The 258,868-nt window shown below is 39.7% G+C and overlaps 2 protein-coding genes and 1 long non-coding RNA gene across 12 annotated transcripts; 2 read left to right on the top strand and 1 right to left on the bottom strand.

Moving 5' to 3' along the window:
- The first annotated feature begins 16,163 nt into the window (after positions 1-16,163).
- MAP3K7CL (MAP3K7 C-terminal like) lies at positions 16,164-158,703 on the top strand. 3 transcript variants are annotated; one of them, XM_037013257.2, is made up of 6 exons: positions 16,164-16,370; positions 33,615-33,668; positions 35,150-35,258; positions 47,013-47,074; positions 56,981-57,096; positions 67,970-69,125. In XM_037013257.2, the coding sequence occupies exons 1-6, from the start codon at positions 16,326-16,328 to the stop codon at positions 68,148-68,150; spliced, it is 567 nt and encodes a 188-aa protein (XP_036869152.2). In that variant the 5' UTR covers positions 16,164-16,325; the 3' UTR covers positions 68,151-69,125. The 3 variants fall into 3 exon arrangements, with proteins under 3 accessions (XP_036869152.2, XP_036869150.1, XP_036869151.1); XM_037013255.2 differs by lacking the exons at positions 16,164-16,370; positions 33,615-33,668; positions 67,970-69,125 and adding exons at positions 32,840-33,083; positions 148,394-148,657; positions 158,428-158,703; XM_037013256.2 differs by lacking the exons at positions 16,164-16,370; positions 33,615-33,668; positions 67,970-69,125 and adding exons at positions 33,103-33,203; positions 148,394-148,657; positions 158,428-158,703.
- LOC140848383 (uncharacterized) lies at positions 135,689-169,429 on the bottom strand. 2 transcript variants are annotated; one of them, XR_012129161.1, is made up of 3 exons: positions 163,069-169,429; positions 140,422-140,530; positions 135,689-139,221 (listed from the first exon to the last, which is right to left on the bottom strand). It is a non-coding gene; the product is annotated as an uncharacterized lncRNA (long non-coding RNA). The 2 variants fall into 2 exon arrangements; XR_012129162.1 differs by lacking the exon at positions 163,069-169,429 and adding an exon at positions 146,496-147,946 and having other exon boundaries at positions 140,422-140,526.
- BACH1 (BTB domain and CNC homolog 1) lies at positions 162,034-207,626 on the top strand. Of its 7 annotated transcripts, XM_037013251.2 has the most exons (6): positions 162,053-162,152; positions 172,398-172,446; positions 191,703-191,996; positions 195,030-196,376; positions 198,017-198,223; positions 203,856-207,626. In XM_037013251.2, exons 3-6 carry the CDS (start codon positions 191,763-191,765, stop codon positions 204,309-204,311), a joined length of 2,244 nt encoding a protein of 747 aa, XP_036869146.2. In that variant the 5' UTR covers positions 162,053-162,152; positions 172,398-172,446; positions 191,703-191,762; the 3' UTR covers positions 204,312-207,626. The 7 variants fall into 7 exon arrangements, with proteins under 7 accessions (XP_036869145.2, XP_073087541.1, XP_036869149.2 ...); XM_037013250.2 differs by lacking the exon at positions 172,398-172,446 and having other exon boundaries at positions 162,034-162,152; XM_073231440.1 differs by lacking the exon at positions 172,398-172,446 and having other exon boundaries at positions 162,034-162,152; positions 203,700-204,013.
- Positions 207,627-258,868: the final 51,242 nt, after the last annotated feature.

The following is a 258,868-nucleotide window of genomic DNA, read 5'->3' as shown; positions in this document are numbered from 1 at the left end:
TGCCCCTCTATCCCCCTTGCCCAACCCACTCCATCCCTCTCCCATGGTAACCACTAGGCACTTCTCAGCTATTTTGTTCATTCTTTTTTGCTTTGTTTTTATATTCCACAAAATAAATGAAATCATATGGTATTTGTCTTTCTCCACCTGGCTTATTTCACTGAGGATAATACCCTCTAGATCCATCCATATTGTTGTAAATGGCAGGATTTCTTTTTTATGGCTGAATAATATTCCACTGTATAAATGCACCATATCTTCTTTATCCATTCATCTATTGATGGACACTTAGGTTGCTTCCATTTCTTGGCTATTGTAACTAATGTGGTGATAAATGTAGGGGTGCATATATGTTTTCAATTATTTTCAAAGGGATTTTGTTTTCGTCAGGTAAATTTCTAGAAGTGGAATTACTGGATTGAATGGTATTTCTATTTTTAGTTTTTTGAGGAACCTCTATGCTGCTTTCCACAATGGTTGTACCAATTTACATTCCCACCAACAGTGTAGGAGGGTTCTCATTTTGCTGCAACCTCACCAACACTTGTTATATTGTGTCTTTTGGATAGTGGCCATTCTGATTGGTATAAAGTAATATCTCATTGTAGTTTTGATTTGCATTTCCCTGATGATTAGCAATGTGGAGCATCTTTTCTTATGCCTGTTGGTCATTTGTATTTCTTTGGAGAAATGTGTATTCAGGTCCTCCACCAATTTTTAAATTAGGTTATTTTTTTTTGGTGTTGAGGCATATGAGTTATTTCTGTATTTTGGATGTTAACCCCTTATCAGATAAATCATTTGAGTATATTCTCCCATACTGTAGGTTATCTTTTAGTTTTGCTAATGCTGACATTTGCTGTACAGAAGCTTTTTAGTTTGATGTAATCCCATTTGCTAATTTTTGATTTTGTTTCCCTTGCCCAGGGAGATGTGTCCAGGAAGAAATTGCTCATGCTTATGTTCAAGAGATTTTTGCTCATGTTTTCTTCAAAGACTTTGATGGTTTCATACCTTATATTCAGGTCTTTGAAGATATCTCTATTTTATAGGAAAAGATAAAATCCAAACCTGAGGCCAATGGAGGCTGTGTGGTTTCTCCATTGAGCATGCAGGACTAGAACCCAGGCCTTCTGACTTCAAGCCCAGTGCTCTTTACTCTGATTAGAAATGTTTCCATATTTACACTCTAGTTTATAGTATCATTAATGATCCTCTCTAAAGAGGAGGCAAGAGGTTTCAAACTCTTCTCAGGGCAAAAAAGAACTGGCATCAAAAGGTATGTTTGGGGTCATTTGTCTCATCGTGACTTTGATTTGGCCTTGATCTTTATTTAGCATTTCAGTTTTATGTTCTGCAACAAGTTTGGCCATGCTGCAGGACCATCCAAAGGTCATCAAGTTGGCTGCTGGTGATTGGATGCGCAGAAGCCAAGTCTATTACTGTACCCATGGAAATCCCCAGCTCACCTCTGGATGAGTATTGCCTCCTCTCTCTGGGCATTGTGGGCTGCTGCTCATAGAAGCCTAATGCTGGCTGGGAAGCATTTTGTTCTGCAGGGACCTGGGTCAGAGCAGGACATGGCTCTGTGGTGTTCTGGGTGTCCTCTTTCTTGTTTAGGCAATGATTCTGATTCTGTTTCACTTCCTCACGAGGGTGTGGTTTAGAGGAGAGAGACTATTCCTGAATTTGTTTAATTGTGCTTGATTTTACTTCTCTGATTTTGAGTACAAATCTCCCCAACATTTCTGAATAAGGCTCATAACTATCAGAAAACTTTTATTTCCAAGTACTAGCCCATGCCTACATTTATGGATAGGCTTACCTTAGTCTTGGATATACAACACATTTTTTGAATTGAACAAGCTGCTTAAGTACCTGTACAATTACTACTTCTCAGCTAAAATTGAATTTGTTTCAAAAAGCAATATTTGTTCAAGACTAGAAATATCCGCCCCCCCCCAACCTATTTAATAAGATAGTTCTCTTTATCTATGGGAAGGAAAGATCTAGGTTTGGGTTCTAGCTCTCTTACTTAGCAGACAGTGACCTTGGTACATCCAGTAACCTGTATGAATATCAGTTTCCTTACCAGTAATATGAGAATGATGAAAACTACCTTCCTCCTAGGAGTAATGGGTGGAATAAATGCCATATATATAAAAGTGCTTTGTAAACTATAAACCTTTCAAAGCTTAGTTTATGTCAACTTGTCACATATCTATGAACATTTGAATACATATATGTTATGGACATGATTTTTTATATCATGGTTTAGGCATGGAACAGCCTAAGCCATAATTATTATTCAAGTCAGTGGTTCTCAACTAGGGGCAATTTTGTTCCTGTCTTGCCTGAGAGTTTCAGCCCTGGGCAAGTTCATTATGGATTTGGTGAGACCGAGAAATGACAATTGAATGTTCTTGGGGTAAAAAGGTTTATACCTGGCTTTGTTATCATGATAATAGGTCGAGCATTTGAATCACATCTGCATCCAGCAGTCTGCAGGTCCATAATCCACCTCTGTCTCTGCCTCTATCCACTGGGTGAATCTCTTTATGTAGTGATTCAGTCAATAATAGCTCATTGCCTATAGGTGTAGATGAATTAGCCTAGCAGTAGGCCAGTCACATCATTGAGTAATTTATTGTCAGGTGAGGACCCTGGCCGCAGGAACTTCCATTTACCCCACAATCCCCACTAAGGGATATTTAGCAAGGTTTAGGGATTTTTAGGGGTGTTACGTTTAGGGGTGTCACATTGGTGCTGGAATCTAACAGGTAGAGTCCAGAGGCTCATCTAAACACCTCACAATGCACAGGATAGCCCCCTACAACAAAGAATTATCTGTTTTAATGCTGAGTTTGAGAAACCTTCTCCAGAGCTGTGCTTCTCAAGCTTTAGCATGAGTCAGAATCAGCTGGAGCCTGTTAAAACACAAATTTCTGGGCCTCATCTCCACATTTGCTGATTCAGAATGTCAGGGTGGGTCCAAGACTTCAGTTTCTGAGAAGTTCCTAGGCAATGCTGATGTTGCTGGTCCAGAGACCACACTTTGAGAACCATCACTGTAAACATTTCCATCAATAGGCATCGGTTGATTTGACAGACTGCTTTGCTTAGACAACCAAGCAACGTAGTGTCTTTACTTGCTAAATGGGGCAAAATTTGTATCACTTGGTTAAGGAGTCTGGCTCCCAGTCCAAATGTTTTGTGAAATCTATGTGTGATTATAGGCTATTACAAGGCTTTGCCTGGCAGGCCTCCTAGAGGAAGTGCCCTCTGTACAGCAGTCAGTGCACAGCCAGAGCATTATAGTTTTCAGGAGAGAGTGACATTCAAGGACTGAGGTCTCCAGCTGCCCCCTGCTCACATGCATGACTGCTTTCCTAGCCCAGGTGCCCCTATTTATTGCCTTGGTTTAGACACTTCTCTTCCCTTTGAGTCACCTTTCCATTGCTGTCTTCCTTTCTCTCTCTCCCTAGCCTATGGGTCCATAGAAGGCAGGGGCTTTCGTCTGGGGGCACCTTTTGCTAATGGGTAGGCTCCCTTCTCTGTGCTGCAGATCCTTGCCTGTTGCTGTCCTGTGGGGTAAAATGGAATGGGACTGTGCCCTTTCTCTTTTGCCTCTTGCTTGCACTGTTGTAGTAAGTGGATAAAGGCTTGCTGGCTATTCACCTTGACTCATTGTCCTAATTACCACCTTAAAGCCTGATTGCCCAACAGCTAGTATTTTTTCCTTTATCTACAGTCTCCCCTCATTCCATCTGCTGTGAATACAAATGTTGCTGTACAAAAATATCTGGTATGACTGACTACTCCAGAGCAGTGGTTCTCAACTTTGCTGTACGTTTGAATTACCTGGATCTCGTTAAAATGAAGTTTCTAATTCAAGAGGTCTGAGGTGGGGCTTGAGGCTCTGTATTTCTGACAGGCAGGGATACTCACTACTATACTAACGAGGAAACCCACAAGCTCTGCATTTCTGAAAAGCTCTTGAGGTGATGTCAGTTTTGCTGGTCCAAGCAGCACTCTTTGAGTACCAAAACTACTAAAGTTGCAAGGAACTAACAAGTTCATCAAGAGAATTAGAATTAATACACAGAGACACATGAACCGTTAGAGTGATACTGCTTGATGGTATCAGCTGTTTCTGAGGTTAAAAAAAAAAGAGAGATGATTTTAGAAGAGTGTTGCTCAACTCTGGCTATGCCTGAAAAGATTATTATTTTTGGAATGGAAAATATTCTTGCAAGCGGGTTTTAGAGTAAGAAGTGAGCTGAATTAGGAGTCAGCCTTGTAAGTGACATTCTGAACAGTGGGATTTTAAAGAACTTAATGTCTACTGGCTACATTCTGTCTGTTAAAAGGTGGGGATGAAAACATATACCAACTATACTTCGACAACATATTGACAATACTCATATTTGTTTTCAGTTTCAAGTGAAAAACTATAAGGTAAAACACCATTCCTTTGTTTGTTCATTCAAAATATTCATTAGGTGCCTGCTCTGGACCAAGCACTATTCTAGGTGCTGGGGAATACATCAGTGAAAAGAGATACAGTTCCTGGTCTCATGGAACTTGGAGTCTAGTGGTGAAGACAAGCTTCAGAGGGGCAATAATAATAAGGTAGGATGAGTTTTATGATCAGGGAAGCCCAGGGTGTAATGGGAGCTTACAGGAGGTGAACTGCCTTCATCTTAAAGTCAGGGAGGACCTCCCTGACAAAGTGATGTTTAAGCTGACATCTAAGGGCAAGGGCTCCAGGCAGAGGGTCAATCTGCTCAAAAGCCCAGTGATGAAAGAGCACAGTGGCCAGAGTGCTGAGTATGGCTAGCACAGGGAGCGTGAAGGGGAGTGTGGTTCCCTATGAGTGTGGAGAGGTACTGTATTCAACAGGGCACATTTGGTTATAGGTGGCAGAAGCCCAACTCACAGAGGTTAGTATAAAAGTGGAACTGCTGACTAATCGAACTGGGAAGGCCATGAATGGAGTTGGCCTCAAGGGGAGTGAAATGAAATCAAGCCTGTTTCTTTGCTCTTATGCTCCTATCCCTTTATGTGCTGGTCTTTCTCTCATTTCAGAGGAACTTCCTCCATATGGGTGGAAATGACAAGGGATGATTAGAGGCATGATTAGTTCAGTGTTTATAGCATCCCAGTTTAGCTACTACAAAGAAAAGTGAAGTCTCCTTTTTTCCAGGGTGCATATAAAATCCCAGATTAAAATTCTGATTGTATCATGTACCCTTCTAGGCCAATGACTGTGGCTGGGGGGTGGGAGGAGTACTGTGATTGGCTGTCCCGCTAAAATCACAAGTTGAGGGGGATGGTTATTACCTTAGGGAAAAAGCAGTTGTGATTATCAGAAAAAAGGGGCAAAGTGATATTGGAAAGAAAAAAACAAAAAATATTCACTAAAATCATCAAGTAGGAAAATGGAGGGAATATGCAAATCATGATAAGACCTTGACTTTTCCCTAAATGCAGCTTAGCTGGTAAGTATGGTTTTGAACACATTGCTGAGGTATATATGGATTCTCTGGTAGCCAACATATATTTGGAGCTCACCTAAGGAAAATGAGAAAGGGAAAAAAGTAGAAAAGGGCTTATACAAATTGAAAATACTACTATTGCAACAAAATATGAGATAAAACAAAATTAAAACTTCTTTTCAATTTTCATAACACCACTGCAATTCCCTTAAATCTACCTTGAGATCGCTGCTAAGTACCTGTGGTGCAATGAAAACTTCAGTTCTTAGGCTCAAAGACAGTCATATATACTGCCAATTTGCTTAGGTCATAAGCCATCCTTCTGAATCATTTAGAAATTAATCATTTCTCCTACAGACACTATGGTTAAGTATCATGACATGTAGTTTCCACAGCAATTGACTTCACATAAATTAGGGAGAAGAATAATATTCCAGGTCAAAAGGATTAAAGATGGCATGAGAGGAGAGACAGAGGCTTCCTCCTAAAACTGGATACAATTAGAAAATATAGTTGGCACAACTAATCCTGAGAGAGCAACAGGAAAGAGGATGGCACCAGACTGCATACACCTGGAGAAAAGAGCAGACCTCATTGAATGGGGTAACGTACCAGAGCTGTGGCTCTGCGGGACCCAAGCCCTTCCCCCACCCCAGCTCACCCGTGGGAGGAAGACAAACGGAGCAGGGAGGGAGTGGAAGGCTTGGGACTGCTGAATACCTAGCTCTGGAGATCTGCACTGGGAGCACAAACTTACATTTTATGGTGCTTTCATCATACTCTTCTGATTATGGGGTTGGAAAGCTAGCACAGGTGGAGTTCCTGGGGAGACTGGGATTCTGGCCACTTGTGGAAAGCAGGGATCCATATCCGGCTGCTCTGGGACAAAAGCTTATACCTGTGTGCTCGGCCCACTAGTTCAGGCAGTGGAGACAGGCACAGCAGCCAGAAAGCCGGGAACAGCTCTTTCCTCCCCCCAGGCACCAATACAGAGATAGCAAAAAGGCCCACAAACACATGGAGGCTTAACAACATGCTCCTAAATAATCAATGGATCAGTGACTAAATTAAAATAGAGATCAAGCAATATATGGAAACAAATGACAACAACAACACAAAGCCCCAACTTCTGTGGGCCGCAGTGAAAGCAGTCTTAAGAGGAAAGTATATAGCAATCCAGGCATATTTAAAGAAGGAAGAAAAAACCCAAATGAATAGTCTAATGTCACAATTATTTAAATTGGAAAAAGAAGAACAAATGAGGCCTAAAGTCAGCAGAAGGAGGGACATAATAAAGATCAGAGAAGAAATAAATAAAATTGAGAAGAATAAAATAATAGAAAAAATCAATGAAACCGAGAGCTGGTTCTTCAAGAAAACAAACAAAATAGATGAACCTCTAGCCAGACTTATTAAGAGAAAAAGAGAGTCAACACATATCAAAAGAATCAGAAATGAGAATGGAAAAATCACGACAGACCCCACAGAAACACAAAGAATTATTAGAGAATACTATGAAAACCTATATGCTAACAAGCTGGAAAACCTAAAAGAAATGGACAACTTCCTAGAAAAATACAACCTTCCAAGACTGACCAAGGAAGAAACACAAAATCTAAACAGACCAATTACCAGCAACGAAATTGAAGCGGTAATCAAAAACTACCCAAGAACAAAACCCCCGGGCCAGATGGATTTACCTAAGAATTTTATCAGACATACAGAGAAGATATAATACCCATTCTCCTTAAAGTGTTCCAAAAAATAGAAGAGGATGGAATACTCGCAAACTCATTCTATGAAGCCAACATCACCCTAATACCAAAACCAGGCAAAGACCTCACCAAAAAACAAAATTACAGACCAGTATCCCTGATGAACGTAGATGTAGTAACACTCAACAAAATATTAGCAAACTGAATTAAAAAATACATCAAAAGGATCATACACCACAACCAAGTGGGATTCATCCCAGGGATGCAAGGATGGTACAACATTAAAAAATCCATCAACATCATCTATCACATCAACACAAAGAAGGATAAAAACCACATGATCATCTCCATAGATGCTGAAAAAGCATTCGACAAAATTCATCATCCATTCATGATAAAAACTCTCAACAAAATGGGTATAGAGGGCAAGTACCTCAACATAATAAAGGCCATATATGATAAACCCACAGCCAACACCATACTGAACAGTGAGAAGCTGGAAGCTTTTCCTCTGAGATTGGGAACAAGACAGGGATGCCCACTCTCCCCACTGTTATTCAACATAGTACTGGAGGTCTTAGCCATGGCAATCAGACAAAACAAAGAAATACAAGGAATCCAAATTGGTAAAGAAGAAGTTAACCTGTCACTATTTGCAGATGACATGATATTGTACATAAAAAACCCTAAAGACTCCACTCCAATACTACTAGAACTGATATCGGAATACAGCAAAGTTGCAGGATACAAAATTAACATACAGAAATCTGTGGCTTTCCTATACACTAACAATGAACTAATAGAAAGAGAAATCAGGAAAACAATTCCATTCACAATTGCATCAAAAAGAGTAAAATACTTAGAAATAAACCTAACCAAGGAAGTGAAAGACCTATACCCTGAAAACTATAAGACACTCTTTAGAGAAATTAAAGAGGACACTAACAAATGGAAACTCATCCCATGCTCTTGGCTAGGAAGAATTAATATCATCAAAATGGCCATCCTGCCCAAAGCAATATACAGATTTGATGCAATCCCTATCAAATTACCAATAGCATTCTTCAAAAAACTGGAACAAATAGTTCAAAAATTCATATGGAAACACCAAAGACCCTGAATAGCCAAAGCAATCCTGAGAAGGAAGAATCAAGTGGGGGGGATCTCACTCCCCAACTTCAAGCTCTACTACAAAGCCACAGTAATCTAGACAGTTTGGTACTGGCACAAGAACAGCCACAGACCAGTGGAACAGAACAGAGACTCCAAACATTAACCCAAACATATATGGTCAATTAATATATGATAAAGGAGCCATGGACATACAATGGGGAAATGACAGTCTCTTCAACAGATGGTGCTGGCAAAACTGGACAGCTACATGTAAGAGAATGAAACTGGATCACTGTCTAACCCCATACACAAAAGTAAATTCGAAATGGATCAAAGACCTGAATGTAAGTCATGAAACCATAAAACTCTTAGAAAAAAACATAGGCAAAAATCTCTTGGACATAAACATGAGTGACTTCTTTATGAACATATCTCCCCGGGCAAGGGAAACAAAAGCAAAAATGAACAAGCGGGACTATATCAAGCTGAAAAGCTTCTGTACAGCAAAGGACACCATTAGTAGAACAAAAAGGTACCCTACAGTATGGGAGAATATATTCATAAATGACAGATTCAATAAAGGGTTGACATCCAAAATAAATAAAGAGTTCATGCACCTCAACAAACAAAAAGCAAATAATCCAATTAAAAAATGGGCAGAGGAGCTGAACAGAGCTCTTCTCCAAAGAGGAAACTCAGATGGCCAACAGACACATGAAAAGATGCTCCACATCGCTAGTCATCAGAGAAATGCAATTTAAAACCACAATAAGATATCACCTCACACCAGTAAGGATTGCCACCACCCAAATGACAAACAACAGCAAATGTTGGCAAGGTTGTGGAGAAAGGGGAACCCTCCTACACTGCTGGTGGGAATGTAAATTAGTTCAACCATTGTGGAAAGCAGTATGGAGGTTACTCAAAAAGCTCAAAATATAAATACCATTTGACCCAGGAATTCCACTTCTAGGAATTTACCCTAAGAATGCAGCAGCCCAGTTTGAAAAAGACAGATGCACCCCTATGTTTATTGCAGCACTATTTACAATAGCCAAGAAATGGAAGCAACCTAAGTGTCCATCAGTAGATGAATAGATAAAGAAGATGTGGTACATATACAAACTGGAATATTATTCAGCCATAAGAAGAAAACAAATCCTACCATTCGCAACAACATGGATGGAGCTGGAGGGTATTATGCTCAGTGAAATTAGCCAGGCAGAGAAAGACAAGTACCAAAGGATTTCACTCATATGTGGAGTATAAGAACAAAAGAAAAACTGAAGGAGCAAAACAGCAGCAGAATCACAGAACCCAAGAATGGACTAACAGTTACCAAAGGGAAAGGGGCTGGGGAGGATAGGTGGTAAGGGAGGGATAAGGGCAGGGAAAAAGAAAGGGGGCCTTACAATTAGCATGTATAATGTGTGGGGGGGTGCATAGGGAGGGATGTGCAACACAGAGAAGACAAGTAGTGATTCTATAGCATCTTACTATGCTGATGGACAGTCACTGTAATGGGGTTTGTTGGGGGGGACTTGGTGAAGAGGGGAGTCTAGTAAACATAATGTTCTTCATGTAATTGTAGATTAATGATGACCAAATGAATTTAAAAAAATAAGAATAATATTCCAACTTATTTAAAACATGAATGGATATAATTTGTATCATGTTTACAATTGGTCAAAATGGGTTACTCATTAATGTTATAATACTGGAATTAATAGAAATAGAAGATATTTTTTCAGGATTTAGCTCAGTCAATGGAAATGCATTGAGAAGTTAAGACTGGAAAAGATCATGAATGTATGTGAAAGCAAATTGTAGGTTCTATAAATTGTGTCTATATAATTTGAAGGGATTGTAGGGGAAAATATGTACAGAGTATATTACTTAGACTTGTGCTGTTCAATATGGTGACTATATAAGTTAAAATTAATTACTATTAAATGAAACTAAACAATTTAGTGCTAATAGGCGTATATGGCAAATGTCCACCACATAGGACAACACCCGTATAGAAAACATTTCCATCCTCACTGAAGTTCTATTGGACAGCACCAATCTAGACAGGATCAATGAACCAAGTTCTCTCTCTTTGGGATGAAATGAACTAAGCAAAATATTAGCAGGGATTTTTCTCTCTCCCCATGCCCCACAATAAGTGCTGTCAACTCTACCAGTAAAACACATCCCAAATCTATACACTTTTCTCCTTTCCTGCTGCTACCCTGCGTCCAAGCCATTATTTTCCTCCATTTGTGTAATTGCAGTAGTATCCTGACTCACTTCTTTGTTTCTATTCTTTCATTTATATACATATATATAGTCCATAGAGCAGCCAGGGTATTTTGTAAAACAACGTTAAATGTAAATTTCTTTAAAAAAAAGCAATGAAAAAAAAGGAAATCAAACATTTATTGAATTCCTGCTTTTTGCACCACTGTGCACTGTTCTTTCAAATAATCTTTAATCTTCACAATAATACATGAAGGAAGTATTGTAATTCCCTCCTTTTTGCAAAGGTGGAAATGAAGTTCCAGAGAAGGCAAGCCATTGAAGAAATGATTGATCCGACAGTAAAGTCCTCAAGCTTCCAACTACACTGCCCTGCCAGACATTACTAAACCCAAAGGATATTTGTTATTGGGCTTCTTTCTTCTGAGGATGAGAGGAACTCTTTGTCTCTTTATCTACCTTATCTGTTTATTTAGCTGGACTTTGCATCTTCAGTTATGAGGATAGCAGTCTCCTTATCAGGTTAGAGTTGAAGGTCTTTATTCCTTCAACTCCCAGAGATAACTAAGTGGCAGATGGGGTTCTGACATGGCTTATACTGAAAGAGTCCCCTCCCGGATCAAGTCTGGCCATTGTCTTAGGTCTTAAGGCAGTGATTTCCCACTTTCTTGGATTTGAGGCATGGATCAAAATGCCAGAGTTTTTGAAAGTGAAGAGGTTCAAAATCCGAAGCAGAACAACAGAAAGCCAGTAAAAAGGATGACATAGCATAATAGAGTAAAACAACATCTCAGTATATGTAAATCCATCCACAGTGATCGCACTGTTGATCATTGTCCCTCTTTGGCATACTACCTCTTTCTCTGCATTGCTCCACTTGTCACCTCACTCTGCGAAGGGCTTTTACACTGAGTTACAGCAAAAGTAAGCTTTATTGCTTAAATTCGATGCAGCTGGTGTTCTCTGTGAAGAGACTGCCGCACAGCAGCCGGTCAGGATAGAAGCCTCTTTGTTTCCTCCCCCCAAATAGACCTTGTCCCCCTTTTATCCTCTGGGTGGCAGCACTGGGACAAATGGGAGGCTGTCTGCATCAGTTACATAAATAAAGGAGATTTGCAAGCCTCAGTGGTTTTTGACTTCTTGTATTTATTTAGCTAAATCAAGAGATCTTCAACTACTCAGTCCCCCAATACTCCTTACTATAAAAATTTAAATTTGTTTTTTGGTCTGTGGACAAAGCAGAAGAGGGGTATGAAATTTCATAATATTAGAGACAAATAGTTTGTTCCAGCCCCTAATTATACTGATGAGGAAACTTATTACCAAGAGGTTGATAAGACAAAGGTCATAGAGCTAGATAAGGGGATAATTTACTGTTAGTCTAAAAGAGTGAGGACTTTGGAGCCAAACTGGATCTAAAATTAGAATCTTGTCATTTACTGTGTTTTCAAGTTGAGAGTTATTTAAATACTCTGAGCCTTTGTTTCTTAAACTGTAAAATGAGGATGATGATACCTATGTTGCAGAGTTTCTGGTGGTTGAGAGTTACAGGTATCTATTACAAATCACTTAGAAAGAACGTTTTAGTTATCTATATGCTGTGTTACAAATAACCCCCAAAAGTAGTGGTGTAAAACAATACACACTTTTTATCTCACAGTTTCTTTGGGTCAGGAATCTGGGTGCAGCTTAGCTGGAGACCTCTGGCTCAGGATTTTTACAAAGCTGCATGATATGTCATGCAAAATGTCATTTAAACATTTTGTACCAATGACTTAGATCATCATATAAAGCAACAGTCTCTAATATTTCTTAATCATGAAATATTAAGAAATACTATGCTCCGAAAAATTTCAGAGCATTCATCCTGATGTATGTATATTATTTATAAATTATAAGTATCTACCAGTTTTAATTTATAAACTAATAGTAAGGCTTAATTTCTTTCTTGCTTTAGATGAAAAAAAACCACCTGGAAATAGAAGTTCTATAATTTTTTCACTGAACCCCAAAGTATCATGCTTTCTGGGTATGTACAATGCACTAACAGAGAAAGTGACAAAGGGATAGAGGATGTAGTGGATGTCAGGATCTAAACAAATATTAGCAAGCTAAGATGACAGCCAAATATACCAAGATCGGGGGTAAATCATGCAAATAACCAAAAACCCAAGGCCAACACTGGCACAAAATGGATCATCTTATATGGATCCCTGCAGAGGTGATCCCTTTGTGCAGAAGAATGACAAAAATTGTTTCCTTTAGGGAACAAGACTTGTGGAGCTGAGAGCAGGCTGGATTTGAGCCCCTGTTTTTATTCTCATCTGGGCTTTTTATGCAGTGTGCAAACTGTACAGCCATGTGTGGTAGACCTGTGACTTTCCAGTAGCATGTATAAAAAAAGAGACTTAGTAGTTTCAGGTCAATTAACTGAGGCCTAAAGAAGAGAGAAATTAAGTATGTGGTGGAAAGGAATAAGGCTAAATCCCAGTTATTAGAAATGGATCACACATTTGGCCAAGACATCAAGACTGATTTGATGTCATCACCTCCTTGTTTTTATCTTTTCACCCTTCCAAGGGTGGAGACTAATTCTCCTCCTCTTGTGTGTGGGCTGGAAAGATGCTTCAATTCTGAAGAAAAGGATTTAACAGATTATGTGTGACTAGGTCATAAAAGACATCATGGTTTCTCCCTTACTCTGTCTCTTGGGTCACACATTGTAGGGGAGTCCAGCTGCCACATTATGAGGACACTCAAGCAGCCCCTGTGAAGAGGTCCCTGTGGTGAGGAAGTGAGCCTCTTGCTAACAGCCATATGAAGGAGTCATCTTGGAAGTAGATCCTTCAGCTTTGGTCAAGCCTTCAGATGACTGCTGCCCCAGACAACAGATTGTCTGCAACCTCATTAGAGGCTTGGAGTCAGAACCACCAGCAAGCTGCTGCCAGGTTCCTGACCCACAAGAACAGTGTGAGGTACTCGATGTTACACCCATTTTAAGCCTGGGGTTGGCAAACTATAGATTGAAGGCCAAATCAGATTGTTGTCTGTTTTTGTAAATAAAGTTTTATTGAAACAGCCATGTTCACTGATTGACATATCATCTATGGGTGCTTTCCCACTACAATGGCAGAGTTGAGTGATTGTGACAGAGAATTCATGATCCACAGACCTGAAGATCATTATTTGGCCCTTTACAGAAAGAACACTTGCTAATTCCTGCCTTAACTGGTAAACCATGTTTTACACAACAATGGATATCTAATACAGAGGAATGCAACAAAGATTCCTAAGAGAGACAGACATAGACATAGACACATAGACAAGAATAGACGTTTTCTCCCTTCCCTTGATTTTTGTCCTATCTGGCTATGACCTCTGCAACTACTACTACCTTCTCGTGACCATGCAAGGAGTTAGCTTGAGAATAAAGCTGAGCACAGTAAGAACCGCAGAGCTTGAAGGAGCAAAGAACCCAGGTGTGATGGTTAATTTTATGTGTCAACTTGAGTGGGCTCAGGGATTGCTATATAACTGGCAAAAATGCTATTTCTGAGGGAGTCTGTGAGGGTGCTTCCAGGAAAAATTAGCACTTGTATCTGTAGGTCATGTTAGAACATCCTTTCACTGATGTGGGTGGGTACCATCCAATCTGTTGAGAGCCTAAATAGAACAAAAAGGTGGAGGACAGGTAAATTTGCTCTCTTGGTTGATCTGTGACAGCCTTCTTCTCCTGCTCTTTGACGTTGGTCCTCCTGGTTCTGGGCTTTCAATCTCAGTTTGGGACTTATACCATTGGCTCCCCTGGCTCCCAGGACTCTGGAACAGTACCACCAGCTTCCCTAGGCTTCTGGCTTGCAGATGCCAGATCAGCCTCCATACTAACATGAGCCAATCTCTTATAATAAATCCTTTCTATATATTTACATAGATCCTATTGTTTCTGTTTCTCTGGAGAATCCTAATACATGTGGTCTTTGATGAGGTCATCAAACCTGGAGCTAGCCTACCCCAACTCTCTCTAGCACCTGAGGTAGTACATTTTCTCATTGCTTTAGCTCTTTGAGTTGGGGTTTTGGTTACTTGCAGCTAAAATCATCCTAAATATATGAGTCTACTTGAGCGAAATAGTTCTGCAAGCAAAAGAAGCTCAGTTCCTCTATAAAACATATTAATTTGTCAAGGCTACTGAGGATTATGCCAGTGGACTTTGGTACATTATAGCATCTTTGTAGCAAAACTTCAAACCGCCTTCACCTTGAATTACTTTCCAATTTCCATTTTCTCCTCCCCTCCAAATCTGTACCTGTCTTCATGGGAAGTGAGCCAGAACACATTGTTTGGATTGTCCTGGATTCCTAGTGCCTTTCAGGACACTCATAATAAATTAGAGACCTTGGAGGACAATGAACCCAAAGAACACATTTAATTGCCTGTGGCATGTCCATTGCTTTCCTGGTGGCCTTTACACATATCCCCACCCTGATCGGTGAGGGGTCTAAGGAGTGGAGAGGGGACCTGGTCTGGGGGAGTTAGAGCTGCATTGCTGGGGCCCCTTCTCACATTTAGCCTGGCATTGTCCAAGTGGAGGATAGGCTTAGCATTTTGTACTTTATTTCTTGGGCTGGTTTTGACACAAAACAGTTTCAAGATTCTTTCTATTGCAAAGGGCATCTCTTGCTTGCTTTCTTGATAACTGACTCTGAATTCCACGGGTCATCTGACAAAATCAAGGTAAAGATATTTCTGTATGTCTGTCTTAGGAAACTTGGCCAAATTCCTCTGTATTAGGTGCTTGTTGTTGTGCATTGAATTGCTCCCAAAGGGCTATCCTACTCTCTTACTTCTGCTTCCCATCCTCCATGTTGAGGTCCCATCAACATAAGCTTCTCCCATGATGCTGCTTATGTTTTAGTTCTTGATCCACATTTTCTTGTAAATCAGTCTCAGGCCTTGTGTCCTCCAAGGCCGGCTACTCACAGGGGGGTCCTTGGACCAGTGGCATCAGCACCATCCCAGACGATCCTTTAAAAACAACAGACTCATTTTCCTTGAGGTTCTTTCTGTTTCCTTTCAGAAATATTCCCCAGGTGTCCTCTCAGCAAGAACTACAGTTTACGTTTAAATTATTGCTGTCCTTCCAGGAAAACCCCTTTCCACACTTTTAAATATGTTCACTTCTTCCCATCCCATTGTATGTGGTCAACGTTGGGATGTGCACAGTGGTCATTTTATTTCCAATTGCCCAGTGAACTGAGCAATAAGCAATCCTCCACATGGCCATAAGCTTTGTTGTTTTCAACTCTGCAGTGCCTGGCCTTAACCACATACCGTGAATTTGAGATCCTCCTCTGCTCCAAGAGAAAGCGTGTCTGGATTAGAAAAGTCCTGGGCATAGAAACTTGACACTGCCCTGAGCTGGGAGTATTTGGAGTCACACACAGGAAAGGGCGAGTATTTGTTGACCTGCCTGAATGACAGAATGTGTGTGTGGCCTCTCTAATTACAGCACTCCAGGAAGCGTCACCCCGGAAGTGCGACCGTTATGACCCACAGCACGTCCTCCTGATAATCCTCATTAACCGAGGTGGAGATTCTCTAGCTGCCTGTACCATCTTCAGGATGATATCCTTCCTGCAGTCTTTTCACGCCTTGGCAACTCACTGGTTAATCCTCTGTGGGCACACGGTCCCAGTTTTGCCCCTCACTAGATACGTTTAATAGTTATTTGCGAATAACCAGCTCTCTTCAGTTAAACATGGGTCCCTTTAAGGACCACCCACAGAGGGCTGGAGAGCCACAAGTAGGACCTAGCGCACTGAGAAACACCTGTTTTCTGGTGGGAAGGGAAGACCTTCTTGTTGGCAGCCTCCTATTGTGCCAGGAACCGTTGGGTTTCCATCCAGGTATCCAGCCTGGCTTAATGGGGGAATCCAGTTACTTATTAACCTCTGGGCCAATCCTTATCTTTTGCTCTCTGTCTCTAGGACTCCAAATTGGAAATAGAACCTGCCATGGGGGATTTTATGCTCAAAGAAGGCCTTTTTCTCTGATATCTCTCAATCTCCCCATGGTGTTCACCCCTTGTTTTTCATGTAGCTGTTGGCCATTTTATGTCTTTGGAAAAATGTCTATTCCGGTCCTCTGCCTATTTTCAAATGGATTTTTTTTTTTGCTATTGAGTTGAACAAGTTCTTTATATATTTTGGGTATTAGCTCTTATCAGATATACAATTTGAACATGTTTTCTTTCATTCAGTTGGTTGCCTTTTTATTTTGTTGATGGTTTCCTTTGATGTGCAGAAGCTTTTCAGTTTGATGTAATTCTGCTTGTTCATTTTTGCTTTTGTTGTTTTTGCATTTGGTGCTAATCTAAAAAATCATTGCCAAGACTATGTCAAGATGCTTACTGCCTGTTTTCTTCTGTAAGTTTTATGGTTTCAGGTCTTACATTCAAGTTTTTAATCAATTTTGAGTGAATTTTTATGTGTGCCTTCCTTCCTTCCTTCCTTCCTTCTTTCCTTTCTTCCTTCCTTCCTTCCTTTTCCTTCCTTCCTTCCTTCCTTCCTTCTTCTTCCTTCCTTCCTTCCTTCCTTCCTTCCTTCCTTCCTTCCTTCCTTCCTTCCTTCTTTCCTTCCTTCCTTCCTTCCTTTCTTCCTTCCTTCCTTCCTTCCTTCCTTCCTTCCTTCCTTCCTTTTTTCTTTCTTTCTTTCTTTCTTTCTCTCTCTCTCTCTCTCTCTCTCTCTCTCTCTCTCTCTCTCTCTCTCTCTCTCTCTCTCTCTCTCTTTCTTTCTTTCTTTCTTTCTTTCTTTCTTTCTTTCTTTCTTTCTTTCTTTCTTCTTCTCTTTCTTTTTCTTTTTTTTGCATGTAGCTGTCCAGTTTTCCCAATACCATTTATTGAAGGGACTGTCTTTTCCCCATTGATGTTTTTGGCTACTTTATTGCAAATTGACCATGTATGTCTGGGTTTATTTCTGCACTCTCTATTCTGTTCCACTGGTCTGTGTGTCTGTTTTTATGCTAACACCATACTGTGTTGATTACTATAACTTTGTAGTATAGTTTGAAATCAGGAAGCATGATGCTTCCAACTTTGTTCTTCTTTCTCAAGATTGCTGTGGCTATTAGGGGTCTTTTGTGATTCCATACACATTTTAGAATTATTTCTTCTACTTCTGTGGAAAACACCATTTGAATTTTAATAGGGATTGCATTAAATCTATAGATTCCTTTGGGTAGTATGGACATTCTAACTATTTAAATTTTTCCAATCTATGAGCATGGAATGTCCTTCCACTTATTTGTGTCTTTTTCAATTTCTTTCATCAATGTCTTACAGTTTCATGCACAGGTCTTTCACCTCCTTGTTCAAATCATTCCTAGCTATTGTTTTAATGTAATTAAAAATGGGATTATTTTCTTGGCCCTTCATTTTTATCCTCATTCATTCCATTGGGCTCCTCTGAGCTGAAAACCAAAATGATTAAGTATGAGGTGTTGGCCCTGAGGAGGAGTTTCCTGCTTAGTTGTTGAGTTATATCTGTAAAATAATAATCCCAGTGAAATGTCATTAATGATATAAAAGACATACCAGTTCTATTAGATTTTTGAGGAAGAAGCATGTAATTTTTTAATGGGAGAAGTGAGGTAGAGGGAGGAGATTCTAGGAATTGGGAATAAATATCACATATAGAGACATGGGGGCATGAAACTACATGGTATAATCAGGGAAGAGCTATCAGAAGTTCACTTAAAGGGACATTCCCTTCATAGATCTTATTCTAGAAGTTCAGTATGGAAGGGCCAATTGGCGAGCAGCAGTGGTAACATTCAAGGGTGCTTTAAGCCAGCTGCTGTGCTGCACAGGACTGAGGGTGAGTCCAGTCCTGAGTTAACCTTGGCTGAAATGTGCATGACCCTGTACTCTAAATCTATTGGAAGGGGGCTACATGGAGGGAGACTCCATTTGAGGATATGTCAGAAAGAAATTGTTCTTAAAATATTGTTGAAGATAGCTCTGCAAGAGTGAATCCTAGGCAATCCTTACCTGATTCCTAGCCTTTTCTTCCCACAACTGTGATCCCTTGAATCTCCTTGATTTCTCATCCATAGGCTCATCCCAGTCCCCAGTCTCCAGAATCAAGGCAGAGAAGGCTACAGGGGATCCATGAGGAGTTTCCATGTAAATTAGAAAAAAGGCACCTTCCTATGGGTAGTCTAGGGCTTGGCAAGTCTAAGGCTCCTTTGCGAATACCAAAAGGTGGCCCTCATGAAGAAAAAGGTGCTCCCTTCTCCAGGCAGATAGAGCACAGCAATGGGGTCATGGCTGGGGAAGCAGAGTTGAGCTGGATTTTGCACCCTCCCCCACTCCCCCCATCTTGGTCTTGGGCCTCTGGACTGGTCACAGTCTGCACAACCACATGAGGCAGCCCTGGAGCATGACCTCTGGCTGGAGAGTCCAGGATTGCAAGACGTGGAATTGAATCACCACAGCCACTAGCCCCTTCTAGCCTTAGGCCCAACTCTGAGTGGTAGGCTTTTGCTCTGTGTCCCAGACCAGTTCCTGTCTTGTTCTAGTTCTGAAAACCAGACCCTACCATGTGGCCAGTCTGTTGGAGCAGTCCTGCCCTGCTTTCTGCCTCCGAGTCTCATTGTGAGAACCTGTTCACTCTGCTAGTCCATAAAGCACAGTCCTACCTTACTTATTCTTCTTATTGCTTTGACCAGGCCTACCCAAGCTGCAGCTTGTTGGTGAAGAAAGATGCTAGATCTTTGTAGGTCTTTAGGGTTGAGTGCTAAAAGGAAGAAGGTGATTGACAGTCAAATTCTGGGGTGTGTTAAATTCTGACTTATGGCAATTGGTCTAATCTGGAGGGTGCAATCTCAGGAATAGGAGGAAACAGTATAGAGGCTGCTGGTAGCCTACTCAAAAGGGACTCCCTCTAATATCCCTATTTTGGTCAGATAGACAAGTGGTCTAAGTTAATCATGAAAATCTTATTTCCTTTTGCAGTGATTTATGGTAGTCATGTGACCCAATTCTGGAGAAATCTGCTGATGACTTCTGGGAGAGATTTTCCTTCCTAACCACCCCTACCTACTTAGGAAGTTGTCATGTGGAAATGTGGTGTGTAGAGCAGCCATCTTGAGACCATGAGGAAAAAAAGCCATGAAAACAACAGGAGAGCTAATAAAATGCCCTGACTGCTATTGAGCTGCTAAATTAACCAATCCTGCCTCTCAGCTCATTATGTGAGAAGTAACATCCATTGTTCAGATATTTTTGTTTAGTGTCCTGTGAATGGCTAATGAAAATATCTTAACTGATATGGAAACTGTTATTTGCCAGGCACTGTGCTAGATCTTCATAATATTCATAACAACTTTATGCAGTGTGGATTGCTATTCTGTCTCTTTTTGAATATTAGTAACTGATGTTCAGATATATAAAAAAAAAACACTGCAAGCAGCATCCTTGTACATAAATTTTGAAAAGTAGGTTTATTTTTCCAAATTAATGTCCTAGTAGAGGAATTAGTTGTTCAAAGGGTATGCATGTTGTTATGGACTGTATGTTTGTGTTCTCCCAAATTCATATGCTGAAGCCCTAACTTCCAATGTGACTGTATTTGGAGATAGGACGTTTACAGAATTAATTAAGATAAAATGAGGTCATAAAAGTGATCCTACTCTGATAGGATAGTGTTCTTATAAGAGGAGACATTCTTTATCTCTCTGAATCATTTCCCTCTGTGCATTTCTTAATTCCCCTGGCATCATTTTCCATCTCTGGACTGTTTGTTTATTTGCTGGTAGGTCCCTTAATTTTCTATTCCACCTGTTTTACTGAGTTTTTCATTTCTACTTCATGTTCTTAATTTCAAAGAACTTTTTTCCTTCTCTGAATGTTCTTTTTTAATGCTATCCTATTCTTGTTTCACAAATGAAAGATTGTCTTATAAATCTGAATATATATATATATATTTATTTATTTATAAGAAATATTTTTTTCTCTCTTAGCAGTTTGTATCCTCCAAGTTGTTTTTCTTTGGTTTTTATCTTCCATGTCAGAGATATTCTCAGGTGTCTGGTAATCCTCAGCTGTATGCACTTGTTTAAAAGTAAAGAGCTAAAATTCTGGACAGAAGTTCTGAGTGCACTGGGGGGGCTTGTGGACTGGAGGATGATCCAGTTGATGCCTTTGTTGGAAGCTCCCTCTCCTGTCAGATTCCCTTAAGGATCTGCCAGTCTTCTGTCTACCTGGAGGGTAGGGGCTTGCCAGCATTGTGGATGTTGAGGACTGGATGACTGTGTACTTTGACTTAACCCCTGATTTCCAGGCTGGTGTACCCACAAGCCTCTCTTCCTGCTTCTGCAGAGAATAAAACTCTTCTCCTTGGGAGTATGCAGTAGAAAAGGGATTTGTTTAAAGGCCTGACCATGACTCAAACAAGATTTCAACCCACCTTTCCTCCCAGCAAACAAGACCTTTGGAATTTTCCTCTAAATTCCCCAGCTGTGACTCTCAAGTTCAGTACTTTCTGGTGACATTGTTAACTGTTGATTCTGTCCTCTTGTTAGAATGTCTCCTTGCAGTATGTGTCTTTTTCAGGAGTCCCTGTTTGAGAACAGTTTGGGGATAATGTGTTTAAAAACTTGGGATCTGGAGCCAAACCACGTGTCCGGGTTTGAATCTTGGCTCTGCCCTTTCCTTGTTTTGTAGCTACCATCCAGTTACTTAATGGCTTTTTGCCTCAGTTTCCTCCTTGGTGAAATGGGGTAAACACTATTCTCATGAGGATTCTGCAAGGTTTTAAATTAGTTACTACTTAATAAGTAACTAAACCATGCCTCTTTCATAGTTTAATAAAAGTTAATTTATTAATACTTTTATACATATTCTTAGATACTATATCATTATTCATTTACATCTATATTATCTCGGGATATATATGTATGTATCTATATATACAATGTTTGAGTGTTTATATCTATCTGCATGTATGTATGTGTATCTCAAAGTTCATTTCTCATTTCCTTTTTCCTCTTTTCATTTCCCTCCGTGCCTTGGAACCTCTGTTATAGTTTATACTGGCAGGTGATTTGGATATAAGATTTTTGGATTAGGACCATTTTCTCTCAAAATTCTTTACTTCTCCATCATGATTTCCATCTATTTTATTTTTGCTTTGTGCTTTACAATATTTATTCTGTAAGATATTTACACCATTATTTTGAATCTCAGCATGGCCTCCCTTTCCTCCAATGCATATTTGAAATATTAGCTGGAACCTATAATTTTTAGCTCCAGACTCTTTTTGGGCCTGAATTCATTTTTTCCCCCTCAGCGTTTTCTTCAACTCTGTTTCTCTTGGCATGGACTCAATCGGAACAATCTGATAGTGTATCTCCTTTTCTTTGTCACTCACTGTGGCATAGCTCTGCTTATTGGGGTCTCCAAATGGTGGCAGCCACATCGCCTGGGGAGGTAGAATAGACATAGGCAGGCTTCTAAGCCATCGCTGAGACAACTGGAGAAAAAGCCACCCTTCATTTTCTCTTACACTTTTCCAACTCCATCAATGAGGGCTTAGTTCATCTCTTGAAGGTCAGTAAGACCATTTTCTGGGGGTCCATGGATCCCTTTAGGCTGAATTGGGTTCTCCAGTGCTCATTTCCAAGACGTGTCCCAACCCACTGGGAAGAAAGCCTTGCAGCAATTCTTGTCTCTGCTATTCCCACAGAGTCCAAGGCCTTCCTGTATCCAACTGCTAATTACTTGGCATTGTGTGATCAGGAGAGACTAGTAGGTTGGAGCTGGTAGTGGAGGGACTGGGAGTATTGATTACTGACTCCTGGAAAAGGGCCTCCAAACATCAATATGTTGATAAAGAAAAACAGAGTCTAAGTAGCTTCCTGGAGATGGGAGGGTAAAGGTGGGATGTTTATGGGGTCTGGATTAAGCCAGTCTTTCCACGTGGCAGGGATTGATTGAGACTAGGTAAAATTTGTTACATAATAGCTCAGAACTGGTGGACAAAATGAGAGCTATGAAACCAGTCATGAAACATAAGCAATCATTTGATGAGCCTGGTTGAGGGCTCTACCATTCTGAGAGGAGGTTATGTACTCTAACGAGAAGTAGTGAGCAGCCTGGTGTTTGGCTAAATGAGTTTTTGGGAACTTCTTGAAATACTCAAGTTATTTGCAACTTCATCTTTCAAGTTTCCTGGAATAATAAAGTGATGCTAATGTCAGCAGTGAGCTGTGTGGTTGCAGATGGCTTCTGTGTTCAGGGGTCAAGGTCACACACCGTTCCTGTTGCCAACCATGATGCAACTCCACAGGTGCATCTTCAGTTTTGCTCTTTGAGCTCTCTGGGAATCCTCACCTGGTCTCTGGTAGTTCTGAGCAGGGAGACAGAGGTTGGGGACCTCCTAAGAAAGCTAATTGACTAAATATTAAAAGGTGTAGAGGCCCTTACGAACCAATCAGAAAATCTTATTAAGTCTAAGAACTAAGGGATCCGACTGATTTTTCTTAATCCAATCAGAAAATATGCAGTTTTATCAGAGAACTCTAAGATTCTTTAAAACCATTCATTTCATATAAGACTATATGATGAACTACTGGGTCTGTTCAGTATTGCTCACCTGGTTCTGGTCTGCACTGGGCAGGGCACTTGGCAATGAGTATGCAGGCTATCAAATAGCAACTTCGAATGGCAGGTTCTTTTTGGAGACATCTTTTCTGCCCAAATCTGGGTGGGCTTTATTGGCCTGTATTTGAAAATGAGTTTTGCAATTAATAAAACAAAAGAGTTTTATTCTGGTTTTTAAAAATCAAAGGCAGAATGCAGACAGAAAACTAAACAATGGCAATAAAAATAATTATGATAACAACAATGATATTAATAATAGTGAAAACTCTCAGAGTCTGTATGGTGTGGGTCAGGCCCTAGATTAAAGAGGCATAGCCACAATCCATTTCCTTGAGCTTCATAGATTTTAATCAAAGCAAATCCACCCAAGTTCCCCTAGATAGGAGAAGGGGATGAAAATGGGTTGGGCAGGAAACTAAGAGCCAAAGGAGGCCAGATGCCTTTCTCCACTGGGGACCTGACCTTTGACTCAGAGCCCTCAGGAAATCTTGACTCTTTTCTTTAGCATTTGATCTTTAGCTGATGCAAGCCCTTTATTTATGTTTGCCCATCGGACAACAGGGCAGTTTGGCTGTTTTTACATCTATAAAAGGCGGTGCAGAGCGCTGCCTTTGATGTCCCGCCTCTGATGTCCCGCCTCTGCCGTGGCAAGGCCATCCCAGCTAACTTGGTCTTCTCCATGTAGGGCTCTGGATCCCACTCCTAAAAGCTCTAATTTGGGGACCAGAGCCTGAAATAGCCCAAAAGGTATCCTGTTTAGCTTGTCATTTAAATAGCTAAGCCCCTGCCACAACCAGTTAAAACCCTCTCACCTTTCATTTGGCTAACCAGTTCTTGTTTCAAATTTGGCTTGTTGGTGAATGCATCTCTTTTTCTTTATCCATTGCAATTCTGCATCTATAAAAAAGAGCTGCTTGAAGGAGGAAAGTGAAATCAACATTCCTTTTAGCAAAGGACTTTAGGATTGCAGAACTAGCTGGGAACTGAGCACAGTGGTTTCCAGTGTCTCCCCTGTGAGTGCAGAGGCGTGCAGGGTGGAAGTCCTAGCTCCAGTACCAACTAGCTGTTTGACCTTGGGCAAGATAATTAACCATTCTTTTTCTCAGTTTTCACTGTAAAATGAGGGTGATAATAGTTCTAATATCATAGACAGGACTGGTTACATAATTTGTGGTGCCTCTTGTTCAAATTTCAGTGAAATGGAAATGCTGGGGCCCTTGTTGCAATTTCAAGCATGGAGTCCCTTGGAGCCCTAGGCCTTGTGTCACTGTCCAGGAAGCTGGCCTCGATAGACTGAACAGGATTGTTGTGAGGATTAAATGAATTACTATATTTAAAACAGAGTAGTGTGCCTGGCACATACGCAATCTAGAGTGCTATAGCACTCTAGAATAGACCTCAAGAAGATCCATATCTATCACTGGATATGGCCATGGGATTCTTACCTTATTAAGCCATAAGAATTTAGAAAAGTTAAGTAAGTGACTTTGGAATCTTGCCATCAAAATATGAACAAAACTGATGAAGTGTAAATTATTTTAAGAAGGTAAGTGTAAATATAAATGATGGATGGGTTTCCTCAGGGGTTAAACTGAGAGATAATTTAGGTGATCTAAAAGAAATCTTCCAGTTCTAACATTAGTAATACAATAATGTGTAGCCTGCAGTTCTTTGTAGAAACTGCCTATGTAGAAAACAGTTGGAAAGACCTAGTTAAAATCATTCTATTTTTTGTTCTTAATGTATCCTTAAAGACAACTACTAAAAACATCTCAGATCAATGACAGGTAAAATTTTCTTAAAATCTTTGTTTACCTGAACAGAGGACAAAATACTGTTCTATCTATATTCTGATTAATTTTCACTTACTATTTTTCTTGTTGAAAAGGGAATGTCATTCTTATTGTAAATTTCAGAATCTAAATTTGGAAAGAGAATTCTAAAAAGCTGGCGAATTAGGCTCTATAGAGAGTCCTTTGAAAATTTGAATACATGTATGTGTGTGTGTGTATACATACATACATATATATATATATATATATATATATATATACTTTTACCATTGAACATATGATTTAACTATAGTTAGTCCAGAAATAAACTTTTCATGTTCAGGAATGTTTTCCTGAAAACTAACTGCCATTTTCATGGAACTCAGGCTATAAAAGTCTTTGTGTAATTTGAATTATTTGGATTACTTTGGCAACCTGTGAAATATCACTTTGATTCTTATCCTGGTCATGCTCACCTTGAGTAAGATTTTTTCTTGGTTAATAATGCATGCTCTCATCTCAAACACAAAAGGATCTGTGAACTCTGTCTTAACTATTGATAGGTTTCTTATATTTAATATATTCTCAAATCTCAAACAGAAATGATCTCCTGCCCTTCACTGGTATTTTTCTATTCCAGGAAAATGTCAGTTTCTATTTGTAACTCTTCTAGGAAGTCTTCTTCATTCTCATTTAGCTGGAGCAATGATGGGAAGCTGTCCCTTCTCTGATGGATTTAATAATGCTATTTCTGTATCTCATTTGAGAGGCTGGGCAGCCATTCATTTGTGGTTAATACTGTAATTCTTAAAATGTATTTTCAAGGAGTGGATGGAAATATCCAAAACTCCATTTTAGTTTGAATGCTATCACTGCTAAAGCACAAACAAACTGTCAGCAAAATGCTGTTTGCATTGGGCAACTCCTATGAATTGAAAGTAGCTAAACTAAAAAAAAGGGAAATTGACAGGTGTCTTATTAGGCCTTACCTATTAGTCAGTTTTGTATCTGCACAAGTAATTGACATTCCACTTCTAAACAAGGATCGTGCATTTGCATCCTTTCAGGAAGAAGTCGTGCTGGGTGAGTCTAATTCACTATTTTAGGATGTGATGACTTAATTTGAAGAAAGTTTTGATGAACAAAACATGATCTCTTCCTTGTCACTTTCCTCGGGTTTCACAGTATAATCAGGGACTGAATGGAATTTGCTCCAGTAGGAAGTATCTGAGGACTGAATGGGGTTGGCAGCAAAATTGGGGGTGGTGGTGTTAACTAGCTTCAACAGGAAAAAGAAGAGGGATTATTTTTATTCTGTTCTTTTCTTGATGATAGCTATAAAATGTATTTTTGGTGTATTACCAACCCGTTGACTCTTTACTGAATCAAAACTAGGGAAGGAATTCTGAGAATACTTATTTTTTCATTTTGGGGCTGCTCCACCTTCTAAAACTAAGGAATTTGGTATTGTGAAGAACTTTAGAGAGCACTGATTTTAAATCTCCCCCATTCAGATGAGAAACTGTGGCCTAGAGATGCCAAGTGACAATCTCTATGTGGCTACATGAGTTACAGACAGAACCAAAATGGAAGGTTATTAAAATAGCTGGCCATTTATGAAACTAGAGTCTCTTTCTATCTCAGTGTTAGTGACTTTTCCACAGAGGTGAATTGCTAAGCCATATTCCATTCCCCACTGTACTCTGTCATTTAGCTTTTGATTCTAACTCTGGAAACACATTGAGTATATCTAAACTGACAACCACATGGAAAAGTCTGAGTTGGTGATTTGATTAATTAAATACCACCGCCATCAACAACAAAATGTTTCCATACCTCCAGCTTCTCATTTTGATGCAACTCTCTATGTCTTTGGTGTTTGTGACATTATTCAGGAATAGTGCCGTACCCAAGAGTGACTATGCCTTTTGGGTAACCTCTGTTATCTCCCAACAACCAACTTTGAATTCAGACTTGCAACTTCTTTAAAGTCTCAAAATACGCAACTCCAAAAGCACTGGTGAATGATGCAGATTTTATTGAATGTTCCTAGGGAGATAGAAAGGATGGTTTCATCACATACCACCCAGAAAAACTGAGACCGTTTCTTGGACATCTCCTTTGGAGTTTCATGTTTTTCTTCTTGGCATCCCATTTTCTGGTGCCTTTACGTCATTTTCTTTTTCTTACACAGCTTTTATTAGTCACCTGTATTTTCTGGATCCACTCAGCTCTGGACCCAGGAGTATAGGGTGGTTCTCCCTTATCCATTATACATTCCGAGATTCCTGAAACCTCAGGTAGTATGTCTGTGATTAAATTTCATTTATAAGTTAGGTACAGTAAGACATTAACAAAAGTAACTCAATAAAATAGAACAATTATAAGTTACTTGAATGTGGTCTTTCTCCTTCTCTCTCAAAATATTTTATTGTACTGTTGTCATCCTTTCTCTTCCTGTGATGATATGGCATGCCTAGATGATGCCTATATGATGAGGTGATGTGAGGTGAATGACATAGACATGATGATGTAGCCTTAGGCTACTATTGACTTTCTGTCCATAACTCTGAAGGAGAATCATCTCTTTTGGACTGCAGTTGCCAGCACATAACTAAACCTGTGGAAAGTGAAATGGTAGATGGAGGGGCTTGCTGTTGTATGTCCCTAGATAAAACTCCAGCCTGTTGTGAACATGCACAGGTGTGTTCTTCAGACATGCCTTTTAGGGCTGGAGTACCTCACTCTGGTCCTACTGTGGCTTTTTTGGCTACTGATTCTTCACAAAAACAGATCTAAACTTAGGAGCTTAACTTGGATCCAAGTCTGGAAGTAGACAAAATTAGAGGTACTGGCGAAGTAAAGTGATATCTGTTAACTTTGTCCTTGTGTCCCTGGCCTCTATGGGAGCTTCCCCATCAGACACTTGTATCTCAGTTCAGTATAGTTCCAGAAAATTTTATTGAGCTTCTGCTATGGACCAGGCACTGTGCATGTGTCTTTGCTCTAGTAGTTTTATGGGAGAAGGGAGTTAACTTGTAAAGAGTTGCCTTTCTGCCCACTGTCTAAATCTTTTCTCATACAGGACCAATAAAGTAACCATTTCCTATCTTAAGGAGCCACTCCTATGGCCTTTGAACCTGTTTTCTGGGGACTGGAGATGGGCTGCCCTCTACTCCTGGCACATGGTCCCTCTGTAATTTCCCTTATTATCATCCTGAAGAGTTATTTTATCCTCTCTTGTGTTGGATCTTTCTGTTTCCTATATCCACAGCTTCCTTTTTCCTGGTTTATTCCAGTAGCTTTCTGAGAAAAGTGCACAGGATACAATTTTTTTTAAAGACTTTGATCCTCAGACTTGATGATGGTTTGATCAGGTGTGGAATTCTAGGTTGGAAATATTTTTTCCTTTAAAATATTCAAGGCTAGCTTTATTTCCAAGTGGCTTCCAGTGTTGTTATTGAAAATTCCAAAAACATTTCTGACTACTGATTTTGTTTTCTTTCCTCTGAGGACTGTGATCTGATTTGATTCTCAGCTTTCCATGCTTTAAGTTTGGTTCAGCTCCTTCTAGTCTATTAATCACTTCTTATCACTCTTTCCCTGCTTTCCAGATGTCAAAATTTTGTTTCTATTGTGTCTTTTCCCATTTTCCCCATCCTTGTGGATTTATGCCTCAAAGCAGAACAAAACCAATAAAAAGAAAAGACAATTACAACAGCAAAACTTTATTATCATTTTAGAAGAGTTTTAGACATTGAAAATGTTTAAGCTGCCTTCTTTACCCAGAAATCCCTTTAGGAATAGGAGTGTGGATCTTGCTTATTAGTGGTTGTGGTTCATAAAGTACTGTTAGAGAAAAAGGCTACAAAGTCATGAATGCCCTTTAGGACACATTAATACCCTGAGATGACCAACAGCTGTGCACTTTTTTGCTGTCATACCTGTAAGTTGGCATAGTGGGGGTAATATTGGAAGCCATTTCTACACTGGCTCAGCCAGCAAACTACTCTATACTGAGACAGAAAACCACATAAATATATGGATAATAAATGTATCCCCAACTCGACCTACTCTATAGCCAAATTCGCACAGCTTCTCCATTTCCACCCAACACAAGGGGAAATGTGACAGAGGGGAATTTGGAATGGTGAGAGATGGAAGTCTTAACCGATGCAGTTAAACTCTCACTTTTACAAGTTTTACAAAGACATATGTAACTACCCATTGCAAGGGCCCCACCCAGGATTTTGGAAGGATTGTGTGAGCAAGGGTCCCTGAAGGCTGCCTCTGCTCAACAGATGCCTATCTCCAGGGATGATAGTGATTCATATCACTCTTTTTAAAGGAATGGAGACAACGGTGGCTGTGTGGAGAATGGTCTAGAAGAGAATCAGGGTAGGAGGTGGTGATGAAGTCACTGCCTGGATGTTGTGAGGTATTTCTGAGGAAGAATTCACCCCATTTGGTTCCAAGTCAGCACAGGAAGGTGGTGGGGAGAAGTCCTGTTATAAGAAGGGTCACTGAGATGAGGGGTTTGCCCATCTCACTTCTACCTTCTTTCAAAACTCAGAGAAGAGCTTACCACCTCCAAGTTGTATCTTACGTTCAAAGGTAATATTTCTGTACTCCTGTATAGATTAAAGCTCATAAAGAGGATGCTGCTACTTGAAGAGGTGCAAATTTTTAGTGCTGATCTCCTTCCCTTTTATTCTCCAGGACAAAGGCATAACTCTCTCTTCCTGGGCCCCAGTTTCCTCCAAAAGGAACTGGATTAAGATCTTTTCCAACTCCTTCTGTGTTTCTCTGGTCGCTAATTATAGAGGCTTCATACTGGTTCCTCATACAATGATTTACATGTTTTTTTCATTAAATGTGGTGATTAGGTTTGTATCTACTGGTATTGGATTGTTAAAAGAAGCAAACCTCCTTGCATTTCTTGAGGCTTTGCATTTCTCCTTCATAAGGCAAGGGCTTTTAGAGTCTCCCACTCTTGACAATAGGAAAAGGCTTCTCCTTTTGTTTACAAAGGCAATTTTAGTCATAAGTTTTGAACTGGATTTTGATTGGTAGATAAAGAGCTTTCTTTTGGCAAAAAATTTGGTCTAATATTTTATTAGCTCTGGAAATTTGCTCAAATTACTAAAACTTTCTGAGTCTCAGTTTGTTCCTCTATAAAACAGGAATGACAGCAACTATCTTAAAGGGGTGTTTTGAGCATCAAGTGGTGTCAGGTACATGAAAAGAGCTTAGCTGTGTGTCTGGCACATAGTATTTGCCCCATCAAGGTCATTTCTCACCACCATCTTGAAACAAGAATGTCTCATGGGACACTGACATAGCCTACTTATGAAGCTACTATTAGCATAGGATTTTTAAGTAGACTTTTTCTTCTCTTTTCTCCCCACCTTTCCTTCCTCTCTCCTTCTTTTCTACTTTTCTTCTTCCCTCCCTCCCTCCCTTCCTTCCTTTTTCTCTTTCTTTTTGTTTTTACTTTTTTGGTGTGCTCAATGTCATTTTATCAATTTGCGGGAAAATTCCCTCTCTACTCAACTTCATGGATGGGCCCACGATGCAGGCCTCAGCCATCCAGGTACTCTGCTCCTTGTTTACGGTGACAGATACGGCACTCAAGCTTGGCCAACGACCATCCTATCCAAGTATTCTGAGGAAAAAGATATTCTCTTTCCTTGTAAAGCTGATAGAATGTAAGTTTAGGCAGCTGGTGGCCGCCTCATAGGGAGACTGCATCTGGGAATGGAATTAACACAGGAGGAAGCTGACCCAGTAAGTGGAGAAAGACAGATTCTTGATATGTCTGTGCCTTCAAAAAATCCATTTCTGAAAGAACAAGTCCCCTGGATTTCCTGGTTTTGTGAGCTAGTAAATACCATTTGTTATTCAAGACAATGTGAAATTAGTTTTTGACTTTTGTAACTAAAAGAATCCTGTCGGACTTAGAGCTGAGACTTCTTTTGTCTTTCCCCTCACTCATGCGGGAGGTTTGACTAGCATTTGGTCCTCTCTTGCAGTTGGGGGTTTTCAGAGGAAAGACATACACCAAAAGGGCAGACAGCCCTAGTATTTCATGGACCGTACAGGTCAGTGTTGTGGAATTTTAGGAAGAGTTCAGTGAGTTTCCTTAATAATTTCAGTAAAGCCATGACCTTTGAACTGAAGCCCAATTGAGAGCTGTCTGAAAGACACGCAGGATACATCTGCTTAGAACTTCTGATTTCAACAAGCTCATGTTCGTGGGTTAAATGCGGTACCAAAGACAAAGAAGCAGTTGTATGCTTGTTGTATGAAGGCCAAAGATGTCATGGGTGCCAATCAAAAATGAGTTTCAGAGCAGGTCACAGAGGTTAAGTCCCACAAGGAACCAATCATCAGGCCTCTAGCAGAGAGGAGGAGCCTAGTGAGTTTGCACTCCTGCGTGACACTGTGTGCATGCTGTGCGCACCTACTTAGTTTCAGGAAAGCATTCTGTTGTGTCAAATTAATGTGGTTAATTTGTATTTTAATTTCATGTTTTATTTGCATTTATTTTACAAACTTGGTTTTATAAGTTTTTCATAAGTATACACATAATTTTATGCTTGTACTTACTTAAGTAATATTGTTCTAAAAATTAAGTAAGTCAATACTGGAGAATGTTTTATATTTTAAAAGAATATTATTCACTACCCATGGTTTGAGTGGTCATTCCTTTTAAATCACTAAATAGTATCCATTGTCCTGATGTAACACAGCTTGTTTACCCATTCAATTTCCAAAGCATACCTTGTTTGCTTCCCAGTTTTGCTAATTATGAATAAAGCTGCAAGAAACATCCATGTGAAAGTTTTTGTGTGAAAACCTAAGTGTTCAACTCTTTTGGGTGAATACCAAGAAGTGTGATTGCTGGATCATATGGAAACAGTACCTTTAGTTTTGTAGGAAACAGCCAAACTGTCTTCCAAAGTGGTTACACCGTTTTGCATCCTCCCTAGTCTTTGTGGTTATCAGTGTTTCAGATTTTGGCCATTCTAATAGATGTGTAGTAGTATTTCATTGTTGTTTTAATTTGCAATTCCCTAATGGCATATGGTATTAAACATCTTTTCATATGCTTATTTTCCATCTGTGTATCTTTTGTGAGGTGTCTGTTTAGCTCTTTAGTCTATTTTTCAAACTGGGTTGTTTCTCTACTGTTGAGTTTTGAAAGTTCTTTTTATATTTTGCATGCCAGCCTTTTATGTTACATATTTTGCAAAGATTATTCTCCCAGTCTGTGGCTTGTCTCTTAATACTTGTTTATCTTTAATCATTTAACCACAATATCACCACCCAACTGTTGCAGAGCACTACCGATCTTCAGGTTTATAGCTATTAAAAGTGTTGAACAACCCTAATGCTCCATGCCTATTCCCCATTGACTGGATTTGCGGTCAGTTGCATTTGTGGGTAGGATCAAGTCATCAAGCCCATCAGTGGCTCAACTTCAGACCTCATGTTCTTAACCAGGATCATCACTGCTATCATCCCAGAGTCGCCTGTGACCGGTCCAGTTGGCTGGTCTCGCAGAGTGGATTGGAGCTGCCGACATTTTTGCTGACTGGGGTCATGCTATCTTTGCCAGCTTGCTGGAATAGACACAGACACCAATTGGGTCACGCTGAAGACATTCCTGTCCTGTGAAGCAAGTCTGCTTGTATTTTAGGTTTGCCAGGACTAATGAATTAAAACATGTGTACTCTCCACAACTGGCTGTTTATCAATGCCTCTGACAGGAGGAGGGTTTTCTTTTGCGCTTGCTTTTTCTAGAAGCATGACAACATCCTGGCTGTTGGAGAGGCTAGGAAAGGAGAGAGGGGTTGTGGAAGGAAGTGGAACAGGGAGGCCCATGGGACGCTGGGGTCTGGGGGAGAGCAGGTAGCAGCAAGCTGCCCTGACAGCTGTCATTGCTCCTCAGATTGTCAGAGGCTGCTATGTAGCAGGTGCAGCCTGCCTTCTTACTAAGTCTTTACTCCACAAAGGCAACGACTGGCCAAGGCGGTGGCTGGCCCTGGATTACACAAGTGCAGACACTCAACTAAGTGAGGTAAGGCAACAGGTGTGAAAAGCGAACTAAACACTCGGAGCACCAGCTACTTAACCAAAGCTCTGTTACAGCCGAGAGGAGGAATCAGTGGTCCCTTTCCCCAGGCGGTGTGATGAAAAGGCAAGTTGCTTTAGGGGCTCTTGTGGTTGAAACCATGTGGAACTCAAAATCCACCCCACTTGGCCGCTGCCACCCTTTCAGAGGCAGACAGATGTTCTGGTTGCGTGGAGGGGAGGGGCTCTAATTAGCTATTTATCAATTCCATTTTCTGCTGCTGGAAACCGAACCAGAGACCTATTTACAAAATCCTGGAGGCAAATTCCCACCTCTTGTGCTTTATTTCTCGGTGCAGGAAAGTGTTGGGAGATTTAGTCAAAAAAGGAGCACAGCCTTTCATCCTTAGATGTAATGATAAAATGGTTTGGTGATGGTACAGTGCATAACAATAAGACTTTTTCTTTTAGCTACAACTTTAAGGGAATTTTTATTGTTTGTTTTGTTAAATTTGAGACAGTTTGTTCTATTCCCTAGGAACAGGTGGCTAACAAGATGGTTGATTCTAAGCAGAAGAGACTACACAGAAATGTATGTCAGAGCTAAGATAAAAAAATCCTGAGTCAAGTAAAAGTGATTTTGTATTACTCTCTTCTGAAGTTGAATGTTTCATGTTCCTCCTTTTTTTCTAACTTAGAATGACATGTCTTGGAGCACTTTATGGTTCAATGGTATTTGTAGTGTTAAATGAATGGGCCAAATATGGGTCTGACTGGGTGGCTGTTTTTTTTCCCAAAAGTAATATCAGGTGTTTAATATAAACCTGTTGTCTTTCCATGTACTGGCTAAGATGATTCCATATATATGTATGTCTAAATATACCTGTATATGTATATATGTGTGTGTGTGTATATATACACATATGCATTTGCTTTGGCTCTATAAATAATTGTAAAAACAAAATTCAGTGTTCTAGACACTATTTTTAGATAGAGAAAAGTTATGGGAAAGAGTCAGAAACCTTGCTATGAGAAAATGTCCTGCTAAAGTAGTTCCCAGAACTTGCTAAGGATGGTTTAAGAGATGATTTATATTTTGCCATTTTTAGAGACATTTTCCTTAAAATATCATTCTCAGTTTTTGGTTTACTATCTACATGAGAAGGAAGTAGAGAGTTCAGGGAAGCATAACCAAAAATAGATAAGTTAAATATATGTATTTGAAAAACAAGGATGTCATTATAACAATATCTTTTCCTAGTCCCATTGAACAAAAATGATCAAATATCTTGGTTAAAATATACGTGGACTAAATTCTTTTATTATAAGAAAGAAATATGCATGTGTTTTTGTCCATCTCAATCCATCTTATCTGTAGGATGTTTTTCCATTCATTGTTAGTTAATTCTTAAATTATAATTTAGTAGGTGGGAGAGGACATCAGTAGGAGGTTTCTAAGTTTTGTCTTTTGCTTATATTATACATTGTTAAGATATACAACATTAGAAATATTTGATACATTTACAGATAGCTAATCAGATATTTAAAGCACATAGTATTCAGAATATAACTGTGGGATATTTTTAAACAGTCTTTGGTACTCATGAGATGATTCCATGATACTCATTCTTTACCACTCCCAGATCAATAATTCTGATCCAATTTAGGCTTTTGAGTCTGAAAAGCTGTTCTAATCTGAAGCTGTCTGATGCCCTGTTAAGACTTCTGGATACCCCTCAATTAAAGATAAAACACTATATAAGACCTTGAAGGGCCAGGGTTGGACTGGTTGGTGTGAAGGGAAACTAAAAAAGTAAGGTGGGTGGAGATTTTACTCCATCTTGTGTATTTCATTCCCGATGTATATTTCCAAAGCAATTTTTTTATAAGCCAGGAAAGGAATTTCAAATGGGGCAGGTGAATGCTTCCTATGCAGGGAAAGAAAGCTAGTATATAGAAGTATCTTTAAAATAAGAATACAATGGTAACTTACTTTTCCCTCTAACATCCAAGGGATTTTGCGTATTTAAGGGATGATGTTGGGTAAAGTGACAATGGCTCTCATTCTTACAGCTGGAAGACCCAGGGGAACCCCAAGGCTCAGGTGCCCACATGATCAGCACAGCCAGGGTACCTGCAGATAAGCCAGTACGCATCGCCTTCAGCCTCGATAATGCTTCAGGTATGCTCTGCTCAGGGAGAAGGCGTCTCTTCCCTGCCTGCCACCTTTTTACTGTCATATTTTCTAGTTCCACAAGGGCGTTTAAAAATGCATGCCTGGCATGACCTAATGTGGGGAGTATGATTTTTCATCATGTGTTTTTCAAGTGTGGCTTCCAGAAATGTCTGTGGTGATACTTCCCCCATGTCCAATCCTCTGATTGTTTTAGTACATTTCTTCTGCCTTTTTGACTTTCCCCATTTTAGCTTTCTTTTAGTATAAAATTGATGGAGCTCTAACACTTTCTAATGATAGCAAAGTATGTCATTGTTAAAACTGCATGAGAAAACATTTATTAAAAGCTGGCAGTTGGTTAGGTAATATAAAAATATCACTGTTCCCTGTGCCAGCAGTATTTCCTGAAGTCCAGGTTCCAAACTCTGGTCTCTCACTGATGCTCCCACACTTCCGGCTGAATGAACAGACTTCAGCTGGAGTGATGAATGGGACAGGTGAGGCAGACCCTCTCGAAATAGTAAGGTCTGAGGTGAGGCTGCCGCACTTAGAGTCCTTTGTCATGGCTCCCCTCAGTGACCTCTTAACACACATATTGAATTACATACACCACCTTTGACAAGGGACCTCAGGTAGCGTGAGGTCACAGTGGTGAGAAACGGAAGGCCTTTGTTCTCAGTCTAATGTCATCTGTTAAAATCACATAATCACACGCTCAAACAACATTACCGTTTAAACCTTGGGCCTTTGGGGGACCAATTGTTTCCTTCACTCCTTCCTTCTTTCCCTCCCTCCCTCCCTCTTATCTTTTTGTGGAACTAGATGGTAGGAATTACTTGAAATAAATGAGAACCCCTTTTTGAAGCTACAAATTAAAAACAAAAGAATTTTGAAAGTGTACATTCTTGGGACATTTGAAAGAGATTAGAACAAATTAAATTGACTGATGAAAAACATGCAAGAGCTCCCAGTGGGGACCAAGAGAGTTGAGAGGATGGTGGCCAATGAATTATAAGTTGTATATCTTATACTTAAAAAAAAAGTCTATTCTTCCTTCCTTCAATGATCATGAAGGAGTAACAATTTAAAAGGCAATAATTGAAAAGGTACAGGCTTATCCCCAAAATATGCAAAGTAAGGATATGGGCTCTGTGAAGTCTGGTATTACACATCCAATTCAGGCTGTACTCTGCAAAGTGATTATGATGGTGACACATCTACCTCCTTGTTTTCTGGATCGTGCAGCTCACAGTGGAGGATTTAGTTCTAGAGTAAGAACACGTGAAGCCTCAGCCCCTCATCATCTGTCCTTCCAACCTTCTCCTATTCCCTGCTGTTGTCCTGTGTCCCTACTTAGGAAGGCAGAGGTGAAGGGAAAACCTCCCAATAGACAAACCAATCCATCCCAACATACAAATGACAACTAACATTAACTGAATTTCCGTTTTGTATTGGGTGTTCACGCACTATATTTCTGATAGTTAAAATAAGTGCATTTTAGGTGTTAGTTTTCCTAATTTGCAGAACAGAGATTGAGGTTCTGGAGACCACACTGTTAGTAGGTAATGGAGTTATGACTCAAACTCAGGTCTCTGGACTTGACACTCCAAACTCTCTCCATTTTTCCACTCTGCTTCTCTAAGAAGAAAGAGAAAAGCCCCTCCAGTTTTTACAGATTTCATTAGTGCAAGATTTCAAGAAACAGTCAGTGTTTGAGTGGGTAGCTCTCAAGACAGAGTGTTAACCCAAATCAAGGGAGAAAGAAGACGTGTGATTTTCTTCCTCATGTTCATGTCTCACACGAGCAGAACAAGTCCTGTTACAATCGATAGCCTTACAAAGCCAATCTCAGTATATAAAACTTGTTTATTCCAAACAATATTATTATATTATAATTTTGGTTGAGACCAATGAATGTACTTTTTTCTCACCTTCATTTTAACATAATTTAACTTATGTATAGGAAAGAGCCATGGACAGGTGATCTTGATCTTTGGGCTGCCTAAACAGACTTTCACTTGAATATGCAACTTGTAATTAATTGGCCACCATCTTTTGAACTCTCTTGGTCCCAAGTGGGAGCTCTTACAGGTATTTTATCAGTCAATTTAAGTTTATTTGTTCTAGTCTCTTTCAAATGTCCCAAGAATGCCCACTTTCAAAATTCTTTTTTTAGAAAATTTGGTAGCTTCAAAAAGGGGTTGTCCTTTATTTCAAGTAACTCCTACTGTCTGGCTCCACAAAAAGATGCTCAGGAAACCTTATGAAGAATCCACCAAAATTGAATTTTTTTTTCCTTAGGTTCGATGTCCCCATATCTCTAGAAAGGTTACCTAAATAGAAAGTCCAAGGTAGGAAGCGGGGTTGAGTGTTTCTCAACCTTTCTTAATATAAACTTCTGACAGCATTCATCAAAAAAACAAGTTCCAAGGCTCTACTCCTGGGTATTCTGATGCAGAAGGTCCAGCTTGAGTTCTAGCAGTACTGTAATTTTGTGTGCACATGAGGTTGTGAGTGCACAGAAAGATGCTTTGCAGATACTTGGGGACACTCCCTCTGAATTCTTGAATAAGAAGCATGTGGAGTATCACACCAAGTAACACTTGCCATCAGATGCACACTGTGCATACCTTCTGAATTCCAAGAGCATTTGAGACCACACATTTAAAGGGAAAACAAAAGAAAACATTCTAGACTTTCATAGTAAATGGGGAAACTAGGATGGATTTGGGGGATTAATTCCATATTTGTGGATTTATTGTTGAGGAGTAAGCAGAGTCCACAGGAAAAGAGATGTCTTTGCCTGTGAATGTTCATTTATTCATTCATTGTGAACCTCATACATTGCTTATTTCTCCAGTGATGTTAGGACTTTTTTTTGCATATATTTCTAAGACGATTTGGTGTAGAGGTTAAAGACACAGAGCTTTGGAGTCAGCGGGATGCGGTTTCTAGACCTATTTCCATCACTATTTGTATAATCTTGGGTAAGTCACTCAACTTTGCCAAACTTCAGTTTCCCATAAGATGTGTATAGTAATAATTCACAGAGTTGTGAGAATTAAATAACACTATATACATAAAGTATTTAGCAGAGGGCTTGACACATATTAAGGACTCAACCAGTTTCTGTATTTATGATAGTTGGTTCTGGAGTACTAAGGAAAATACTAAATGGTTTGTGTTCCACCTACATCTCACACATCTACTTGATGACAAGGTAGGGTTTATAGTATAACTGACCTGCGGTTATTTAGGGACTATTATCTATTTGGTGGATTATAGGTACCCCAGCTTCTTCTTTTACCAATTAGCTGAACTTTACTTAGTTTCTATGCTTCCAGGGTTCTGCTAAAGGTGGTGGGGTATGAAAAGATGTATATGACATGAGCCCTTCTAAGGGTTTTATAAGGAAAAGAGATTTGGGGAAAAATCTTTGTCACCCACAGAAGATAGGAACAACTTCTTGGAAGATGTGGTAGTCAGTATGGGATTGGAGGTGAGTAGGGTATTAAAAAGCAATGTAGGAAAGGTATCATTTCTACATACCAGGTACAAACAAAGAGGGTACACATCTTTGAACAGTTCTTCCATTTCCTTCCAGACAGAAAGCATGAGCAAAACCTAAGCATGATATATTCAAGGAATACTAAAACTCTTGTCAACTGGAGCAGAGGTCTGAACTGTGGAAGAGAAACATGCTTTTTAATGAGCTCTGCTTTAAGCCAAGCATTGTGCCGGAGTCTTACAAAGAATAACTATTTAGATAGCAGCAGAATAGGGTTACCAGGCCAATTCAACAAGAGCTGGATTTGATTAGAAGCAATAGAGTGTCAAAAGTTCTTGAGCAAGGGAGTAATATGATGAAAATGGTAAATGTTCGATTGGTGGACTAGCCTGCAATGTGGCGGGATGAGAAAATGAAAGAGGCTTTTCATAATGGTTCAGAGACTAAGTCTTAAGAACCTGCATTAGGGAATGGAACGGGATGACTGAATCAGAGTTCATTTTGGAGGAAGAGTTGAAAGAACTTGATGACGCACTGGCCCTGGTGTAGATGGCCCTACAATGTTGTTGATCATTGTTCATTGATAGCATACAAGACTCTATGCAGATCATGGACCTGCAGGGGCTTAAATAAAAGAAGCAATATTTTAGGAGAAATAAAAGACCCTTAGGATACAATCACCATTTCTAACCTATAGTCAGAATCCTTCATTAAATAACACTTAGCTAACTAATTCCTGGTGGCAGTAATGCCTGTCTTTAAAACACTAATGATATGAATGACATTACTTCCAAACTGGGAATTCTCAAGAGTTAACTTTCAAAATCGAGATCTTTATAGAGTTAGTTTTCCTAAGAGAAAATGTACAGAATAGAAATATGAATCCCATCTCTTGGGTTATTAGAGAATAAATGGCTCTTTTTCAATTAGAATTCAGAGTTGGACTTGACATGAGGATTTCATGTTAATTACTTGAGAGTTTTCTTTATCTTCAGTCAAGCTACAAAATCTGGCACACTTGTGTAAATTTAGACCTTGGCTTTGGGATTCATTTTTTTTCTTTTTAAGTTTTTAGTTTTTATTTAGGATGAGTCAAGGATACTGGCACCAGCCCAAGCTGGTGACTTTCAATATTTTGTTTTTAGGATATTTTCAAGCTATTAGAGTTTTTCATATATGGGCATGAATTGATCATATGACCTTTAGTAAAAAAAAAGTCTAAGAACCATTCTGTTGGGTTTTTTTTTAAGTAATACTGTCTTCTCCTCATATATCAAGGTGTTTTGTGTGGTAGGGGAATTACAGGGAGTAGCTGAAATAGCTACCTTTGAATCTAACTTAATTGGGTGTTGTGTGCATGTCTGCTGTACACATGAAAAACTGGCTGTCAGCAAATTTGTGATTGTCATTGTTGCCTTCCTTCAACTCTTTCTACCTTTGGTACCTTTTGGGATTATTTCTCTCTCCCTCCTCAGGGCCCCAAAGTTTCTGGTACTTTCTTCTCCATGCCCTCCATCCTTGTTCTCTGGAAAAACATGGGAAAACCTTTCACACTAAGCAATAAATGAATATTGAGGTTTAAATTTTTCTCTCTCTCAGGACTTTTTTTTTTTGCACATCAGTAGAAAGTCAAGTTTCTGCTGGAGTTTTGCCAGCCAACTTGGTAAGATGGCATTTGGGAAACCAGGGGCTTGGGGAGCATTTTTGAACTCTCACACATGTCCTCCTTTCCCAGCTCTGACCCTACTTCTAAAGCTACCTCAGCTATGCAGTGGCAACCATCAGTTATAAACCCCTTATGGGTGGGGTGGGGGTGATGATCTCCTATGTTTACATCCTTTACCCAGCGCAGAGTTGGGAACCATAGTAGAAATGCAATTGTCAAATGCTATAAAATCAGTAATATAGTATCTATAATCACTTTGAGTTCATTACTCTGATTCCACGTGAAGAATTTTTGAGATACAACTGGGTTTATTGGTTGGAATCTGTTGCTTTGGGCTGTAAAGAAAGGCCAGAGCATTACCTAGGTGCCTTTACTTGTATCATCTCATTAACATAATACTGGCAACAAGCCTGCAGGAAGATATTATTATACCCATTTTACAGATGTGGAAATCTTGACTGAGGAACTTTAAGTAACTTATCTCAAATCAAGCAGTTAATAAATAGTAGGAAGGGATTTTTAAAGCCATGTACTCAGGGCTCTTTTTACTTTATTAACCATTTAGACGTAGGGTCCACGTGAAAAGAGAGAAACACAGTTGTTTTTGACAGCAAAGAGCTTCCCCAGTGGTCATGGGAAATAATGGTGGCAGGTTCTGATATGGTTTTATATAGTAGGGAAGAAGAAAAGGAGAAGGAAGTTTTCTTTGGTGGTGTGCTGAGGAATAAATATACTTTCCCCAGGCTCTTTTTGAAGCACATGTTTCTGGGCAAGTATGTTACAAGCTAAATAAGTAAAAATATTCTTACAAAAGGATAAATTGATACGATTCACAAAATGATAGCTACAATAATAGTGACGAGATGACTGTTTCTAAGAAACATAAATCATTTCTTTAAACTGAATCAGATCTCTCTGTGCGGAGAAATATCATTCAGTCTATTTGATGTGTAATCTTGTTGGCCTGATAATTTTAGGTAGTGGTTGAAGTAACAGGGTAATTATTATTAATCACAAAGAACTGACAAACTCCTAGGTGCCATACCAAAGAGCTACCTGTATCCGTATCTGTATTTATATCTATATCTATACTTTTCATGTTATGGTCCTGAAAATCCAGTGTGTATCAAAGAATTCATGTCCCATGTCTAATAAGCAGGAAGCAAAGCTCAAAAAAGCTTTTTATGTGTCTCGAGTAGTGACTCTGTGGCATCTTACTACACTGATGGACAATGACTTCAGTAGGGCATCGGGGGATCTTCATAATCTGGGTGAATGTAGTAACCACAGTGTTTGACATGTGAAACCTTCATAAGAGTGTCTATCAATGATACCTTAATAAAAAAAAAGCTTTTGATGTGTCTCAAAATGGTGTGTTACTCTAACAAGAACCTAGGTATCAAGAAATTTGTAAAAAGTGCTTTCAATACATTAGTAATGTGATTTACAGCCTTATATCACTTATTTTATTTCTGTAAGTAAAATATTAATTTCAATTTATATTTAAAATGAAAGTACCAAAGACCTTTCATGCATAAGTTAAAGTTCTTTGACAATGTTTCATATAGAAAGTGTTTGCTTTGATAAGAAGTAAAAGGGAAACTCTTCCTGGATTCAGGTTTAAATGCAGAGAGTAAGTGCACAAGAGCCAAGGTGGTGGCTGTGCCAGGGACTCTCCCTTAGCTGGCACAGGGGTATCTAAGTAATTAGAGTCAGTGGCCTTCACCCTGCCTACTCTCTTTGTATTACTCAGATGATGAAGAATAATACCTTTACTCCCCACCATTGTCCATACACTCACATATGCCCTCCCTTCCCCTTTCGTCAGGATTACGGTGAAAAGGAATGGAAAGGACACTCAATTATATTAAGCACTCATTATTATTACTAATTATTTCCTAGGTGCCAGGCTTTAGGCTAAATGATTGATATATGTGTTCCTATACTAATAACGTGTTTCTGAGGCTGGGAATATCATGCCCATTTAGAAAAGGAGAGAACTGAGTCTCAAAGAGATTATGTTGACTGTCCCTGTTCACCAGTTAAAAAGTGGCTGACTTGAGATTCCAGGGCAGGTCTGGCCAATGGAATGTGGGACTGACTCACTGTGTCCTTAGTGGTTAGGAGCCTTCGCAGGCAAACAGTTCCCAGGAAAGTTTCTGCACGAGCCTTGCCACTGTAGCCACTGCCCGAACTCACTTGCCTCTTGAGTGTCAGTTTGTCCCTGGTGCCCTGAGGGAGCATCTCCAGGACACCGGCTCTCAGAGATTGAATAGCAGGCAGCACCAGCTACATAATTTGTGGAGGCACAGGAGAAAAACTGTGGGGCTCCTCGTTCAAAAAGTGGGAAAAATTTCAAGACAGCATGCTCAGAGCATTAAACCAGATGTGGGCCCCGCCTGGGGAAGGGCTCAATGTGCCCACAGACACATAGCCACGAAGCCAGCTCTGGCGGCAGGAAAGGAAGGCAGATTGACAGATTCCAGGCAGCGCTGCCTCTCAAGTTCCTGGCTGCGGAGTAGGGTGGGGCTTGGGGGTGTCTCCTGAGTGCGGTTTCTCTCTGTCCTGAGGTCTTCTCTGCAAGGAAACCTAGACTCTTTCTCCTAAGGACTGAGGGAGGGAGAGAGTGCTGTGGGACAGGGAGATAACTGGCTTCAAAGTTCAGTCAAGATACTCTCTGGAGCAGAGGTTCTCGAGTGTGGGTTTGCACACCTGGCCTGATTTTGGTGAAATTTTCACCTCTCTGATGCAAAGCAAGAGAAAAAAAGGACATGACAGTGAGGTTTTTTTGGTGTGTGTTTGCTTTGTCCACAAAACTAAATTTATCCAATATATATAATATGGACACTTTTCCATTCTAAAATTATGTTTGTCTTATGCCTTTCGTGCTAAAACATCCTGTCTCTTGTAAAGAGAGACAAATGATGCATGGTAGTTGTTTTTGAATCATTGCTTGTTGAATAAAAAGCTGAGCACTTCAAGGCATGATTCCCAGTGTTTTGGAGAAAATTTTACTGGCTCATGAAATACAGAAGTCTGGAAAGCCCTGGCCCAGAGGTGAAGTAGAGCTGAGTAGTTCAGTGAAACTCCGTGGGAGACACTCTGAAGTCTTATGAGACTCCTTTCCCTTCCTGGGGCCCTTGCCTTCTGCTCTTCTGGGAGATTTCTGGACCTGTTGGTGTCTTAGCCCCTTCCAGCTGCAGCATTCCCTGGGAACTCTGACTGCGTAGCTCTCATTGCTACACAACAACGAGGACTTGGGTCACAGACCCAGTGGGTCCCATTTTCCCATGGAGAACCACAGAGAAGACAAATTAGGGAAGTTTGAGAACAGCGTAACTGCAAAGCAGCCCAACAGCGGCTCAACGGATGGAGACAAACCCACCATAAAATGTATTGGGGCACATTGTAATGGTTGGGGTACCAATAAGAAAGTCCTATTTTAAGTACCCTTGATGTAGTCATGTCATATTTGCAAAAACAGGCAGTGAACATCTGCTTATTAAAACACTCCTCTTTAATTTTTTCCTTTATATTTCATTTTTTAATAAATTCCTTAGGATATATTTACTTGGTCCATTAAGCCCACAGTGCCATTTTGAAAAGGAAGCCTACGAATCATTTCCTTAATGCATTAAGAAATAATAAAATTAAAAAGATACGATAAAATTTAGCATAGAGCCTTAGTCTCTGCTTTGCACATAATAGGCATTCAATAAATATTTGGTAAAGAAATACATTTTAATAATTTCATCACATTATAAACATATCTAGCACCTGCTCTCCCTTTTTTTAAAAAAAAAGCCAAATTTGCCAGGGCTGGGGTGGCAGGGTAGTCTCTTGCATAGTTACTGTACAATCTACTTCATTGTTCTGGAATTTTCAAAAGTAACTTAACTGCTCTCAGGAACTCCGATCCAGTATCACTGTCAAAATGTTTTACAACGACTCAGCCAAATGTTTGTGGAACAGCTGTGCTACTAGTCTGTCTGAGTCATTTTCCTTCTTTCCTTTTGGCCCAATCCTGTGATTCATCATTCTGCTTTTAGAATATTTGCCTATTTTTAAAAACCAGTCAAAGAAGGCAGCCACTGTTTAAAAGTAAACACACCACACATCAGCTTGGGGCAGCTTTGTAAGCAGCTTTGCAAGCCCTGAAATTTCTGGCTGGCAGGGATACCAGCTACACCAGATGGCCTTGAGCAGTGAGACGCAGGGCTGGCTTTCAGACTTGGGAGCCTTGTTATTTCTGTCTTTGGTTTTTTTTCTTTGTTTCCGCTGCCATTTCCTGCTTGGATTCATCCAACCTGAGCCATGCTTTAACCAGAGTCTTACTTTTATTTTGCTGGTCATTCTAAAACATCCACTATTTGGTCATTTCTATGTTGATCAATTAAACTTTTTTTCAATTCAAGGAATCCACTCTAAAGCCTTTACTCATCAGCAAAATTATCACAATGGTCACATATATGTGCCTCTACATGATGTGACTATAAATAATGATGTAGATGCCTATAATAGGCTTTATTACTTCTGGGTCATACCAGGTATTTGCTATTCACTTTGCTAGAGTAAAGCAAATGAATAATAATAATAAACAATAAAATGAATAATTTCTCCCTCTCTTTTTTTTATAACTCATCAGGAAGGAGTGTGACTTCCCAGGGAGCAAGGCAGATTAAGTCCCAGGAAGCCTTGAATTCCATTCCTGGCTGTCTTTTAGAATTTTAGAATGCACTATCTGCCCTGTTTCTCCTTTAAAGAGTGCCTGCCCATCTATGGTTTTTAGGGTCACAATGACAAACTATAATATGTTCCCATTTACCCATGACAAATTGTTTTGGCCTCGAACTCAGTGAGCTAACATAATCATGACATCTGGGTTATTGTTATTTTATTGAAGTAAATTTAAATGCACCTTAGACCAAATCGGTTTTACAAACTATAGGTTTTACAGTGAGGGCTACTTGTAAAGGCTGAGTAGCAGCAAGTAAGCATTTCTGTCTTTTGTCCAATTCTTTGCAATGACAAGGATTTAAAAAGACCCAACTATTGATGGAAGTTGTCACCTGTGCATAGGAAAAGAGCATTCAAAGGACCTGGAGACTGGGTCTCCATGTGTCCCTTTGACACAGTCCTGTGCCTGCAGGAAGAGTCTTGGGAAGATTTCCCTGTTTTTACTTGCTCTGCGGAAGCTAAATAGTGCCAGCGAACCTGGGAGCATCCACGGTCCGACGCAGGTACAGGGTGGTTCACATTTGGTGGGGCATTGTCATTGAGTGAAGCCACTTGTAAGTGGGAGTATGGTTACATTACTCTTGACTGAAATGCACCAGAGGCTATTAACGGATGTGACCTTTGAGGTGTTTGGCAGAGGCAAACACTGTCCTTGTTTGAATTATTTTCCTGGTGATTATCTTTGGTGCCTTCAAAGAAATGTAATCTCTTAGGGGCCAGGAGCTCCTTGTATACTGCATGTTATTCTGGACTGTGCTGTCAGGGAACAGGGAGAGAATCTGTGCTTCTATCTTGTATGGCCTATATACCTTCCTCTAATTCAAATGAGTATCAGCAGTTTTTATAACTAAATTTGGTTATGGTAGTGAGAACATAAAAATCATGATCTTGCCTTTCTTTATTATAATTTACAATAGATTTGGGTTTTAATTGTTTGCTTTAGTCTGTATTTTGACTTATCCTTATAGTTGCATGTCCTGGGAAAGCGGTTGTCGACAAGGAAGGGATTAGAAATGAATGGTATGGACCTGCACAGCCAGAGTACCCCTAGCAAGCAGCACCAGGGCTGGGGCAACAGTGTGTTCTTGGAGAGACTTGGGGGGTAGTTTGGCTATCCTAGTCCAGTCTCCTCCCAGGTTTCCTCTGATGCTTCTGGGAACTGCATCTTGATCCAACAGCACCTGCCGATTGCCAGTCACACTGCCTTTGTCCAGCTGAGGACAGAGTTGCAGCTCAGGCGCTTCCAAATCAAGGCCGTGGATTGGGCCTCAGAAGAGCTGATGGCCTGGGGCGTGGGGAGGAAATGCCCTGCCTGGGTTGCTGCCTGTTACATACTGTGACCTAGAAGGATACTCTGGTTAACTGCCTGATACTGGTGGTTTGTGGTCTGGGCTCAAAACTTGCCACTCATGGAGTCATTTAGAGCAGAACTAATGCTTCTATTTCTCACAAACACATTCTTCTGTCCCATTGATGTGGTTCTGGTTACCTCATTAGCACCTTGTTAAAGCACTTTCCTGCCTATCATATTTTTTGGTTTTGGCTAACCTGGGAGCATTGAAAGACAAGCAGTACTTCTCAATTGGAAAGCTACCAGAGGGAACATTTGAGGATTCTGCTATTTGTTGGTAAAAGTGTGGTTGGGCCAACTATGCTCTCTGTGTTTCTGTGCTGAAAACCAGCAAAGTTGTCTTCTGCATTCTATCTGTCCCCACCTAAAGTGATGAAAATAACTGAAGCCACTTACACTGACGGTTTAACTGCACAAGTACCACAGTGGTAGGAGCAGGACACCTCTCATGAGAGAAAGAGCTCTTCAGTGAAGAATCATTTTTTTTTCATGTTTTAGATGATACACCTCCTGAAGACCCCACTCCTCTGGTCTGTCCTGAATTAGACCAGCAGCTACAGGTAAGGATTTTTCTAGAGTCTCTTCTTTTATCCTTCGTGTTCACCAAATATAGTGAGTGGCTTATATAGTGACTGGCTTGGAGACAGAGTGGGGAGCTTTTCAAATGATTGAGGCTTACATTTCTAGCACTCCAAAGTCATGAAATCTTCATGTAATGTCCCTGTATGGTTATCTGATTTCAGCACCAGAATATCAAGAATTTACAGTGTAAACAAGCTCCTACTTTTAAGGAGTTCTGGAGCCTGCAAACAGGGCTGGCCCTGCCCTCCTTTGCTGTGGGTGTTGCTGGGCCATCGTGGTTTTGTCCTGTTTTGGCTTAGTGACTTAGTGATAAACTGTGCAGGGGAGGCTTACAATGATGGCAAGATTTCAGTATAATCCTTTCTCAATGCCACTCCCACCCCCAGTTCTCTGACACCTTTTAGGAGAATAATTTTAAGTTAAACTTTCTGAATTCTGTCTGGCTTGACCTATGAAAAAATGTTTCATGAGTATCGTTTATGGAGGACTTATCAGAGATATCCTATTTTGATACGCTGGCATTATTTGAAAGGAGCTAATTTATGATGTCTTAATTTTCTTTAGATGATATAATTCCAGGCAAAAATGGCTTTAGGAACAGGTTCTGCCTAAAATACCTGGACACTGGCCTTCGGCCTGACGTTGACCTGAATACTTGACTTTGCAGTCACATTTAGACAAGTTTACTAGGGCTCTTGAATCCTGTATGCAGACATTTTCTCAGTCACCACTTTTTTCTTCGAATATTGACTGTGATAGGCTTTAGGAGGGGTCTGCAATCTCCAGTTCCCGACATGCCCTGACGCTCCTAACGATCTCACACCCAGGAGTGTTTCCCGCTTGTGAGTGTGCCTGGTATCCTGAGGTCATTTGAGTTTGCGAGTCCTGGTCCTGAACAACTTCATCAGATGCAGGAAGAACCAAGAGTGAGCCCTTGTTCAACCCAAATGGTGTCCTTTCTGTTGGCTCCACGGCTTATCTTGGGACCCAGGGCACTGCGTTAGAAACATGGAAGCTGCTAGGTCTAGCGGACAGAGCCAGTGCTCAGCCGCTGGCGTGTCTCTCACAGTTAACCCAGCACAACTCAGGTGTGACAAGGCCTCTCAGAACAGTCCTCATTCTGGCCTCTGCCATGGGCCTGGGCACTGTCACAGCCCCTCAGCAGTAAGTGCGCCCAGCAGAGCAAATCAGTTATGTCCATAACTGATATGACAAAGACAGCTGGCTCTGTTATGCTCTGACATTTCCTCTGCAGCTCTCAGCCATCTTATCTCCTCTTTCTCCTGCTCTCATGCAGGGGTTTCACCCAGCACTCCTGGTTCCCGATATCTAATCATGTCCCCAAACATCTCTGCCTCTCACCGTGGACAACTGCGCTCTCGGCTGGCTTTCCTGCCTGGCGTGTGTGCATGACACACAACATCCTGTGCTCAGCTCTAGCTTCACAGGAGGGTTGTCCGGGGGCTGCACATAGTGTGGCTGGGATTGTGAAAGAATGATTACATTTTCCCTGAGTCACAGTTTTTTTCTCCTTTATTTTACTGTCACCTCACAGCTATTTTATTATCATGGGAGTTAGGTGAAAATAAAGAGCAAACATGTTTTGAAAATAAAACAGTCGAAGCATATTTGGGGTCTTGTTCCCCCATCAAATTATGGATATTTTTCCTTTGGGAACATGAATGGGCTTCCCTGGCTCATGGATCGTTCTGTACAGGATTCATAACACCCCTTGCAGCTATTCCAGATGATTTTTCTGTTAAGGCATTGCAAGATCCATTTGAGTTTTATAGCTTTAATTCTGTTTTGACATATATTAGAAATTAAGTCTATTTAATTATTTTAATCCAATGAGACGATTTCATCTTCATTGATCCTTAATGAGTTAGGCGTTAGAGGCTGCTTTCTGGCTTGTGGGTTTTGATCCTCCCCCACCCCTCTTAAAATACAGTATTGCTTTACCTCTTCATGAATAGAGAAAACATTCCCAGCATTACAACTAAAAGCATTCGAGTAAGTGCTTGTTGGGTGAAGGATATGATTGAGTTTGTTATAAACACTTGCCAGTTGTTAAGCCATTTGGTTAAGGCTGCCTCTGTCTAGGGCTTTTGCCTGTTACCTTTATGCTACACTCCAGGGCATGGGGATTGAGGGAGGAAAGCTAACACAGAAAAGTGCATCTAAAAACAGATTCTCGTTTCCATGCTTGGAGTGAGCATATAATTTTAAGCCATTCTGCAGCAGGAAGCCTCTATCTAAAGCAATGAAAATGCTTTACGTACGAAGGGAACAATCTACTCCGTGGAGCAGGCTGTCTTCACAGCCAGTCTCCTATGCTTCCATAACACAGCAATGGCTCTTGGAATTTTAATGACCATCATAATCCTCTACAGAGGAATAGTTCGGTTATACAAGTATACGAAGTGCCTATGATTGTCACTATTTGCTTGAGGATGAACTGGCTCTTGATTATCTCTATCAAAGCCTTAAAAACTTGTCTCATGAAAAATAAATGATGCCCAATGATTATTGCCAGCCCTATTCTCTCATACCCTCAGGCTTAAATGCCAGGCATGCACACTGAGTACCACTAGACATGGGGTGTTTCCTCCCAAGTGATCCCATTTGATCCTTGCAACACTTGTGTAAGCTAACTAGTATGTCTCTTTTTTAGAGATGAGAAATGGGATGTCAAATTTTGGTCTAAATAAGTTTGCTAATTCAGACTAGATAGCTGATTCTGAATCTAGATCACCTACTTTCCCTTACATCTTTTGTGGAATCTACGGACTGCTTAAATTACTTTGAGAGGAGATGTTTTTGTTTCTGGTTTGCAAGGTTGCCATATGAGGTTACAAAACAACCACATAAAACCTGTTCTGGCTTTCTGATATCCATTACACATTCTTTTGTAGTTTATAAGATGTAGCTATAAAGTATCTATTTGGTAGATACTTTATCACCAATTTGACCCCTAAGATTTTTCTGTTGCTTGGCCAAGAATGTGGACATGTTTGAGCATGTAATTCATGGTGCTTCTATTTTCACAGAAGCCAAAAAAAGCCTATGCAAGAATAGAAGTGACAAACATTTCTCTTGATGTCTCTATTAATGCAAAATGTTAGGCAAGAAACCATGGGGGTAAGGTAGGTGTTAAAATGAACATCTCCTTATAATCTTCATTTTTGGGCCTTCGTCCTCAGCCAGGGGCAGGTGGTAGGTTGATTCTATTTTTTGAGGATTCGTTTCCTGGAACTTTGTTTCTAAATTCTCTATACCCATGAGAGGCAGTGTTTGGGAAGAGTCAGTTTAGGCCACACAAAGGAAAGGAGGCCTAATTCTACGTCCACATCTGAGAATGAATGGGAAATCATTGCTTCTCTTTACGGCTCAGTTTCCTTGTCTTTCGAAAAAGAGGTTAAGATTGGCCTTTCTCCCTATTCTGAAGGATGGTATGATCCTTTAATAGTCTGGGTCAGGACCAAATTTGTCTTAAAATTTAGCCATGTTATTACGTTTTAGAGATCATGGCTTGATTTATAAATGATCCAGAGGAGAGCTGTACTGTGGTCTTAACTGCATTGGAATGAGGAATGATTCTATACTTAGGTAGAGGACATGCTAATGAGTAGATTGTGATAAACTTGCTAATGGGAATTACAATGACTGGAGCATGGGCACTGACATCAGGTTGACCTGGATTTGGATCTCAGCCCCACACCCACTAGGTTTGTGATTTGGGACATGCTATTTATTCTCCCTCACCCTTGCTTTTCTGAACTGCCAAGTGGAGACAGCAGTATCTACCTCACAACATTGTGCTAGGAATGACATATGATCAGGAGTAGATCTAGCACAGTGGTTGACAAAATAAGTATCCCATTAATGTTAATTTCCTCCCTAGTGAAATTGTTTATTGAATGAAGCATTTAAGAACTAGAAATTTACATTTGTGTGCTTAAAATGAAATAAGAGAAGCATCCCTTTGGATGTTTGAGTTAGGGATAGAGGTTCTGATGCCATCTTCTTTTCATTAAGCTAAAGTACTTGGAAATCAATATGACTTTTTTTTTTTTGACCAAATTGAGCAATAGCTTCAATCCCTCTGAACATTTTCCCATCTAATCTGAGAAGACAGTGACAGGTGTCTCTGTGGTACACGTTGAACTTGCCTTTTCTCAAACAGTCTGGTAAGTCCAGAAACTGATGTCACCTCCACAAATACACAATTTCGTAGCTTCAGTTGTGTTCTGTAATATCTTGTTATCCGAGCAGTCTCTCCAGAAACTTCTTTGAAGTCTTACATCAATATTTCATTTGATATCTGAGTAATGAAACTGGTGGAAAATGAAGAAGCCTTGGCACTTCAGGATTCTGCTACCCTGGTCGTGAACATCCATCCAGAAATGCGATTAGGAAATAGTCCCGTAGGAAATATTGAAGAGGCCTGCCATTTTCTTTCTCACACCCATGTTGAAAAGTATCTTATAGTTGTTCTTTGGCTTCTGTGACCACATAGAAAAAATATATGGACACCTTTGAGCTTTACAATGGTACCTTTAATTTTTTAAAATTTTTATGAAAAGCCCGGCAGTCATGAGGATATTCCTTATTGGGACAGTTTGAGATACTATTGACTTATCTCTCCTTTTAGGATAGCCTACGTCAGTAGAAATGACTTAAATATCCTTCATTCCAAAGTTATATAACATATAACATATGTAGTGTAATTAGTAGTGCTGACTTTGACCATAATGTGGATGCTATAGAAATGTCTTAGAATACTTTAAAAATATTTAAAATTCTAAGACAATAGTTTCCAAGTATTGTAATTAATCCTACTATTGTTTTTCCTTTTGGCTTTAACAAATTATGCATGTTAATTTTGGCACGTTAAAATGCAACATAAATTTAAACCAGACACCCTCATCCCCTCTGCCCACCCCAAGTAAAGAGAACACAGAGAATCAAGGAATAAATACAAAGTCTGCTCAGCAACTGTAGAATACTTAGCGTCCTAAATATATCTTCTGTGTGGGAAGCTGGGAGAGGAAAATTAAATTCTTACATTTCTGAAGTGGATGGGCCAGCAGTATTTGAAGAAGCCAAGCAGAAAACGGAAATGCTTAAACTGGCCTTGCCCCTTATGGAGAGATGCTTGGTCAGGTCCTTTCCCATGGGGCCCTTTCCAGAAGCCAAAGGTGGTGTTGGGAGGCGCTTGCTATAAACTGATGGCCTGGGCAGAGGGCGGAGATGGGATGGTGTGTCTCAAGCTGGCATTCTTGGAACAGGAGCCTGCGGTTTCTCTCTTACTTCATCTTGTTAAATTGGTCCCGATGATTGGGGTGGATACCAGAGATAGCAGTGGCTCACTCACACTGCTGTGTAATTCACAGCCCTTGCAAGCTCAATCCTTGGGCAGTGGAGATGGAGGAAAGGGGGTGTGGATGAAGTGCTTCCTCCTGGGCTCTGACCTCATCCAAACCCCAATCTGTATCTTGGAAATGTTTCCAAGTTGGCTTGAGGCAGTGGGAGGAGAATGTCTTAACCTTCCAAGAACTGGCTGTGCTGTGAGTAGACCAGATACCATGGCACTGAGTGAGTCTGAGAAGCTGTTGTTTCTGAGATTCCATGGAATTTGTGCTCTAGTACAGAAGAACACCTCTACTTTCATTTTCAAGTCAAGTATTTAGGATTCCTTTTCTTTGGAGTGCACTATTTCATTCTTTAAGCAACAATGCAGGATAAATATATCCAGAGTGTGTGGGAGGATGTAGCATAATTACGGAGAAAATAACAAGGGAATTTTCTTATGATGTGAAAAGAAATTCACTCTCAACATGAAGAGTTTATTTATTTCTCCCCCATTCCTAGCACAGGATTATAACTACTAAAATCTCTTGGAAAAGAATAGTCAAAATTAAGCAGTGAGAATTGAAGTGTTAATTATAAGTGTTAATTTTTTTCAAGAAGTCAATTTTTTTTTATCTAGTTCCTGTAGGCATTTTTTAAAGTTATTTTTGTTTTTAATGTGAGCATGTGTTAAACAGTATCTTATGCCCATGTATAAGTGATTAATTCATGAGTGCCCGTGTTCTAAGTGTCACATGATATAAACCTCCCAGTAGCTCCATATTTAAATTGGAAACTGATACTTGTACTAAATTTTAGGGATCTATTTCCTAGGCAAGCACTTTTATTCAGGGAACACTGGTGATCCTATATTGTCTCTTTCTTTGAGGGGCTGTGAGAAGGTAAGACAGAGCGTCACTGGGGAGGACCTTTTGATGCTACACACAAACACACATTATAACATACACATGAACACACAAACACATTATAACATACACATTATAACATACATATGAACACACAAACACACATTAGAGCATAAAGCAACAAGAATCTTCCCTGTCACACAGAACAAAACAACTCATTACTTTATAGTTCTACCTTTTATATTTGGTATACAATGTAAATTCCTGTTAGGATGAGAATGATATGTGTTTAAAAAATTCTTTGCTGAATAATAAAGACAAGGAGATCCCACCTTAAAGCCAAAATTGCATTTTGAAAAAACCCAGGAAGTTAAGATGAAAAATTCTTAACACAGTCTTTAGCAAACAACAAACAAATAACTCTGTCCACCTTGGAGGAAGGGCAGACAGTCTTGACTGACATGCTCCCAAAGCAGAAAGCTGCTGTCCTGGGAGTCTGGGACCAAAGCAGTAAATTTCTTGTGTTAAGCTAAAATTTTGCAGAATTACCTAGATGACTGATAAGAAACTTAATGTCTCATCAAAGATACTTGAGACCACTTAACAAGCCCACACCCTAGCTCTTTGTCATATTCCTGAAAAATCCTTAAAAGGGAAAATCCCCAACCTTTCAGTGCCCTCCTCTCTCTGAGGTTGCCCGTGCTTTCTGAGTGTGGAACTTTAACTTTTCCCAACCTTTTCAGGATGGTCCTCTATCTCTGAGGTCGCCTGCACTTTCTCCCTAAGCAACTTTAAATAAAACTTTTACTCTTCTTCTTCAAAAAAATTCTTTGCTGAGTTTCCTGGGCTGGGGTGAATGTCCAATAATGTCAAATGCCTTCTAAGGACAGTGGGTCCTGCCGATCAGAGGATGCTTTGATTTGTCCTGCAATTTTTGAGGCTAGTGGTGAGTGGCTTCTGATTATAAAGGGGTGAAAAGTTTTAAGTTCCCTGGGGGAAAATTTGGCAAGGAGAGAAAAGCTGGGTGCAAATGAAGTGAGCCTCAGATAGGGAACCCTCGTAGCAATGCTTACAGGATGGGCTAGTGGCAGCAGAGATGTAATGACATTTTTTTTTTTTGCATGAACTACTTTTTTTATTATGGTATAAAACATATAACATAAATTTTACCATCTTAATAATTTTTAAATGTACAGTTCGGTAGTGTTAAGTTTATTTACATGGTGTATAACCAATCTCCAGAATATTTTCATCTTGCCAAGTACCCATTGAAAACCTCATTTCCCCCTTTCCCCAGCCTCTGGCAACTAATGAGACAATTTTACAGGTTTGTGATGGGTTGTGCAATGTAACTTCCCCCCTTGCTTAAAAAATAAACCCATATTGCTCTTTAATGCTTTCATGCAAATTGGGAGAACTTAAGTGGTGTTGAGTTACATGTCAGGTTGGGGTGAAGACAGAGCCTTCAGGAGCCCGAGGCTGAAGTGACACCTGGAATCCTTTTAATCCCTGAAAACCTGCACACTATGGTCTTTTGCCTTGTTCTCTTTTAATCGGCACTGTTTACTAATTGTGGGAAATCTTGAAAATATTATTATGTGTAAGTAGCATGGTCCTCCTGCTATTACTGTGTAAGGATACTGAATATATCTTGAAATATTTCTATCCTCATATATCCTTAACAGTATGATTATACTATCTCTGCATGGTATCTTCACATTTTCCACAACTAAGAGGACCAGTTAAAAAAGAACAAATGCAAAAAAACCCCTACTTAATAAAGATTGTTGCAGAGTGACAGACTAAGGGAGAAAGGAGACTTTCTTCCTTCGTAAGAAAATTATATATGTCATTTTCAGTTTCCCCTTTTAATTATAGCAGCAAAAGATATTTCTCCCTTTACATGGCTATATATATGTATCCTCTTCAGGAGGCAAATCCCTTACACGGGGTCCTAGAATCTTGTGGCTGTCACATAGGTAGCTATGCTGAATTTATGGTTACCTCCATGTTGCAAGTTCTGGGCTGAACTGAGTATAGTTTATGGGATGTTCCTAAGGATAGGAAATAGGATGCTTAGTCTTAGGGCCGTCCAGTATGCAAATCCTTTAACAGGGCACAGATGATTTAATATCAGCTTGGCTAGGGTGCCCAGAGTAAATTGCTTTCATTCCCCTTACTGTTATACCTGGTAATTTGCCAGTGTAACAGGTGAAAATTGATGAGGTGGTGGTGATTTCTAGGACACAGACTGGAGGAGCCAGGAGTTCTGAATTCCTCTGGCAACAGCTTTATCTCATGGGGTGAGTTATACCGTCACACTACTGAGCAGTGCTTTGCACTTTATTTCTATATAGAAAGAGATCATGGTTCAAACAGGCTGAGTTTATGCTGTTCATGGGGCAGTTGGGAAAGAGGCTACATAATAATTATCAGACTTTCCATGAATCGGGACACAACAGATATTCCACATGAAAGTAAATTTCACCCATATCTGTTCTGAATTTTATTTCCTTCAGAAGATCTCTACTCAGAGACTCATGATAAATGGGAAGAATCATCTCATCTGTCATTGAGACTTAATAGAATTTTTTTGCATTTCTGTTACATACTGGGTGGGGTTTCTAAATATGACACTTGAAAACTCTGTGTCCTTGAAGAATATAATGAGAGGAGCAAGTAGTAAGAAATACATTAGTTCTCCAATTACTAGTATGAAATTAGCAAGAGCATGACCTTGTCAGACACATACTTACATACATAGACAATCGTGAGGAAAACATCCAACTAAAAAGCCTGTTTAATAATACAGTTGTATTTCCCAGATATTACAGAAAGTTTTTCTGTAAATAATTAAAAAGCGTGATGAAAAAACTCTTTAAGACTCTTTACTAGTGTTGCTAAAAGTAACGTTTTCAGTAATGTGTTGCTAACGAGAAATTAGAATTATAAACTCAGGAAAAGCTAGTTCTTTCAAAAATAATTTCCAGAAATAGGATTTTCAACATGCTGTGGTTAGGGGCTTGCCATGCTGGCCTTTGTTTCCCTCCTGGATGGGAGAAAAGTGAAGACCCAAATCCACGTTCTCTTTGGTCTCACATGTTATAAGCATGGTTTTACTTGGGCTTGGTCTTTCATAGGACTTGCTAGTCCTTGCAAGATTTATTTCCAGCCCAGAGGCCTTTCTTCAAGTGGATGCATCTGTCAGAGCCATTCTTGTAGGGTCGTCCCACTGTACAAGATGAGATTATGCCTCTGGCTACAGGATCGGAAGGCAAGGGGTAATGCAAAAGACAACTGAAATACTTCCCCACCATTGTCCTTCTCTAGGGTAGACTTTAAGGTTTCTGGAGAGGCATGCAGCATCATTAAGAGACCTATTTTTTCTCCAACATATGGCAAGTAACTGACATGTGGTGGGTTTCTCAGTTCTGGCTCGCGCCTGAGAATGCCCGTGAATGACTCTGGACGATGAATGTGGGGACTATCAGTCCACCTCTCTATTTTTAGTCATGTAGGATCAGTCAAACTCTGTCCCACGTTGACTGACAATGCTATTCTCATGCAAAAATTCTCCCTCTAAAGAACGTGAGCAGAGCAGAACGCTTCGTAACTGACTGTGATGGAAGGAAATGAACTAACCTATTCTCACTGTTGTTTGTGAAGCCTCTGCCGCCTTGTCATGACTCCGTGGAATCCATGCAGGTGTTCAAACAACACTGTCAGATAGCAGAAGAATACCATGAGGTCAAGAAGGAAATTGCTCTGCTTGAGGAAAGAAAGTAAGTACTGTGCCCCTGAGCACCCACATCCTGAGCACTGCCTCCTGGTGGGTGGTGGATTGGGGCTGTAGGGGAGGGAGGGGGTGGGCAGAGACCTGACATTTCCTAGACCAGAGGGCAACTTCCAAGGATGTCGTGTTTGATTATAGAAATGATCGAAGTGCAACTGCTGTAGATTGAATGCTTTACTCTATGGAGTAGTGAGAGGAACAGCAGGAGTGCTTCCAACTCACTTCTTAATTTTTTAATAATCATTTTCATCTCAGGAAATTAAGAGTGTCAAAACCATCCTATGAATGTGCCCAGAGGTCCCAGAGCACTTTGGCTTGGGGTGAATTTTAATTAACGCATACAGGGTAGAGATCTCCCAGCAAGCACAGAAGCCAATGGGCTAGCTCTTTGAAATAATGTAAATGGTTCAGTTGACTAACTGCATTTTATAGTACAAATACCCGAGGAAGGTTTTATCTTGATAGCTTCTATTACCATTACAGTTCTGCTGTAGGGAATTGTACAGTTCTATTAATTAAAGCACTCTAATTTTACTCACACATAACTTATAATTTCGGAATTTTCCTTTTCTATTGTACTTGAGTCTGCTGATGTCAACCCCACTGATCCCCATTCTTTAATGCTTTCAAAGCATCAGACACTTTTCCACCATAGCTCTGGTCAGTTTGCACTTACACATTTGTTAAGGAGAGAGTTTGATTTTATTTGTGTTTCCCACTAAGTGCTTTTACCCCATAAATTCAGGGATAGGCAGGTACTGCTCACTGCCAGACCTCTGAAGCCAGGCACAGTACATGGCATGTAGATGCTAACTGTATTTTTATTGAATGAGTGACACATAATCTAAACATGTTATGATTCTATTTCTCCTTTCTTCTTACCAGAGTAATATATAGTATATATTTAATTACTTAATTTTGAAATCAAAGCAGGTAAAATATATTTTGTTTGGAGAAGTTTATGAAATACTTGGACGCTTTGGAGACCGCCTCCCCCCGCCCCTGAATGGCGGCTGGACGATCTGATGTGGTGGGCAGGAGGGTGGGTTCCAGGGTCAGGCTTCCGTACTTACTGTAAGACCGCAGCTAGCTCGTTGCACATTTTCTTTGCTTCGTTGTGCTTCAAACATAAAACCGTACCTGGACTTTTGGTTATAGGGATTAAAAGATGTTTATTAGGAGGTCAGAAACACAACTTTCCCTCATATATCCAAAACTTTCTTTTTGGTCTAAGAGTTTTTATAAGTTAGTTGGAATGCTCAGATTGTGCATTTAAACACAATCTCAGTCCTAAAAACTTTATAAATGAATTGAAGAAGCTTGATAATGTGACCACTGGTGAAGTTAGGGGGGCCTTGTATGCTCAGTTATCTATAAATGTATCTTCCTCTGTGTGTGTGTGCGTGTGTATGTGTGAACTCTGGTGTTGTGATAGAAAAAACCCAGGTAATTATGTATTTATTTGTAAGCTCTGCAGTTTGAAGGTACTGGAGAACTTTGCTATGTAAATTAACTCATGCAGCTTTTTTTTTTTTTTTTGGCGATACAGGACTCACTAAATTTGATGTTTTGTCAGTTTGCATTTTTGTATGTTGCATGAAAAAATATGGCAGAATACTGATATGAGGATGACCCATCAGGTCTTTTATTGAAGCATGTCCTTGCTGTTTCTGTAAAACCAACCTTATTTACTCCCCAAATGTACTTGAACGATGGACTGTTCTTGAAAGTGTATTATCTTTTCTCTGTGTTTCTTCCTAAATAATTGCTAGATGTGAGGCAAAGGCCAAATCGTTTCATTTCTTTTTCATAAAGGCTCTCAAATTCCTTTTTCTCCATTCCCACTTCTGCCATTTGGGATTGGGACTTGTTACTTCAAATCTTTGTCCATATAGTATCATAACTGGTTTCCCTACCTGTGGCTTCACAGTGCTAGAAAATAATACCCAGTTTTTGGCCTGGATTTCAAGGTCTACCTCAGTATGGCCTTAGTACTCTGTAGAATGTTCCGTCTCATCACCTGTCTTCAGCTACATTGGCCTGTTTACTCCTCCTGCTTTTGTGCCCTTGCTCATGCTGAGCTTTAGGTCCAGAGTGCCCCTTCCTTCCTCTTTGGTCCCCAAATGCTACCCTTCAGGACAGCTTAGCCCACATCCCTGTCCTGGACACCCCACAGTGTCCAGCTCTTTTCCTGGGTGCAGGAAAATTCATTGTAACAATTTTTTTGGTACTTTTTGAAGGCTGGTGTTACCAGTAGTTATCCTTCTACATTTACGTCCTGTCTTTCTGACTGTATATGCTTCCCTACAGGCAAGGACAACTTTTAATATCTCTTTGTATCCCAGTCACCAAACAGGGAGTTGCACATAGGGTCAAATATTAGTGAGGGTGATTTAGAGTAGCTGATTATAGATGATAGTAATATCCTCTGTGTACATGTTTCATTTGTAATCTGTATGGTCTATATTTAAAATATAGAGTCAATGTCAGCCGTAAAGAATTGCTAAGATAAACAATTAAGAGAGGAAGTATGGTTATACCTTATATTTATAAATAAATGAGGTGGGTTCTCCAATGGCTATTAATGCTTTACTGAAGCAAAAATTCATTTTGCAACAGATATTTTCTACAAAAGTCTTTGTGTTCAGGCTAAGTAGATATGACACAAGTAATTAGCTCTCTGTTTTTTAATGATTTGAATGAAAATTTCTTTTTCCCCATTGTTTCATAAAATGTGGCTTATGTTGCCTCTGGGGACTGGCTAGTGTTAAGCCAGACACAAAAAGAGACACTGACTCTTAAAAGATGTTTTCTTTCCTGGAGTCATGTGGGTACAGGTTAAGCTGAACTTCTCTCTCATCTCCAGAGGAGGTCACCCTGGATCAAGTTTGGGAAACTGCAGAGTAGACAGGGGAAAGTTGATTATATAACTATTATTTTAAAACATGTGTATTAGATGGATAAAGAGGTCAGATGTTTTCTAAAATTATAATTCAGCCTAGAATGAGTTTAAAGAATCACTTCTGGCTTAGTGACTAATTACATATGAAGAGCTTGTTCTTATTTTTATTGGGATTTTTTTCTTCTCAATTGAAAAAAATGACAGTTTTGTTGAAAGCTTAAAAAAAAAATACCAAGAATTCTGACATATTTACAGAATTCCTACCATCATTGTTGCTATTTCTTTCTAGGTCTTTTACAAGTAAATAGATATTTTTATATAATTGCATATACAATAACATGCAATGTATACATGTTTTTAAATAAATATTATAAGCATTTTTATATAACATATACTTTTTAGTGTATATAAATGGAAACTCATAGAAGTGAGATAGAGACATGATTTTTGAAATTTATCACTGAATTGTTTGACAGAAAAATTTTAAAGCATATGATTAAACTACAATTAGATCTACAATAAGATTTACAATTATTAAAGGTTGCTTTGCTCCAGATAGAGTATTTTATCTTATTCAAAAGAGAAAATGCTTGTCTGCTCAGTGTATGAAACATTGAGCTAGGTGTTGTAGTGTTTACGAGATTGACAAAGAATTTCGGGAAAAGAGATAGACTGTAGAAAACATTGAAAAATGTTGCATAAGTAAAAAAAATAATTCAGTGGTTTTTAGTATACTCACAGAGTTGTACAACCATCATCACAATTTTGGGACATTTTCAACACCCTGGGAATGAACTGTGTACTCTTGAGTAGTCACTTTCATTTCTACCTCCCTCTGTCAGCCACTGGCTACCTTGAATCTCCTTAATGTATCTATGGATTTGCCTATTCTGGATATTTCATGTAAATGGAATCATACTGTATGTGGTCTTTTGTGCCTGGCTTCTTTCACTTGGCATAAAGTTTTCAAGATTCATCCATGTCACAGCATGCATCAGGACTTCATTCCTTTTCATTGTTGAGTAATATTCCATTGTATGGATATACCATCCTTCATTTATCCATTCATCTGTTGATGAACATTTGGGTTGTTGGCACTTTGGACTATTATGAATAATCGTGCTAAAAACATTCTCCTACAAGTTTTTATGTAGGATATATGTTTTCAATTCACCTGGGTATGTACTAGGAATAGGTACATAGCCATTCCTGGTTCAGATGATAACCTTTTGAGGAGCCAACAGACTATTTCTGAAGTGGCTGCACCATTCTGTCTTCCCACCAGAAATATATGAAGGTTCCAATTTCTCAATATCTTTGCCAATATTTATTATGTCTTTTTGATTAGAGTCATGCTGGTGGGTGTAAAATGGTGTCTTATTGTGGTTGATTTACATGTCTCTTATAGCTAAAAATGTTGAGCACCTTTTCATGTGTTTTTTGGAAGTTTTATGTCTTCTTGGAGAAATGTCCATTCAGCTCCTTTGCCTGTTTTCTAATTGGATTATTTGTCTTTTTGTATTGAGCTGAAAAAAATATTATATAATTTTGTGGGTTCAGGCAGAATATTAGAAAAGAGTTTTCATATGGGATTAATAATCAATGGCAGACTTATATTTTCATGTTTTTTAAAAATCATATAAAATGAAGGAAGAACATCTCGTTGAGGGGAATATATGAGGATGGGGGAAAGGAAGCATATGTAATTTATAAACATTGTTTAAAAGTAGCCCTGTTTTGATTTGGTTTTAGTCATGGTATTTAACTTATTCTGAAATTTCCAATTATAGGAAGTTTTTATGTTTAATCAGAAACATGTATTTCTTTAGGACATTCCTGAAGGCAGAGGTTTTTAAACTGTTTTGGAGAACCTCTCAAAGTTTGGGGATGAAGAGGGTGTCAGGCAGGGACTGTACAGGTGCCCACCAGAGAAGGTCTAATTCTATCTGTTCTATTTGCTTCACCTCAGGGTATGATTTTCTTTGAAAACAGATACCACAGCCAGGGAATACTGAAAACCAGATCTCACTTTTATACTCCAGGCATATTTTTCTTAAATATTTATATAGCCTCCTAAAACTAGGTTTCAACTATCATAAAGAAACAGTAAATGGATATATTTTCCCACAAAAAACAAGTGTTTGTGGGGTATGGAGGATTGTGGAGGAAAAATTCTATTCTTTTTCTTAAGATGTGTGCTATGGGTAAGATGCCTTCTTTGTAAGGCATGGGATTTGAACCCATTTTCCAGCAGTGGAGATATGCTTCTAGAAACTAACTTGGCGAGCAAGACCATTTACATGGTGCCTGGTTTGCAATAGGATTTCAATACATGCTTGTAGAGTGAATGAATGGGGGGACCAAAGAGCTGCCTCCGCTCTTCACTTTGCTCAGAGAGGCACAGGTACTGCCAAAGGGATTCTTTCATTTTAGGATTTGATTCTGTGTGAAATTCAGATATCCCAGACATGATCAGGCTTTGAGATTATACTTTCCATTTATGCCTTAATGATAATGATTGGGCCTTTTATGCCACTAATTATGTGCAGTCCAGTCTTTTTACTGGAATCTCATTCGCAGGCATTTTTCCCCCTCATCCTATGCCTGGAACCATCTTAAAAGGGGCTGAATATCTACCTCATCGCAGTGATGGTGTCTTTAAGTAGGCCCCCCTTGCTAGGGCAAGGGCTCCAATTTTGGGGGGAGCACAGTGAGGAGACATTTTGCCTTTCACCTTATTCCTAGCCCAGGATTAACTTTTTTGGGCTGACAGTGGAAATCTCCATTTCATCTAGAATAGTGGTTCTTAACTGCACTCATTCCTCAGCCTCTCACTCCCAGAACATTGGCAATGTCTACAGACAGTCTTGGTTGTGACTGGGGCCAGGGAGAGGGGCTCCTGGCATCTTGTAGTAGAGGGCAAGGATGCTGGTAAACCTGGTATGGTACCAATGTACAGGACAGCCTCCGACAACAGAGTTGTCTGGCCCAAAAGATCAATTGTGCCAAGGTTGAGAACTTTAGAGCCAATCTCACTTCTTCCCTCAAGGGTGTTGCCCTTTGGCTCCCAAAAGATAGGCTACATTTATTCTTCATGCCTTATTCATGTGTAGGGTTTCAACACCACAGTCTATACTGTGCTCCGCCACCCACACAAAATGAAGGTAGAGTTTCACGTCCTTTTTGTCATATTGAGGCATCTACTCCTTCTCTCCTCTGTATAAATGCTGTGCCAGAACATGTATTTTTCAAGAACCACCAACAGTATAGTTTAAATCACTATATAAAATAAAATTCTCCCAATGACAAACAGAGTCTTTTATTACATTATTATCCAAAAGTCTTCAGCTCACTGGGGCCAAACTGTCTAGAGTTTTGTCTTTTTAAAATGAAAGTCTTTAGTCAACTTTGAAAATCCCAAGAACCCTAAGAGTGGTCTTTCCAGAAATAGAAATATTTGTCCAAATGATGAATCCATGTTCCAACTCCCTGTAACATAAAGAATGTCCTTAATTTTGGATTTGGTTTCCATAAAGTTTCAAAGTCCTCTTTACCAACTCACTTGGACTTTCCCTTTCCATGTTTGTATCAACAAATAAAAACTTTTCCAGGTATGTGATGTAGGATGGGGACAGCAGGTGGTACGTGATGGGCCCAAGGTCATGGCCTTTTCATGGCTGAAGTACATCATGTGGAAAGCTAAGTTACAAGTTCTTGACTTCAGAAATAAGATCCTGTAAGGGTGGTCTTCTACCCACCATGTCACATTCCATTGCAGGGGAAGACAGAAATGATAAACAAGAAATCAAAGGCAGGACCACATTCTAGCCAATTAGAGCTATTGATTTGTTCCTCAGGTCATCTATTTTTAAGATTGTCTCTGCAGCTTGATGTGCTGGGGTTTAATTAGGAATTGCTAATGGCTGAGCATAAATATGTCTATGTAAATAGGTCTTGGATAGGAGATAACAGATGTTTTGACATTTTTCATTGACTATATGTATAACTGCTTATCAAATACATGAAACTAATTTAGAAACCTATCAACCAAGATTTCTTGATTCCAGTAAGGAAGAAATTATAGACTTTCTCTAATGTCATAAGAGTGGACTAGACAATCATGACTATTCCTTTTAGCTATAAAATCTGTGCTTTTGTGATTTATTTTCCCTACTGGTCAAAACAGATGTCCTCAGGAGTTTTAAATTCGGATCGAGGACAACAGCCATTGCTACACCTGCTACTGCCAGCTCTTAGACTGTGATTTGAAAGCAAAATTCAATTTCTGTCTGAATCATTTGTGTGACACAGTTAATTTGAAAGGAAAAAAAAAGAACAGGAATAGATGATCTGATGGATGGGGATTTAGAGGCAGATCTCTTTTTGACTTATCTAAGTTTTACTAATCAGTTTATTTAAGATAGTTACATAAGGAACTTTCTAATACTTAATTATTGACATTTATTGCTTAAACTATGCTTAGAGACAAGGGGCCCTAAACATTTAATCAGAAGAATAAGTTTGATTTCTGGCTCTTATTGGCTGTGTGACTTTTTCAATTAAATTAAGCACTTGGGGTTTCTATTTCATCCTTAAAATATATGGTATTTATCTCTGAGGTGCCTTACTCTTCATTCGATAGGTATTTATTGGGAGCCTTTATATTGTAAACACCATGGAGGACTCAAAGATCAATGAAGGCCCAAGGGACTCGTGTGTATGTATATCGATGTTCGAGGTTATCTCCTCTATGTCCTTGTTGGGCATTTTCTTTCCAAAACCTGGTTTTGCTCAGTGGTCATCAAATTCAGTATACAAGGCCATCCACTGGGTACAGGAAGAAAATATCAGAACTTATATTCTGATGTGCTTTTTGTCCTTTTCGCAGGGTTACTTTTTATTTCAATAGTTTCAATTTACAGACCAGCTTAAAAAATGGTATGAAGAGCTTCCATCTAGCCTTTGCTGGATACATTAATTAATAAATATTTTCCAATTACGCTTTATTCTCTCTCTCTCAATACTACACTATTGGGGTTCTTTCTCTCTCCTTATTGACATGGGGTATCTATCTACCTACTGAACTATCTATCTGTGCAATTATGCCTTAAATAATTCAATGAGTGTTTTCTAAGACAGATATTCTCTCACTTAGCATTGATAGAGTACTATTATCGAATTCACAGTTCATATTCAGATTGCATCAATTTCCCAGTAATATCCTTCACAGCTATTTTTTTCCAGTCCAGATTGCAAATCACATTTGGTTATTATTTCTCTTTTGTTTCTTTAAATATGGAAGAGTTCTTAATATTTTGAAGCATACAGGCTGGCAATTTTGGAGATTCTCCCTCAATCTGAGGTTGTCTAGTGTATGGATTTTTTTTTTTTGAGAGGGCATCTCTCATATTTATTGATCAAATGGTTGTTAACAACAATAAAATTCTGTATAGGGGGGGTCAATGCTCAATGCACAGTCATTAATCCATCTCAAGCCTAGTTCTCTTCAGTCTCCAATCTTCTGAAGCATAACGAACAAGTTCTTAGATGGTGAACGAATTCTTACATAGTGAATAAGTTTTTACATGGTGAACAGTACAAGGGCAGTCATCACAGAAACTTTCGGTTTTGATCACGCATTATGAACTATAAACAATCAGGTCAAATATGAATATTCGTTTGATTTTTATATTTGATTTATATGTGGATCCCACATTTCTCCCTTTATTATTATTTTTATTTTTAATAAACTGCTGAAGTGGTAGGTAGATGCAAAATAAAGGTAGAAAACATAGTTTAGTGTTGTAAGAGAGCAATTGTAGATGATCAGGTGTGTGCCTGTAGACTATGTGCTAATCCGAGCTAGACAAGGGCAATAAAACATCCACGGATGCAGAAGCTTTCTCTCAACACAGGGGGAGGTGAGGTTCTAAGCTTCACCACTGTTGTTCCCCAATTTCTCACCTGATGGCCCCCCTGCGACTGTGCCTGTCTTAGGTTGTTCCTCCCTTGAGGAATCTTACCTGTCTCTGGCTAACCAGTCATCTTTCGGGGCCATACAGGGAAATGTAAAGTTGGTAAGTGAGAGAGAAGCCATATTGTTTGAAAAGGTTAGCTTCTTACTTCTTTGCAGATTTATGCCCTGTGGCTTCTATGCCCAGCACTTGTCTCGAGGTATCTTTACCACCTGGAGAAATTATGATACTCGGTAAATTCGATATGAGGCACGAATTCTATTTAAGGGTTGTAATTAGGAAGGAAGAAGAAAAGCTATAGAGGCAGCATATGGAAGAAAACATGGGAGGATTGATTATTTCTTTGAGATATCTTCTTGTAGAGTACCTTAAGTATGTATAGGTTTTAAACTACTAACTAACTTGCGCACACATATTAACATAATAGGAATACGGTGACATAAACAAAGCAAATCTATAATTACCAGCCATCTCCAGTGAAGCCAAGAAAACCATTTAGGCACCCTAGGCATTTGTGAAAATTAGTCTATGATATGATGGATATTGTCCAACTGTACTTGAACAGTCTGAGAGAAGTCAGACAAAGTAAAGCAACCCATTTCTGGGATCTGTTCACATCCCATATGTTCTTTTAACCGTAGATAGTCTATAGTCGTAAGATTTTGGAGTGCTACAACTTGCACCCCTCCCAACTCCTGATTGAGTTCCAACAGTACAGATCTGGTCAAATTCGTTGTCTCACTGTATGCACATGCCAGCCTAGACATCTCCCTCCTCATTCCAATGGCAAGTCCAGGAAACGGTGGGGTGGACGCAGCCACAACCGCAGCATCGCCCGGATCCCTGTGGAGGCTTTTTGATGCTCATCCCCCGGCACGAGTCCTCCAGAGAGTGCTGATGCCGGAAGCTCCTCCTCATATCGTATCTTAGTTCATTTTCTGGGTAGCCAAGCTAGGCCTTGATCTTCTGCATAGAATAGTGTATGGATTTTTGATAAGAATAACACAGAAAGGATGTTGCGTCCTTCCTGGTGCATGCAATATTTATTATTTCATTACTAGTGATACCAAGTTTGATCACTTCGTTAAAGTGGTCTTCCAGGTTTCTCTGTACTCTTGCTTACAGAGGGGAAAAAAATGTGATATATGTTTATTTTGAGGCAAAGAACAATTTGGTTAGATCTGGTTTAGGATTAACTGACCCACATTTAGAGAAGTGGACCTGTTTTGGGTTGTCATGCTTATTAAATGCACTAAACATGGAATGTGAACCTTATTATGTCTATTTACATAAATGAATTATTTACAAATATTTACTGAGAACTGAATTTGTTTAAGGCGTTAGCACTACAGATTCCCTCCAGTAATACCTGCTTCCTGAATTCTAAGGTCAGAGCAGGACCAGTGTTCTGTTATTTTGTTAATTAGGCCTATAAGATTATATATATATATATATAAAGACTAGAGAAAGACATGGAAAATAGTATCTACAGGAAGGAGTTGGAATTCTTTGATTTAAAAAAAAGCCTAGTAAAGATTTGATAAACTCAGAAACAGAAAACAAAGGAAGATAGTAACTGAATGTGGAAGACAAAGATTAGGTAAGGGATGAACTGTAGTTCTCCTACTCATAGGACAACAGATAGCATCTTAAATTACGAACTGATTTTTTCTAGCATTTTTTTTCTCCTGAACTAGTTGCAAGTTTCACAATTTGTTGTATTGTTAAAATGATCACCTATTTTGACTATCAAAGACTGTATTGAACTTTTTTGGGGGGTATACCTTTAGTATTTTGGATGTGACTACAAGAGGTGCTAGAATAAAATAAAGGTTCTAAAACTTGTGAAGCTGCAAAATAAAAATAAGTAATTGGAGGCAAGCAGTGATGGGTAATATTCTGCTTCCATGAGGCCGTTCCTGGATACTTGAATTCATTTGCATTAAATTTTGTGCTTCTCCCTTGCCTGGTCCCTGAATCTTCAGAAAGGAGCTCATTGCCAAGCTGGATCAGGCAGAAAAGGAGAAGGTGGACGCAGCTCAGCTGGCTCGGGAGTTCGAAGCACTGATGGAGGAGAATCGGACATTGAAGCTGGCCCAGTCACAATGTGTAGAACAACTAGAAAAGCTTCGAATACAGTATCAGAAGCGACAGGGCTCATCCTAACTCTAAGTCATTCAGTGTGAGCCTAACAGTTTGGTAACCACCATGTGCTGGCCAAAAGATTCCCAAAGGGGGAGTGAGTAAAATCTATTGTCTCCTTCTTACCCACATGGCAAACGTCTATAATTAGTTTAATGCTTGCCAGATCTAGTTTGAGAGAAGGGATATTTTATTTTACATAAGGTAATTAAAGCAAACCAGTCACTGCTATATGTTTTCAGAGATCATAAAAAAATTGCAAAGATTTTTTTTCTTATTTAGAAAAATATGATTTATACTGTACATCAGGGCAGAAAATAATAAAAATAAAATATTGACTGACTCCGCTAAGGATCATGAAGAGAATTAAGCCATGAAACAAACCCATAGGGTGTTCACTGCAGTTTGACATCTGTGTATTTCTAAATTTCATGTTTTTAATATTTCAACTGTGCTCAAATCTGAACTATCAGAAACTTCTCTGCATGTATTTATGTTCACCAGAGTCAGATTTAATTCATCAATGACTGATTGGACTAAGAAGAAATGGTCGCATATCATAAAAGCTTTCTCATGAAAATATTAGCAGAAAGCATGTTTTGTGCCAAAAACACATTTGCCAGTGTGAACTTGCTGTGGTAATAAAAAGCTGATAAGGCTGCATTTTCTTCTTGCCCATCCCTTACTTCCCTGTCCACATCTCTGCCTCTGCTTGTGTGTGTTCTGGGGGCACGGGGGAAATGGAAAAGTACTGTTTGGACATTACTTTGGTGAGTTCCCATGAAAACAGCAGTTAAATTATAACTATGACTTTGTTTCGGATTAAAGGAGATGTTTTGGGTCACTACAAACTAATAGGAACATCTAAGTAAATTCAGGATTAAAAAGATTTTTCCCTTGTTCTTCCTATTGCTGTATTTTCCCAAATTGATCTCTTCATTTTATGTCCATTTCTATTCATGTAACTTCTTTTTCATTAAACATGGATCAAAATTGTCAGTCTGTATTTTTTCATTTTCTTAACCTCCCTTATGCTAAAAGTTGGGATTGGCTAACGCTAGTCAAAATTTGTTGTTAGTTGTATTTATATGTCAAAAGAGCAGTGCAGTCTTTCTTCTTGGAAGGACTGCTGTCTCACATAAACAACTCAGAGCTCTCATACTGAGTAGGCCTGAGTGTCTTAAGATATTTGCCCAGAAAACATGAAAGAGAATAGTTGATTAAAACAATAAAGTGGCCTGGGATAGACTAGTTATTATCAACCGGGGGTGATTTCACCTCCAGGGGACATTTGGAGAAGCCTAGAGACATTTTTGTTGTCATGACAAGGCTGAGGGTTTGCCCCTGGCATCTAGAAAGAGGCCTCTGGTGCTGCTAGACATGCTGCCAGGCACAGGACAGCAGCCCCGCCCCCAGCAAAGAATTGTCTGGCCTGCTGTGCTCATGGCGCCAAGGCCAACACCTGGGCTGGACTAGTCACTGGGCAGTTGGGAAAATGCCAAGGGGAGGCATGTGGTAGGTCCCTGGGTTTCTCACTGCATGGTGTGGAGTCCTGAGGCCTCCTGACGCTCAATTTTTTCATTTGCAAATGAAGCTTTTAGATGAATCTCAAAGTTTTAAATGTTATATCAGCACCTTTACCTTTAAACTGCTTTAATGTTTGACCAAAGGCTAAACCTGAAGTCCCTATTATTCTGGCAGAATTTCTTTTTTAGTAACTCCAAGGCTCATAAGTATACTAATATCAAGGAGGGATTATTCACTAAATTTACATAAATCCAGGGTTAATGAAATGGGAGGCTGAAGGATAAGTTACCAACCTTTAAATACAAGGGTTAGTTTTCGGTCAACACCCACTTGAAGAGGGTCACATACATTTATAGAGTTCAAGCATTCATAGCCCCTTATAGAAAATAGGGGGTGGGAAATATAGTTCCAAAATGTCTGCTCTACCAAAATGAACGTAATTTAACAAGATAAAGATGTTTGAACACCACTTATATTAAGGAGACACTGAGTAAATATTTTCATGTCTGTGTTAGACTCAGCCTAAAATTTTACTATGTTTCCAAAAGACATCTTTTCATGACTCTTAAGAAAGCATTTCTCTAGGTATGTGTGTTTTAAGAAGACTTTAATTCCTTAAAAATTTGAAAACATCTACTTTGCAGTACTGTTAGAGAAATCTAAAGGGAACATTTCTTATAGTATCAGTTTTATGTTTTCATTAATTTGACAAGTTTCCCCCAATCTTATTTACCACTGCATATTATCTATAGAATACAGAATCACTTAAGACTTCTTTATCTTCAAATGTACTGTATTTACAATATTCTTCCTATAAGTATTAAGCTGGAAGTGCTTGCTTTAGAGCTCAAATGAAAAGAAAATGTAACCCACGTTATATTCTGCAACTGCTCTACTAAGGAATTAGCTATTTCTGGGCCACTTAGTTTATGTAGGCATGAAAAGAATGTAGTTATATGGGACTAGAAGTAAAACCTCTAATCATTGGTATTGGCAGAGCATGTTGCTCTATCTCATTCTGGTACCCGGCATTGGATATATCATTAACTTAGGACAAATAAGGAACTAAAGTGAGCTGGAATTCAAATTCAATTCAGCAAAAGTTTATTACACACTTACTGAATGTGGGGTAGAATAACAACAATAGAGGATACAAAAATGAACAACATAATCCCAGCCTTCAGTATGCTTCCAATTTAGTAAAAGAAATGGCAGGTGCATTCTAGTTCCTGAAAGACAAGAATAAACTTATGTGCAAAAAGATAAACTTTATAATAGGGGTTCAAAGAAGGGAAGAATGGCCCGAGCAGAGACACAGTTGGGGGGAAGCACAGCATGAGGATCACCCATTTCAGGGCAAACAGTCCTGTGGAGCACACGCAGTGGGTGGTGACGAGTTACGCTGGGCAGTTCCACTGGGCCCTGGCGGAAGGGGGAGTCTGGACAAAAGAAACATTTTGAAAAGAAGAGTGAATGGTCAGGCCTCGCCTCAAAGACAATTAATATGGCTGCAGTGAGTGGGGTGGATGACACCATGTCATGAGGAACTGTTAGAAGAAGACCAGCAGCAAGGAGTGGGCAAGGGGAGAGAGGGTAGCAGTTGAGATAGAGCAGTGGACTAGGAGGGATGGCAGGGAAGGGGTGGGGAGCCACGTGGCTGAGGGTGGACTGCACGCGGGAGTGAGGCAAGGAAGGTGAAGAGAGCCGAGGCGCATGGAGCCCCTTCCGGGCCAGCCGCTGCCGGCTGCTTTAGGTAGGCTGCGTCGGTTAGTTCTTAGAATAGCCCAAGAGGTAGCTCTCAGTATCTGTACCCTCCGAACCCAGAAACTGATGTCCCGTGATTTATACGAAACGCTGGGATGCAGATACAAGACGTCCCTCCCTCCCTCCTTCCTCTCTCCCTCCCTACATCCTTCCTCCCTCCCTCCTCCCTCCCTTCCATTCTCCCTCCCTCCCTCCCTCCTTCCTTCCTTCCTTCCTTCCTCCCTCCTTCCTCTCTCCCTCCCTACATCCTTCCTCCCTCCCTCCTCCCTCCCTTCCATTCTCCCTCCCTCCTTCCTTCCTTCCTTCCTTCCTTCCTTCCTTCCTTCCTTCCTTCCTTCCTTCCTTCCTTCCTTCCTTCCTTCCTTCCTTCCTTCCTTCCTCCCTCCTTCCTCTCTCCCTCCCTACATCCTTCCTCCCTCCCTCCTCCCTCCCTTCCATTCTCCCTCCCTCCCTCCTTCCTTCCTTCCTTCCTTCCTTCCTCCCTCCTTCCCTTCCTCCCTCCCTCCTTCCTTCCTCCCTTCCTTCCTTCCTTCCCTCCCTCCCTCCCTCCTTTCTTCCCTACTATCTTTTCTTTCAATAACTCTTTGTTAAGTGCTTGTACATTGCCAGGCATTTGGGGAGGGGCCAGGGACACCACAGTGAATGACAGAAGCATGGGTCCTGTTCTCCAGGAACTCTTTGTCTAGTAAAGGAGGTCGTTATTTACCTAACTACCCACCTGCGGGTGGACTTAAAATAAATCCAAAAATCTCCTCAAAGGCTAAAGGCTGATTCCATTCCCCTTTATTGTTGCTTGGTCTTAAAGGCTTGTTTCTACAAACCAGAATAAAGCAGAAGTGGCCATATGTGACATCTAGGTCAAAAAGGACAGTAGCTTCCTCTTCATTTGGTTTCTCCTGGGTCATGGGCCCTGGGGTGAGCCAGCTTCGATGTTCTGAAAAAACTCAAGCTGTCTTATGGAGAGGCCCACTTGGTAAGGAACTGAGGCTGCACGAGTAAACTTGGAAGCAGGTCCTCCACCCCAGGTGACATTCCAAATGCCCACAGCCTGGCTGATGTCTTGAGTGCAACCTCACGAGACACTCTGAGCCAGAACCACCCACCCAAGCACCAACTCATTTCTGATTCTCAGGAGCATTGAGGTAATAAGTGTGGTTTTAAGCCATTAAATTCTGGGGTGATTTATTATGCAGCATAGATAACAAGTGCACCAAATAAATGAGGGGAGTGCCAAACAGAAAAGGAAAATAGTTTATGAATGCACATGAGAAAGAAACTCTGAGATGAAGAGGCTGGGATGGTCTCCTTAAAGTGATAAGGACTCAAAGTGGCAGAGAAGACAGTTGGAGGGGGTCTGGACAGAATGAAAACATGTGCAAAGGCCCTGTGGCAAGTTCAAAGACTTGAGGGGAGGCCAGTGGGGCTGAGCAAGAAGAGGTAGGGAGAGGGTGGCACAAGATGAGATTGTAGAAGAGAGGAATTTGGAGAGCACATAAACAATTTTAGCCTTAATGCTAAAAGCACTTTAAGCACAGGAGTAATATGTTAACTTGTTATCTTCTAGGGTCACATGTTTAAGAGTTTCTTTTTTTAAGTTACATCATTTTAAGGTGCTTCGAGTGCTATATAGGGTTATTTATACTATACATATTTAGCTAGCTAGCTAGCTAGATGATAGGGTTACTGATATAAAGTTGTTATATGCATTTTACTTGAAAAGTCATTTTAATGAGTATTTTTCCCCTTAGAGAATAAGTAAACCCTTAGTAGTATCATGGAATCTGGCAGAATAAAAGACAGTCTACCTTCACGGTGACCATTAAGATATGTAATTGGGATATAGTACTAATCCTGCTTTTTTTAATGAAGATTTCTATGATCCACGTGTTATTAATGTTTATCTCATGTTTCAAAGTTGCAAAACCCAGAACTGGTAAGAGAATATTCTTAAGTGGTTAGAACTTTTAAGGCAATATTTTTCACCTGTCTTTGTGATTTTTACAGAATCATAGTAATCAGATACAGGAGTGTAGATGCATCACACATGAACACAGAAAGTGAAATGTACATAGGCAGAGATGTAATAGTCCATGAAGCTGATAGCATTATCCTTTAGATGCTTTGAATACCTTCCGGTTCTAACATTCTAAGTTTTAATTAGCTGGGAGTCTATGATTTTTCATGGTTACCAGCAAATGCTCCCTGAAAGAAAAATGTCTTATGTTCAAGAGAGTTTATGTTATAGCGTTGAAATCATATCCATTTCAGTCTGCTGTCTGAACCTTTGAAAATGTCGCTATTCAGTCCTGGTAGGTGCCCATTTCCCAGGTGGCTCTGGGGCAGGTAGACAACAGGAGCAGCTTTTAGGAGTGTGATTATCGCGGCTGTGATAATGACCCTGAGGCCATGGCCTGAGTCACGCAAGCTGGAAAACAGTTTCTCTCTACAGAGTTTGTTTTTTAAAAACTTTTAATTGGCCGCTTTTGGAGTAAAGAGTTTAGGGCAAAAATTCTGAGCAGAAGGGCTGAGCCAGTGTAAACAAAGGAGGAACCAAATGTTTTGACGGCCAAAGGAAGGAGGAGTTGCATCTGCCACCTGCCCTGCTCAACCTGTGCTGTCTGTCATCAGGCAGGTCAGGGCGGTGGCTATTCTTTCAGGTCTGATAATTGAAAGGATTTATTAAAGAGATATTAAGAAGGAATTGAGAAAGAGATGGTAAAACAAGGTACAATTATGTCTGAGACAGCTTTGCCCCCAGCTTCTTAGTTGCCTGCACCCTTCTCAAAAACGGAGTAAATGCTGAGCATGCTGGCCTCCCCCATCATTCCTGTAAATAAGGGTATGATTCACAAGCCCTGCAGTCTCCAGGATGCCCTAGATACTATGGTGATTTATTTAAAAACAGCTAGAAAGAAAAGCAAGAAATTCCGTCATGGTTAAGTGAGTGGTTTCTTTTCTTTTGAGATTTTTGTTTCTGTTCTTTACATTTAACCTGTTATTGTGTTGAGCCCTAAGTGTTCTGAAAACATCTGGTTTGCCAGCCAAATCTTAGGGCTTTATGTTTTCTGGGAACTGACATGGTGAACCCAGTGGTGAGATCTCAGATCCAGGGCAAGAGGCAAGACTCAAGACTTAGCGTGGAGTGTTTGCGGTCTGCAAGCAAATCTTCATTACGTTGTCCGTTTTTCTTTTCTATAAAGCAGAGAGAGGTGAGCGTTAATGGCACTTGAATGCATTAACCCCCTACCCCCAAACTGTTACACAACCATTGCAATATTATAAATACTGCTGAGCTTTGAACATGGGTTTGAACTGTGTGGGTCCACTTACATGTGGATTTTTTTCAATAAATATATTAGAAAATACTTGGAGATTTATGACAATTTGAAAAAAATTTTTCTTTTCTCTAGCTTACTTTTTTGTAAGAATACAGTGTGTAATACAGATAACATACACAATATGTGTTAATTAACTGTTTATGTTATCTGTGTAAGGCTTTCAGTCAACAGTAGGCTATTAGTAGTTAAGCTTTTGGGGAGTTAAAAGTTATACATGGACTTTTGTCTGCCCGAGTATCAGTGCTTCTAACCCCGGCATTATTCAATGGTCAACTGTACAGGTATTTGGGGTGCTAATAATGATAATAGTGGTAGGATTAACAAGAGCTTCTGTGAAGCCTATTGGATGGCATTCATTCATCTTTAACTAGCTGATCCAGAAATGGGAAACAAGAAGCCTCTTCTTGTTGGTGCTGACTCCCCAGAGCAAGACTTTCTGCAAAACTAGGTTTGAGTTTGAGATTTAGGTCTAAGGGGCAGGCAGGGAAATTTCGTTTCCTCTAAATCTCAGTCTTACCCTATACAAATCAGAGGTCTGGCAGGAAGCAGGAGCACCCTCAAAGAGGCCGAGAAAAGGCAACTTAATGGAAGGACTGTCAAGGAGGATGGGGGCAGAGCTGAAGGAAATCAGGGGGGTTGGTGAAGTCCCTGGTACGCGCAGCCTTAACGAAGTCTTCCCAGAGCCTTCGAGGGTGAAGGAGGGAGGAAGCTACACCGGGACCTGGCAGGAAATGTGTGTAGGAGAGCCGTCCCCCAACCGGGCTCCCCAAGAACTTGTCCTCTGCTGCAGGGAGGGAGGCCATAGCCTACCCAGGGCTTGGCAGGGAGGGGCCGGGAGGTGGATTATCTCCGCCTTTCTCTCCTGCCCTGTCACCTTCTGCTGGCGACTCCCACTGGCCAAACCCAACCAGAAGCCAGGGAACAAGGGAGCCTAGTAGTTGTTTAGGTCCAAAGAGCCAGTTTCTTGGGCACAGAGCAGGGTGGAAAAAGAGAAGAGTGGATGGCAGGCACACCTGAGAGTCCAGCACAGGCCACCGTCAGGCTGAAGCGATGACAGGCCTCAGACGCTGGTGAAGGAGGCAGGGTGGCCCAGTTTGTGACTTTAACCCTATAGGGCCTTCCTACTCGTAAAGCCCCATTAAATGTCTGGAAATAGGAACAAGGAAGATCAGCAGCTCCTTTTCCCTGGGGATGGATCAAGGGTAGGTAGCCAGACAAAATAACAGATGCCCAGTTAAAATTGAATTTCAGAAATCTGATAAACTAGGAGTAATTTTTTTCTTTTGTATAAGTTTGTCTTAAACATTGCATGGTATATATTTACACTAAAAAAAAGTTTGCTGTTTATCTGAAGTTCAGTTTTAACTGGGCATCTTATATTTTTATTGGAAAAATCTGGCAAGCTTTGTTGGGGAGGGTGGTGTGGAGAAGGCTCTGCAGGTGTAGCCATGCAATCCTGCCCCCTTCCAGCCCTTCCGTCCTTCACTGCCATTTGCTCAGTGAGAAGAAAGTGCCCTGGAACAATCCTAAAACCATGCTCTGGGGACACCATTGTTTGAAATGTTAAGTATTTCTTCAAAAACAAGGAAAAGAAAACACCGTTTCATGGTTAAATAAGTTAGAGAAACACTGGGCTAACAAGTAGTTAAAAGAGGTCCTGCGGCTTTCAAATTTCTCCTGGCATTTAATGCTAACATGCATTGTGACACCAATAATAGTGTTTCCTTGCTTTATTTAAAACCCCACCTCCCAAACAAGTAATGGGCCCAAGATCCTTTGGTCCCACAGTGACCACAGGTTTCCATTGCAAGGCAGTTTAAATTTAGCAAAGTTATTTTTGTAAATGTCATGTTAAAACAGAATTTTACCATTATCTCACAGTCTTGCTGGAAGGCTTAATTTGCACTTATAATGAGGCTTTAAAGCTCCCCATAAATGTTTGCAAAGCAAGAGCATTCTATTTAATAAGAGATTGTCTGCTGATACTGCATGGTTTTGCCTAGCTTAATACGAAGAACCAATTAAAACCAAATTATCATCTACGCTGGGACAATCCTAGGTTTGCAGAGAGAAAAATAAGGATAAAACATCAGCCTTTCTCTGCCTCACAGATTTTCTTTGGAAAGAAGTGAAGAAATGTTGTGGAAGGCTGCACAAAACATTACTGTGCCCTGTGAAGTTTTATTATTACCCTCACCGTGGAGATGGTCTTATGCTTTGCACTTTTTCGAGTCATAGGTATTTTAGCTAATTTGTTGCTCAATCCATAATTCTATCCTATAGTGTGAAGTGGAAGGAAGAAGGGAGAGGATTAGATCAGTTAGGATTAGAATCAGCTGAGAAGGGCAGTCCCTCCCCACCATCCTGCTCTCCAACCACCACGGTCAAATAACAGCGGCTTAAACAAGGGAGAAGTTTCTTTCTTCTCTGATTGAAAGACTGGGGGCTGATATGGAAGTTGTGCACCTTAAAATCTTCAGGGCCTCAAATTTCTCTGCCTTCACTGAGGTATGCCCCTCATTGTATGAGTCCACCATGAGTTCCAAGGTGGCCGCAGCTGGAGGAGGAGGGGACAAAGGGGAGGAGGGGCCAAGGGCTAGGCTAGCTGTCCGGAAAGCAGCCACAACCTGTTACATCCCTCGGATGGTTAGTGTGTCGGCTTGGCTGGGTCTTGGGGTGCCCAGATATTTGAACAAACAATATTCTGGGTGTGTCTGTGAGGGTGCTTTTGCATGAGATTTATGTTTAAATTGATAGGCTGAGTCCAGCAGAAAGCCCTCTCTGTATGTGTGGGCCTCATCTGACCAATTGAAGGCCTGAACAGAATGAAAAAGCTGACTTTTCTCTAAGTCAGAGGGTGCTGCTCCCGCCTGCTGTGGCTGGGACATTCATTCTTTCCTGCCTTTAGAGAACAGAAACAATGGCTCTTGGGGCCTCAAACCTGCTGGCTTTCAAATGCGAGCCACACCGCTGGCTGTCCTGGGTCTCCAGCTTGCAGACGACACATGAAGGGACTTATCAGCCTCCATAAGCACATGAGCCAACTCCTTATAGGAACTCTCTCTCTCTGACTGCTTCTGTTTCTCTGGAGAACTCTGACTCATACAATCCTTTGTCTGGAACTTAATATGGAAGAAGGCGAGCACGTCTATTGGTTGAAATGTGTGGGGGCGCAAGTAGGAGATTCCACTGCCGGAGGGAAGGCAAAGCCTGCCCGCGACGGTGCAGCCTTTTACTTTGGGCTCTGATCAGGGGATCTGCCGCGGCTGCAGGGCAGGCTCTCCATTCACCTGATTGGGTAGTAGTGTCTTCCTTCTTCCTACCCGATGAACGTTCTTGGAAGATATTAATCATATCCAGATTCTACCTAGTACACACTAAATTAAATGTAAATATCTCCACAAATAGGAAGCTCAGTCACTTTGTGTGGTGATGCACTTTGTGTTATGTGAATGTGTGCCCAAAATATGAAACAAAATATGAAAAATATGAAACATATGAAACAGACCAGGGTATCTGGTCTGTCTTAATGCCGGAAATGGAAGTATTGTTACTTTTGTCTAACAAGTAATATACTCCCAGACTGTTGTCATTGTCTTTTTTCTTACACCAGGTGACATTGGTCAAGGGTGATGGGTGGCAAAGAGAGGTTTTGACAATGATGCCAAATGACTTTATTCAGTTCCTTGTCGGGGATTTTTGAAGCCATTTCACTGGGTAGGGGCAGATGGCAGGCCATTATTAGAGGTTTAGTCCTTGACTTCAGGAATTGTCACCCAAGCTCTTATTAAAACTAATAGGAACTTGCATCTTTTCTCAAGCTCTGCACGAGGACAAGTCTGCATAGCTCCTGATGGTTGTTGCTCAGAGTCATTTCTGGCCTCCTGTTCTTTCTGTCCATGGGGCGAGCATGGGAGTACGGTGGTCCCAGTTTGGGGTGCCATTATTCTTGGATCCCAGCATACAGCCATCCAAAAAACCAATAGGTGGGAAGTTAAATAGACATCTACTTTTAATTTATAGTTGGTTATCAAACTTAAAGAAAGCTTTACTTGGCATCAGGAACAACTGCATCATTTGCAGGGCCAAGAAAATGTAGGGTCTCCCTCGTTTAAAAAACTGTTGAGTATCTCAAGACAGTGGCAGTAGAGCATTGAAACCAGTGTGGGACCCTTCTGGGTGGGGATCCAGCCCAGCCGTACAGGTGGCACATCCATGAAGTGGGCCTGCCTGGCACGGTGTGCTTAGCTCTTTGGTGTCCTTGAAGTCCCCACAAAGCTCAATTCATCCCCTCTCCCCATGTCCTTAAATCTTTCTTTTTTCTGAAATCTTTACTTTGGGTAACATTAACTACTTTTGTATAACCCTCTCATGGGACATGAAGGAGTCTAATGAGAAAACATTAATTGGCTTTAACCTAGATTGACCCCCCTCCTTCCGCCTTTGGTTCCTGAATATCGGTGCTCACAGACACTTCCCTGTCTTCTGATTACCGCTCACACAACGCAGTATCATACACAGCTTCAGTGTCATGTATACACATGTGACCACATGTGGAACAGTTTGTAGGGGATTGATTCCTATCAAATAAACTAGGAATATTCTTCAAAGGCCCTTGACATTTAATATGGAAAAATGACCTATAAGAATCAAATCATCCACATGGAGGGGAGCGAACTAATCACCCAGGGAGATGGGAGGAACATGCATCAGGAAAGGTTTCATAAGGCAAATTAAAGGTGAGCATTCTAATTGAAATGTCTTCTGATGGCCTTATTTTCTGCTATAGTGGGTGAGTCAGTGTTCTCCAGAGAAAAAGTAACAGTATAAAAAATTGGCTCATGCAGTTATGAGGGCTTGCAAGTTCCAGTATCTTCAGGGTGAGTCAGTAAGCCTGAGACTCAGTATTTCCGGTCTGAGCCTGAGGGCCCCAGAGCCAGGGGGGTTACTTCCTGGCCGAAGTCAGGAAGGCCCGAGACCTGGGAGGAGCTGTGGTTCCCCTTTGATGGCTTTCGGGATGGCGGAGTCTCTCTTATCTGGGCAGGATCAGTCTTTTTGTTCTATTCAGGCCTTCAGTGCATTGTGACGTCCACCCACATATGGGAGGGCACTTTGCTTTATTCAGTCTACCACTTTAAATGTTAACCGCATCCCAAAATATCCCCCCAGAAGCACCCAGAATAATGTTTGCCCAATAGCTGGGCACTTTGTGGTCCAGTCCAGTTAACACATAAAATTAAGCACCATAGATACCCTGTCATCACCAACTCTATAGCACATAAAATTCCTGGCTTCACACCGAGTGCAGAAGGTGAGCTCCTGTTCATCATATTTGTTTAATTCTACCACCTGGCCTTAACTGCAGATTTAATTAGGACAAAAGGTACATTTCTTGCATCCACAGTTTACTGAGGGCTTACTTTGTGCTAGGCACAAGCTAGGGCTGAGAAAATGACCGAAGAGTAGCTGATTAATACAAAGGACGCTGGTGACAAAGCAGCTTTCTTTAAAGGAGTCTTAACTGAGGGCTTCCTGACACACTTTACCCCTCTTAGCAGAGGTGAGATTTTGCTTTCTCTTGTGATTGCACTTTTTCAATTGGGACCCTGCGAAGGTCCCCATCACTACAGTATGGGAAACAGTTGGGTTAGGTAGAACAGACGGAATGAGGGGTGAGTAGTCTCTGCAAGGGGATTAGAAAGTAGCTGTGGTTACAGGTGTCAGCCTCTGTGGGGCACTGAGAATTGGAAGGAGTAAACAGAGAGAAAAATAGGAAAGAACCTGGGATGGAGCAGGGTGGGGACCAAGGGGGAGGTAGGCTGAGGTGAGTTTAGGCTTTGCGTCATTGATGAAGATGCTTAGATTATATTGCGGAGGAAAGAAAGCTGCTTAGAGCTCAGAGGAGGCTGGTGTGTAAGAGGATAAAAAGAGCTGTCATGGCTGAATTCCTTTAGAAAAAGCTGCGAAGAAGCTTAAGGCCTCTAAAGACGGTGGCATCCGTGGATCAGAACAAGCTTGGAAACAAAAGCAAATTTTGTTAATTCACTGAGCACTAATGCCGCGTTCTTTTCTGCTTCAAGCTTTTGGACAGGCTGTTCTGTCTGGTGGGGCATCATCTTGCTCTGCTGCCACCTGGTCAGCTCCTGTTAATTACTAGGTCTTGGCCTGGCCACTGTTGCCTGTGATCCTTAGAGACCAGGTCTTGTGCTTTCCCCACTGTTCTCATGTCAGCCTGTCTCAGAACTTGTTGCCCTGATTGAAATTGCTTTCTGATGTGCAGGAGCCCCTTGATGACATACATGGTTGTGCCTGGTTTAAAGTTGTATCTCCAGAATATTCTTCAGTGCCTGGCACCTGGTAGGAGTTTAATAGATTATTTGCTAACAAAGAAGGAAAGAGAATGAATGCGGACTCTACTCGGCTCTCAGTGGCCTTTACAACACTGTGCTGGGTGTTTGGTGGCAGTGCATCAGGAGGGGTGAGGTCAAAGTGGAGAAACAAGGGAATTGAGCACTATTTCTGGCTTCCAAGAGCCTCGTAACACCTGTGACTTGTGGTGTTCATGCAGGACAAGCAACTCAATACAATACTGTAGCACAAGACAAGAAACTAAGTGGTCAGATTTTATAAATGAAAATGCAGTAAATAGAAATAGAAATGAATGAAATAAAAAATTGGTAAATAAAAATAGAGTTAAATTTGAATTCCAGATAAACAACAAAGAGTGCCTATGCCTCATGGAATATTTGGGCCATATCTAATACTGAAAGTTACTCATTGTTTTTAAAATAGGGATTTAGCTGGACCTCCTGTTTTATCAACCCTAAAAGAGAGGACCATGGTCTGTAAGAGATTATCTCTGCTTTTATGGGGTGCTGGGTAGGAAGTAAAGGGGATCTTAGAGGAAAATAAATGATTTGGGAAAGAGTTTTCTTGATGATGAGAAGTGAGTTGAGTTACAAAGGATGCAAGCCACAATGTAAGGAAATGCAGTTCAGGTAGAAGACATCTCAGATCACAAGGCTGTGGGCAGGTTTGGAGACTGGCAGGTTCTAGCTGGGCCAGAGTGAGAAGAGGGGATCTGGGTGGTCGGCTGGGTCTGCTGACTCCGCATGCGTCAAGCCTCAGTCCCCTGAGTGCCACCCTCCCCCTTCACCTTGGCTGAGCTTTGTGAATAGGCAGGACCTGACTTTTCTGCCTGTGCAAATGTTCCACCTTTACCCAGTTGACTAGGCTTGGATATTAGTTTCTCTGTAAATAATGAAGAAGAAACACCAGGAACATTTTGCAACGGTCATTAATTGCTCAATTGTTTGTATTTTTTTCAAGCACTGGTGTCAAAACAAAATATTTAGCCAAGTTGAGGAAAAAGTGAACACTAATGATTACTTACCAGAAAAAGATGGGATGGTGTAGGAAACACTAACAACTTCTGAGGCATTTATACTTTCAGTCTTTCCACTTCTCTATAACATCTATTTATGTTACATAGTGCATATATAATGAAATAGATAAAAAAAATTTATAATCTAGGTAAAAGGTGGAAATGCTTACATTACCTTTATTGAGCACCTACTATATTCCAGGTGGTAACGTATGTAGATTCTCTTAATCTTCCCAATGAAGGTATAATTGAAAGGAAAGGAGCGACACATAGCAGCAATTCACCGGAGAGTTCCGCTTTATTAGGGAAAGGTGCTGGGTTATATAGGAGGGGGCATGAATTGATTGAGGTGTCACTTCTACGGGGCTGGTGCCTGTTGGCTAGGTGCTGGGATTGGGAGGGGGGCGAGAGGTGATTGGGCTTCAGGTGGCGCCGGCGGGAACTGAGGACCCCCGAAGAGAAGCCGGAAGTTTGCCATCTTACTGGTGGGGACCCTTCATTCCCCCCTTTCTCCTCTATGGGTTTGTGGACGTTGCTTTCTCTCTGGCTGCTTCCTGCTGAACAGGGGCGGAGAAGGGAGTGAGGGCTTGAGGATTGGGAGGAAAGGGTTGATAGGACTCCCCGCAGTAAGAACGAGTAGATGTGGACTTCTTCAGGTTTGGAAATCAATGAAGGTTCCCTGTAACCATAGGTTGGCCAAGAGGATATGGGTGTCAGGAGCCAGGCGTCTGCGGCTATTGTTTCCAGGAACAGTTTCCAGTGGAGAGAGGGGTCCATCTCAGCGTGTGGTGAGGAGGTCACGTGAGGGTGAGGGATCTTCTGTGGCCAGAAGCTGGTAGTTCCTGAGTAAAAGCTGGTTGAAAGCTTGATTAGAGATTTTTCCGATTTGGGATTTGATGAACTTTATTATACAGGGTAAGAAGAGACAGGCGAGAAGAATGATTATTATGGGGCCTGCAATGGGCCAGAGCCAGGTGAGGAGGGGGTTTGTTAGTATTGACGAGAATGGGTTGGAATTGGAAGCAGAGTGGAGACTGGAGGCAAGGTCGGTGAGTTTGGTAATGTCAGTTTCTACAATGCCAGATTCGTTGATGTAATAGCAGCACTCTTCCCAGAGGAAGACGCAGGTGCCGCCCTTCTCGGCTGTAAGCAGATCTAGGGCCTGCCGGTTTTGAAGGGTGACTTTAGCTAGCGAAGTGACCTGTCTTTGGAGAGAGGCTAGAGAATCGGCAGTGGATGTCAGGGCTCCCTCAAGTTTGGCGTTGATATCTCTAACTGTCTACAGAGAGTGACCCAAGGCTTCTCCCGAAAACCCTGCCCCAATGGCTGAGGTGATCAAAGAGCTACTGACCATGATGGGAAGGAAAGCAGCTCTTTTTGTGCGCAAGGGCAAGGGAGGTTGGAGCTCAAGGAATTCTGCCATGCTGTAAAGTGTTAACTGTGGGATTAGGGTGACGAGAATGCAGGGTGTATCGGAGTTGAGAGGCAGTGAGTTGAAAAGACTGCTATTACACTAAAAGAAGTGTCCCGGTTGCGTAAAAGTCTTAGAGCCGGAGGTAGGGGTGTAGATAGAGAGGCAGTGAAGTGCGCTGGAAGGGGGTGGAGTTGGGTTTACACAGTGGTGGATGGTGAGATTATCTGCGTATTATGGTTCCCATAGGGGTATGTCTGCCAGGGGGCAGAGGGGTTGTCTTTCTGCATGGAAGGAGTAGTTGGAAATATTAAGGGGCACGGCGGCCAGCAGTGGGCGCTGTAGTGATGCGCACAAGAAACAATTGACTGTGTTAAGGGTGTGGTTGAGAAAGATGGTGGTGTCCTGAATGAGCTGTAATGAAGAGTAGGAGAAATGGGAAGAGGGGCGGGGATAAGAAGATGAAGAGGCGCTATCAAGAGTTTGGATAATGACTTTTTCGGAATGTTTGATATCTGATGCAACTTGAGAGATCTGGGAATGAGAGGGAACATACTTTCGAGAGATATGAAGGGTACTGTGGAGGGTCGAGGACCTCCCGTAGTAAATTGAGGCTGTGACTCTGGCAGCCCATCGTGAGTCTCAGGGATCTGGGATTGATGAGGAGAATGAGCCGTTGGGATATTTCATGAAACGGTTGGAGGAGTAATACTGTGGGTACTGGAAGTTACCTATGTAGTGAATGGTGCAAGACTAGTAGGGACATCTCCTGTAGGTATCTGGCCATCGCCTGCAATAGGCTTGTTTTTGGTCATAGAGGAAGCAGAGGTAGGGAGAATAAGGGTAGCTGCTAGTGAACACTTCAGTGGAGGGAGGAAAGTGGAGGTATAAAGGCTCAGAGCAGCTTTTCAGAGGGCAGTCTGGTGTGGCAATGAGGGCAGTAACTTTTGTTTGATGCTGTGTGTAAGTCTCTCTGACTTTGAATCACCATACAAAGGAGGCTGGGGTGGCGGGGAAGATAACAGGAATGAGGAAAAAAAGCGAGAGAGCAGTAAAGGAGGAAATAGTCATGATTCGGGTATGGATGGCAAAGGGGGTGAACGGGATTTTGGAGGAAAGAGGACAGTAAGGTCAGGAGTCTGGAGGGAGGGAGAGTCTGTAAACTTTTGTAGGTTAAGAGATCTTTTAGGTGATGTGGGGACAGAATGGTAAGGGGCGCTCTGAATGTCAGTTTATGAGCTTTTTTCTGCAAGAGCTGTCTAGCGGCTAATGCTCGTAGGCAGGGGGCCCATCCCTGAACTGTGGGGTCTAATTGCTTGGCTTAATGAAGGAGTGTCGGGGTGAGGAGGATCTGAGGTTGTATAGGGGTCTTGCCAACAGGGTGCAGGGAGAAGTTAGGGATCTACGTTCTTGGTTTTGGGAATGGGCAGGTCAGAGAGGAGCCATTTTCTGTCTAAGGTAATGGACTTTCTTTGTTGAGATAGAAGGAATCTGAGGTAAGTGATAGGAGGGGAAGAGATTTGAGCTTTGACGGGGGATACTCGGTAACTTCTGGAAGCTAGAAGGTTAAGTAGGGAGGCAGTGTCAAGTTGAGACTGTTCCCACGAGAGACTGCAGAGTAGAAGATTGTCTATGTATTATAAGGTGGACTTGGAGTGATCATGATGAAACTGTTTGAGGTCCTGAGCTAGGACCTGTCTAAAAATATGGGGACTATCTCGGAAGCTTTGTGGCAAAACTGACCAAGTGAGTTGTTTAGAATGTCTTGTGTATGGGTCCGTCCAGGTGAAGATGAAAAAATCTTGGGAGCAGGGGTCTAGAGGGATAGAAAAATGGGTCTTTGAGATCTAGGACTGAGAAGTGGGATGCTGAGGCTGTATGGATTTGGAACTAAGGGATGGATAGGGACAATGGCTATGTTGATGAGGCGAAGGTCTTGGACAAGGCGGCAAGATCCGTTGGTTTTTTTAACAGCTAATATGGGGGTATGTCTTTGAGATCTAGGACTGAGAAGTGGGATGCTGAGGCTGTATGGATTTGGAACTAAGGGATGGATAGGGACAATGGCTATGTTGATGAGGCGAAGGTCTTGGACAAGGCGGCAAGATCCGTTGGTTTTTTTAACAGCTAATATGGGGGTATGTCTTTGAGATCTAGGACTGAGAAGTGGGATGCTGAGGCTGTATGGATTTGGAACTAAGGGATGGATAGGGACAATGGCTATGTTGATGAGGCGAAGGTCTTGGACAAGGCGGCAAGATCCGTTGGTTTTTTTTAACAGCTAATATAGGGGTATGTCTTTGAGATCTAGGACTGAGAAGTGGGATGCTGAGGCTGTATGGATTTGGAACTAAGGGATGGATAGGGACAATGGCTATGTTGATGAGGCGAAGGTCTTGGACAAGGCGGAAAGATCCGTTGGTTTTTTTAACAGCTAATATGGGGGTATTAAATGGGGAGTGAGTGGGTCTGCTTGAATGATGGGTTGGAGGCCTATGAGGGCTGAAGTGGTTAGGGGGTATTGGGCCTGACAGATATACTGAGAGGGGTCACATAATTTGATAGAGGCAGGGGGACATAGGGCCACAGAGGGGCTTGTAATGTCCCAAACTTTGGGATTTACAGGGTGTATGAGGGCAGAACCAGAGCTTTCATTGGGTAGAGGGGGGTCGTCGGCTATGAGGGCCATCAGAAAGGGAGTACTGGGGGCTGTGGGAGTGGATATAGTTATGGAAACGTGGAGGAGGGAAAGGATGTCTCGTCCTAGTAAAGGGATGGGACACTGGGGCATAACCAGGAAGGAGTGGGAGAAAGGTATGGGATTGTCTTGGATTGTGCATAAAAGGGTGGGTGGGGGGTTTAATGGGAAAATCTGTTTACCTCCTACTCTGACTATAGGAGTAATGGCTGGCGTGGTAGGGCCCCGGTATTCTCACAAGACTGAGAAGGTGGCTCCTGTATCTAGGAGGAAGGAGATGGGGTGACCGTCTACTGTTAAAGTAACCCTGGGCTCCTGTTTGGTGATGGAAATGGTCGGGCGAGAAGCCCCCGGGCCCCATCAATCTTCTTCTGCCAGCCCCACTACGGCGGGCTTAGGATGGGGGCTGTTCGTCCAGCCTCCCCTTCGGGTGGTTGGGCAATCAGACCCCCAGTGGCCCTTTTTGTGGCATCTGGGGCATGGGGTGGTAGGAGATCTGGGGGAGGGGCACGCCCTTGACCAATGTCCCTCTTTTCTGCACTTGAAACAAGCTCTTGGGGGGGCTTGTTTGTAGAGGGGCGCCCAGGTTGTGGTTTTATCAGTTGGGCCAACATCTGGAAATTGGCCTGATCAGCCTTTTGTTTACGGCATTCTTTCTCCTCCTCCCGCTTATGGAAGACTTTAAAGGCCACTGTTAGGATCTCAGTCTGTGGGGTAGCGGGGCCCTGTTCTAACTTTTTGAGTTTAGCTTTAATGTCGGGGTAGCCTTGAGCTAGGAAGTATGTCATAAGGACATGTCTTCCTTCAGGTGTTTCTGGGTCCAGGCTGGTATACTGTAATAGGGCTTGAGTGAGTCTGTCTAAGAACTCGGAGGGGATTTCATCTCTCTTTTGAATTATGTCTTGGAGCTTTTGAAAATTGACTACTTTACAAGCTGCCCTTTTTCAGACCTGCTATTAAGCAGGAGGCAAAAATATCTCGAGAGCGGAGACTCATGGCGGTGTTATAATTTCAGTGTGGGTCTTGTTCGGGGACAGCAGTGGGGCTAGGGGGATAGGTGGGGTCAGTCCTGTGGGTTTCAGTAGCCTGCATTTGGGCGAAGTCCTAAACTCATCTACGCTCTTCAGGGAGGAGAGTATTGGCCAGGAGCATGAAAATGTCATGATGTGTGAGGCTGTAAGACTGGAGGGTCTATTGAAACTCCCTGATGTATGTCATGGGATCAGTGGAAAAGGAACTTAGGCATTTCTCTAGTTAGGCTAAATCTCTTAAGGAGAAAGGGACGTGAAAGCGCACGATGCCTTCGGATCCTGCTACCTCCTGGAGGGGGGCGATAATTTTGGGAGGCTCTCGGGACTGAGTCCGAGGGGGACTGAAGGGTTCTGGCTCAGTCTGTGGGGGAGTGACGCGGTCTAGCCGTGCCTAGTCGAGCAGGTCCTGAAGTGCAGAAGGGGGGCAAAGAAAATAAAGAAAGATAGAATCGGACCAACATGTCGCCAGCTAGCAGCCCAGCTGCTTGCCTCTGCTGCTCTAGTTGGGCTTGAACTCATGACTCTGAGGTTAAGAGTCCCATGCTCTACTGAGCTACAGCAGGGCTCCAGTTAATTGCTTATGGAATGCGTTGTTTTCTATTCCTGCCACATCGGCAAGTGGGGGAAGGGCATAGCTAGAAGCGGGGGCGGTGTTTCTACACATCTTCAAGGTCTCCCTATTTTCAGAGTGAGGAGTCTTGGCAAGATATGTTTTTGTGGACAGATAACTTCTAAGGACTGCACCGGTTGTTCTCTAGCTTGTGCTTTCCCATGCTGCATTCAGACATGGGGGGAGGTGCTTTCCCATTCTCTCTACAAACATGTGAGAAGACAAAGGCGGTCCCTAACAGGGGAGAAACAGGTGATGAGGGCAAAGACGGAGGAGGCCCCTGGGACCTAGTTAAAGGGGGGCTGAAAGGCTCAGGCTTAATCTGCAGGGAATGAAGATGGAGGAGGTGAGATGGGGGAGGAGATGGTTGGGGAGGAAGGGAGAAGGGCTGTTGTAGGAGAAGAAGGGGAAGGGAGTGAACAGGAGGCTTCTGAGGGGGCGGCGGCTTGCAGGCCAGGAGAACTTGGGAGGGGGCGGGGAGAGGAGGAGGCGGAAAGCTTTGATATAGGGAATCTCCTTCCATTTTTTCAGGCGCTGGCAGTAGTTAAAAAGATCGCGAGTGATGTTAGGATCAAGAGTTCCCCCTGCAGGCCATTGGTTTTTATTGTCTAGGGGGTATGTCGGCCAATCTTGGGAGCAATATTTACGGAGAAGTTTTGGTTTTATATCAGGCATCAGGGAGAGGGTAGCCAGATGCTTAAGCAGGCATTCAAGAGGTGAACTTTCAGGGAGGGATGAGGAGGCTCCCATGGCTAAAGGACAGAGAAGGAGACAAACAGGGGAAGACGAACGGAGATCCTCGGACTGGAAGCAGACCACAAGGAGACAAAGGGCGTCCCCGATGATCCTTGGTGGTCTGCGGAAACTCGTATACGAGTCGGAATTTCTTGGGAAGTGTGGGTCGTCACCCAGACTTCCCTAAGAAGGCAGAGTGCCGGAGTCACTAGGTACCTAGCGCTAGGCGTTTTCGGCGGACGGAGCAGAAGGAGGAGGGGGGGAAAAGGGAGCGTTCTCATCCATAAAGGAGTCACCTCGTTTATGGCTGTTGGAGGGGGGTGCCTGAGAGTCAGCCGCAGCCATGAAGGCCTGAGGCGGAGATTTATGACTGTCGGAGGAGGGGCCTGAGCGTCCGCCGCAGCAGTAAAGGCTTGAGGCGGGGATTTATGGCTGTTTGGGGAGGGGCCTGAGGGTCCGCCGCAGCCGTGAAGGCCTGAGGCGGGGAGAGTTCCCTCCTCATCCCCGAGCGTCAGGGCCTTGCCGGACGATCACGGTCAATGGCACTGTGATAGCTCGGGGAAGAGTGGCCCACCCTGGGGAAATTTTGCTTAAAAACTTTCAGCACTGATGGAAGGGATGGTGAATGCGTTTGACTGTTGGAGGAGGGGCCTGAGCATCTGCCGCAGCCGTAAAGGCTTGAGGCGGGGATTTATGGCTTTTGGAGGAGGGGCCTGAGGGTCCACCGCAGCTGTGAAGGCCTGAGGCGGGGAGCGTTCCCTCCTCATCCCCGAGTGTCAGGGCCTTGCCGGACGATCACGGTCAATGGCACTGCGATAGCTCGGGGAAGAGTGGCCCACTCCGGGGGGGGGAAAACTTACCTAAAGGCCAGAGAGGAGTGGTGAGTGTGATGAGCCAGCGCTGGAAAAAGAGGACGAGGGCAAGCTGCTGCTGGTGTCGGGGGAAGACGGGGCCCAGTTGGGGTGTCCCGTCTCCCGGGTTTCGGCACCAATGAAAGGAAAGGAGCGACATATAGCAGCAATTCACCGGAGAGTTCCGCTTTATTAGGGAAAGGTGCTGGGTTATATAGGAGGGGGCATGAATTGATTGAGGTATCACTTCTACGGGACTGTTGGCTGTTGGCTAGGTGCTGGGATTGGGAGGGGGGCGAGAGGTGATTGGGCTTCAGGTGGCGCCGGCGGGAACTGAGGACCCCGCCGAAGAGAAGCCGGAAGTTTGCCATCTTACTGGTGGGGACCCTTCAATAATACTATTATATATACAGGTATCTACAATACTAATAGAACACTATTTGGTATGAAAGTATATACAATAGTAATATATAATGTATACAATTGTTATGTGTATCTTGCTGCAGTTCATAGTATTTATTTGCTCAACCTATGATCACTTAGCTAACAATTAATTATTTTTGGAATTCAAATCTGTTTTGGCTCCAACACCTGTACTATTTGCATTATATCACAGCTGTAGATAAAGGCCTATGGATAATAACAATTACTGAGCAGTATGGCAAATACTCTGTGGGAGCAAAAAGGAGAGAATCTCTGTCTTAGTGACATCAAGGATGGCTTCACAAGGGATGTGAGGTTTGAGTAGTAATTGACAAAATTATCTGACCTTTGAATCAGATTAATAACAGGCATATTTGAAGAATACTCACAAGTACAAAAAATATGAATAGTTTTAAAAACAGATACTGTTTTTCATTCTAAAAAGGTCTCATTAGGTTTCTGTAATCTTTTATTAAATGTTCACATGGATGACACACATTCTCATATTGTTCCCCTTTTTTATTGAACTCATATCATTAGTCATATTCATTAAATGGTCATTATTTATGATCTTCAGCTACTAATATGATTATAGTTTGGTAACACTTGTGTTAGAAACACTACACATTCACATAGAAATATGTTTTAAACATCTTTATAATTCTATAACCTACATGAATTATGTAGTTGGGTTAACTAAATTCCTCCCACTTAATTATTTCAATTATGTAAAATATTACTTACATAACTGCAATGGTATTATAGTTGTAAAATAATTCAATTCTGGAATTATGTATGATTCAAGTAAGTAAAAAGAAAGGCCGGAAATTTTAGCAACATATTTCCTAGAGAAAAGCTGACTAGTTCTCTTCCTATATTTAACAAAATACAGCCATAATGATAAAATATGAAAGCAAAATGTCTTTCAGTGTTCTGCTTTCTCAAAAGACATTAACCTAATTTTAATTCAAAACATCAAAGAGCGTTAGTCTTGAATACACTCTTGGGAGATTAGTTAATATTGCTGTCCTCTTTTAACCTAAATCTTACGAAATGGCTTCCTCTCTCCAGGAAGCCCTCTAGGGAGATTTTAACTTCCTTTTGGTTAATGTTTACCTATTTTCCCTCATCAACTTATTTGTATGTCGCCTTAGAAGCTTTGAAGGTTTTTCTTATTTAGAAAAAACTATTCGAGAAGGCCCAGGGCACTGGTCTTTTCTCAGGAAGCTTAGACAGCCATCTTTGACTGTAATTTGATGCTTACAGTTATTAAAGGATAAATTTTAAATGAGGATAAAATTATGACTTTTATACGATATAAAATCAACATGTATTAAAGACTTCATTTAGCTCAGGAATTAATGATGGATCAGTAGATGCTGCAGCCAGTTCAAAAGATAACCACACATTTATAGTCAGATAAAGAATGAAATGAATTTACAAATAGATGCAAAACTGGTAAGACTGGTCAATATCCATAGGGACACAATTTGCATTTTTATGGATAAAATTTATTTGCCTTACAATCAATTTTCTACAAGTTAACTTCTCTAAGAGGTTGTGAAACAGCCTTGTGAGAGACAAACAAAAAGCCTAGATAACCCAGATGCATGAACTAGAGAAGACACTTAGTAAATTTCAAAATTTTTCCTTTATTTTCCTATGTATTCCTTATTCAAAGGGTGCTTTGGGTGTATCTGATATCTTTGTAATGATAAATAACTCAAGATTCAGAAGTTAACTAGTGTATAAAACTAGTGTATAAAAATTCAGAAGTTAACTAGTATATAGGGGTCAAAGATTCATCTACAGGAATTTGGTGCTGAAATTCATTTTGGATAATAATATAACAAATTATGGATTTTTTGGGGAGTCTGGCATTAAGGAATTATACTTTGACACCCAAGTGGAAGTAATTTATTTTCTGCACATGTTCATGAAATACAATGTAAGCATTCTGAATGATTTGGATGAGTTCTTTGACTCTCAGCAGTCTCCCTGTCACTAGCGGATCCACCTCTATAAGAACAGAATAATAATACCAGCAATAATAATAAAGACTGACAGCCAAATAGTCTTACCTGAACTTGCGCCAGGATCTTACTGGGTGTCTTACCTATAATTATTCCATCTAATTTTCATATAATGCTACATACAGTGCCTATATTACAGAATAACAATTTATGCCTTCCTGACTCAAGTCCCTCTTTTTAATAAAGAAGAAATTCTAAGCAACGACGTCTCACTGAGTGATCTGAATTACAATATTTGAAAAGCAGCATGGTTGAACCAACTAAACAGCAGTTGTTTCTTTGGCTCTGGTTTCCTCAAGGACCTGCCTTCTCCCCCCTCAGTTTTAAGCTGTGGATAGCTTTATGTAATTGCTGACATTTAATCAATGCCTTGAGAAATCTCTCAAGGTATAAAAACTTCAATTAGTCCTCTTTTTATGAGTGGGGACACTTGGAAAGGACATAGGTGCTTTGCTTTAACAGATTTAGAGTCTAGAACTGTTGACTTCTACCCACCTGAAGAGGAAACCTCTGAAAGGTTAAGTGAAATTACAACACGGATAAGGTTTGGGAACCTCTGATACTATCTAGATTACCCTTATGAGAAAGTTAGTTTATGTTCACACATCTTTTCTTTGCACCCCTATCTCTCCTTTTGTCTTCTTTGTCTCTGTTCTCTGTTGGCTTTGTGTGATGAAAGAGTCATTGTGACCACACAGAAAAGAAATTTGCTGAGTTTGACTTTCTTTTTTGCATACAATAGGGAACTCATTTTAACATGTGTTGCATTTATTTTACAGACAACTCTTGTTGTCCTATGGGGCCAGTTCTAAAACTTCATCTTGCTCTGCATTTTTATTTTGCAGCTGCATTACATTGTGGCAAAAGGGAAACAAAAAGCAGTCATTCCACCAAGGACACTGTAAATAAAGACAGCTTCCGCTATGTCTGACTGTCAGCTCCCTCCACCCCACTGATGGAAAGGGTTAGAATAAGGAAGTAGCATGAGTCACTTTATTATTGCCACATATTCAGGAAAACCCCTGGCCCATCTTCCTCTTGTGTTCTCTCCACCCAAGGTCCTGGGTCGCAGGGGGTAAGTTTTCAGAACATGCATTTAGGAGTTTTTGGTGGGAATGCAGCATCAATATGATTAAAGAAAAATAGCAGTAGAAAGAACAGACAACAAATCTCTGGAGAACGGAAGAATGGGTCTGATCGAAGTTTGTTTGTAAGTTGGTTGTTTGGAAGAGGGAAGGCAGTTTCCTTTTCTTACATATCCTCCAAGGCTGTTAGGAGCACCTTCGATTAGCCCACCCAAGCTAGTATCTATCCTGCCCTCAAGTGGCTGAACTGTGTGTACTGTTGTTTCTGTGGGGAGGGTACATTCAGCTTTCTAGTTTGGGTTACCAGGGACTTGTTCAACAAATGAAAAGGCAACCTACAGAATGGGAAAAAATATTTGCAAACCATATATATATATATATATATATATATTTTTTATTAAGGTATCATTGAAATGCAATCTTATAAGGGTTTCACATGAGCAACATTGTGGTTATTACATTCACCCATATTATCAAATCCCCAACCCCCCAGCCCATTGCAGTCACTGTCCATCAGCGTAGTAAGATGCTGTTGAGTCACTATTTGTCTTCTCTGTGCTATACTGTCTTCCCCATGACCCCCTACATTATGTGTGCTAATCATAATGCCCCTTAATCCCCTTTCCCTTTGGTAACTGCTAGTCCCTTTTGGGCATCTGTGAGTCTGCTGTTGTTCTGTGCAAACCATATACTTGATAAGGGGTTAATACCCAAAATATGTGAGGAACTCATACAGCTCAACAGCAAAAATACATGATTAAAAAGTGGGCAGAGGAACTGAAGAGACACTTTTCCGAAGACATACAGATGGACAATAGGAAAAGATGCTCAACATCACTAATCATCAGAGAAATGCAAATCAAAATTAGGGGATATCACCTCACACATGTTACAGTGTCTCTTACCAAAAGACAAGAGATAACAAGTGTTGGTGAGGATGTTGAGAAAAGGGAGCCCCTGTGCATTGTTGGGTGGAATGTAAAATGGTGCAGCTCCCATGGAAAACAGTATGGAGGCTTCTCCAAAATTAAAAATATTGAGAGTGGGGTGGCTAAATGCAATGGGTGAAAGGAGTCAAAATGTACAAACTTCTAGTTATGAAATAAATAAACCATGAGGATGTAATGTATAGCATGGTGACTACAGTTAATACTGTATTGCATATTTTAAAGTTGCTAAGAGTAAGGCTTAAAAGTTCTTGTGACAAGAAAAAAAGTTTTTTTGTAACTATGTATGGTGACGGATGGTAACTAGGTTTGTTGTGGTGATCATTTTGCATGTATGCAAATTGTGTTGTATGTCTGAAACTACTATGATGTTACGATCAAGCAACTCCAATTCTAGGTATATATCCAAAGGAATGAAATGAGGATTTCGAAGAGATATGTGCATTCCCATTTTCATTGTAGCAGTATTCACAAAAGCCAACATACGGGAACAGCCTAAGTGTTTGTCTACAGATGAATGGATAAAGAAGATATCAAATGTATATATAAAAAATATATAATGGGATATCATTCAGCTATGAGAAAGAAGGCAGTTCTGCCATTTGTGACAGCATGGATGGACCTTGAGATACTGTGTGATCTCACTTATATGAGGAATCTTAAAAAAAATCCAAACTCGCAGGAACAGAGTAGGATGGTGGTTGCCAGGGGTTAGGGGTGAGGGAAAATGGGGAGATGTTGGTCAAAGAGTACAAACTTCTAGTAATAAGATATATAAGTTCTGGGGATCTAATTTCAGGCATGGTAATTATAGTTAACAATACCATACTGTATACTGGAAAGTTGCTAAATGAGTGCATCCTAAATGTTCTCAATACAGAAATGAAATGGTAATTATATGAGATGATAGAGGTATTAATTAACCTTAGTGTAGTAATCAATTCACAATATGTTTATTAAGTCATCACATTGTTTACTTTAAATTTAAACAATGCTGTATGTCAATTATTTTTCAATTAAAACTGGAAAGAGTAAAAATACAATTCAGTGATTCTCAGTATATGCAACTATCACCACTATTTAATTTCAGAATGTTTTCATTACCCTATAAAGAAACCTTCCATTAGCAGTCACTCCCCATCCCCCAACCTCCCCTCCTATATGGGCAACCACCAATATATTTTCTTTCTATGGATTTGCCTGGACAGTTCATATAAATGGAATCATACAATATAGGCCCTCTGGATCTGGTTCCTTTCACTTAGAAAAATTATTTTAAGCTTCACTCATGTGGTAGCATGTATCAGTACTTATTCCTTTATTTTTTTTTGGTATCATTAATCTACAATTACATGAGGAACATTATGCTTACTAGACTCCCCCCATCACCAAGTCCTCCCCACAAACCCCATTATAGTCACTGTCCATCAGTGTAGTAAGATGCTGTAGAATCACTACTTGTCTTCTCTGTATTGAGCAGCCCTCCCCATGCTCCACCCCCACACATTATACATGCTAATCATAATGCCCCCTTTCTTTTTCCACCTCTTCTCCCTCCCTTCCCACCCATCCTCCCCAGACCCTTTCCCTTTGGTAACTGTTAGTCCATTCTTGGGTTCTGTGATTCTGCTGCTGTTTTGTTCCTTCAGTTTTTTCTTTGTTCTTATACTCCACACATGAGTGAAATCATTTGGTACTTGTCTTTCTCCGCCTGGCTTATTTCTCTGAGCATAATGCCTTCTAGCTCCATCCATGTTGTTGCAAATGGTAGGATTTGTTTTCTTCTTAGGGCTGAATAATATTCCATTGTGTATATGTACCACATCTTCTTTATCCATTCATCTACTGATGGACACTTAGGTTGCTTCCATTTCTTGGCTATTGTAAATAGTGCTGTGATAAACAGAGGGGTGCATCTGTCTTTTTCACATTGGGCTGCTGTATTCTTAGGGTAAATTCCTGTAAGTGGGATTCCTGGGTCAAATGGTATATCTATTTTGAGCTTTTTGAGGAACCTCCATAGTGCTTTCCACAATGGTTGAACTAATTTACATTCCCACCAGCAGTGTAGGAGGGTTACCCTTTCTCCACAACCTCGCCAACATTTGTTGTTTATCTTTTGGATGGTGGCGATCCTTACTGGTGTGAGGTGATATCTCATTGTGGTTTTAATTTGCATTTCTCTGATGATTAGTGATGTGGAGCATCTTTTCATGTGTCTGTTGGCCATCTGAATTTCTTCTTTGGAGAACTGTCTGTTCAGCTCCTCTGCCCATTTGTTAATTGGATTATTTGCTTTTTGTTTGTAGGGGTACGTGAGCTCTTTATATGTTTGGATGTCAACCCTTTATTGGATCTGTCATTTATGAATATATTCTCCCATACTGTAGGATGACTTTTTGTTCTATTGGTGGTGCCGTTTGCTGTACAAAAGCTTTTCAGCTTGATATAGTCCCACTTGTTCATTTTTGCTTTTATTTCCCTTGCCCGGGGAGATATGTTCATGAAGAAGTTGCTCATGTTTATGTCCAAGAGATTTTTACCTATGTGTTTTTCTAAGAGTTTTATGGTTTCATGACTTACATTCAGGTCTTTGATCCATTTCGAATTTACTTTTGTGTATGGGGTTAGACAGTGATCCAGTTTCATTCTCTTACATGTAGCTGTCCAGTTTTGCCAACACCAGCTGTTGAAGAGGCTGTCATTTCCCCATTGTATGTCCATGGCTCCTTTATCTTATGTTAATTGACCATATATGTTTGGGTTAATATCTGGACTCTCTATCCTGTTCCACTGGTCTGTGGCTCTGTTCTTGTGCCAGTACCAAATTGTCTTGATTACTGTGGCTTTGTAGTAGAGCTTGAAGTTGGGAAGCAAGATCCCCCCACTTTATTCTTCCTTCTCAGGATTGCTTTGGCTATTTGGGGTCAGTACTTATTCCTTTTTATGGCTGGGTAATATTCCATGATATGTATGTATCACATTTTGTTTATCTGTTCAACAGCTGGTGCATATTTGAGTTGTTTCCACTTTCTAGCTATTATGAAAAAATGCTGTTTTATCTATCTATCTATCTATCTATCTATCTATCTATCATCTATCTATCTATCTATCTATCTATCGATATTCATTTATAAGTTTTTGTGTGGACCTATTTTCAGTTCTCTTGGGTAGGAGTAGAAATTTGTATATAACTAGGAAATGCTGGGTTATCTAGTAATTTTGTGTCTAAGGAAAGGTAACTATGTTTTCTAGGAAGCACCAAACTGCTTTCCAATATGACTGCATCATTTTACATTCTCACCGGCAATGTCTGAAGGTTCTGACTTTTACATATTCTTTCCAATACTTAATGGTCTTTTTGATTATAGTCATCTAGTAGGTGTGATGTGGTATCAACTTGTGGTTTTGATTTGCATTTCCCTAATGACTAATGATCAGCACCTTCTTCAATGAGGAAATTCTTCCTCCTTTCTTAATTGGGTTCTTTTTCTTGCTGAATTGTAAGAGTTCTGTATATATTCTAGATATAAATCCTTAACAGATACATGGTTTACAAGTATTTTCTCCTTTTCTGTGTATTGTCTTTTCACTTTCTTTATTGTTTTGAACTACAAAAAATTTTAAGTTTTACAAAATTGAATCAATCTGTTTTTCTTTTGTTGCTTATACTTTTGGTGTCATATCTAAACAACTATTGATTAACCCAATATCAGGAAGGTTTACTCTTTTGTTTTCTCTTAAGAGGTTTATAATTTTACTTCTTACATTTAAGTTTATGGTCAAATTTGAGTTAATTTTTATATATGGTGTGAAGTAGGAGTTTAGTTTTATTTTTTTGCATTCAGTTGTTCCAAAATCATTTGTTGAAAAGATTATTATTCATCCATTGAATTATCTTATCACCTTGTTGAAAATCAATTGACCCTCAATGTTGGGGTTTATTTCTGAGCTCAGTTCTGTTCCCCTGACCTATATGTCTGTCCTTCTGACAGTACCACATTGTCTTAATTACCATAGCTTTGTAACTGGTGAGTCTAAATTCTATCACTTTCCTAATCTTTTTCAGGATTGCTTTGGATATTCTGATTCCCATGAATTTTTATATACATTTTAGGATCAGTTTGTTAAATTATGCCAAAAAAAAAAGGCAGCTGGGAATTTGATAGGGATTGCATTGTATTTATAGATCAAATTGTTCAATACAGCCATCTTAAAAACAGTGTCTTCTGATCCATGAATATGGGATATATTTCCATTTATTTAGATATTCTTTAATTTCTTTCAATGACATTTTTCAGTGTATAAGTTTTGAGCTTCAACAAATGTATTAATAAATATTTTATTTTATTTTTTGCTCTTGTAAATGGAATTGTTTTCTTGATTGTATTTTTGAATTAGTCCCATACTTTCCTTTAATTCTTTAGATCTGTTTTCCTTTTGTTCATTAGCTGATTTAAAGTCTTTGTTTAGTATGTCCAAAGTCTGGACTTTTCAGGGAGAATTGACTGGTTCTTTTCTTTTGCATGGACTATACATTCCTTTTTCTTTGAGAGACTCAAATTTTTTTGTTGTTGAAAACTAGATATTTAAAATAATATATTGTGGCAACTCTGAAAATCAGACAGTGTCCTCTCTCTGTGGTGTGTGGTTGTTGCTGTTTTTCTGTTTTTTGTTGTTATTGTTGCTGTTTATTTATTCATTTGTATAATGATTTCTCTACACTAATTTTATAATGCCTGTATTCTTTGTCATGTGTGGCTACTGAAGTCTGCCTGGTTAACTTAGTGTCAGCTAATGATTAGACAGGGATTTCCATAAATGCTTTGGACCAATAAGTCTCCCAGCCTTTACTGATTGGCTATATGTGTGTTGGGTAAATCTTCAAGGATCCTGCAGGCAGTTTACAACTCTACCTTAGCCTTTATTTTCTGCTTGTGCAGAGCCCCAAGGCAAGCTAGAGATGAGAGGGTAGGCACTGCTTAGGTCTTTTCTGTGCATGCAGGCAGCTCTGCACATTGTCTTCGGATTCCCAAGAATGTGTGTGAGCTTTTCAAAGTCCCTTATGGACCTCTCATTTGCCAATTGTTCTTTTTCAGTGTTTTGGTTTGCCTCATCCTGTAACACCATCTCAGGCAGCTACAATGTCAAACAATTGCCACTGACTTTTTCCACCAGCAGATCCCCTAGAGATAGAGCTGTTGGTGCAGAGAGACATGGTTCTGAGTCAGGTCAAATAAAGACAAGCCCTGTGAATGGGGATTTTCAGTGAGCTGCTGCCACACTGTCAAATCTTAACAATTATGGAGATTTTGCAAAGTTGCAAACCCATTGTATCCTCTCCATTGGCTGCTACATTGCTGTTTTGCACAGCCTTTTGCTTTTCAAGGCTACCATGTAGCTGAGGAGTGGGAGATGCAATTATATCAAGTTAAAATGCTACAATGCAGCTAGCTGTTCTTAGCAAGATTCAGCCATTTTTCTTGATAACCATTCTTTGGAATTTAGCAGTCTTTTAGTTAATTTCCAGAATTTGTAAAAAGTTCATTCTGACAGTTTGTTTCACAGCTTTTATTGCTTGTACAGAAGAACAGATTTTTGGAGGTCTGTCCTTATTCTGTCATTCAAGAAGCAGTCTCCTTTTTTAGGATGTTAAAAGATATATATTTTAAAAAAGATAAAATCATGATATATAAATCATACAAATATGAAGTGAATGCATGCCAAGAATTTTATTTAACTCATTGCTAATGGGGTTCCCAGTAAGATGTTACAAATTTAAGAAAGAATTAAAAGAACATCCCCCCACTGCCCACATAGGCAATTGAGAATGTTGAAATACTTTTACAAATAGATGTATATTTGTTTATTATTGACAGCCCAATAATCAGTTGTATTACATAGGGCCCAATTCACTTGCATTTTTTCAGAAAAGAACCATTTGTGTTATTATCAGTTTTCTACAACTTTCAGAGTTGTAAAATAGCTGAAAGACAGTGAACAGCAAAGATACATTAGAAGGATAGAAAGGACATTCAGCAATCTTCTTTGCCCACATCAAAGTCTTTCACAATTTTTCATGATACAGGAATGGGGATGAAGTATAGGGAGGAGCCACATGGCATTCTGAAAGATGGCATGTGACCGGAACACACTGAAGGGGGTCGGAGGGCAGTGCAGGGATGGTACACAACACTTGTGGTCAAGGGGACTCCTCCTGGCCTTCCTGTGGGTGGTAAGTTCTTCTATGTACCTCAGACCCTTCATCTGTAAGGTAAAGGGGATGGCATCATTGATCATTAAGTCTCCTTCTATTTCAGCAGTGTTCTTCAAAGTGTGAGTCTTGGTCCAGCAGTGGCAGGATCATCTGACAGCTTGTTAGAAATGCAAATCCTCTGGCCCCATCCAATGCTGACTGATCCAGAAACCCCAGGATGGGTGCCAATAACCTCCATTTTAACCAGCTCTCCAGGTGCTTCTAGTGCAGTTAGAATCTGAGAACCATCACATCCCAGTTTCCTGTGACGTGACTTTAATAGCAGGGAGACTCAGCTATTGTGACAGTATATTTGCTACTTCCTCCTGAATTCTGAAAGCCTAAAATTTCTATATTGGTGTAAAAGAAAAAGTCAGTTTGGTTGAAACTCTTTTAATATTTTAATCAAAAGGAAGAGTTCATTATTTGCTTACTCAGAATTCACCGCTGGAAGTGGCCTATCAACATCCTGTGTCCATGTGCTGTAGGGAAAAACCTCAATCTATTTATTTCGACATAACCAGTCCAAAGAAGGGTCAGAGAAGTATTTCTTGAAGCTCTGGGTTTCACATATTTTATATATTTAGAAGCTTCTCATTATCATAGTGGGCTTGCACTGGCTCTTGCTTTTCACTTGCAAAGGCAATGATTACAAGGCACTGTGTGGCATGACCGGAAAACTTCTGTTTAAGTCATGTCCCTGGGTGGGGTGCTTCTAACTTAGCATGAGCCATTTCATTTCTGTTTGGTTCACAGAAGACTGGTTTCTCCTGTTTGCCACTGTCATTTGCTTACAGGTTACAGCTATTCTGTACCATCCAAAATGATGGTTTTCAACATCCCAATTCTGTAATATGTCTTCTGCACACTGTCAGCCTGATACTCTTTCCAGTGTTTTCTAAGTAGCATTCTCTGCTCAACCCCTTCTGATTGGTGGAATGGTGATCATTATCTCTAATTTGATGCCTTGAAAACTCTCTTAGCAGTGATTTACACTTAAGTATATAGGTCACCACTTAACATTGACCAAAGTGGTATCCATTTTGACTTCAGACTTTGTATTCAAATCTCTCCAGGGACAGGGTAGGGAAGTTTCTCTAGGAGGTATTAATAGGCTTACAAGGGTGAAAGTATGTGTGGGGTCAATTCTCTTTCCTGAAGATTCATAATGTACATTTGCGTTAAAGGCTCTGAGAATCTGTGGTAAAGAACTTATCTAACTGTGTGTAACTCAACATTTTCCAAACTTCTTTGAGCTGGAACATTTTTATTACTGGCATATCTAATCACAACCAGCTTGGGAAAAGAGGGGTAGAGGATTTGAAGTGATGTATGAGGCCAGACATTTTACAGAATTCTGTTTCATTCATTTGTGATCAAATTAAATAAAATATGGGAGGGCCAGTCTGAGATAACAAAGCAACATTATAAATGTGCGTTGTTTACTGATTGTAGTCCCTGAGTCTACTGCAGCTTTGTTCCTAAAAATGTGGGTTATGGAAGCATACCATCGCATTACCTGAGAGTTTTAGAAATGCAGAATCTCAGGCCCTAGTCTAGATTTATTTTATCCAAAGATGCACTTGGGCAAGATGCAGTTTAAAGTCTGAGAAGCACTGCTTACAGCATTTGATTAAATCTTATTCTCCCTTATTTAGTCTCATTCCTTTTCCCTCCTCTCACTGCCTACTCCCTACGGAATTCTTTGTGATGCTTCCCTTCCTGGAAATTAAAGATCTTTACCACCAATTTCTATCCAAACTTTTGTTTCTTTTTTCTCTTTTCTGAACTCTAATATCCTCTGTGATTTATTTCATTCTAATATTGTTGGGCCTGGGAAAATTCTAAGAAGACCATAATAAACTTTAGAAAATTAATAATATCCCTAAATTGTTGAACCCTGTCATTTAGTTTTTTAAAGTTAGTCTCTCTAAGTCTTTCTCTAATTGTAGGAAAAGGTGGGGGGGGGGTGCATTAATGATTCCTTTCCATTTAAAAAAGGTTCCTAAGAGTTAAAAATATAAATTTGGCATATATGAAAAATCACATTTTGTATCACTGTTATTTATTTTCAGAAGTCTGTCAGAACTATGTAGTGGTAGCCACAACAAATATCATACTAGAACATATATAGAATTCTCTAGAAAGATTGCTTCCTAGAGACTTCCTAGGCTTCACTGGTCCAGGTGTTGCTCTGTGCTGGTGGCCATATTGCTTGTAAAGGGACTATGTCTTTTCAGTCTCCCTATAATACATTCAAAGTTTAAAAAAATTATAATGAGAATCTATAGGTTAAATGCAGATTTTTCCACTCTAGGGAGATTAAAGAACATGTTCTGGCTAGACATTAGATAAAATTTCTGAGATCTGAACATGTCTTACTAGACGATGAATGTTCTTTTGATGACCCAATCCTCCCAGTTGTTCCAGAGGAAGCAGAGGAAAATTTAAATTCTGACAAAGGCTTTTTAACTTGTTCTTTGGTGGGACAGAAGAGCTGCTTAGTGAAATCTAAAATATTCAAATGTCATAATTTTTATCATTTCAAGCAAATAACAAGCCTTTAGGTTTATTAGTCTCCAGGATGACAGAATTCCAAAAAATGTTCCTGAGAGTTCCCTCTTCTTCAATGCAAGTGCTGATATCTAGCCATGTCAGTAAATGATGTAGATTTAATATATTAAAATATGTATCCTGTAAAAAGGAATTGAAAATTATAAATATGGGAAAATACATGATACAAGGAGATCATTCTTTGTTTAGTAGAGGAACTGTGAAAACTTCTGAGAAAGAACTAAATGCACGAGGTCACAAACAAACTCAGCATTAAATTCCCCGGTGCTGAATTTTTATGGTCTGTAAGCAATCTGAAAGGCATTCAGGCTTCTAGGAAAAAGTTTTGCAAATCTGGATTTCTGCCTGTCTTTTGACCCTAATAAGTCTATTTAAAAATAAAGTTATCAAGGGAACTCAGTCTGTCTCTAAAATGGGGAATAATATTCTGTTCCTACAATCCTCTGATATCACACACATTCCTACTTTACAAATGCTCAGATTCACTGAGGATTAATATATTAAGAATCCAGTCACGCAGAGAAAATGGTTGTTTTCTCAGTGTCAAAAATAATTGGCTCTGAAACTCTAGAATAGCATTGTGCAATATAACTTTATGTAATGATGAAAGTGTTTCATATCGACAGAGTCCAGTATAGTAGCCAGTAGCCACATGTGGCTATTAAACCCTTGAAACATGGCTAATGTGCGTGAGAAACTGAATATTTACTTTTACTTTACTTTTAATTCAAATAGTTACATGTGGCCATTGGCTATGATGTTAGATAGGCAGCTCTAGGAATATATTTTCCCATTGTTAACTTGAAATTTAGAGCAATATTTTTATTTCTTAGTGTTATTTTCCAGTTCATGAATACAGGAAAAAATAATACTCGTTGGACCTTCAATGAGAACAAATCTTAAGTGTTGCAGGTGCCATTGCTTAGAGATACTTTCTTGGAAACAATGACACAGTGGTCCATTAGAAAATCCATGACATAAAGTCCAGATGCCCCCCACACTCGTAGTCTGTGGAGAAGGTTTGATGGATACAGAAAAAGGATGGAGGGAAACCATGTGCCCAGTGATGGACAGAAGAGCACAGGGAAGAGAATCACTGTTCTTACCAAAGGTCTGTCATTTTCTGTTCTATGTATGTTACCTTGGAATGACTTTACTGAGCCCTTTGAATTAGTTTGTGCTTTTCTGACTGGCCTTTAAGATTTGAGATTAGACTAAATAAAGAGCTCTCTTTTTAGATGTGTACACTGCTTGTATCTGCACACCACCAGCAAAAACTTAAGGTGATGAACCTGCATGAATGGGGGTCTCCCAAGACCCCCTTTCATGTTAAGGGCCTCTATTCAGGACCCATGCCATTGTGGGGTCCGGGTGTTGCTCTGATTTAGCCTGGGGAGTTCTCCCAAGAAGCCCCTGGGAACTCTTCCCTTATGTTAAATGTAATGCTAATGGCGTTTGTAAACATATCATCCTTTTTGCTGGGTCTTTTCTTCAGGAACAGATTATATACCACATGAGGAAACTGGCTTTTGAATGGGCTGGGTTTCCATAAACCCTAATGGAGGCCAGGCGGGAAACACTCTTCTTTCAAACCCTCTGTCAGATTTCCCTTCCCACCCTGCTTCTCGATAATAGTGGTCTTACAGATCCCATTTTCAGGCCCAGAAAGGTTCAGCCTGGAGTTCTGTCAAACCCACTTGCTCATCTGATTTCAGCCGTCTCCCACCACCTGCAGTACAAGCCTGTCGGGCCGGGAGGCGGGGAGGGTGTGTGTGGGGCCTGCTAGCCCCACCTGCATTATCCTTCCCCAGCTGCCTGCTATTTCTGGTGCCTCCCGTGGAGACCCTGGAGGATGGAGATTATCAGATGAGTAGCAAAGTCTCAGCTGGCACTGTGGGGCGTTCCAGGAGATGGATGCCCAAACGCACACTTAACACTTCCCTTCACGGAGTGGGGTGTGAGAATACCCAAAGGGCCCTCATGCTCCTCGTTCTCTGGCTTTGAGTATCCAAGACCTTCTGGTAATGAAGTAAACAATGTCTTATGAGCCCTTCTTAGTGACCTCCTCTGAGGGGATGCCTCCCGCAGTTCTGCTCCAAGGGTTGCTTTGTCCTGTCAAGCGGGTCCCTTCTACAGAGTCCTTTCAAGACTTCTCAAGATGGTTCTCTCCCTCGGTGCCCGTTTACCCACAGGACACTCAGCACCTGGCTCCAGGCAGTGTGAAGATGTAGGCCGTCTCTTCACTTGGTTCAGGTGGGAGCTCGAACTAGCCTCTCATTAGAGTTTGCCAGATGAGAGTAAGGCACCTGTCCTGTACCCCTCACAGCAAATCCAGTCTGGTTTTCCCAAGAACCTCTAGTCAGGACCCATGCCATTGTGGGGTCCAGGCATTGTTCTGACTTAGCTGGAGCTAGCTGCCTAAGGATGGAGAATGGCAGCGGAGAGTGGAGGTGGTGAGATGTGTTCCCTCCTGCAAGACACCCCAGTCTCTCTAAGTGGTTCTCTTGAAGACTCTCATTTGGCATATGCTCTGTACTAAATATGTCCTTCCACATTCATATGTTAAAGCCCTAATCCCCAGTGTTGGTATTAGGGGATGGGGCATTTGGGTGGTAGCATCACAAGGGCGGCACTTTCAGGATGGGATTAGCATCCTTATAAGAAGAGATACCAAAGAGTTTTTTTTCCCCTGTCTCTGCTGTTAGACAACAGAACTAGGAAGAGGGTTTTGTTAGGAACTAAATTGTTTGGTGCCTTGATCTTGGGCCTCCCAGCTTCCAGAACTGTGAGAAATAAATATCTGTAGTTAAAGCCCCTACTAAGTGGTATAGCAGCCTGAACTAAGACAGCTTGAGAAAGGGAGAGAAGCCCTCCTCCCACTCTCCCACGGGGTGGTAGGACAAAGATACCAAGACACCCTTATTAGTCTCCTTACCCCTCCTGGATAGGAGCTGAAAGATGGTGGGGTAGATGAGTTTGGACCCCCTAGAGAACCTTGCACACATGTCCTAATACCTCTCTTTAGGACTTGAGATACAGTGCACTGTGATAACCTCACTGAACAGGGAGACTTGATTGACATCTGGTGGAAGCAATCTCAAAATTATGAGGTAGAAGGTTTAGAAAGAGCAAGGAATATAAATACATTCAAAAAATACTTTCTGCAAACCTGAGGGGATGACACTCAAAGTGGAAAGATACCAATATTCACTCCTTGTTTGACAGCAATTCTCCTTTAAATAGTCCATGTTGTATACTAATATGTGGAAATACCTTCACCAGGCTTAGGATATGTTTACCCTTTAACTATAGAATTAAGATTTTTTAAAAAAATGGCTAAGCAAAAATTGGAATGTGAGAAAGTTCATCTCTGATAAACTGCTCACCCGGCCTTTCCTCTTTTAGGTACTATCCCTCCTTTCTTCCCTCTGCACAAACACATAGACACACGCATTCACAGCCCTGATGTTTAGAAACAAGGCCTCCACCTCTGTGCTCTGATTTGTTCTCTGGCCCTTCTAAAACACACAATCCACTTAAATCTTCCAACGCAGCATCTCATGCTCCAGATCTTTCCTGCTTTCTAAACTGTGACAGGATTTGTGGTCTTTTGTTCTAGGCCTTTAGGTTTCACTTTTCATTTGCTAGTCAGAAAAAATAATTCCCGCTAGTGTTCTGAGGAAAAGGAAAGACATTAATGAATGATACTTCAGAGGTGTTAGATGTACACAACTCGGTAGTAAATGGCCATTGGAAATTTTGTGTGCTAATCCACAAGAGTGCCTCTGATGACTGGAATTTATGGTAATGTGGTAGCTGGCGGAAGACAGTTCTGGAGTTTAGGACCTTCTTTGTTCTCTTCAAGTCACACCATGTAGATAAGTTTATAAAGAATTTCTTCTAGGGGGCTATTGATACCTACTGAATTGGTTTTGGGGGCTCAGACAAAACCAAGACACAAAAGGTTTATTTCATATGCTGTTATATAGTGGATATTTTCTAGATTTTTATACATTAAAAAATGTGACATTTATATTTTTTGCAAGTTGAATTATTTATCAGTAAGTTCTAAGTGGCTTTAAGAAGCATGACTAGAGTTTCAAAGCTGCATTTTACACAAGTTTAATATTAAAGCCCTTCATTCTTTCCTTCCTCTTCATTAAAGTAGCAAGTCATTGTGAAGTAAGCTATGCAAACTATGAAGGGACAGGACTCACCCCCTCCCCAACCTTTCCAGCCTGAGGAATCTCTGATCTCAATAAAGATTGTTACAGCAGCAATGTAAAGAGAAAAAACCAAATTTTGGCTTTGGACTGCCAGCACAGGCTCTTGAATCCTCGTTTCCTTTCAACCCTTTCTATTGGCTAACTTCTTCTCATCCTTTGCTACTCAGCTGTGGTCTGATGTCTCCAGAATGCTTTCCCCAGTTTCCAGTAAGTTCTCCTATTTCCTATTTGCCTTCATAGTGTCAGAACATATTTTTAATCTCAGTATTTAACACAGCTTGAAATGACCCATGTTAGCTTTTCCTCAGCCCCTAGAATGTTCTTGGTAGGAGCCTTGTTTATTCATTTTTGTACCCCTCTCCCACATATGTACTTCAGTAGGTGCTCAATAAATGTTTATTGGATAGAAGGAAATAGGTAGTAACAGGATGTATTCGTAATCACATTTCATAGGTAACAAAACTAAGTCTACCCAGGAGTTGGCAAACTCTTTTGGTAAAAGGCCAGATAGTAAATGTTTTATGCTTTGCAGGCCATGGTCTCTTTTGCAACTACTCAACTCTGCCATTGTAGCAGGAAAGTCACTACAGACAATACATGAATGATAAGATGTGGCTGTGTTCCAATGCAACTTTATTTACAAAAACAGGTGGCACACAGGTTTGGCTTTAGGGATCTAGTTCACAAGCTCCTGCAGTAAACTAAGAGGGGTTTACTGACTAGACATAATTCCACATCTAGAGTTTGGCAGTTCTTCTGCAGAGCTCAAAGCATTTTTACATGTTTGAGTGATAGTATATGATGGTGGAATAGTAATTTTCTCAATGGTTGGCTAGTGGTTTGAAGATTTAATGTCCTATCAAAGATGTATAATTTACAACCAAGAGGTGGCTTCCTCACTAAGAGAAAGCCATTTAAAGTCCCACTAACTCTAATGCACTTGTGAATGGCAAGATATAATTAATATCGTCTGTTCAAGAAAATAGTACATTCTTAAGAAAAATCTGTTCCTCTAGGGTCTCCCAGGTCATCAAGAATCGACTCTTTAATGGACAAGAATTATGTACTTAATGAAATTGTATCACTGGCTCTGCTTGTAAAAGGAAGTGTTCATTATTCACAGACTTATATTTCTCTGTGTTCTCCTGTTCCCCCATTTCTGGATGTTAGTGATGTTCTCTAACGTCAGGAGGAGGCCTGACTCCTCCTGGGGTTCCATGGGGTCCAAGGTAGATCTTTGCTTATATGGCTTTTCCTGCCAGGATTAAGATGCGGGGGTAACTGGAACATAGACACCAAGATCTCTAAGGTCCCATCCACTCCCCAAATTTAGAAGCTTTTTCCTCCTTTTTAAATGCTTCTTTTCCATCCTAGTCTGGCCTTTGGCATATATTCTAAGTTTCAGTTAGCTGTTCCTTCTCTGAGCTCCAGTTGCCTCTTTAGGACACAGCTCATAGGTCAGGGTTACCTTGAATGTTAACCTGACACCCAGCGGCATCCCCAGGCTCTAATCCAGCACCTACATAAGCATGTTCAGATGCTTGCCTGTAACACTACCTAAATCTGGGACTGAGACCATGAAGGAAATGGCCAGAGGGTGACCGCGATGTGAGAGGAAGGTGTGGATGCAGCAGAGTCATCAGTGGAGCCAGCAAGCAGAAGGAAGGAGCAGGTGGTGGAGGGAGTCAGCGCCCCACTGTGCTGGAGGTCATCTTGCCCTCTGTGACCTGCTGCCCATGACAGCCCACCACCTGAAAGTACTGGGCCCTTTTCATACCCTGAACAGATGGGGGGTACTTGCAGGAGAGAGGAAATTATTTTTCCCACTACTTTTCTAGGTTCTCTGGCTGGGATCCTGCAAATTGCATGGAACCAAAGACAGATTAATAAGAGAAAGACAAACAGAAGTTTATTAGTATGTGCATTGTGCTTACATATTGGAGCACTCAGAGATGCATAATGCAAAAAGTTGGTTAGAACTTGGGCTTATACAGCATCTTAATAAAGGAACAACATATTGCTAGAAAAGTGACAAGACAAAGGGAAAGGACTTTAGCTTCTAGGGCTGCAATTGTGGGAAAACGATTATATGGGAAACTAAAGCCTAGTAAAGTTTGCTATGTAAATTCCTCTGTTGCCACCTGCAGGCTGCTAAGGTGCTGAAGTTGTCTCTGGTGATTAACTTTTGTCCTTCTTGGTGTGTTGAGGATCCATCTTTGTACATTTATGTCCTACTTTTATGCAGATAGGAGAGGACAGAGAGTTATTTAAAAATATCTGCTCCTTCTCAGTTACCTCCAGCTCAATAATTCTTATGCCAAAGTGGCATATTTGGGGTGGCATATTCTATCCTACAGTCACCTCGTCAGGGCAGGAGGTGTGAAAGGAAATACAGTTTCCAGGCCTGGATGGTACTGATGTGGGAGGTGGGAAATTCCCTGTGAGGTGGAATAAATGTGGATTCACCACCACCACCACTACATGACCTGCTTGGCCACTAATGGTTGCCATTTCTCATGGTTTAGTCTTGTTTTTAATTACTTTTCTATTAATACATTTCTTCATCTCAAATTGGGTAGAACAAGACCAACCTCGCAGTTATTACAGGGATAGGGAATATGTATAGTGCCTGTAAAATTATTATGATATCCCCCAAAAAGAATTATTATTACATTAAAGGCTCACTGAGGACCAAGTTTTATTCTTTGCTTCTGATACACGATGACTCATGACAGAGTATCATCAGGTCATGAAGTTTATGGGAACTCTTTGCTGAAATTTCATCATATCGAGGTCACATTTATGAGTCTTCGCAGTTACAAAACTTCTCCTATATTGAATGTTCTTACTCTTCCTTCAAGATTCAATTCAAATGTCCCCATCTCTGTGACATTTTTGTCAACACCCCTCTGTCCCAGTGTCCCCAGTTCTGCCCCTACCTCTCTTACACACGATGTGTAATAGTCATTTATTTACATGTCCAATTCTCCTGCAAGTTTATGAGCACTTGGAGAAGAGAGACACAGAGACTGTGTTTTGTTCCTCTCTGTATCCCCAACATTTGCACCACCTGACACGTGTGTTCAAGCTGCGAGCAGCTTCTGGGGTTTTGCTGGTGTTTGTAGGGCACTCAAAGTTTGGAATTCTGTTAAATTGTACCTGAGTGTTCCTTGGCCTATAAATACAGCTTGGAGCTAAAGACATCTGGTCTACTGTAAAAACTTCTGCTTGGTCTGCATTCTCCCCTTCTTGTCTCCTTTCTTGTCCTCCTTTACCAATTCCTGCCAAAGAGAACATTCTAAAACAAATCTATTCATTACTTCCTTGATTAAAACTCTTCTGTGTCTTTTCCTTGCTGAGGGATAAAGCTAAAATTTTTAGGATGGGCATCCAAGACAATACATAACTTGATCCTGCCTACTTGTAAGTACTTATCTCTTGCTGCATCTCCTCCATGCTGCCCCCAAACCACCTCCCACCAATATACACAGTCACCCCTCACACCTCTCCACTCCCCACCCCATTTACCCACTTTAGAGATGCTGAGTTCCAAATAGTTATCTAAGTGGACTGTGCTGTGTTAACCTCTGCCCTTGTCTATTTCACCATCATCCTGTTCTCTCATTGTTTCTTTTATCTCCCTGATTATTTAAACCATACTTATTTTATAATTTTGCTCAGATCTGTTATACTTAGTTTTTGTGATATGAATTTTCCATTTGTTATATTTACTGACTCTCTCTCATGATGATAGTTTATTTTCTAGTGTGTGTGTGTGTGTGATTTTTACATATCTATTTTATTGTGAGATACTCTTCCGCAGGGTTGATGTTTTTTCCCAGTGGGGAAAGAGACCTGGGTAGTGGAAGTACCAGTTCTGTGTTTCCTAGTGGTTTCATGGGTCCCAGATGAACTTTATGTTAATGTTTTAGCTTGGGATTTTGGTACCATGCAGAAAATAGAAATTGGACCTTCACGTGTATGTGTGCCTTAGGGTTGGGGTTTTCCATTTTTTCCCCCGCCCTGAGTTCCAGGCAGATGGCAAGCTTCCTTGCTACTTCTCTAGGCTGGTGAGAGGAGGATTTCTAGTTTCCTTTTTGTAAACCGGGCCGGGCCAAGCTCAGAGGTTTCGGTTGCAGCTCCGCGTCACAGGGGCTGTGCCCTTTTTCTTTTCCTGCCTAGATATTAAAACTCAGCCTCCACTCCTAAGGAAGGCCGACAACCCCTCGGATGGCTACTATAACAGCTTGATTTACTACTGTGCATTTGATTTCCCTCTTTAATTCTGGAACTTATGGGCTGCTTCCCTTTTCTTTCTTTCAAGCTTGGTTATTTTTTCTTATGCTATTTTATCTAGCACATGGAAGAATCTCTGTCAGTGTTGTCTACCAGGTTGCTGGAGGGTCTTTGCTTTATCCACTGAGGTTGGCTGTGTTCTCCCTTACTTAAAACACTGTCCTCAAACCAACCCACACCGCAGGGGGAACCTTGCTCATCTTTCAGTACTCAGTTCAGGCATTCCTTCCCCAATGGAGTTTTTCCTAACCCTTCTCCAAAGTTGGATTTATCTTTCCTTCACTCAGATGTCCACCATTCATTCTTCTACTTTAGGACCTATGACACTGATGTGCTTAGTAGCATACATAAAATTCTTTTCCTCCCTGAAGATTATATTTTAGTTGTCTTTGTGTCCTTAAGGTTTGGCACTATACAGGGTCCATAACAGGTATTTAATACATGCCAGATGAATGAATGAATGAATAAATGAACAGACAAAGTGAGTGAACAAATAAGGAAAAATAGAATTACTAGTTCATCTCTCTTTGCCTTTATGCCAGGTTTCCAAGGGAAGCTAAAGACATGAAGAAAAATCAAATTTAGACAAAATATTTTATCATGATAAGGACTGAAATTTGGGATGTGCACTGAAAATAATAGCAAGCACAGTAGTGTTTACATTAACACATTTGATTTTTACAACAATCTTTTGAGGCAGATACTTTTAAATATAAGGAAACTGAGTCGCCAACTGGTTAACTTGACCAAGCTCATAAATGGCAAAGCCAGGATTTGAGCTCACATTGTCTAGCTCCAGAGGCATGCTTGTAACCATAATATTAGACAGTCTGTCAATACTAAGAAGAAAACATATTGAAGTTTCTGGATCCATTATTTTTTTTTAAAGCAACGATTTGTAAGTCCGAAGTGAATAGTTGTTTTCTAAGACTGTTCAGGATCTTCTTGAAACCCTGCTATGGGGGAAATTTATAACCTCACGCAGTAAATCATCTCTGTAATTAACTGACTGGTCTAAAAAAACCTTCCGGAATTGAATCTAGAGCTCAGATGTTGCTGTTTAAACATATACTTTTCCTTTTGTTTCCCTTCCTTGTTCATAGTTGAAAAAAAAAAAAAGAACAAATACACCAACTTTCTCCTTGTCTTCCTGGAACAGAAGTTGAAGCTTAATTAGAAATAATCTAGGAATACATCCCTTTTCTTTGGAATCCAGAAACTACCTACCAATATTTTAGATGTGCTGATACAAACTCACCTTGGCCCATACTCTTCCCTATCACTGACCCAGATGTGCGAATCCAGACATACTGCTGCAAAGCAATGGGCTCTGTGGTCTAGCTATTCTCACCCTCATGTTGTCTTTGGGTGGTTCCCACAATGTTTATCTCTGTGGGTGCAGACACCCAGTGATTCCTACATTGCTAATATGATCTCATCTCTTGTCTGAACTCCCTTCATGGAATTTTGTGGAGAAGTGGTAACTTCCTCTGAGTCATAGCATGGGTGAAAGAATCTCAAGCTACAAGACTCATGGACTATAAGCAAAATGGGGATAAAGTTTTAGAGCTGCAGAAGCTTCATACTTAGGATTATTGAAGAACATGCTAAAGAAAGATAAGCAACTTAAGTGGTTACTAAATATACCAAGCATGCTTCGGGCTGAGATATGTGGGGTTATGTGCAGCTGAACAAACAAAATGACTATTTCGGTCGGGCCCCTGAGCGTTTGGCACTTGGGCTTGATGATGCGCCCTACTATTTAAGGAGTGGAGGAGAATTATCCTATCTGAAGTCCAGAAGAGATTATTCTTTTCAAGAGAAGATTATTTTTAAATATTTGAATGGCCATTGAGTAAAATATATCCATCATAAAAATTATCTAGCAATTTACATTGCCATGAAGATGACACAGCCTGAGAGCCACAAAGAGATCAGAAGAAAATAGATATAATCAGTGCAGTACAAGGAAACTTCATTTCTCTTATTCTTCAATTACAGTGACAGTGATTTTCACAAAATGGATGGTTCTGAGATGAGATTACTTGTGGTGGTTGATGTGGATTATTCAGGTGAAAAAGTTTTTCTTTTCTTCTTTTTAGACCTGAACAATTATATTTTTAGATTAATGTTCAAATATATGGCAGAAGTTATTAAAAGTATTAAAATTTAAATAATGCCTAGCAATTTTGCTTCAGGTGTTCTAGCCATGCATGGAATGGTAGTAAGATTTTTCAAGTACTAAGAAAGAAATAGACTAAAAGACTAAGGGTTCTGATGAGGGGTTCAGGCGGTTTGAGTTAATGTTTGAATAAGTATCAGGCAAAAGATTTATCGTTTTAGAAATTAATCTCCCTTGAAAAAGATATCTGAGTTATTTATGAGTTACTGGCCCTTTCTTATAAAGCTCCAGTTGTTGCTTTTCTCAGAGAACTGGGAAGTCCCTTTTGATTGTAGTTGGGTTCTGCGGGCAGCACTCCACCTGCAGAGATTGGATGATCTTTTCTCTAACTAAAGGAGGAAAACCGGAGCAGAAATGGCCACTGGACACAGGGGCCTCAATGAAAGGACTTTTTCATGCCAGTGTTCTCCATGCCTGAATTTCCATTAGTTCCAGCTTTTTACTTTAGGAATCAGATACCTGTCAAATGACTTGGAAAGAAAAACACATTCTTTGACTCTGCTGGGATATATTTTTAGGGTCAGATGATATGAGGGGATCACACAGTATGAGGATAGTTGACCAGAGCTGACAGAACAGCTTAGGCTGGAAAAACAAAAACAGTGGCTTATTTTAAAGTATAAAGAACACTATACAGGAAAAGGTAGAGAACTCAGAGAAAGAGCAAAGAGGGTTCTGACAGGTCAGGCTTGGAGAATCCTGAACCTAACATGGCAGACTGCAGTTATAACATCATGGCTTGTTTTGTACTCCGAAGTTTTCCAGTTCTAAGTGAAATCGGTGGTAAGGATATTTTGCAACCATTTTAAAGAAATGTAATATAATCATACCCATTTTTTGGATATGTGGTTATAAAAGCTTGAAAAAGCAACAGTGAAGGCATAAATTATCCTGTGGCATAGAAAGTAATCGATGAATAATATTTTAAAGCAAAAAGTTTTTTTTTCAATGCTATTTGAAGTGACAGAGAAACAGGTGGGACAGAGGAAATAACTGATTTTAGACTAATGACTTTATCATCAGAGCTTTTATTTCCTAGTAAAAAGTCCTCTTTAAAGGAAAATATATTAGACAAATGTTAAAATAGATATTGTGTGTTTACAAACAATGTATTTCGATTTTAGACAGTAGTTTTTAAACACCCAGAATGGAGATGGTGATATCATCAAATCACATTTCTTTGCTCTTCCCTCTCTTAGAGTTAGGAAATTGCAACCAAATCTGGCCTGCTGCCTGTTTTTGTGAATAAAGTTTTATTGTAACTTGCCCAGTTATCCATGCTCATTGGTTTATGTATTGTCTGTTTTGACTTTCAAGTGATAGGAGTGACACTGAGTAGTCTTCGTGGGGACAATATGGCCTTGTTTTTGTAAATAAAGTTTTAGCATGACACAGCCACACCCTTTAGTTTGTACAGTCTGTTCCTGCTTTTGAGCCATAGCAGTGAAATTATATAGTCTTGACAGAGACCCCATTGCCCACAAAGCCTAAAATATGAATTTGGTCCTTTTCAGGAAAAGTTTTTGACCCTTGTTTTATTGTTACTTTTTATATTATCAAGAGTTTTTATACTTATAATCTGCTTTGTAACCGTAATTCCTGCATTTTTTGGTATATTAAATGGTCACTGTTTACCACTACTCCTCTTTACCATGATTTCTCCAACCTGAGTTCTTTATTTTGATTCTTTTCTGGATTTCATATAGTAGTTTATTCAATAGGGTTTATAAGAGTTGAATTTCCTTCTTTATACTGAAATGTATGCCTGTTACAAATTAATTTAAAACATCTTGAGTGGCTACTGTATTTTTTCCTAATGAACAATGTAGATCAATGCTGTCTGATAGAAATCAAATGTGAACCACATATATAACTTAAAACTTTCTAGTAACCACATTAAACATAATGTGTAGAGTAGATAAAATTAATTATTATAATATATTCTACTTAACTCATTCTGTCAGAATACCATTTTAAAATGTAGTCGACAGAAAATAGATTTTTAAATTCTTTTTTCATAGTAAGTCTTCAAAATCCAGAATGTATTTCACACTTATAGCACAACTCACTTGGAACTAGCCACATTTCAAGTGCTCAAAGGCCATGTATAGTTAGTGGTATCATATTGGACAGCATTCTGCAGACAATTCTCATTTGTAATTGAACATGGAGTGTTGCTGTGCAGAAGTCTGAGGTCTGTTTGATTTTTTTTCTCCTTGGCGGTAATCAGCATTTTTTGATACCTGAATAATTATTTCTTCATTCTCAAAATTCATTAACTTAACAGATACCTTTATCAATGTATAGAATTCTATACCTAATTTTCATGCTCCTTCACTGCAGACTTAGTTCTTCATTTCAGGAATATTTACTTGTAACATATATTTGTAATAGTTTTCTTATTCCACTTGTCATTTTTGTTCTAGGACACCAATTATACATTTGTTGGGGGACTATTTTGGTCCTCTCTACTTTGTAGTTTGTGATTCTTTAAGGACCCCATGCTCATTTAGGTTATTGTGACAGTCATAATCTTTTACTAAATAGAAGTAAGTTGATTTTGCTTCTTGCTCTTTCAGTCTTATTTGTTTCTTGTTCTCAGCTTGCTTATTTTCAATGATGTTGTTTTGGTCCTCATTTTATTTTCTAAGGATAGTATTTCCCCTTCTCATATTATAGTGTTCTTTATATTCTACTCTTTGTGCTCTTGTTTTGTCAGATTCAAGTGGTTGATGCTAACTTGTTCTATGACTAAAGTTCCTCTGAAAATTTTCCTTCTGTTTCTTGTTTTTTTTTTCTTCCTAGGTTAGGTTCTTCATTATTTGTATTTTAAATTTTGTTTCTTCTTCTCACTGTTGTTGTGCTACTTATTTTTATTAAAAATCCCATTCACTCTGACTGTTGGCCATAGTTCTCTACTCCTCTAGTGAGTGGATTCTTTGCTTCCTTTAAGATATGCTAGCTGGTCTTTAGGTGACTCTTTCTGAGGAACAAAGGGGAGCATTGGCATCTATCCCCACCCACCTGAAACCTTGAACATTTGTATCATTTACTGATTTATAGTGAAACAAATGAAAGTAACCTAAGCAGACTCTTAACAGTCATTCCTAGCAGTACTCAACTCCAGACTAGAAGTTGTGCGAAGCCTAACTTTAGTTTGTTACCCCATCCATCACTTCCACAAACTAGGGTTTTGTGTTTTGTTCACCATCTTGTATCTGGTAGATTTGGGGTGTGTGTGTGTATCTGTTTTCATGTGTGTGGCTGGGCTCTGCCTAGACCTTGAATTCACACTGGTCCTGAGTTCAGCAGCACCTCAAGGACTTCATTCCCTTCACAGAGAATCAGCCATGTTGTTTACAACTCCTGTTTTTCTTTAGCATATATTTTTCAGCCTTCCCAGTCAGAAGAGGGAGAAGATAAGAATTTATACCACATTTACTTCTTTTCAGATGTGTGTATGAGGGTATGTTAGTGAAAATCTTCAGGATTTTGTTTATGGACCAATGTGGTTTCTTGTGTGTAAGATGTGAAGTTAGGAGCTGTGCCTTCTATGATACACATATTCTGCCCCTGTAATTTCTATTTATTAAAGTTAATGACACTGGTGGTATCCTTTACTTTGTTTGGAATCTGCTGGTTCTCCTGAAAGATGTGGATACAAGTGCTTTGTCGAATATGTGATTTTCAAGTGTTTTCTCCCAGTCAATAGTTTATCTTTTCATTCATTTAACAGTATCTTTCACAGAGTAAAAGTTTTCGGTTTTGATGAGGTCCTATTTACCATTTTTTTCTTTTATGGATTGCACCTTTGGTGCCATGTCCAAGAACACTTTGCTTAGTCTCAATGTTGAAGATTTTCTCCTATGTTTTCATATAAAAATTTTAGTTGCATGTGGTACATTTAGATCTATGATCTATTTTAGTTAATTTTTGGGTAAAGTATGAAGTTTAGGTTAGTGTTCTTTTAGCATATTAATATCAAAGTTTTCCAATACCATTTGTTGAAAAGATTACCTTTCTACACTGTATTTTCTTTGGAACTTTGTCAAACCTAATAGGCCATATTTGTATAGATCTAATTTTGGGCCTGTTATTCAAATCCATCCATCAGTATGTTTAAATTTTCACTAGTACCACATTATCTTGATTACTGTAAATATATAGTCAATCCTAGAAAAAGCACTGTGATTCCTCCAAATTTATTATTTTTTTTCAAAATCGTTTTGGCTTTTCCAGTTTCTTTGCTTTCCATATCAATTTTAAAATCAGTTTGTATCTATTTACAAAATCTCACTGGATGTTGATTGAGATTTCATTGGATCTGTTGATCAATTAGGGAGAGTTTATATCTTTACAGTTTTAAGCCTTCATTCCATAAACATAATATCTCATTCCATTTATTTAGGTCTTCTTTGAGTATTTTCATAGTGTTTTATAGTTTTTAGCATATAAATCTTGTATACATTTTATTAGATTTATGTATAAATATTTTATATTTTGAAACTATTGTGTGCTATTGTGATTTTAATTGTGGTTTTCAGTTGTTTTTGCTAGCAAATAAAAATATAATTAATTTTTGTGTGGTGACCTTGTATCATGTGACCAACAATCCTACTTATTACTTGGAGAGTTTTTTATTTTGTTTTTTGTTCAGATCTTGGGACTTCTGTGGACAATCATATTACCTACAAATAGAGACAGTTTCATTCTCTTGTTCCCAATCTGTAAGCCTTTTATTTCTGTTTCTTGCCTTACTTTACTGGCTAGGACTTCTGCTATGACATTGATAGAAATGGTGAGAGTGGATATCCTTGGCTTGTTCCTAATCTTAGGGGGAAGTCACTCAGTCTTTTACCATTAGCATGATATTATCTTAAGGATTTTTGCACCTGCCCATGAAGTTTAAGAAGTATGCACTTCTATTCCTGGTTTTCAGAGAGATTTTGTTTCTTTTGTTTTGAAATCAGGAATGGGTGCTGAATTTTGTTAAATGCCATTCTGCATCAGTTGATATGATGATTTTTTTTGTAGGCCCTCACTCAGTATGATAGATTGCATTGACTGACCCAAATTTGCATGTCCAGGATAAACTCCCCTTGACCAATTATTGAATAATTCTTTTTGTATATCGCTGGATTTTATTTGCTAATATCTTGTTATTTATTTGGTTTGCTTGCATACTTTCATTTAATTCTAAAGGTAACCTTGTGAATTAAGAAGTATCCCCAATTTATAAGGAAACATATGAGGCTTGTGAGGGCTGGTGGTTTGCCCAAAGTCACAGTGTGATTAAGTGGCAGAGCCAGGAGTTTGATATATGGCTTTCTGAATTCAAAGTTGTTCTCTTTCCACTCTATCACCAAACCTGGGATTTGGGAAGAGAAAGAAAGAAACCCTCAAGAGATCTTAAATGTGGTCATGCTTCCAGTGTTAAATTACCTCTTGGAGAGTAAAGGTACTCAGGAGGTGTTGTCAGAGACATTAGGGAATGCGAGAAGTGAAAGAAGGCTAACAGTGTGCAAATATTTAAAAAATAGATTGAAGAAATTCTAGAATCTTTTATTAGATAGATAGTGAATGAACATTTCGAAAAGAAGATGGTAATCAATAGGAACCAACCGATATTTATTAAGAATAAGTCAAAGTAAACTCCCATTTTCATTTATCATAGATTTCCTAGATTGTATGATCACCATAAGATAGTAGACCAAGCATATATTTATTGGTTCTGGGATTCCCAGTTGTCAACATTGGGCCAAAATCCCCATGGGAGAAAATAAAGTACAAAACAACTTAAAATTAAGAGTTTGATAATCAGTAAGGACTAGTTGTAACACAATCTAAAAGAAGAATTATCAGATCTCAGGTCAAGTCCGTGAAGACTTCATCTTCCACAACTTAGGCAGATGTGTCTTTCTCTCTCATCCTGTAATATACAGCGTGCTCCTTTTTACACATCCTAGATTATTCCACAATATTCCTAGAGGAGTGGAGAGGCATCTTTCCTAGAAACATGGGAGTTTTCTATGGGGATAAGGATTTCTGCATTCTCAAGACCATTTGCACTTGATTTGATGGTGTGTCGCACTCTCTGAGCCCTGTTGTTTCCTTACATTTTCTGCTGCTGTTTTTGTGGTTGGTTCCCCTTTTGGCTTTCTTATCAGTGAGCTATCTGTACAATATTCTTTTTCTTCTTTCCACTATAACCACTGCAAATAAATCCTTGGTAATCTGTATTACTGTATTGCATTGGATAAAGCTTATCTAAATGATCTAGTGAATAAGATAGAGGCATGTGGGATGACTGATGCTACAAACAGATGACCTGTCAGGTCAGTAGACAGTCATATGAAGGATATAAATCAAGAGAGGTCAGCCTGGAAGGAAATTCATCCAGGCATGCCACAGTTCTTTGCTCTTGGATTTTTCCTATGAACGTTTTTTTTATTAGTGACTTGAGCATAAACATGAAGGCCATGTTTATCAAATTTACACATTCACAATTTACAAGCTGGGAGCAAAAGAGGAAAGATTCCAAATAAGCTCACCAGGTTGGACAACTGGCTATGAAATGAGATGAAATAGATTAATCCTTATTGCCCACTTCAAAAGGTCAATTTTACAATGACAAGATATACAAAACCTTTTCTGACAGCAGTTTTTGTGAAAATAAAAATAAAACATGGACGAATCAGTTAACCATGGATTTGCTATAAGACCAAAATACCACAAGGCATCCAAAAACTCAGCACAGTCTTACACTGCAGATGTTGCCCAGAAGATGGGAGTTCTAAATGTCTTATTTTGTGCCCAGTGTCTTACACTTAATAGATTCCCAGTTATTGTTTGTTGAATAACAACTATAATGGTCAAGATATAGCTGGAGTTTTGTATTAAAATCTGACCATTACCTTTGAAAGATCAGTTGCTAAGTTGGAGTGCATGCAAGTAATGATGGCCCAACAGGGAGGGTCTGAAAACTGTGTCCTAGGGGATCCAAATTGAAGAATTAGCCTTGTGCAGAATAGAAAATTAGAGACAGGCTAATTATTGTGGCCCAGACTTGTTTCATCCTGTCCCAAGGGAAGTATTCTATCAATGTTACCAGGGAGCTTTAAACTCAGTATTAAGAACTTCTCTAAACAATAGAGACAATGCTACAGACCATTGAATGACCATCTGTTAGTGATGTTGTAGAGGGAATTCCTGCCTGTATATGTGGTGTGATGATTTAGCTTGAATGGCCTTCACAACTCAAAGATTCCATGTTAGGTAGTAAGATTAAGTCCAATTTTTTGAAATAAATATAATAAATGTGTGGGATATCTGCATTTTTCCATTAACAATCTTTTCTTTTCATTGATTTAGTAAAGCAGCAGGGTTTCTACTTATTAGACCACAGTTTTATTTTTTCAATTTGTTGTAAGTTAGATTACTAGATATTTGCATTACTCATATTTACTATTTTGTCAAACTATAGCTAACTGTTGTTTTTTTAAGCCCTTACATATTTTTCTGAATTTAAGAAATGAAATATTAAAATGCATATAATATTAATACATGCATAGTATTCATGTTAAATATGATAATATAGGAAATATTAAAGCATTCTTTAATATTTAGATCATCTTGATTATTTGCAAAACTGATAATATGTTTCTGTTTCTACGTATTTTATGTTTATTTCCATACTTTAGTGAACACTGAAAAGTTAATTGTTTTTGGAAAATGTTAGTTTTTATTATATAGTGACCCCAATACCTCAATAATGAAAAGTTGAGCCAAACCAATTGCCTGACCCTGAAATAGTTTGATGTGACACTCATTTCAAGTTGCCACCAACACGAGCGAGCAGTTTGCTATTCAGTGTATTTACCACCGCATCTCCAGTGCTCTTTGCCCTTGATGCCTGGGACATGCACTGCTTGCTGGTTCTGCTCTGCCTCTGGTTTCTTCACAGCGGCCTCTCTCTCCGTCTCATCTTAATTTTGGCCCTGCTCAGACAAAGGCCCTGTCATTCTCTCGTCTCTTTAGGATCTGCTATGTCTCGTCTATTTCCATGGAGAAGCCTTCGTACTTTTGGACTCTCCACTGGAGTTAACAGAGCCAACATCCAACTCAAAGCAACTTTTGTTTTTTCCTCAAAACAAAACTCTGGGGATCCCTCTGTTTCCACCAGTGCTATGACCTTTCTCTCAGCCATTAAAACCCAGCATGTATCACTGTCTCTTTTCTTCCTGCCTGTGGAGATAGAGCTGACCCCACTGTCAAGAGGGTGATTCCAGTTGAGGTGACGGAGGTTCAAACCCTGGTCCTTCCCTTGTCCGGCTGCATAATTCGAACAAGTTGTGCAGCCTGGGAAGGCCTCACTTTTCACATCTGTAAAATGGAGATGATAATCCCAAACTGTGAATGTTGATGTCCACGTAGTTGGAGCAAGTATTATGGACTCCTGGCTGTATTAAGTATTATGGAAGCAAGGCTTCCAGGCTGAGTGTGTCATTTTCATTATTCAGACATGGCTCTGATGAAATGTGGATATTAATAAGACATTAAATATGAGGGACAGATTATATTTAGATTTAGTGGTAAGTTTTTAATTTACTGATCTATGTATTGGGGTATGTATTTAAACTATGGAAAAACTAATACACTGGATTAGTTTGTTTGGGCTGCTATCCCAAAGTATCACAGACTGGGTGGCTTAAGCAACAGAAATTTATTTCCTCACAGTTCTGGAGGCTGGGAGTCTGGGAGCAAGGTGTTGAGTATCTCCCTGACACACACAGCGTTGGTACCTGGGAAGGCCTCCCTCCTTGCCTTGCAGATGGCGGTCTTCTCCCTGTGTCCTCACATGGCCTTTCATCTGTGTCTCATCTTCTCGTCTTATAAAGACACCAGTCATATTGGATTAGAACCTAAAGATATTATTTTACCTTAATCACCTCTTTCAAGGCTGTGTCTCAAAAAAGCCCCATTCTGAGGTACTGGGGGTTAGGGCCTCAACAGATGAATTTTGAGGTGGTAGAAACGTTCATCTCATAGTATACACCCACCTGAGGTCTTAACTGGTGGAAAAAAACTGGCAGAGTTTTAAATTCGTCTTTTCTGCTATTTCCCATGAGGTGATCTAAAATAACCTGGGGAATCTAGGTGGTTTTTAAAGCAGTTACTTTCGTGGTGCTCCATCATTACATCTTGAGTGGAGGGAAATGAAACTCAAACGGGCCAGTTTGGTTTCTCGGATACCAGCCTTGCTCACCTTCTGGGGGAGGGTGATTTTGAAACTGACTAGAAAAAGCTTTGGGCTGAAGTGTGAGCCATGCTCTCTCTGTGACCCCGAATATGCTTTATGATCAAGATGTGGCTATAAAGTTACTACTCTGGACAAAGACCCAATTCCCCTTCTAGTATCAATCCTAACCCCACATTCTTCTGATAGATAAAGCATTATTGTGTGAAGCTGGAAATCAACCCACCTAATCTTTTCCCCTTTGTAGGTGGATTTCAGTTCTGTTAAGGGTCAGGTTCACAGTCTGGGGTGGGAACTGGAGGTGGGTGGAGGGGGAGGATGCAGGGAGCACAAGGAATTTCCTTCTGAAATGAGTCTGGACTCAAGTGCCCTCTTGTGTCTGCTTTGGCTTTCTTTGCAGAGGAAGAGCCCAGGATACGTGGAATCACACTGCCTATGGCTTGTCTTTCTCTCCTCATTTTTGAATGGGTTTCAGTCCCTATTAGAAAGCCAGGTGATAGAATCATTTTCAGAAGGGTTCAGATGCTCAGTGATTCTTTGAACTCTGTGTTTGAGTTTTGTTACAGCTCAGCAAACCCTGAGAAGTATTCTGAGGTCTTGGTTGTTGTGTGGTTTATGCAAAGAGAAACTCATCTCATAGTTTGCCCCAAGTAGCAAAAATGGGTACTGTCAGAAGTGACAGAATGAACTAGCAAACACCAGAGATGTGTTCCTTCCTGAGAAGTTAGTTCATCATTGTGTGAAGCCCAAATGCAACCAAGTGCTACAGGAAAGAACATTTTCCACTAGAGCCTGACAATATTTGTAGAACAAAGTCAAGTTGCTTTTCTGATAGTGGAAGATGTCTGTCTGTTCATGCTCTCATGTATTATATTATATTTTGCTGAATGGGGATTTAGGATCTGGTTTGGGAGGAAATAATGAAAGCATGACAGCTGGCAGGGGAAGGAATTTGCATTTTCTGTATATTTCTAAGATCTTTATGTCAATCAAGTATTTGAAAACAACTTTCAGGTGACCTACAGCGTTTTTGAATGAATCCTTTTACTCTTGTTTCTCGTATGAAAAGATAATTTAGCTGCAACCGCCCCACCCAAGTTCTTTGTTTTCATTATTTGTCAGTAAGTGTGTTTGTTAAGCACTTCCCTCATCTTTCTTCCTCTTCTAGGCCCCTTCCAGTCTGCCCACCTATCTTCTCCACCCCCAGCCCCAAATGGAGTTTGATGCATTTTACTTATGCTTTATGGAATTCTCATTAGGGAGGATCTCATCACTGACAATACAGTTGCCTTGCAGAATTATCAAATAAGAAATTTCAGTGGTTTGGAGATTGCATCCCACATGCAGATACTATCGATACAACAGTATTTTCTACACCTATTTTTCTTGGGAACATTCAGCAGAAAGGTCAATGTCCTGGGCTGATCACTTGTCACTTGCAACAAGTCCATTAGCTCTGCCAGTTGTAGTCACAGCTTCTCTTTGCTTATCCAGACTGGACATTAGGGGTTCCTGCAAAGCCCTCTTGTTTATTCTAGAACAGGCCAGTGTGGAGACTCAGAAAGAGCTCTCACAAGCATTTGGGAAATGTAGCCCCCAGCCCTGTCCCTGCCATGTTCTCACTGGCTGTGTGGTCTTGGGTGAGTCACTTCACCTCTCTGGGCTCAGTTCCTCATCTATAAAAGAAGGGGACTGATTTGAGAAGGGAAGCTTCTCTGACGTCCAGCTGTGGCTGCTCTGTGGTGAGGCACCGCCGCATGATCCTTGTTTTGCTCCCATTAAGCTTTGCCTTGTCTGAGCTCCTTCTGCTCATCGTTTCCCAGACTCATCAGTCCTGGCCGGTGAGTCATCCCCTCAAGTTGGTCTAGCCAAAGAGTGAATCCTTTTTGCTGCTAATCTTCTGAAGAATCACTCGCTCCAGAGACTGCAGACATTATCTCTGATTGCAGCAGTCAGCTCGTTGCTGGCTGTCCTCAAGAGGCCCGGCCCCACCACCAGGCTGAGCTTGCCACGGACTGGGGGCTGGCTCCCACAGTTACGCCTGAGGTCTGCGTCCCGGCCCTCTCTGCTCTTCCTGTGTTAAGCAGCAGCATTCTAGGAACAGATCCCCTCTGCTCAGCTGTATTTTCCCCACCATCCAGGCCGTTTTCAGAATCCCACGGTTCTCTCGTCCCTGCTGCTCCTGGCAGGACTGGGTCTGTCCGGCCCTGGAGGCTCCGGTGGCTCTGTCCAGGCGGCTAGGATTTGGGTTGCTCTTGGCTTCCTCTCTAGATATTTTTTAATGCTTTAATTGATTTGAAAAACATGCTAGCTTCGAGTTTTAAAGTATTTGTAATTGCACCCCGAGGCCACTGGCTTACCAGGAGAGTTGTGGAACAGCCCATAAATAAACACATTAAAAGGAAGAGGTGGGGCCGTAAATGCTGTGGCAGAACTGGGAGCCAAAAGAAGCTGGCTATATGGTTTTTCTCTGTGCCCCTGGATTGGAGGACAAATTTACTTGCTATGGGCTCGAAGAAATAGGCTGTAGTGGGGCAAATATAAACCTTTGCTGTACCCCACTTCTTCAAGGCTAATCTATTTCATGGCCACTTCCAGAACTGTGGACCAATTATGACTTGCAAGGATAACTAGGGCTTACCTTACAGCAATTCAGCTCTCCTAGGATGGTACAACGATTGTTCTTTTATTCCTAGTACCTTCTGACTACAGAAAAAATAGGGCTTGAACCAATGCTGTCTAATGTCCTTTGGCTCATTGTTAGAATAAAATTCAAGCCCCTCCAAGGATGGGATGCCCTCAGAGAAGGGATGCTTATGCCAATGTAGTTGTGTTATGACTTTGCAGTATCAGGTGTGTGAGTCAGCTTAGCTGCAGTAACACAGAATCTTTAAATCTCAGGGGCTCACTCTTGCAAATGTTCATTTCCCACTGATATTATATGGTGGTTGTGCATTAGTTTCTACAGTTCTGCTCCAGGAACTGGAAAAGGAGCAGTGCTTACTTGGGACCTACTATTTTTGTGGCAGAGAGAAAAATAGAATTAGCTGAAAAATGTGATTCTTCTAAGTGTTTGCTTGGAACTGGCACATTGCAGCCTCCATTTACGTTCATTGGCTCAGACAAGTCAACGGCTAACCCTGATAATGTGGCAGAGAGTGTACTCCACCTTAGAGAGCTACTACTATTACCTGGAAATGGGCTGGGATGTGCAATATCCTTACAGGGATGAGGGCCAGTATGGGGAACAATAACATAATCCATCATGTTGGGCTGACAGAGTAGATGTGTAAGTTCGTGAGAATGAGAGGCTCTGGATAGAAGCCTCTGATCCCTGAATCTGTCTTTCCCGCCCCTGGGTGCTGTCATAAAGGAGACGGAGAAGATCTCTTTGGTTTTCACATGGGGAAGGCCTGCACCAATGCTCCTTTTATGAGATGAAGTCTGGCTCTGTTCTAACTCCCATGAGATTCACTGATGCCTGCCTTAGACCACATCTCCTTGACTGTGAGTTGCTTCCATTTTTTGACTTCATCTTTTGATTTCACTTGGTGGCTTTGGTATTATTACAAGTTCAATTTACTCTTCTTTTGGCTGACGCTGAAATAATGCTTTCTCAGTGGCAAAATCACTGTGGCCTGGGCCAGGCCACAAGATGCAGGGACTGGCATAAGCAGAGGCCTGGGCATCTACCTCCAAGACCGGGCCAAGAAGTGGGCAATGACAGCTGAGATGTTAGAACTATTTTTCACGGCCTTCAGACTTTCTTGAAAGTCTAAAGGAAGATGGATACTTCTGATCCGTGGCAACAATGAATTTTTATAATGAAACTTGAAATAAAAAAAACCTGATCTCAGTGCAGAATAATTAAAGAATTTCCTTCTCTTTCCAGAAATTGAAATGATTTCCAGTACATGCAAAACATCTTTGCTAATAAAGTAAAATAAACCCTCTTGTAATTATTTCTTTCTATTGGCCGGTTTAAGAACCAGTAAATAAGTATTGTAATACATCATGTCACTAAAACATTTCACCATATCTACATGCTCATTGATGCCCAAACCAGTGGTCTTCAAGCAGACGTGGAATTGCATGGGAACATGGCCTTAAACCCTTCCCCTTTGTCACCTGGCACATCTGTTGGTTTCTTTGGCTGATCCCTCCTGGGTTTGGGATTTCAGAGAGCTTGGGCTCCCAGCTATTTTCTGTCTCCTCTTTCTACATTTAGCGCAACGCCTGGCCTCTGTAAAATGGAATGAGTAACTGAACAAATGAAGGAACAGAATCCATGGTCTAGTTTCAGAAAAGAAAAGAACATGTAAAGCGCCAGTCAGCAGAGAGGGGAATGCCTCCCCAGGTCCCCCGTGTCTGCCGTCCGTGTCGCTGCCTTCCATGCTGAGTTACTTCATGGAACTGTAGCTACCACCTGAGGTCTCCTGCATTTGCTGTTCTCTTTCAAGTCTAAGCAATGACAGTATCACCTTTTCTTACTCCATGTTGGCAGTTTTCAGATAGAAGCCAATATTTAAAAAAACACAAAAAGCGCTTGATTAAAATACCAAAGGAAATAAGAAATGAAAGCCAATTTCCATATCCCTCCATACAAAAGATGAAAAATAATATCTGCCACTTACTGACATTTCCTTGTATGCCAGCCCCTGTACAAAGGTCACTACAGATGTGAGAAATGGGACTACTCGCTCATGGAGATGTGGGACTGAGCCCAGCGTCCCACAGTTAGCCAGTGGTGAAATTCCGATGAGGACAATGGTTATTTGATTCCACAGCTCATGCCTTGAAAAGAAAATACTACTAAATAAAATGATTCTGGTTTATGTGCCAAAGAGATTGATTTAGCACAAAATTCCCTCTCTGAAGATTCCCTTGCAGCCGCTTGTTGGACTGGCATCTTTACAGTCAAGTTGTCTGAGTTTTCTGCCCACACCTCCCAGAGGGGCTCTTTTACCATTTACACACTGCTATGTTTCAAAATACACACAGCTCCTCTTTATAATGTGCTTCTGGTGCCCCTGCCCACATGCCTCACACCTCTACTCAGTCTGGCTTTTCCAGAAAGTACGTCAGCAAGATGGGGTTTCCGCCTCTAACTGCACAGCTGTCATTATTGATACCATAGGAACCTAGAGCTTCATAGGTCTGTCTCATCCTAATTCCCCACATTTTCCATTTTCTCAGTTTCTCTATGAATTGCTAAGTGCCTTTCTTCTATCTTACCAACCAAAGGGGGAATCTCTTAAAATTAGGGTTGTACAATATAAATATATTGATACTAACATACTCAGAATGAGGAAGTTTTTCTCTAAAAAGAATTATGCTAGCACCCTTTATATAATTACAATGTATGTGTTCTTCACAGTTTATAGCTTCTTCTTTAAAAAGCACACTGTGCATTAGAGGATGGCAAAATCCATCCAAAAGTAAGGAAAACTTATTTTAAGTGCTGCAGTTATGTCAATTATATCATGAAACCATGAATTGTGGCTCTGTCAAAATGTGCTGTATTTAGACATGCAGAAGATGATGAATTCCCAAGATAACTCACTTTGTTGAGCTGACATATTCGATATAATTCCCAGATAACTTATATGGTTGGAGAGATTCTCATTATGCAACCTATCCTTGAGCAAGAAGCACTGGGGATTTTGCTCGACTGTTCAATGTTCAGACCAGTTGTTGAGCAGCTAGCCAAATCAAGTTAATCCTCTTTCCATGTATGGCAGCATTCATTTCAAAACATTTATTGGACACCAGTTTCTATGTGCCAGAACATTTCCAAGTGTTGGAGACTCTGAGTAGATAAAACTGACATACCCTGACCCTTGGGGAGCTTATACTCTAGCATTAGGCATCAAGACAAACATTCTAAACAATGAAGTAGGTAATTTTTAAGGCTTAAATAGTTCAAAAGTATCAGAGTATAGATTTATGTATTAAGCATCTTTTTAAAGGTCTTAGGCACTTGTTTAAGCCTGCTGGCATTATTCACCTACTGCATTTCTTGACAATTTCTTGCTGGTTGTCTTTCAGTCCTCATTTTATAGTGTATTTGCAAAGTCAGGAACCATAGGTAAACTTCAATTGAAACCATACATTAATTGCATTTTTCAAATAATAGGCTCAAGATGCTTTCAGGGGAGTGTATTTGCTCTAGATTTGCCTACTTGGTAATCTGGAAAAAAACAATAAAAACATGAAAAAAATCTCTAATAAAACACAGTGGACTTGTGTGGAAAGTCTGAAAGTGCAGGAAAATAGCATAATTGTTATACTTTTTAGGGAGTCTGAAAGTTGAAGAAATGCAGACAATGTTGTTGGACACATTGTTGAAGAAGAGTTTATCCTGTTTGCTGACTTTGTGGGACACCCTGTATTTGACTTTCATACCCACTGCAATAAGGAAGTAGCCACTTCCTGACAGTGCAGATATTTCCCTTGTTTTATCTTCCCTTTATTCTTTCTACAGTGTGAAACAGAGACCAACATTGGATGCTATTAACAAAAGGTGAAATGGAAGGCAGATTTTCTTCTAGAACACCATTGGTTGACCTTGATTTAGACAATGGAGGTCTGGCTTAATGGAAAGAGGCTGGAAATCTATCTCCAGGTTCTACATTGGTCACAAAGGGCTTTCTGACACTGGCCAAATTGCTTCCCTTAGCGTCCTCCTCTATAAAACAAAGAGTTGGAGGAAGATATTTTCTAAGTCCCCTTTTTCTCTGACATTATGTGGTTGTGCTCCATATGTGTCCTTTTAAAGTTGGGAAGGTGGAGGTGTCCCATATCTTTCTTCTTTTTTGATGTCTGTGCCATATCTACCATCCCTTTAAGGGTTTGGATTTATTATTAATAGCAATACTTCTTTCATGCTTTATTAATATGAAATTAGAAAGTTAAGTGACTCCTTTCTATATCTATTAGCAGTTGTATAAAAGAGAAATGCCCAAATCCTGGGGGAGAACAAAGGCAGAATTCCATTACTTGTTATGTAGGATTTTGTGGCTTATAATTATTCTTGAATTTTTTTAAGTATCCAAAAAAATAAATAAGTACTTTCAAGAAGGATGTCCAAAACTCACAACCACATTGAGTTTTTACACTTCCTTGGTTGAAAAACATAAATCGATTTTGTTAAAGGTGGTGAATTAAAGATTAGGAAGATGAGGCTTAGGTTATTTCAAGTATTGTAACACACTGTTTCTCAGGAACCTTCACATAGGTGTTTCATAAATCAACAGAAGCTGAACTAGGAGCCCCCCCGTAGAAGTCTGGGGGCAGTCTGTACACAGACCAGAACATATGGCAAAGGGTGTTGTTTTGATTGACTCTATCCAGCAGAAAAGCTGAAAACATTATTTTCATCTTCATATGATTAAAACTGTAATAGTTTATTTACTCCCCCCAAGTGTGGTTGGGAAATATTCAGGATTGAAACTCAAGCAACTGAGTTTCTGTTTCTGATCCACCAGCTACTGTTCTGCTCTGCCATGTGCTCATGTTGGCAAGCGTCTCCTCGGGCCCTTCCTGAGAGAGACAGGAACCAAGATGACAGAGCGGGGCAAGCCCAGACCCCACATGAACCTACTCTGTAATTTGGGGCACCTCTGGAAACTGGACCATCAGCTCTAATTACCTATGTCGGGAAGCCTGTGTGCACTAGGCCACGTTTCTCAGCAGCTTGCCCGAGCCGTGTCCCTGAAAACAGCTCAGACCTGCTCCACGGGGGTATTAATCCTGGCAGCCGAAGAGAGTGAACTCATTTTAGGCATAGGTTTCTGTAAACAACTGAAAGATCCAGCAAAGAGCTGACCCAACTATGTCATAACTGCAAACTGCCTCCCTTTTGCAACTGGAGAAAGTACACACTTTCACCTTATAGCAGATCTTGGTCAGATAAATGTCAGTGAGCTTCTAGCTCTCTGCCCACTCTCTGCAAACCTAACCACTGAAACCGTAACCACCGCCACCGCCATTACAAAAAATGAATTGAAGTGGCTCAATGCCATCCCTAAGCTGTTTCTCAGAGCCATCAAGCTAACTCAAGCAAATGAACCAAGCTTCTTGTGCTATCAGCACCAGTGTTTGAGTAGTTAAGTGGGGGTTGTAGGAATCTTTTCTCCTTTGCACATATCAGACTGGGAGGACCATTATAAAATGGTGGCCATTTTATAGAAAGAAAGCTAAGGTTAAAGTCAGTTGCCCAAAGTACAGCTTACAGTGACAGAGCGGGCTCATGAATTTTTAACACTTTCTTTCTATATGGTGTCAGTCCCATGTTAAAAATAAGCACAAAAATATATTTCTGTAAATGGTATATTTTCAATCTAGGACTGCATTTTTGAAGATATTAATATATTTAAGTTTTATGATAACACTATCATAAGTTGTATTATGTTACTATATCTGAGTGAATGTATGCCATCAAAATATAATGACATTGTGACTTGATTTTGAGAAGTGTTCCATTCATATGCCTAAAATGTATTATTTCTACCTATATCAGATTTTGTCTTCATGAGAAATGGTTTAAGAATGAGAAAATATTCCACATATTTTTATTTGATGCTTTTAAATAATTGTACAGAAAAATAACTGACAATAAGAATATATAGACTACACTCTTTTATACAGTTGAGCAAATATTAATAGGAAGCAATGGTGTGGGGGCTACTTTGTTATGTAAAGGATATCTATTCATTAGAATGTTTGTTTAGAAGAGAAATAATCAACTTATAGGTTTATTAAAGGGCATTATCTTGAATAAGCTAAAATGTTTAAATATATGATCTTGAGAGGAAAGAACTCAAGAGGAAAGATAGAGCAATCTTCACTTGAACCTGGATTTGTTAGGATAAACATTTAAGTTATGTTGCCCAAAGGGAATCATAGAATATGATGGCTGCCTGACACTGTTGATTTCACACATGAAACAAATGGTCAAAGCTTCTAACAGCAAGCAGAGTTTGAAACTCAGCTTTTCTAATTTCAAATCATTTGCTGGTTTCAGGAAAACTCAGGTTCACCTCTAAAGGAAAAAATTCCTCCACCTGGCAGCTTGGTAAAATTTATATAGATATATTAATTTGAGGTTGGCCATTCTTAAGGCTATTCTGTAGGATTTGAATGTGCATCTGAGAAATATTTTCCCATAAGAAATATATTCCCAAAGAAATAACACCAGACACCTCACCAAAGAAGATATACATATGGCAGATAAAGCACATGAAAAGATGCTCCACATCCTATGTCATCAGGGAAATCAAATAAAAAATGAGATACTACTACACACATATTAGAATGGCCAAAATCCATCCAGAACACTGACAACACTAAATACTGGTCAGGATGTGTAGCAACAGGAACTCTCATTCTTGGCTGGTGGGAATGCGAAATGGTGCAGCCACTTTGGAAGACAGGTGATTTCTTACAAAACTAAATATGCTCTACCATATAACCCAGCAATTGTACTCCTTGCTAGTTCTCTGGAAGAATTGAAAACTTATGTCTACACAAAAACCTGCATGTGTTTAAAGCCCCTTTATTCATGACTGCCTAAATCTGGAAGCAACAGAGCTGTTCTTTAGTAGGTGAATGGATAAATAAACTGGTACATTAAGACAATGGAGTATTATTCAGTGTTAAAAATAAAAGCTACCAAGTCGAGAAAACACATGGACGAAACTTAAATGTCTTTCTAAGAGAAAGGGGACAATCTGAAAAGGCTACATACTATAGGATTCCAACTGTATGACATTCTGGAAAAGGCAAAACTGTGGAGATAGTAAAAGGATCAGTGGTTGTCAGGGATTGGGAGGAGGAGATGTATAGGTGAGCATAGAGGGTTTTTAAGACAGTGAAACTACTCTACGTGATGCTGTAATGGTGACTACATACATTAAACATTTGTCTAAATCCATAGAACGTAACACATCAAGAGTGGACCCTAATGTAAACTATGAGCTTTGAGTGACAGTCATGTGTCAGTGTGGGCTCATCATTGTAACAAATGTAACACTCTGGTGGGGGATGCAGATGACAGGGGCTTTGTGTTGGGGGAAGGCAGAGAGCACATGTAAAATCTCTGCATCTTCTTCTCAATTTTGCTCGGAACCTAAAACTGCTCTAAAAACTAGTAAAAATAAATTATAAAAAGAAATAACACTGGAAATTATAGCCATTTTACATTTAAAATTGATTGTACAGGGTGAAAATTGGGAAATATTTCTTCATTTGTCTTAAGAATGTCCACATGAAGATTTCTCTTACTTCAAAATCCTTATGAAAGAGAAGATGAGGAAAGATGAGCAATGAGCTTTGATTTGACCTCTGAGAAGAATGTGGGTTTTACCATTTCCTAATGGAAAACCTTATTCTGTACATCTTAATTCCTTATAAGGAAAAATGGTTCAATGTCACTTCATGCAACACCCAATTAGCCATTTCACTTTTACTGTTTAATGATTCTTGTTCACATAAAGTAAATAGTCAGCAAAAAGCAGAATATATATTGAATAATTATTTTTTTCCCAGTAGAATTTTTGCCTTTTGGTTACATGAACTTCTAATCTGAGTAGTCAGCAAATTTTGTTTAACTTAGTTTCTTATACCAATAGACGTTAAGCTCCCTATTAAACATTTTCTATTTTCAGTTTATTCTTTATTAGATACAGTAACACTGAATCTTTATTCATAAGAGGAAGGGCTTATTTCCCCATTTTCTTCATTGTTCTCAAAGTGCATTTCTGGATGATTTCATTTCTTCTTCCAAGAAGAAAATTGACTAACCTTCCCTTAGAAGGTTGCATCTTATAGCAAGTGTTCTGATGTTTTGTTTCATTATAAATGAGAACCAGAATTTTTACAACATGGCTTTCCTTGTATGTGGAGAGCTGAGTGGGTGGAAGTCAGTGCCACTAAAGAGAAAAGACAAACCCTCCCGTCACCCTCCTCCTGTTCCAGATTCAAGACATCTGGGGTTCTTTCTGAGCTCCTGAAATCATATAATTTTTATCTGTTTTCTTCTCTTCTGATAAGAAGGTTATCTGGTGAGACTTGTAGGACTGAATTCCCTATTCAGCTTGATCTAGGATTAAAATTTCTGTTTATTTTCATGCTTAAAGTCAAGATTCACAGCTTTCAAATTTTTCCTCTAATAGGATTCTTTATCCAATGAAATACAAAACTGGTTTTAAAAAGTACTAATAATGTGTGTGTACACTAAAAAAAACATTCAGTGATGACTAAGAACAATTTCTACCTATCTACAGTTTTTATGTAATGAGATTGAAGATGTTTTAATATTGTATTATATTTGGTGTTCCCAATTATTTTTAACTTTGAACACTTAAAATTAATCCAGAAAACTCTTAAATGTCTTCTTTATGATTGGGGTTCTGCATAAGAATTCATTGGAAAATGATTTCTACTTCTTTAAAAGCCTAAATTTTTTTTCCATTATAAAAGCACCATATTCTCAGTAAAAATATTTAGGAAATACAAAAGAGTAAGACATGCCAATGATCCCACACTATACACAATTACTGATGATGTCTGGTGTTTCCTTTTTTTATTTGTTCAACTTTTCTTCCCTGTATATGTTTCCTAAAACATTTTATAATCGTATTGCATATGCAATTTTTCTATGCCTAAATATTATATCATATGTATTTTCCATAGTATTATTACATCTCTGGTAAAGGATACTAAAAACATTTTCTGTCAAAATAGGCCTTTACGTTACTTTTGTTATTATAAGAGTAATATGAAATGAAAATTTTAAGTCTCCTACTCTCTGGTCAAACCATCACCCCCAACCCCAACCCTAGAGAAAACCACTTTTAAGAGTGTCAGGCATCTTTCCAGAAATTTTGAGATATATAGAAGTGTATTCATACAATGTAATATTTTCTATGTTATATGTTATCTATCTAAGAATGTGTACACACATATGCTGAATCATTCATACTTTAACTTAAATTGTCTTAGTGGTTTCTTTTTCAGATCAGTCTGTATCCTCATTTGTTTTGAAAAATAGCTCAATAGCATTCTATTGTATCATGTATATTAATTCAGTATGTGGTCCTCTACTGTTGAACATTTAAATTATTTCTGTTTTCTTGCAATTGCAAAATGTGGATGTTAAGGTAGCTGCCAACTCCATGGTGCCTCATAGGTGCTAGAAAATGATGGTTTTCTAGGAAGGGTGTTTTCCACAGCCCCCTCCACTTCTACTCTCCCCCATTCTCTACCTTGCTCTGTTCCCTGGGAGGCTGATCTGCATATGGATCATATGAATATACACTCTGGCTGATGGAGTTTTTGGGTGGGTTCAGCCAATGGGAGCAGCTGCAGGAAATTGGAAGAAGGAAGTCAGGAGAGGCTGGGGTATTTATTCCTCTGGCTCTCTTCCTGCCTTCTTGCTGAAAGCTGGCTTTCTTTTTCTAACTTTGTCTCAAGCTCCTACCTCCCTTCTCTTATATCTGCTCCCTTTCTTGCCTTTTTAGTCCTAGGATACTGCACTAGCCTACTTTCTCTACATGTGCTCTTTGTTAAACTGTGCCCCGAATTACCCAATTTGAGTGCCCTCAATTTCCTGCTAGGACTCTGATACACTTCTCTCTTGACAGATATAGCCCCTCGACAGGATGTTTGGTTTGTTGATTGGAGCAGGTGATTACATCACCCTGGCCCCCTCCCGGTAACCTCGGCAGGGTGCCCAGGGCAGGACACAACCGGACACAACATGACAGCCTTGGTTGCAGCCAAAATGATGTCAGTCAGTCAGTCAGAGAGAGAGAGAAAGAGAGAGAGAGAGAGAGAGAGAGAGAGAGAGAGAGAGAGAGGAGAGAGAGAGTGTGTGTGTGTGTGTGTGTGTGTGTGTGTGCGTGCGCGCGCGTGTGTGTGCGTGTGCGCGCGCGCGCGCACAATCTTTGTGCGTATCCATAATTTCCATACGATACATTATTAGCAGTGGAGTTGCTGGGTAAAGGGTTATGCACACTTTTTAGCTTTGAAAGAATTTGCCAAATGGCTATCCGAAAAAGCCTGAATTTACATTCTCTCTGTACTTTTCCCAACTGTAGGTTGTAAAACTTAAAAATTTTTGCCATTTTTATAGGTAAAATGGCATTACATTTTTCTCTTTGACATATTTCTTTGATTATGAGTTCAACTGGGCATCTTTTCACATGTATATCTTAGATGTTTATGTATAGTTGTTTACATCATAGTTGATTTTTCTATTTGGTTATTTTTTTTTCTTACTTGTTTTAAAGTACTATTTTTATATTAGGAAATAAACTCTCTGTCATATGTGTCACAAGCTTTTTTTCTTTTCCAATTTTTCATTCCATATGGATATTTAAATGTTTTTATATCAATGATGTCAAAATTTTTTGATAGCTTCTGGGTTTTGTGTCAGGTTAAGATATGGTTTTCTTATGCCAAGATAATAATTGTTAAAAATCCTATGTCTACTGCTAGCAGTCTTTATTATTTCTCCATGCATGATTTTGATCCCTCAGGAATTAATTTTTGTACGGGAGAGCTCAGTGTCCAGATAGCCAGCTAGTTATTTGGAGATGATTTGATTTGGTGATGACATTATAATCAATAGGGCTTTTCATCAATAAAGATGGAATGCCATCTTCATTACATAAAATTCTCAAAGGAATTTGGGTCTATTTTCAGACTCTTCATGTTCTTCCATTGGTTTGTCTCTCTAGTTGTGGCAGGAAGATGGCCTCATTTGATCCTGGTATTCATGTCCTGTGTAATCTCCTTGCCTTGAGTGTGGACTGGACCTAGTGACTTGCTTCTAATGAATAGAATACTGTAAAAGCGATAGGATGTTACATTAGCAATTGGATTATAAAAACTATGACTTCATCTTACTGTTATTCATAACTCCTCTCTTTCTCTCCCTCTCATTTGCTCGCTCTGATGAAACCGCTTGCTATGTTGTGAGCTGCCCTATGGACAGGGCATGTGGCAAAGAAATAAGGTAGATGTCTAGCCTACACCCTATGAGGAGCTGAATCCTTCCAACAACCAAATGAATGTGGCTGGGAGCAGGTCCTTCCCTAGTTGAGATGACTACAGCCTTAGCTGAACTTTGAGTGTAGGCTTGTGGGACACCCAGAGTTAGAAAACCCAGGTAAACCACACTCAGATTCCTGACCTGCAAAAGCTATGAGAAAAGAAGGCAGTGTTAAGCCAATATATTTTGGGGACATTTGTTATGCAATAATAGATAACGAATATACTAGTCCTGCCACAAAATGGTTTACTTTCTGTAGTTTTATGTTTGGTTTAAAAAAGTCCTTTCTCACTTTATTTTCTCCAGATGTTTTTTTTTTCCTGGTATATTTCCTGGTTGTTCTGGTATATTTAATTTTTCAGATGAATTTTATATAGTTTTGAGAAATAGCTCACAAAGTTTTGTTCCTTTTTCAATCAATTTTTTTGAAGGTTGTATTGATAATTTTATAGTTTCAAGTTTTTCTATGTAGGAACTCAGCTCTCCTTTTATGCTTCCTCAAAACTGTGACATATTTTCTTCATATTTGTTCTGTATATTCTCTGTTAAGATGATTTCTAATAATTTTTTGTTTTGCTCGTGAGACTTTATTTTTTCTCTCATGATGTGTATATAGGAAAGCTATTCATTTTTATAAATGACATTTTTTAATAAGCCATTTTAGTTAATCCTTATATGCAATCATATAATCTCCAAATAATGACAATTATGGATCTTTATTTCCAATATGTAAGCTCCGTATTTATTTTTCTTACTTGATTGCATTGGATTTTACTTCCAGTAAAATTAATTATAGCAGTGATGATAGCACCTTTATTTTGTTTGTGAAATTTGAATGGAAAATTGAAAGTTTTGCCATCAAATTTGATATTGGCTTTTGATGTAATTAAATACAAGAATTTTCTACTTTGCTTTGTATCAGGAATGGATGCCCGATTTTATGTCATTTCTTTTCTGCATTTATTGAGATGTTTACCTGATTTTTGTCATGTGAACTATAAGTTATACTAATAGATGCTCTGACAGTCAACAGTGCAGTTAATGACTATATAATATCTCATCAGGTGAAGGCACTGTAGCTTCACTTCTACACAAGCCAGTTTCTGCTTTCATAACCACCTCTTTAACAAACATCCTTACATATATAACTTTGTCCTTTGATAACAATAATAATGGCTAGTGCATATAGAAATTTCTATCTCTCAGGCATGCTAATATCTTTATTCTTTTTAACAATTATAACAACCTTATGAAATAGGTATTATTATTATGCCCTTTTCACAGATGAGGGACCTAAGGTAGAGAATGGTTAAATAACCTGGCTAAGTGACAGAGCCAAGATGCAAACTAGGCAGTTGGGCATAGTCACAAGCTAGACAATGGCCACCACCACAGTCAAGATACAGAAATTTTCATCACACCAAAAGTGTCTTCCAGCTTCTATGCCATCAATCCCATGTCCTGCATAGCAACCACTGATGTTCTCTTATCACTTACTTTTCCTATCACAGAACCTCATATAAATAGAATCAGATAGTATATGCTTTTTTATGTCCTGTTTCTTTTGCTCAGCATATTTTTAAGATTCACTCATGTTGTTGCAAGTATGTATGACTAGTTTGTTCCCTTTTTGTTAAGCAGCACCCTACTGAATGGATTTACCACAAGTTGTTTATACATTCACCTCTTCATGGACATTTGAGTGGTTTCTATTTTTGACTTATGAATAAAGCTTGCTATGAACATTTGTATACATGTAATTGGTGGACATATGTTTTTATTTCCCTTGGGTAAATAAGAGAGTTTAAAATATGTCTTTCTTTACATCAATACTACACTGTCTTGATTAAGTTACAGTAGAAGCTTAAGATTAATGTGGTATATACTGTCTTGCCAATGGGTTTCAGCCCGGGGCAAGTTTGCTATGGATTCAGTGTGACCAAAGAAATTGACAGCAAAATATTCTTGGGGTGAAAGGGTTATACCCAACTTTATTTCCAGGTGGCAGGTCAGTCAGTAGAATCCCATTCACTCAGAGCAAGTCTGTATGCAGCAAGCCAGTCTCTGCTTCTGGGCCCCTCTGTTCGCACAGCCTCTGGGCTTCTCTGCACAGTCATCCCGCACAGCTGTCCTCTGGGCCTCTGTCCTCAGTGCTGCCACCACTCCAGCCTCTGCTCTGCTCTCCTGCAGCCTTGCAGCTCTGCCACCGTGTAGTGCCCAGAGCACTGGGCGGAGCTCTTTTTACAGAGTCAACAGCCATGTATTGCCCACAGGTGTGCAATGAGCTAGTCAACCACGGCCAGGTGAGAATCCTGGTCACAGGAACTCTCATTTTATCCACATATACCAAAAAGATTTCTCAATTTCTCAATTCACAAAACCACCATTCTGTTTAGTTTTTCCTGTAAAAATCTGTAAGGTATTATTGAAGTTTTTAAGTAACTTTAATTGCCTTTTTAATTCAGTTTGAAGTCTTTCTGGTTCTTGGTGTAATTAGTCATTTTTGATGAAAATTTGGACACTTAAAATACTTTTATCAAACAACAAAACATTCATAGCTGCCCCTTTGTAGTCATTTCCCACCTCTACTCTTAGCCCTAGGCAAACACTGGTTTGTTTTCTATTATCTTCCCTAGAAATTTCATATAAACTGAATCATATAATATGTAGTCATTTGTGTCCAACTTCTTTTACTTAGTATAATATTTTTGAAGTCCTTTCATATTTTTTCATGTGTCAGTAGTCCATACCTTTTATTGCTGAGTAGTATTCCATTCTATGAATATACCAAATTTTGTTTATTCATCTACTACTTGAAGAACATTTGGGTTATTTCCAGTTGGGATCTATTATGAGTAATTTGGCTATGAAGATTCACACAGAAGTATTCATTTCTCCTGGGTGAACAGTTAGAGTGGAATTACTGGGTCTGTCATAAGTGTATTTTAATTGTTTAAGAAACTGCAAGACTGTTTTTCCAAAGTGGCCGAACCATTTTACATTCCTACCAGCAGGTGTGAGGGGTCCATTTTCCCCACATCCTCCAGAGGTCTCTTAAGCTATGGGTGGTGTCCCATAAGCAATGATTCTTCTTCCTTCCCCTCTCTCCCATGTTTGACTCTGTCCCACTATGCGCACATACCACACTGGGTGTAATTTAAATTGTCTTCTTGATTCCTCACTAGTATGTTGATGTTTAAAGGGGGATCTATGTCTCCTTTCATATGGGTTGTAACTCTTCCCACACACTTGGCTGAAATTGGTGCCACCTGCTCTTTCTTTGACTCAGTATCTTCTCATGTTCCTGATTTCCTTCTTTGTTGCAGTGCCCTGTTTTCTGCTACCACCATATTGAAAATTTTATGATCTCATCTGCAATGTTTGCCTGTCTGAAAGACAGGTTTACTGTTTGTTTTCTAGATAATATGCAATTATGAAAACTGGCATGATTTTTGACATGTGGACTGGCTACCACTTTCTAATATGTGCAAACTCATTTAAATAAAGCCTTCTTTAAATAAATATAGCATGCTGTCATGAGTTGGCTATTTACAATCTGCTAGTCCTCGAATTAGCAGTTGTAGCTTATTTATGAAGGTGACTACTACTTACCTGTGGTAGACAGGAAAGAGGTGTTCTGCTGCCAAAAAGCCCATCTGCTCATAGTGTCTGTGAACTGTTTTCAAAGCAGGAGCTGGTATGATTCACAGTCGTTATCTTTCTAGGAAAAAGAGTGCAGCAGATTGGAGCTATCAGCTGTAGGGGAGGGGATGCAATCACTTACTTTCCCTGACTAGTCTATGGTAGAAGACTGTTGAAAAAAGATTGTTAACAAGATATATTATTTCAGGAAGTATCCATTGCTTTCTAAGTAGTATCTGCCTTAGGAACCTTGGACCATATGTTAAAAAATGAACCTTGCATAAATTTATTTTGTGAGCTCAAGTGAAACAGTTATTTCCCTAAATCTCATGTTTTAAAATTTTTGACAAGGGGTAAATTATGGTAATGAATCACAGTATATTTGGAAGGACTATGTATTCACAAGATTTATAAAGATAATTGTAAATGAAAATTCTTACTAGATATGTATTCCTTCTATTTTAACTTTGAAAGGATACTCAACTCAAAACGTTCTTACTTATTGAACGTTTCAAAAAACCCAGAGGTGTTAAGTAGAGAGCCAATCTTTTGACAAGAAGTCATCTTTATAGATTTCTTGGTTCTGGTCTTCACGTAAGCGTGCAGACTCTGGTTGCTTCTTGCATATGGTAAATTGTTGTATAAACGTACAACTGTTTCAATAACCTCTTTGTCCCAGCTGTAGTATCTAATGACTTCCTTTCCTGATGAGTGTCTTGTTTCTTACCCACATCGTGGCCAGAGTCTCTAACTTCCTGTCGCTGTAGGTATTAGGTCAGACCTACTTAAGTATTTGCAAATTCTCTAAAACTCTTGTGTCATTTAGAGATGTAGTTTTTGTTCATTCTCCTTGAATCTGGGTGAACTTGGGACTGCTTTGATCATTAGAAAACCCCAGAAATAATGCTGTATGATTTTCAAGGTGAGGTTATAAAGTACCAGGTCACATTTGTTATTGGATTCCTGGACCATGGAATTCGACTAGCTGGAAGCAGCCATGAGATAAGGAAGCTCAGGTAACATGGTGGGGGGAGGCATATTTAAGCACTCTGGTCAAAAGCTGAGCCATTGATTCATCCCAGGCCAGGTATCAGATATGTTAGTAAAAATAGTTCTCTGATGATTTCAGCCTCTTTCTAGTTGAGGCCTCAGACATCGTGTGGCAGAGAATCATCCCTGCTATGCTTTTCTGAATTCCTGGCACACAGAGGCAAGCATAGTAGAATGGGTGTTACTTTAATGCACTACATTTTGGAATGATATGGTACATGGCAGTAGATAATCAGAATTATATATAAAGCTCTGTCTTATTCATTAAAATTTTTTAAATTTGAGGCAAAGCTTATCCCTTCTCCCTGGCTCTGGCTGAAACTGTTTCTCTATGACTTCCAGGAAGAAATGGGGATATATTCTTATCTCCATGTATGTCCCCATTCCTCCTACCCTGCTTTTCTCTCTGATAGGGGCCAGCAAGAAGGGAGAGTAGACACTGGTCTCCCTCTATGAGGCAGGGCAGGATGCAGGCCTCTCTTTGGTTATTACACCAGCACTGCCTCTTGGGCGACAGCACCCACATGCTGCTCGCCCCTGAATGCGCTTAAGTTATTAGTAGGTGTTCTGGGAAGTGCTGTCCCTTCTCCCCTGCCGCCACCACCGTTACCACCACTGTCGTTCTAGCTAGGAACTCTCAACTTTGCTGTATATTAGAATCATTTGAGGGAGCTTTTTAAGATCACAGTGCTTGGCCTCACCTAAGACCAATTAAGTCAAAATTTCTTGGGGTGCACCCAGACATCAGTATATGTTAAAACCACTGAGCTGGATTACCACTTTTTACACTTGGCTGCCTGTTTGAATCACCCACATTTAAAAAAAGAGTGCTGCAAAGTGTGCCTGTAAGTTATGAACACCTATAATACACTGGGCACTATCCTAGGATCTTTATGTCTATTATTTAATCTTCACAACAAACATATAAAGCAAGTTCTATTACCAGTATTTTTCAGAGCAGGATGTTGAGGGTCTGAGAGGGTTGAATAATTTGTCCAAAGCTATGTATTTTGTACGTAGCAAAGTAGGATTGCAGGATTTTTGTCTAACTATGAGGTCCATTGCCATTTCTCTACACTACTGCCTCTGTTTAAGAATATCAATATTATTACATATGGGTAGCAGTTTTTTAAATACCTTAATGAATTCTTATTGAAAGTTTTAAAAATACCTTTTACTTAAATTGCAGCATGGACAAAAAGCAGAGTTTTTGGGATTTTCCAAAGGAAGTGGCTTTCATAAATTATTTCCTATCTTGCCATTTTTCTTTGGGTCAGTTTCTTTTAAATTGTCCTTTAATCCTCATGATATCCTTATACACTATGGAGAGAGAGAGAGTATCATCTTTTTCCCCCAAGGACTTTGGGCTAAAGGACTTTAGAATGTGAGCTAGAAAGAGTGTACACTTTTGAATCAGGCTGGGGCTCTAAACTTGACTTTGATACTAACGATCTGAGTACTTTCGGAAAGTGACTAAAAGTGCCCATAATAGTCAAATGGAGATAATACCGCCTCCTTGGTGGGATATGATAATTAAAACATAAGATAACATATGAAGCACATCTGTGTCAGAGCCCAGGGCATAAGAAACATTCAGCAAATGTTTAGTGCCTCGACTTCCCTTCCTTTTGCAGCCATGATTATGATTCACTAACACTGAGACATTTAAGCAAGACCAAGCATGGACCACATGGGAAAGATATTCAGAGCTCGTCCTGTCTTGAGGCAATTTAACCATTATTACATCAAGCGATTCTGTGCAGTGGTTTTCACAAATGTGGGACCCCCCCCCCACCATTATAATGGTTTAGTTGGTATTTAAAATACAATTCCAAACGTTTAGGAGAGAAGGGGCATGAAGAGGCATGGATTATAGAGGTGGGGCACACCTAGGACTTGGGCCTGATTGCAGGAATCCTGTTTTCTGCTGGAATAAGCCAAGGGAAGGTGGAAGAAAATTAATGTACTAGGAGGAGTTGGAATTTGGGTGCAGCCTCCTGGCACGTGTTCCTCTTGTATTCCCCATTTCTGGAGGCTATGCCTACGTGATTTTGCCAGTTGCATGCCTTGAATCAATCATCTCTCTTTTTTTGAATTGTAGCAAATTGTGCAATTCTTCCTGGTTTGTTTTTGCCAGGATTTCCTCTACCACTGGCAGGAAAAACTTATCTCTTGCGATTTCCTCCAAGACATGATTATTTACAGTAACTACAATTCAATTAATGCATGAGGATTTCTTTCTGATTTATCCTCTGCTTTTCAATACTTAAATATAGGTCCTTTGCTTTTGACTGTTTTCGTCCTTTGTGTTTTTGAATAATAACTTTTTAAAATATCTGCTGCACATATGTCTGCATATATGTTCTATGTATTGTGTGTGATACAGATACTATTTGTGTTTCATTAGGTTTGTCCATCGTAGTTGAGAAGAAAATCATCATCTGCCACTTCTTGCTACCTCTGCTGCAGTCAGTCTAGTTCAGACCATCAGAATCTTTTCTTCCAATGACCAGAGCTGTGTCCTTTTCATAGCCATCACTTTGCAGTCATCTAACACCCTGAAGCAGTGTAATCTTTTTCTGAAGAGTAAATCTTATCATATCTGCTTAGTATCTTTCAAGGACATTGTCAGACCAGGCAGCATGATCTGGCCCCTGCCTGTCCCTTCAGCCCCTGTGACATTCTTACTCCTCCTCTATGGCCCACCTTAAGTTACCTAAAGGTCTTCCTCTCTCTCTGCTCTTGCCCTGTGCACCTGTTATTCTCTCTGCTCTGGGAAGCTAACACTCACCCCACAGCTTCTTTTTGCCTGCTTAATCCCATGAGTTATTTAGGACCCAACTCAGACATCCCTTCTCGCTGGGGTCCTTCACTAATATCCTCAAGTGAGGTCATGTGCTCTTTTATCACATGCTCTATTTGCTTTGTTTCTCATTTACCTTAATCTCCCAATTAGGAGATTTAGCATGGATTTAAGTTCCTAAAATCAAAGGGAAAACCAGGGTTAGATGAAGCAGTGGTTCAGAAATGTTAGAGGTTAGTAACTGAGATAACTCTGCCTAGGTGATAATATAGGTGATATTGGAAGTTTGAGTGTAACCTTCTATAACACTTAAATTTTTGTTATTTTAGAAAGTGCATTAACTAAATGAAAATAATATACTATTCTATTTTCTTGGACTTAGTTTTTTCTGTCTATAGGAAACAAGGTTTTGGGTAGGGGGGGCAGTGTTCGATGTAAAGCCAGCTGCACAGATGAACAAGTAAGAGCTCCTGCCCTGGCTGTGTGGCCAAGTAGAGAGCGGGTAAGGGCCCTAGAGTCAGGTGATTTGGGTCTTGGTCCCAAGGCAAACCAATGGTTTAAAGGACACTTCCAACTTCCCTAATGCTCTAGGAGTAAAGCCAAGTTTATAAAGTAAGTAAACATACTCGGTTTTACACATGTCATAATTTGTGACAGATTTATTCATTTTTAATGGAAGTTTACAGCATGTGGCTATTTAGAGATGGGGCTTATATTAACAGTATGTGAAATGTTACAAATATGGTGTCGTTTCACACCAGACAGTAAGTTAGACCCCAGACCTTGCCATGCCAAGGAAACCGCTGTACTTCACTGTATAATCCCATTCTTTCCATCTACTAAGAGACCAAGTCCTACAAGAGGGACTGAGTTGTATTACAGTGAAATGAGGTGATATATAAAGAGCACACAGCCCAGTGCTTGGTTCACAGAAAGCAATTAATGGGCATTATTTGCTCTTACTTGTCATTAGCGGTAGCTGCATTTGTCTTTGCACAATGTTGGAAGATTTTCTGCACTGTTTATGATTATTGTCACATCTACACTTCAACCAAACCATGAGAAACAGGTAATATCATTTCTAGAGGAAGAAACGGGGGCTCAGAAAAGTTTGGGAATATGTATGAGAGAGTGGGGGCCTGAGCCAGTGTTTAAGCCAGGTTTGTCCAGTACTGGGCCCCTTTCTCCTGCTCATTTCTGTACTTCCAAAGGAGGCCAGGCAGAATTTAGTATGAGGGGTCAGAGGAAAATATCCTTCTGTCTATCCTTCAGTTTGGAAGTTCCATATTTGAGTAAATTGATTAATATGCTGGATTCTTATCATACAAATTTATATATATATATAGACATCTTTTTTCCCAAGTAAAAGCAGTATGTGTTTTTATTAAAGCAAATGCCATATATCAGATTATTATCTTTCCTGGAACTTCATTATAAAATTGGAAATCAGTTCACCAATATTCTGACCATGAGATTTAACAAGCATCCCATTCAAACAGCAACAAAAACTGTACACAACACTTAATACTCAAATCTGATAAAGTTTGATTAACATTTAAAAGCTCACTGATGTAAATCCTAGACATACTGATTTGAAACAAAGCTTAAAAGTCTAAAGCAGTTTTCAAACCTGACTGCACATGAGAATTGCCTGGGCAGCTTTGAAACGACAACACCCACCCACCACCCCACACCTGGGATCCGCCTCCAAAGACTGTGTTGAGGCTGGTTGGAGAACAGCAGGGTTTAAAAGCTCCCCAGGTGCTTCTAAGGGGCAGTCATGGCTGAGATGCAAATGTAAAGGTAAAGCAGGGGTGCCTAATCGAACAGGACAATAAATAACTGCTGAAATGGATTAAATGTACAGGGCTTAAAAAAAAATCAATGCGTGCATCTGTCTAGCATCATGAAAGAATCCTGCTGTGGTCATGAGCTCTCCTCAGAGGCCACTTCCTTTCCTCAGAGCTTCCTGTTTTGGAAGAGCAAAGGCTGCTTGTGTTTCTCTTTCCTCACTTCTCGGTCCATCTCAAGTCAGCCGTCATGATCTCCAAGTTCTGGAAACTAGTCTTTCTAAGCCTTAATCAGTAACTCATTTAATATATATTAGTAGATAATCAATACATAATAATAATATAATATAATATAATCAATACATAATATGTAATGATCTTAATATATATTGAAGACCTACCTGAAGACTTTGTGGGTCATAAGCACTGATATTTCATGCTTTACTTTTTAGGAATTAATAGTGCTGAATAAAGATTTGGAGATGATCTTGTCCTGCAGTTCTTGAGTTAGATTTTTTAAAAAGAGAGACACATCCCTTTACTTAGGAAGCTTATTTGGAATGTCAACATGTAATAAGAGAGAGGGCAGGGTTGCTCTGCTGGACTGGTTGTGGTGTTGGGGCAGGCCCCTGGTGCTGGTTTCTGTCCACCTGCCCCTCAGAGAGCCCTTGGAGATTTACGCAGACTCCCTGCCTCTCTAAGAAGCACAGTTAGTTTGAAAACCACCCATCTAGTCTTGATCCCTTCCAGACAGAACATAGGGCAAGCATGCTGCCTTTGGGAAGATTCTAGATTTCCTAAATAAAAATGCCTATCGGTAATAAAAACATGATAGCTCATGAGCTCAGATTTGCTTTGTTAAGTTTGTGCCCGGCAACTTTCTCACTATGTCACAGTAGTAACTTATTTAGTCCTCCTCACAGTACTGGGAGTGTGGCTATTATTACTCTCATTTTATGGATGAGGACATAGAAGCACGAGACATTATGTCATGGGCCAGTGTCACACAGCTAGGGAGTAGACTTAAAAGCCATGCCGGTAACCATCAATACCCTGCTTGACACATACGTGGTGTGTATTTGGTAACCAGCACCACGCATATACCACGTCGTCATGCAAATACATTATTTAACCAATAGATCTTTAGAAGTAATGGCTCATCAAGTTGTAGACACTGGAGATACAGGAGTGGATAAGGCAGAAAAGGTCCCTGCCCTCATGAACTCTGAGAGAAACAGACACCACACCTCTAAACCAATAAGAAAGTATCGCGATTCAGAAAGAGACTGATGCTATTGCGAACGTAAGGGTAAATCTGCAGGAGAGACTCGAGGGAGGGCGCATTCTCCTTCATACAGACCGACTAGAACTCGCCCCTCAAAGGGTGATTGGCACCTGGGGGGCACCAGGGTCACCAGAGAGTCAGTTAGAAAGGTTGACTCTCAGGAGCTATCCCCACCTACGCCAGAGTCAGAATCTACACCTTCACAAGCTCGTCAGTGATTCATGTGCACACAGAAGTGTGAGAAGCACTGAGCAAGAGTTACTGTTGCTAGTGGCCAGAATTCATTCTTTGTGTCCCTCTCCCACTCACACACACTGAGTTTATGTACAAGTGGAAAATAGAGATGTTGCATTTTGAAATATCATATTAAAATAGATATGTTCTTATAATATAAGAACATTCCTACTTTGCAGTGTATTCTCAGAAACTTCATCAATTAAAAACAATATTTTGTCATAGGCCTAATGCTATAATTGTGGGTTATATTGCTGATTCATTAGGAAATGATTCATAGTTCTGACTAAAAACTTCATAAAAGAGAAGCTGTAAGTAAATTCTACATCATCTTTTAAAATATGCAATTTAATGCTTCAAATCCAATAAAATGAATAAAAATGTACTATAAAGTTAACTATGTAAAGAGCTTCAATTTGCTGCCAAAATATATATAGTATATAAAAATATGATTCCAATGTAAATTTTCTCTAAATTAGTATGCCAAATAAATTATGTAAACATCTAATTAAATGATTTTGCTTGCATTTTGAAGGGAAGGTTCGTAATTGTCCAGGTTCACTTAAAAAAACCCATTAATTTTATTTATGCGTATACAACCTTTTTGTCTGAGGGAAGTTCCCTGTAACAAATAACATTCAGATCATCCTAATTACCTTTGAGTTTTAGGAAATTACAACTCTGAATACTGAGGTATTATTTCAGTAAATGTTTGTGGCATGTTTCTTACTAAAATCATTTAGAAAATGAAAAACTACCCAGCATTCCTCTACTTTGCAGTTTCCTCAGCGCTCTCACACAGAAAAGGTCAAACAGAAGCCACTGGGCAAAAAGAAGTACCAAGGTGCTCCAGTCCTCCGACAGCCAGCTGAACAGCCATCCGTGGGGGCAGGCCAACCCCTCCCAGTTTGTCCAGGACTTTCCCTGGCTTAGCAGTGAAAGCCCCAACTGCCAGGAACCCTCCCAGTCTCTGGAAACTGGAAGAGTTCATCATTCGAGGTCACTAAAGATTTTTTTGAGAAGTTTCAACATAACTGCAGAATTGTGAGTACAATATTGTACTTTATTTGCTACTTGCAGTGCAAACTCCAAAAGATAATTAAAATTCAACAATATCATAGTATCAAATGTCAATTCAATAGTATCAAATGAATTGACAGATAGGGAGAAGAAAACAGAAATTGCCAACAGATATCTTCCCTTTCTTGATATTGTGGTGTAGCCTGTTTAAGGGAAGAAAAGAAAGCAGAAAAAATAGACATTACCTTCATAATTCACCAGACCACTGAGTTCCAAAATGGATGTAAATTAAGAAAATATTAGATTGTATTTTTATTTCTTTAATTTTCTGAAAACTGAAAAACAGAAACTAAGATTTACTGATGCATAGTATAAAGATTAATACTAATGTCTTCAATGAGTAAGTCAGAGAATGTATGCTCTCTGGAGGGAAGATGGGTTGACAGTGGTTCCCTTCAGCCACTGATTTATTTTTGAGAATTTTGAGATACATTGTCAGTTATATGCTACAAGATCATCTCTGTGGTAATTTATAAAAGACCTTTGAATATAGAATGTGTAGTACTTTGTATTTGAGATGGAGTATATTAATCAGCTTTTGTTGTATAACAAACCACTTCAAAATTTAGTGGCTTAAAACAGCAACTTTTATACTTTCTCAAGATTGTGCGGGTAGGTTGAGTGGCCTGGGTCGTATGGGGTAGGATGGTCTAGGGTACGTTTGCCCACAAGCTGGCAGGCTTGTGGGTGGGAAGGGAGCTCCGCTGGGACAATCCATCTCTGCTCCACATGGTCTCTGTAATCCAGAAGACTAGACTGAGTTTCTATATTTGGCAGTTAGTGAGAGCAAAGAGCATAATAGACAGAGGAAGCCCATCTCACTGACTGCTTTGATCATCTTTGCTAATGACCCATTGGCCAAAGCAAGTCACCTGGCCAAGCCCAGATTCAAAGTATAAGAATCTTTAAGACTATGAATATGCCCAGAAGTAATGGAATGTGAAGATCTAAAGCTTAGAAATAGGTTAGCAATAGAGATATTGTTATCATTACCATGTAAGGTATTTAGGTTATCCTTTTTAGTGGATTTCATTTTGACATTATTCTTTACTTTGGTATGGTATGTAAATTTTATCTTTTGGTTCTGGCATTTGCTCCTTCCTTATATACAACCTACTTTGTTTTTGAATTGATTGAATGGAGGTTTCCTACTCCACCTGATAATCTTGCATAAGAGCTCTTATTTGTTTTGAATATGATTTTTAGACCTTATTTCCTTATTAATAAGTCCATTCTAAATTTGTTTTCATTGTATAGTAAGATATCTTTTCTTGTGCTTGAGATTTGTTGAGTTTCTTGGGTGTATATGTTTATTGTTTTTATCAAATTTGGAAAAATTTTCAACCATTGTATCTTTAAATTTTTTTTCTGTACCTTCCTTTCCCTTCTTTTGGGAACTCCAATTATATGTGTGCTGGCTGCTGAGGTTGTCCCTTAGTTAACTGATATTCTGTTCATTTATTCCAGTTGTTGTACATTTTATTTTGGATAGTTTCTATTGCTGTGTCTTCAAATTATTACTTTCTTCTACAGTGTCCAATCTGATGTTAATCCCACTCAGCTAATAGGATTTTCATCTCAGATATTGTATTTTTTTTTTTGGAAGTTGGATTTGAGTCTTTAATATATCTCACATATCTAAGTAATATGTTTAATCTTAACCATTTTAATGTCTCTGTCTATTAAGTCTATCATCTGTATACCTTTCATTTGGATACCTATACAAACACAACAGAATGTGTCTCTACTGACTGGTTTTTCTCTTCATTATGGTTGTCATATTTTCCTGCTTCTTTGTAAACCTGGTAATATTTTGTTGGATGCCATTCATTGTGAATTTTACATTTTGGGGGTGCTGGATGTTTTTGTATTCTCATGAGTTTTCTTAATTTTTATTTGGGTGCAGTTATGAAAAAGAGTCTGACTTTTTTTCAAGGCTTGCTTTTAGGCTGTGTTAAGTGAAACCAGAGCAGCCTTCAGTGTAGCACTAATTTTGCCCCACCTTCTGAGTATTCTACCCAGTGCTTCATGGATTATGAGATTTTCCACTTTGGTTTATAGAAACCTGAACTATTCCCAGCCCTGCATATGCTCGTTTTGTTCCTGTTGATCTTAAAAAACAAAAGAGCAGTGATTTTTACCAACAAAATGAGTTTATTCAGGAATAGCAGATGAATTGTGATTCAGGACAAATGAATTATGGCAAACCTTAAGAAGTCTAGAGAACAGAAGAGAGAGACTGCTTTTATAGGGGAAAGGAAGAAGTTGGGAAGTGTTTTGTTGAGTTGTCATTGGCTGGACTGTTGCTGGGCAAGGAGAAATCCTTCTTCCTTAGTATGTAAACTAAGCTTCTTCCAGTTGGAGAATGAGAAGTATGCTTCTTACGGTGAGTGGGAGCCTCCCCAGGGCTCCCAGACACCATTTTAAGCAAGGGTTCCTTTATTTATCTCATACCTTCTTTGCTTCTTTTAGGTGTTTTCACCCCCATCCTCCAGCATTTTCCTTACAGGCATGCACTGATGATTACTAAGCTGAGGACTTGCAGTAGACTATCTGTAGATTGCTGGAATTCTCTTTCCCTGTATGGCTCCCTTTCTTTAGCACTCTATGCATTCCACATGCCTTGGTTTCTCCAGCCTACCACCTCCAGCTCCATCTCCTTAACTCAGGTTGGCCACTAGGCTCCCCCTGTATTCCCACCCTCTAGGTAGGAGTCTGGGGTGCTCACTCATAGGACTCGGTTGTGAGTTTCTCCTCTCTCAGGGAGCATTATCCTATGTTAGAATCCAGTGTCTAAAACCCACTGTTTTAAATTGTTTTTTTTTTTTTTTTTGGTTGTTTCTGGTGGGAGGGTAAATCATGTCCTTGTTACTCCATCTTGGTCATAAAGAGAAGTCCAGATGTCTTCTTCTGAAACAGCTTTTTTCTTTCTGCTTTTTTTCACTTATACGAGTGTAGAGAATAACTTGTCTCATCCTTTGCCATTGACAGTCTAATAAATCTTACATATTTCTGTTTATGAATAGGCAGTTAACAGACCACACCTCTGTGACTTTCCTCTATGGGGAGCCAAAGGAGGCATACCTTACATTGTTAGTATTTCCTATCACTGAATTCTATCTGTGGGACTGATACTATTTCTTGAAAGAAGGTTTAGTTTTAGCCCTCCTTTTTCTTTTTAATGCCTTTTTAGCCACTCCTAATACTATCTGATCAAAATACTCAATTTACACTGAAGGCTCTTCAGCTTCAGTGGCCAAGAGAACAGATGTTGGCATCAAGCAGAGCTGGATCTGAGTCCTTGCTCAGCTAACAAATAATAATAATATACCTTGAGCTCGTATTAACGTGCCAAGCAATGTGTTAAGGGCTTTTACATGGACTATTTCACTTAATTCTCACAACAACCCTCCCTCATACCAAAATTGGTATTATTATGAGTTACAACATGGTGGTACGTATCAGGAGTCAGAATGCTTGAGTTGAATCCTGGCATTACTCCTTCCTAACTTTGTGTTATAGGAGAAGTTCTTTAACCCCTCTAAGCATTGGATTCTTCATCTGTGAAGTGGGAATGGTAATACTTCCCTCATAGGCTGCTGTGGAGACTATAAAAGAAAAAATACATGAGGTTTGTAGCACAGTAATTAGTGTGTATAAGTGCTCAAGAAACGGTGACTAGTTACATTATTTTTCTGTGCAGCATGGAGAATAAAAGGGATATTACTTTATAGTATTTGGAGACTTTTGGGGAACTACATAAAGTGGCCATGAGAATGTACCTCCTAGACCTCTACTACAGGGCATAATTGTAATAGTCCAAGGGCCCCAGCTGCTAAACTATGAAATGCAACAGTATGTCTGTTCAAGGCCACTCCTCCCATGGGCTGCTTCACACCAGTGGAGTACAACGGAGGATGTTAAAGCAGATGGGGCCCCTACCAGTGTTAGCTTAGATTCAGGGACTTCCTGATGACTTTGCTGACCCTTCACTAGACCACATCTCATTTTTAGGACACTTCCCTGCAACTTCTCTCCCTCTCTTTGCTTGAGGTTAGATTTTCACTAATCTTGTGATGCTGCCAGTCTTTCCTGATTCCCTCTCTACTTCCTTTCACACAGGCATTCCTCCTGGTCAAATATTTGTATGTTTAACCCCATCTTGGTGTGTGCTTTTTGGAGGACCCGGATTAACCCACTTGCGTTCTTGTTTGGTTTATCCTGGTAATTATGCTCATCACCACTTGCAGTTTTTCCTTGTTCCAATCTCAGAGAAATGATGATCAGTGCTATACTCCTTAGAAGTCTCTCTCCATTCTTCCAGCAGTTTCTTGTGACTTCATTCATTTGAATTCCCACCATATTTTTACATTGAGAGTTCCTTCCCTTCCCTGATTTTCTTTCTTGCCGATTACATTTAGTAGACCATTTTTTATCTGTCCCCTTTCCTCTCTCTCCTCCTGGACACCTTGAATTGCCATCCTTCAGCAGAGTGTTCAGTGGGGTCTGCCTCAGATACCTTTGCACTTTCTCAATTTTTGATAGCAGTCTATTTTTGAGAATTTTCATGTAGATGACCTTAAATAACTAAGTTACCCATAATGGAGATTTACAATTTTTGTGATTCCTTCTTATAATTCTACATTCTATATTAGCTTCCTTGAAATTAAATATTTACTCAGTGTATTGGGCAAATATTGGGCAAATAAATTACATCTCTGACTCTCAAATTCCTCATCCTGAAACAGGGATAAGCATACAAACTGCTTTTGGTATTTGTGAAGATTAAATGCAGTAACCTATTGATGGGCTCCATCTCTGTGCTCAGCACTCAGCAAATATTAGTTTGTTCCTCTACCAAGTTAACTCAAAATCTAGGAGAGTTATGGTTCTATTAAGAAGAAATGAAATAATACTTAAACTGAAAAGATTTACAGAGGATAAGAGGCACATGGAAGTTGGCACAGTTAAATGGCAAGAGGACATTTGAACCCAGAACTTGTTCTAATTACCAAGCATTTATTATAAAATAAACAAAAACTATCTTCACCTCTGTCCTAGGTCAGGTTTCCCAGAAGCAGGCCCTGAGACAAGGATTCATGCTCAAGTGATTTATTTATTATTTCTTCCCAGGGGAAATCCAGAAGGAAATGAAGGAAGACTAGGGAAGGGGAAGAAGCCAAATAAGGGTGCAAATTTAGGCAAAAGTACAGTGGAAGTTAGGCTTGTCCTGATGCCTTAGGAGGACTTGGAGGATAAACTAGACTGTGGAGTTGTACTGACCTGAGGCAAGGGAGCTTGGCTTTCATACTCCTGCGTGCATCAGCTAACCAGTACCCAGGGCAGGGAACTCCGCAGGTGTTTCTGGATCTGCGTATGAGGTGGAAGTGGGAGGGGTAGCTTCAGTAGACAGAGGGAAGGAAGTCTTCTAAGGAAGGGCTGCAGGTGCTGGCCACTGGGAGCAACAGCACACATCAGCTAGAGAGGTGCCCAAAATGGTAAAAGGTGTCAGAAGGGCTGGGGTGGGTTAGGATATCGTCCACACTAATCCCAACCTACCCCCTGTGACCATGTTCCCATGGTTCTGTTTTCACTTTATAAGATGCTCATCTCAAAGTGCACATACATTCTCTAGTCTGAAAATCAGAATCAAACTAGCTGACAACTGAGATTTAAATTTAAACTAGGTCAGAGAGCTCCTGGAGAGTTTCACAGTAAGAATGATCAGTATTTCCATTACATAACTGCAAAACTAGAAAATTCTCACTCCTTAGTGCTATCTATTCTGTTCTCAGAATCAGCAAATGCCAGGTGGGCAGCGCCTGATCTCTGGTTTCCCATCTCTTTAAACTGCCTATATGTCTAAAATATTCTTGGCTTGGCTTCCTTAATAATAAATCCAGTACTTACATAATTTGTATCACATGCTGTTGTAAACACTGTCTGTATATTAACTCATATAATATTTACAACTATGCTAATAGTACTAGCACAACCCCCATTTATGGTTGAAGAAATTAGCTAACAGGATCAAGTAGGACCAACTGGGGTTCAAACAGTCTGACTCTAGGTTCATGTTAGTCACTCCTATACTGAAATATCTCCACATGAGGACAAAATTCCCTCCCAGAGCAGCCTCTGTTAATTTGTGCTCCATCTACTTTCTCATCGATGACTTTTGCTATCTTGAATTGGACTAATAAGTACTCAAGACTAATAAATACTTAGTCCCTCTACTTGGTGATTGAGACAGCAGGAAGCCCAACTTAACTTCCCGCAGCTTCTCTTCTAGGCCATCCCGGGCTTGTTCCTCACCCCCTCCCAGCAGGACTCCACAGAGGCCAGGGTTTTGCTATTCTTGACCATTACAGGTAAAGTAGATTTAAAAAAATCCTCAAAAATCACACTGTAATAGAGTTGATAGTTGTAATGATAAATCACAAATCATATTTAGTAAAAATTAAAAGATATAATTCTACAAAATAAAGCTTTTCAATGTGCATACAATTTAACATAAGAGGACAATATGAAATCCATGGATTCAAGTTTATTTACCTGTATTTATTTGAGGGCTTCTCAGGGAAACTGTCTCAGGTAGAGGTAAGGACTCTTGGTGAAGGAGTCTAAAGACCTGCATGACAACCTTTGATAGCTTTTGGCCTGAAAACTCAGTTTTTTCAGTTTTAAAATGGGATAATTTCTGTTTTATCTGCCTTAGTAGTATATCAAAACAAAATCCTTGAAGATGTTTTGTAAATGATCAAGTATTAAACACACACACATGCATTTAGCATAATGACTAATGGATAGATGTACCATGATCTTAATAGATGGATCTGAATCTTTCCTGCTTTTTGCACTTTTATGTTATTTGCTGTTCTTGATTTTCTACTATAGTGATGAATTTATAATTTCTTAGGATTTTATTTTCAATCTCATACTTAAAGATGAATTTTTAATAAAAATCTTACTGAATAGATAAGTTTCCAAAAGCTTTGCCAGCTCTTGGCAATAATTCTGACTTAGTGTCTGTCAGTATCCTACTGTCTAGCATTCACTGGCCTTCTACTGTCCTCCTCACCCCATTCTACTTCTGTAAGGCCCTCATATTGGCATAGCTCTCAGGTATAGGTTCCTATTCTAGATACTTCCTTCCACTTTTCAATCAAAATGCATTTGAACCCCATTCACTGGGAGGATTTTTATAAACCTATTTTCACTGGAGTGATTTGTGATTGTCCTTGAATGTGGCTTAATATATTTGCCCTTTGAAACAATTTTTATTTTAATAGAGAACTTCTGAATATGTAAAACCTTTGTCCCCCAAAATTAATCTCCAAGGGATTTCAGGCATCAAGCAGAGAAGAAAAACAAAGCCTGATTTGTCTGGATCTGGTAACAGGAACATAGATTTTTGTCTATTAAAAGAGTGATGGAAATATTTATGATTATTTTTTGTTCCTCTCTATGATACATCACATGGTGCTTGCAAACGGTTTTATACTTGACTTCTCTTTGCTAAGGATAAAGAGTTAAATTATGTTAGATCTTGTTTTTGGAAACCCAAGGGACATATGTGGTTAATTAGATATATGTCTTTGGTTTCTTTTCCTTGTTTATCCTAAGGGATATAAAAAAAATTCCCAGTAGTATTTCTTCTGGAAATCTTATTTAGTCAGGAGGAAATTTTCTAGTGTTATAATCAATTTAAATTGATGCTTTTAGAACTCTAAGCTTAATACTAATTCTGAAGCCTCCTTCTACTTTAGGTAAAATTCTCAAATTATTAGCATAAGAAGACATGTCCTTTTACTAAATGGAATTCAGCATCTCCACATTCCTGTAACCTCATTGCATAGATGTCGATTTAATATATATTTCTTTATTTGGCTGCTTTAAGTGGACCAGCTTCTTTTAATTCATGTAATCTATTAGTTATAACGCAGACTTTTTATTAGCTATTCAGTTATAAAATGCATGTAACAGAAGAAGAGTTTAAATTATCAGAATAATTTCATACAATTTCTTATGCTCTCCCAATTTTTTCACAGAGTTTAAATCCATAAAATTGTTGTGAAAGATTTAACTTCCTTTTCTCCCCATCTTTGGCAGCTGTCCCATGTTTCAACAGAACCATTTCCTGGAATTTTATCTGAGTATTTTTACTAGCTTCCCTGCATCTCTGTTTTCTTATTTGTGACCTAGTTATATTTAAGAGATTGAGTCCTGAAGTCAATACTAATATTCTCCCTCGGTTCAAAGAGATCTATTTTTTGCCCTTCCACTACATTCAATGCTGTTACACTGCTATTCATTTGCCAGCTTCCAGGGCCATATGTATAGACTGCCTATGTCCTTACCACCTATTTAATCTCACATAACCTAGGGTGCATGACAGCAGGGTTCTCAGTGAATGCATTTAAACAGAATGATATGGAGGACCTGTCGAAACCTTCAGATGAAGGAGGGGTATCAGTTAAAACTGCGTTTGGCTTCATGTAATAGAAACTCAACTCTAGAAGCTTAACTGAATAGAGTTTTCTTTCTCTGGTATGATAGGAGAGTGAAACCCACAATCTGGGCTGGTCAGCTGCTCAGGGAAGCCACCAAGGACCTGAGCATCTTTCTAGCTTCCTGCTTTGCTATTCTTAGCCTGTGATTTTCATCCTAATGATTGAAAGAAAAGAGCTCCAAATCCAGTCTTTAGCAGCCAGAAGGGCAGAGGGCAAAAGTGCATAGCTGCTGATTTGGTCTTTTGTTACCAGAAAAGTAAGAGCTTTCCTGGAAGTTCCATCAAGTGCATATTTGCTTCTATCTAGTTGACCAGAACTAGTTGTCACATGTCTGAGGGACTCTGGGGAGGTATTTTTAAGCATAATCAGGATTATGCTAGAAAGGAGGATGGGGAAATGGATATTGGGTAGGCAACTAGCAGCCTCTTCCAAAAGGGGATTTAAGGAAAGGGAAGTGAATGCTGAAGAGGGTCCCTGATCTAAAGGTCAGCCTAAAGCCATTAATCATGAATACAAAGAGTGTTTCTGTGAAGTAGGTACTACTTGGATCAAGCCTCTTTGGGCTCTACCTTACTAAACTCACCAGCACTCTGAAGTTACAGATGCAGAAACCTGAACTGTGGGATCCTCAGATACACACTCACCTGCAGCTGGAAGAAAACTGGAATGATAATTTATTGGTTTACAATGGAAATATTGTCAGCAAGTGGATTTAATGTTGATGCTTAGGAACCAAATAATCTCCTCTGTAGGCAAATGCATAAGCAAGGCCAAATCGTTAGATCCAAATCAAAGAGTGATCTGAGTGGGTGGCCTTGATGGCTAATCTAGTGGAACCAAGAAGTGGTAGCCTGCGCCTCCCATCCTCCCCACATCCTGCAGTAGCAAGATCTGCTTCTGTTGAGAACCACTGCTCTAGGTGAATAAAGTGATATATGCCAGAGGTGAAGTGAAACTGTCAATTAAATATGACACTTCTACTGGTTGTGTCAGTTTTAATAACTATACATGTATATATATATATATATACATGCAAGATATATATATATATAAATAATTTTGAATACACTATTGAAGCAAACATATTACAGAGTAGAATTTAATAAAATTGCACGAATTTTAAAGGTAAAAGATCAAGAGCTGCAGGTTATAATCCTTGATGTAAATTTCAACAATACATGTAACAAAGCATTCAGGCTGGATTTTTCTCTGTTCTTGCAGACAAGTGACCTGGCTGAAGACTCTGTATGTGCTGTTCCTGACTCACCATCAAGCATAAACATCACTGACTCCACAGGAAGGCACCTACACCAAACATTTAGTCACATTACTATGGCCTTGAGGGATTGGTTACATCAAGCTCTGTGTAGTCTTTTGTCATCTTCCTGGCTCCATCTCTCCTCTCTTCTCTTTCACATTCCAAACTGGGTACAGGCAGTCAGGCTACACCCAGAATCCTGAGAGTTTCACTCTCAACTCCCAAGCATTTACTATGAAACATACATATGAGAGAATAATACATATACTTCATTATATAAATTTATGCAAAGGAGTGAGGGTGATTTGGGACATAACTAATCTGTTATGCAGGAAAATTTCAAGTGTCATTTCAGATCAAGGAGCTGGACACAAGTTAGAAATTAAATGGTCTCTTCTACATATTTTATGTATCTGAACTTTCCTCCAAGTTCTGATCATTTGGGGTGTGATTCCTCTTATAAATTTAACTATTTTCATGCTGTATTCCATTGTTAACCAAACCACCCCAAAGCTTAGTGGCTTAAAACAATAATCATTTTATTATCTTAGAGTTCTACGAATAACTGGGTTCAGCTGTGAGGTTCTTTGGGCTGGGGCCCGCAGTCATGTATAAACTTGATTAGACCATCAAATGGCCACTCACATGATGCATCTGATGCTGACTGTTATTAGCTGTAGGGCCATTGATGGCAGAGGAGGCTTGTTTCTGAGAGGGGCTGTTTCACGAAAGAGGAAGAAGAAAATGCCAGTCTTCTTAAAGACTAGACCCAGATCGGGCACAGCATCATTTCTGTGGCATTCTCTTGGTTATGCGGTTACAAAGCCAGCCCAGATTCAAAGGGATGGAAAATACAGGCCTCTTTTTGATGGGGAGAGTGACAAGAATTCTGTAGCCATCTTTAGTCTCCTATAACTTCTAATTAGTTTTTGGGGGCACAAAAATTTTCCTGTACTTGGGATCTACATAGAGCCACTTTGGCTCTTAATTCTGGTATATGAGCAGGACCCCTTTCACCAATTTGTCAACAGGCCTCTTGAACTCTGCTCCAATATTTTCTTCTTCTTTTACCTTTTCCAATTTTTTCTTTTTAATCTTAGATTTTGTGGATATCTCAAACCAGAGGCTACACTCCCCTCACCTTACTTTCCCTTTCAGATATCAGGTAAACACTAGGGCATGTTTGCCCATCCTGCTCTGGGAAGTCCTCATTATTTTTTAGTAAGATATGTTCATTTTTCAAAAAAATGTTTCAACTAGCGGGTAGGGGTGGTATGGTTTTAACCCACACTCATTTTTGAAGGAAGAAGTGCCAATTGGCAGTTTTTCAAGTTGGTGAGACCTTTACTTATTTTATATTGGTAATGCCCCATAGCTTAAAGTTTATTTTTGACACCTCCTCATTTGTTGATTGAATGAGTGAATATATATTTTAAAGTCCAAAGGAGCTAAGGCGATGGAAATGGACTGAAGTTCTCTAGAATTAGCTTCTAAAAACAATCCCATGACTTAAAGACCTCTACATACTCCCTTCAGCCTATGGCACAATGTCCAAACTCTAGACGCAGTGCACGCGGCCCTTCCCATTCTGACTTGGTTTTCATGCTCTACTTTCATTTTCTTTACCCTGCCCCTACTACACGGAGTAAGCTCTAACTCAGTACTTCTCAGGTGGAGTTTGAAGATCATCAGCATCACTAGTAAAAATGCAGATACTTGAGTCCTACTCAGACCTGTGAAATCAGAATCTTTGAGGGCAGGGTCCAGGAATTGGCATTTTAAGTACCCCACAGCATTTTGAACACTTAAGTTTGAGGCTCACTCCTAACTCTCTTGATATTCTCAGTACCTTGGTACCTTTGTTAAGACTTTTCAAATAATTAAACATCTCAGAGTACATGCTAGAAAATATTACCACCATAGTCCAGAGTAAAGAAGAGTTCCTCCCAAAGAGGCGGGGTCTGTTCTTCCTCTAGAAGAAACTGCAAAGGTGTGGGAGGAAGAATATTAATTCCACTGGTTCAGGGTGAAAGGAGGGTGAAGCCTCACAAACTCGGTGTGTTTCCAAACCCCATTCATTTCAGGGTATATTCCCAACTGTCCTTTCCTCTTTTCTCACTAAGTATTTGTATCCCACAGTAAACCCAGGCAGCCTGGAGAGCCACCTGCCTCCTACCTTTGGACTTTACACATGGTCTTCCCCCTCAGGACTGCAGGGCCCTATTCTTCCCAGTTAAGATCCAATGCCAGTGTTACTTCCAGACCTGATTTGAAGGCACAGTTAATCACTTCACTCCTTGCACTCCCATACAATTTCACTTGTGTCATTTTCTTGTGTGTTTTGGGTGTAACTACATCTCCCTAAGTTCCACAGCCTGTGAGTAGAAATGCAGTCATGTTAGTGCTCACACCTGACCTTTACTATCCTGGTAACCTTTTTGCCCTGGATGCTCTGGGGCTGTCTTCCTGCATTCAAGAGTCAGTCCACACATCCTGGTGTTGCTGCTGTTCAACCACCAATTTCTCTTCCTCTCGCCAGTCTCTCTCCGCTTGAACTCAAAAGCCAACAGCAAAATCCTTTCACAAAATCATCCAAACTCCGATCAGACTGGCTGGCAGGCACGGTCTCAGTATGCTCGCGTCTCTGACTGGATTGATAAACTTGAGCTTTGGCACATGCACATCGCTTTGCAAAGACAGTGCTTTGAACTAGGTGCTAAATGACTTGGGAACATAATTTTAAAACTGACAATTGGATAAACACCAGAATAAGCACCAGAGGAGGAAAGCCTGACTAAGGCTTGAGATGAGCCGGCTGACGCCACTGGGCGCTGACACTGGTTCCAAGTTTCCTGGCAGCCACAGCGTAAAGGGAACACCTGTTAGCCCACAACACTGTTTTCTTTGTCAGACACAAGTAAGGCTGCCAGATGCTTTCTACAAAATCCTGGATGCACTTGATACATCCCTATCAGTAATTCAAACACTATCGTGCGAACCAGGGCACCCGGCCACCCCAAAAGGAAGGCAGAGGGGGAGTTCTGCCCAGGGGGCTTCCAGCGCGACCGGAGGGGTCAGGGAGGACTTGGGGTCGCCGGTCGCCCTCCCTCCTGCAGGCCCCAGGCACTCTGGGCTGCGGCGGCCTTGCTTGATTCCAGGGTTCCGGGCACCACCTGGGTCGCAGAGGCTGGCAACTTTTCCCTTTCTGCCCTCAGTGGGGAAGGGGCAGGTGGTCCTCTGGTGGCCTTTCCATCCAGGCAGCCGGCTGTGCGCGCACAGGGGTGCCGTCCGTGGAGGCCTGCCGCGGGCCCCAGCCATCGATCCCCGCAACCCGTCGCGTGGCCTTCGAGCGGCACCACAGCAGTCGCGCGGGGCCGCCCATACGGACTGAGGCCTCTCGGGCGGCAGGCGGGACTCCAGTGAAGGCGGGGTTTAGGGCCTCGGGTGGGCGGGGCCTCGCGCGGGGGGCCTCGCGCGGCGGGCCTCGGGCTGGGGGCGGGGCTTCGGCGCCAGGAGGCGGAGGTGGGGGCGGTGGCGGCCGCGAGGGGAGGAGAGGGGAGGGGAGGAGAGGGGAGCGGAGGGAGGGGGCGGCCGGGTACGCGGAGGGAGTGAGTCACCTGATCGCTGCCCGCGCCGCCCGCCGGCTCGCTCGCCGCAGTCAGTGGGGCCGCGCGGCGCCTCGGCTCTGGTGAGTGGTTCTGCCGTCCCGCGCGCCCTTCCCGGAGGGTCCGAGCGGCAGCGCGGGGCCGGGGCCGCCGGCTCTGAGGGGCCGCCGGGCAGGCCCGGGGCAGGCGGCGAGGGGAGCCGGGCGGCTGATTTCTGGACGGGGGGCGCTCACTGGGGCCTGCGGGGGGCGGCCTAGGCCCCTGTTCTTGGAAGTGGCCGTGTCCGCCGGAAGGGAGGCCCGCCGCTCCGTGCGTGCCGCCAGCGCCCTGTTTACCGGCCCGCGCTGCACTTCGGCCTTGGCGGGCGGGGTGTGCGGGGCCGCGGGGCCTGGACGCACGCTCCTCTGCCCCGCCTCTCCGTCACCGGGTCCGAGCGGCCCGCCCAGCCCGCGGCTCGCCTGGCGGTGACACATCAGCACCGCCCACGCGGCCCGGCCGGCTCCGTATTGTCTTCCGCCCCCTCCCGCCACCGCCGCTTCCCGCGAGCTGTGTGCCTCCGGTCTTACCAGCCCGGGTGTGTGTCGCGCGTGTAATAGCGTAAGAATGGCCGAGTTCGTGGCCGGAGCAAAAAATACCTTGCGGGCTGGGCTTCGCCAAGATTGGTTTAGACGATTGGAGATCCCAGGACTCCCTTTGTTGGAGTTTTGCAGGCTTGTTGTAATTAAGGCTCCCACAGTATGGTGAGCGTAGGTGTTAATTCTAGAGACACCAGCTTTGTGCTCGTCTCTTGTAACACGAGTGCCTTTGCCTTCTCATTCTTGCAGTGCATTTCATGTCATTGAGTGAAATTGTGCGGAGTGCTTTTGTGCAGTGAGCCTTCTGCGTTCAACTTGGGCTGATGAGGTATAGTGTAGTGGTAATTGTGAAAGAATGTGTGTTGGGAAAAAAATTACAATGTCAAGCTTGAAGAACAAAGGCTGTTTTGTAAGGGATGCTTACCTCTTTGGAGAACTCTATCAGCTGGGACTGTTCACCCATGCAGGATGCCGCTACCAGGTCTTTGTTCATCTATTTTAACACCCCTTCCATTCCAGAGGGTTTGCTTATGAAAGCAGCTTAGAAAGATAGAGAGTGGAAACACTGGACAGTGACTGAGCACTTGAGCGCACGTTTTGAAATGGATAAACCACAGTGTTAGTGACTGAGCACTTGAGCACTTCACATGGTGAAGCAGAGAAATAGGAAGAGGTCGGCTGTCTTCTTCCTGGTCTTGGGTAGTGGTGCAAGAGCTGGGCTGGACTGGGCTGGGCTGAGCTGGGTTTGAAAGCACTTGCCACTTCTGCCTTTGGATTAAAGAGCCTGGGGAAAGACTCCCGGTGACTCAATTTGGAGTAGGGCGGCCTTGGTTTCGTGATTGCATCCAGTCGTGTATTATTGTTTAATCCGTGGCTATGTCAAGTGGTTTACCATTATTCAGTATGTTCGTTATCAAGGAGGGATGACTCTTTAAAAAAAAGTTGGGTTGCTGAGTCATTCGCCCCCGTCTGAGAGGTAATTAGGAACAGCTGGTGCAGATAACGCTCATCACATGCCTTCACTATAAAAGGCCTAGGATCGTTCAGGAGGGGTTGCTTCGGAGGGCTCGAAGAGGACCCGGCTCGTGTTGTTTGTTTTATACGGGTACTCAGTGGGTGAGGTGCCGGAGTACTCTTAGGAAGTGCCCACGTAGCACTGAGGTGCTGTTTAAATACAGGGCAGCCTCCTGACCTACTTTCTGAGTAAATTTGTGCGGGAGAACTAAAACTGAGGGAGACATTTATGGCTAGGAGTAAACCAATAATGGTATTGTAACAAAAATATTTACTACTATTACTGTACTTAGTTTTTTGTTTCCCTTGGTTTGGTTGTTGTGTGGTTTGTCCATTTCAAAAAGTAAACTTAATTTGTTCTTCATAAAGATTTCTTCTTGATAACACAAGGAGACTTCCTCTTGGTTTTTGTGGCCTTTGGCTTTTGATGCACTTAGTAGTTTCTGGTGGCAGAGACAAGGGTAAGGAGAATATGGGTGGAATTAACAGGTTTCATTGGGTGAAGTTTAGGAAGAGCTGTCCAGTGACAGACAAACCATACATACCTATCTCGTTCTGTTAGTTGTGCTAGTGTCTTTACATCGTCTGGCTTTAAAAATGACCCAAGCTTATCAGTCCTCATTGCTAACAAAATTTAGGAATGGGAAATGTGGAACAGGGGACCAGGCCCTTACCTGTCGTCAGAAGAATGACTAATTCTTATTGATGGTAGTTCATTTAAGACATTTTGTATTTGGAGAAAAAAAGGTAATTTTTGCGTTAAATTTGGGACTAGAGGAGATCAGAAATCATGAATTTTTGTAGGTATTAGGTTCTCTAGGTGAAATGCAAGATGATTCATTTGGAAGAAAATATTAAAACCTTGATTAATTTTTCTTTTGTCTAAAATAAGAAAGCTTCAAGATACAGATTAGTAGTAGCATATGCATATTATATGATGTGGCACATAGCTCACTTTTCCTGTTAGGGGACATAAAGGGTTTGTTAACCACTGAATGAAGAATATTCAACAATTGGAATACTCTTATTCTTAAACTTCTGATTTGCTTTTAAGAGCTATCATTCTTTCAACTGTTAATATTCACTTTTTATTTCATGTATATTTTTTTTACTGTATTTTAGAGATTAGCAGCTTGGGTGTAAATTTCTTATTACATTGTTAATGTGGGGAATGGAAATACAAAACATACAAAGTGCCTGTTACCTATAATACCAATACCATGCATTTTGAATTTGGAGACAAGCCAGGTGGTTGATCTGTTTCCAATACATGGTCTTAAGTGTAGTAATATGGAAAAAGGTGAAACGGGAACACCTGAAGATAATCTACACATTGGAGTGTGGTTTGTATATAACAAATTCTTTTAGAAATTGCTTTGTACTGTTACTCCTTGAAGTTTGCATTTCTGGGGGGCCAAGTTTACACCCCCTTTAGCAAGGATTAATAAGACTACATGCAAGTCACTTGGGAAGTGCACTTCCCCCTCTTAGGAGAATGTGAATTAATTCAGAAAATTAACCTAGGCAGCTGGGGGCATGGTATTTACCATTCAGTTAAATCTCGTAGGATATATGCCTCCTGCATGCCTGTACTGTGAGAAATGATGTTCAGAATGCAAAGCCCTTTAAAATGACCAGCTGTTGGGTTCTCTTCACGGTGCTGATCTCTGCAGACATGCTTTAGGAATCATCTTCCAATTTTCTGACTAATCTGTTAATGGAAGAATTGCTTTAACCCTAAAACTCACATTTCCTAAGGGTCCTACTAAATGGAAGGTGTATTTTATATGGTGCAATGGGTGATTTATGAAACTTTTGATTAGAAAAATAAACCGTATGTGGTAATCTAACCCGAGGTGTGGGTTATTTGAGCACTATTTGCTAGAATCCAGGCCCTTTGAAAAGAGTAAACATTTCAGGACTGCAGATAAAGTATAGACTTACACCACCATGACACCTGGACTTCTGGCTTTTTCTGTACAGCACTAACAGAACTGGGTTGTGGGCTTGATCTCTGTACAGTTGACAACGCAGCAGAAAGCAAAATGTTTATAAGTGGGAAATACGGAATCAGACTTCCTAAGGTCAATTTCTGGTTTCATTACACAACAGCTTTGAAGCTTTAGGCAAATTACTTCACTTAGTTGTGCTCCTTTTCTTGTCTGTAAAATGGGGATGATGGTAATAGAAAATACATCATAGAGATTGTTTGCAAATGAAAAGTGTTAATATGTGTTAAGTGGTTGGAATAGTTATGGCTGCATGTTGATAGGTATATTAGTATACATGTTAGGTGTTATCTGTTCAAAGTCAGGGAAGTGCTTGGTTACATAGCCACATTTTGCAGCCTCCTTGAGCTGAACTGCAGCCCTTGATGACAAGGGAGACTGAGGAGAGCCTGTGGGTGTGCAGCAGGTCGCTGCTACTGGAAAAACAACTCAAGTGAGCATTCTGATGCTGAGTCAGCAGCAGCATCTCAAACACCCAACTTATAAGGGCAAGGAACACAGGATATAGCTTTTTATGTTTACTAAAGTGTTCTGACAGTCTCAGCAAAGTGCTCTGGAGGCAGTCATTACCAGTTAATTGGAATTGGCTCTTGAAGAAGTAAAAACACTTGCCATTTTGCATCTAGTCTGTTCTCTCTGTTATGGCTGAGGACATTGTGGTCCAGCAGGTTTAGTAACCTGTCCATTCCTCCCTGTTATTAACATCAGGGCAAAACTCATTTCTCCATTTCTCATTCTGGGCAGATGGTTGGGAGCACTTGGAATGCAAATTTACCTGCCAGTTACTTTTCAGAATTGTATCTTTTAAAGTGACACTACTATGCAAATATAGAAAAATTATCCCTGATAAATAATGGACATGTTTATCGGATGGCTTCTAGTACTTGTTAGTAATTCAGAATGGTTGTGTTAAACATTTTGACTGTTTCAGCTAGAGAGTAAGTTTCTTGATGATGAAGATAGGTCTTTTGTTTTCTCTCACATGGAACATTGAATATGCCTTGCCTGTTTGTTCAGTAAACTGTTGGTTGCTAAACTGGTGATATAATATAGGTTCATTTTAGTTTGGTGGCTTTGAAACTTGGGAATTCTTAAAAGAGTGAAGGAGACAACATTATATGTTGTACCTCTTAAGTTATGTTAAATATGTACAGAGTTGAAACTCTTGATCATTTAGAATTCTGCTTTCTGTTTTCATCATTGGTGTATTAGGCAGTGAGATTTAAATCATTATTTTAGTTCATCTCCTGAGAGACCATTTGTCTTGTGACTTCTTTTAACCTGTAATTGATTTAGGATTGAGTTGAGCAAAAATATAATTTGGGTTGTCTAGATGTTAAACCTCTTACACATCTAATACTTTTCCTTTAGTATCATCACTCCTCTAGAACAGATCCTTTGTTTTATTTTGGGTCAGGGACAGTTTAGAGAATATTAATAGGATAATAAAAATTGCCCCAAAGCAAACATTAGGAACAAAGAAATGGGAGTTGCCAGGAGTTTAGTTGTTAATGACTGTTACAGGAGCACAGTGGGCATGAGGAGAACTTGGCGGCTGCTGGTTCCTTTCTCAGTATGGGCACAGTTTAGAATATGTTACCCTTACGCAGCTGAAGCTCTGTGCAAATCATTTTCTTTTAAAAATAAATTTAAATAATTTTCTTAATGCCTTCGGAAATTCATTATTCAGAAGAACATTTTTGTAATAAAATATTCTCAGTTTCTGTCTGGTAAAGTTATTTTTACTTTTTTGTCATTTTCTTAGGTTGAATCAGTCATAGTGGACAGTTGCACTCCACTTTCCATCCTCCATTAAAGAGGAATTACACTAAAAAGTGTTTTATATAGTGGGACCACTTTTCAAATCCTTTGTAGCCTGGAAATTGGCAGTATCCCACCCCCAAGGTTATCGACTAATAGTATAGTAAGGGAAATGTCTTGTCTCTCCTGCCTTTTTTCCATTGACTTTTTTACTGTTGTTTACGTCTGAGATTCTAAAGGGAGAGGTTTTTGGCTTAAGGAGGTGAACTCCTAGGGACCAATTGAAAAAATGAGGAGACTCATCCACTCAACTCTCTTTTTACTGGTATCTTCATACCCTTAATGCCTTATTTCTCCTTTAAAGTGTGCCAGCATCTTTTGAAAGTGAGCTAAATCACTGAAGATAATTACTCATCCATCAGAGAGTTTGTTATAAAATCTGTGGCTATAAAAGATTTATTAGTCTTTTAATACATTTATTAGGTTGTAATTATTAGATTGTCATTTTGGACTAAGTAGTTTTTGGTAAGATCAGTAATTTCATTAGTATGTGTTTTGCACTTAAATATTATTTAAAAAAAGTAAAGTGGTTATTCCATCTTGGCCCAAGACACTTTTCACTTTCAAAGTACCTAATGTCTCCTTATTTACTCTTTTTCTAAGGAGTAATTCCCAGCATGGCTCTTGGTTCTCCTCTAGTTTAATCATTTTTTTTTCCACATTAGTAAAAGATGTTTGAAGTAGAAAAGCATTTTGCCTGGCTGAATAGGGATGTATGCCTTTATTCCCAGCTGTCATCCAGACAAATCAAAGGAATGCCAGTTAGGGATGTGTCTGTAGCTACTATCAACTTGGCCCAACTTAATAGTGTCTGTGGTAAAGGACTGTCACAAATACCGTTAAAACTCTAGATATATTTCTTTAGATTTTTAAAAATGTGTTTTGTCTCTTGACGGTATGTATGCCTGGTGTCATTGGTCTAGTTTGTTGTCTGTTCCAGACCCCAGGAGGGCTGGGATACTGTTTTCTCTCTGGAGCAGGTTGGCTGCAGTGCTCACTGGTGGCAGAGGAGCTTAGATACTAGCACATGTCCCTGACGTTGCTTCTCAGATACCAGTGTGGAAAGTGCTCCGCCTTCTACTGTGTTAACTTTGAGCAGCTCTCTAATCCTTGGAGAGTAAAAAACAGTTGTGTTTTTAAGTTGCAAGGCACTTTGGTTTCTTAATCTTCCTGTACATGGTGCCCCTCTCCCCAAACTTACATACCAGCTTGTGGATAGTAGGATTGCTAATTCATTTTAACATCCGTGGTATGCATGCTTGTTAGGGTTTTGGTTTATACTTGATTCGTTGAACAAACATTTATGCCTTTACATGCCAGGAACTTTTGTAGATACGGCAATATAGAACTTTTCAGGAGTTACTCTAGTAGACAAGCAAACTGTCACTGTAGGTCTGTAGGAGGTGTAATTGCTGTAATAACAACATGTAACATGTGCCTTGGAACTATAGAAATGACAAGCCTAAAATTTGAGAAATTAGGAAAGCTTTGGGAATGTCAGTGATGAATGCATAGTTTGGTGGAGAAAGCTTGGAAACTTTTGAGAAGCTAAGCAATTAAGAATAGTTGAGAAGAGAGAGAGATTTTAGTAGGGGAAGGTTGGGAGGAGAAGGTTTTGTGTCTGTGTATTATAACGACAGGAACATTTAGAAATAATTCCTCTTGAGCTGGAAGCCGGGATCTGCTTCCCCAGATGCTCACGGCCTCAGGTAGAGAGTAGATTTGGGAGTACAATAGATTTGATTAGAAAATGAGGGGGTGAATGGTGCTGAGCGGCCAGCGGTGCCATCCTTTTGCCTGCTACTTAAATTACTACTAGGTACAGGTGCATACTTCTGAATAGAAAAAGAAAATGTGGTTGTCTTTGGCTTTGGAATTTTAGGTGACTTTTTCCCTATTGTTTCACTATATTTCCTACCATGATCAAGTATTACTCGTACAATCAAGTCAAATAAATGTTTTAATTAAAAACTGAAAATACCCATTCTTTGGATCTCAAAAATTGAAAAAAAAAACACTATATATGCAAGGAATATATTTCTTTCAGTACTCCAAACAGTTCTGAAGTTCTCTGTCACTTCCGAATACTTTCAGGGAAAGGGAAATACATAATTGTATCCTGTAATTTCTTATTGAAACTATCCCAAGAAAATTACTTGCTCTCTGTTAATCTGCAGGGCATGCCCATCTGTAATATCTGTGGCTCTCACAGAGGGGTGATGCTTGCCTGCCTTGACAAGAATGGTTGATTCATTGACCGGATGGGCCAGGATTCTTTGGAACCCTAACTTTTGAGTCAGTATTACAGAGCATCACTCCGTCTCTACACACACATTTGCCTCCTAGGAGGGAAAGCTGTTGTCTGGTTAGCTTTTTTGCCACTCTTTTCAGACTTTTAAGATAATGCCTCTTTAAGTTTACATAGTGTTCTTGAGTACTCCTACACTTCTTTAAAAGCTTTGGTATGTTCAAAGGACTTGTATGTGTCATTCTGTTCCTTCGCAATCCCAGATTCTGGTGCTTTGTGAAAGACAAGCAAGTAACTGTCAGTACATAAATACTTAGTGTTGTAAATTCACAAAATAGTAGTTAATTTGCTAATAGTTTTTTCTACTTGATAACTGATAGGCTGTGATAAATGGTTAGGGTAGGCTTCTGAAATGGTGGTATTCGTTTTTTTATTTTTTTACTGGTTTTATTACACTTAAATGATCTTATATGCTATTTTCCATAATTAAAAAAGTTTTCATAAACGTTATTGTAATGGTTATATGTCTATTTAATCACTCATTCATTCCATTATTGCTGAATAGACATTTAGGGTTTTTCTTCTATTAATATTAAAACATTTTAATACTAGTTCAAGATATTTGTGGTCCATGGTATTTTATACAAAGTATTATGTCAATTAACAAGCCAGTATTTTAGGATTACAGGATTTACTTTACATTCTGTTCTCTTTCCAGTAACATATGAAAAATATGTTATTTTAATAAAATTTTCCAGTAAATTTTCTATGAATATGTTTCACTGTCTAGCTTTGTCTGTAGTTCTTACATCATTTCAAATAATGGTCTTAATGAATACTCTTTAAAAATCATCTTGTGATGAGCAAACTTCAAAAAGGCTTGCATTAAATACAGAATTCATGTATTAAGAGTTATGCTGTGATTTAAAATCTTGTATTAGAAAGTCAATAGAACCACTAATATTAGTTCTTAATCTGTCCTTTTATTATAAAGGAAAAATGAGGGATCTTAAAATTAAGGTTTAACTGTTTTTAATAAATAATACTTAAGAACTTAAACACTCCTTTTTATTACCACTGATTTGAGATATTAAATATGAAATCAGGAAATTGAGTGTGACATAATTCCCTGCCCCATGTTAATGCTGAGGCCCAGTATACTTTCCTATTCCTGTGTTAAACTATGATGAGACCAAGAGAAATAACAGCTTCCTGCTCTATAAAATATCCACTACCACAAGATAAGATTATACTAACTAAAGATTTTACTTAGCAAGACTACAACAGCTTGCCCATCAAGTCCCTCTTGAAGATTTTCACCCCACATTATCCTCCAACCTAAAGCTATTATACCCTAAATTTTGGCTAATCCCTACAAGTTCCTACCCTTGTTAGACCTGCCTTAAAATCAGCAGGTCCAGGTCCTTAAAATCCACAAATATCTTCTTCTTATATCTAACTGAAACACTACTTTACTCTGATACTGTTCTCACTCATTGTCATATATCTACTAAACCTAGCTTTGCTTGCTTAACAGATTTTTATGATGGTCTTCTGGAGAGGTAACAGTAAATATTGCACAGCTTTATGAGTAGGAATCAGAAACATAAAAGCCATCAAAAATATCTAATATTAGATGTATTAGACACAACTTTAACCTGCTTTAAATCTGGATTACTTCACTTACAGTACTTGCCTAATCAGTAATTGCTGATTACCAATAAAAATCTTAAGATGAAGTTCATTTTGATCTAATTTGTCAACGAAGAATATTGAGAAGGGTAGCCTTGCATTTGTTTTTCAAAAACAAACAAAAACTCTATTATTTTTAAGTATATTATTATTCAGAATATAATCTTCATTAATAACAATAATGACCCTCCAGCTGTGATTTTAAACTAAAAATGACAAGCCAAAGACCCAAATTGGTGAAAACAATATAGCACTATTTTTTCCTAAAATTAATAGGGCATTACAAATAGTCCAGATTAGAAAGATGATGTTTTTATTGTTTGTATACTGTAAACTGGAGTGAAAATTTTGACAGGCTATTTGGGTCATTTCTTTTGAAGTCATTTTTCTCTAAACTGGTCCCCTCGTTACAGGGTGAGGGATTCATAACTCACTTTCCCAATAGCTCTCCCATGTTTAACAACCATTACTGTCAGAAATATCTGCTTTATATCAAATTAAAATCCTGGTTGGTAACTTCTGACAAGCTGATTTTCTTTCATTCTAACATCAGAAGGCAGTGGTACCAATCTCTGAATATCTCTTTGCAGTCACACACATGGGACAATTTTGGCAGGATAGTTTTTCATTCTGCATAGAAATGGGGAAAGAATGGATAGAAAGGAAAGGGGAAAAATTAAATTGAGGACTCAGTGCACTATCAGGAGGTGAGATAAAGGAAACCCTGGGAAAGTTGCCCGTGCTCACAGACATTCCATCATCCTCTCCCCCCTCCCATCCCCCACTTTCTCTTATTTAAAGACATTGTAGCAGAAATCAAAATTGCCTTTGAAAAAGGTTAATTCATTTTGACTCAATTACAAAACTTCTATAAAACTTGGAATTCCATTAATAAGACAGTCTTTAACCTTCAACCTTCTCTTCAGACTAAAGAAATTATTTTCTTTGTTGTTTTGCTCTGTTCCCCAGGCTTATCAACATTCTCCATCTCCATCAAACTCTGCAGCAAAAAAATCAGGTAATAATCTTCTAAAGGTCTAGACTGAATTTAGAGGCATGTGTCTGTTTTTCTATATCACTGTCCCCTTCTGTTTGGTGCTTGTAGAGACTGTACAGATACATGTTGCCAGGGAAAGCAGCATAATGCACGGCAGTGATTTTCTCCTGACGACAGTAATCCAAGTTCACACAGCATGTGTCTCTCAACTTTTCTTCTGGGTTTGCTTGCTCATACATTGCTTATGTCTTGATTTTTTAAGATTCTGTTCCTCTTTGTTTTTGTTATTGTTATTCTGAACATAGTTTTTAGCTGTTTGTATCAATCAGATACCCTGTAATGTGCTGAATAGTCTGGTTATATTCTTTTGGATAGAATTTAAGAAGACTTACTAATGCCAAAATAAAGATGTGAGATGCAAGCCTCGCATTATTACTTATTGAACAAAATCCTGTGATTATTTTATTTTGGAAAGTAGCTTTTGAAGACTTAGGTGGAAGTCTACAGCTTAGAAACCCTCATTTTAAAGATGGTAATTTTGACTCCCAAGTTAAGATAAATAACAAGAAATGGACTTAAACATTTTAGTTTTAGCTATGTATATTGAGATTCTGTAGTACTATGGTGGCTATCAGGGATTATAAAGCATTTCAATTTAATACTTCTACTTTAAAAAGTTTCAAATCTGTGATTCATGTAATCTAATCCACTGTAACTGCCACCTTAATTAAAATTAACAATTTTTAAAGTCTTAATTGCCTTTTTGACTCAAATTTATTATGAGTTGGAGCAAGGTGGTGTTTAAAGAATGGAATTTGAAAGGTACTGTTTTGGTTGGTTGGTTGTGTGTGTGTGTTTAAAGTTACTATGCATACTATATGTGTCCAGTCTTAGACCTACAAAGGGTTATTCTGACCTTGATCTAGTTTTAGGGCTTTCATTTCCTCTAGGCAATCAGAAATAATGTGGATCATGGTTATAATTTTTATGGTTTGAGAACAAAATGACAGATTTAATATTTATGAATGTAGAACGTGTGTACTTAATACTGTGTATTGAAAGTAGTTTTTAGTGAAATAGCTCCTAGCATTTTGTCCTTGTTGAATTTTTCATATATAGTTGCGTGTAACTATAGACTTTGATTTAAAGTCAGCATAGTTTTAATGTCAGATTCCTTTTAATGATATGTGAGATTTATTTAACCAAGAAGTGTTAGAAGGTAATTAACCAAGTACTGAGTTATAAGGGAAAGTTTGCAGTTTCTTAAGTGTTCTTTTAACTTGTTTAACTTCGCTGTTTTTATGGCACATGTAGGATACTTGAGGCATTTCCCTCTATTCCTCTATTGTTCTTTCATCCCTCTTCACTTTTACCCCTTCCCCTAAAACACACACACACGCACACATTCAAACACTCATTCATGCCATTTAGGTCACTTAACATAAATTGAAATGTAGTATTTGGACCTGAGGGCAGAAGATGTCTTTACCCTTTGTTACTGACCCTCTTGGGGCTCTAGTCTCCTCATCTGAAGTGGGGAAGTAGTCATATTGGATGAATGTGCCATTTTAATTAAAAATTCTTAAAGCAGCAATTACGTTGAGCAAACTTGTGCTGTTTAAATTTTTCCTTTTACCTTGTTGAGATCTTTATAGGTTTAATGAATTTTTATTCTTAAAGGTTTAGGAATCTGTATTTTGTAACTTCTTGGATTTGTAATGTTTTAAGGTATAGTTTTCTTAAATGGTCCACATCACTAATCGTCAGAGAACTGCAAATCAAATCTGCAATGAGCTATAACCTCACACCAGTCAAAATGGCCACTGTCCAAAGGACAAGGAGTAACAAGTGTTGATGAGGATGCAGAGAAATGGGAACCCTCCTGTACTGGTGGTGGGAATGTAAATTGGTGCAGCTGCTATGGAAAGCAGTATGGAGGTGCCTCAAAAAACCAAAAACAAATACCTTATGACCCAGTAATTCTGCTTCTAGGAATTTTTCTGAAGAAAACAAAATCCCTGATTTGAAAAAGTATATGGACCTCTTTGTTTATTGTTGTATCATTTACAATAGCCAAGATATGGAAGCAATCTGACTGTCCTTTAGTAGATGAATGGGTAGAGGGGAGGTACATATATAAAATAGAATATTATTTAGCCATAAGAAAGAAAGAATTCTCGCCATTTGCAACAACATGGATGGACCTAGCGGGTATTATGCTAAGTGAAATAAGCCAGGCAGAGAAAGATAAATACCATATGGTTTCACTTATATGTAGAATCTAAACAGCAAAATAAAAGAACACAACAGCAGTAGACTCATAGACACTGAGGTGGGACTGGTAGTTACCATGGGGAGTTGTGGATAAAATAGTTGAAAGGGATAGAGGCCCAGAATCTCAATCATAAAATAAATTAGTCACAGGGATGGAAGTACAGCATAGAGAGTGTAGCCAATTCTGTAACATCTTTCTGTGTTGAAAGGTAGTGACTACACTAGTTGGGGTGAGCATTTAATGTAGATAATTGCCAAATCACTGTGTTATATACTTGAGACCAACATAATATTGTATATCAACTATACTGCAATTAAAAAGTTTTCTTTCAGTCACTTGCTAATAATGGCAATAACAATGGTAAAATATTAATTATCTTGTGCCAAGCATTGTACTATTAAATACACCAAACCATTCCCTCTTTCAGAGTCAGTGTTGATGCTGTTTTTCTTATGGGCAACCTGAAGCCATGAAGTCAGGTAGAAGTTCACATAGTTGGTAATACCGGTAAACCCTTAATTATATACCAGTCTTCCTGTTCTTTCCATTATCCTGCTGGTGGTGTTAAAATAACCTAAAATTGATTTTCCTTTGCATTTCATAATTCTGTATATTTGTTTAGGACTTTATCCTTTTCAAAGGGCTTTGTGAGACGGCAGGAGCTGCCTGCTCGTTTTAAGGCTCATGGGTGCACACTTGCACTTATTCATATAGCTAGACCTGATTTGATGGGTCTGTCTTCCTTATTTTCCTATGGTAGGGTTCTTTTCCACATCAAACCATCATTTTATTTTAGATTCCTTTATAATTTATTCTTTCATGATTACTGTGAGGGTATATAAGATACTGTGTTTCATTGTTGCCTATGAATTTTCCATTAAGTGACAAAGAATTTTCCACTGATGACTGGAGGAAATACCCACTATAAAGGAGAAAAAGAATTGACATTCCTTGGCAGATATAAAGACAGTTGAAATAAATGTGAGTGCATTTTTTAACAAAGGCACTTTTTTTTTCTTATAGTTGTCTCTCAACATTTTTCTGGTTATAAACTAATAGGGATTTATGGTTAAGAATTTAAATGCAGGAACAAACAAAAATTACATAGATGTAACCATTGTTAATATTTTGATATATATCTAACTAGAGTTGGGGGAACCAAGGTTTCTGGACATGTTAAATGTGAGTTGCCTGTTAGACATGCAGGTAGTCAAATAACTACTAAGTATGCAGTTGACTTACATGAGTATGAAGTTCAAGAGAGTAGTCAAGATTATACCAGTATAAATGTGAGAGAGTACAGCAGCTCCATGAGTAATCATGTCATCTCTGGGTGTGGATGAGTTCATCTAGGGAATGTGTGCAAAGAAGAGAGATCTGAGGACTAAGCCTTTGGCTCTCCCAACATTTAGAGGTTTGGAAGAGGAGGAGGATCAACCAAAGAAAATTGACAGGTGGCTTCCTGTCAGGTGGGCAATCAAAGGACTGTAGTATTCTGGAAGTCAAGTGAAGAAAGGATTTCAGGTAGGAACGATCAACCTGTTGGATGTTGCCGAGATGCTGTGTAAGAAGACTGAAATTGGCCGTATATTGATGTGGAGGCCATTGATCCTCTGAACTGGTTTCCATGAAGTGGAGGGGAAAAGACCTAATGTCAGTGAGTTCAGATGAAATTGGGAGGAGAGGGAAGTGAAGACTGAATATAAATGGCTCTCTTTGGAAGTTCTATAAAAGGGAGCAGATTTCTACCTGAGCTAGAAGGTATGGGGGTTAAGAAATTTTAATAGAAGAGCTATTACAGTATGTTTTGTATGATAATAGGAATGCTATGTATTCATTTTTTCTTGGTGAGACTTTGTAGAAGTTTGTCAGTTTTATTGATCTTCTCAAAGAATTAGCTTATTGTTAAATTCATCAGTTCTTCCAAAAGCAAAATTTTATTATGTGAGTGGTTTTTTCAGTAGAAGCACAATAGATTGATTTTATCAGATAGATCTGTAAGGCAGAGAACCAGTGCTCTAGTGGTTTGACAGTTAAATAGCTAGTTTCTCTGGAAGAGATCCTTAAATTTTTAATGAATCTATTTGTATTTGGTATCACTGTCAACATAGAATATTAAACAGTACATATAACCTTGTTCTCAAAAACAAGAATGAATCTCACTATATTTTTCCTACCTTCTCCATCTCCTAGTTTTGTCAACTAATCCAAGATTTTAGTAGGTTGATTTTTCTCTTTTTCAAATTCCTTTTTTATTTGAGGAATCTTAAAAAAGTTTCATTATAAGACTCACAAACAATTTATATCAACAATTGAGACTTAACTGAGTTTTACTGTTTTTTATCTATTTAAACATCTTTTAAGTTTGTATTTTAGTAAAAATAATATAAATTCTTGGTTTAAACAAATAGACTTATCATAAACCAACCTCATCTATTGCGCCCCATCTTGCCCCCAATTCTGTTTAATAGATAATATTCATCTTTACCCATTTCTGCTCTTTAATTTGCTTTTTGGTTACCTCTGTCTGTAATAGATGTTCTTATACTTCTATTTATGAAACTAAAACATTATCTTTTGACTTCCTGTTACCATGGGTGTTGATTTTGTTTGCTTCTGTCTTACCCACACATATTATTTATAACTATATTATTTCATCTTTGTTTGGGTCACTTCCACAACTCCAAATTTTTTTTTTTTTTTGGTCTCAGTTTGAGGAAGTATCTTTAGACTGCGCATTGTAAGTCATATAGAAATAGTACCTGGAGAATTCTCAAGATGGCAGCATGAGTAGGGTGGCAGAAATCTCCTCCCCAAACCATATATACTTTGAAAATACAGCGAATACAACTATTCCTAAAAGAGTGACCAGAAGATACAGTACACCAGCCAGGCTGCATCTACATCTGTGAGAACTCAATATCTCACAAAAAGGGTAAGATACAAAGCTGTGACCTGGTAGGACCCGAGCACTCCCCCAACCCTAGCTCACGGGCGGGAGGAAAAGAATCAGAGTGGGGAGGGAGTGGAAGCACAGGACTGCTAAATAACAGCCCTAGTAATCTGCACCAGAAGCAGAGAAAAGCATTGCATGGTATACTGGATATTAGAGGAATGGAAAAGCAAAATCCGAGACTAAGACTGAGAATAGGTTCCCATGCCGGCTGCCCTGGGACAAAAGAAAAGTGGGCTCTTTAAAAGCCTTAAAGGGACAAGTGGACAAAATGGTCCTGGCACACTCAGCCCATCAGGCTGGGAACTTTAAGGAACTTCAGGCGCCCTAACCCCCTGGGTGGCAATGCAGCACTGAAGCCCCTCAGGGTGATAAGCAGCCTGCTGTTCATTCCCCACTGTCAGCACTGCAAGTGAACTGGCTGATCCGCCACTGCTGCAGAGCAACTAGGGGGCAGCCCGGCCTACAGCAACCACACAGAGGCTTCTCCCAGCACGTGGCTAACTGGGCCAGACACAGAGGCTGCACCCTGCCCGCAGTCAACCAACCGGTCTCTGTGCAGAATCTGGAAGGCACAAAGGGCCTTTATTCTCGCGGCAGACACGTGCTGATCGCTTGCAACCACTGCCAGTGCACTAGGCCATCCCAAGGGCTGCCCTGCCCACAGCAGCTCAGGGGATCGACTCAGAGGCTGCCCCCTGCGTGCGGCTGACTGGCACATGTGGATGAAGCCGGCACGGAGTCGGGAAAGCATGTGGGAGCTGTGTTCTCACAGCGAACACTAGCAGATCGCCTGTAACCACTGCCAGTGCCCTTGGCCATCCCGAGTGCTGCCCCATCCACGGCAGCTTGGGATCAACCCAGCGGCTGCTTCCTGTGTGCGGTTGATCTGAACAGGCAGTGGAGATGGTCAAGGCAACCAGCAAGCAGGAAGGGACTTTGTTCTCCCAGCTGACACACACACTACTCACCGGTGATCACTTGCATCGCCATGAAAATGCAGAAGAACCTTGTTCAGTGCAAAATCCCTCAAACACAAGAGAGAGGGCCTGGTAAGATCAAAATCACCAATCTTCATGAAAAAAAAATTCAAAATAAAAGTCATAATAAGCATGCTGATGGAGCTACAGAGAAATATGCAAGAACTAAGGGATGAATTCCGGAGGGAGATAACAGAAATGAAACAAACAATGGAAGGATTTAAGAGTAGACTCGAAGAGGTGGAAGAGACTGTTAATGGAATAGAAATCAGAGAACAGGAATACAGAGAAGCTGAGGCACAGGGAGATAAAAGGATCTCTAGGAAGGAAAGAATATTAAGAGAACTGTATGATCAATCCAAATGGAACAATATTTGCGTTATAGGGGTACCAGAAGAAGAAGAAGAAGAGAGAAAAAGGGATAGAAAGTGTCTTTGAAGAAATAATTGCTGAAAACGTCCTCAAGCTGGGGAAGGAAATAGTCTCTCAGACCATGGAAACCCACAGATCTCCCAACACAAGGAACCCAAGGAGGACAACACCAAGACATATAATAATTAAAATGGGAAAGATCAAAGAAAACGACAGAGTATTAAAAGCAGCCAGAGAAAGAAAAAAGATCACCTACAAAGGAAAACCCATTAGGCTATCATCAGATTTATCAGCAGAAACCTTACAGGCCAGAAGAGAGTGGCATGATATATTCAGTGCAATGAAACAGAAGGGCCTTGAACCAAAAATACTGTATCCAGCAAGATTATCATTTAAATTTGAAGGAGGAATTAATTCACAGATAACAAAAGTTGAGGGAATTTACCTCCCACAAACCACCTCTACAGGGTATTTTAGAGGGACTGTTCTAGATGGGAGCACTCCTAAGGCGAAACAGATGTCACCAGAGAAAATAAAATCACAGCAAAGAAAGCAGACCAACCAAATACTAACTAAAGGCAAAAATAAAAATACACAGAAATCTGTGGCTTTCCTGTACACTAACAATTAACTAGCAGAAAGAGAAATCAGGGAAACAATCGCATTCACAATTGCATCAAAAAGAATAAAATACCTAGGACTAAACCTAATGAAGGAAGTGAAAGACCTATACCCTGAAAACTACAAGACACTCTTAAGAGAAATTAAAGAGGACACTAATAAATGGAAATTCATCCCATACTCTTGGGTGGGAAGAATTAATATTGTCAAAATGGCCATCCTGCCAAAAGCAATCTACAGATTCAGTCCAATCCCTATCAAAATAACTGACAGCATTCTTCATAAACTGGAACAAATAGTTCTAAAATTTATATGGAACCACCAAAGACCCCAAGTAGCCAAAGCAATCCTGAGAAGGAAGAATAAAGCATGGGGGATCTTGCTCCCCAACTTCAAGCTCTATCACAAAGCCAAGTAATCAAGACAACTTGGTATTGGCACAAGAACAGACCCACAAACCAGTGGAACAGGATAGAGAGTTCAGATATTAACCCAAGTATATATGGTCAATTAATATACGATAAAGGAGCCATGGATATACAATGGGGAAATGACAGCCTCATCAACAGTTGGTGTTGGTAAAACTGGACAGCTACATGTAAGAGAATGAAACTGGATCACTGTCTAACCCCATACACAAAAGTAAACTCGAAATGGATCAAAGACTTGATTGTAAGTCATGAAACCATAAAACTCTTAGAAAAATCTCTTGGACATAAACAAGAGCAACCTCTTCATAAATGTATCTCCCTGGGCAAGAGAAACAAAAGCAAAAATGAACAAGTGGGACTATATCAAACTAAAAAGCTTCTGTACAGCACAGGACACCATCAGTAGAACAAAAAGACATCCTACAGTATGGGAGAATATATTCATAAATGACATATCCGGTAAGGGATTGACATCCAAAATATATGAAGAACTCATGCACCTCAACAAACAAAAAGCAAATAATCTGATTAAGAAATGGGCAGAGGAGCTGATCAGACTCTTCTCCAAAGCAGAAATTCAGATGGCCAACAGGCACATGAAAAGATGGTCCACATCGCTAATCATCAGAGAAATGCAAATTTAAACCACAGTGAAGTATCACCTCCCACCAGTAAGGATGGCCACCATCCAAAAGACAAACAACAACAAATGTTGGCGAGGATGTGGAGAAACGGGAACCCTCCTACACTGCTGGTGGGCATGTAAATTAGTTCAACCATTGTGGAAAGCAGTATGGAGGTCCCTCAAAAAACTCAAAATAGAAATACCATTTGACCCAGGAATTCCACTCTGAGGAATTTGCCCTAATAATGCAGGAGCCCAGTGTTAAAAAGACATATGCACACCTATGTTTATTGCAGCACTATTTACAATAGCCAAGAAATGGAAGGAACCTAATTGTCCATCAGTAGACAAATGGATAAAGAAGATGTGGTACACATACACAATGGAATACTATTCAGCCATAAGAAGAAAACAAATCCTACCATTTGCAACAACATGGATGTAACTAGAGGGTATTATACTCAGTGAAATAAGCCAGGTGGAGAAAGGCAAGTGAATGATTTCACTCATCTGCGGAGTATAAGAACAAAGCAAAAACTGAAGGAACAAAACAGCAGATTCACAGAACCCAAGAATGGACTAACAGTTTCCAAAGGGAAAGGGACTGGGGAGGATGGGTGGGAAGGGAGGGATAACGGGGAAAAGGGGGCATTACAATTAGCACACATAATTGGTGTATGTGGGGGCGTGTGGAAGGCAGTAGAACACAGAGAAGACAAGTGATTCTATAGCGTCTTACTACGCTGATGGACAGTGAATGTAATGGGGTATGTGATGGAGACTTGTAATTGGGGGGAGTTTAGTAACCATAATGTTGCTCATGTAATTGTACATTAATGATACCAAAAAAAAGAAAGCAGAAATAGTACCTTTTTTTTTAGTTCTCTTTGATTCCATCAGTTTTACTTTTATTTTGTCAAGATTAATATTTACATTCCATTCTATATCCATAATTAAGTCTAATATTATTTGTGCTTTCTGAAAGTTGAAAACCAAGTAACAGTGTTCATGTTATTGTACCTATGTCAGTATTGGGCACTGGAAAGCTCAGTAGCTATTACATTTCTTTCCCTACAGTTTCAGTGTCTCCCTATGCCACTCAAGCATTTCTAACACCAAATTCAAATAGCTAACAATTATTGCGCACTTGTTATGTGCCAGGCACTGTCTTAGGAACATTATATTATTTCATTTGACTATCTCAACAAAAAGTACCATTCTTGTCCCTACTTTACCAAAAAATAAAGGAAGTTGTCAGAGAGATGTAAAGTAACTTGCTCAGGTGACAGCGAGTCATCAAGCTATAAAATGCTATTCTGTGTTATCCATCCCTGGGGATCTTTGGAGTTTCTGGCTGCCGTTTGTGAGGTTCTGATAGTCTTCCAGTGTTAGGTGTGTTCCCTGGCAATCACTCTCTGTCCTTCTCATCTCTGTCTTCTGATTGTGGGATCTTAGGGATGCCTCAGGAGAATACTTAGAAAGTTTTGTAGGAATGAGGTGGAGTGAGTTTGGGAATTTCACTTTTGGGGAATTTTCACTCTCTGGTTTTTTTTTTTTTTTACCTCTGAGGTTTTTGTAGGAGCCCTAAATTAACTGGGATAGTAACTACTATATCCTTTCTGCCCATCTGTTGCTCATCTTTGAAAACCTACTGTTAATGAAAACTTTTATGGGAATAAGGAAAGGATGAGTTCTCTCATTCAGTCATTACAATAAGGGAAGAAAAGGAGATAGGTATAAAAATGGGAAAGAAGTAAAGCTCTATTTGCAGATGACATGATTATGTACATAGAAAATCTTAAGGAACTACAATGATCACAACTAATAAGCAAATTAAGGTTGCAGAATTCAAGGTTAATGTTTAAAAAAAATCAACTTAATGTTTATATAGTAGCAGAAAACCGTAAAATGAAGTTTAACAAACAAGTACATTTGTAGTAACTACAAAAATCATAAAATACTTAGGAATAAATTTAACAAAATACATAAAAACCCCTTTACCGAAAACATCAGGATAATGCTGAGAGAAATTAAAGATCTAAGCAAATGGGGAGATATGCCATGTGTATGCACCAGAAGACTCATTTGTTAGATATTGGTTCTCCCTAAATTGGTATATACATTCATTGCAGTCCTAAATAAAATTATATTGGCCTCTGTAATTCAGTAAAGAGAAAACATAACTAACAGCTCAGTTAAAAATTTGCAGAAGAATTAAACAGATGCTTCACATAAGAAGGTATACAGATGGCCAGTAAGAATGTATTAAGATGCCCAACATGATTAGCCATCAGGAAATGCAAATAAGACCTCAGTGAGATACCACTGTCTATTTCTTAGGGTAACAAAGATGAAGAAGGCTAAAATACCAAGGGTTGGTGAGAATGGAGCAACTAGAATTGCCATGTAATTCTAATAGCAAAGTAAAATGATACAATTGCTTTGGAAAACTGTCTAGTGATTTCTAAGAAATTAAACATGCCATTATCACTCAGCTCTTCTACTCCTACATATTTATTTACCAAGGAGAAATAAAGTGTATGTCCATGCAGGTGTTCATCGAAACTTTATTATAACAATCCTAAACTAGAAACAGTGCAATTGTACATCTTTACTTGCTTTATCCATATAATGGAATATTATTCAGCAATTAAAAAAACCCCAAACATGTGATGTATGCAATATGATTGACATAAAGCTGAGTGAGGAAAACTTGAAGCCAGAGTTGATAACATGTGATTTGATTTATGTAAACACCATAGAAAATGCATGCTAGTTTACAGTAACTTAAAGTAAATTATTGGTTACCTGGAGCCAGGGGAGCAGGGAGGGAGGGACCTCAGAGGGGCATGTGGAATTTGAGGAGTGATGGGTATTTCTGTATCTTGATTGTGGTGGTGGTTTCATGCACATATATAAGTGTCAAAACTCATTAAATTGTACACTTTAGATAGTGCAGTTCAATGTAAATCATATCTCAGTAAATACAGTTGTGACTCACAAGTTCATATAAAAAATAGGTATTCAGTAAATTAGTTTTATTGGTGTGGGCCAATTCTAGTTGCTACTTTATATTTTCATAACATAGTCAAATTCAGTTGAGATATAACAATCCTATTAAGGATCAAGTAGCTGCCAAATATGTTAAGCAAATAAGAGACTTCATCGTTTCTTAAAGTCTTTGTAGTAAGAAGGTATAAAACAGTGGAATCCATTATTCATATTTTGGTTTTGGAGCTTGGATTTCCTGTGTTCCTTCTCTTCTGTCTTCCTTTATTCCCTTTCAAGCTATTTTTAAACTTAACAGAATTATCAAAGTTGAATTTGTTGACTTGGGAAATAAAAACCTTTTATTTCTGACCTCTGAGTGGGTGAATCTGTAAATACCTTTCAACTTCTCTAACTATACAGGCTTCTCTCCTCTGAGCATAACTTTAGCTTCATAATTAGACCAAGTAAATATAACAATATATAATTTTTATTGCTAAATATATAATTTTTAATATTAGGAAAAGGGAAAAAATACCACTTTCCCCTGTATGAAACCTCATAAAATGTAATAATTATGAGCTGCCAAACATTGTAGCAATTCCCTTAACCCCACCTCTCATTAAAGAAGTTACAGCATCTTTAGTACCTAGTTTTGACATAGATTTCCATGTTATTTAACCATAATATCTTTGTACAAGTCCTTAAAAAACAAAGTTATATCATTTTGGTGCTGCTGTAAGATCATCTGCTACTTAATTCAAATTTTTTTTTCTCCATTTTCATTCAGCTTTTTTTGTACATTCATCCATGTACCTTATTCAGTCATACTTCAGATGTTTTCATAAGGCTGGGAGAAATGAATTTAGAGCATGTGATTATCAGATATGATATTTAAACAGTTGTAATAATTAAGATCTGCAAAAAATTAAAGAAAAGCAAATCTTGGTCACTGAGTTATTCTTCCTGGCTGTTCCTGGCTGGTGAGTCAGGTCTTAAGTGTTGGGAAGAATACTGACTGACTGTCTCAGATTTAAACTCCTACAGACTTTTTGATGTTGAGATTCTTTACAAATTGGTGATGTAACAAGAAAAGATATGTTTTAAAAAAGTTACTTGTGAGCATCTGCATCTTAAATTTAAAACTAATTTTTTTATAAAGGCCCTTAAAAGCAAAGGACTAAAGGTGTACACAGGTGATACTGTTGGCTCTTTGCCATCCACTTGCAAAACAGGAGGTAAGGCTACCTAATTTCAGGAGAACACTTGAACTCTTGAGTATCTTGGGTGCAATTTGGCAGGAACTGACTTAGGGGAGTTTGAAGCTTAGGAGGGAGCCTTTGAAGGGTGGTGTGGTAAGAGAAATTTGCCTGTCTACTGTGCCATTGAAGACCCTGCCCTGAAATTGATAGAGGTGGAAGCAGTTAACAGGGTGATGGAGGTGGTGGTAGGCAGAAGTAGTAAAGGGGAAAAGGCAAAAATTTCAGATGGTCACTAAAAGAAGGGGGAGTCAAGGAGCTCAACCAGGTTGCAGATGGAGAGTGCTGCTTTTACATAGCAGCCAAGACAGTTGCCCATTTCACTATGTCTGCTCTCCAAGGTCGCTAACCACTTCTCATCCACACACACACAAACCCTTGGCTGACAGAATTATTTTTGGAAATAATTTTTCTCATTAATTTGGTATGTAGTTAAATGACAATTGACCAGAAAGTAGTTTTTTTTGAAGGTATTGCAAATAAATACTTTTAGGTAAGTCCACATTCCTATGTCAGTTGATTATAATAGTCTTTGTTGTATCTTTTACCCCTAGGCATCATTTTCATTTAAAAAAAATCTCTAGGTGATGTTCTTGAATGTAGGGACTTCTATTTGTATTCTCATGGCACTGAGTCTACTGTGTGGTTCAGGTAATCACTTGTAGAAAGAACATGCATTGCTGTTCAGTGAAGATAAGAAATATTTGGAGAATAGTTCTTTTCTTTGAAATGAACCCTGGTGTTAGGTTATTTTGTGTTCCCTTCTACATTGAGAATTAAAAAAAACATGAAGTCCTGTGAGACTTAAGTTAAACAAAATTCCAGCTCTTCTGTACACAAGGAACTTCATCTTTATACACGGTTACCTTCTGAGTATCTGTTATGAAGTATTGTAGATCTGGCCTATGATCTAATATTCACCTTAGGTTTTTAAAAATCTTTTTGAAGTAAAATACTCTTAAAGTTATTAAATTGTGATAAAGCCACAGCATCTAGTTTTATTTCTTTATCATTTTGAAAGCAAAAACATCAAATGGTGACCATATTAAAACTTAAATTGTGTATACTGAGCAGAGAGCAGAAGTTATTTCCAAATTGAGGTACAGGAAGCTTTAAAATGCCTGTTCATCCTCTATCAGCATTACTAAATGAATCAGCAAATTCCTAAGGTCAGCAGACCTTCATTTTAATTTTTAACAATAGTACATATTTCCAAGAATATAGAAAGGTCAGGTATAACATAGGACTCTAAATTTGTTGTTAATAAATTAAGAGAATTTTAGGTCTGGAAGGTTCCTTGGAGGTACTATATCTTACTTTTTAGGTTTGAAAAATGTTAGGTGACTAACATTTATGGCGGATGTATGTCATTCTCACCTGATGTAGTCATTGTGTTAGGTAAAAATGGATTACTGAGATGGTGTTCAGAATTAGAAAAACAGCTTTCAGAATAACTTTCTGTAGGGTTCATGCCACTGAGGCCAAGGTTGAGGTGACCTCACTCATGCAAGTCAGTTGTATTGACTGTTTGTAGTTGCCGAGTCTTGCAGGTATGTTTCTGGTTCCCCGAGCTGAGGCTCCTTGTTGCTTCACCTGACTCTGGAAAGCTTTACAAGGACTTCTCTGAGTGCCTGGCTCATTGACATTGTTCCTGTACATGTTGAAATAGTTGTGTTGTGTGGAAGAAGGTATAGATGATCTGGGTTTGGATTTGTACTGAAAATGCCAAGTCAGTTATTCAGAAGCAGATACTTGAATTGGGCCCGGTACTCTCGTATATGCTTGAGTTATGGCAGAAAACAAGTTAAGCAAGGTTTTGACATTTAAGCTGTGACCTAAAGGTGAGGAGTTTGCAGCTGAAGAATAAAGTTCAGGAAAGAGGCACAGCCTGTGCAAGGGCCCTAGGATTGGAAGGAGCTTAGTGCCAGTGGGGCATGGAAGAAGGATGGTGGGGTTGGAGTACAGCAAGAGGGCAAGGCAAAGGCTTGAGGTTAGGCTGGATTAACAATAAAGCTGACTGTGCAGGTTTGGAGGACATGCTAAGGGTTTAGAATAGATCATAATTTGGAAGACGTTGGGTTTTTGGCAAGGGAGAAATCCCTTAATGTGGGAGAATGAATTGGAGGGGATCAAGAGGAATTTTGAGGGGATGAAGCTTTTGTTATTATCATCATTAATGGCAGCTAGTATATATTATTTGTTTGCTGTGGGCCAGACACTGTGCTAAGCCCTTTACCCTCATTATCTCAGGTAAACTTCACAACAACTTGGTGAGGTGCTTTTGTTATCCCTGCTTTATAGATGAGGAAACCAAGACTGTAGGGTTAATCAGCTTGCCCAAGGCCATACAGCTAGTAAGTGGCAGAGCTGGGATTTGAACCCAGGCAGTGTATGATTCTAGACCCTGTGCTTTTAGCCACAGGATTTGGGTTTTCAGTGCATGAGGTGATGGTCTTTTAGTGGTTCTTGAAATTGAGTAGATCACAATTTAAAAAAAAAAAGTGGAAATCACAGTACTTTGCATTAGTAAGGGTTAAATTTTGATGTGTGAAACTTTGTCTCACTTATTTTCTATATTTGTACATGTGTGAGCTTGTAAACCATTGCAAAAGGCTGAACAGCATTTGTCTAGACAAGACCCAGTGAAGGCTTGGACTAGAATGGTGGCAGTGCAGATGGGGAGGGGCAGAGGATCCAGGTCTCCGTTAGAGATTGTACACAGGGGCTGAATGTGGAAGGTGTGGGGGGTGAGTCCCAGGCTTCTGGTGGGAGCAAGGTCAGACATGGCACATGTGTGCTCAGTCCACTTTAAGGGAGACTGACCCTTCTCAGAGGGGTCCTCCTGGGTGGCTGTTGGTTTTACCTGAGTCTCTAGCTTCTCTCAGCTGCAGCATATCACCCAAATCTGTATCTTACAGCAAATCTGTAAGCTGGCTGTGAGCCTGTGAAGTGATGTGCCACCCAGAACTGCCTCAACAGGGGGTTGAGCCAAGAATAATTTCTTTGTGAGTTTGAGGTAAATGGTGAGGGCCACGCAGGCACATGTGGGTTAACGGCTGCTCTAGAGTGAAGGTAGAGGATAGTTTTTGCTGCACTCCCCTTGGTATCCAGAGAACCTTTAGGTTCCAGTGTGAAGAGTCCAGAGTCCTCTTTTTGAAGTTCAGGTCCAGTTCCCTTGTTCCTGGCTTTTTGTGAGGCCCATTTCCTTATTCTCATGCGTAGCTTTAGTGAGACCTTGCTGCCCACATTACTCAGTGAGTCCATACTGTACATTCAGCAAATACTAACTGCAGACAGAATATGTAGTAGTTAAATGCTTGAGGCAAAACTCCCTTCTCTGTCTTACTGATGTTTTGATCTTGGCCAAGACCCTGCTCACTGAGCCTCAGCTTCCTCATCTGGGAAGTTGGGATGACGTAAGCATCCATGTCGTAGGCTTATTGTGAGGGGTTAAAGACCAGCTGTATCTAGCACTCAGCTCAGTGCTTGGTGCAGAATAGAGCTTAATGAAAATTTGCTGTTAGTAGTTAGTATTTTTCATGAACAAAGCCTATGAGAAGAAGCCAGTGTAGAGAGATTGGAAGTAAGTGAGAAAGGGTGTTAAGGTACCAAATTCCAGAGAAGCAAGGATATTATGAGATCAAAAGCAGACATTAATGGATTGTTTTTAACAGGACAGGGAGTCTGTAGAGATCCGGGGAGGGATATATTTTCTGTAATTGTATCCCAATTATGGTGGTCACCTGGAGAGATGCTCATTGAGGAGGAAGGTGGCAACTTGGAAGGCTCTTATGGCGAACGGGAGACAGGGACATACAAAAGAATTGGTAAGCAGCACTGAGACCCTGGGACTGCACCTCACTAATTTATGGTGACACCAGTCTACGTGTTTTTATGGTTTTTCCTGGCTGTCCTATGTTCTGCCAGATGATGAGGTGTGAAAGTCAGATTAATGTAGTTTTAATGGCTTGCAAGGCAGATGCCAGGAAAGAGTAAGAAGGCTGGGGACTTGGGTGCAGGAACATAGTAAGGCAGTGGTCAGTGTTGAGTCTGGCTTGGCGGGGGGAGGGTACAGTCTTAGAGAAAGTGGAGGGCAGTGGTCTTTGTGGTTCTGCACACATGAGGTGTACATAGTTTCTGTGAATGATAGTTCTTCCTTACTATTCCTAATACTAATTGTTTGTGTTGATAACAGAAATATTAAGACCACTTGCTGAAGGGAATTTACTACTCTTCCATATGGGCACAACCCAAAAGTCCAGTTAGTTCTAGTGCAAAATTTTGAAGTTGCTAGGATTCCATGTGGTGAGCTGAATCAGTAAATGATAGGTTGTGCTCCTTAACCTTGGATAGAGTTTAAAAGTTAAACCACATAATGAGAGATGTTATTTTCATTGACTACTTCTGAGGAACTTAACATTTTAGCTATATTGAGCATTTAAAAAATAAACATGTAAGTAGAATAACATCTGTAGATGCTTTTCATGTGTTTGTGACCAGAACAGCCCATCTGTGAGGCAGAATTCACCCCTGGCCTGGTCTGTCTGAAATTTAGTCTTCATTTCTCCTTTCATTTTTTGTTTGGAGTATAGTGAACCGGAGCAAGGTAACATTTATTCAGTCACTGAACATTTGGGGACTTTATGTTTCAGGCAGTGAGTGAGGTGTCGGAAGAACCTCACTCACTGCCTGAAGATACCGTGACACCCAGGAGGAGTTTCTCAGCCTCCATCAAACTGGTCACCATGCTATGGTGGGCATGCTCACCACTGCCATTGAGGTCCAGAAGAAAATGTTACAGCTTCTCTTAATCTCTTGCTTTCAGCCTCTCTGTGTTTTACAGCATAAGTAATGTAAGGAGAGTAGTGCGTGTCCGAAATACATAGATAAACATACATATATTGGGACAACTTTTTTTTTAAACTAATAGTGAACTAGTGCTGGTAATGTAAATCAAAAACTGTTCGGAGGCTACTATATGTTAGTGTGTATTTTAAAAAATGTGCATTCTTTTTTTTTTTTTTTATACTTCAAAAATTTTTATGTTGTATTTAAATAAATTCATAAGAAAAACCTGATCCGAGCTTAAGAAATAGGCAGAAGACGTGAACAGACAATTCACTACAGAGAAAGTACAAATGGCTGACAAATATGGAAAAATTTATTATTTATTATATTAGTATTATTTATCAAAGACAACATTAACTTAAATAAGATAACATTCAGTGCTCATAAGATTGTAGAGAGAAATGTAGATTTGACCAGTTTCCATGAAACAATTTAACCTTAAGTAAGAGTCTTAAAATGCTCAGGCTCTTTGAACCAATAACTTTATTTTCAGGGATAGCTTCTAAGGGAGTAATCAGAATGTGAACACAGTTTAATGCACAAAAGATATTTATCATATACTATAATTTATAATTGAAAACAACCTAAATACTCAATAATAGTGAAAGTGTCAAAGCCACATGAAATTCACGGCTCTCATATGAAATCATTAGAAATAGTTTTGTTATATTAGAGATACTTGTGAAGTGATGGTAGGTATAAAAGAAAGAATACCAAATTGAATGCCCTCATAAACTATATATTTAAAATAAGATTTTAAAAACGGTGTTGGCAAAACTGGACAGCCACATGCCAAAGAATGAAACTGGATCACTGTCCCACCCAATACACAAAAATAAACCGGAAATGATCAAAGACCCAAATATAAGACCTGAAACCACCAAACTCCCAGAAGAAAACAGGCAGTAAACTCTTAAACATCAGCATTAGTAATTTTTTTCTGGATATGTCCCCTCAAAAAAGGAGGGAAAAAGCAAAATAAACGAGCGGGACTACATCAAACCAAAAAGCTTCTGCACAGCAAAGGAACCATGAATAAAATGAAAAGGCAACCTACTGTATGGGAGAATACACCCGCAAATGATATATCTCACAAGGGTCTAATATCCAAAAAATATAAAAAACTTCATGTAACTCAATACCCTGCTCAAAAAATCCCACATAAATAATCTGATTAAAGAATGGCAGAAGACCTGAACAGACAAAAAATGTACATTCTTGATAATTTTCTCTTATGTTTTAATATGTTGAGAAAACTGAGGTAAACCATGTTACTTAATGATGAAATAGTACTTGTTGCAAGCATTTTGTAGCGTAAAGAAAGACTTATATAAAAAGACTTATGACTAAGATCTAGTCTGACAAATCTCAGTCTTTTTCTTAAAGAAGTCATTTGCTTCTTTCTGTTGGAGGAACTTTACCTTTTATAGAATGTGTCCCTGTTGAAGCACAAAGCCCTCTTAACAGCTGTCCAGTGTTGGGGAATGGGGCATGGAGAGTGGTGACTGCCATAGGCCTGTTGCACTGTTCAGTCTCATCCCAGAGTGTGATCTCTAGGGACCTACTCACACCTGCCCATTAATGTCTTAAAGCAACAGGATCGGGATGCCACCCAGAAATTTCCCAGACCCATCTCTTTGCTCACTGTAGGTTTTTTCCTCAGCATGAAATGTATCACTTTCAGAGAGCCATGAACTCCTTGGTTCAAAAAGTTCTTCCCTCCCTTATCCTGAGACCCTTCTTCCTAAAATTAGAAAAACTGCTATCAAGAACCTATTTTAAATGAGGTAAATTGAATAAATGCTTCTAGGTTCTCCAGAGGCTTTTCATTTTCATTTAGTGTTGAGTATTTTATATTTGACACCATCACTTTTAAAAACAGTTTAACAGGATTCATTGAAGTGGAATCATGTATGTCTTCACAGGTTCAAGGCCAGTTAGAAGCATGCTTTCACTGAACTTCCCGACACCGTTTGTTACGCAGAATGTCTCTGAGTGAGAGCTCGGTTTTTGCCTATGAATCTTCAGTGCACAGCACCAATGTCCTGCTCAGCCTCAATGATCAGCGGAAGAAGGACGTGCTGTGCGACGCCACCATCCTCGTGGAGGGCCAGCGATTCCGTGCCCACCGGTCCGTGCTGGCAGCATGCAGCAGCTATTTCCACTCGAGAATTGTAGGCCAGGCTGATGCAGAGCTTAACATCACTCTCCCAGAAGAGGTGAGAGAGAGGTCCATGATTCTGGAGACGACTATGATTTTAATTTAATTTAACTTAATTAAATTTCTTATGGTTTATAAAGTTAAAAATAAAACACAGCCTCTAACAAGGCCAAGGAACAGTTCCCAGGTTTTGCAATTATACATTTCTTTAGCTTTTTTCATATAAATCATGACACTTTACATGTAAAATTATTAATTTTGGATGTTAGTTAACAATATTTATTGAGCAGTTGAACAACTTGACCCACTGTTAGGTTATTTTTGATAAAATGACTAAAGCAGGGAACTGCCAGTGGATTATGGACAGTTGGACTGGTCATGCACGAGGTTGGCGCTGCTATGTGCCATTCTCTCCCTTTGGACCTTTTTCTATGATGGGAACTTGTGTTCGGGGTTAGGGTTCTGTAAGTCATCCATTTTTCTAAAACTTACCCTCATGGAAAGGAGGTGCTATATAAGTGTTCTCACTCTCCCCTTTCTTCTGTCTTAAGATTGGGCCTAATGCACTGGTAGGAAAAAGATTTGTATCATCTTTACAGAACGTCGTTTTTACACACCTTTTTCCCACCAGCTAGTTGAGGGACTTACGCACCTACATGTTTGGGTTCTTGGTAACATCCTGCTTCCAGAGTCCTCTCTCTGGGCCAGAGTGCTGGTTACACTGACTCTCCTTAGAACAGCTTGCTTTGTATAGTTAGTAACTGCATCTAGAAGAGCGTTGAGCCTGTGGCATTGGGACACAGATTAGAAGTTAAGAGGAATTTGGAGAAAGTTGGTATAACTTCTTTGAGTATCTCAGGCCTGTGTGGGCTGCTCTGTGATGGATACCAAGGCTGCAGTTTAGCTTGTTGCTGGCCATGCATACTTCCGTGAAACTGTAGTTTCAGTCTGGGGAGTCAGCAGGTTGTTAGTTAGTTGTATGGCAGTGGTCAGAGCACATAATGCAATTCCAGGAAAATGACAAGAAAGACCAACAGTAGGTTAGTCATTGTTTTTAAAAAGAAACACTTATTATGGTCTGTATTTTCAAATTACTTAGTAAGACTTTCCAGTCAGAGCACAGTTTGATTCATGGACATGAGAGAAAAGGTGTATGCATGTATGTATATGGATGTATGCATTCATTCATTCTAATTTGAGTGTAAATCCTAAGTTTTCAAATATTTGAAGTGTTTTATCATAGCGACAGACTGAAAATATTGTTACAAAAACTCACTATCTTAAAAGCCTTTATTGGTTATTTGAACTTATTTAAAAATTTTTTTAACCTTATTGAGATAATTGCAAATTCACATGCAGTTTTAAGAAATAAGGCAGAGATCCCTAGTACATTTTTCCCAATTTCCTCCAATGGTGATATTTTGCAAAATTACAATATAATATCAGGATATTGACTGGGATATTGACATTAGTACAATCCACACATCTTATTCTGATTTCCTCAGTTTTGCTTATACTAAGTTGTGTGTGTGTGTCTGTGTGTGTGTGTCTGAAATTCTGTACAGTTCTATCCTCTGTGGAGGTCCATGTATCATATCCACTGGCTTAGTCAAGATACTGAACGTCCAATACTCAAGGATCCCTTGTGTTCCCTTTTCATAATCAAACCACTTCCTTCCCACCCTCCAGCCTCTTTCTCTTACTCTCTCCCTCCATCTCTAACCACTGGCAACTGCTAATCTGGGTTCTTTTTCTAAGTTTTGCCATTTCAAAAACATTGAATGGGACCATGCAGTATGTGACTTGTTGGGACTGGTTATTTCTACTGAACCATACTTCCCCTGAGTCATCCAGGTGGTGTGGATCAGTAGTTTATTCCTTTCTATTGCCAAGTAGCATTCCATAGTAAGGATGTATCAGTTTTTATTTAACTATTCACCCATTGAAAGAAATGAGGCTCATTCGGCTTTTTGGCTGTTAACAAATAAGTTTCTGTGAACATTTGTGGCCAAGTTTTTATAATGAAATGTAACTTTTCATTTCTCTGGGTTAAAAGAACGGGAGTGCAATTGTGGATCATACAGTAGTTGCGTGTTTAGTTTTATAAGAAGCTACCGAACTGTTTTTCTAAGTGGATGTACCATTCCCATCAGCAATGTTTGAGTGATTCAGTTTTTCCAAATCCTCACCAGTGTTTGGTGGTGTCACTACTTTTTATTTTAGCCATTTGAAAGTTAAGTGCTCATAACTCAGCATGTTTTTAAGAAGATCGCAAAAAAATTATAACATCTTGATTATTTTTACAGGAACTCAGTGTTTTAAAATCACTTCTTTTTAACTCAGAACAAGGTTTTCTCTGCACTCTAGTGGCTTCCCTTTACCCCTCACTTTGTAGAGGCAGGTTCAATGTAAATGTGCACATTTCTGCTTAAAGATTTTGTTACCCTAAGTCCACGAATCTCTGCTGAAATGGTACTAGGCGTGCTTTTTCACTTAGATCACTTTTTAAGTCTAACTCTGAAGATTTTTTTAGAAGTAGCTGGCATGAGATAAAGACAGTAGGTCTCATTTGCTGCATTTACCATAGATCAGGACTACTGTAAGTGATTTAGATATATATTTTTTTTATCCTTAAGATTTCACTTTTGTAGCTTATAGCAGTTGGAATTGTTTGGAATACAGTAACGACATGGAGCTAAGATGGCAGTGGACTCATGGCACTTGACTACGTATGTGTTGCAAGTTGTGTCTGTCCTGCTTTATTTCTAGATGATTTATTTTAGCTAATGTGGAAAAACTGTGATAATGTTTATGCCTTTCCCTCACATGAGTAAACTATAATTCATGTATCATTAAGAATGGGGTTTACAGAGTGGAGGATGTGGTCCCAAAGAATAAGGTGGTAAGTGTGCTCTTCCAGACTCCCTTAGCTTTACATATCCTAGAAGAATATTTTTTCTTTACCAAATCAAAATACTTATTTTGTACTTAATCACAAATAAGTTATTCATCTCTGTTCCTCTTCTGCTTGTCTTGTATCTATTAGCCAGCTTTCAAGTGACATGTTTGTTTTTATTTTGTGTATTAACAGGTGACAGTTAAAGGATTTGAACCTTTAATTCAGTTTGCCTACACTGCTAAACTGATTCTAAGTAAGGAGAATGTGGATGAAGTGTGCAAGTGTGTGGCATTTTTAGGTGTGCATGATATTGAGGAATCCTGCTTTCAGTTTCTCAAATTTAAATTTTTGGACTCCACGGCAGACCAGCAAGAATGCCCAAGAAAAAAATGCATCCCGTCACAATGTCAGAAAACAGACGTTAAATTTTCCCTTTTGGACCAGAGGGATTTAGAAATTGATGAAGTGGAGGAGTTTTTGGAAAATAAAAATGTTCAGACTCCTCCTCAGTGGAAACTCCATAGGTATCAAGGAAACGCAAAAATATCACCTCCTCTTCAAGACAGTGCCAGTCAAACATATGAATCCATGTGCTTAGAAAAGGATGCTGCTCTGGCTTTGCCATCTTTATGCCCCAAATACAGAAAATTCCAAAAAGCATTTGGCACTGACAGAGTCCGTACTGTGGAATCCAGTGTCAAAGATGTTCACACATCTTCAGTTCAGCAAAACGAGACATTGGAAAATGAATGTGTAGGAGGAACACAGGACTGTGCAGATTTGCAGGTGATTTTAAAATGTGAAGAAAGTAAAGTAGCAATGGAACATGTGGAAACCAAGAAGAGAGATCCTGCTTCTCAGTGCCCATCAGAAAAAAGCGAAGTGAATCCTTTCTCCCACAATTCTTCTTCAGACCCTCATGGGCTCTATTCTCTGTCTCTTTTACACACGTATGACCAATATGGTGACTTGAATTTTGCTGGTATGCAGAACACAGCAGTGTTAACAGAAAAGCCTTTATCAGGTACAGATGTTCGAGAAGAGAAAACATTTGGTGAAAGTCAAGATTTACATTTGAAATCTGACTCTGGCCCCAGGGAAGACGGTAGCCTTGCCTCCAGCGAGCGGAGCAGCGTGGAGCGGGAAGTGGCCGAACACCTGGCAAGGGGCTTCTGGAGTGATATTTGCAGCACAGACTCCCCTTGCCAGGTGCAGTTCTCACCTGTGGCCAAAGATGGTTCCGGACAGGTTTACTCACAGAAGCGGTCTGAGTGTCCCTGGTTAGGAATCAGGATCAGCGAGAGCCCAGAACCGGGTCAAAGGACTTTCACTACGTTAAGCTCTGTCAACTGCCCTTTTATAAGTACTCTGGGTACTGAAGGCTGTTCTAGCAATTTGGAAATTGGAAGTGATGATTATGTTTCAGAACCCCAGCAGGAACCTTGTCCATATGCTTGTGTGATTAGCTTGGGAGACGACTCTGAGACGGATACTGAAGGAGACAGTGAGCCCTGTTCAGCCAGAGAACAAGAATGTGAGGTGAGGGGAAAATGAATGTTGTTAAGTCACTGTTTTACAACCATGAAGTGAGGTTAACTGTGTGCTAGCTCCTGCTGCACCACTAGGGATATGAGCAGGCTGAGGAAGTAAAGAGCAGACTGTACATGGTTAGTTAAACTGTGATCAATACCAAACAAGTGTGATGAAGTTGGGAGGATTTCTGTGTTCATGTATTTCAAGCAGGTGTATTTATGTTAACTGTGGAGGGATTTGCACTTGCTGTTTAACTGTTTAAATCAAACGCCATGTCCCGAGAGGAAAAAGAATAAGGATTCTATGATCATTACATGCTAACTTCTTGAAAAGTACAGCAAACATTTAGTCTTGGTCATGGCCACAAGGATCTCTAGACCTGTGACTAGTCACTAATGACTTAGCAGTGACTAGTAATATGAATGTGGCTTCTAATGCAGAGCTTTATTTATGTTAGTTTTTCATAGCCATTAATTTTTACATTTTCCCTTAGCCATTTCAGCTATTAATTTAATGAATGTCTTAATAGTTTAGCATGAGTTACATGTTGCTTGTATGACATTCATCATACCAAGTTTGATCTGTGTACTCTGTGTAAAAACGTTTGTGTTCACTGGCTGCTTTTTATAAAACGTTACTGTAATTCCAGTAATTATAAGGGCTTTTTAGTTAACTTTCATTTTCTCTGGCTTTATAGCTGTTGGATGACAAGGGTTTGAAAGAGTGGAAGACGTTTTGTTGCCTTGATTTTGGAAGGAGGTGATGGGTGATTTAAGAAGTACTATGTATGCATGTGTTACATCTATAGATTTTTTTGTGAAATTTATAAATCTAGTGTTGGAAACTGTGAAAAGAATGTCAAAAGTAAAACACTTTTAAGACATTATAAAACATTTTGTTACTAATTTCTGTAAGCTTGGAAGACAGACTAAGTAGGTTGTCAGAAAAACTGACGGGTGTTTCATTTGCAGTTTGATAATCAATGTAATTAAACTGTTCTGCAGTTTGGTTATTTAAAGAAAATTATCTTCCCCTTTTTCCAAACTAAATTATATTCAAAATGACTTTTAAAATACTCATGAGTTTTTCTAACCATTTCTACATTGACTAGTGAAATGTGTAGCTTTTAAAAATGAGTAATGTGAGAAACTACCATTTTTCTGACAGAAAAATAAATTTTCTGAAATGCTTTAGAAAGTGCTAGTGTAAAATTACACCAGTATTAAATCAGTATTACACAGTAATACAAATCAAAGAATACAAATAGATTTATTTTTTGGCTTGGGTGAAAACACATTAATAATACCACAGAAAGAGGTTTAAAGATATCTATGGGATATTAACATGCCCTAGTAAAATAACACATTTGTTTCATTTTAAATACATTAATATTATATTAATTGCTTGATTTGATGAAAAAAATCTGCTTTTCAATTTATTTGTCTCCTGCACCCCTCTCTAAAATAGACTAGAAATATCAGTTGTCAGTGTTCTTTATAAGGGATTGTATAGAAATCAGGAATAGAGGTCTTGTGTTTTTGTAAGTCAAATGAAATTCAGTGGAAAACATGGAAGTGTATCTTCCCCTTCCTTGGTTTATCTACAAACATACAGCAACAATTACTAATGTTTTTGTCACGTCCTAGGTAAAACTGCCATTTAATGCACAGAGAATAATTTCACTCTCTCGAAACGATTTTCAATCCTTGTTGAAAATGCACAAGCTAACTCCAGAACAACTGGATTGTATCCATGATATTCGAAGAAGAAGTAAAAACAGAATAGCTGCACAGCGCTGTCGCAAGAGAAAGCTTGACTGTATACAGAATCTTGAATCAGAAATTGAGAAGCTTGTAAGTATACAAGTTTCTTGTTATTTAAATTCTACCATATTCATTTCTTTTTTCTTTTGTGTAGAGGAAATAGCTATTTCAATTTCTAAGTCAAATGTAATGCTCAACTATACATTGATTTTAAAATGTACCAATTACCATTTTAAGAAAATAATTTGACATTTTCAGAAAGCTTAGGACATTTAAAAAAATGAAGGTGTCCATAGATTATTTATTTATACAAATGTTCTACTGATTCACTGTAATATGTAAGTTGAGAACTTTCTGGGTGCTTTTGTTTCGTTAAGTGATACACAAATTAAGGATAGTTTTCTATTGACCTAATTCTTAGTGGTTGAATAAAGATTAAGAAATTATAAAGTACTTTAATCTCTTTGTGATGCATTTGGTGTGTGTAAAAGCTAATGTTCCAGTTGTTAGTTTAAATGAACTGTAGACTTGATAACTTGTTTTGCTTGACACCAAAACAAACCAACTTAGGTCTTCTGTCTTAGGGGAAACAATTCACATGCTGATATGAATACATGGAAATGTTAATATCTATCAGAGACCCTGAGAGAGAAGAATTCTTAATTTATTTAATCTTTTTTTTATTTCAACATCAAAAACAAACTAATGCGGTAAAATTAATGTGCATCCATATTTCTTTGTTCCCCTAGTGCTTGGTGGAAGGAAGCATTGTATGAAGAAAGACTGGTGATAATGCAGGCTAGCTAAAGCTAAAAATATGGTTAGAGACAGCAGGGAAACAGTGCCTAGAAGTAGTATAAAAACATTCCTTGAATGTTCAGGTTTGGATCTTTGCTAATTGTTGATGAAAGTTTAAAATTGTGATTGTAGCAAGTCTTCAAGCATGAACATTCATTCCTGCTATGAATAGAAATTAAACAACAACAATTTAGAAAAAAACTGCCCTTATATGCCTTCAAAAAAGTAGAAAAATGAAAATGTACTATTTATATATTGAGCATATACCTTAATTATGCAGAAAGATGAAGATGCTTAACTACATAAAAAGATGAAACATCTGTATAAAAAAATGAAAAAGAAACCAGGTGTTCTACAGATGGAGGCATGAGAAATTCAAAAAAAAAAAAAACCTATGTGATATTGCTGAATGTTAAAGTGGTTAGGACCAAACAAGAAGTTACAAATGAAGTAATATTTACCCAGCACTTTCAGGGTATACGTTAGTCCATACTTATAGGCACTAGTATTCTTTCTTATTATCCATTTTGAATTAAATGCTACACTTACTTGCCTTTAGGCAGAGTGTAGCATTTTATCTTTAGTTATTTTTCTGTTCAGTAATGCAGAGATTGTTGGGTTGTGTAGAGCTGTTTGAAATGTAAATAAAATTACACTTTTAGATCTTTTCCCTATACTTTTGTCATCCCCCTCAGCGAGTGATCATTTCTAGCTGTCAGTAGAGTTTATCCAGTTTTCTTCCTCTCCTAAAAACAAAAAAAATGAAAGTAACACAAAGTAAAAAAAAAGCTGTAGATTGTTCAAGTTTGTTTCATCAGGAAATTTATTTTATACATGGATATGAAGAGGTATGTTGTAGAGTAGCTATTAGCCTTTAGAACTATTTTATTTCCTGACTTACAGGTCTTACTTATATTTTTTGAAGTCAGACACTGGATGGCTGGGCAGTTAATGTTTTTACTAAATTTCAGATATCTAGCACGAAGAGGCCTTGCTATTTTCTTTGGACTTTCTTCTCCCTCTACCTTTGCTTCAGCAGAGAGAGGTGGAAGATACAGTTGCTAAAAGTATGGAATTCTGTGTCAGACTCCAGTCTGTGGCACTTTGTATTTTGGGCAGGCTATTTAATTTCTCTGTCCCTCAGGTTTTTCATCCGTAAAGCGTAAAGTAGGACAATAGTAGTACTTTATAGAGGCGATGCTCCTTTGTGAGGATTAAATAAGTGAAGAATCCAAGGAATTTAGGAAAGTGCCTGGAACATATCAATTACTCAATAAATACTACCTTTTTCTTCTTACTGTTATACTGTTGGTTATCATTTTAGCCTTTTTTTGTCTTTAAATATATACCATAGTACTGCAGTTTGAAAGTTATTTGAAGTAATTCTTTCTTAGCAATTTTATATACAATACTTTATTTATATTTATTAAAGAATTTGCTCTTCAAGTTTTTCTAATTTTTGAATATATAAAACATTATTTGGTCAAAAGTGAAACCTGTTGAAAAAAGCTATACTCCAAAGATTTGATCTCTTCCTGTCTATGTACCCAATTCTTAGCTGTTGCCTACAGGGAACCATTTTCATTAAGCAAATGAATTTTGCTTAATTCTGGATTTTTTGCCCCTGTGTTTCTAAAAACAGGTTAATATTTATGTGTATTCTTACTACCTTTCTGTTACATAGAAGTATTTTCTATATACTGTTCTGTATTTTAGTCTTTTCACTCAAGTGATTTCCAGGATTTCCATGTTTTTCCTAGTTCAAAGAGGTTGCCATGATTTTTACAGCTCTTTGGTACTCCGCTCTGACCATAACATGGTTTATCTAAACCAGTTTCTTATTGGTGGACATTGGGGATGTTGCAGTGAATAACTTGTACGTTTTTTTTTCATGTTTAAGAACATGTGTCTTCATGATAGATTCCTAGAAGTGGGATTGTTGGATCAAGGGTAAATTCTTTTGTACTTTTGTTAGATGTAATAAATTCTGCTTAGTAGGTGTTCTAGCATTTTGCTTTCCCTCCAGCAGAGTTTGTGTGTCCTTCTGCTCACAATCTCAGTAAAGAGTTTATTGTTAACTTTGGGGTTTCTCCAGTCTGCTAGAACTCGTATCTCCTGGTAACTTATTTTTCTTCCTCTTATGAATGAAATTGAGCTTTTTAATTAATATTTTCAAGAGCCATTTGTATATTTCTGTGAACAGAGATTTTACACATTGTAAGGAACTGTTAGTCACTATTTTCTAGTAGTGAATACTCTAATCTGAAATAAATTGTCACTGTCATATGGCTCTTTTGGTACCAAGTTCTTCCACTCCTTATCTTTATTGGGGTGAGTTATATTTAAAATATTTTTTTAAAACTTCATATATTTGAATGAATATTGTGTACAAGCTATTGAAAACATGGATTTGGATGTAAATTTGTTTTGTTGTCTTAAAATACGGAAGAGTACCAGAATACCAATTTTATTCATGTTTTAAATAGATCTGAATAAAGCTACAGCACTTCAGACTTATGATTTATACAGTTACATTATAAGAAAATTAAAATATAGAAATAGCATGACACTGGTACTGAGTGTGTTTGGGAGGTGACTGATAATGCTAATCAGGAAATGATGAAGTTGAGCTACTTTTATTTATTTAACAGTTATTAAACTAAGTGCTGTTGAAGTAAATTTATGTTTTAAAATAAGAGTGAAGTGGAAAAAGTTATCTAACTGGCTGGAAACTTACTCTTGTACGAGTTAGCTGTAAGTGCAGAAAACAGAGCGGAACCTTTAACTTACAGAAATAGTCATGGTAAAGTACTGTACCTGCTGGTTTTAGTTGCTGTAAGGAAGCAACTCATCTTGTATGGGACGTATTTAAAGAGTTTAGTCATGTCATCCTTTACTTAGTTGGATAGGAGCAGTGAGAATATTTAAGATCATACTGATGTTTATCTAAAGATACAGAAATTATAAAATATTTGTCATCTTCATAGTAGCTGTAGGTTAAGTAGTAGTTGTAATTTCTGGGAGGAAGCTCAAATACTCATTTTGCTTAACCATTTTTAATTTAAAAGGCCAACCAACAGTTGAAATTTTGTCTATTGCTATTTGAAAAGAGATTTATCTCAGCTTTGATAGAGAAGTCCATGGCTGAGTTTTGTGACTGAGGAAGAATTCTTCTTATGTTTTGGACTCTTTGTTTCCATTCTCATTTGGATTGACTTCTGAGAGGCCATCAAAAGAAGTGCGGGAATTGACTGTGTTGAATGTGTTCCCTCCCTGGGAAGGTACTGGTAGGCGCTGTTCTCACTCTCTAGGCACCTGCAGACTGATTTTATCAGAAGGCTAAAACTGATAGAACTTCCTGTAAGAAAACAATGGGCTTGTTGAACTGGTTCAGTAAATTGGTTTTGATCTTGGTTTTATTTATTCATTTATATATAAATATATATGTGTAACAATACATAAATTCTTGACCTCTCTCTAGTTTTTTCAAAACAGAAGAATTGTATAAAAATCTGAACAGGTTGGAGAATACTTTGCAATATAAAAACTTGTACTTCACAGTCATTGCATATTTTCTCAAGATAGTAGATGCCCTTGAAATATTTAAAAACTACTACCTGGATTCACACAATTTTTTTAGAAAAAACTTTTTATATAAAACAGTAACAGTACTTTTTACTAAGATCAGTCAGCAGTTTAAATTTTGTACTTCTTACTCTGTTACTATTTTATATAAAAAGCAAGTTTCTTTTTACCCTTTTAGCTTGTGCTCCGGAAAAGAATCTAAAGGATGGCCAGTGTAGATTATCACTGTGAAATAACACGTCTAAGTGTTAACCTGCAGCTTCAGCTCCCAGAATCTGCCAACAAGCAGAAAGCCAAGAAAGTTGTCATAAGTGTCACAAGAGAAGCCTTTGACCTTCTACCAACATTTATTTACTCTTACTTTAGAAATAGCTTGATTATTTGGTTTCCTAGCTCATACTAGATTAGGAGCAACAGTGGTAGAATAGGAAGGATGAGGACGGACAGAAATGGAAAAAGACATGCTGTTAGCCTCAGTAAGTGATGATGGATAGAAAGGCAGGAACCAGGAAAATTTTGAGAAAATTCTGTGGTAGACTCTTCTATAGGGATAAAAATTTTAAATACTAATAATAATAGCAACAAAAATAATAATTGATAAATGCAAAATTTGTCCCCCCCAAATTCTTCACACTTTAGTAACTCACCTGTTAGCTGTCTCATTCTGGGTATGTTAAACTTTATAGAGTCCCATCTATAAAATGGACTTAATAATGCTTAGATCAACAGAGTCATTTTGTGAATTACATAGCTGAGGTTGCATATTTGAAAGCATTTAGCAAAATATCTGGCACAAAATAGATGCTTAACAAATATTGCTCATTGTTAGAATCTTGAAGTGATTTGAGTTGCAGAAGTTATGATCAGTGAACTTGCACTTTGTTGGGTTGTAGTCCACCCAAAATGTCAAGTCCACTCTTGTTTGTCTGCACTCCTCAAATCCAAAAAGCTCTGAAAACTGTGCAAGTTTTTCACAAATTTTTTGGCTAAAAAACTGACATAAGCTGACATAAGCCTTTGTAGTCTTTATTTATCCTACTTTGTGCATTATTTGATATTTTAATGTGTTTTATTTAGAAACATAAAGATGTTTGATAGCGGGGTGCTGCCCCAGACCCTGCTAGAGGAATTAAGTGTGCATCCATATTACCTTTTTAAAATCTGAAAAATTCTAAATCCCAAGATATGCCTAAGGCCTAAGAGTTTTGGATGAGGGATGCAAAATTCCATGTGATTTTATTTGATGAGAAGATACCATGGATGTAATATTTGATCATCTTAGGAAGGCTGACTGAGCCAATAAACGTAAGTATTTGTATTCTATTTCCTGCCTTCACAGCAAAATGAAAAGGAGAGCTTGTTGAAGGAAAGAGATCACATTTTGTCAACTCTGGGGGAGACAAAGCAGAACCTAACTGGACTTTGCCAGCAAGTCTGTAAAGAAGCAGCTCTAAGTCAAGAACAAATACAGATACTCGCCAAGTACTCAGCCTCAGATTGCCCGCTTTCATTTTTAATTTCTGACAAAGAAAAAAGTATTCCTGATTGTGAACTTGCCTTACCATCAATTTTGAGTTCACCTGTGGGGCCTCCAGCTGTGCCACCTGTGTGTGAGCAAAGCCCTTGCCATCCCAGCATGAAGAGCAGTGAGTTGGGCTGTGCACGGGGCCAGGAGTCACAGCCCACTGCCCCTGGTGCCCCCGAGCAAGCTGGGCTTGTGGAACCTTGTCGGCAGAGTGGTGGCATCTCAGATTTCTGCCAGCAGATGACCGATAAATGTACTACTGATGAATAAACTTGAATCACTTTTTTCAAAACATCTCATTTTCTACTGTAGTTTTGACATTGTCCTGAAGGTCTGGTATAACCATCTGTTTCACAGTTTGTTATTAAGGGAACTTGCTGAAGTCAACCTGACTTTTCCTTGATTTCCACAGGAGATGCTGAAATGATTTGCCTCCTGGGTATGGGAAAATCACATATGTGATTTGTACTAAGGCTTTAAAAACTCATGTTCTAAAGTGATAACTATTAGTAATACCTCTTCTCAGTATTCAAAATAAGAGAATGGAAAACTGCAGTGTATCAAACAATTTACAGCTTGAGATGCTTGCAGAGAGGGTTCCTACTAAAGAAGCAGCCTGCAGAAGTTTAATAATATGACCTTTTGGCAACATACTGGTTTAAAAGAAAATTCTCCCCAAGTAATGCTGATAGAGTTAGTTCTACTCAGAAGTAAGGTGTCAACTGCTTGTGAGTATTCATGTAGTTCACCTTGCCTGAATGCTGAAGTGTTGCTCTTCAGCTCCTACTAAAACCAGAGGTGATTGGTTAGTTGGTCTCTTTTGGGATTCCTAAACTACACTGGGATTATTTAGGGAATGGGGACAGGCAGCTGGCTGAAGGCAGAGGCTTCTGCTCCTCCTCAATGTTGACTTTAGAAATTCTGGCTGCAAAAACAGTAGATAAAGGGACATTTCCCCCCCTTTTTTTCTCTTAAGTCTCTACCACCTTTGGGTCCATCATCATCTTTCTGTTTCCTAACATTCTTGTTCCTTGGGAAGAAGAGCTGGGGTTTGGGATACAGTGGCAGGAATGAATGCATTGACAGCATAGTCTTAGTTGCCCTAGAATCATGGAGAGTTTACCAAAATGCAAGGCTGTTTGCTTTTCCGCCATAGGTCATCCATGCAAGAAAACCAGACATTACGGGAAAAGAAAATTGCCTACATTTATCAGGAGTGGCAGTCCATTTTTCATCCTATTTTTGACGTCCTGTGGTTTACTTGTAAAAAGCTTCTTTGTAGATAAAAATGTATCTGAATATCCCTGTGGGTTTGTGAAATAGGATGAAACTTGATCTTATTCCATTGTGGGTTTGAATTTGGAAGCCAGATTTAATCTTTCTCTCTTCCCCAGATCTGGTATACAAGGGCACACAAATCATTTTGACTTGGGCATTTGAAAGTCAGTCTTTGCGATTATTTAATTCTTTTTCAAACTATAGTTTTTATGTTCTCAGTGCCTACCCCGCAGCATTTTGCAGTGGTTCTAAACTGTTCTGGTGTTGTAGGCTTGTTTGAGAGTCAAATGAAAGTGACAAACAATGTACCTTCTCAACAATTAAAAAGAATTGCATATATTCATATTCACAGAAACATTTGCAGAACCCAGTGTTAAAGGGTACAAAGGAACAATTTATAGTGTTTGGATTAGAAAAGCCATCATTTCACCAAGATCAGACACCTGAGAGAAAGACTTCTACAGATTGCATCCTGCGTATAGTGAAGGACCTGTGTAGTTTATGTGGGAGACAACTATTGATGGTGTATTGATGGTGTACGAATGAGTCTGAAGCAAGTAGACCTCTGTTGGGACAGTAGATGGGACCAGACTTGATATTTCAAGTAATTTGTCAAGTGTCACCTTTTTGATTGAGGCAGGTATGGGGGAGATACTGCTAGTATATTTTAAGTGGTTTGTTTATTATCTCTGTTCCTGACTTAGTTGTAAGAGAAAGCTAGTAGGGCTTGTTTATTTTATAGAGGCTTTTCTAAGTATACTCTGGAATTTGTCAAGGAGAGTGGTGATTCTCTGGTAATGCCAGAATTGTGTGTGTCTGCATGTGTATATACATGTATATCCTTGTGTAGCTGTTTCTTTGATACTTATAATTTTAAATTTTAACTTCAAAATATAAAATAATAGAAAATCTTCTGGTTTACAAAATGTAAAATCTTATACAAGCCAATGGAATCCTTGACTTCCTACCTCAGTGTACACTCAGCTGTTTGTCATATCAGTTTGTGTATGTGCAAATGTCAGTCTTTTGCTTCAGTTGCTACTGTAAATAACTGCTTTGAAAGGTTACTTAGTATTTTATGATAAAACCTAGCTGTCTCCAGAGTTTAAATATGATTTTTAAGGCACTTGGTTTAAATTTCTTTCTGTAGATAAACAGTTTAACATTAAGGGTTCTAATTTTAATGATATTCTGATTATTGGCCAAGTGTGATATTTTGTAAAATACAGCATTACTTTTAATAGCCAGCATGTAATACAAATAACTACACTACCTCATACCTACATGATTTTTAAGGTGTAATACAGAGAGACAGAGATAAAAAAGATTTTATCTTTTGTCTTTTGGCCATACGTTGGGGAAGTTTTCTATATATTGCATAGCATTACACATTCATGCCTATTTTAACATTAACTTCTAAAGTTTTTTCTAAGAAAATTTGTTTTAAGTTTGATTTTTTTTTTTGAAGCTGCAGAGGACAAATGACAGGATTATGTGTATACAATGTGTATCTTTTCCTTCATGCAGAATTCTGGAAAGGTTATTTTCAGTTTGTATGTTTCATATTTACATGACTATTGTTCCTAATTTTTTGAGTTGGTTTTCTCAGTGTTTGTGATTTTCAAAAAAGCTGTTAGGTCTAACTCAGTAAAATAACATTACCTTAACATTTTTATTATTTCAGTTCTACACTATAGCAAATAATTTGTTAAATTGTTATATTAAAAAAACATGGATATAAATCTTGATTGTTCATCTGTAAATTTTGTAACAGTTTACTATAGCTTAATGCTTAACCAGTTTTAAATAAGGAATTAAATATATTCGATGCAGTAGACGATACAGGTTGCATGTGGACATTCAGTCACATTAACAGCTTGGAAAAAAAAACAAATGGCAATGTAATGATTCTCAGGTGAACTTTTCTCAGTCAATGAAACATCTATTTTGAATTTGTAAATATTTTAAGTGTTTTATTAAGGGCATGTAATAAACTGTTCTTTGAAACCTGTTGGGCAGAGTGAAAATTTAAAGCCATAATGGCCAAAGATGGTATGTCAAATGTAAAATAAAGAAATAACATCTGTTGAATTTTTTTTGTATCTTTCATAATATAATTTTCTAACAATGCAATAAAACCACTAAATTTATATACCCATAAACTATCAAGATCATGTTTCATTGAAAGTAAACTGTCATAGTATTTAATTTACATTTCTTCCTAATGTGCTTATTCAAATGTAGCAGAACTATAAATGTTAGACGTTGGTGATAAATTAACAGTTAAATAAAATTCTCTAAAATTGCTTCTGATTAAATAAGAGTTGTACACTCCATTTCCATTTTCTCACCTCTCATATGAATTTACTAATTTTAGTCTTTTGATCATTAATCACTATGACTATGGCATTTGTGTGAGGGAATCTTTCATTATAAGATTATCATGCCTGAAAATATTCCCAGCACTCAAGAGTTCGATGAGGTGCAGATTTTAGCCTTGCTTCTGATTTAGCAAATTTCAGCCTTTGCATAGAGATGTAGGGCTTTTTCAGGGGGTGCTATCTCTATTGGTCCTTAATTTTTAAAGTCTTAACCTGCTGAGTCAGTTCTTCTGTGTTATATTCGACTCCTAATCAAAACATTGTAATCATGCTGAGCAGCTGTTCAGACTTATTGGTGATGCGAGGCATGGTCTGGGCCGTTTGAGAAATAAACTGGGGGTGGGTAAAGTCTACATTGCTCATGAGGCCAGGTGGGAGGACACAGCTTTGTAGCTGTTTGGCTTAGTGAATTAGCTAAAAGTAAACTCTGTAATTAGGCAGACTTACAGTGTTCAGACCTAAGAAAGCCGTTTCTGAGGGATGATTTCTCTTCTATGAGGACCTAAGAACACATATTCTTTCAAGGTATGTCTAAAGGCCCTATGAAGTCTCCTTTGTCTCTGGAGACTGCAAGCAGTTGCCTGCCCCAGCTGAACGCCTGCTGCTGGTGTTGCAGAGGAACACCCAGAGGCCTGCTGCCTGCTATTCATTTTACACTGCAGTGCACCCACTTTCTAAGGCCTCTTCAAGCCCACCAAGGAGGAGCTTTTGAGGATATTTCTGCCAGGTGAACTTAAGTTCACAGGTGGTAAATTTTCTCCATACTTTTCTTCCCTCAGCTGTCACTGAGTATCTACCACAACCTTTAGGCACTGCAGGTACTGTGCTCTGGGACTGGGACTTTTCCTGGGATAACTGCTGTAATGGCTGGAGATGGGATCGTTTTCAAAATGGTGGCACAAACGCTTTTTTTGTGTGTGTCTCATTAACTGTGAAGCATTTCAGGTCTTTGGCATTGAGCCAGTGAGTGCAACCATGAATCCTCCAAAGAATGACAGTGCTCCTGTGAGAGTGACCCACACCCCTGATGAAGTCTTGGTGCCTTTTGCTTAAAGATGCCTGTTCGGCTTATTTCAAAGGCCCAATGAGTGCAGTTGGGACACCACAAAAACTCACATCCTGTGACTGAAGTACTGTAAGCTACAATGACCCTCCAGATTCAGAATGCTCACAGGCTGGTCTAAAACCTCTTACCCAGGCCAACTGCAGTCCTGTAGAAACCACCAGGTCTAAATACAAGCCTCCACATACCACCCAGTTAAAATTCCCTGGCCTCCAACATACAGCATAGCTGCACAAGATTGAGATCACATGTACATTTTACTACCCAAAGTTGATAGTCTTCTGATTTTGATTTCTCCATGTCTCTAAATACTGCCCCCTCACAAATGGGTCTCCAGAGAAACATTTCATACTCCTTTGCTGACTTATGAACAGAGAAATAAGATGAAGGAATGGTGGATGGGAAACCAAAATGAAACCTCAGTTACTGTTAAAAAGTAGTTGAAAGAGTAGCTTAGTGTGAGAGCCTAGCAGGAACTCGAGAATGGGCAAGTTTGCCGAATTGACTTGTTTCCTGTTGTTGGAAGTAACTTTTGCCCACTCCTTGTTTCCGTGCAGGGAGATGTTCTCAGCAGCACTGCACCACCTGTACAGCCCCTACTCTCCAGTTTGCGGGTGTGGAGGGCAGGGGACAGTGCTGCTCCTGGAAGATGGGCATATCCCAAGAGGAAGAATGTGCTGGGCAGAGAACAGCCAGGTGTTCTTCCCCAATTTATTTTTCCCAATTTAGGGAGTGAGTTAAGAAGTTAAGGGAAGAACATGGAGAGGAATCATGTGGGAGCAGTGAGTCGGGGCTTTGAAAAGTTTGCAGGAAGAGAAGTGGCAAGATAGCCCAAAGAGAAGCAGGCAGGCCCCAGTGAAGGTCATGAACGCACCCCTTACTCCCCCATCCTGCTCCACCCCTAATGGGAACAAAAAAGTTAAAAAAGTTAAGTGTTACCTTGTGCTTGAGCCCACACACTTCTTTTTCCTCTCCTGTATAATCTACCCTGTTCTTGCAATATAAATGAAAAGATGATGGATAAGATTTTAACAAGTACAGCACATTCTTTTTGTGTTTAAATATAGCTGCCTTTCAGCAGGCACTGTTTTTCTTCTACCCCCTTAGTTTACATTTAATCAGTGTCCAGAAAGCCAGCTGTTTCCTAAACAATTCCCTTGTCAGAAGTCAGGGCTTAAATAATTTTCTAGATACCATCTTAATATTCATGTTTCTGATATTCATCTCTTGCAAGAATGTCCTGTTATGAATACCCAGAGTACTATTATGTGTGGAAATATTCACTATAATTTTCTAAACTAATACCTCTTTCGTCTGCCTCAGAAACCTAAGTCCTTTGGCATTGGACTGTTAATCTCAAAGAATTTTCCTTTGTGGAATAACTAAGTTTTGCTTGCTTTGATTTAAATGATAACCTTAAATGAGCAAGACCACAACTAGTACCTTTAAAATAAATTTTTCTGAAGAAAGAATTTTTTTTTTTAAACACCATGTTTTGGCCTTGTCTGAGCTTTTTATCTGGTGTTTAGAAGACTTCAACAACTACACTCAGCTTCTGACATTTGAGGGGTCTGTTGTGGGGAATGGTGGAAGATCTTACCTGTGAAGAAGTCTTCCATACCATCCCTAAAACTTAGGGTATCTGCTCAGACAGCTCTGTTTCAGCTAGACAGATAAAGGAGTAGTCTGAGAGGGGAACGTAATGTGGAATCAAGGATAGGGTTTAATACAAGAACAAGGAGTGGAGCATGTATAAATTTGGAAGGCCAAATACTCTGATAAGGTAGGAGAATTTGGCAAGTACTAGGTTTAAGAGACTAGAGGGCCTGGGAGTGCAGACAGCTACAGACATATTTCAGGTAGGGTAAAGATGCACTTGAGTACTAAAGGAATTGTACAAATTTAGTCAATGATTTGGGGCACAAATCCAGGTCCTTTCAAAAAGAGGACTGTGGGGATGAACAGAAAGAGCATCACCCTGGAGTAAAAAGGATTTAATTTTTGAAGCCTGGTTTTGACAATGAATCACTGGCTAGCCATAGGAAATTACTTAATTTCCCCCATAATTTTTTTTTTTAATCTGTATGTCTTCCATATTGGATCTTCTGGCTATTGAGATCAAAGTAAGAATGACTCAAACTTCCATTCATACTGTGAATATCCAGACCAACTTTTCAACACATGTTTATTGAATGATCTTAAATTGGGGAGGGGGTGGATTTCTGGAGTGTGAGTGGGGGGTGTTAGTGGTAGTACTGGCTTAGCATCTCATGGTCACCTCGTCTTGGGTGCCTGCTTCCATCAAATTAATTCAGCTTATGAGTTGTCTTGTGCTACGCTTTGCACATTGTTGACGGAGCCATTAAACTCAAACCACTTCCTTCAGTTCCACTGAAATAAATAAATAATTAATAATTAGCTCAAGTTTTGAGTAAAGTTGAAAATATTGAATTAAAAATAGCACAATACAGACAGCTTTGAAGAGAACACTATCAGCTCTGTCTTAAGATCTTCCCCTCCACTGGGGATTTTCACAGGCTGCCTGTCATGTGTCTCAGCTTCATGCCATCCCAGTGGCTCCTTTCTCTTCCCTTCTAGTCCTTGATTGCCATAGGCACCCCAGATTCTTCCTTCTGGAATATGTGGAGCAGTTCAGTTCTCTCCAGTCTCAGCCTTTGGCTTTAGATCATCTTCACTTATAAACTCACACAAGGGCTCAGCGGGACAGAGGACATACATGGAGCAGGATCTGGTCTGTCTAGAAGACAGTTCATTTGTTCATACAACAAAAGCCTAGAAAACTCCAGTAGGACCCACTAACCACTGTTCTAGGGTCCAGGGATCCATCAGAGAAAGAGAAAGACAAAAATTTGGGCCTTCACTGAGTGCATATTCTATTCAGGATAAATGGACAATAAACAGGATTATAAAACATAACATTAGATGGTGACAAGGGACGTAAGAAAAGAATGGAAGAAGGGTGGGGTCGCAGTTTTAAACTGGACAGCAATGAAAAGTCATCCGAGAAGAGGACATTTGAATAAAGAGCTGAAGGAGGTGAAGTGAATTTTAGTTGGTTATATTGTGCAAATTATTTTTGGCTTAAGTTACAAGTAAAAAAATGGAAAAAATACCAGCCACGTATGGTTGTAGTAAGGATCAAATGAAACAAAAAGGCTATTTTAACTTCCATGACTTAAAATTAAATAATAAGAATTCAGTTTCTTAGTCTTATTAGCCACATTTCAAGTTCTCAATAGCCACATGTAGCTAGTGGCTGCCATTTTGCACAGTGCAGATATATAACATTTCCATCATTGTAGAAAGTTTTATTGGATAGTGCTAAGTAGAGGGTCTAACGCTGATAAGCCAAGGAAAACACTGTTTTATACATAATGGAGAGTAATGGAAATTTGTTGACTTCCAGCTCAAGCCTCAAAGCTGAGGGAGACAAGTGCTCCTATGTATTTGAGATGTCAGCATTGACACATCCATGCAGGACTTACCAAAGGTGGTTAAATCAGTCATTTGTCAAGACTATCTCTGGTCTCCTGCTTCTACAAGAGGAGGCTTGTGATTCAGTCAGAGAGCAGATTGATTGTTCCAAGAGAATTCATAGAAAAAAGTGCTGTGGAGACAGTAAAGAAAGTAGACCCATTAATTACTAAGCAGATGCAAAATCAAATCAACTACCCCAAAGTCAGTCAAGGGATAGACAAAGAGTACAGAATATGATATATGAAGAATGGAGGAAGAAGAAAAAGAAGGGGGAAAAAACCTTTAGATTGTGTTAGTAACTACATACTAAGTGAGTTAAGTTAGACTGTTGGTAAGGAAGTTATCCTCAAGCCTTTGGTAACCATGAATCTAAAGCCTGCAGTGGCAATAAGTACATACCTATGGATAATCAAATGGTCTGAATGGCACCAATCAAGAGACATAGAGTCACTGAATAGATAAAAAACAATATCCAACAATATGCTGCCAACAAGAGACTCACTTCAAACCCAAAGACCTATACAGACTAAAAGTGAAGGGATGGAAAAGATATTTCATGCAACTAATAGGGAAAAAAAAAGCAGGAGTTGCAGTACTTGTACCAGACAAAATAGACTTCAAAACAAAGTCACAAGAGACAAGGATATTACATAATGATAAACGGGTCAGTCCAACAAGAGGATATAACCATTATAAATATCTATGCACCCAACATAGCACCTACGTATGTGAAACAAATACTAACAGAAATAAAGGGGAAGTAGAATGCAATGCATTCATTTTAGGAGACTTCAACATACTACTCATTCCAAAGGACAGGTCAACCAGACAGAAAATAAGAACACAGAGGCACTGAACAACACATTAGAACAGATGGGCCTAACAGACATCTACGGAACTCTACACCCAAAAGCAGCAGGACACACATTCTTCTCAAGTGCACATGGAACATTTTCAAGAATAGATCATATACTAGGCCACAAAAAGAGCCTCACTAAATTCAAAAAGATTGAAATTGTACCAACCAGCTTCTCAGACCACAAAGGTATGAAACTAGAAATAAATTACACAAAGAAAACAAAAAAGCCCACAAACACATGGAGGCTTAACAACATGCCCCTAAATAATCACTGGATCAATGATCAAATAAAAAAATAGATCAAGCAATATATGGAGATAAATGACAACAATAACTCAACACCACAAAATCTGTGGAACACAGTGAAGGCCATGCTGAGAGAAGTATACTGCAATACAGGCTTACCTCAGGAAAGAAGAACAATCCTATATGAACAGTCTAAATTCACAATTAATGAAACAAGAAAAAGAAGAATAAATAAGGCCCAAAGTCAGTAGAAGGAAGGACATAATCAAGATTAGAGAAGAAATAAATAAAATCAGGAAGAATAAAACAACAGAATCAGTGAAAGCAGGAGCTGGTTCTTTGAGAAAAAAAACAAAACAAAATAGATAAATCGAAAGAGACTGTCCACACATAAACAATTAGAAATGAGAAGGGAAAAATCACTATGGACATCACAGAAATACAAACAATTATTAGAGAATACTATGAAAAATTATATGCTAACAAACTGGATAACCTAGAAGAAAATGACAACTTTCTAGAAAAATACAACCTTCCAAGGCTGACCAAGAAAGAAACAGAAAATTTGAACAATTAAATTGAATTGGTAATTAAAAAACTACCTAAGAACAAAACCCCTGAACCAGATGGTTTCCCTGCTGAATTTAATCAAACATTTAGTGGGGAACTAATACCCATCCTCCTTAAAGTTTTCCAAAAAAGTGGGAGAGGAGGGAATACTTCCAAACTCATTCTATGAGGCCAGCATCACTCAAATACCAAAACCAGGCAAAAACCCACAAAAAAGAAAATTACAGAGCAATATACCTGATGAAAATAGACGCAAAAATACTCTACAAAATATTAGCAAATTGAATTAAAAAGTAAATCAAAAAGTTCATCCATCATGATCAAGTAGGATTTATTCCAGGGATGCAAGGATGGTACAATACTTAAAAATCCATCAACATCATACACCACATCAAAAAAAGGACAAAAAAACACATGATCATCTCCATAGATGCTGAAAAAGCATATGACAAAATTCAGCATCCATTAATGATAAAAACTCTAAACAAAATGGGTATAGAGGGCAAGCACCTCAACATAATAAAGGCCATATATGACAAACCCACAGCCAACATCATATTTAACAGCGAGAAGCTGAAAGGTTTTCTCCTAAGATTGGGAAAAAGACAAGGATGCTCACTCTCCCCACTTTTATTCAGCATAGTTTTAGAAGTATTAGCTGCAGCAATCATACAACACAAAGAAGTAAAACACATCCAGATTGATAAGGAAGAAGTTAAACTGTCACTGTCACTGTTTGCAGATGACACAATATTGTACATAAAGAACCCGAAAGAATTTACCCCAAAACTACTAGAGCTAATAACTGAATTAAGCAAAGTTGCAGGATCTGAAATCAATCACAGAAATATGTTGCATTCCTATATACTAATGTGAACTAGCAGAAAGAGAAATCAGGAAAACAATGCCATTCACAATTGCTTCAAAAAGAATAAAATACCTAGAATAAACCTAACCAAGAAGGTGAAAGACTTATACCCTGAAAACTACAAGACACTCATGAGAGAAATTAAAGAAGACACCAATAAATGGAAATACATCCTGTGCTCATAGATAGGAAGAATTAATATTGTCAAAATGGCCATCCTGCCTAAAGCAATCTACAGATGCAATGCAATCCCTATCAAAATACCAATGACTTTCTTCAATGAACTAGAGCAAATAGTTCTAAAATTCATATGGAACTACAAAAGACCCTGAATAGCCAAAGCAAAAGCAATCCTGAGAAGGAAGAATAAAATGGGGGGATTATGCCCCCCAACTTTAAGCTGTACTACAAAGTCACAGTGATCAAGACAATTTGGTACTGGTTAAAGAACATACCCATAGATCAATGGAACAGAATAAAGAGCCCAGATATAAACTCAAGCATATATGGTCAATTAATATACAATAAAAGAGTCATGGATATACAGTGGGGAAATAACAACCTCTTCAACAACTGGTGTTGGCAAAACTGGACAGTTACATATAAGAGAATGAAATTGGATTATTGTGTAACTCCATACACAAAAGTAAACTTGAAATGAATCAAAGGCCTCAATGTAAGTCATGAAACCATAAAACTCTTGGAAGAAAACAGGCTAAAATCTCTTGAATATGAACATAAGCAACTTTTTCCTGAACGCATCTCCTCGAGCAAGGGAAACAAAAGGAAAAATGGACAAATGGGATTACATAAAACTAAAAAGTTTCTGTATAGCAAAGGACATCATCAGCAGAACAAAAAGGCATCCTACAGTATGGGACAATATATTTGTAAATGACATATCTGACAAGGGGTTAACATCCAAAATATATAAGGAACTCACATGCCTCAACACCCAAAAAGCAAATAACCCTATTAAAAAATGGGCAGAGGATTTGAACAGACACTTTCCAAAGCAGAAATTCAAATAGCCAACAGGCACATGAAAAGATGCTCCACATCAATAATTATCAGGGAAATGCAAATTAAAACCACAATGAGATATCACCTCACACCAGTTAGGATGGCCAACATAGAAAAGATTAGGAATATCAAATGTTGGCGAGGTTGTGGAGAAAGGGGAACATTCCTACACTGCTGGTGGGAATGTAAATTAATTCAACCATTGTGGAAAGCAGTATGGAGGTTCCTCAAAAAACTCAAAATAGAGATACCATTTGACCCAGGAATTCCACTTCTAGGAATTTACTCAAAGAAAGCATGTTCTCAGATTCAAAAAGACATATGCACCCCTATGTTTATCGCAGCACTATTTACAATAGGCAAGATATGGAAGCAAACTAAGTGTCCATCAGTAGATGAATGGATAAAGAAGAGGTGGTACATATACACAATGGAATATTACTCAGCTATAAGAAAAAAACAGATCCTACCATTAGCAACAACATGGATGGAGCTAGAGGGTATTATGCTCAGTGAAATAAGCCAGGCGGAGAAAGACAAGTACCAAATAATTTCCCTCATTTGTGGAGTGTAGCAATGAAGCAAAACTGACGGAACAAAACAGCAGCAGATTCACAGACTCCAAGAAGGGACTAGTAGTGACCAAAGGGCAGTGGTGGGGCTGAGTGGGTGGGGAGGGAGGGAGAAGGGGATTGATGGGTATTATGATTAGTACACATGACGTGTTGGGGGGGTCACGGGGAAGACAGTGTTGCACAGAGAAGACAAGTAGTGACTCTGTGGCATCTTACTACACTAATGGACAGTGACTACAATGGAGTATGGGGGGGACTTGATAATATGGGTGGATGTGGTAACCACAATGTTTTTCATGTGAAACCTTCGTAAGAGTGTATATCAATGATACCTTAATAAAAAAAAAAAGGGCTGTGGAGAGGGGAGGCAGACCTCTGTTCCCAGAGTCAAGTAAGGGACCTCCAGGAGAGCCTGGCGGGCAGATGGGGCTGTCTGGGGGAGGCGGGCGGCTGGTAACATTCCTGGCTGGATGCATCTGAGCCGCAGAAACTTGTATGTTCCCCCTATGTTGCCCTCAGAGGCAAGTAAGGAAGGGCTCTTGGGGGAACCTGATGTGTATGCTGAAGAATTTGTTCTTAAGAATTTACTAGTCTGTGTGAAGGGACAGGTTCTGCTCCCAGTGGACATGCCTAATAGTGCTGGCTAAGCTGCCTGCGAGAACAGGCTGAGAAGAGAGAGCAGCAGGGAAACAGCCCTCCTTCTTGCTTGTGGCAGCCACAGAGGGGCCCACAGGGTGGCAGGTGTGTGCCGTAGGGAGTAGGTAGGCAAAAGCCATGTAAGGACCTGCCTTCATGCAGGGCACAGTCTGTATACGGTGGTGGACAAGCGTCTGGGTGGGGCATTCGTTGTCAGATGTCAGATGGAACGGGCCTCACCCATGTCTCTGGACGTTGTCTGAGGAGCCTACAGCCACGCCTCCTGAGTGAACGCCGGCATTTGGTTGCCAGCTTTGACAAAAGGGATCAACAGCAAAGACAGAACTTTAAACAAGAGCCAATGAGAAGAAGGAATGCCAAGCCGGAGACGGCAGGAGAGACCACACGCCTGTCCCCTGGGGCTGCTCCCAGAGCCAAGAGACCAAGCAGGAGGAGCTGGTGCCTTTCTCAAAACAGGGCGAGCTGGGCTGTGAACCAAAGGGTCCCAAAGGGGCCGTCACCACTCACCTCCTGCCATTTGTGGCACCTCAGGTCCAATGTCACCAGATCTTTGAGTTTTTTAAAGAAGCCAGACTGCTGGATTTTTGTGTGAAACTTTCTGAGTTTCCAAAATAGTATATATTCCACATTCTGTTCTTGGTTTTTGAATACCTGCAAGTAAAACTATTCTTACAGTCAAAATATTGGTAACGTTTTGAGATTTGCCCAAGGTACCACCATGGTGTGCAGATGACACACCGACAAATTTCTGGAGTGGCAGAGGAAAAACCATGCTGTTACTGGACTGTGTCTTCTGAGTCTGGCCCATTGCATACACCAGCTGTCTGTGTAACTAAAGGGTTTAGTTTTATTTCAAGCTCCAATATATACTGTGGCACTGAGGCATTTGCTAGTAGAACATGTACATTTTTTCTCTATTTCCTTCATATATATACTGTGGCACTGAGGCATTTGCTAGTAGAACATGTACATTTTTTCTCTATTTCCTTCATACGGTCCTGTGGTCTGAGTTTTCTCTTCATCTCTCTCTCATGAAATTGGTTTCTAAAATTCACTTTATAATAAGCTGTCCTTCCATGCTCTTTTTCTAGGTCTCCACCATTGAGCAGGGGTCTGCAGATTGTAGGTATGGCCATAGATTTTTTGACACTTCTCCTACTGAAGGGCGGGACCTATGTCCCCTCTTTTTGAATCTGGGTGTGTGTGTGACAGCTTTGACCAGTGGATGACCAACAGATACAACACCATGGAAGTGACTGTATGTGCCTGCTGACCCTAGGTCACAAAAGGCTATACAGCAGCCACTTTAAAGGAAGAAAGTTTCCAGAATACCTGCTCTGGGTACCCTGGATCACCATGTACAAGCTCAACTACTTTGAGGCAAACAGGCTGAAAGGAAGCCCATGTCACATGGGAGGACCATGTGTGGGTGCCCCCATTGGCAGGACCAGCTGAGCCCAGCCATCCAGTCCGCCAGGCTTGGTGCCAGATTTATGACTAAAGCCTGGGCATGACTCCAGCCCGGAATCATTCAAGCTATGCCCAGCTGTTTGAGTCTTCCCAGCTGAGGTCTCAGATATCATGGAACAGAGACAAGCCATTTTTGCCCTTGAGTCACAGAATCTATGAGTGTAAAGAAAAATCTAGTTATACCACTATCAGTTTTGGGAGTGGTTTGTTACGTAGCAGTAGGCAGCTGGAACCCTAGAACATCTGGACTCCAGACTCCAGCTGCCTTTTTGATCTGGTTGGTTGTCTAGTAATCATGTCAAACTTAGTCTAACCAACTCAGGCTTTTGAATACTCTTTCCTGACTTGAATTCTGCCCTCATTCCAGCTATTTCCATCTCAATTAATTATACCATTGCTCGAGGCAAAAATCCTTTGAATCATCCCTCATTTCTCCCTTTACTTAATTTCTCATATCCAATCCACCAATAATGCCTGTTGGTTTTACCATAAAACATAGCTTTAATCCCATTGAGTGGTCTCCTTATGCAAGTAATTCTCATCTCTCCATGGAGCCACTGAGATGCCTTTTAACTTATTTCCCTCTTGTCCCCTTATATTCCATTGTACACAAAGAAAGAGAGTGGCTTTTATGTCATTTGAGAAGGTCATGTCTCTCCTCTGCTCAAAACATTTCAGTGGTTTCCTTTTTTTTAGAATCTTTTTTTTCTTTTTGGTATCATTAATGCACAATTACATGAGCAACATTATGGTTACTAGACTCCCCCATTATTAAGTCCCCACCACATACCCCATTACAGTCACTGTCTATCAGTGTAGTAAGATGCTGTAGAATCACTAGTCTTCTCTGCTATACTGCCTTCCCCTGCCACCCCCCGCCAAATTATGTGTGCTAATCGTGATATTCCCTTTTCCCCCTTATCCCTCCCTTCCTACCCATCCTCCCAGTCCCTTTCCCTTTGGAGTAACTGTTAGTCCATTCTTGGGTTCTGTGAGTCTGCTGCTGTTTTGTTCCTTCAGTTTTTTCTTTGTTCTTATACTCCACAGATGAGTGAAATCATTTGATAATTCTCTTTCTCCACCTGGCTTATTTCACTGAGCATAATACCCTCTACCTCCATCTATGTTGTTGCAAATGGTAGCATTTTTCTTCTTAAGGCTGAATAATCCATTGTGTATATGTACCACATCTTCTTTATCCATTCCTAGGTCAAATGGTATTTCTATTTTGAGTTTTTTGAGGAACCTCCATACTGCTTTCCACAATGGTTGAACTAATTTACATTCCCACCAGCAATGTAGGAGGGTTACCCTTTCTCCACATTCTCACCAACATTTGTTGTTGTTTGTCTTTTGGATGGTGGCCATCCTAACTGGTGTGAGGTGAGATCTCATTGTGGTTTAAATTTGCATTTCTCTGATGATTAGTGATGTGGAGCATCTTTTCATACATCTGTTGGCCATCTGAATTTCTTCTTTGGAGAAGTGTCTGTTCAGATCCTCTGCCCATTTTTTAATTGGATTATTTGCTTTTTATTTGTTGAGGTGTGTGAGCTCTTTATTTATTTTGAATGTCAACCCCTTATCACGTATGTCATTTATGAATATACTCTCCCATATTGTAGGATGTCTTTTTGTTCTACTGATGGTATCCTTTGCTGTACAGAAGCTTTTTAGTTTGATATAGTCCCACTTGTTCATTTTTGCTTTTGTTTCCCTTGCCTGGGGAGGTATGTTCAAGAACAGGTCACTCATGTTTATGTCTAAGAGATTTTTGCCTATGTTTTTTTCTAAGAGTTTTATGGTTTCATGACTTACATTCAGGTCTTTGATCCATTTTGAGTTTACTTTTGTATATGGGGTTAGACAATAATCCAGTTTCATTCTCTTACATGTACCTGTCCAGTTTTGCCAATACCAACTGTTGAAGAGGCTGTCATTTCCCCATTGTATATTCATGGCTCCCTTATCTTATATTAATTGACCATATATGCTTGGGTTAGTATCTGGACTCTCTATTCTGTTCCACTGGTCTATGGGTTGTTCTTGTGCCAGTACCAAATTGTCTTGATTACTGTGGCTTTGTAGTAGAGCTTGAAGTTGGGAAGCGAGATCCTCCCTACTTTATTCTTCCTTCTCAGGATTGCTTTGGCTATTTGGGGTCTTTCATGGTTCCATATGAATTTTTGAACTATTTGTTCCAGTTTGTGGAAGAATGCTGTCAGTATTTTGATAGGGTTTGCATTTAATCTGTAGATTGCTTTAGGCAGGATGGCTATTTTGACAATTTAATTCTTCCTACCCAAGAGCATTGGATGAATTTTCATTTATTAGTGTCCTCTTTAATTTCTCTTAAAAGTGTCTTATAGTTTTCAGGGTATAGGTCTTTCACTTCCTTGGTTAGGTTTATTCCTAGGTATTTTATTCTTTTTGATGCAATTATGAATGGCATTTTCTTGATTTCTCTTTCTGCTAGTTCATCATTAGTATATAGGAATGCAACAGATTTCTGTGTACTGATTTTGTATCTGGCTACTTTGCTGAATTCAGATATTAGTTCTAGTAGTTTTGGAGTGGATTCTTTAGGGGTTTTTTTATGTACAGTATCATGTCATCTGCAAACAGTGACTGTTTAGCTTCTTCCTTACCAATCTGGATGCCTTTTATTTCTTTGTGTTGCCTGATGGCCATGGCTAGGACCTCCAGTACTATGTTGAATAAAAGTGGGGAGAGTGGGCATCTTTGTCTTATTCCTGATCTTAGGGGAAAAGCTTTCAGCTTCTCGCTCTTAAGTATGATGTTGGCTGTGGGTTTGTCATATATGGCCTTTATTATGTTGAGGTACTTGCCCTCTATACCCATTTTGTTGAGAGTTTTTATCATGAATGGATGTTGAATTTTGTCATATGCTTTTTCAGCATCTGTGGAGATGATCATGTGTTTTTTTGTCCTTCCTTTTTTGATGTGGTGTATGATGTTGATGGATTTTTAAGTATTGTACCATCCTTGCATCCCTGATATGAATCCCATTTGATCATGGTGTATGATCCTTTTGATGTATTTTTGAATTCAGTTTGCTAATATTTTGTTGAGTATTTTTGCATTTATTTTCATCAGGGATATTGGTCTGTAGTTTTCTTTTTTTGTGGTGACTTTGCCTTCTTTGGGTATTAGAGTGATGCTGGCCTCATAGAATGAGTTTGGAAGTATTCTCTCCTCTTCTATTTTTTGGAAAACTTTAAGGAGAATGGGTATTATTTCTTCTCTAAGTGTCTGATAAAATTCAGTGGTGAATCCATCTGGACAAGGGATTTTTGTTCTTGGGTTTTGTTTTTGATTATCACTTCAATTTCATTTCTGGTAATTGGTCTGTTTGTATTTTCTATTTCTTTTTTGGTCAGTCTAGGAAGGTTGTATTTTTCTAGAAAGTTGTCCATTTCTTCTAGGTAATCCAGCTTGTTAGCATATAGATTTTCATAGTATTCTGTAATAATTCTTTGTATTTCTGTGGTGTCTGTCATGATTTTTCCTTTCTCATTTCTGATTCTATTTTTGTGTGTAGTTCCTCTTTTTCTCTTAATATGTCTGGCTATAGGGGTTTATCTATTTTGTTTATTTTCTCAATGAACCAGCTCTTGGTTTCATTAATTTTTTCTATTGTTTTACTCTTCTCAATTTTATTGATTTCTTCTCTGATCTTTATTATTTCCCTCCTTCTGCTGACTTTGGGCCTCATTTGTTCATCTTTTTCCAGTTTCAATAATTGTGAATTTAGATTATTCACTTGAGATTGTTCTTCCTTCTTTAAATAGGCCTGGATTGCTATATACTTCCCTCTTAGAACTGCCTTCACTGCATCCCACAGAAGTTGCAGCATTGTGCTGTTGTTGTTATTTGTTTCCATATATTGTTTGATCTCTGCTTTAATTTGGTAATTGATCCATTGATTATTTAGGGGCAAGTTGTTAAGCCTCCATGTCTTTGTGAGCCTTTTGTTTTCTTTGTAAAATTTATTTCTAGTTTTATACCTTTGTGATCTGAGAAGTTGGTTGGTAGAATTTCTATCTTTCTTAATTTACTGAGGCTCTTTTTGTGGTCTAGGATGTGGTCTATTCTGGAAAATGTTCCATGTGCACTTGAGAAGAATGTGTATCCTGCTTCTTTTGGGTGTGGAGTTCTGTAGATGCCTGTTAGGTTTATTTGTTCTAGAGTGTTGTTCAGTGCCTCTGTGTCCTTACTTATTTTCTGTCTCGTGGATCTGTCCTTTAGAGTGAATGGTGTGTTGAAGTCTCCTAAAATAAATGCATTGCTGTCAGTCCCTCCCTGCCTCTGACCCACAGATAAGGGAGGAGACTCAATGAGATATCAAAGACCTGAAAGGACCAGCCAGGGGACTCAATGTGTAACAGTGTAAGAGTAATGCCAAAAAGGCACTCCTCATATTTATTGAGCAAATGAATCCAAACAGCCAAAGAATTTCGAGTAGGTGGTTCAAGACATGATCAACACACAATCATTATCTGACCTTGAGTCCAGTCCTAGGGCGTGATGCTCCTCAAGGACACTGAAACTATGTGAGGGCGGTCATGGGTTGTAGGAACTGTTTTGTTTTCACTCATTTTGTTATTGATCATGCATCAGGAGTTGTAGGAGAAACAATCAGGTCATATGCATTTATACATTTGATTTCTGTATTGCTTGATTTATGTATTAATCCCATTAATCCCACATTTCCCCCTTTTCTTTTAAGTAGTAGATACAATAAAGAATATAGCAAGCAGATAGTTTCTAACAGAAGGCTTTTAACATAGTTTACTTCTCCAAATTCTGCAATATGAAATAAAAGTCTCCTTCTTAAATAAAGACAGAAAATAGATTTAGTGCCGATAGAAGGTAATTGCAGGTGATCAGGTCTATGCCTATAGATGGAGTTTTGACCTGAGCTGGGCAAGGGCAGCAGGAAATGCCTCACATAAATGGGGGGATGAGGTTCTAAGCCTCACCTCAGTTGGCCTCCTTCTCCTCGCCTGTTGGCCCCCTGCGACTGTGCCTGCCTTAGGTTCTTCCTCCCATGAGGAATCTTACCCATCTCTGGCTAACCAGCCATCCTCTGGGGCCATACAGGGAGATAACATGCAACAAAAAGAGGCATTTGAAGTAGGTTGATGCTTTTTCTCATACTCTTATGTCCAGCCATAATCATAAAAATCACAAAATACACTGATTCACTGCACGGACTTTCATGGGGGGTAATGTAGACAGTGAACAATCACTTCTTAGACATTACTTCTTGAAAAGTTGCATAAACATGTATTGGCTTCAATAAGCTTGTGATCAGATGACATACCCACATCACCAGAACAGGAAGACAAATACATAATAGAAGTAAACCTACAAGTATTGGCCATATCCAATGAAACCAAGAGAACCAATTCAATAATCCAGGCATTTGTGAAAACTTATTAATAACATGATGAATATTATCTAATTGATTTTGGATAGTTTGAGAAAAATCAGACAAATAAAAACAACACATTCCTGGAATCTGTTCACATCCCGTAAGGTCTTTTAACAGCAGTCTAGAGTAGCACGATTCTGAAGCTCTGCAACTCACACTTCTCCTAGCTCTTGATTGAGCTCAGATAATACAGAAGCAGTCAAATTCCTTGTCTTATTGTATACACAGGCTAGCTTAGATATCTCTTTTTGCATTCCACCAACAAGTCCAGGAACTGGTAGGATGAATGCAGCTGCAACTGCAACAGAGGTGGGATCTAAAAGCTTGAAGTTGTCATCACAATCAGATGGCAGAGCTCGGAGAAATCTTTCATGACTATTTCTGGGATAATCTATTAGAGCAGGAAGGATGCATCCCATGCCACATATGCTTTGATAATGTGAAGAGAGGGCTTAGGGTGTGGACTTGTACCACCTGCCCTGCCCCTAAGGTGGGCTGGGTGGTTGTCTGTTTGCTAGGGCTGTTTACAGTGAAGTCACGGGTTATGCTGAGATACCCTTCTTTATTTGCGGAACACTCAAACATTCCAGGTCAAGTTGCTCCTGGCCTTTTGAGCTTTAACTGATCTCACTGAAGAATGACTCTAGAGCTTAATGTTTAACACAGAATTTTGGTAGGGGGTTTCCTTGAATATAGTTACATTGCTCTGACTGCAAATATCCTGCCTTGCTTTTTCCAGAGGCCCTCACCCTATTCTCTCTAAGCTCAAGGTCCCTGTCTCATTCCTTGCTCTACAGATAGAGACACTAGCTTCTGCTAGGGAAAAGGGGCAATGACCTTTCTGGCTGCTTCATGCTGAGAAGGGGCACATAAAGGATGCAGTTAGTTCTCCATCAGTGGTCAGTTGAGAGGGCCTCGGAAGATTAGCATTTCTCTTCCGGGTTCCATTTCTATTACTATTTGCAGTTTTATGGCTTCTAGGCAAGATAGGACAAATCGTGTTATTAGGTTAAGTAGCAACATCTGGAGTTGGATTTTCCTTTTTGGAGCAACTTGATAAGATTTAGAATGTATGGCTGAATATGAGGACTAGAAACAGTAAAAGTTTAATTGAAATGATGGGAGAAAACTAAAACATCTGGAGAATCATAGCTAAATATTTTGGGGAAACTAGAATTCTGGATCTAGTCTACATCCCAATGACTAGTATTAGGATTTAGTATAGATAAGGCTGCATTATTGAAACAATACTTTTCTCTAAAATCATCCTCATTTTTATTAGAAGTAACTAGATTAAGAAAGTAATTAACACTTGGCTTGACTATTTGCATAAGTGCAGCAAGAAGAGCAATTGATTACATAGTATCTTTTAAATGTGCTTTGCTGGAACTTTTTATAAGGAATTTCAGATTGGACCTTTAAAGGCCTCTCGAGGCCAGAAAGCCAAGCCATATTTGACATCAGGTTTTGCCTGCAGTACCTGTATATTAGGTTGAATTCCTCTTTTCTTGAGGTCCCTGAAACACTTTGAAGTTCCTGCACTTGCCAGGAAGTGACCTTCCTTACTCACCTGGTAAGGCTGCTGGGAACCCTGTAAGCAAGGTACCAGGCCAGTTCTTCCACGGGGCTTTGTTGGCTTTATAAAGTCAACTTTAGTTCCTTAAAGCTGTTCGTATCTGAGTTTACACACGTGTCTCTCAGGTATGACATTCGAGTCAAAGCCTTGGTAACATAACCAGTGTTTTTAATTGGTCCTGTTATAAGGAAAGCAGATTTTTACTGAGCTTATGCAAATAAACATACTGTCATAAAATACAAAAATGCTGAAAGCTTTTAAATTCTGGAGGGCTCAGGTAGAGAGAAAGATAAATGTTTCAATTCTGCTTATAAAGATATTGTCATTTACTAACCGTTGTCAGGCAGCTTAAGAGAAAAAGCTTAAAACACTTTATCAGCAACATTTGAAACAAAAAGCCACAAAATCATTTCCCTAGTTTACTTAATCTTATGTAACCAATACTTGTTCTGCTGAAATCCAGTTCTTTACTAGTTTAGGAGTAATAAAACAGTGACTATAAAGGACAAAAGACTTACAAATAACAAGGGTGAAAGATCTGATGAGAGCTTACTGTAAGACAGCTGACATAAGAAAATTTGGATATTTCTGCAACATAGAACATTCAGTAACAAAGTTTAGCATCATTCCCTTTGACAGTGCTTTCCAGGTAAATATATATCAGATAAGTAAGCCAAATTAGCTAAATAGTTTCCCCGATGAGGAGAAAAAGTTCCTCTGACATGTTCCAGGGGCCCTCTGGAAAATATCAGAGTTAGCTATAGGTAAAAGCACCTTTTTGAATTTGATTTTGGAAAGTTGTCAGGAGAAAGTTTCTTTGGCATTTGCTTAAATAAGATTATAGGTTGCCATGAAGCAATACCTATCCATTTAACTAGAATGACAACAAAATACTTCAAAGGCAGATACAGAAGTTTACACAGTTGTTAGCAAAGTTTAACTTTTAGTCCTTTAATATTGAGATCTCATTTTCTTAAATACTCAGACAATTCATTGAGACTTTAAGCATGAGAAACTATTTTGATAAAACAATTAGAAAACCTTTTGCAATCTTTCAACATTAAGAGCAGACTAAGAGTTTAAGAAAACTTTGTCTTCTTAACTGAAAACAAAATTCTAATTTTGCTGCGTAGTTGATATCGAGACTCATTTGCTTTAATTTCACATAGCATGACTGTATCAATTTTTCCACAAGCTTTCTCCAGCTTTCCTTTTACATTCAGTGTTCTCCCTCTTTAAATAAATAGCTGTATTTTAGAACAATTATCTTCTTTTACCCTCAACAAAATGAATTTCCATTCTTTATACTTTCTCTTATTAAAACACATCTTTTTTTAGCAAGTAGAGATGTTTTCTTCTTTAAGTAGCTTTAATTAGACCTTAAAACCATTAGGAACTTTAATTTTCAGTGAACACTGAGAAGTGGACTATTGTAAACCATTGCACTAGCATTCTTTAGATTAACAAATTTATGAACCTGAAACCATGTGCTTTACAGCATAATCTCTAAGCAAAAAAGATGTCTACTTAACTTAGCAAAACTTTAAGGTTTTAGGTTACTACAAAGATTCTCAGGCTGTTTGTTGTAGGTATATACACTGTAACACACTGTAATACATTAACACACTATTATTATGATGTTTATTTGCTACACTTATTTAGTTTACTTATTCCTAACAACTATGCTGACAGAACTTTTACCAAACAATAGACAAAGTCACGCCCCTCTTTAATCATTTTTTCTTGACTGGTTTAACAGATAACATCAATTTCAATGACTTTAGGTAAACTTAGGCAGCTGATAACCATAAGGACATGTCCATTTCAGTTTAACAAATTAGCATTAATGCTTAGTATCTTTTATTAGAATTTTCTGGAAGTTTTAGAATGCCCAATTTTTACAAGCGCTTGTCTTTAAATCAATTTTTATTAATACCATCCAGAGGTAGAAAAATATTTTTTCATTTACACACATACACACAAACATACAGATTGAGATATAATGACTACAGTTAGCAATGCTTTTTGTAAAAGAATATAAACACAGACAGATAAAGTGATACAAAGATTTGAGTTACTGATATCCAATTGCCTTCTCTCCTTTTAGCTTATTTGACTAAAAGTATCTCAGTTTTCAAGAATACACTCTAAAGGTGAGCAGTTTACATAACTGGGTTAAGGTTTAGATGGCCCCAGACTAACAGGGCCGATGAAGGCTCTGAACTGATAGGGACTGTGTGTGTCCAGGGGGCTGGAAATGAAATGTAAGTACAATTCTAGCACCAGTCATTTAAAGCCAGGCTGTATTGCAGAAGGTAAATTTCTTCTGTTTCAGGGAGTCTAGTTCAAAAACCTCCCAATTTTTGAAGGTAATGAACTCAATAAATAGAATAGATTTTCACCAAAAAAAATTTAGAAAACTAGTCCCTTATTGTAGTAGTTCACAAGACTTTTGACTATTTTCTTTCCTTGCATTAAAATAAATGCAGCTGCATAACTTTATAATATTGTATACTTCTCTCAGGGGCCAAGCCTCTCTAATCAGAGACTTAAGACTGGTGGCTGATGCTAATCATCTTTTAAGTGGCTAATGGATGTTCAGACATTTTATGAGATAAAGAGTACAGCATTTAGTCAGGAATAAGAGCAATCTCTTACCTTGCAGTGGTGGGCATCAGGTTCTGTGAAACTGATGAAGTTAGGAACGCTCCCTGCCTCACACTAAGAGGCCAGGGTGGCCCAAGAAGCAGGCTGGAAGTCAGAGAGACAGAAAGAGAGATGCTCCTCGTGGATCCCCAGTCAGGCTGTCGGGGTCTGATTCCAGACACGCGGGCCTAGACTCTTGCAGTGGCTCATGGCTTTCCTCAGTCCCTCGCAGCCAAGGAGATGCCTCTGAAAGAGAATCCTGGCCTCCACTCAGCTGACATTCCCGGCTCCCAAGGGAGACGGGGGATCCACTGAGGGAGACACAGGGGAACCTGTCACTTGAGACTTTGAGATCGGCAGCCAGGCTAGTCCTATTTAAGTGGCTGACGAGCGCCCGATCCTGTGTGCCATAGACAGTTTCCGTCTATAAGGACAGTGAAAGAAAAGGCAGGCTTAGATGCCGATACTCACCTCCAAAGTTATCCCGGACGAGCCCCCAAAGATGATGCCGGGGATCTTGTTTGCGGGGCTGATAAATGAACTTAGCAAACAGTCAAGGTAGGAGAGCTAAGGGGAGGCTGTTATTTAGAGAGACAGTGAGAGGGCAGACAGCTCCTGACTCACACCAGGAGGGGACAAGAGAACCCTACACACATCATTTTGACAAATTGTAGGGCTGTTTAACATTTCTTGAGGAAGTACTTTCTGTTGGAATCCTTCTGAAGGAGCTTATAAATTTAAGGAGGGTGGAGTAAAAGCAAACTTTTCCCTATCTGCCACAGCTAAAGGAATTGTAAAAAAAACAATCTTTAAGATCAATGATAACCATGTCCCAGTCTTTCGGAATCATAGCTGGAGAAGGGAGGCCTTCTTGGAAAGGACCCACAGGTTTAAGGACTGCATTAATTTGTCTAAAGTAATGTAAGAATTTCCATTTTCTGGACTCTGTTTTATAACAAATACAGGGGGATTCCAAGAGCTTGTGGAAAATTCTAATCTATCTAACTGAAGCTGCTATTGAACTAATGTGTGTAAGGCTGCCAGTTTTTCTTTATTGAGGGGTCATTGATCCACCCAAACAGGTACAGGGCTAATGTTCCCTTTTTGAAATCTCTTAATACATTACTCCAATCAGCTTGTCTGAGGGTTCCTTGTGGCCGCAACCAGTAACAGTGATTTTTAATGTATTTGTGAAGTTGAGCAAAGTCTTTTTTAGAAGTTTTCACTCCTGAGGTTTTTAGGAGGGCACAGAGTAATTTTAAGTAATCCTCCAGTTTATCTGCTTTAGTTTCATGTTGGCCCATTATAGTGTCCCTGACGTCTGCACCCTATCCCTACGTACGCTTTCCCGGGAGTCTTACTGGATCAACAATCTTAGGAGCTTCCCTGCTCTGAGTTTCAAGGGTCCCTGTTTGGGTGCCACTTGTCGCTCCCTCGCTGCCTCTGACCCGCAGGTAAGGGAGGAGACGTGATGAGATATCGAAGACCTGAAAGGACCAGCCAGGGGACTCAATGCATAACAATGTAAGAGTAATGCCGAAAAGGCACTCCTCATATTCATTGAGCACATGAACCCAAACATCCAAAGAATTTTGAGTAGGGGGTTCAAGACATGATCCACACACAATCATAATCTGACCTTGAGTCCAGTCCTAGGCGTGATGCTCCTCAAGGACACTGAAGCCATGTGAGGGCGGTCACGAGTTGTAGGAACTGTTTTGTCCTTACTCACTTTGTTATTGATCATGCATCAGGAGTTGTAGGAGAAACAATCAGGTCATATGAATTTGTACATTTGATTTCTATATTACTTGATTTATGTATTAATCCCATTAATCCCACACACTGCATTCTATTTCCTCCTTTAATTTTGTTAGTATTTGTTTCATGTATGTTGGTGCTCCTGTGTTGGGTGCATAGATATTTATAATGGTTATATCCTCTTGTTGAACTTACCCATTTATCATTATGAAATGTCCTTCTTTGTCTCTTGTTACTTTCTTTGTTTGGAAGTCTATTTTGTCTGATACAAGTACTGCAACACCTGCTTTTTCCTCCCTATTGTTTACATGAAATATGTTTTTCCATCTCTTCACTTTTACTCTGTACATGTCTTTGGGTTTGAGGTGAGTCTCTTGTAAGCAGCATCTAGATGGGTCTTGCTTTTTTATCCATTCTATTACTCTGTGTCTTTTTATTGGTGCATTCAGTCCATTTACATTTAGGGTGATTATTGATAGATATGTACTTATTGCCATTGCAGGCTTTGGATTCATGGTTACCAAATGTTCAAGGGTAGCTTCTTTACTATCTGTCTAACTTATTATGCTATTATAAACTTAGTCTGATGATTCTTTATTTCTCTCCCTTTTCTTCCTCCTCCACTCTTTATATGTTAGATGTTTTGTTCTGTACTCTTTTGTGTTTCCCTTGACTGACTTTGTGGATAGCTGATTTAATTTTGCATTTAGTTGGTATTAGGTTGGTCTACTTTCTTTGCTGTGGTTTTATTTTCTCTGGTGACATCTATTTAGCCTTACGAGCACTTCCATCTAGAGCAGTCCCTTTAAAATACACTGTAGAGATGATTTGTGGGAGGTATATTCCCTCAACTTTTGCTTATCTGGTAATTATTTAATCCTCCTTCAAATTTAAATGATAATCTTGCTGGATACAGTATTCTTGGTTCAAGGCCCTTCTGTTTCATTGCATTGAATATATCATGCCATTCCCTTCTGGCCTGTAAGGTTTCTGCTGAGAAATCTGATGATAGACTAATGTGTTTTCTCTTGTAGGCGATCCCTTTTTTCTCTCTCTGGATGCTTTTAATACTCTGTCCTTGTCTTTGATCTTTGCCATTTTAATTATTATATGTCTTGGTGTTGTCCTCCTCGGGTCTCTTGTGTTGGGAGATCTGTGGACTTCCATGTTCTGAGAAACTATTTCCTTCCCCAGATTGGGGAAGTTTTCAGCAATTATTTCTTCAAAGACATCCCTTTTTCTCTCTCTTCTTCTTCTAGTACCCCTATAATGTGAATATTGTTCCATTTGGAATGGTCACACAGTTCTCTTAATATTCTTTCATTCCTAGAGATCCTTTTATCTCTCTGTGCCTCAGCTTCTCTGTATTCCTGTTCTATAAATTCTATTCCATTAACAGTCTCTTCCACCTCTTCGAGTCTTCTCTTAAATCCTTCCATTGTTTGTTTGTTTCATTTCTGTTATCTCCCTTGGGAATTCATACCTTAGTTCTTGCATATTTCTCTGTAGCTCTATCAGCATGCTTATGACTTTTATTTTGAATTCTTTTTCAGGAAGATTTGTGGTTTTGGTCTCACCAGGCCCTCTCTCTGGTGTTTGAGGGATTTTGGACTGAACAAGCTTCCTCTGCCTTTTTATGGCAATGGAAGTGATCGCTGGCAGGTGGCACTTGTGTCGACTGGGAGAACAAAGTTCCTTCCTACTTGCTGGTTGCCTTGCTCATCTCTGCTGCCTCTGCTGGTCAACTGCATACAGGGAGCAGCCTCTAGGTTGATTTCCTGAGCTGCCATGGGCAAGGTGGCCCTTAGGATGGCCTAAGGCACTGGCAGGAGTCACAGGAGAGCAGTGTGTGTTCTTCTGCCAGAATGGCACCCCTTCGTGTTTTCTGAACTCTGTGCCAGTCTCCACTGTCTGTGTTGGGCAACCAAACACAGGGAGCAGCCTCTGGGTTAATCCCCTGAGCCGCCATGGGTGGGGTGGTCCTTGGGATGGCCTAGGGCACTGGTGGTGGTTGCAGGTGAGTAGCACGTGTTCGCTGTGAGAACAGAGCCCCTATGTGCTTCCAGGTCTCTGTGCCAGTCTCCTCTGTCTGTGCCAGTCAACTGGGCACAGGGGGAAGCCTCTGGGTTAATCCCCTGAGCTGCCATGGGCGGAGCAGCCTTCGGGATGGCCTAGGGCACTAGCAGGGGTTGCAGGTGAGCAGCATGTGTTCACTGTGAGAATAAAGTCCCTTAGTGCCTTCCAGACTCTGCGCTGGTCTCTGCTGTCTGTGCCAGTCAACTGCAGGCAGGGGGCAGCCTCTGGGTCTGTACCATTTAGCCACATGCTGGGAGAAGCCTCTGTGTAGTTGCTGTGGGTGGAGCTGCTCCCTAGCTGTTCAGAGCAATGGTGTGTCAGCCAGTTTGCTTTCAGTGCCGGTGGGGGGGAATGAACGGCAGGCTGCTTATCACTTTCAGGGGCTCTAAAGCTGTGTTGCCACCCAGGGTTAAGGTGCCTGAAGTTCCTTAAAATTCCCAGCCTGCTGGGCTGAGTGTGCCAGGATGATTTGGTTTCCTTTTTCTTTTAAAATAAAATACAAACTCACTGTGGCCTTCCATCCTGCCTGTCCTACCAAAGACATTTCATATTGCTTCCCTCTCTTGTTATCTTTCAGCCAGAGGTCCTCTCTCTGTTCCTTCAACTTGTCAAAGATTTCCTTCCTCTCCTATGTAGCATTTGAAAAGAAGCCGGCCAAGAACTGGTTTTGGAATCCTTAGTGGAATACCCACCTCCAGCCACAAAGGTGGTTGAAAATCTGAGAGGAGTTAGTTGAAGAAGACAGAGAATTTCTTTAGACAAGGTTGTTACAGTGCTGGGTTCTCATCTTTGTAAGCCCAGTGGGAGGCCCACTAGGAAAGCTTTGATGTAAGTCATCTAGATTTGTGGGATGTAAAGAATTGATACTTTACTTATAAAAATAAAAAACAAAAACCAGATGGAAGATGGATGGATGGAACACCCTGGCCACAGAATAGAGAGAAGCACTTGAGAAGAAATGGGGCTTGGACTGGTGTGGGTCAGGGTCATAGGATTCCAGCCACTAGATGTGGAATCCACAGGAAGGTGATTTGCTTGGGATCATTTCCAAAGGGATCTTAAAGAAGAGGGCTTCCTCCAGATAGTGAGACAATTTCAAAAGAAAGAAGCTGAGATTGACTGTCAGGTATAGAAGCTAGGAGGGATTGCAAGCAGCCAACAGGTGGAGATCTGAGAGGTGAGCAGGAAGCTAGGTAAAGAGGGTTGGGGCAAAGTGCTCTGAGCCTAGGCAATTGCCTGTGTAAAAGCTGAGGAGTAGGAGAATTTATTTGTAGCACTGAGAGGTGTTTGGCATGATTGATGCTTTGTGTGTGTGGTCAGGGTTACGGTGGCTCCTAGCTGGAGGAGCATCATGAGATGAGTTGGGGGAGGGGTGAGAAGAGTCCAGACTTTCTTAGGTATATTGTGGAGTTTAGAATTTATCTTAAAGATGATGGGAAACTTTTGAAAGATATATGATCAGTCTTGTGTTTCAGGAAGTTTGCTTTGGCTACCGTGAGAAGAGTGAATTGTGGAATTAAAGAGTGGAATTGGAGAGATGAGTAACAGACTATAGTAATAGACAAGAGATCATGGTGGCCTGCAAAACAGTGGCCAGATTCAGGAAACATGCAAGAAAGAAGTGACTGATTTGAGGTGGGGAAAGGACTGGCAGAAGAATGGAAGAAGCATGGACAATTCCCAGATTACTTTCTTGAATAACAGAGTAGAAGATGTTGCAATTCAGCAAGGTGGTGAACACCAGGCTAAAGCAGGTTTGAGGTTGAATTCAGTGATGAGTGTGCAGCACATGAGGCACAATATGTGGAAACATCTATTTGGTAGTTGATATATAAGACTTGTGTTCAGAGGGAAGCTTTGCATGAAAGCTTTACATTTGTAACATTAACATATGACCCACTTTTGAAGCCATGTAAGTGCCATGTGCACAGTGAGCAGGAAAGATAATCCAGGACAGACCTCAAATGAATACTGATGGTTAGGAAAGGAGAACTCACAAAGAAGGTAAGACGGAGCACCAGAGGAGAAGGAAAATCAGAAGCAAGAATACCACGGAAGAGTGGTATTAGGAAGGAGACATGCTTCTGCTGTAAGGTAAGGACTGAGCATGTCCACTGGTGAGTAGGTGTGCACAGTGAACATGACTGTGACCAGGTAGAGGGCAACCGTGTGACTTGATAAGTGGGAGATGGAAAAGCAAAAACAGTGTGTGTAGAGAACACTTGTCCTGCCATGGCCAACAGACTGTGTAGAGATCTTCAAACACAACTATGAACAAAGGCCATTGAAATAAAACTAAAGTTTTATAGTCAAAGATTTAAAAGATGATCAAAACTTAAGGTCAACAAGTATGTGAAGAAATGAACACTATCAATTGACAGGTAAATTGGTACAAACTTACTGGTGATGGTTTGACAACATCTAAGCATTTATTCACTAGGGTCTTTGAGAGCTTATGGTCTAATTGGAGAAATATGGCTAAACTGCATTTGATGGTGGTTAATAGAGTAGGATGCCAAAAGGTTTAGTATAGGGGGCTCCTTGTGTATTACAATGGGTTTGTTTCCTAAATTTATCTTTCTATTAGGGTAAAATATATGTAACATAAAATTTACCATTTTAACCATATTCAGGCATACAATTTAGTGGCATTGCATATATTTAAAATGCTCAATCATCACCCCCATCCATTTCCAGAACTTTTCATCATCGAAACTGAAAATCTCTTTTAGAGAGTTTAAACCTTAAGCAATAACTCTCCATTCTCTCTTCCTCCAAGCCCCTGGTAACACCATTCTACTTTCTGTCTCTATGAATTTGACTACTCATATAATTTTGGAATCAAAGATTTGTCCTTTTATGTCTTGTTTATGAATTTATTTATTAGCATAATTTTTTCAAGGTTCATCCATGTTTTGACATGTCTTAGAACTTCACTACATTTTAAGGTGGAATAATATTCCATTATGTGTATATACCATGTGCTGTTTATCCATTCATCTGTTTCAATGGGTTTTAAAATAATGGTGGTTCTAGTATTAATTACTTAAAAAATTATAGAATATTGTATTGATTGTTACAGTCATAGAGAACAAATAAAAACATCAGTATGTCTTTTCTAGGCAATTATGATAAAATCCAAATGAATTTGGTTTTAGAAGGGGGAATGTGAGATGAGGAGGAGTAAACTTAATACATAAGGTGAACTCTTGAATTAAAATTAAGAGAAAAACAGTTCATGTGTGTTTCTCATTGAATTCTGTATTTCTATGTATTCTTTTTTTTCAATTATTTTTATTTTTTGAAGAACATTATGTTTACTAGGCTCTCCCCTACCCCAAGTGCCCCCCACAAACCCCATTACAGTCATTGTCCATCAGCATAGTAAGATGTTGTAGAATCACTACTTGTCTTCTCTGTGTTGCAAAGCCCTCTCCTTTCCCCCACCCCCCACATTATACATGCTAATCATAATACCCCCTTTCTTCTACCCCGCTCTTATCCCTCCCTACCCTCCCATTCTCCCAAGTCTCTTTCCCTTTGGTAACTGTTAGTCCATTCTTGGGTTCTGTGATTCTGCTGCTGTTTTGTTCCTTCAGTTTTTCTTTTGTTCTTATACTCCACAGATGAGTGAAATCATTTGGTATTTGTTTTTCTCCGCTTGGCTTATTCCACTGAGCATAATACCCTCTAGCTCCATCTATGTTGTTGCAAATGGTAGGATTTGTTTTCTTCTTATGGCTGAATAATATTCCATTGTGTATATGTACCACGTCTTCTTTATCCATTCATCTACTGATGGACACTTAGGTTGCTTCCATTTCTTGGCTATTATAAATAGTGCTGTGATAAACATAGGGGTGCATCTGTCTTTTTCAAACTGGAGTGCTGCATCCTTAGGGTAAATTCCTAGAAGTGAATTCCTGGGTCAAATGGTAAGTCTATTTTGAGCATTTTGAGGAACCTCCATATTGCTTTCCACAATGGTTGAACTAATTTACATTCCCACCAGCAGCGTAGTAGGGTTCCCCTTTCTCCACAACCTCGCCAACATTTGTTGTTGTTTGTCTTTTGGATGGTGGTGATCCTTACTGGTGTGAAGTGATATCTCATTGTGGTTTTAATTTGCATTTCTCTGATAACTAGCGATGTGGAGCATCTTTTCATGTGTCTGTTGGCCATCTGAGTTTCTTCTTTGGAGAACTGTCTGTTCAGCTCCTCTGCCCATTTTTTAATTGGATTATTTGCTTTTTGTTTGTTGAGGAGCGTGAGCTCTTTATATATTTTGGATGTCAAACCTTTATTGGATCTGTCATTTACGAAAATATTCTCCCATACTGTAGGGTACCTTTTTGTTCTATTGATGGTGTCCTTTGCTGTACAGAAGCTTTCAGCTTGATATAATCCCACTTGTTCATTTTTGCTTTTGTTTTCCTTGCCTGGGGAGATATGTTCATGAAGAAGTCGCTAATGTTCACATCCAAGAGATTTTTGCCTATGTTTTTTTCTAAGAGTTTTATGGTTTCATGACTTATATTCAGGTGTTTGATCCATTTTGAATTTACTTTTGTGTATGGGGTTAGACAGTGATCTGGTTTCATTCTCTTACATGTAGCTGTCCAGTTCTGCCAGCACCATCTGTTGAAGAGACTGTCATTTCCCCATTGTATGTCCGTGGCTCCTTTATCAAATATTAATTGACCATATATGTTTGGGTTAATGTCTGGAGTCTCTAATCTGTTCCACTGGTCTGTGGCTCTGTTCTTGTGCCAGTACCAAATTGTCTTGATTACTATGGCTTTGTAGTAGAGCTTGAAGTAGGGGAGTGAGATCCCTGCCACTTTATTCTTCTTTCTCAGGATTGCTTTGGCTGTTCGGGGTCTTTGGTGTTTTCATATGAATTTTTGAACTTTTTCTTCCAGTTCGTTGAAGAATGTTGTTGGTAATTTGATAGGGATTGCATCAAATCTGTATATTGCTTGGGCAGGATGGCCATTTTGACGATATTAATTCTTCCTAGCCAAGAGCATGGGATGAGTTTCCATTTGCTAGTGTTCTCTTTAACTTCTCTTAAGAGTGTCTTAGTGTTTTCAGGGTATAGGTCTTTCACTTCTTTGGTTAGGTTTATTTCTAGGTATTTTATTCTTTTTGATGCAATTGTGAATGGAATTGTTTTCCTGATTTCTCTTTCTATTGGTTCATTGTTAGTGTATAGGAAAGCCACAGATTTCTGTGTGTTAATTTTGTATCCTGCAACTTTGCTGTATTCCGATATCAGTTCTAGTAGATTTGGAGTGGAGTCTTTAGGGTTTTTTATGTACAATATCACGTCATCTGCAAATAGTGACAGTTTAACTTCTTCTTTACCAATCTGGATTCCTTGTATTTCTTTGTTTTGTCTAATTGCCATAGCTAGGACCTCCAGTACTATGTTAAATAACAGTGGGGAGTGTGGGCATCCCTGTCTTGTTCCCAATCTCAGAGGAAAAGCTTTCAGCTTCTCGCTGTTAAGTATGATGTTGGCTGTGGGTTTATCGTATATGGCCTTTATTATGTTGAGGTACTTGCCTTCTATACCCATTTTGATGAGAGTTTTTATCATGAATGGATGTTGAATTTTGTCGAATGCTTTTTCAGCATCTATGGAGATGATCATGTGGTTTATGTCCTTCTTTTTGTTGATGTGGTGGATGAAGTTGATGGGTTTTTGAATGTTGTACCATCCTTGCATCCCTGGGATGAATCCCACTTGGTCGTGGTATATGATCCTTTTGATATATTTTTAATTCGGTTTGCTAATATTTTATTGAGTATTTTTGCATCTATGTTCATCAGGGATATTGGTCTGTAATTTTCTTTTTTGGTGGGGTCTTTGCCTGGTTTTGGTATTAGGGTGATTTTGGCTTCATAGAAAGAGTTTGGGAGTATTCTGTCCTCTTCTATTTTTTGGAAAACTTTAAGGAGAATGGGTATTATATCTCCTCCGTATGTCTGATAAAATTCTGAGGTAAATCTATCTGGCCCAGGGGTTTTTTTCTTGGGTAGTTTTTTGATTACTGCTTCAATTCTTTGCTGGTAATTGGTTTGTTTAGATTTGTCTTTCTTCCTTGGTCAGTCTTGGAAGGTTGTATTTTTCTAGGAAGTTGTCCATTTCATCTAGGTTTTCCAGCTTCTTAGCATATAGGTTTTCATAGTAGTCTCTAATAATTCTTTGTATTTCTGTTGGGTCCATCATGATGTTTCCTTTCTAGTTTCTGATTCTGTTGATGTGTGTTGATTCTCTTTTTCTCTTAATAAGTCTGGATAGAGGCTTATCTATTTTGTTTATTTTCTCAAAGGACCAGCTCTTGGTTTCATTGATTTTTTTTCTATTGTTTTATTCTTCTCAATTTTGTTTATTTCTTCTCTGATCTTTCGTATGTCCCTCCTTCTGCTGACTTTAGGCCTCATTTGTTCTTCTTTTTCCAATTTCAATAATTATGGCATTAGACTATTCATTTGGGTTTGTTCTTCCTTCTTTAAATATGCCTGGATTGCTTTATACTTTCCTCTTAAGACTCCTTTTGCTGCGTCCCACAAAAGTTGGGGCTTTGTGTTGTTGTTGTCATTTATTTCCATATATTGCTGGATCTCCATTTTAATTTGGTCATTGATCCACTGACTATATTTAGAAGCGTCTTGTTAAGCCTCCATGTGTTTGTGAGCCTTTTTGCTTTCTTTGTACCGTTTACTTCTAGTTTTATGCCTTTGTGGTCTGAAAAGTTGGTTGGTAGGATTTCAATCTTTTTGAGTTTACTGAGGCTCTTTTTGTGGCCCAGTATTTGGTCTATTCTGGAGAATGTTCCATGTGCACTTGAGAAGAATGTGTATCCTGTTGCTTTTGGATGTAGAGTTCTATAGATGTCTATTAGGTCCATCTGTTCTAGTGTGTTGTTCAGTGCCTCTGTGTCCTTACTTATTTTCTGTCCGGTGGATCTGTCCTTTGGAGTGAATGGTGTGTTGAAGTCTCCTAAAATGAATGCATTGCAGTCTATTTCCTCCTTTAGTTCTGTTAGTATTTGTTTCACATATGCTGGTGCTCTTGTGTTGGGTGCATATATATTTATAATGTTTATATCCTCTTGTTGGACTGAGCCCTTTATCATTATGTAATATCCTTCTTTATCTCTTGTTACTTTGTTTTCAAGTCTATTTTGTCTGATACTAGTACTGCGACTCCTGCTTTTTTCTCCCTATTGTTTGCATGAAATATCTTTTTCCATCCTTTGACTTTTAGTCTGTGCATGTCTTTGGGTTTGAGGTGAGTCTCTTGTAAGCAGCATAATAATGGGTCTTGTTTTTTTATCCATTCAGTGACTCTATATCTTTTGATTGGTGCATTCAGTCCATTTACATTTAGGGTGATTATCAATAGGTATGTACTTATTGCCATTTCAGGCTTTAGATTCTTGGTTACCAAAGGTTCCAGGTTAATTTCCTTACTATCTAAGAGTCTAACTTAACTCACTTAGTATGCTGTTACAAACACAATCTAAAGGTTCTTTTCTATTCCTCCTCCTTTTTCTTCCTCCTTCATTCTTTATATATTAGGTATCGGATTCTATACTTTTTCTCTATCCCTTGATTGGCTTTTGGGATAGTCAATTTAATTTTGCATTTGCTGCACAATCAACTGCTCCACCCTCCCTACCATGATTTTACTACCTCTGGTGACAGCTATCCAACTCTAGGAACACTTCCATCTATAGCAGTCCCTCCAAAATAGACTGCAGAGATGGTTTGTGGGAGGTAAACTCTCTCAGCTTTTGCTTATCTTGAAATTGTTTAATCCCCCCTTCAAATTTAAATGATAATCTCACTGGATAAAGTGATCTTGGTTCCAGGCCCTTCTGCTTCATGGCATTAAATACATCATGCCACTCCCTTCTGGCCTGTAAGGTTTCTGCTGAGAAGTCTGATGTTAGTCTGATGGGCTTTCCTTTGTATGTGATCTTATTTCTGCCTCTGGCTGCTTTTAACAGTCTGTCCTTATCCTTGATCTTTGCCATTTTAATTACTATGTGTCTTGGTGTTGCCTTCCTTGGGTCCCTTGTGTAGGAGGATCTGTGGATCTCCATGGCCTGAGAGACTGTCTCTTTCCCCAGATTGGGGAAGTTTTCAGCAACTACCTCCTCAGAGACACTTTCTATCCCCTTTTCTCTCTCTTCTTCTTCTGGTATCCCTATAATGTGGATATTGTTCCACTTGGATTGGTCACACAGTTCTCTCAATATTCTTTCATTTTTAGAGATCCTTTTTTCTCTCTGTGCCTCAGCTTCTTTGTATTCCTCTTCTCTAGTTTCTATTTCATTTATTGTCTCCTCCACCCTATCCAACCTGCTTTTAATATACCCTCCATCATGTTCTTTAACAATTGGATCTCTGACCTGAATTCATTCCTGAGTTCTTGGATGTCTTTCCTTACCTCCATTAGGATGTTGATTATTTTTATTTTGAACTCCCTTTCAGGAAGAGTCATGAGGTCCATATCATTTAAATTGTTTTTGGGAGTTGTATTAGCAATTTTACTCTGGACAAGGTTCCTTTGGCGTTTCATGTTTGTATACAGTGCCCTCCAGTGTCCAGAAGCTCTATTTTGGAGCTGCTGATCCCCTGAAGCAATGTTGGGGGTCACAGGGGATCAGTACTGCGGGTAGGAAAGAGCTGTTCCCCGCCTCCCGGCTGCTGTGCCTGTCTCCACTGCCTGAGCCAGTGGGCCGGTCACACAGGTATAAGTTTTTGTCCCAGAGCAGCCAGATATGGATCCCTGCTTTCCACAAGCAGCTGGAATCCCAGTGTCCCCAGGAACTCTGCCTGTATTAACTTTCCAACCCGGTAGTCATGCGAGTCTCATGAAAGCCCCGTGAAATGTAGGTTTGTGCTCCCAGCACAGATCTCCGGAGCTAGGTATTCAGCAGTCCCAAGCCTTCCATTCCCTCCCTGCTCCGTTTGTCTTCCTCCTGCCAGTGAGCTGGGGTGGGGGAGGGGCTCGGGTCCCGTGGAGCCACAGCTCTGGTACGTTACCTTGTTTGCTGAGGTCTGCTCTTTTCTCCAGGTGTGTGCAGTCTGACACGTCCTCTTTCCTGTTGCTCTCTCAGGATTAGTTGTGCCAATTAAATTTTCTAATTGTATCCAGTTTTAGGAGGAAGACTCTGTCTCTCCTCTCACGCTGCCATCTTTAATCCTCTATTTTTCTGCTATGTAGTCTTATCCACTAACTCCTGCATTGTTTCAGGAGAGGGATTACTGTCTACTTCTAGGGCGCCACAACTGATGTAACTGAAGAAGTCCCTGTAGGCAAACTGTTGCACGAATGTGCTTCCCCATCTCCATGGAAACACCTCCTCATCATGAAATAGTGGCTTAGGAAGGAAGAGTATTGCTGAATGATTCCAGGCAATGGCCATGATGTGCACAGGATGGGACTTTTGGTTTGGGGGAAGGAGGGAGTGTGGCTGTGATTTTTGGGATTTGATGGACTATCAACCAACTGCATCATCAAATGAGAAAAAACCGAAATATGAACTAGTTGGTCTGGTGCAGAAGGAATTAACCTGAAATTTCTAGGAGCTTCTCAATGGAGGAGCTGCGTTAGCTGAATATTTGTATGCCCAAGTTACAGAAAAACCTCTTAATGCAGAAAAACTAGGTGGTGTGTACATATACCATGACTTCCTTTTGAAATAAGATTCTGAATCCAGCTTTCTGCCTGGAGCTCCAAGATAACTATAATTTTGAAAATAAATACTGCCGTCCTTTTGTTTGACGGGTTAACCTTTTTGAGGCACAGCCTGTTAAAAATGCAGCAGTTTCTTTTATGAGGCAGCTGTGTCCTTTTTACAAGCTCTGTGCGAGAAATTGCTTTCCAGTGGTGGGAAGACTTTAGAAGGTGGAAGAGTTAGTAAACCTGGTTATAGTAAATTAGAACTGATTGTGTGTCCTTTTTTGCTTGGCAGACAGAGAAAAATTGAGGCCCACTTCTGACTACTAGTACTTCACAGAGCAATACATTTTTAACAGAGTTCCTGTTAAATAGTGTATTTATTTTCTAATTGCTCTTTAGCTTTTACACAAATTTATCACATACAGGAGTTCAGTGAAGTGGCTAGATGTAAGATATATAAAATAAGCAGCTCTTCTAATTATTAGCAATAATTAGCTAGAAAATATCCTGATTAAGGAAAGATTTCCTATATAAAATGATAAAAACAAAATAACAATTTCTGGAAGTAATTCTGGTGAGAAATAGCTGGAACTTATTTAAAATTGAAAACCTATTTTTCAGAGATGTAGTAAAGGAAAATTTAAATAAATGGGGAACTATACCACATCCCTGAATGAGTAAAAGGGCTATTAGTTGACTTGGGCTCCTGTAAAAATAGGCCACAGACTGGGTGGCTTAAATACCAGGAATTTATTTTCTTGAAGTTCTGAAGGCTGGAAGATTGAGCTTTCAGGAGAGTTAGTTTCTGGGGTGATTCCTCTCCTTGGCTGGTACAGTCTCTTTCTAGCTGTGTCCTCACATGGCCTCTCCTCTGTATGGTCCCACAGAGGGAACTTTCTGCTGTCTCTCCTCTTAGAACCACACTGACACCAGCCAGGGGGTTAGGGCCCCACGCATATCCCCTCATGTAACTTTAATTACCTCCCTGAAGGCCCCATCTCCAAATGTGACCCACTAAGGTTGAGGGTTTCAACATAGGAATTTTGAGGGGACACAATTCACTCTGTAGCAGAGGGATACCGTGAAGATGCTGGCTCTCGCCAAATAAGTGAATTTCCAATTAAAACATAAGATTTTTTTTTATGGGGGGTGAAGGCAGGGGGTTAGATAACTTGAAAAAAAATGACTCTTCCCTCCATATGAAAAGAGAAATACTCCAACATAGTAAAGGATATTCTGAATGGGAAAGATTAATGGGGATGAGGTGAGGTTAGGAAGATTACTCACACATGCATTGAAAAATATTATAGAAATGGGCTGAGATTAGAATCTCAGTAGAAAAGAATAGCTATCCCTGAATATTCACTTCTAATTGTATGTATATTCAAATAGATATTTAATATACAATATAACATATAGATAATATACATACATAAATAATAAAATGATATATATTGACTTCTGTGTTGCTTTTATTATATATTACTGTTATTTATATACTATGTATGCATTATGTATTTATAAATATATGTACACATGTATTATGTACAATATATATGTTTACATATAATATATATGAAATATGTATTTCAACATAGGATAAAATATATACATAAATCTTCAGGAAAGAAAAAGTTTACATTTTATTGTGTGTGTGATAAATGATGCTAGAAAAAATAGCAATTGAGGAAACATTCCTTACTTCACATCATAATCAAAAGCAAGTTGCAGATATATTATAGTTAAATAATGAATCAATTCATGACAAGAGAAAATACAAGTGAATCTTTATCAAACCTTTAAAGATGTCAGTACTTTGTAAATTTGGAAATAATGGGAGTAATATCATATGGAAGATAGTTTCTTAGTAGATAAAAGTCAAGACTTCTGTATATTTAAAAGGGAGAAATCAAAAATAATAAATATTGCTATCTGTATGAGAAATGGCATGGTGGCATATGAGGAAACTTGATTTATATTCAGGGCTCCCTTTCCATAGGCCTGATGCCATGTAATTACTTCCTCTATTTCTCCCTGAATTACGTAAAATATATATGGTTCCAAAGGTATGTGCGTATGTGTGTGGGTGCATATTTATAGAGGTGTCTGGTATGTCTGTGTGAGTGTATAATTTGCTTTTCAGGCACTCTAATTTTCAGGCACATATATTATTTTCTCCTGCAAAGCTGAGAACCACCCTGTGTGACCTAGATTGCAGAATGTCAGGCTAGGGAGATGGGACCTGGGGTGGGTGTGAGACCATTTCCAGAGACCAGCTCTGCGTCCTCTTAGGTCTGCTGGAGTGGCATAATCATTTTTCTTCCACCTGCTCACTGCCACTGGCTCCATGGGCCCTTAAACCTCATCTCTCACTTCTGCTCTTTCCTTATACTCTTCAGCTGGAACTGGTCAGGAGATGAATGAGGCTCCTTCCTGGACCCAGGGCAGTGTGTGGGGAGCCTTCCCCACCACCCCCACCACGTTCATGTCACTCTGCCCTTATCTTCGCAGCTGGGGCAGGAAGGGAGCTTTGGGATGATGTCAGTTGAAGGTAAAAGTGGAAACTAATTTGGTACCAAGATTAAAGAGTCACCCAAACAACAGCTAAAGGACTAATATATTTACTATGTGAATATTTGACAAAACTCAGTGAAAAGAGCACCATGCTTCAAAGGATGGACACCCAATACATGACAGGCAGTGAACACAAGAGAAAACTGGGATACTTCGCAAGCATAATTCCAGGGACTTTGGAGCCATGCTACACTGGTTAAAATTCTGCCCCCTCTGTGTATGACCTTTGTGTCTTTGGGCAAGTTACTTAGTTAATCTCTCAACATCTCAAAGTCCTCATCTGTAAAATGGGATGATGATAATCATAACAATGTTGATGACATTAATAGTCACAGTACCCCTCATAAGGACCAAATGGTTTCATAAAAGTAAAGCTCTCAGACTATCCCTGGCACATACACTAAGTGACAGATGATGGTGATGATGTCATTTGAAAAGTAAAACATGCTAAGTAGAAAAAAGATAGAAATGTTCTGTTAAATTAGAAAATACAGAAAAGACCTAGGGGGTCATAAAACTGGCACTCTCACACAAGGCGGTTATGATTTAACAAAGGTTTCTTGCTCTGGGAATGCAGTTTGTTATTAAAAACGTATGAAATTAGCCTAATTTCTGACCTAGTAACTGTCTCCTAGGAGCCCATTCTGATAAATAATCCTAAAAATTCCATTTGCACCAAGTTATTCATCACATTATTTATCATAGTGAATAGTTATGAATAAACCGTTAAAAATGGAAAAAAAGCAAATCCCTACACATGGACTCAAAGCTAAGATTTATTAAGGGCTCATCCCATGCCAGACTCTACTCTCAGCTCTTTTCATGAATTTTTTCACTTAATCTTCCCAATAACCTCAAAAGGCAGATACTATAAACTGTTTATGATATACACGAATGACATGAAAAGTGCCCTTGACAAATGCTAAATATAAAAGCAGGACACTTATGTATCTGCTCTTATTATAACTGTGCATGTTAAAATCTCTGTGAATTAAAAAATATTGAAAAGAAGTCCATCAAAGATGAGCACTTGTTTTTATTTATTCAAATTTGCCTTTGTCAGTACAGATGAACCTTGAGACAATAACCACTACCACAACACTAAAACTATCAAGCATGATTTTAAAAAACAGAACCTGAAGAGAAAAAATTAAGGGTATGTTCATCCAGCAATCTAAAAGCAAGATGTTACATTTCATTCAACTAAATGCTGACGTCTTGACAGTTGCTTCCAAGGCCTGCTGTGATGGCCTCATCTTCCATCTCTGGCCTTGTCCCCTAGCCCTCAACCTCTATTGGGCCCCCAACTCCATGGAGCCCTTCTTTCTCAACATTCCGGGCCCTGTTACTCCATGGGATCTTGGCCCAAGTGGTCCTTCCTCCTTGAATTCTCTTCTTGCATATTCCCCCAGCCCCTTTCCTGGAGACATTTACCTGTTGTCACCTCTCAGTGAAGCTCCCCAATTAAGATTGCATCCTACCTCCAACCTCTCTATCCTACTCTTCATTTCCTCTTTCTGTAATACCCATCACTTTCCAACATACTAGAGCATTTCTTTCATCTAGTGTTTATTATCTGCCTCATTCCACTAGAATGTAAGCATCTCAAGGGCAGGAGGAGATTTGCGTGGTCCACTCTGCATCTCAAGTGTCCAGGACAATGCCTGGAACATGGGAGGGTCTCCAAAAATGTTTGTTGAATGTTGCTGATGGCATTATGGAACAGAGAAAAGGAATGAAGAGTGAAAAAAAAATTCCCAAGGTGAATTCTGGGCAACGTAAGCAGTGGCTCACTTGGAAAGCGATTATGGAAGATCCTATGCCATTTGACTTATCAGTACTGTTGTTGATCTTAGGGCACCTGACCCACCAAGAATAATAGGGTGAAGGCTTTCATCTGTGATGCTATGTATCTTACTTTATGCAGCTTTCATATTGCTTGCAAATTAGTCACTGTCTTACACAATGATTTTAACATGGGGGCAAGGTCCCTGCGTAATTTGGAATGTATTTTGTTCTATCCTTTTTTTTTCTCTTTGTAACTCTTTTCAATTGCCTTTGTCAGAACTGATTGCACATTATCTGTCTTTTCTTTCCAGCTATAGATGGCAGCACTCCACTACCTATGATCAGATAAACAGGCTGAGCTTGTAAATCAGAGCTGTTGGACAGGAGAGAGCAGCTAATGAGTAATCAGTCCAAGCAGAATGACAAATTAATATGTTCACTAAGTAAACTAACTGGCTTCCTTTATAAATAAGGTCAGAGTATTTATAACCCAGTGCATTTCATAAAGTAAAATCCATCTATATTGATGTAACTTCACTATGGAACCCATGACTTAATTTGCATGAAGCATATGCAAAATCTCACTTGGAAACCATCTTTAGTAAGGACTGATACCATTCTGATGAAATCATTACTAAAACTCAGCCCTGCTATGTAGCCTCATTTTTCTCACACAAGGTAAATGAAAAAATGATGACCTTAAACAGAAACCACTTATACAAAATGATGTTGGGTAGCCTGCTCCAAACTGAGTTCTTAGTAATAAAATAAAGTGTGATTCTTATTGATCAAAAATGTCTGCCACTTAGTTGAGATGAAAACTTATTTATTGTTGTGAGTACATTGCACAGGTATAAAGTCTGATGTTATGTCACATTTTAAGTGAATGGAATGCTTTATTTTGCTGTCATTGCCAAAGGACTAAGTAGAAAGTTCAGAAACTCTTCTTGCAAAGTGACCAGAGGCCAGGGACCTGGTGAATGTCTAGTTCTAGATCAGTGGTGTACAATGGAATTATCAAGCAATCAATGTATGAATGTGAGTCACATGTGTGATATGTGCATTTCAAACTTTCTAGAAGCCACACTGAGAAAGCAAAAAGGATCAGGTGACATTAATTTTAATTCTGTATTATATTTTATTTAGCCCAATATGTCAAAAATATTTAGCAGGTAATCTAACATAAAGATTACTGAGGTATTTCTACATTATTTTTTTCTCACTAAGTATTTGAAATTTGGTGTATATTTTACCCACATAGCTCGTTTCAGTTCAGACCAGCCACATCCCAGGTGCTCAATATCCATGTGTGGCCAGTGGTCATTGTCATGTCCTGCTAAGCTCTAAAGCCTTTGTACATGTTATGGGTTGAAATGTATTTCTTCAAAATCTGTATGTCGAACACCTAACTCCCAGTATCTCCAAATGTGGCCTTATTTGGAGATAGGGTATTTACCAAATTAAAATAGGTCATTAGAGTGGACCCTAATCCACTATGACTGATAAAATAGGGAAATTTGAAGACAGACTTACATACAGGAAGAATGGCATGTGATGATGAAGGCAGAAATAGGAGCAATGTGTCTACAATTTTTGGCCAAAAAAAGGCCAAAATTTGTCAGCAACTACCAGAAACTGGGGGAGAGGCAGGGAACAGATTCTCCCTCACAGCCCTTGGGAGGAACTGGCCTTGCTGCCACCTTGATCTTGGACTTCTAGCCTCCTGAACAGTGAGGCAATATATCACAGTATTTTAAGTCAGCCACTTTATCGGCCCAAAGAAACAAATACATTTCCTTTTGTTGGCTGTTGTCACTTTGTTCCAGAACTCTGTGACTTTTCTTGCCTTGTGTCTTTTCTCCTCCTCTTCCTGCACTTTCTCTTCTGCTGTCACTCAGCCTTCCAGTACCTCGTCTAGCCTCCCCCATGCCCTCCCTCCCCAGGCATGTATGTAAGCAGGGAGTGTAGTAAGCGTCCAGTGAGAAGCCAGACTCGCTGTAGGTGTCTAACAAGGGTAGTATTGTCCATTCGATGTTCCCCCTACTGTCGCTGTTGTGAGGGGCAAGTGCTGATGGAGAAAGTATTTGTAAAACCATAAATGTCTGCATAGATCTTTTTGTGTATCTTACTTGCACATAGTAAGCACTCAAAGATGGAATGAAGTGTTCCCCTGGTTATTTTGATTTCCTCTTCCTGTGCGTATCTGGAGTCCCCACTTCACAGAAGGGAATGGATGGAAGGGGATAAGGCCCTGCCACCCTTTTGCCATCTGGTAGTAGTGACTTCTACTGGTCACCTCTCCAGCATGTAATATAACCTCCAGCTGGTGCCGAAGCCCTTTGGTAATTACAAACCATGTGTTATACGTGACATGGATTCCACCCTCATCTCTAGAAATGTACACACACACACACACACACACACACACACACACACACACACACATTCATCCTATTGGTTCTGTTTGTCTGGTGAACCCTGGCTAATAGCCCTATTGTTCTTATTAATTCATGGCAAGGAGAAACAGTACTTTATAGATGTCATAAATGCTGAAAAAGTTATAGACCTCTAGCTCTTAACCCAATTTCCTACTGCAAATATCAAAAGTTGGATCAACATATACCCAAAGTTGGGGAGATGTAACATAATCTTTAAAGTCTTTAGAGGAAGAATCCTAAAGGGCCCCCAAATTCCAGTTTTTTCTTTGCTCCAGTTCCATCTCAGCTGTTTCTACTAAGTACTCAATTATCTGCAGGCTGTTTTCAATTCATCCTGGGCCCAAGGAGAGGACAGTGGGGCAGTGTATCAATAAACTGTCCTTGGAAATAATGAAATTTGGAAATACTTTTTGGCTACTTCATAACTGAAAGCTCTGGATCCTTAAATGCCCTTTCCAGGAAGACCAAGTTGCCTACAGTGGGGAAAATGGAAGTTCCTCTGGCCAGGATCCTCACCTGAACCTAAACTCTTTGATGATGTAACTGCCCTGCTGCTAGGTTACTGCTTCCGCACCCATAGGCAATAAGCTATTATTGACTGAGTCACTATACAAAGAGCTCTGCTCAGTGCCTGGGCAGAAGCAGAGAGGAGGGAGGATTACAGACCTGCAGACTGCTGGATGCAGATGTAATTCTAGTGCTCCACCTATCTCTGGGAGAACAAGCAGGGTGATAAACCCTTTCTCCCCAAGAATGTTCCATTGCCATTCCTCAGTCTCACTGAATCCATAGTTAACTTGCCCGGAGCTGAAACCCATTGGCAAGGCATTAGCAAATAAAATTTCTAATATTTTTAATTTAAAGAAACATTGCTGCTTCTTGGAGTTTGGCAAATACTGCTTTTTGTTTTTTTTTCTCCTTGCTCTCTGGCCATAATGGAGACTTAAATTACATGTAGCTGTATTCTTTACTGTATTTAACTGAACTCACTTTTCTGGTTAGTTTTAAAGATGGATGACTGGAATATTTTAAATTTGACTCTTAAAAAAATAAAGGCACATTATGAGTATAAAGTTATCATTTTTGTCTGATTATCAGCACTAGCACCCTGTTCCAAAGGTATCTGACTACCTGGTGATGGATATGGGCCTTGAAACAGGAATGGTCAGAGAATTCTTCCCTGGGACTTTTCAAGCTAGAGCTGGGTGAGAGAGGCCACCTATATTAGTTAGCTATAGCTGCATGACAAAGAACCATAGAATCAAAGTGGCTTAAAACAGTGAGTATTTACTAAGCTCATACATTTGCATGTCTGTTGGGCAGGCTCTGCTAATCTCAGCTGGGCTGGCTCATATGTCTTCAGGTTGCAACTGGGTTGACTGATTTAGGCAGTGGCAGCTGGGGGGTCTCTATCCACACTGCAGGTTTGCATGTCTGTTGCATGTCTCTTACGCTTCAGAGACTAGCTGGGGAATGTTCCAGAAGCAGGCAAATGAGAACATGCAAAGTCTCATAGACCTAGGCTCAGAAGTGGCACATTGTCACTTCTGCCTGTATGCTATTAGCCGAAGCAAGCCACATGAACAAGCCAAAGCCAGGACAGAAATATATGCCTATGAGTAAAATTACAATATTTCCAGAATCTCTCACCTGGCCTTATTGCATTTCCATATCAATAGGTGTTTCCAAGGGGTGGAGAGAAGTAGTCCATTTCCACATCAATAGGTAAGTACAAGGGTGAGTGAGGGTTTATCTGGATCAGAGAGGTTGGGTGGAGGCTCTTCTTCTGCAGCCAGGTTGTGAGAGACACGAGAGAGCAGAAGTGGACTGCTTGTAAGAAATAAATGGGTTCCTCCCACTTTATTTCTCCCTTTGACTGATTATTGTTCCAAAGGTATTTTGCTCTGGGACTTTCCCCCTGGAGTTACCTCTGAACCTGAAACCTGTCTACATTGGTAAGACCCTTGGGCAGGCTGTCCCTAGAGATGATGGGGAGATGCCCAGAACTCCCACTGTGGATGGTTTGGAGGCCACAGTGGCTGCAGCGGTAGAGGGTGCAGTTTCACCTGGGAGCCCACTATCTGTGGGGCTTCTAACTAGGGAGCCGCTAGTGGGGAATTGGTCTAGAGTAAAGCACCTCTTAGAGGGGTGGGGTCTTCCCCAGAACTGGGGAAGGGTGGAGACACCAGAAACGGTGGAATTAGCCCTCATGAGAAAGAAGACTGCTTAGAGGCCCTGAGTGGCCATGTAGCAGCTGGGATTGTAGGATCTCTTTTCCTTGGGATAGTGAAAAGTGTTGTTGAGGAGAGAGAGGGTTATCAAGAAGAGAGAGAGGGTTATTGAGGAGAGAGGGAGCCTTTGGCAGGGAGAGACACACTTCAGCATCGCTTGGAGGAACTGGGCAATGACCTATGAGATGCCCTTAATAAAGAGAGACAGTTATTGAGAAGACCAGTTGTGCTACTGGAAGATATGTTAGCAGTGAGGGAGGAGGCAGTCAGAGAATCTGCACTGCAGGAGGCCATGGGGGAGGGGGAAGAAGAAGCAGTGCCCTCAGCCCCAGAGATGGTAGAGGAGATGTTGGGAGAGGATGAGGGGGTGGGGCTCTTGGCCAAGCTGTTGCCAAGGCCACTGCCCGAGGCTCCAGTCTCTCTTGTATTAAAGGTCTGCCTGGTTGTAATTAAGAAAATAAAAATGCAACAAATGCGGGATCCTCAGGGGGAGGAGCCACCCGCTCCCCAGGTTGTGGCGCACTCCATGCTTTGCCCCTATACTCAGGATGAGCTGGAGGACATGAGCATCTGGTATCGGCAGAAGCCATTGGAACCTTGGCCTACATGGCTTTTGTGTCTCTGGGATACGGGGGTGGAAAACATTGTATGCTGGGTTCTGAAATTAGTAGACTGGCTTCCCTGACGACACACCCTTCCATCTGGCAGCAGTTGCAAAGTGCCCGTCACACCTCAGGGAATCAAGTGCTTCTGGATTGGCTGACATCAGCCATCGGGGCAATTTGGCCTATTCAGAATGATTTACTGTACTTACACACTAGCTGGAAAACATGTGCAGAGCTCCAGCGTGTGTTACGGGAATTGGGCATGAAAAATATCATCTGTAATATGGACCCGTAGGGCCCCGATGAGGAGTTGTTCACCATAGGAATGAGAAATCTGGTGCTCCATACACCTCCCCCATCTCTCTTTGGGTCCCTAGTGACTATTCTTGCCCTCTACAAAGGGCAACCCATAAGTGAGGCTACTCGTACTTCAGCAGATCTGGGAGAGGTTGGAAAAATAAGAGCATGGAAGGAAGCATGGACTATGACTGAAAGGAGAGGTACAAAGGGCCTTGTGGAGGTCTCGAGGACCCAGATGTGGTTAGATTTGATAAAGGCCGGGTAGTGAAAGAAAAACTTGATGGGCAGCCCAATAGGACCTTGTTAGAACTGTGGCACCAATTAAAGCCAGAGCAGCAGTTCCAGCCTCTGGGGACCAAGACACAGATGCTGGAGGTAAAGCCCCATGTCTTGCCTGTGTCCCTGCAGGACTTCCTGGGGGACAGTACTCAGGCTCTGCTGGCCCTCACCCCACAGGAGGACAACTGGGCATTGCAGTTCAACTGAGTGGGGCAGGTCAAAGTCCACACCTTGGGGAACATGGTGGGGACTGGAGGCCCCATGTAGAATTAGCAATTCATTAGTCCCCTGTGAATGTGCAACATATCCTGGTGCTGGTGGACACAGGAGCTGAGTATTCTCTGATTTATGGCAACCCAGAGCATTTCCCAGGACCCCTGCTGTGATAGATGGCCATGGGGGTAAGGCAATTAGAGTGAAGAAAACCCAAATCCCATTGGGGATAGAGTGTTTATGCCCGAAGGAGTATACTCTGTACATTTCTATCATCCCTGAATATAGTTTGGGGATAGATATCCTGCAGGGCCTGTGGTTACAGACCACTATAGGTGAGTTCAGACTGAGGGTATGTGTGGTTAAGCTGAGGGGACATGCTAAGCACCTAGCTGTAGCTCTGCCTATACCTTGGCAGGTGACAGATATTAAGCAGTATAAATTTCCTGGGGGGCACAAGGAAATTGGAGAAACTCTACAGGAGTTGGAGAAGGTGGGCATCATAAAGCCCACTCATAGTCCTTTATTTTTAAAATTTTTAAAATTTTTTATTTTATTTTGGTGTCATTAATCTATAATTACATGAGGAACATTATGTTTACTAGACTCCTCCCTTCATCAACTACCCCCCACATACCCCATTACAGTCACTGTCCATCAGTGTAGTGAGATCCTGTAAAATCACTACTTGTCTTCTCTGTGTTGCACAGCCCGCCCCATGCCCCCCCTACATTATACATGCTAATTGTAATACCCCCTTTCTGCTTGCCCCACTTCTTCCCTTCCCACCCATCCTCCCCAGTCACTTTCCCTTTGGTAACTGTTAGTCCATTCCTGGGTTCTGTGAGTCTGCTGCTGTTTTGTTCCTTCAGTTTTTTCTTTGTTCTTAGGCTCCACAGACGAGTGAAATCATTTGGTACTTGCCTTTCTCTGCCTGGCTTATTTCACTGAGCATAATATCCTCTAGCTCCATCCATGTTGTTGCAAATGGTAGGATTTGTTTTCTTCTTATGGCTGAATAATATTCCATTGTGTATATGTACCACATCTTCTTTATCCATTCATCTACTGATGGACACTTAGGTTGCTTCCATTTCTTGGCTACTGTAAATAGTGCTGCAATAAACATAGGGGTGCATCTGTCTTTTTCAAATTGGGCTGCTGCATTCTTAGGGTAAATTCCTAAAAGTGGGATTCCTGGGTCAAATGCTATTTCTATTTTGAGCTTTTTGAGGAACCTCCATACTGCTTTCCACAATGGTTGAACTAATTTACATTTCCACCAGCAGCGTAGGAGGGTTCCCCTTTCTCCACAACCTCGCCAACATTTGTTGTTGTTTGTCTTTTGGATGGTGGCGATCCTTACTGGTGTGAGGTGATATCTCATTGTGCTTTTAATTTGCATTTCTCTGATGACTAGCTATGTGGACCATCTTTTCATGTGTCTGTTGGCCATCTGAATTTCTTCTTAGAGAACTGTCTGTTCAGCTCCTCTGCCCATTTTTTAATTGGATTGTTTGCTTTTTGTTTGTTGAGGTGCTTGAGCTCTTTATATATTTTGGATGTCAACCCTTTATCAGATCTGTCATTTATGAATATATTCTCCCATACTGTAGGATGCCTTTTTTGTTCTATTGGTGGTGTCCTTTGCTGCACAGAAGCTTTTCAGCTTGATATAATCCCACTTGTTCATTTTTGCTTTTGTTTCCCTTGCCTGGGGAGATATGTTCATGAAGAAGTCGCTCATGTTTATGTCCAAGAGATTTTTGCCTATGTTTTTTTCTAAGAGTTTTATGGTTTCATAGCTTACATACAGGTCTTTGATCCATTTTGAATTTACTTTTGTGTATGGGGTTAGACAATGATCCAGTTTCATTCTCTTGCATGTAGCTGTCCAGTTTTGCCAACACCAGCTATTGAAGAGTCTGTCATTTCCCCATTGTATGTCCATGGCTCCTTTAACATTATTAATTGACCATATATGTTTGGGTTAATGTTTGGAGACTCTATTCTGTTCCACTGGTCTGTAGCTCTGTTCTTGTGCCAGTACTAAATTGTCTTGATTACTGTGGCTTTGTAGTAGAGCTTAAAGTTGGGCTGTGAGATCCCTCCCACTTTATTCTTCCTTCTCAGGATTGCTTTGGCTATTTGGGGTATTTTAGAACTATTTGTTCCAGTTTGCTGAAGAATGCTGTTGGTAATTTGCTAGGGATTACATCAAATCAGTATATTGCTTTGGGGCAGGATGGCCATTTTGACAATATTAATTCTTCCTTGCCAAGAGCATGGGATGAGTTTCCATTTGTTACTGTCCTCTTTAATTTCTCTTAAGAATGTCTTGTAGTTTTTGGGGTCATAGTCCTTTTAATTCCACAGTGTGGCCAGTGAAAAAGCCAGATGGCTCCTGGCATATGACTGTGGACTAGAGGAAATTGAATAAAGTCACAACCCCTTTGCATGCTGCTGTCCCTCTATAGCAGCCCTTATGGACACACTGCATTGTGAACTAGGGACACATTGTTATGTTGTGAACCTTGCTAATGCTTTCTTTTCTATTGACATAGCACAGGATAGTCAGGAACAGTTTGCCTTCATGTGGGAAGGCTGGCAGTGGACATTCACTGTCCTTTCACAGGGATACCTCCACGGTTCCACCATCCGTCACAGACTTGTAGCCCAGGACTTGGCCACATGGAAGAAAACACAAAGAGTGTGGCTGTTTCACTACATTGATGATATGCTCATGTCTGATTCTCTTGCAGATTTAGAAGGGGCAGTTCCTAGATTGCTGCAACATCTACAGGAGAAAGGATGGGCTGTGAACTGCACCAAGGTTCAGGGACCTGGTTTGTCTCTGAAATTCTTGGAGGTTGTCTGGTTGGGTAAAACTAAAGTTATTCCTGAAGCAGTCATAGACAAGGTCCAGGCTTTCCCCACCCCTACCACTGTAGCAGTATTACAAGAGTTTTCGGTCTTTTGGGCTACTGGAGAGTGTTCATCCCACACTTGGCACAAATTCTGAAGCCCTTATACCAGTTGGTATGAAAGGGCATTAGGTGGGACTGGGATGAGGTATGTGCAGCTGCTTTTACTGCTACTAAGTAAGCAGTCAAGGCCATAGAGGCCTTGAGTGTAATGGACTCATCAAGGCCCTGTGAGCTAGAGTTCATGTAACAGAAGATGGTTATGGATGGGGTCTTTGGCAGCAGCCTGAGCAGACATGCCAACCCATTGGATTCTGGTCACAACTATGGAAAGGAGAAGAGGTCCAGTACACCTTGATAGAGAAGCAACTGGCTGCTGTGTATCACATCTTGTTGGCTACAGAGCCTATCGGTGGAACAGCTCCAGTGAAGGTAATAACCACCTATCCCATAGCGGGGTGAGTACAAGATTGGACCCAAAGGCCATGGAGTGGCATGGCACAGACACCTACACTGGCCAAATGGGGCACATATTTACAGCAGCGTAGCACCCTTTCTATTAGCTCCTTAAGTGGAGAACTCCAATGCTTACTGGGGCCAGCGATGTATACCAGTGGAAAGCAAGAAGGACTTGCTTTTGAGCCATTGGTAGCTGAGAGTCCTTATCAGGGAGGAAAAGCCCCTGTACCTGAAGATGCTTGGTATACAGATGGCTCCTGTCATGGGCAGCCCCTGAAGTAGAGGGCTGTGGCTTTCTATCCTAAGACTAAGACAATATGGATGGAGGGTGGAGAGGGGAAGAGCAGCCGATGGGCTGAGTTGTGGGCAGTATGGCTTATTTTCACCCAGGAGCCTTCCTCTATAGTTGTCTGCACTGACAGCTGGGCTATCTATCGGGGCTTGACCCTGGTACCATGCCAACTGGATGATTGGTCACCAGCTCCTTTGGGGGCAAGAGTTGTGGCAAGACCTGTGAGCCTCTGGTCAGACTAAGACTGTTACCTATATCATGTGACTGGCCATTTGCCTTTGGCATCCCCAGGGAATGAGGAAGCAGACACATTGGCCCAGGTGTATTGGCTAGAAGGGAGGAAGCCTGCTTCTGATGTGGCCCAATGGTTACATCAGCATTTGTTGCATGCAGGGCAAAAGACAATGTGGGCTGTAGCCCATTGGTGGGGCTTGCTGTTGACCTTTGAAGTAGTCAGCAGAGCCCAGAAGGAGTGCCTTGTGTGCTCTAAGAGGGACTTACACCAAGTCCCACAGCAACATGGAACAATAGTGAAGGGGCCAGTATCCCTTGTCAAGTGGCAGATAGACTATATTGGGCCTCTGCCCATATCAGAAGGGTATTGGTATGCCATGACTTATGTGGACGTGGCTATTGGACTGCTGGTTGCTTTTCCTGCACATTGTGCAGATCAGCAAACCCCCAAAAAGTGCCTAGAGCATCTCTTTGCAGCCTATGGTGCAGCTGCAGGTAATTGAGAGCTATCAAGGCATTACTGGACATTCATTACAAGGATGGGTGCAGCAATTAGGAATAAAGTGAAAGTTGCATGTACCATATAAACCTACTGGGGCAGGCATGATAGAGAGGTACAATGGTTTGTTGAAATCTGGCTGAAATCAGACGCCAATAATCTACAGGGCTGGTCAGTTCATTTATGGACAGTACTATGATGTTTGAATGAGAAACCCTGAAAAGGAGCCTTGGTCCCTGTGGACATGCTAACACACATTGCTGCCTCTCCTATGTGCAAACCAAAGAGGAGTTATTGAATCCAGGATATGGCCAGCAGAGCAACATCTTGCTGCCAGCCCCAACTGCATTAAACCTGGAGAAACTGTTAAGTGGATGTGGCCTTGGACATTTTGACACATGGACCAGTGATGGCTGGTCCTTCTGGCATCTTGGGGAAAAGGCCCAGAAGCTGTCCTTATGTGTATTCCTGGAGTAACAGCAGAGTGGCTCCCCAAGGTCATGGTAGTGTACCAAAAATGTCTGGGTGGTAAGAGAATCTTACAGGAAGTTTTGTTTTATCTTCATAGCCAGTGCAGGTACCTCCCCTAACCCTATATATTGACCCATCTGTAACTCCCACAGGGAGGAGGGTGAAAGTCTGGTTTACTAGACCAGGACGAGATCCCATTCCTGCCACTGTTCTATCAGAGGACCACTCTCTGGAATGTATCATACCTGATGGACAAGATTTGCCTATGCTGGTGTCATTAAAACATGTATCTTATCACCCTTAAGGTTATTTTCTTGTATAGTCCCTGTGGCCTGGACATGCCCCATTCCTGAAGCTGATGCATGATGATTGCTCTGAACTCCCAATCTGCTCAGCTACTGACTGCCTATGGAATGGGTGAGCTATGGACTTAATCTGCACAGGACTTTGAACCTAGCTGAAGCCTCCAGCTTGATTTTATTGCTGTTGCTGTTGTATGTTATTAGTCTGGTTACAATGCTCCAGTTTTCTCACCAGGAGCCATTGCAGAAGATGGAGAACAAGTAGATTGTAAGGTGAGATTTCTGGAGGGGTGGGCTGTGGGTAAGATTGCAATATTTCCAGATCTCTCACCTGGCCTTATTGCTCTCCATATCAATAGATGTTCCCAAGGGGTGGAGAGAAGCAGTCCTTCTCATTATCAATAGGTAATTACAAGGGTGAGCAAGGGCTTATCTGGATCTGAAAGGCTGGGTGGAGGCTCTTCTGCAGTTGGGTCATGAGAGACATGGGAGAGCAGAAGTGGATTGCTAGTATGAAATAAACAGGTTTCTCCCACTTTACTTCTACCTATGGCTGATTTCACTTTCCAAGGTGCTTTCTCTTGGGATTTTTCCTCCTGAGTTACAACGCTACCCAAGAAGCCTTGGCTGGTGTGTGGACATGTGGAGGGGTAGGGAATTGGGGTCAGTCCTCCAATATACCACAGCTCCTTGCCTCTGGGTGTGGAGCTGGAGGAAGGGAGTTCAACACGCAGTTGTCTCTCTATAGTAGGAGAAGACAAAGCCAAAGCTAGATGGAGACAGGTGGGAGAGGATGGGAGAGAATCCTGATAACCATTCTCATTCTGAACGGGATCTCTGGGGATGCTCAGATGTCACGTTTCTGAACTTTTTTTATTCTTATGTGAGGGCTACCCCATAGCTCTCCAAACCCCTGTTTCTTCCATAAATCAGTTTGAACTTGGTTTCTGTTATTTGCAACCAAATTGTTATGACTTATACTATTTTCCTGTATCAGAGGGTCTTTATAGAAAAAGAAGCTTTCTTTATTCCAATGTAAAGTTTTTAGGTTTATTCTTTGGAGGAATAACATCTTTTCACAATTGAAATCAACATTAATTTCTATATTTCACTGGAGGTTACTAGATGATCAAATTTAACTGGACTACACAAGTTTCAAATAAAAATGTTAATAATATTGTGGTAAAAATTATTTATAGTTGGTGTAAATTGAGAAATATACGTAAAAACAATTAGTAAAAGGTAACTATTCACAGTTTTAACTCAGGAATATTATCTCTAGAAATTTACCTCAAAATAATCTAATAGAAGCAAACATCCATATGCATGAAAAGTTTATGACTACTTCATTTATAATACTAGATAAAGAGAACTATCTAAATTAAGAGAATGCTTTAATAAATTATGTCTGTTTATGGGATGTAATAGTATATAGTATTTTATTATGTTAATTAAGACAATTATATAAAATATTGAGATACATTTATGATATAAGTAAAAAACCAGAGTA

Source organism: Manis javanica, chromosome 3 (assembly GCF_040802235.1).
Source record: "Manis javanica isolate MJ-LG chromosome 3, MJ_LKY, whole genome shotgun sequence".
NCBI classification, from domain to species: Eukaryota; Metazoa; Chordata; class Mammalia; order Pholidota; family Manidae; genus Manis; species Manis javanica.
Note: the sequence above shows the minus strand (reverse complement) of the source record. Positions and strands in the feature narration are given on the sequence as shown.

Coding starts and splice junctions, on each gene's coding strand:
- MAP3K7CL (XM_037013255.2), top strand. CDS start 35,189: ATGATCAGCACAGCCAGGGTACCTGCAGATAAGCCAGTACGCATCGCC. Junction 47,075..56,980: donor AATTAGACCAGCAGCTACAG/GTAAGGATTTTT, acceptor TTGTTTGTGAAG/CCTCTGCCGCCTTGTCATGA. Junction 57,097..148,393: donor GCTCTGCTTGAGGAAAGAAA/GTAAGTACTGTG, acceptor TCTACTTTGCAG/TTTCCTCAGCGCTCTCACAC.
- BACH1 (XM_037013250.2), top strand. CDS start 191,763: ATGTCTCTGAGTGAGAGCTCGGTTTTTGCCTATGAATCTTCAGTGCAC. Junction 196,377..198,016: donor CCAGAGAACAAGAATGTGAG/GTGAGGGGAAAA, acceptor GTCACGTCCTAG/GTAAAACTGCCATTTAATGC. Junction 198,224..203,855: donor AATCAGAAATTGAGAAGCTT/GTAAGTATACAA, acceptor CTGCCTTCACAG/CAAAATGAAAAGGAGAGCTT.